The 288,358-nt window shown below is 40.3% G+C and overlaps 1 pseudogene; it reads left to right on the plus strand.

The window, feature by feature from the left end:
- Positions 1–69,240: 69,240 nt before the first annotated feature.
- Positions 69,241–69,633, plus strand: LOC101605865 (annotated as a pseudogene).
- The last annotated feature ends 218,725 nt before the right edge of the window (positions 69,634–288,358 follow it).

The following is a 288,358-nucleotide window of genomic DNA, read 5'->3' on the forward strand; positions in this document are numbered from 1 at the left end:
ACACTGCCATTTTAACTCTAGTGCCTTCATTGGATTTGGCATCTCTGTATGGTTACTGAATACCAGAAGGATAGTTATACTAGTCTTGAGGGAAAAAGTATATATAGAGAATATCTGAATATTTCTGCCTTTAGCAAAACACAGCTAAAGGATAGTGTAAAAGTTTACATTACTTTATCTAACATCTGACTTGTTTCCTGCTAACTGCCTAAGCCATATCTAAAAAATGGATATCATATATTTCTTATCTTTAAATTCCCAGAAATTGTAAGGAGGCAAAAATATCTTAATAGCTCTAGAGGTATGGTTTACTAACAAATTAAAATTAATTGATTTGCTAAAGATTTTTAAAAATCACCCAGAAATTTTCTTGTTACAAAGCCAACCAAAGCAGAATGATGTCCTGACATCATTGGTTTAAGAATGTCTATTGATCACCTTCAGGTAAGAGCAATTCTTTTTGCCTTTGTCTACAGATGCTCTTTGGGTTATAGAGCATGTATTGGGGACATAATCCCTATAGAGCGCCTTTTGAAATTAGGGCTACCTCTCATAGCTCTGAGGTATGAGGACTCATAGCAGCAACCTATTCAGATAACCTAATTCCCCTCTGAGGTTTTGTTTAACCTCTTTTAGTGCCATTTGTAGTGCAATAGTACAACTCCAGAAGGAAGAAATATTACAGAATGCCTTATTTATTTATTTATTGCAAGCAGAAAGAAACAGAGAGAAGAGAGAAGAGAGATAGACACAAAGAAAGAATGGATGTTTCAGGGCCTCTAGACACTACAAATGAACTCCAGATGCATCCACCACTTAGTGCATTTGGCTTTAGGTGGGCACTGAAGAATAAAACCCTGTTTCCAGGATTTTCCTGAAAACACCTTAATCACTGAGTCTTTGTTCCAGCACTGTATCTCTCTTTTTAAATAGTGGAATGAGTATGGAGGACCAGAAAGGAATATTTATAATTCATGTAAATATTAATCCTCTAATCCTTGATTAGTACTAGTGCCTTTGTATGAGCCAATAGTTTTGTTCTTGAGCACTAGAGCTTGGAGAGTGGGGTATAATTTCAGTTTTCTCATGGAGAGTGACTACTGCATAGCCAAATAATGCATATTCCCTGTTTTTACATAAAATTCCAGCACAAGGGTGAAGGAGATAGAGATAGAGAACATTCAACTCCTACCAAACCAGAGTTCCAGAGACCCAAAGGTTCCCAAAACCTCATCACTGAAGTAGACCTAAAATGAACCCAACATGTCTTAGGGAAATTTGCAGAAGAGGAGACAAAAAGATGTTAGAGCCACAAGTTGGGGCATTATGTACAGATACATTGCCTCTTCCCCATAAATGATGGCTAACCCCATAATGCATGACTCACATTCCAAAAAAAATAAAAAGGTTCCCTACAGAGGGATGTGGACAGGGAGGAGGCTTAGCATGGTATTAACATGGCTGTTTACACACTGAGTATGTACATAATTAATAAAGAAAAAAATCCTATCTGTAAAACAAGAGTTTAGTCTGTATTTTCTATGGGAGCCTCTTTAAGATATTCCTGGGCCATAAAACTGAGAGATTATTTTTTTTTATCTCTATGTTCTGGGCTTTATTTTTCTTGTGAGAGAAATGTGATCAAAATTGGTAAGGAGCACATTTTATCTGAATAGCATGTCTTTCCTGGAAGGCAGCCTGAGAGCTGCAGATCAATATCAATGAACTCAATTTTAACCATGAAATCATGGAACAAGGTGACATAAACAAACTTACCAACTTACTAAAAAAGAATTGAATCTGAGTTACATCCCTGGCATTTTGTTATTAGGAATTTTTTTTTATTTATTTTTATTTATTTATTTGAGAGAGAGAGAGAGAGAGAGAGAGAGAGAGAGAGAGAGAGAGAGAGAGAATGGGTGTGCCAGGGACTACAGCCACTGCAAACAAACTCCAGGAGCCTGTGCCCCCTTATGCCTCTGGCTAAAGTGAGTAATGGGCAATTGAGCCTCAAACTGGGGTCCTTAGACTTCACAGGCAGGCACTTAACCCCTAAGCCATGTCTCCAGCCCTCATTTGGAATTTTAAAAGGCTTTTAGTTGCATATGTTTTTCTGTCTCACAGAAGTCAGAAAACTACATTTTAGCAAGAGCTAACAGAACTTTAGTCATCTGGGACAGTGAATGTCTTGTAAACATTTAAGGCAACAAAGAAAATGCAAAAACTAAAACCCACCAAACTATTTTTTTTTATTAATTAGTTTTGTACTCACTGAAAACAGTCAAGTTGGTACCATTGTTAGGTTTATCCATGTCCTACCCCTCCTCCTTGCCCCTTCTTGTTGAGGTATATGGTTTATGCATTGTGGAGTTAGCCTATGATTATGGCTAGGAGAAGTATCTCAGTGTATAATGAACCAACATGTGGCTCTGACATACTTTCCGCCTCCTCTTCCACAAAATTTCCCTGAGCCATGTTGGGTTCACTTTTGGTCTGCTTCAGTGATGAGGTGTTGGGCACCTCTGTGTCTCTGGATATCTGATTTGGTAGGAGTTGATTGTTTGCTGTGTCGATCTCCTTCACCCTTGTCCACTTTCTCAAGTCCTCCTGAATTTCTTTTTTGAATATTTTTATATTTTCACTGTATAGATCTTTCACTCCCTTGGTTAACATTATTCCAAGGTTTTTTTTTTTGTTGCTATTGAAAATGGGACTGTGCCCCTTATTTCTTTCTCTGTATCTTTGTCATTTGCATATAGAAAGGCTACTGATTTTTGTGCATTGATTTTGTATCCTGCTACTTTGCTATAGAAGTTAATCACCTTCAGGAGTTTTGGGATGGAGTCTCTTGGGTCTCTTACGAATGCAATCATGTCATCAGTGAATAAAGCTAAATTAACTTCTTCCTTTCCCAATTGTATCCTTTTATTTCTTTCTCCTGTCTTATGGCTTCAGTTAGGACTTCCAGTACTATATTGAAGAGCAGAAGTGAGACTGGACACCATGTCTTGTTCCTGATCTCAATGGGAATTCCTCCAGTCTCTCTCCATTAAGTATTATTTAGGCCTTAGAAGCTTTGTATATTGCCTTTATTGTGTTAAGATATGAACCAACAATGCCAATTCTCTCCAATGTTTTGATCATGAAGTGATGTTGTATCTTGTCAAAGGCCTTTTCTGCATCTATCGAAATGAGCATGTGGTTTTTGTGTTTAACCGTGTTTATGTGGTGTATTACATTGACAGATTTCCATACGTTGAACCACCCCTATGTTCCTGGGATGAATCCCGCTTGGTCAAGGTGGATAATGCTTTTGATGTGTTGTTGGACTCGGTTTGAGAGGATTTTGTTCAGGATCTTTGCATCTAAGTTCATTAGGGAAATAGGCTGGTAATTTTCTTTTCTTGTGGCATCTCTGCCTGGTTTGGGAATTAGAGTGATACTAGCTTCATAGAAGGTGTTGGGTAGCTTTCCCTGTTCTCCAATTGTGTGGCACAGTTTGAGGAAGATTGGTTTGTGTTCTTCCATGAAGGTTTGATAGAATTCAGCTGAGAAGCCATCTGGTCCTGGACTCTTCTTTTGGGGAGGTTTTTTTTTTTTTATTACTTTTTCAATCTCAATGAGTGTGATCAGTTTGTTTAGGAGATTAATCTGCTCTGAGTTTAGCTTTGATAGATGGTATGTGTCCAGGAATTTATCCTTCTCCTCCACATTATCCCATTTTGTGGAGAAGAGGTTTTTGAAATAAGTCTTGATGATTCTCCTAATTTCACTTATGTCTGTTGTGATCTCTCCTTTTTCATTTCGAATTTTGTTAATTTGAAGTGTCTCTCTCTTTTTTTGTTTTTTGCTTGATCAAATTGGCCAGGGTTTTGTCAATCTTGTTTAATTTTTCAAAGAACCAGCTCTTTGTTTTGTCAATTGTCTTAATTGTTTTTTTTTTTTTTTTTTTTTTTTTTTTTTTTTAGTTTCCAATTCATTAATTTCTGCTCTGGTCTTTATTATTTCTTTCCTTCTAGAGCTTTTTGGGTTGTATTTTTCTTGCTTTTCCAGTGCCTTTGGGTGGATGGTTAGGTTATTGATTTGGGATCTCTCTGTCTTTGTTATGAAGGCATTTAGTGTTATGAATGTTCCCATGAGGACCCTCTTCATTGTGTCCCACAAGTTTTGGTACAATGTGTTCTCATTATGATTCATTTCAAGAAATTTTGCAATTTAATTTTTTATTTCTTCCACTATTGATTTATTGTTTAAAGTTTGCTGTTCAGTTTCCAGGTGCCGTTGGGATTCTTGGTGGGTCTTTTGTTGTTAATTTCTAGCAATATAGCATTGTGATCTGATATCATGCAGGGAATTATGTCAATCTTCCTAAATATATAGAGGCAGGTTTTGTGACCCAGTATATGATCTGTCTTAGATAATGTTCCATGGGCTGCTGAGAAGAATGTGTAGTCTGGATTTGGGATGGAATGTTCTGTAAATATCCGTTAGGTCTAAGTGATCTATGGTTTTGTTGAACTCTCTTACTTCTCTGTTGAGTTTCTGTTTGGATGATCTGTCTATTACTGATAATGGTGTATTGAAGTCCCCAAGTATGATGAGTGTGGGCTTTAAAGGCAAGGCGGAAGGCCAATTCAGTTTTGATGTGATCTGCATGGGCTTGATGTATACACATCAGGGGGCCTGTCTGCCACAGGGTACCCAAGACACCCATGGATGTCCAAAATATGATGACCAGAAGGGGCCTGCGGGGGTCATGTCTGCTCAAAGAGGCAGAAGCCAAAAGGGAAGCAACCCTCTGGAGAAGGACAATAGCCTCCACAGTGAGGTGAAGCTTTGAAGAGGGGCACATAAGGCCCTCGATTAGAGAGAAGAGATGTTGCACGTCCTGATCTGGGATTAGCAGAAATGGTTTAAGCCAATTAATATTTCCACAGAGCTGTTGAAGTTCTGCCAATGAATAAACTTCTTTGGTGTTCAATGTAAAGGAAAGGGACGGGTTTGTTTGGTAATGGAGAACCCCAGGAATGCATAAGGGGGGGAATGACTGAATCTTTTCAGGGGCAACTTGTAGGTTGCGAGCTGTCAGATTGTCCAGGAGGGTCAGGGATAACTTTATTAATCGCTGAGGGTCTGGATGGGTTATGAGGTTGTCGTTCATATTATGAATGAGCAGGACATCCTTAGGGATGTTGCATAATGCCTCAGATAATGTGTTTGAAGCTGCATGGCCCATTGTCAGAAGACTTGTTCAAAATAAGGAGAGTCAGGGACGGACTCGGCTGCCTTGTGAATGAGAGATCAGTAAGGGGGGGTAGGTATCCATAGCCGGTTGTATGCATTGGGGCCTAGATTAACCAGGTAGGCCACAGTATGCTGCCCCTATGTAAGGGGGGGTCATGATAGAAGATGTAGGCTGTCGTGGTGGGGTATTGGGCAGGAAAGATGTGAGAGGCTCTGCCACGGAGGTGACATAGTAGAGTTCCCGCCAAGAATACTGGGGAGGGAGACCAGATACGGTAGCCAGGGGATCAGGCTGGGTCAGGCCTGGGGGCTTGGCAGGAAGCACTGAGTTAGGTGTATCATCCCCCTCTTCATCAGAGGATGGGGGGTGGGTAGGTGTCATCTTCTGCAGCCCCAGTAGCACATGGTGGTGGGATGATGGAAAGGTTGACACTAGCCTGCTCCTGACAGTGTTTATTAGGGACGGCTATGACTTCCTCAGGAGAAGAAGACTTCAAACTTGCTATGATGGCAAGGAGAATAGGGACAAAACAGGCAGAGGGAGCAACCCCTGAGCCAACACTGCACTTCCTGGGGAGGAAGAGAACCCTCATCCATAAATCTGGGTCCCACATGTTCTCAGGAGAGATCCAGGGTGCCAGTATCGCAGCCTCACTCCAAAAATCCTCCAACTCTGCAGACTTAACTTTAAGTCCAAGAGTTACAAGGAGGTATTTGAGTGTCCTGACTTGGTATTCCTTGCAGTGTGATAGCAGGTTGCCCATCTCACAGGCAAAGTGAAAGCAGAAGAGACAAGAAGTGTGTCAGATCTGAGTGTCTTGTGCTTAGTGGGGGAATTCAGTGGTTTGTTAGGCCACGACTGTATGCCCACACGGTGTTTGTGGTAGAGGAGGGCTGGTCAGGTGACCACTCTGTGGTTCCATCTCCTGGGGGTCAACCCTTATGTGGAGACGCTGGGCAAACTGAAAATGAAGAATGTACCTCCCTAACGTTCAGATGGACAAACACGGAGAGCAAAACAGAGAAGCTGCCTCGCTCACCTTCAAGGGGCAAAGAACATGGAAAACAAAAGGGGCCAACTTACGGAGAAAATACCGAGTAGGGGGTACTGCATCATTCCGTGAGAGAGGAAGGGCGTCCGCAAGGTTGTCAGTGGGATAAACTAAAGTACAGTGGGCAAAAGGGAATAAAAAGCAGGCCCCATGATGCGAGGTCAAAACCCGTGCCTACATGGGTAAGGAGCACCACGTTGAACGACAGCTATACAGCTATTGCTGGATTCCCCGCCCCCCTCCCAACAGCCTGTGGGGGTGGGGGTAATAAGGCAGAGTCAATGGAAGACTCTGGGAGTCAGGTGAGAAGCTGAAAGCAGACTCCTTTATTATTTTTTAAAAATTTTTTGTTTATTATTTTTATTTGTTTAATTCAGAGTGACAGACAGAGAAAGGGACAGGGAGAGAGAGAAAGAGAGAGAGAGAGAATGGGCACGCCAGGACCTCCAGCCACTGCAGATGAACTCCAGATGCATGCGCCCCCTTATGCATCTGGCTAACGTGGGTCCTGGTCCTTAGGCTTCACAGGCAAGCCCTTAACTGCTAAGCCCCAGACTCCTTTATTGTGGAAAACAGACATCTCTATAAAACCCTTTCCCGCTTCAGATTGGTCCTTTCGTATACACCTTCCCTGCTTCCCACTGGTCCTTTCCTTGTTTGGCATTGTGCTGTCCCTTTTTCATTGGCTCTTTTCCTGCATCAGCGGTGTCCAGGTGTTTAGGTAGGGCTTAGGTTGCCTCATGGGGGAAGTAGCAGTCGCATGTGCTGTAATCTCAGGGCCTCATCCAGGCCATGCCCTGGCTATGCTTCTCCTACATTGTATTTGATTAAAACCATTGAGATTGGCCAGCTGGCCTTCATTAGGACCAAAGGAAGAATGCAGGATTTTGAAGGGGCCTGAATACAGGAGTGTCCTGTTCTTCAAAGTCTGCTCTATTCCACCTCTGAATTAACAAATTGGCATCCCACCTGGTATTGTGAGAAATGAAAAATAAAAGAGGGGGTCATTGGGTTTGTAACATGGTTTTGTGTTTTGGAAAAGACCATGGCAGTGTGAAGCAGGTTTGCTGGATGCCTGTATCTGGAGACCCAATGGAGACATGGGGATGTACCATGGTTGCAGTGGAAACCCGGTAGAGATACCCAGACCACAATATGGCTGCTAAGGAGATCTACTTGTCCCAGATGAAGTTTTCCAGGACTGTGAGTAGCCTAGCTGAAGGGGCAGAAATGCAACTCCAGAGACTTATTGCTGGTTAGAATTATGGAACTTGGAGATTTGTCACTGACTAGAGTTGTTGCACTTGGAGATATAGAGTTTGATGTTTTCCCGTTTATATCCTGTATTGATTGACTATTTCTTTGCTACTACTATTTCTTTATTACTGCCATCTTTTGCATTGTGAATGTGTATTCTGTGCCATTATGGGTTTGGGGGTTCTTTTTTAGATATTATTGTTCAGTTAAAAGATCTCAGATTTTGGGAGTATTTGGACATCATTAGGATTAATAATAACTATGGGGACTTTTAAAGTTGGACTGAATGCATTCCATTTTACATCATGGATGGTTATCAGTTTATGGGGACCAGGGGCAGAATGTGGTGGTTTGAGTCAGGTGTCCTCAATAAACTTAGATGTTCTGATTGCTAGGTTGCCAGCTAATGGCAATTTGGAAATTAAAGCCTCCTGGGGGTAGTGTATTTTTGGGAGTGGGCTTATGGGTATTATAGCCAGTTTGTGGTACCCTATCCTGTCGATGTTGTCCATATTATGTTGGCCAGGAGGTGATGTCCACCCTCTGCTCATGCTGTTGTTTCCCCCCTGATATCATGGAGCCTCCCCTTGAGTCTGTAAGACAAAATAATCCCTTTCAACCACTAGCAATGTGAACCTGACTGAAACACATGATTTCCTGGAAAATATCATTTCCCATACTGTATGGATCATCAGCAAACGGGTGATTAAGTTTTTTTTTTTTTTTCAACATCTAATCGCTGATTTTTTTTTTATCACTTTAAATGAAAACACCTTCTCAGTGTATATATAGCAGTAGGCTAATCTCCATTAATGAAACTTCCTATTTCTGGATCCTACATCAAATCACATGACTTTATCGATTCCTATTATCCCTTGATTAACATTCTCCTCCAAGAAACTATTGAGATTTATATCTCACCTATCCTACTGATTTTCTCTTAAATGCTAATAAAATGGCCCCAAAGTTTTTGATTCTATTAATAAATTATTTTATGGAAAAGAATTACCATTGCAAAGAGAATTGCCTCATCAGCAGAAATTAAAGCATGGGCATGATGGACCAGACTTCCTGAGTTAATAGTTGGCTGAGATAAAAACCCTTGTCATTCAGTTTCATGTACCTTCATCCCTTTGGTAGGTACAGTACAGGAGATAAACACCAGTATCTAAGGGTAGGTGGTGGCATGGAGAGGCAGCACTTTGTGTTCACATTCATCTGTTTTGTCTTGGAAAACTGTGCACAGGTTCTGAGAGACAACTGAATGTTCCTGACAGTACTCTTCACCATTTGCACAAAAATTATGCTTGTGTGTACACACGCACACACACACACACACACACACACACACACACACAAAATAAGATAGTGATGAAGCAATTAAAAATTCAATAGAGGGCTGGAGAGATGGCTTAGCGGCTAAGCGCTTGCCTGTGAAGCCTAAGGACCCCGGTTCGAGGCTCGGTTCCCCAGGTCCCACGTTAGCCAGATGCACAAGGGGGCGCACGCCTCTGGAGTTCGTTTGCAGAGGCTGGAAGCCCTGGCACGCCCATTCTCTCTCTCTCTCTCTCTCTCTCTCTCTCTCTATCTGTCTTTCTCTCTGTGTCTGTCACTCTCAAATAAATAAATAATTTTTAAAAATTCAATAGATATGTCACTTTCATTTGGATAAAAAGCTGTCTCTGCTGCTAAGACAGAAGTTCCATCTATTGCATTTCCAACTTTTCCTAACAAAGAGTGCATTAGCTTCTCATCTCTATCTTACATGTAGGGATGAAGCTATCCTCATCCTCAAGCTAGCAAAGCTTGATGTTACTGATGAAAATGACATTCACTGGGAACTCTTAGCTCAGGAATGGAGCAGTGGCCATTCACTAAACAATGGCTATGAAGTAAGTGGTGGAAACACAAAAGGCAAGTTGAAAATGGTAAGGAGACTTCCTTTCCAGTCTTAATAAAACAAATCAAAATGTTAAAGGATAAAAAGAACAAAGTGGGGCTGGAGAGATGGCTTAGCATTTAAGCGCTTGCCTATGAAGCCTAAGGACCCCAGTTCGAGGCTCGGTTCCCCAGGTCCCACGTTAGCCAGATGCACAAGGGGGCGCACGCGTCTGGAGTTCGTTTGCAGTGGCTGGAGGCCCTGGCGCGCCCATTCTCTCTCTCTTTCTCCCTCTCTCTCTCTCTCTGTCACTTTCAAATAAATAAATAAAAATAAACAAAAATTAAAAAAAAAAAAAGAACAAAGTGCATTTGGAGAATAAATTGAAATCTGAAGTTCCAAAAAGCAATTCAATTGCAAGTACAGGGCATGCTGATATCAGACACATTGGCTTGGAAGATCATTCAGCCCTCTGGCCAGTCTCCACGAAAACATTGCCAATTCCACACCAGATCCTAGATATGCCTTCACCAGACTTCCCTTCTGCTACTGTTGACTTAGTACCAGTAGCACTCAGCAGTGGAACACAATGAGTAGACACTTGGAATGCTTCCATCTTTCTAGTTACAGTACTCCGTAACTCTGCATGCTAGGTCCTCAGGTAACTCTCTGTTGCTACTCCTTCTTCTTCTGGAACAACTGGAATTTTGTATTAAATGATGTCTATTTTTTTTGTTGTTGTTGTTTTCTAAACTAACTCAAATAATTATTGTACTTTCAGGTACAGTGGAAATTATTTTATAGTGATAGCCTTGCTCTAAGTTTGAACATTTCTCTTGGCATTCTTGCCTTCCAAATTCTCACCAGCATGGCTCCCAAAACTCTGCTTAGAGCATTCCGGGGCTTTTCTAACACAAAGTTCCAAATCTTCTATATTCCTTGTTTTCGCTCAGGTTCAGGTCCACTGTTGCGAGGATGGCATTGTGGGAAGATCATGAAGTGTCAACAATAAGATAGCCGAGAGTGATGAATGGTTTTTCTCATCCAGCTTTCTATTTCTTATTCATTCAACTATGCCAGCACATGGACCAGTGCCATCCATATTTATAGTGAGTCTTCCCACCCCACTAAATACAATCTAGGAATTTCCTACAGATATCCCCAGAGGTTAGTCTACTACATGACTTTGTCATGGTGTTAGTATATATCATCACAGTTTGTGAGTCAATTCTATGTGTAGAATCTCATGAGCACTATAGGAATTTACTGTACATGAGTATATGAGTGTTTATTCAGTATATAAGTTTATTAAGAAGAGGGTGATTACAGGAGAGTTGTTAAGATCTGGAATGTGGAATTCTTTGCTCTCCTCCATTGCTAAGAAGATGTGAGGTTACAACAAAGGATGAATTTCCCCCACATGGGAACTAGAAGTCGAAAATGCTTTGGGAGGAATGGCTCACACACATATTGTTCAGATCCATTTATATGAATCAGGTATCCACCTAACATGAGCCTCCTCATAGGCTCAGTTGTTTAGGGAAGAAAATCATTGGTTGGTGGGCCCAATCGGAAATTGACTTAGGAACACACTACCCATGGGATCTAAGCCCCTGAAACTGAGAAAGAAACAGAAACTTTTTTCAGTTGCTGAGGATGGATTAGGAGGTGGTGGCTTCTTATAGCCCTCTTGGATATCATGCACAAGTTTTAGTCTTGCCAGGGCACAGAAGGTGGAAGCCTGCAACTAGCCCAATATCTATTAGAGAAAACTCTCTTATGCTGATCCTTATCACCAAGATAGGTCTTCTGGCCATGGTGGTCTTCCTAAGGCAGGTGTCTGATCTTAGATATCCAGAGCCCAAGATTGAGAGCACAAAGTTATACCTCTCCACCCCATTGCATACACCTAGGAACTAAGCACGGTGCTGCTCTCCTCTCTTGTACCTGCCAAAGTTATGAAGGTAGGTGAAACTGTGAATGGCAAGGGGTTTTCCTCAGCCAGCCATTAACTCCAGAAATCTCATCCATCAAGCCTCTGTTTCAGCTTCTGCTGATGAGTCCATTCTCTTTACAAAGAGATTTCTTTTCCACAAAAGAATTTTGTATAAAGTTTGGGGGCAATTTTATCAGCAATTAAGAGAAAATCAGCAGGGTAGGAGAGATGTAAATCTCAATAGTTGCTTGGAGGGGAATGTTAATAGAGGGATTACAGGAATAGAGAAAGTCGTGTAATTTGATTTAGGATCCAGAAATAGGCCATTTCAGTAATGGAGGTCATCCAACTGCTATATATACACAGAGTGGTTTTCACAGAAACAGTGAGAATACCCACAGAGTATGGATAATTATGTTTAGGATTAGAGCCAGGATTCAAATTTGAGATAGGATTCCTGAATACATCACAGGCCTTGTACACAGGATGTTCAGTTCACACTGGAACGTAGAAGGTGACCAGCTCCTCACAGTAGTAGAAAGTGCTATGAGACCTGCTCAGGGGTATTGGACACCAACAACATGAATAAACAGAGGATATTCCAAGCTACAAACTCAACCATCCAGACAAGATTTACACACCTGTGCAATAATGGCACTTCCCTGATAGTGGTAATCAATGGCTGTCTGATTGGATTTGAGGCCTGCTCTGTCATGTGGTATTGTAAACCAATTTTAGATCTATGGATAAGACTGTAATAGACTCCACTGAGAAGCTCCTATTGGTCTTTTTTTTAAAAAAATTTGTTTATTCTTATTTATTTGAGAGTGACAGACAGAGAAAGAGAGAGAGAGAATGGGCACTCCAGGGCTTCCAGCCACTACAAACGAACTCCAGATGTGTGTGCCCCCTTGTGCATCTGGCTAACGTGGATCCTGGGGAATCGACCCTCGAACCGGGGTCCTTAGGTTTCACAGGCAAGTGCTTAATGGCCAAGCCATCTCTCCAGCCTCTGGTCTTTGGGCAAGAAGAATGGCTATACCCATCAAAAATTCCCTTAAATGACTGGCTGTTCCTTTTAGTCAATGATGCTCTCACTCTTATTTGAAAGAATCTGCTTATGTATTTATTTATTGTTAATTTTTTACAGTGGGTCTAATTTCATTTTTCTACATTATGCCATCCAGTATTTCTAAAGCCATTTGTCAAAGATTCTGTCTTTTATTCAGTCTCCATTATTGACAGTTTGTCAAAGAACAAGTAGATGCAGTTACTTGATCTACGGTCTGGGCCTTCAAGTCTTTTCCATTTTTCTTTGTCTTAGTTTTTATGCAGTACCATGTTTTTGTTACTATGGCTTTGGATAAGGTACCATGACACCTCCAGAGTGTTTTTTTTTTTCCCCTGAGGTAGGTTTGGATATCCAAATCATTTTTCTTTCCATATGAAATTTGAGATCATTTTTTAAATATTTGTGAGAATGATGCTGGTATTTTTATTGGTATTGTGTTAAATCTATATATCACTTTTGCTAGAATTGCTATTTTCATAACGTTTATCCTACCTATACAGGATAATGGGAGGTCTTTCCATCTTCTCAATTCCTCCTCAATTTCTTTCCTTATTTTTTTGTATGTTTTCATTACATAGGTCTATGACATACTTGGTTAGTGTTATTTGAAAGTATTTAATTTTTTTGTTGCTGATGAAAATTGGCCAGCCTCACTGATTTCTTTCTCTGTATATTTCCCCATTCTATATATAAAGGCTACTGATTTTTTTGTATTGATTTTGTATGCTACCACATTAATGAAGTAATTAATCACCTTTAGATGTTTTGAGATGGAAGACTTTTGGGTCACTTATATATGAATCCTGTCATCTGCATATAGGGATAACTTGATGTCTTCCTTTCTTTTTTTTCCTTTTCTTAACTGAGCAACTCTCCATTTGTTTATTTTATTTTTAATGGAAATTCAGGACTTTAAAAATATCTATTATTTATTTATGTGAAAGCAGAGTGAGATAGAAAGAAGAGAGACAGAGAGAATGGGCATGTCAGGACCTCTAGCCTCTGCAAAAGAACTCCAGATGTAAGTGCCATTCTGTGCATCTGGCTTTATGTGGTGGCTAGGGAGCCAACCCTGGTCATTAGACTTTGCAGGCAAGAACTTTGACCACTGAGCAGTCTCTCTAGCCCTAATTTATTTTACTCCAAGATGGTATTTCACTAAGTTGCCCAGGCTGGTACTAAACTTGAAATCCTCCTGCCTCAACATCCCATATAGCTGAGGTGCTAGACATGCATGACCATTGCCCAGCTGAGTCCAGCTTCTTTCCATCACCATCTCACCTGTTTGAGACTAAGCCTAGGTTTCTAGCATCAGTAGCCAGCTCCTTTCTTTGATGAGGAGGACTACATCATGAGCCCGAGCCATGATCTGCTCATCTGTTAGAGGACACTTAAATAATTTCCAGTTTGCCCATAAACTTTGTCACACAAGCCTTTGTCTGGGGTAGAGTTTCATTTCTCGGAGCAGGTTGCTAGGTTGCACAGGGTAAGTGTCCCTTTGACAGTGGGAGAAAAATTACCTCTAATGCTCAGAGGTCTAGTTCCTTCACAACCTCTCCAAACACTCAGTATGGTTTCAAGTGTAATGTGGTCTTCTTTGTTGATACAGGTCTCTTTGTGGCTTTGTTTTCAGTGTTTTGATGACAACTGCTATGGGAAAGCTACTCATGTGCTTTGTGGCCAGACATCCATCTCTAATGAAATCACAATTCCAACCTTCTGTGTGTTCCATTCTCATTACCTTTTGAACAGGAAGGGGTTAGGAGGATGGCTTGAGCAGTTAAAAGTGCTTGCTTACAAAGCCTGCCAGCCAGGGTTCTTTTTAAAAATTTTTTATAATTAACAACTTCCATAATTGTAAACAATATCCTATTCTAATTCCCTCCCTCCTCCCACTTTCCCCTTTGAAACTCCACTCTCCATCATATCCCCTCCCTCTCTCAATCAGTCTCCCTTTTATTTTGATGTCATCTTTTCTTCCTATTATGATGGTCTTGTGTAGGTAGTGTCTGACACTGTGAGGTCATGGATATCCAGGCCATTTTGTGTCTGGTGGTAGCACGTTGTAAGAAGTCTTACTCTTCCTTTGGCTCTTACATACTTTTGCCACCTCTTCTGCAATAGACCCTGAGCCTTGGAAGGTGTGACAGAGGTATTTCAGTGCTGCGAACTCCTCTCTCACTTCTTCTCAGCACTGTGATACTTTCTGAGTCATCCCAAGGTCACTGTCATTTGAAAAGAGAAAGTTCTCTAATGAAAAAGTGAGAGTAGCATTAATATAAGGGTATGAACATTAAGAGAAGTGTTTTCTGGGAAGTTTGATGAGCATAGTATATACTTTTAGCCAGACAGCAGCAGATGTTACACCTCTAGGGCTCATGACTATCCCTGTTGTAGGTTTTCAGTATCAGGGATGTACTCCCTGTCATGGAGCAGACCTCCAGTCAAATTAGAGGGCAGTTAGTTTTCCCCAAACAGACATACCACAATTTCACCCATTGGCAAGTTTGGCCTGTTTGGCCAAATATAAGGCTTGCAGTGTCCACTGTGGAGTTCTCTATGCTTCCAGACAGGATTTCCTCTCCTTCTGGTATACCCATGATCCAGATGTTTGATGGTTTTAGGATATACCACAATTCCCTCCTCTTCTGGTCACATGATTTTTTTGAACTTAGCAAATGTTTTGGTCTCCCAATCAATTTTTTCTGTCTTGTCTTTTGGGTCAGAGGTTCTCTCTTTCACATGAGTAACTGTTGCTGAAGAGTTCTAGAGAGGATTTTATAATTCTAATTGCTCTTTGTTTCCCATTGTGTTATTTTGCATCATGTCCATCTCTTTTTTGAGGCCTGATTTCAATTTTGAGTTTTGATTTTCTTGATGCTTCCTGGAATTCATTCTTACATTTGACTAAGCCTTCATTAAGCCTAATGAACTAGTTGTTGAGATCTACCATTTCTTGATTCACCTTCACATTATTCATATCTCTTTGGTGGATTCTACCATTTTCTTCAATCTAGTTAAGCCTGCTGTCAAAAATTGAGTGCTCTAAGAGACAATTCTGTTCAATTTCATTGATATGATTGTTGGTTCTTTGATGAATGGCTTCCAGTTCAGCGATTCTTTTGATCAGGGTTTCTTTGGTTGTTGAAGTTTCATTTGGGAATGAATTTCTGTTGATTTCTTTATTATCCCATTGGAGAACTCCATTGTACAAATAGGCATCCTTGGTGGAGATTTCTCAGATTTCTGACTTTCACTGGCTTTTTTTTTTTTTTTTTTTTGCATTGTCGTCTACCCATTTTAGGGAGACTTTATTTTACTGAGGAGTAAGCAAGTTTTTGTCATTTGGCCATACACCCTTGAATTCAGGTAAACAGAGCCATTGGTACCTGTTGGCCAGACAGGATACTGTAAGACCCCCAAAACGAGGACCCCACACTCTGCCCGGATATGGCGACACCCCAAATCACTCACGAGAAGCAGTCTTGATGCAAACTGCAAGAGGATTTTATTCCAAGTGCGCTGGGGCCCACAGTCGTACACCGCACAGGGGTAGAGGACTGCAGAGCCCCAAATGCAGGAATGGGACAGTTTTTATAGGGTTTCTAACAAAGCCTGTGCATTAGACCAATCATTTTTTTTTAATATCAGGAGCCTGTGGGGTGCGAGCCAGTCAGTTTGTGCCACTCCATAGTTTCTAAGCCAATTAGTTTAATTTGTTCAAGCCCCTCGTGGACCAATCAGTCTCTTATGACCTTGGTGGTCAGCATTTGCGCAGGTCCTTGGGTGGGAGTAGCAGAGTGTGGTATCAGTCTCCTATGACCTTGGAGGTCAGCATTTGCGCAGGTCCTTGGGTGGGGGTAGCAGAGTGTGGTATCAGTCTCCTATGACCTTGGTGGTCTGAGGCAGGCTGCTACAGCTTATGGTGCAGGCTACTAAGGCTTACAGTGTGGGCTATTAAGGTTTATGGTGCAGGCTATTTACAGAAACCAAATAAGTGGTTTACTTCATTACTCATTTCCCATCCTTGAGGGCTATCTCATGCCCTTTTTACCTAGTTTTATATTAGGAGCGGACTCTGATATAATGAGAAGAGGGATTCTTTACTTGCTTTTAACAGAGAGTAAAGCCTGGAGTTTGAGGTATGCAGGGGCCCGCTTAAGCTCCCATTGGAGCATGATAGTATTTCTGGGCTTCTGAATTCTTGGGCCTTTCAATACCAGAGCAAAACGCTTGCTTCCACAGCTAACACAGGAATCAGGCCTCCCCAAACAAAGCACAATGGATCCTACAAAGATCAGGTAACTGGAAATAGCCAAGAAATAGTTATTTGGATTACTCATTCCATGTGTTACCTGCCCACAACCCTCCTGTGCAGGGTACCAACACCAGGGAGCTGGAAAGAGCCAGAAAGTTGTATGTGCCAGACCACAGTTGGTCCAGCACAGGGAACCAGGACCAGGTTACTGAGAGGAGCAGGGAAACACGGTACTGGATACTCATTCTTCACTGCACCCACCTGCTTGCATACCTGGACCAGTGAGCTGTGGGGAGCTTGGAAATAGGGGTCTGTCCTACTCACTTCTTGCTGGACTTGCCTGCACACCCCATCTGTCAGGGGGTACCATCATTTGCTTGTTTTAAGACAATGTTTTCTTACTTATCCCAGGCTACCTAGAACTCATTATGTAGCCTCAGCTGGCCTGAAAATCACAATACTCCAAGTTCAGGGCTTGTGGGCCAGTGTCAGGCACTGCAAGGTCATGGATATCCAGGCCTTTTTGTTTCTGGAGGAACATGTTGTAAGGAGTCCTACCCTTCCTTTGCCTCTTGCATTCTTCCCACCACCTCTTCCTCAATGGACTTGGAAAGTCTCCTAGAGATGTTTCAGTGCTGAGCACCCATTTGTCAATTCTTCTAAGTACTATGGTGCACTCTGAGGCATCCCAAGGTCACCACTACCTTAAAAGAGAATCATATCTTTAAAAGAGTGAGAGAAGCATTAATTAATGTGGAGATTCAAGATTCTTTTTTTTTTAAATTTAATTTATTAGTTTTCTTTTCAGCAAATACAGGCAGTTTGGTACCATTGTTTAGGTTCATCCATGACTTACCCCCTCCCAATGGCCCCTCCTTGTTGATATAAATGGGTCATTCATTGTGCAGTTAGCCCACAGTTATTGGCATGATAAATGTCTCTGCATATCATGACCCAACATGTGACTCTGACATTCTTTCTGCCCCCTCTTCTGCAAAATTTCCCTGAGCCATGTTGGGTTCATTTTTGGTCTGCTTCAGTGATGAGGTATTGGGGGCCACTGAGGCTCTGGCTGTCTGACTTGGTAGGAGTTGATTTTTCTCTGTGTTGGTCTCCTTCCCCCTTGTGCTGGCATCCAGTTCGTCGGGAAAACAGCACCCTTGCTTGTTTTGCCAATTTTCCATAGTTTCAGTTGGGCCCCTTTTGAGGTATGATGGGGCAGCTCTCTCCTTAGGATCTGCATCTATCTGAAAAAGAGAAGCAGATTCTCCAACAGAGAGTAAGTTAGCACTCCGAAAATTGAGATAACACTTACTTTTTGGATAGAGAGTTTAATAGGTGTAGGCCCTCTTGTACCCCATTGTTGATGGCAGCTTGATATTGGAGAGTGGGCTTATGTTTGGATATGGTTCTGACTTGTTTCCTAGCTCCAGCTATGGGTCCCGTACCACTGAGAGGATCAGTTAGCCAAATCAAGAGTAGTTGGTTCTCTACCATGGCTGTGTGCCACTATTGCACTTGTGTGGGCATCACACCAGGTTATTTGTTGCTAATTAGGTTAGACAATGAATTGCTTGGGGCGCGGGGCGTGGCAGCTGTATGGGGGGGTAGACTACCCACCCAAGAGAAGATCTGCGATACCCTGTTTTTCCCCACTCTGTGTCCTCACACTGGCAAGAAGACCCTGATAACCCTTAATTTCTTGCCTTTCTTTCCCCGGCATTTGCAGTGCAGCTATGCGGTCGTCATCTTGGCTAGAAGTCAGAGCAGATTCAAGATTCTTAACCGCTAAGCCATCTCTCCAGCCCTAGATTCAAGATTCTTAATTTAATTTTTGAGCCCAGGTGACTGTTAATGGGAAGTAGGTGTTCAGCAAGGAGTTGGGGGATAAATAGAAGGAAAGCTTTTTCAAAATAGGCATGTTGTGTTCCTTTTTTCATACCTTGGTCTTAAAATTATTAAGCTCCATAGAAATTTGTTTCCCACAAATAATAAACAGATTTTGGGGTACTTGTAGAAAGGGAATATTGAAGGAATAGAGGCAATAAACAACTTCATCATATAGTTTATATTTGAGGTAGGTAACCTTCCCAGGAAATTTCTGCCCAGGATGTACAGAGAACAAACATACACTAGTCCCTCCTACTTCAAATAAGTAGTAACCAGCACAATTGAGTGGGACATTTAGTGGGACTGGGCTCCTGCATGAGAATAAAAATACTTAGTAGCAGAGGACAGTAAGTTAAAAAGGAGACATAAAGGGTAGAGAAAGGAAGGGAGGAGGATACTTAATAGGTTGATATTGTATATCTGTAATTACAATGATTGTAATGGGGAGGTAATATGATGGAGAATGGAATTTCAAATGGGAAAGTGTGGGGGTGGGGAGGGAGGGAATTACCATGGGATATATTTTACAATCATGGAAAATGTTAATAAAAATAAAAAAAATTAATTTCACTGTAGAAATGATAACATGGCAGAAATGTGAGCCTGAGTTCAAGGTAGCATGAAAATCAGGAAAGTCCACAGCTACTTATATATTAATTTATTTTTAGGTATGGACATATTCAGTATGTAAAAAAACACATGTTGGTACAATTCTTTCCCTCACTGCTGCCCCTTTCCTGAAGAGGCCTTTTGGGGAGGGAGAGGCTATGTCTCCGTACAAAATGTCCCAACATGTGGCTCTAACAATCTTTCCACCCCCTATCCACAAAATTCCCTGAGCCTTTCTGGGATCATTTTAAATCTACTTGAGTGACGGGCTCTTAGGAGCTTCTGGATCTCTGGTTTGGAAGGTGTTGAGTGTCCTCAGTATCTATATCCATCACCCTTGTGCTGACATCAGATTCACTAAGAAAGCACAACTCTTACACATTTCCCCAATTCCTCTGTAGTTTCAGTTGGGGCTGGGGTGGACTGTACGGGGTCATTTTTCTTCTCAGGTCCAGCTCCTGACTAAAAAGTAGAAGCAGATTCTTCAGTGGAGAGTGAAGTCAGCACCAGTTACATGGGATGACCATTATTGATTTAGGCAGAATTTAAAGGGTGCAGACCCTCATATAGCCAAAGTTTAGTGGGACCTTGACATTGAAAAACAGACTCATTCACTGGATATCATTCTGAATTTTTTTTCCCAGTTCCAAATACAGTTTCCATTCCACTGAGTGGATTTGTTAGCCAGAGCAGATGGTTATCCACTATGGCTGAGTGTGACTACTGCACTTCAGTGAGCATCATGTCAGGTTGTTTGCTTCTGAGTCACTTAGACATTGTGTTGCTTGGGTAGATGTTGGCCACTTTTCCCTGGTAGTTCATGTGGTGTCTTCTAGCACTAGATGGGCTAATTATCTGGGGACTGTCTCTCCCCTGGATTCAAACCAGTTCTCTTCATTATCTACAGTAGGGTCTTCCCATTAACCTCTGGTTAGTAATCAAGTACTCTGACAGAAGTCTGTCTATTTTCTTTTGGGAGACCTAGTAAGTCTGTCTGATAAACAGCTCAATGTGGATATAGGCCACATCCAGGTATAGGGAAGTGCAGACCTGCACTAATGGAACAGAGAGAGAGAAGAAAGAGAAACAGGAGAAATTTAAGATTAATTTTTCTCTATCCCTCTCCAGCCCCCTCAATTCACATTAGCCTCCTAAAGTACTCTTGAATGTTTCAACTTTTAGTATGACTTCCAGGATATAGGATTCTATGGTACCTATTCAATTTGGATTCAGTTTGTGCCCCCAAAACCTTACCCTTTCCCCAAAACCTACATTGTTAAAGACTGGAGATACTATTCAGGTATGTCTGCAAATCAACCTGATACACTTTAGGATGGGCAGATGAGTGAGACCATGCCATGGTTGTCTTTCTGTTATTGTGTGAGTTCACACAGAATGATCTGTTCCAAGTTTGACCAGTTTTCTAAAAATTTTATTGTGTCAATTTTTTCTTACTGTGGAGTAGAATTCCATCATGTAGATATACCACATCTTGGTTTTCCATTCCTATAATTATGGGCCTCTGGGTTGATTTCAGTTTTTAGCTATTATGAATTGAGCAGCTATAAATATGATTGAGAAAATATCTCTGAAATGAAGTATGGAGCTTTTTGGGTTAATGCTTAATAAGGGAATAACAGGGTTTGTTATTAACTCTATATTCATCCTTTTAAGGAATCCCCATTTTTATTTTCATAATGGTTGTAGCACCTTACATTCCCACCAACAGTGAATGAGTGTTCCTATTTCTTTGTGTCCTCCCCAACATTTGTTTTCATTTGATTTTTAATGTTTGCTGTTCTTATTGCTGTAAGGTGGAATCTCATAATTGTTTTAATTAGCATTTCCCCAGTAGTTCAGTATGTTGAATTTTTTTTGAATATTTTTCAAGTGTGTGTTAGACATTTGTAATTCTTTCTCTGAAAACTCCCTATTCAGTCCTCTGCCCCACTTTTGGACTGATATATATATATATATATATATATATATTAGGTTTTTGAGTTCTTTGTTCTTTGTAGATTCTAGATATTAGCCTTCTGTTAGTGTTATAGCTGACAAAACTTTTCTTCCATTCAGTGTCTATTAGCTCTGCGTATAGTATGTTTGTTTATGCAAAACGATTTTAGCTTCATGAGATCCCTTTGGTTGAGTATTTTTTTAATTTCCTTGCCAACTTAGATTTTGTTCTTGAAGTTGTTGCCCATTCCTATATTGTGGAAAGTGCCTCCTATTTTTTTTCTTCCAGTAGTTGAATGGATTAAGATGTTATATTGAGGTCTTTTAGCAATTCAGACTTGATTTATGTGTATGGCTAAATGAATGGGTCTAATTTCAGTTTTGTTCATATGGTTATTCAATTATTCCAACACCCATTAGTTGAAGATGCTGTCTTTTCTCCAGTCTACATTATTGGCACATTTGAAAAAAGATCAAGCAACTGTAGTTACTCCACCTAAGGCCTGGGTCTTCAGTTCTGTTCTATGTTTCTGTTTTTATTCCAGTACCAGACTGTTTTTGTCACTATGGCTTTGTAATGTAGCTTTAGAACAGGAATGGTGATACCACCAGAGAGTTGTTTTTTTCTGAGAATGTGTTTTGATATCTGAAGCCTTTTTCCATTCCATATGAATTTTAAGATCATCTTTCCATCTCTGAAGGATGCTTCTGGTATTTTAAATTTTTTTGATATTTTTATTTATTTATTTGAGAGCAATAGACAGCAAGAGAAAGAGGGAGAGAGAGAGAGAGAGAATGGGTGTGCCAGGGCCTCCAGCCACTGCAAACAAACTCCAGACGTGTGTGCCCCTTTGTGCAGCTGGCTAACGTGGGTCCTAGGGAATCAACCCTCGAACCAGGGTCCTTAGGCTTCACAGGCAAGCATTTAACCACTAAGCCATCTCTCCAGCCCAGCTTCTGATATTTTTATTGATATTGTCTTAAATGTCTATGTTGCTTTTGGTTATATTCACATTTTCACAGTATTAATTCTACCTATCCAGGAGCATAGGAAGACTTTCCATCTTCTCAAGTCCTCTTCTATTTGATTCATGAGTGTTTATATAGGTCTTTCATATCCTTTGTTAATCTTATTCCAAAGTATTTAAGTTTCTTTGTTGTTAATTGAAAACATTGCAGCCTCACTGATTTCTTTCTCTGTATATTTGTCTATTCATATACAAAAGCTACTGGTTTTTGTGCATTGATATTTTATCCTGCCAATCTCCTGAAGGAATTAATCACCTTTAGAAATTTTGAGATGGAATTTTTTGGGTCACTTATATATAGGATCATGTCATCTACAAATAGGACTTACTTGATTTATTCATTTCTAATTTGAATCTCATTTATTTCTTTCTCCTATCTTATTGCTTTGGTTAGTACTTCTGTTACCATCTTGAAGAACAGTGGTGAGAATGGGCATCCCTGTCTTGTTACTGATCTCAGTGGGAACTCCTTGAGTTTTTCACCATAAAGTATTATTTGGGCTTGGAAGATTTACATATAGCTTTTACTGTGTTGTGTTATAAACCCTCCATGCCTATTCTCACCAATGTTTTGATCATGAAGTGGTATTGTATTTTGTCAAAGGCTATCTCTGTAACAATTGAGATGACTATGTGGTTCTTATGGTTCATTTTATTTATGTGGTGTATTATGATGAATAATTTCTGTATGTTAAAACATCCCTGCATCCCTGGGATGAAGGCTACTTGATCAATGTGGATAATGCTTTTTATGTGTTGTTGAATTTGGTTTGCAAGGATTTTGTTCAGGACCTTTGCAACTAAATTCATTAGGGATATATGCCTATAGTTCTCTTACTTGTTGCATCTCTGTCTGTTTTTGGTATTAGGATGATGCTAACTTCATAAAAAGATTCAGGAAGTATTCTTGAGTCTACAATTATGTGGAATTGTTTGCAAAAAAAATGGTTTCAGTAATTCAATGATGGTTTGACAGAATTCAGCTGAGAAGGCATCTGGTCCTTGACTTTTCTTGTTGGGTTGTTTTTGATTAACTTTTCAATCTCCATGATGTGATAGGTTTGTTTATGGGATTAATCTGCTCTGGGTTTAGTATTGGTAGGTGATATATGTCTAGGAATGTATCCATTTCTTCCAGATTATTCAATTTGTGGAATAGAGGTTTTGGAATTATTCCTTAATAATTCTTCCAATTTCATTCATGTCTGATGTGATCTCTCCTTTTTCATTTCTGATACTGTTAGTTAGAGACTTCTCTTTTTTGCTTGATCAAATTCCTGATGGGATTGTCAATCTTGTTTACTTTTTCAAAGAACTGGAAACAGGGGTCTGGACTACCGCACCCACCTCCACACTGTCCTCATACCAAACTCTGACATACCAAGGAGGTAGGGGGTGCTGAAAACAGGATTCTGGCCTACTCAATCCAGACTTCCAGGCCCTCCTGCACACTGTAAGCCAAGGGAACTCAGAGGGTCAGGTGAGAGGTTTCTAGAGCCAGGGGTCACTCCAGGTGGCCCCACCCAATCACACACCATCCTAGTAGGCAAACTCTCATTTATTTGTTTATTTAGTTTTGATTTTTGAGTTAGGGTATCACTCTAGCTCAGGCTCACCTGGAATTCACTGTGTAGTCACAGGGTGGCCTTGAATCATGATGATTCTCCTACTTCTGCCTCACAAGTGCTGGGATTAAAGGTGTGCTCCATCATTCTTGCCTCCCAGCTACTATTTTTTTTTATTTATAGTTACTAATATTCCCTGATTCTTATGAAGGTAGACTGTTGATACTATTATTGGTTAGAAATTGTGGTGAAGAATGAAGACAACAACATCATTAAAGGTAGGGAGAGAAAGGATCAGTCAAAGAACAGCAAATATAAGTGAACACCAAGAAGAAATTTAAGACAACTCAGACCCAGCAAACTGCAGCCACAATATATTCAAGTATCTGTGCATAGTTTTGAATATAATTTGCCACTGTTATATTTACTTATTCCTTACAGCTTTTCTTTGTTTCTAAGTATTTAAAGAAATTTTTATTTTAAGATTAGAAAATAATTAAATTTAACCTGCTCAGAATGTTACTAGAATATATATGTATCTACCAATCTAAATTGTAGTGTGATCTTCATGGCTACTCATTGGTATTTCTGAGGTCTTTGGCCTCTACTACATGAGCAAACTGTAGTAAAGGTATTTCACTTAGTACCTGCATCAGACCTGAGACCAATATCTTTTTAGAATACAGTTACCAGAAGTAACAGTGGAACTGAATGGACTAGGCACCAGCTGAGCCCTCATTTCTTTTTTTTTTTTTAATTTTTATTTATTTATTTATTTGAGAGTGACAGACACAGAGAGAATGACAGATAGAGGGAGGGAGAGACAATGGGCGCGCCAGGGCTTCCAGCCTCTGCAAACGAACTCCAGATGCGTGCACCCCCTTGTGCATCTGGCTAACGTGGGACCTGGGGAACCGAGCCTCGAACTGGGGTCCTTAGGCTTCACAGGCAAGCGCTTAACCACTAAGCCAACTCTCCAGCCCAGCCCTCATTTCTTGATGCAGTTTTACTGTATCCTACACTAATGAGAAGACAATACCTGTTAGATCACTGACTGAAGCCAAAGAGAAAAATAGGAATTTCAAGTAGATTCTTATTTAATGGCTACTACTTATATAACTATACATATTTGTTTAATTTTTATGTGCATATATGTGTATTTATGCCTGTAGGCATGTATGTGGGTTCATGAAGGCCATGGGTTGGTATCAGATACCTTGGTAGGTCACTATTTTTTTCTTTGGAATTTGTGGTAGGGTCTCACTCTAGCCCAGGTTGACCTGGAATTCACTGTATAATCTCAAATTGGCCTTGCACTCACTGCAATTCTACCTTTGCCTGCCCAGTGCTGGGATAAAAGCAGTGGGCCACCAACCCCAGCACTGATTCTCTATTTTACTAAGGCAGGGTGTCTCACTGGAACCCAGAGCTCACTAAAGTGGCTAGTCTAGCTAGCCAGCTTGTCTTGGGGATCCTTTGTCACTGTCTCCTAAGTGAGAGGCCACCATGTCCACCTGGCACTTATGTTGATGCTAGGAGTTTGAACTGTGGTCTTTATGATTGTACAGCAAGAGCTTTACAAACTGAGAATCCCTCTATCCCCTAGATTTTTATATTTTATATCAGTTATGATAGAAATTCAGTCTTAATGTGATCACCTATCATGTAATTAGTAATTAAATCTTAAGCTATATCTTATCTTTGGCCATATTTGAAAGTTCAACATTTATATTTTTGTGCTTTTACCACTGTAATATTTCATAACAGACCATTTCTCATATGACAGATATGGAAATCAAAGGTCTGGGAGAGTAATGAAGCATCTTCTTTTGTGGAAACAGTACAAGCTTTTATAGCTCAAAGATTTATAGGAATGAAAGAATGGCCTCACAAGTAGAGCAAACACAGAAAAATACACATACATATAAGGCTGAGGGTGTAGCTACTAGTGATACATACAGTATGGACCTAGCACGTATAGAACCTCTTGTTCAATTCCCAGAATCTAAACACACACACACACACACACACACACACAGAGAGAGAGAGAGAGAGAGAGAGAGAGAGAGAGAGAGAGAGGGAAAGAGAGAGAGAGAGGGAGACTACACATGCTTCTTGCAATAGTCATGAGAAAGGCAAGGCTGGTATGATCACATGGTTAGTTCCATAAACACACTGATATCCGTGCTATAAGATAAAAATATGTTCTTCACTTATTTTTGAAAATGCACCAGATGTTCATACAGGTTTATTAGGTTTTTTTTGCTTTTTAATTTTTCAAGATAGGGTTTCCCTTTAGCCTAGCCTGACCTGAAATTAACTATGTAGTTTCAGAGTGGCCTTGAACTCACAGCAATCCTCTTACCTCTTCCTCCTGAGGGCTGGGATTAAAGGTGTGGGTCACCACATTCAGCCTGCTCATTAGATTTTTAATATATAGGAAGAAAGTTCATTTGTTATAATCATTTTTCCCTCCTTTTTATCTATAGGTTGGAAGAACATTAAGAAATGGATGGAGAAGAACATAAAATTCACCTTTTTAGGTTTTTAACTTCTTAGAAACCTAGTAGAGTTTTGTGTACAACTTCTTCATCCCAACATAATTCTTTTTTTATTTTTCTCTATTCTCCATCCATATTTGACAACAATTGATCAAGTTCAAAATAAGTTCATGGTACAAAAATAAATAAAAACAAGGGCAAATGTTCCAAGGCAACATTCAAATAATAATAATAATAATAATAAATGTCAAGCTTAAAACAATATTATAATGGGGAAGGAAAATAAAACTTTAGTTAAAACTACATGTCATGTGTATAAACATGTGATTTTCATACTTGTTGTAGATATATTAGACAATGACTGATAAAGTGAAAAATAAGAGTTTTTTTTTAAGAAATGACCACAAATACAGGCAGAATTTAATTAATTATATAATCCTACCTCTTAGTTTAGCCAACTTACTTTCATTGAAATGTAACCTGTTCTGAATTATTTTATTATTGATCCAATACAATTAGAATGACAATTTTAAAACTAGGTTTTTTTTTTTTTTCTTTTGTTTTTCAAGGTAGGGTCTCACTCTAGCTCAGGTTGACCTGGAATTCACTATGGAGTCTCAGGGTGGCCTTGAACTCATGGTGATCCTTTGACCTCTGCCTCCCAAGAGCTGGGATTAAAGGTGTGTGCCACCATGCCCAGCTCTTAAAACAAGTTTTATACCTGAGACTCCATAGTGAATTCTAGGTCAGCCTGAGATAGATTGAAATCCTACATAAAAAACAAACAAACAAACAAAGTTTTATAAAGGGAGACGTAGAGGAGGCCAAGTCTTTAAATCTGTGCTGTCCACTAATTTGGGCCCTAGACACATATGGGTAACTTGATATATGGCTAGTCTGATTTGAGATATGCTGTGAGGTAAAACAAAATATACAACTTCTCAATGACTACATGTTTAAATAATAATGTGTTAGGTTAATCAAAATGCAACATGAAAATTACTTTCACCATATAGTTTTGAAATTAATTTATTTTTTATTGAAATCTCCTGTAGCTATAGACAATATACCATGGCGATCCTCCTACTTTCTCTTTGCATCTCCACTATCATAGCCCCTCCCCCTTGAAATGAGTTTTTATTATGTTAATGTCATAATCTTGTCCTGCTATTCTGAGGGTCTTGTGTAGGTAAGGTCAGGCACTGTGAGGTCATGGATATCCAGGTAATTTTGTGTCTGGAAGAGTGCATTATACAGGGTCCTATCCTTCCTTTAGCTCTTACATTCTTTCCACCACATCTTCTGCAATGAATCCAGAGCTGAGGAAATTGTGGTAGAGATGTTTCAGTGCTAACCACTCTGCTATAACTTCTCAGCACTACAGTGCCTTTTGACTCATCATAGAGGTCACTGGCATCTTAAAAGGGAAACTTCTCTAACATAAAGTGAGAGTTTCTTTAAAATATTGATGTTGACTTAAGAAAAATGTTACAGGGCATTTTGCTGAGTATGAGCCACCATACATGACTTCTTTTCAATGTTTAATGTGCATACTAGAACTTTAACTGATACATGTGGATCAGATTATATGTCTAACAGTGGTATCCTTGAGTAAGATTTGGAAAGAAACATGAAGAGTGGTGCAATTTACATGGAGGCATATAACACTACCAAACCTAAGTCCAGAGTTTAAACTGGAGCAGTAGCTCTCCAGGAATAGTCTTTATGATAGCATTATCAGCATTAACAGAGTACTTGGAAGAAATACAAACTCTAAGACCATTTACAACACCTCTCAATCAGAAACTTTGGGAGTGAAGCCAAACTTCTGTGTTTAGACCACACCTCCAGGGGGATTCCCATATATACTAAGGTTTGAACTTCATTGGTTTTGAGCAACAGGGGATGAAGTTGAGACTGACCTGAGGTAGTGTCAACCTTAATTCATTAGTCTTTGATCACTTCAGGTAACCTGAATGGGACCATAAGGGCTAGAATTAGCAGGTGACACAGAGGGACACGATTTTCCAAATTACAATAGAAATCTCCATAAAGAGAAAGGTGGATTCCAAAGGAATATGAATATATGAAGGTGTTTATGTATGTGGCCTCAGAAGAAGAAAAACATGCAGAAGAGTTGGTGTAGAGGATCTGAAAGACATGAGCAATCAGATGCTCTCAACTTCCCTGACTCTGTTTTCATTTATTTCATAAGATCACATCAGAACAGGTATAGTGTGTCAAGAACAGCATTGTAAAATAATATGTTTCTAATTAGTTGGCTTGTTTAAACAGAAAACAATACACTGTGTGCAGTACTTCCTCTGTACCTTGTTTTCTCTGTGAGCTGAAACATAAAGGCAGAGACCCATGTTTTATTCCCTGGCTTTCTCTTTCTCCAGACACACACACACACACACACACACACACACAGTTCAAAAACCATGCAAAAGGAGCAGTATATAATTATTATGCATAATTTTTTCATTGATTTAAGACACAAAGAGAGATACTGAGTGAGAAAAAAAAACACAGATATTGATAAAGTAAGAATGGGTGCACCAGTGCCTCTAGCCTCTGCAAATGAACTCTAGACATATGCATCTAGCATTATGTGGGTACTGGAGAATCGAACTCAAGTGCCTTAACTGCTAAGCTATCTCTCCACCCCCATATAAATATTTTAAGTAAAGAGCAAGTCCTTGAGATATCATATGGAAGTGGCATTTATGGGCATGGCTGGGAAGCATAATCATTTTATTTAGGATGGGGTTTTCCTCATGCATAATGAAAAAAATAGTGTTTTATAGAGAAGGGCTCCACAATTGATATCAAACGTATTTGTAATATTACACTTCTTAACCTACATGGTGGATACATGGACATTTGTAACAATAGTCTCAATAACTTTAATGTGCGGCTCACCCTCCTGAGTGCTGAAATTTTTCTTCATACAAAATGAGATAAATAAAATCAAAAAAGATAAAAAAATAGGGCTTGACCAATGACTCCTTAAACATGGGGAAATGTGAAGTCATATTTGACTGGAAAAGAGGAACAGAGAAGGGGAAATGCTTAAGAGCGTGAGGCTAGTACAGCCTCTTTCTGCAGGTAATGTCCATCAAGTGTTGTCCTGTTAGCACTGATATTCTCTCACATATTCTGTGGGAACACACCCCATATTCTAACTTGCCCTGGCCAGGGGGAGTTGAACAAAGACTCGAGGAGAAGCTAACCTGAATGGGGGGAGGCAAACAAACACAAGAAGGAGACCAAGCTAGGTATTTGTCAAGGTCTCAAAATTTATTTTTACACATAGGTTTTTATAGGGTTGTAGGGGGAAGGAGCCATAATCAGGCCAGAGATCACAGGGTTACTGGCTAAATGCAATTTCTTTGTTTCTTCATCAATTACCGGCAGCACCAGGAGAGGCTATCACCCAGGCATAACGGCTCCTTCATTTCTGGTAATAGAGCATTAGATGAGAAAATAGAAACTTAACTTGCTATATGGCAGTTTCTGTCAACATGGCCGAGGTTTGGTTCATAGCTCCCAACACTAACTTATGCTAGCATTATTATACTTTGAATTTCTAAGAGGGGGGATGGACATGACAGGGCCTCCTGACCCTACAAAAATAGATTCTGTATGCATGTGACACCTTTTGAATACATCTTTATATGGACACTGGAGAATTGAATGCAGGACCTCATTATTTGCAAGCAAGGCATTTACATGCTGAGCCATCTCCCTAGCCATATCAGTAATACTTTAACTGTGGTGAAAGTCACATATAAAATTTGGCTATTTTAAAGTAAGGATTTCAATGATGACAAGTGCATTGATAATTTTATGCAACTACATTATGTATTTAGCATCCAAATATTTACATCACTCCCAAACTCTGTATTCATTAGAAATGTTTTCCTTGTTTGCTTTTGCTTTCTAGAAACTTAATAGTCTGCTTTCTGTATGGGTTTATTTATTTTGGAAACTTCATATAAATAGCATTTGCATATGGCCTACTCAGTTACATTAATGTTTTCAAGGTTTATTCCTTCTGTAGCATTCATTAGTAAAGGATTTATCTTTGTGACTGAAAAATACCACATATTGAACAATACCACTTACATATTGTGTTTTGTTATCTGTTCATTTTATGATGGACCCATGGCTAATTTCCTCTTTGGTTTTATATTGAATAGAATATATTATTGAATATTATATTGAATAGGTTATATTGAAACTATGAACATTTGCCTCCATGTACTTGTGTATGATTTATCTTTATTGTATCTACTTCTCTCATACCATTCCGAATCACTCACTTCTGAATGGTTGAAAACTGAAAGGGTTTTGTATTCCCCCAAAGCCCTAGGCTCTGAGTTTTCCACTTCATGGATACACTCTTATTATGCATTAAAGGCAAAGTAACTTACCACTTCCATATCCAGTTTTTATTGTCACTACAATTGATGTTTGAAAATGTACCATCACATAGTATTTCACATAGGAAGACAAAGGCATAAGGTCATTTTCCAGTACCTGAACTGAAAAGGCAAACCAGTAGAGAGCTTAACATGGAGTGTATTTTGAGGAGCTCCAAAATGGTTCTTACTTGTTAGTGTTGCATGAGGCATTGAAGTAGCATGGTTCTCACATCTAAGGAAGAATGACATATGGCTTGAGATTCATGCTTTTGAATCCCTACCTTGGCCCTCTTCTAGTCATGCCCTTCTCTAGATGGTCAGAAGCTTATGGGAACAAAGATTATCATTCTGATGGACCATGCTTTCACTAATTGGAACCCATGAATAATTCCAAGTCTCACTATAGGTATATTTATTATGGATAGATCTGACTAATGTGATTTTTTTTCTCATTTCTGGGAATGTGGATCTGCTGAAATATGAACATGGCTGGGTCCTTCCAGGTCTTGGACAGCCACAGACAATGGGTCTGATGTGTTGTCTAGCAGGGACATGTGAGGCACCAGTTCAGTGTCACTCTGTGAAGAATTAGTAGTTTGGTACCTCTAAAGAACTGAAATCTGATGAAGGCCTTGTATATTTGGGAACTGCAAAACAAGTTTCTATTTGACTTATGACACAGACACTTTTTGTGATGTTAATCAAGACAACAGAGTGAATACTGACAAAGTAGTAGCCTGGCTTACTTTTGTAGTTTTGAAATCTTTCCTCAAGAGGTCCTTGTTATCAGTTTCCACTTCTCAGGGGGTGGTGGTGTAAAAGGTGCTGGAGACAAAATTTTGCATACCACAGCCAAGATATCTGTTCTCATGGAGTGTACAGTGAGGTAAATCAATCAGTAGATCTATATTTCCACAAAGTGATAAGTTCTAGGAAGGAAGTACACATGACACTGATTTAAAACCAAATGAGGTCAAAGAAGACCACTATGAGAAGGCTATGAGGGAGGAAAAATGTAATACAGCTGTTAACCATTGGAAGATGTAAGGTAGGGATTCTGTGGTTGTGCAGAGTGCCTTGCTCTAAAGTGAAAATCAACTCCTCCATTACACTCCCATTTTCCTGTGGACCTGTGGTGCATGCTCACTTGCAACTTAGGTAAAGAGGTAGAAGTTCTTTTCCAAGTCATCAAAGCCATATTCTAGGGCACACAGGGAGTCAAGCATTTTAACTGTACTCAAGTTCCCTACACTACCTCCACAAAGCTTTGTACAGTACTGCACAGAATAAAGGGTAGGCAACTTGCTCCAGAAGATGGATTTGCATGACTCCTTGAAAATATCAAGCAAGTGGCAGAAAGGCACTAGACCCTAAGATCATATAAGGTAGAAAAGGACCTGCATCTTACATCCAGTAATGTTTTTTTGTTTGTTTGTTTGTTTGTTTGTTTGGTTGGTTGGTTGGTTGGTTGGTTGGTTGGTTGGTTGGTTGGTTGGTTTTTTGAGGTAGGGTCTCACTCTAGCTCAGGCTGACCTGGAATTCACTATGTAGTTTCAGGATGACCTTGAAATCATGCTGATCCTCCTACCTCTGCCTCCCAAGTGCTGGGATTAAAGCCATGCACTACCACGCCCAGCAGTAATGTGTTTTACAAAGAACACAGATTCATAAGACTAAATTATATTTTCAGACAGTAGCTCTGATTGCTGTGCAGAGAATCTACTGGAGGAGAAGACCATTCGGAGATGATTGAGTAGGTAGAGATGCAGGTAGTTTGAATTATGTTTGAATGAAGAGGTGAGAAATGAATGGCTTTGAGAAATATTTAGTTGGGATTGACAGATGAATTAGATTTTGAAAGAAATTAAAAGTTATTTTTTTGTTTAGATTCACTACTTATATAACAGTGTTGTTTGCTAGGATGGGGAAAACAGGAGAAAAAATAAAGGTTGATTAGTAGAAAATAAGGAATTAAATTTTAGCTATTTTAAGTTTTAAATACCTTTGCACTATTTAATTGGAGAATCAATGTCTAAATTGTAACCTCGGAACAGGTATTTAAAGCAGAAATATCAATTTGAAAAGTGTTATCATTGGATTATTTTAAGGGCATCATGAAAGGATCAGATCATGCAGCAATATGGAATCCAGGGAGGTGAGATTCCAGAAGAGAGCTCAGAGAAGCTCCAAATGGGGAAGAGAATGGCCAAAAGAGGAGAAAAATCATATAAATATAATACCATAGAAACTCTGAAAGGACACCATTTCTCAAAGAGCAGTGTATCCAGCTGCTGTTGAAGGACCAGCAAAGTTAATAATAAAAAGTGAGCCATGCATGGGACAACGTAGTAGCTACTGGAAGCCATAGTAAGAACAAAGAGTCTAAACAGGAAATATAAGAAAGATATCGTAGGTAGATGTGAACTGTTCGAAACAAACTTTGGAAGTGATGTAACATTTCGTTAACAAAGATCTGGGATTCTCAGTGTGACCCTAGAAGTAAAAGAATAAGGTAGGGTACATACAAAACCAAAGGAAATGAATAAGTTAGGGGAGAGAGAGAGAAAGGTGGTGGTGGGGGGGTGACTGTGAGATGCAGTTAGAAAGAAAAAGGATTTCTAGGGAGTCTTAATTGTGTACCTAATCACAGATTTGTAGTGAACCTATGAAACAACTTCAAAACATTTTAGCTACTTTAATTTGCATAAGTTAGAGGAACCCCAAAAATACCATGCATTCTAAACAGGACTGTTAGATTTGACTACTGGATATGATAAGTAAGAGGAGAAAAGGTGGAGAATGACTTTAGTGGTGATTTTGAATTAGTTTCTTATTGTTACTGTTATAAATTGGCACAAATTTAGTGGCTTAAATGAATAGCCAATTGATTATCTTATATTTCAGAGGTCAAAATCCCAATTTAGGTCAGAATGGCCTAAAATCAAGGTGTCCATTCACGATGTTCTTTCTGGATGCTCCAAGGGAGGAACTAGTTCCTTGCTTTTGCCTTCTGGAGGGCACCTCTATTCCCTGGCTCCCTCATCTCTACAGTCTTGAGGAGGCTGGGCTCTTATTCCACCTACAGGGAGGTGGCCCTGCTCAACAAATGTTTCTCTTCAGGGAGAATCTGTAGTACACTCTGGGAACCACAAGAGGCTGTTATTTTATTTTATTTTTTCTTACTACTGAGTAGAATTCCATCATGTATATATACCACATCTTGGTTATCCATTCTTCCCATGTTGGGAACCTGGGTTGATTCCAGTTTTTTGCTATTATGAATTGAACAGCTGTAAACATGTTGGAGCATAATATCTCTGAAGTGATATGTGGAGATTTTAGGTTAAATGCCCAGAAGGAGAATATCAGGGTCTGTTTTTAATTGTATATTCATCCTATTCAATCATCTCCATACTCATTTCCATAGTGGTTGTACCACCTAACATTCCCACAAACAGTGAATGAGGGCTCATATTTCTCCACATATTTGCCAACATTTGTTTTCATTTGATTTTTCAATGTTTAATATACTTACTGGGTTAAGGTTGAATCTTAAAGTTGTTTTAATTTTATATCCATAGTATTGAGGGATGTTCAGTGTGTTAGCCATTTGTAATTCTTCCTTTGAGAACCCTCTATTCAGTTCTCTGCTTCACTTTGGGAGTGAGTTGATTGATTTTTTTATTGCTAAATATTTTGAGTTCTTTTTAGATTCTAGATATTAGTTGTCTGTCAGTGATAAAGCTGGAGAAGGTTTCCTTGCATTCTTCTTATGGTATGTTTGTCTGTGCAGAAATTTTCAGTTTCGTGAGATCCCATTGGTTGAGTATTTTTTAATTTTCTGCAGTCCTGTGGACTTGTTCAGGAAGTTTCCCCCAGTACTTTACCATGGTGCATGCCTCCAAGTTTTTGTTCCAGTAGTTGAAGTGTTTCACGTCTTACATTGAAGTCTACATTTGCACTTGATTTTTGTGTATGAAAAAATGATTGGGTCTATTTTTCAATTTTCTACATGTGGTCATTCAATTTTTCAAATGCTATTTATTGAAGATGCTGTCTTTTCTCCAGTCTACATTATTAGCAAAGCTCAAATAGCTGAAGTTACTCGACCTAAGGTCTCAGTCTTCAAGTCTGTTCCATTGGTCTATGTCACTGTTTTCATGCCAGTACCATGCTGTTTTTGTTAGTATGGGTTTATAATATAACTTTAGGACTGATATAATAATACCTCCTGAGGTTTCTTTTGTTGTTCTTATTGCTTCTGTTTTCGTTTTTTTTGTTGTTGTTGTTGTTGAGTATGTTTGGATATCCGAACCCTACTGGCTTTCCATATCAATTTTGAGATCTTATTTTTCAATCTCTGTGATAATAATGCTGCTATTTTTATTGATATTGTATTAAATCTGTATGTTTCTTTTGGTGTAATTTCCATTTTAAAAATAATCCACCTATCTAGGAGCATGTGAATTCTTTCCACATTCTCAAGCCTTCCTTAATTTCTCTCCTGAGGTTTTTAAACAAATATTTTCATTATATAAGTCTTTTACAACCTTCGTTAGTGTTAATTTCAAGGTATTTAATTTATTGTTGCTATTGAAAATGTGACCTTTTAACAGATTTTTTTCTCTGTATATTTGTACTTTGCATATAGAAAAGGTATTATGCATTGATTTGGCATCCTGGCACTTTGCTGAAGGAACTAATCACCTTTCAAAGTTTTGAGATGGAGATTTTTTGGTCACTTATGTGCAGGATCATCTCATCTGCAAATAATACAAATTTGACTTCTTCCTTACCAATTTGAGTCCCTCTTATTTCTTTCCCCTGTCTTATTGCTTGGGTTAGTATTTCTACTTTTTTGCCAGTGACTTTAACTGGAATGTCAAGATATTAATTTGAGATCTCTCTGTCTTTGCAATGAAGGCATTTAGAGCTATGAATTTTCCTCTTATGGATGCCTTCATTGTGTCCCATAAGTTTTGGTAGGCTGTGTTTTCATTATTATTAAATACTTGGAATTTTACAATTTCTTTTTTTTTTTTTCATGACGCATTCATTGTTTAAAAGTGGTTTGTTTAGTCTCCTGGTGCTGGTGGAATTCTTGATGTGACTCCTGTTGTTAACTACTAGCTATAAAACATTGTGATCTGAAATGATGCAGGAAGATACTTCAATTTTCCTGACTCTATGAATGCACACTTTATGGCCTAATATGTTGTCAATTTTGAAGAAGGTTCCTTTGGCTGCTGAGAACAATGCATATTCTGTAGAGTTGGGGTGGAAAGTTCTACAGATATCCTTTTAGGTCTATTTAATCTAAGATGTAACTGAGCTCTATTATTTCCATGAAGATATGTCTAGTGATACTGGATTATTCAAGTCTCTGTCTATGATGGTGCTGGTATTTATTTCTGCTTTATTCTTGAGTATAATTTGTTTTATAAACTGTGATACACCTGTGTATGGCATATGTTTATTTATGATTGTGATGTGTTCATATTGGATCAGTCCTTCGATGAGTAAGAAGTGGCCTTCTTTGACCTTTTTGATTACTTCTGGTTTAAAATCTACTTTATCAGATATTAATATTGCAACACCCTCTTGTTTATTTCCATTTGCTTTGAATATCATTTTCTAACCTTTCAACCATAGGAGGTATCTGTTGTTAGTGGTGGGGTGGGTTTCAACAAAACAGCACATAGAAGGCTCCAGTTTTTTGATCCATCCTGGAAACCTGCATCTTTTGATGGGAGAATTAAGGCCAATAATATTTAAGGTTATTACTGTGAGGTTTGAATTAATTCCTGCCATGATGAGACGTTTTATGGGTTTTGGTGCTTTCTTGTGTTTTGTACTATTTTGAGCCTGGTCAATTTTGGTTCTTGTGATCTTCTTGGCTCTTGAGATTCTGTTCTGTCTGGAGTATTTCCTCAAGTATTCCCTGTATGTTTGCCTTGTGTTCATATCATCACAGAATTGACTTTTTTCATGGAAAGTTTTACTTTCACTATCTATTATGAGGTATACTTTTGCTAGGAAAAGTAGCTTATGTTGGAAGCCATTGTTTTTCAGACTTTGAAGTTTTCCATTCCAGGCCCTTCTGTTTTTCAGGGTTTCCAAGGAGAAAACTGATATAATTCTGATGGGATTGCCTTTCTATGATGTGAGTTCTTTCTCTCTCTGTTTTTAAAACTCTTTCTTTGTTTTTGTTGAGAAAAGTTTTAACTATGACATGCCTTGGAGTTTCTTTTTGGTCCTGTCTGTTTGGTGTTCTGTGGGTTTCTTGTACATGGATGGTACTCTCTTTTGAGAGATTCAGAAATTTTTCTTCAGTAATTTTTTGAATATGATCATTATGAATCTGGTCTGGATTTCCTCTCCTTCTAGTATACCCAGATGTTGGGAGCTATGAACCAAACCTTGGCCATGTTGACAGAAACCGCCATATAGCAAGTTAAGTTTCTATTTCCTCATCTAATGATCTATAACCAGAAATGAAGAAGCCATTACACCTGGGTGATAGCCTCTCCTGGTGCTACCGGTAATTGATGAAGAAACAAAGAAATGGCATTTAGCCAGTAACCCTGTGATCTCTGGCCTGATTATGACTCCTTCCCCCTACAATCCTATAAAAACCTATGTGTAAAAATAAACTTTGAGACCTTGACAAATACCTCGCTTGGTCTCCTTGTGTTTGCTTGCCTCCCCCCATTCAGGTTAGCTTTTCCTCAAGTCCTTGTTTAACTCCCCGCTGGCCAGGGCAACCAATGATCTTGATGTTTGATCATTTTAGTGTGTCCCACAATTCCTTCATATTCTGTTGACTTGATTTTTTAAACTTAGCAAAGATTTTGGACTTCCAAACTATTTCTTTTGTCTTCTCTTCCAGGTCAGAGGTTATGGGTTCCACATGAGCAACTCTTTTGGTGAGGGGTTCTAGAGAGGTTTTTATAATTTCTATTTGATTTTTCTTTTCTGTTTTGATATTTTGCATCATGTCCACCTTTTTGTGAGGTAAGACTTCAAATAAAGTTCTGATTTCCTTGATGCTTCCTGGAGTTCATTATTGCATTTGATCAAGTCTTCATTAAGATTAATCAACCATTTTTTGAGACCTTCCATTTATTCACTTACCTTCAATTTATTCATATATCTTTGGAAGATTATACTTTTTCTTCCATCAAGTTAAGCCTACTGTCAAAAGCAGAATGCTCTAGGACATGATTTTGTTTAATTTAATTGATACAATTGTTTGTTAGTTGTTGATTTCCTCCCAGTTCAGTGATGTTTTTGATCAGTGTCTCATTGGTTGTTGTGGGTTTCTTTGGGAATGAATTTCTGTTGATTTCTCTATGATTTCATTGGAGGCTTCCATTGTAGGATTAATCTTCCCTGTTGAAAATCTCTCAGTTTTCTGATTTTTGTTGGCTTTTCTGTATTGTTGCTTATCCATTTAAGGAAGACTCTGTATTTTATTGAGGTGGAAGCAAACTTTTTCCTTTGGCCCATACACCCACTAACTCTGATGCTATTTGTTCTGAGTTCAAAAAAGTAGCACCATCAACACACACAATGTGAGTCAACATTTTATTGGGTAAAAAAAGAAAGACAAGAAAAGAAGAAAGTCTGGTATATCAGGTCTGGGTATATCAGGTTTGGGGAGGGGGCATAGCAGCTCTGAACTGTTCAGAGTATCAGCTTTTATTGTAAATAATCACATGATGTTAGAAAAAAACAGGATGTGAGTTAAACCATAAATTACAATTTAAATGTGACATTTGTAACAATAAAATATATAAAAAGGAACTTTTAAATAGATCTGTTTGTCAGTTACAGGAAGCTTAGCTTATGGGGTGGTAGATAGGCTTGTGACCAGGAGTCCCACTTATCTTAAGGAGTTTGCTCAACAATGCAGGGCTCAGGAAATGCTATTCATCCCAGCAGAGCCTCTTGTTTACCTGCCATTAGCAGAACCTCATGTTTCTCTACCATCAGCAGAGGCTCCTGTTTATCTAGCAAGGGTCTGTAAATGCTAAGCCATCTCTCTAGCCCATACTAGCATTATTTTAACTTTAGTGAAATTCACATATAAAATTTTGGCTATTTTAATGGATGAATTTCAATGATGACAAGGGCATTGATAGTTTTATGCAGTTACAAAATCTATTTAGTTTCAAAATATTCTCATCACTCCCAAACCCTGTATTCATTAGAAATGTTTTCACTGTGCCCTTTTTTCCCCTAGCAACTTAATATTCTGCTTTTGGTATGGATTTACATATTTTGGAAACTTCATGTAAATAGTATTTGCATATGGATTACTCACTTACCTTAAGGTTGTCAAGATTCATCCCTTCTGTAGCATTAACCAGTAATCAATTCATTTTTGTGATTGAAAAGTACCCCATGGTATTTTGTTATTGTCATTTGTTTATCTGTTCATTGTTTTAATGGACTCTTGAGTTGTTTCCTCTTTGGATTTTTGTTGAATAGGATATATTATTGAATATTATATTGAGTAGTAATATTGAAACTATGAATATTTGCTTTTATTTACTTGTAAATGATTTATCTTTATCTGTGTCTACTTCTCTCACACTATTCTGAATCATTCACATCTGACTGGTTGCAACATTAAAGGGTTTTTTGATTCTCTCCAAAAGCCCTAGGCACTGAGGTTTCCATTTCTTGGATACCCTCTTTTAATTGAACAAAGGCAAAGTAACTTACCACTTCCATAACCACCTTTTATTGTCACCACTATTGATGTTTGATAATGTACCATCACATGGTATTTCACATAGTAAGGCCACAGCATAAAGTATTTGGCCAGTACCTGAACTGAAAGGGCAAACCAGGAGAGCTTACCATGGAGTATAATTTGAGGAGCTCCAAACAGGTTCTGACTTGTTAGTGTTCATGTTGAATGAGGACTTGAAATAGCATGGTTCTCGCATCTAAGGAAGAAGAACATATGTATTGAGCTTCATGTTTTTGAAGCCCTTCTTTGGCCCTCTTCTAACCATGCCCTTCCCTAGATGGTCAGAAGCATATGGGAACAAAGGTTTTCAATCTGATGGACCATGCTGTAGGTAGTTGGAACACTTGCATAATTCCAATCCTCCTTTCAGAATATTCATGTTCCTCTTTGTTGGGCCATGCTTTGGAATATTGACTATCCTTCCAAGGTTGGTGTTTTTCCATCTATCAGTTCACTAAATGCCTGGAATTAGCATGAGGTCTGGTCCTGGACATAGTCACTGAACTAGGAGGTAGAAGGGGAGGTGGGAAAATGCCCTCTTTATTGGAGCATGACTTGAAGGATTTCCACTGTTCTACAATCAAACATAATATCTGTGGAACTTTGAATGGATTTTCCCTAGTAGATTGAGTCCTTTTTGTTTAATGGCTTCTTAGATCTCCTGTTGCCTGGCTGTAGGAGGTGTCACAGTGGGTACATCATAGGTTCCAGCCCTAAGGTGTGGGAATAGATTTGCAATTCCAGCATAAGCCTGATTTGCTCTGAGTTTGATTGTGACAGCCCCTGTAAACAGGTGGGTGTGGCCTTGCCCACTTGTAACCCAGTCCTGTGGGGAGCAGGGATTGGGAAATCCCCGAGGCTAGCTAGTCACCATTCTGACCAAAAAAACTGGCCGTTCCATGTTCATTGAAAAACTATCACAAAGAAGCACATGTATGACCAACAAAAGGCTGACATTTTCCTATGGTTTCAGCATGTGTGTGCTTGGGACATGAGCATTTTCATACAACCATGCAGTATACACATCATAGCATTATATGCTACACCTCGAATATTTTACACACACACACACACACACACACAGACACAGTGAATATCATGTCAATTTAAAAGGACATTATCAAAAGCAAAATTTAGGTGGGCATGGTGGCACATGCCTTTGATGTATGCACTTGGGAGGCAGAGGTTAGAGAAGCGGGGTGAGTTCATGGCCAGGCTGGGACTACAGAGTGAGTTCTAGGTCAGTTTGAGCCAGAATGAGACCCTATCTCAAAACAACAACAAAAACAGCAACAACAAAGTTAAATTAGAGTTAGAGAGAGATGAACAGGATGCTAGGGCCTCTTGTCACATAAACTAACTGCAGCCACATGCACCACTTTGCACATATGGCTTTATGTAGGTACTGGGGTATCCAACCCAGGTAAGCCGGCTTCAAAAGTGAGTGCCATGTGTGCCATCTCTACAATGTAAGAACAATATATTTTTATATTGAAATTAAAAAATCCAGCATGTGTACTGTTGTATCACAGTGCTCCATGACCAACTAAACTGAGCAGCCAATGGTTTTGTGAGTAGTTCTACTCTGAATGTACAGGCACATTTGGATGTCAGGGTTGTGTTTCTTTTCAGCAGGCTGTCCAAAGTGACAGTCTGTAACAATTGGTGTAGGTTTATTTCCAGACAACTAGTGGACACTCTCCCTTAATAGTTGAGGCAGATGAGAAGTAATCAAGGAGGAAGTCATGGAAGAAAGGATTTTACCTAGATTAGACTATAGAGCAGTCTGCCCCTTTGAAAGTGAACAAATTGAGAATCCAACTCTAGGGACCAACATGGCCATATTTTAAATCCTACTTTGAGGGCTGGAGAGATTGCTTAGTGGTTAAGCGCTTGCCTGAGAAGCCTAAGGACCCTGGTTCGAGGCTCAATTCCCCAGGACCCAAGTTAGCCAGATGCACAAGGGGGCGCACACATCCTGAGTTTGTTTACAGAGGCTGGAAGCTCTGGAGCACCCATTCTCTCTCTCTCTCTCTCTCTCTCTCTCTCTCTCTCTCTCTCTCTCTCTCCCTCCCTCCCTCCTTCTCTCTGTCACTCTGAAATAAATAAATAAACAAAAAAATTTAAAAAATCCTACTTTGAGAGTTCTTAGTGGACATGATGTTGCCAATGAAAACCAGGATGTGAGGAGTCAAAGTGTGCTGTACCAGTGCCCTTTCTCTCACAGTGAGCTGCCCCCTCATGTGGCCTCTCCTTTCACAGTTTCCGTCTTACCCACTATGTTTTGTGGGCTAGTGTGTCACTGGAGTGAGGGTAGGCAATTTCCAGCCTAGTAAATTTGATGTTTATTCCTCTAGGATGTGAAGGTAAGAGAAACTGATTTCTATTGCTGAAGCTTTCAGGTGGGAGGGAGTTCATTTTTAAGCAGCTGTGTTAGTCCTCATTCATGTGTCTCTGTGACAAAATACTCAACAGAAATAACAAAAAGAATTATTTACTCAGCTCCCCATTTCATAAGATGAAGTCCATGCTCAGTTGGTTCTGCATTTCTGGTCCAACTGTGAGGTCGAACAGCCATGTGGCAAGAGTGTGGCAAAAAGCAATTCCCATCAAGATGGGTAGAAAAAAGAAAAATAGAGACCAAAATAGGGTACATGACACAGCATTGGTCCCTTGAACCCCAAAGGCTCATGCCCAATGATAATACAGGGAGTAAAGAATCATGGTTTCTCCTTTCTTTCTTTTCTTCTTTCTTTCCTTCCTTCCTTCCTTCCTCCCTCCCTCCCTCTCTCCCTTCTCTCTCTCTCTTTCTTTCTTTTTATTGACAATGTCCATAACTATAAACAATATCCCAGCTTGAGAGATGGCTTATCAGTTAAGGTGTTTGCCTGCAAAGCCAAAGGACCTCAGTTTGATTCCCAAGGACCCACGTAAGCCAGATGTACAAAGGGACACATGCATCTGGAATTGGTTTGCCATGCCTGGAGGCCCTGGCATACCCATTTGCTCTCCACCTCTCTCTGCCTCTTTCTTTCTCTCTCTCAGATAAATAAATAAAAATAAAGTTGAAAAAAAAAATAAAAAAAAAACAAATGAAACTGAGTGACAAAACAACATAGAATGATTATTTCTGTATTTCTGAGATTAAGGGTAATTTTTGTTACTATTTTCTGAGCCAGGATGTCACTGTGTAGACAAGGCTGGCCAGGAACTCATTCTGTATCATAGATGGACCTCAAATTCATGATATTCCTCAGGATCTTGCTCATGTTATGCAGGGGCTCTGTCACCAATCTATACCTCAGCTGATCACAACTGTCCTTAAATGCAACAAGCCCTGTTCTAACTTGGCCACGATGTCCATAGTTGTTTGGAAGGCAGAAGGCAAAGACCTTAATGAAACATCCACGGTGTTATTTGCTTTAAAGGATCTACTCCTACTCTGTTCAAATTTGAAGACATTTTCTTGCCATGTTTAGGTACACATACATACACGAATCACACACACACACACACACACACACACACACACACACACACACACACACACATTTCTACCTCTTCCATGCTGCTTTCTTTGCCTGCAGAGGCCTGCTATCTGTCTTTTCTCTAGCTGTGCTCCTAGATTGAAGAGCCAGCTGAACATCCTTCTTCTGAACACTTTCTTAGGCATCAAGTTACCTCCCTTGCACTTCTCCCCAACTTAGCTGATTATTCTGTCTCCTGGGCATTTGTAAAAGTCTGTGTTCAGGGCTGGAGAGATGGCTTAGCAGTTAGGTGCTTGCCTGTGAAGCCTAAGGACCCTGGTTCAAGGCTTAGTTTCCCAGGACCCACGTTATCTGGAGTTCGTTTGCAGTGGCTGGAGGACCTGGCACGCCCATTGTCTCTCTCTATCTGCCTCTTTCTCTGTCTGTCGCTCTGAAATAAATAAATAAAAATAATAAACAAAAAAATTTTTTTAAAAAGTCTGTGTTCACACCTTGTAAGACACTGAGTATCATTTTGGGTCATAAAGGTGTCATTTTTTGCATTCAGACCATGAATTAGGTAAAATATGATATAATTTAAAAATATTTTACTTATTTATTTATGGGAGTGAGAAAAAAATGGGCATGCCAGGGCATCTTGCCACTGCCATCATTAAGTCCATGCAGTCTCTAGTGCTGTTTAGCTCTATTGTTTATTTATTTTCTGTTGAGATGTTTTGTCTATTAATGATACTGGTGTATTAAATTCTCTCACCATTTTTGTGTTGGGATTTATTTCTGACTTAATGTTTAGTTGATATTTCTGTATAAAATTTGGTGCACCTATGTTTGATACATATATGATATTCTTCCCCCCAGCCTGTGGTTGGCCATGTGAAGTCTTATATACACCTCTCCAGCACCACTCACCTGGAGAAGCTGCTATAGTTGCCAGCTAGTTTCTTCTTCATTCCCAAAGAGATACAGCATGATTGGTGGCTGTACTGCCTCATTACAAGGAGATGGGAGTTGATGCATATATGATTATGATTGTTATATCCTTTTGTTGAAATGGTCCCTTAAGATGTATAAAGTGAGCTTGGCATGGTGGCACACACCTTTAATCCTAGCACTCAGGAGGCAGATGTTGGAGGATCACTGTGAGTTTGAGGTCACTCTGAGACTACATAGTGAATTCCATATCAGTGTGGACTACAGTGAGGCACTAATATTTATTATTGTTTCTTTTCTCCTATAGCCTATTGAAGATGTTTGTTCTTTTCTTCACTGTAAAGCATTCCATCCAGTATTCTCTGTAGGGTTGGCCTTGTGTTCATCAACTTGTATCATGGAAGGATTTTATATTTAAAATATTATAGTTTTTTTTTTATTTACTAATGAGAGATGGAGAGAGAGAGAGAGAGAAGCAGATAGAGAGAAAGAGAACAGGCATGCCAGGGCCTACATACATTGCAAACAAACTCAAGATACATGCACAGCCTTGTTCATCTGCCTTTACATGAGTCCCAGGGAATTAACTGGGGCCCTTAGGCTTTGTAGGCAAGTACCTTAACCGCTAAACCATTTCTCCAGCTTTATTTTTTAATTCTGAAAAAAATGTTATTTAAAAATTTTATAAAGTTTATAGTCTGATATCTTCTCTCCCTTCATCCCACTTTGCCTGGAGGTTGGAAGTTTTGCCTGTGTATGTGTGACATGTGTATGTGTGTTGAGGTCTGTGTACATGTGTATGTGTTGGGAGTGTGCTCATATGTACGTAGAGGACAGAAGTACCTTCCTCAATCATTTCCTACCTTGTTTTTTTGAGACAGGGTCTAATACTGACTATAGAGCTCACTGATTCATCCACAGGGATGCTCCTTTCTCTGCCTCCTGAGAGCTGGAATTATTGACATGCGGGGCCATGCCTGGCTTTAATAGGAGTGCTGGGAATCCAAACTCAGGGCTTCATGCTTGTTTGGGAAACATTTTACCAGTAAGCCTTCTCCTCAGCCCCTGACTGAATAATTTTGAGGGTATTTAATTTTTCCAGTTCTTTATAAATTCCAGGTATTACTCTCCTGTTAATAAATAGTTTGACAAAATTTTCCACATTCTACAAGCTGTTACTTATTTCTGTGAAAATGTAGGTTTTTTTTTCTTTTACAGCAATTCCATTTTCTTAATTTTTGGACTTGTCCTGTGCTACTGGAGTCCATTTTAGAAGAATTTTCCTTGTGCCTATAACTTGAAGTGATTTATCTGTATTGTTCTCCAGGAGTTTTAAAGTTCCATGTGTTAAACTGAGGCCCTTGATATATGTTTAAATTATTTTTGTGCAAATTTACAGACTGATTTGGATATAATTTTATTCTTCTATGTGAATATATCCAGGTCTTACAGCACTACTCATTGAAGCATTTGGCTTTTTTCCCCCAATACATGTTTTTCTGCCATTGTTGTAAACTAGTTGATCATAGCTGTGAATTTATTTCTGGACCTTCTATTCAATACTATATATCTATGCAAATGTTTTTCTTCCAGAAACATGTAGTTTTTGTTACTTTGGATGTCTAAAATAATTTCATGTATTAAAATTTCTGCTTAGAGTTATATTGGCTCCTTGGGGGTCATCTGTAGTTCCTTATGAACTTTAGGATCATTTTTCATAGTACTATACAGTAAGGTCATTAGAATTTTATTGGGGATTACATTGAATTTCTAGTTTACTTTTTGTAATTGTACAATATTAATCCTACCATTCCATGAACATGGAAATTCTTTTCATTTTTAGCTTCTTTTTCAATTTATTTTCTGAGTGTCTTAAGGTTTACATGGTAAATGTATTTTATCATTTTGGATAAATATATTCATAAGTACTTTTGGAAGTAATTAGGAGTGTTAACTTATTTCCTGATTTTTTTTCAGAAAGTTTGTTATTGGTAAAATGAAAGTTACTTGTTTTTATACATTGATTTGGTAGTTTACTCCTTTGCATAAATGTTTTCTGGTGGAGTATTTAAATATAGGATATTACCTGAAAATATTTGTATCTCTTTCCATTCTTTATATTTTTACTGCTGTAGCTAAGAATTCATATATTATATTGAATAAATACAGTGAGAGTGTCTCATTTCTAATTTTAGAGAAATGCCTTCAATATTTCTCTATTTAGTATAATGTATTTCTCTATTTAGTATAATGTTGGTTGTTGGATCTGTAGCAGTTACTTTCTTGTTGCTTGGACAAAACACAAAACCAGAAATACATTATGGAAGGAAAGGGTTTAATATGGCCTACAGTTTCAAGGAAAAGTTTCTTCATGGCAGGGAAAGGAAGCTGGCTCATGTCATCATATATAAGCAGCAGGAAGGAAGCAGGAAGAGTGAGCTAGCTAGTGGGACTCAATTACAAAATGCCAACACCCACTTCCAGTGACACAGTTCCTCTAGCAGTCCTCTATCTCCCAAAGTATACACCAACTAGGGATTAACTATGAGCCTTAATTACAAACACATGAGGTCATGAAGGACATTTCACAGTCAAACTTCCACAAGTTCATTATATGATCCTGAGGCATAGTCCTCATTTTCCTAGTTTCTATAAGTCTTTCATCATCTTGGGATGTTGAAGTTTGTCAAAGGCCTTTTCTGTGGCTCTTCAGATAATTAAAGGACTTGCATCTTTAAATGGATTTATGTGTATTGCATTCATTGTTTTGTGTATGTTGAACCAACATTGCATCCCTTGGATAAAATGAACTTGGTATATAATCAAAATGAGTCATTAAATTTGTTTTGAAAATATTTTTAAGGTTTTTTGACCTATGTTCATTCATCAGGGCAATTGTTCTATAAATTTCTCGTTATTGTTTGTTCTTAATCCTGTTTTCATAACAGGGTAATACTTGCTTCACAGAATGAGTTTAGTAGTTTTACCTCCCTTTTCTATTTGATGTTAGTTTTTCCTCAAATGATTGGTATAATTTGTCAGTGAATCCATCTAGTAGTGGGTTTTTCCTTGTACGAAGACAATTACTGCTTTAATTTCATTAATTGTTATTTGTATATTAAAATGTTTGATTTGCCTTCTCTAAAAGCTCTAAGCATTGATTGTTCCACTTAATAGTCTCTTAATATTTCTTAATCTCTTGGTGCCTGTTAAAGGGAAGTAGACTTAGCACTTTCATGAACCCTTTTTTATTGTCACTAGTGTTGAGACTTGAAAGTGTACCATCACATAGTATTGCTTATGGCCAGGACCACATGGTGAGACAGAAGCTCAAGTCCCCTTGTCACCATTACTTAAACTGAAAGGGTAGGCCAATAAAGCTAGCCATGGAGCAGGCTTTGAGGAACTCCAAACTGCTTCTGACTTGTTAGCATTCATGTTGTATGAGTTATTGAAATAGCATCAGTCTTAGATCTAAATAAGAAGGACATATGTCTTGAGCTTCATATATTTGAAGCTTCACCTTGGCCTCTTCCACCTATGCCACCATCTTGCAGGTCATGAGCCTGTTAGAAGTATTCATTATGGGAAATACTCACTATGAGGATAAGCCTGTGAGGACAAGCATTCCCACTCTTCTACACCATGCTCTAGGTAGGTAGGACACCAGAATATTTCCTAACTTCCTTCTCCAGCATGTGTGCTCCTCCTGCAACAAGCAAGACTTCCTTGGGAAGTCTGACTGTCCTATCAGGATACATGATTCTAGACCTAAGGGGTAAGTTGCATGGCTTGAAAGAACATGAGCTCTATTCTAGGAGCTAGTCCCAGGCAGAGGATGGAGCATGGGAGGGACAAAGGAAGTCCACAACATTGTACCACGACTTTCAGAAATGTGTTTCGAAATCTTATCTGAGGGGGTGGCACTGTTTGGCTCAGGTGAAGGTCGAGTGAAGGGTCACTTGATCTGAGGGGCCACTGGGTGGGTTTAGACAATTTGCTGGAGCCTGGGAGTCCCTGCAGCAATTTTAAGCCAGTTGCAGGGCATCCAGCAGCAGCTGCAGGCCGAGAGAAGTGGGGGCCTAGGAGGAGTCTGAGGCCTGCAAGACAGAAGCAAGCCAAAGAAGGAACTCAGGCTGAGATTGAACAACATCGACTTCAGAGGCAAAATAATTCAAGACCAAGGGTCCCGCAGCACTGTGGTCCCATGGCAGCTGCAGCACTCACTCATGTGGAGAAGGAGACCCAGGAGAAAATGACCATCCTCCAGACCTATTTCCGGCAGAACAGGGATGAAGTTCTGGATAACCTATTGGCATTTATGTGTGACATCCTGCCAGAAATTCATAAAAGGTACCGCATGAATGGCAGGAGAAGAGGGAAGCACCTATTCCATGGGCTAGCATTGAAGACACCCTCATGGAGTAGGCAGCCTCACAAAGCTGGAGTTCTTAGGAAAGACATTAAATCATATTTCATCACTGTAGTACATCCCTCCACTTTCTGTAGAGTACTAAATCTAGTTTTTTGTACAGGCTTAGTAATTAGCCAAAGAATTCATCTTGTCACCTTGTGTGTCTTAGAAATCTAATGAGTATATGTTGTCTGTTTCCCTGCGTGTTTTTGCTTAGGCAACATGACTTTTTATTTCTTAGTCTAGTTTTTCATTTGGAAAAAAACATGAAGCTGAGGGCTGGAGAGATGACTTAACAGTTATGGTGTTTGCCTGCAAAGCCAATGGACCATAGTTTGACTCCCCAGGTTTGATGTAAGCCAGATACACAAATGGGCACATGCATCTGGAGTTCACTTGTGTTGCAGTGTGGTTCACATTGCTGATAGAAACCACCCAACCAAGAGCAGATCCTGGGGAAAAAGAGATTTATTTTGGCTTATAGGCTCAAGGGGAAGCTCCACGATGGCAGGGGAAAATGATAGCATGAGCAGAGGGTGGGCATCACCCCCTGGCCCACATAAGGTGGACCACAGCAACAGGAGGGTGTGTCAAACACTGGCATGGGGAAACTGGCTATAACACCCATAAGCCCACCTCCAACAATACACTCCCTCCAGGAGGCATTAATTCCCAAATATCCATCACCTGGGAACCTAGCATTCAGAACACCTAAGTTTATGGGGGACACCTGAATCAAACCATCACAACTTGCAATGGTTGTGGGCAATGACACACCGATTCTGTCTCCCTCTCTCTGACTCTTTTCCTCTCTCAAAGAAATAAATAAAAATAAAGTTTAAAAAATAAATCAAAAACATGAAACTGACTGAAAAAACATCATAGAATGATTATTTCTGTATTGTGAGATTAAGGGTAATTTTTGTTACTATTTTCTGAGCCAGGATGTCACTATGTAGACAAGGCTGGACAGGAACTCGTTATGTAGCATAGATGGACCTCAAATTCAGGGCATTCCTCAGGATCTTGTTCATTTCAGGCAAGGGCTCTGTCACTGACCTGTACCTCACCTGATCCAAACTGTCCATAAATGCAACAGACACTGTTCTAACATGGCCATAATGTCAGTAGTTGTTTGGAAGGCAAAGACCTTAATGAAACATCCATGGTGTTATTTGCTTAAAAGGACATGCTCCTATTCTGTTCAATTTTGAAGACATTTCCTTGTCATGTTTAGGTCCACATACATACACGAGTCACACACACACACACAAATGCATACATTTCTACCTCTTCCTTGCTGTTTTCTTTGCCTGCAGAGGCCTGCTATCTGTCTTTTCTCTAGCTATGCTCCTAGATTGAAGAGCAAGCTGAACAGCGTTCTTCTGAACACTTTCCTAGGCATCCAGGTACTTCTCTTGCAGTGCTCCCCATCTCAGCTGATTATTCTCTCTCCTGAGCATTTGTAAAACTCTGTTAACCCCTTGTAGAACACTGAGTATCATTTTGGGTCATGGAAGTGTCTGCTTTTTCCTTCAGAGCATAAATTAGGTAAAACAAGACAATAAACTGAGAGAGCTGTTCAACTTTCTCCTGGGAGTGTTTCCTCTCATTAGGTGCTCACCCACCCCCAGTTGCCTGGATGCCCTCGGGGAGAACCACAGCTGGCCCCCGGAGCAAGAACCCAGGATCCCACAGCCGGCGCCTTAACAGGGGCATTATGAGATGGACAGGGTAGGTGAGTGCTCTCCCAGAGGAACTGGGACACATTGGCCCATGCGGCCTTGCCGCCATGTTTTTGAGGGCTGGCAGGTTTCTCTTTTTCCTCCTTTATTTTTCGTTTGAGCCATTGTGTGGTACTAGACATGAGAAACTGGCAACTGATGTCTCTTGGCCTAGGCCACTCTTTGGTATTGACTGAAGGCCAGCCATCCTCTGCCTAGACCCTGATAGCCCATTGGGTGTTGGCAAAAAACCTTCTATTTCTCTCTGACACACACAAAAGAAAACGGTAACAAGTCAACCTCTTAAAAGCCTGTAGGGCAGGTCTTTGGCCTGTGAAACTTGTAGACAGGCTCGTGCATGGATCTTTGGGAAATCCCCTGTGTGCTAATCAGCCCTCAGGAACATTGCCCACTGGTCTTGGCATTTCTAATCTTTCTCTGTCATGGGCTTTTCTGAAAATTAAGGGAATTAAGCTCTCCCAGAGGGAGACCAGCTCCTTTTGGGAAAAAGTCCTCCAGGTTTCCCCTGGATTTCTGGGCATCCATGCGGCCCAGACATGTGGACCTGCATAACTTATCTGGCTAGGAACTGAAAAATTCAGGAAGAAAATTTCCCTTCACTCCCTTTCAGCAGCAAAACTACAAGTGGGCTTTGCAAGTGCTCCAAAGCTGCTGGATTCAGAGTCAGGCAGCAGACAGACAATGGCGCTTTGGCCTGTGCAGGCACCATGTGTCTGCCTCCACTCCCAGCGGCCCTCCACAGACCCCCTCTTTTCCCAGAGGCCCCCAGATGGGCCCCCTTCTTCACCTGCATCCCAGAGGTCCTGGAGGAGCCCTCATTTCCCAGTGGCGCCCCATGTGGGCCCCATTCTTCAGCAGCCTCCTGACTGTCCTGGAGGCCCCCTCTTTTCCTAAAAGTCCCAGGGGCCCCTCTCCCTTATTTCCCCTTCAGATAAGCCAGAGTAATTGGACTTTAGCGGTTGTCTCGGCCAGTCTCGGCCATTAACTGCATATGTGCTAGTGTACTAGACCAGACCCCAGGTGAGTTCCTAGGAATATTGCAGGGATGATCTAAGTTTTATGCAAGCTCCGCCCAGCATCTGCAATGCAACAAAAAGCATCAAGAAAGAAACAAATGTCATGTTTAACTAATGCCTCTGGTAAACTGAAGTTTTACATAGAGAATGTCATACTTTGTTACATAGAGGATTATTGAAAACAAAAAATTCTCTCTGAAGTGGTAATTCATAATTTGTCAGTATTTAAAACAAAGATTGTAATGTCCTCTTAGGTAAAATAAGATATAATTTTAAAAAATATTTTATTTAATTAATTAATTAATTTATGGGAGAGAGAGAAAGAATGGGCATGCCAGGGCATCTTGGCAATGCAAACTAAATCCAGATGCATGTCCTACCTTGTGCATCTGGCTGAGTTAGGTACTGGGGAATTGAAGCTGGGTCCTTGGGCTTTTCAGGAAAGTTCCTTAACTGCTAATCAATCTCTCCAATCCACAAGTTATACTTTTAAAAATACTAATTCTGACTTATACTGCATGAACATAATGGCCCCTTTTCTGAAATGCTCCCTGAGCCTTGGAGAGCATATCATAAACTTCTTTGAGTGTTAAGGTCTCATTAGCCTCTGATTCTCTGCTTGTGTGACTTGTGAATCTCCTCAGTGTTTACCTCCACCTCTCTGAGGATGTTCTCAAGCTAGCAGTGAGAGCAGCATTAGTGTTTAAATCACATCTTCCTCTGGCCCTAGGAGATGAGATAGAGATGGCTCACCTCATGGTAGATAGTCAATTGTTTTTACTTTCATACTGCTAGGGCTTGTGTTCCCTTGTTATTTGCTGCCATCTTTATAAAGAAGATTATGTAACCAAGAGTAAGAGCAGCATGGACACAAATGAATAAACATAAACATTTAGAAGATTTTTGACAGGCATAGCCTCTCGTTTTAGCCAGAGAACAGTGAGATTTCCCTCTAGTGTGTAAGGCTTTCCAAACCATAGGTTTCTGAAATGGTTCTCAATAAGAGGTTTGAAGTACCCAATGAGCAGGTCTCCTATCCAGTCAGGAACCAGTTGATCACCCCCATATTATGTGTGTCACTATTGCACATGTGTGTAATCTTGTTCAGCTGGTTCGTTTTTGTATATTGCAAGATCTTATGCTTGTTCCCGTTGTTGGTGAACTTTATCCCCCAGCAGCACCAATAGCACTTTGCAGCACTATGTGGTCTAGCCAGCAGGGAACAGGCTTGCATATCAATTTCAGCATGAGCTCTCATTGTCCTGTGACTGCAGCCTGTGTGTAGTTTCTTCAGCAATAGTGTCTCACCTTTTAGATATGGTTGGTAAGCAAGTGCTTTAGCTATGGTCCTCATTGTTTTGGGGGGCTTCCCTAACTAACATCCCATGGTGGAGGCTAGTCCAGTTCTTGCACTGGGAATATAAGCAAGAGTCTATGGTTTTAAGGCAACGTTTTCTCCACCCCAAACAGATTATTTCTGCCAAAATTATTCCCTAATCTCACTTATTAAGAGGTATATCTCTGAGTTAGCTAACTAGTAGGAAGGTTTCCATGGTACTGATTCATGCCATTATTATAGCTGGCAGATTTGCTCACATTCTGTAGGTTGTCTATGGAGTCTGTTCATGGTATGCTTATCTGTACAAAAACTTTTTTTAATTTTGTGAGATCCCAAAGTTTGAGTTATGTAATTTCTGTTTTTAAGTGTATTCATATTAAAAATGCACTACATTTAGTATATTACATTTATCCATTTCTATATGATGAACTATCACTGCATTCTTGGTATAACATAATCAAGATAACAGTTTTTGTCTGGAGAGATTTGCTAAGTGGTTAAAGTGTTTGTGTTCTTATACGATAATCACGCTACTGACTGAGCTGTCTCCTCAGCTCTCTTCTCTGTTACTTCAATCCTTCTGCTCTCCTATTGGTTTTAGAGTCACATGGTTTTAGGCCTTGGGTTCTTTTATTTAGGAGTGTCAATCTGCAACTTTTGTATCATGTTTTACTCTAGCTATCAGGGAATATAAATATGATAACTTAGAGGAGATCTACAGAATGTTAGATCATGGAAACAATGAGCCAAAGAAAGAGGATTTTAGCATGGCAGAAGAATCAAAGAAAGATGGAATGACATGGCTGGAAGCCAGGAGAGAGTCAGTACCCAGACAGTCAGCGTGTCTAGTGCCAGAAGGTGCTACATAGGCGACTGGGGGAAATGACCAAGATCTGTCCAAGCAACACATTGTTTAACCCAATTAGCAACAAATCACCAGATGTGATGCCCACACAAGTGCAATAGTGGCACACAGCCATGGTGAGGAACCAATTGCTCTTGATTTGGCTAACTGATCCACTCAGTGGTACTAGACCCATAGCTGGAGCTGGGAAACAAGTCAGAACTATACCCAAACACAAGCCCACTCTCCAATATCAAGCTACCATCAATCACGGGGTATAAGAGGGCCTACACCTATCATACTGTCTATCAAAAAAGTAAGTGTTATCTCAATTTTCTGGGTGCTAACTTACTCTGCGTTGGAGAATCTGCTTCTCTTTTCCAGATAGATGCAGATCCTAAGAAGAGAGCTTCCCCAACATACCTCAAAAGGGGCCCAACTGAAACTAAGGACAACTGGCAAAATAAGCAAGGGTGATGTTTTCCTGTGAACCGGATACCAGCACAAAGGGGAAGGAGACCAACGCAGAGAAAAATCAACTCCTACCAAATCAGAGAGCCAGAGCCTCAGAGACCCCCAACACCTCAGCACTGAAGCAGACCAAAAATGAACCCAACATGGCTCAGGGAAATTTTGCGGAAGAGGGGGCGGAAAGAATGTCAGAGTCACATGTTGGGTCATGATTTGCAGAGACATTTATCATACTAATAACTGGGGGCTAACTCCACAATGCATGACCCATTTTCATTAACAAGGAGGGTCTAGTGGGAGGGGGTAGATCTCAGATGAGCCTAAATAATGGTACCAAACTGCCTGTATTTACTGAAAAGAAAACTAATAAATTAAATTTAAAAAAAAGAAATAAATAAGGTAAAAAGTTAAAAAAAAAAAAAGAATCAAAGAAGGACCCAGACCTGCCAGAATGCAAGCCTTGCTAATCCAGTTATCGGCATGACTTTAAGAATAACTCACCATCCCTGCATCTACCTGCAATATAAGTATTTTTAAATTCTTGTAAAATAATTGAGAAAAAAAAAATCAAGAAAATGTAGGTGAAATTTCAATTCATTTATATTAGGATGTTTCTGAACATAGTACCATGAATTATGAAATATCCTTTTGTTTTATTAAATATCCACAATTTTTATTGATTCATTCTTCTGAGGACTTTTTTATGAATACAGTATGAAAGTTATCATATGGCAGGTATATTAGGTCTTTGACCTGCATCATACCTAGACCAACATCTGTGTAGAAAGCTGTTACCACAGGAGTCTGATGAGTCAATATCTGAGCCCTCATGAGTCAACCAGTTATTTATGTAGTCTCCTGTAATTACCAGCAGACAAAGCTTTTTACCCTCCACTACCAAGAACACGTAATTTTATGGGGGACACCTGAGTCAAACCACCAAAAAGGATTTTATTTTTGTCACTGAAAAGAAAAGCCAAAAAAATCAAGAAGGAAAAAAAGCTAGACCCAGTATATTAATCATTTAATTAGCAACTGGGTTTTACATTGTCTTATCTTTGAGTATATTTAAATGATAAGAAATTTTTATTTATTTCAATCCTCCTTCCTCTGTCTTCAGATTGCTGGGATTACAGTTGTGAAGCACAATGATCAGTTTTAATTTTTTTTATAGTGTTTTTGTCCCCTTCCACATTTCCCTGGCTGTATATTTCATAATGTGCTTTTTTCATATGGTTTAGAGGAACTCCTAGAGTTTGGCAAGTTAGCTGAATATCATTTTGTAACCATACAGACTTGTAATGCTTGAGAGAATTATCCTATCTCAAAATGTCCTCTAAAGTAAAAACCACACCATACATATAAACACATACACTTCTGGTGTGATACAGAAATGAGGCAATGTTGGAATGATTGAAACCATCAGTTGCATATGCACCTTAATATCCAAGGATAGAATAATAGAATAATAGTAATAGAAGTTACAAGAGGAAAACATGTCCAGTACATGTTGGGATTTAGCACACAGCTGCCTGAGCAGAATGGGCCTCCTACAATCTAACATTTTGAAAGTCAGTCCTGCTTGTTATTGTTTAATTCCTCATTTGCTCTCATTTGATTCCACACTGAGGAAGTGCCGGGCTCCTCCCTGGGCAGGTAGGTAGTGCTGTGGAAGGACCAGGCCTGCTGGTTCCTCCCAAGGGATTGAGAAGGAAGATGCACGTACAACGACTCAGAAACCTCTTCTGGCCACTGGAGAAAAACCACACTGAGTTGGGAGTCTTTTCGAAGCAGGAACTCACAGAAAAAACCTGCTTTATTGCTATGAGAAATTGCCTATATCATGTTGGGGACGAAGGCAGGGATTTTAGGATGGGGGAAGAGATAAGGGCCAATAGTAAACTTTAACTACTGAAATGGTAATTACAATTGCCACATGGAGGTGGCAGGCCAGAAGCCATTAGGTGTCTTGCTGAGTCCTAGCTGGCCAGAGACAGGTCACCAAACTTTAGGCTCAGGAAGTTCCACTAGGCCTCACGCCTGGGCCTTTCAGGACCCAACAAGGAAGTATCAAAAGAGGAAGGAAAAAGAAGAAATAATCTACTGTTTATTGTATTAAGGAGTTTGGATTTTCAGAAGGCCTCTAAGGTTATATCACTACTATTATGCTTCACCCAAAAAGTGGTATATTGTGACAGCTCTTTTTGCTTATTTACTATGAATATGTTTGTCAATGCTTGTTAATGTCAAAAATAATATTCTTGGGCTGGAGAGATGGCTTAGAGGTTAAGTGCTTGCCTGTGAAGCCTAAGGACCCCGGTTTGAGGCTTGGTTCCCCACGTCCCACGTTAGCCAGATGCATAAGGGGGCACACGCGTCTGGAGTTCGTTTGCAGAGGCAGGAAGCCCTGGCACGCCCTTTCTCTCTCTCTCTCTCTCTCCCTCTATCTGTCTTTCTCTCTGTGTCTGTCACTCTCAAATAAATAAATAAAAAATAATATTCTTTGTTGAACGTGCAGAAATCTTGTTAGAGTTTATTAAAGAGTCTTGAGTTAAATCTAACATTTGCCTATTTACAAACCTTATATTCACTGAAATGTAAACTTGTAAATCAAATTAACTCAAAATCATTTAAAATGTCAAGTTTAAAACAATTTTGAATGGAGGGAGCAGAGTGCTACTAGAGAGATTGACTGTTCCCTGCCTTAGTCACTAGCCCTGTGTGGCTGCTGACCTCTTAACATATGGCTACTCTGATTTCACATTTGCTGTTTGCAAAATAATCTAACATTTCTTAAAATATTTTTTTAAAAAAATATTTTTCCTTTATTTTATTTATTTGAGAGAGGGAGATTAGAGAAAGATGCAGACAAAGAGAATGGTCATACCAAGGCCTCTAGCCTCAGCAAATGACCTCCAGACACATGTTTGTACTTCTGGCTTATGTGGGTACTGAAGAATCAAACCTGGGTCTTTCAGCTTCACAGCAAGTGCTTTTAACTGATGACCCATTTATCCAACCATAAAATTCATTTTAAGAGTATATACAAACTGCTATTTCATTGTGTCATTTTCATATTTTTATAGATTCCTTTGTTCATTTTTGTAGTCACAGAATACAGTCAAATTTCTACCTTTGTTAGCCTCCTCCCTGTCCTCCCACCTCCCCCGGGACCCTCCTTGTTGGGTTTTATGGGTCGTGTATTGTGGGGTTAGCCTTAGGTTTCCAGTAGGAGGAAATGTCTCTCTGTGTGTCATGACCCAGCATGTGGATCTTACATTCTTTCTGCCCCCTCTTCCACAAATTTCCCTGAGCCGTGTTGGGGTCATATTAGGTCTGTTTCCATGTTGAGATCTTGTGTGTCACTGTGTCTCTGGATATCTGGTTTGGTAGGGGCTGATTGTTCTCTGTGTCTATCTCCTTCGCCATTGTGCTGGTTCCTGGTTCGCCAAGAAAATGTCATTCTTGCATGTTTCCCCAATTTTTCTTAGTTTCAGCTGGGGACCTTTTGAGATATGATGGGGTAGTTCTCTCCTTAGGATCTGTGTCTATATGAAAAAGAGAAGCAGACTCTCCAATTGAGAGTAAAGTTAGAACCAAGGAAATGTGATAACCACTGTTTTTTAGTAAAAGTTTGATGGAGAATGGCTATATTTTTGGATATGGTTCTGACTTATTTCCCAGCTCCAGCTATGGTTTCCATTCCACTGAGCAAATTAAGTTAGCCAAATCAAAAGCAGTTGGTTTACCACCATGGCTATGTGCCACCATTGCACTTGTATGAGCCTCACGTCAAGTTGTTTGCTGACAAGTAGGTTAGACCATGCATTGCTTGAGCAGATATTTGTAATTATCCCCCATTTGCTCATGTAGCAGCTTCCAGCACTAGACGTGTTGTCTGAGGACTGACTCTCTTCCTGCTTCTAGCCATGTGGCTCCATGATACACATCAACAGTGTATGATGTCTTCAGCAGTAGGGTCTTACTACTAACCTATGGTGGGTCCTCAAGCACTCTAACATAAATATGTCTTCTTTTGGGAAACCTTGTAGGTCTCTGTGATCAAAAGGTCATTGTGGATGATAACCACCAGCTGGTACTGGGAGTTACAGTTTAGTGCCCAAGAAGAGAAGGCAGAACAGGATAACTGTTATAAAAGAGATAGAGAGATGATAAAGAAGAGAAAGAGAGAGAGAGTGAGAGAGAAACAGAATTAGGAGGAGATAATTGACAGTTTTCGTCATACCCTCTTCAGAGCCCTGTGAATCTGGTGTTCCTTCTAAGGGCTTGGTGGAGGTTCAACCATTTGATCTGTCTTTTAGGATGTAGGGTTTTATAGTACCATTGCCTTTTGGGTCCAGTTTTGTGTGCTCCCTCCCTCCCCTAACCCCTCTAATTCCCTACCTTCCCTATTTCCCAGTCCTCAAGATACTTAGTAGGTATGTCTGAAACTTGATTAGATTCAGGTTAGGAACTGTAGATGAGTGAGACTATGTGGCAATTATCTTTATGTGATTCGGTGAGTTCACTGAGAATAAGCTGTTCCAGGTTCAACCATTTTTCTTCAAATTTTATTGTGTCAATTTTTATTATTGCTGTGTAGAATTCTATTGTGTAGATATACCACATCTTCATTATCCATTCATCTAATGATGGACATCTGGGCTGATTCCAGCTCTTGTCTATTAGAAATTCAGCTGCTATAAACAAGATTGAGCAAATCTCTCTAAGCTGAGGCATGGAGCTTTTAGGGTACATGCCCATTAAGGGTATAACTGGGTCAATTGGTAACTCTCAGTTTTTTTAGGAGTCTCCATATTGCTTTCCTAAGTGGTTGTACCACCTTATATTCCCACCAACAGTGGATGAGGATGAAGGTTCCTATTTCTCCACATCCTTTCCAGCATTTTCTTGTTCTTAATTCGTGGTTTTCCTGCTGTCTTCCCAATGCTTCTTGCTCCACTCCTGCTGCTCACCTTCTTTTCCTCAAATAGACCACTCTTCTGCCTCTCATGGCATATGTATTCCACTATGCTCTCTTTTGCCCCTCCCATCTTTCTTAAGATCAGGTCCCCTTTCTTATTTTCATGATCTCAGTCTCTGAAATACTGGAATTAGGGTTGTGAGCTACCATTCTTGTCTTTTAAACATTTTATTCATGTTTTCTTTTCCCTCTCCTTTATTCATGGCCATAACAGGCTTTTGCCCACAGAGCAGAAATGAAGTCTTAACAGTATGGGAGGTTAAGGGAGTATTATTTGAGACTCTGCACAGGCTTTTACAGCTTGAGAGAAATATTTATATCTCAAAATGGCCTTTCATTTGAACTTACACATATATATCAATTTTAATTCTGCATATTAGAGAAAAACATGACATTTGTCTTTCTGACTATGATTTATTTTCCTTGGCATATTGGTTTCCATTTATATTTTCCTGAAAATGGTACTAGTTTATTTTTCATTACAGATGAAAACAAAGTTCATTATGTATAGTGGACCACATTGTGTTAATAAATTTATCTTTTGAAAATGTAGGTGGGTTCCAATTCTCAGCTATTCTGAATAGTGCAGTAATAAACATTAAAGTGCATGTATCTCTGTATCTCTGGTATAGTTGGTTCATATGCCTGTTAGGTTTTAGATTTTAGGAAATGTATACATTGATGTCCACAGTGGAAAGATAGCGTGTTTGAGTAAGGATTTGGGTCACTTTCCCCAAATATTTACAGGCTATGTGTAGTATTTTTTTCTCATTAGATCTGCCTATTTATTTCATTAGTACATTTAGTGGTTCAAATTTTTGCCTGCGCATGTGTGACATGTGTATGTGTATTGAGGTCTGAGCACATGTGTATCGGTGGGGAGGGTGCTCACATGTACATAGAGGACAGAAGTTGATGTCAAGTATCTTCATCAATCATTTCCTACCCTGATTTTTGAGAAATGCTCTCATACAGAATATAGAGCTCAAGGATTAATTTCTTGGGAAGCTCCTGTCTCTGCCTCCTGAGAGCTGGAATTATACACATGTAGGGGCATTCCTGGGTTTAGTATGATTGCTGGGAAATCAAACATAGGGCTCCGTGCTTGTTTGGGGAATACTTTACCAGTGAGTCATCACCTCAGCCACTGACTAAATAATTCTGAGGATATTTAATATTTGCAGTTCTTTATAAATTCCAGATATATATATATATATATATATATATATATATATATATGTATATATATATATTCTATATATATGATTATATATAAAAACTATATATATAGTTTGATAAACTTTTCCCCATTCTAGAAGCTGCATTTTTAACTCTATTAATTATTTCCTTGAAAATGTAGAATTTATTTTTTTTTACTATTTACTGCATACCCATTTTCTTAATGTTTGCCCTTGTCTTGTGCTATTGGAGTCCATTTTAAAAGACCCTTCCTAGGGACTATAACTTGAAGTGTTTTATCTGTATTGTTATCCAGCAGTTTTAAAGTTCCATGTGTTACAGTTACAGTGAAGTCCTTGATATATGTTGAACTTATATTTGTGCAGATTGACAGAAAGATTTGGATACAATTTTATTTGTATCCAAATTTATTTATCTATGCATCTGTTTTTGTTCCAGAGACATGTAGTATTTGTTTCTTTTGCTGTGTAAAATAAGTTCATGTATTAAAAGTTCTGCTTAGAATTACATTGGCTAATTTGGGGTCATCATTATTTCCATATGAACTTTAGGATAGTTTAGGATAGAACTATGAGTTCTAAAAAGTAAGGTCATTGTAAATTTAGTGGAGATTACATGGAATTTTTAGGTTGCTTTCAGTAATTATACAATAGCAATTTGCCATTCCATGACATGGAGATTCTTTTTCTCTTTTAGCTTCTTCAATTTATTTTCTCAGTGTCTTAAGGTTTACATTGAAAAGGTATTTTATCTCTTTGCTTAGATATATTCATAAGTAGTTTTGATGTAATTAGGAGTGGGAACTTGTTTCCTGATTTTTCTTCCAGAAAGTTTATTATTGGTAAAATGAAAATGAATTGTGTTTATACATTGATTTGGTTGTTTATTTCATGCATAAATGTTTTCTGATGGAGTATTTAAGCATAGGATATTATATGCAAATATTTAAATCCTTTCCCATTCTTTTTTATTAGTTTTGTATTCAGCATATACAAGCAGTTTGGTACCATTACTAGGCTCATCCATGTCCTACCCCCACCCGATTTGCCCCTCCTTATTGAGGTATATGGGTTGTGCATTGTGGAGTTAGCCCACAGTTATGGGTAAGATAAATGTCTCTGCATATTATGACCCAACAGGTGGCTCTGACATTCTTCCACCCCCTCTTCCGCAAAATTTCCCTGAGCCATGTTGGGTTCATTTTGGTCTGCTTCAGTGATGAGGTGTTGGGAGCCTCTGAGGCTCTGGCTCTCTGATTTGGTAAGAGTTGATTTTTCTCTGTGTTGGTCTCCTTCCCCCTTGTGCTGGTATCTGGTTCATCAGGAAAATAGCACCCTTGCTTGTTTCACCAATTTTCCTTAGTTTTAGCTAGGGCCCTTTTGAGGTATGATGGGGTGGCTCTCTCCTTAGGATCTGCATCTATCTGAAAAAGAGAAGCAGATTCTCCAATGGAGAGTAAGTTAGCACCAGGACAAATGAGATAGCCCTTACTTTTTTTTTTTATAGAGAGAGTTTAATAGGTGTAGGCCATCTCGTAGCTCATGATTGATGGTAGCTTGAGATTGGAGGGTGGGCTTATGTTTGGATATGGTTCTGACTTGTTTCCCAGCTCCAGCTATGGGTCTGGTACCACTGAGGGGATCAGTTAGGCAAATCAAGAGCAGTTGGTTCCCCACCACGTCTGTGTTCCACTATTGCACTTGTGTGGGCATCACAACAGGTTTTTTGCTGCTAAGTAGGTTGGACCATGAGTTGCTTGGACAGATATTGCTCATTTCCCCCAGTCGCCCATGTAGCACCTTCTGGCACTAGACGCACTGACTGTCTGGAGACTGACTCTCTCCTGGCTTCCAGCCATGCTGTTCCATTTTACATGTCAGCTGCATATGGTGTCTTCAGCAATAGGGTCTTACCACAAACCTTTGGTGGGTCATCAAGTAGTCTGACAGAAATCTGTCATTCTTTTAGAAAACCTTGTAGGTTTCTCTGATCAAAGGCTCATTGTGGGTGATAGCCCCATGTTGGTACTGGTAGTTACAGGTCAGTGCCCACTAAGAAATTGAGGAAAAAAAGTAACTAATATAGGAGCTAGAGAGGAGAGAGAGAAAGAGTGAGAAGGAGAAGGAGGGAGGGAAGATGTAGAGAATTTAGATTAGACTTGATCATACTCTCTCCACTGTCTTGTGGTTCAGGTGTTTCCTGTAAGGGTCTAGTGAAGTTTCAGCCATTTGGTCTGCCTTTTAGGAAGTAGAATTTTATGGTACCATTGATGTTTGGGTCTAGATTAGTGTTTCCCACCCCTTTGAAGCCCTCCCCTTTCTCCCCACCCATCCTATTGTCTAGTCCATGAGATGCTTGCTGGGTATGTAAGGTATCTTCAGTAGATTCAAGTTAGGTGCTACAGATGAGTGAGAATATGTGGCAATTTTTTTTTTTTCTGTGATTGGGTAAGTTCACTGAGAATGATCTGTTCCAGGTTCAACCATCTTTCCTCAAATTTCGTTGTGTCAATTCTTCTTACTGCTGTATAGAATTCCACTGTGTAGATATACCACATTTTAGTTATTCATCCTTCTAATGAGGGACATCTGGGTTGATTCCAGCTTCTAGCTATTACAAATTAAGCTGCTAAAAAATAGTTGAGCAAATCTCTCTGGCCTGTGGTTTGAAGGTTTTAGAGTAGATGACCAGAAAGGGAATAACTGGATCTGTTGGTATATCTATAGTCAGTTTTTTCAGGAGTCTCCATATTGCTTTCCAAAGTGGTTGTACTATCCTACATTCCCACCAACAGTGAATGAGTATTCTGCTTCTCCACATCCTTGCCAGCATTTATTTTCGTTTGATTTTTTGATGTTTGCTATCCTTATTGGGGTAAGGTGGAATCTCATAGTTGTTTTAATTTGCATTTCTGTGATGATTACGTATGATGAACATTTTCTTAAGTGTGTGTTTGCCACTTGTATTTCGTCCTCTGTGAACTGCCTTTTCAGCTCTTTACCCCATTTTGTGAGTGGGGTGCTTGACTTCTTGCTGTTTAGATTTTTGAGGTCTTTGTAGGTTCTAGAGATTAGGCCTCTATCAGTTGGATATCCCACAAATATTTTCTCCCATTCTGTGGGTAATCTATTGGCTTTGCTTATTGTATGCTTCTCTGCAAAGAAACTCTTCAGCTTCATGTGATCCCATTGGTTGAGTGACTGTTTAAGATTGTGAGCTACTGGGTTTTTGTTCAGGAAGTCTTTTTCCATTCCTATATCATGAAAAGTACTTCCTAAATTTTCTTCCAGTAGTATTCGAGTTTCTGGTCTTATATTGAGGTCTTTGATCCATTTGGATTTGAGTGTATGCATGGTGAAATGTGTGGATCAAGTTTCAGTTTCATGCATGTGATTATCCAGTTTGTCCAGCACCATTTGTTAAAGAGGCTGTCTTTTTTCCAGCCTATATTGTTCAGGCCTTTGTCGAATATCAAGTAGGTATAGTTGCTTGACCCAAAGTCCGGGTACTAAAGTCTATTCCATTGGTCTATACTCCTGTTTTTATGCCAGTACCATGCTGTTTTTTATTACTATGGCTTTGTAATATAACTTTAGATCAGGTATGGTGATGCTACCAGAGGTATTTCTTTTGCTGAGGATGTGTTTGGATATGTGAGGCCTTCTGCCTTTCCATATGAAATTTGAGATCATTTTTTCTATCTCTGTGAAGAACAATGTAGGGATTTTAATTGGAATTGCATTAAATGTATATATTGCCTTTGGTAGGATTGCCATCTTCACAATGCTATTTCTGCCTATCTAGGAACATGGGAGGTCTTTCCATTTTCTCAAGTCCTCCTCAATTTCTTTTTTAAGTGATTTTATGTTTTCGTTGTATAGATCTTTCACTTCCTTGGTTAACATTATTCCAAGGTATTTTGTTGTTGTTGCTATTGAAAATGGGACTATGTCTCTTACTTCTGTCTCTGTATCTTTGTCATTTGCCTACAGAAATGCTACTGATTTTTGTGCATTGATTTTGTATCCTGTTACTTTGTGATAGGAGTTAATCACCTTCAGGAGTTTTGGAATGGAGTCTTTTGGGTTTCTTACATATAAAATCATGTCATCAGTGAGGAGAGCTAACTTAACTTCTTCCTTTCCAAATTGTATCCCTTTTATTTCCTTCTCCTGTCTTGTTGCTTGAGCTAGGACTTCCAGTACTATATCTAAAAGCAGAGGTAAGAGAGGACAACCCTGTCTTGTTCCTGATCTTAATGGGAATTCCTCCAGTCTCTCTCCATTAAGTATTATCTGGGCCTTCAGAGCTTTTTTTATTGCCTTTATTATGTTAAGATATGAACCAAACATGCCAATTCTCTCCAATGGTTTGATCATGAAGTGATGTTGTATCTTGTCAAAGGCCTTTTCTGCATCTATCAAAATGATCATGTGGTTTTTATGTTTAACCTTGTTTATGTGGTATATTACATTGACAGATTTCCCTATGTTGAACCACCCTCGTGTTCCTGGGATGAATCCCACTTGGTCAAGGTAGATAATGATTTTGATATGTTGTTTGATTCGGTTTGCAAGGATTTTGTGCTATGAATTTTCCCCTGAGGACCGCCTTCATTGTGTCCCATAAGTTTTGGTATGATGTGTTCTCATTGCCATTTAATTCTAGAAATTTTGCAATTTCATTTTTTATTTCATCCACTATCCATTTATTGTTTAAAAGTGTGCTGTTCAGTTTCCAGGTGCCGTTCTGATTCTTGGTGGGTCTTTTGTAGTTGATTTCTAGCAATATAGCATTGTGTTCTGATATCATGTAGCGAATTATGTCAATTTGTATAAATATGTGGAGGCAGTGTTTGTGACCCAGTATATGGTCTATTTTAGAGAATGTTCCATGGGCTCCTGAGAGGAATGTGTAGTCTGTGGATTTGGGATGGAAAGTTCTGTAGATGTCCGTTAGGTCTAAGTGATCTATGGTTTTGTTGAGCTCTCTTACTTCCTGGTTGAGTTTCTATTTGGATGATCTGTCTATTACTGATAATGGTGTGTTAAAGTCCCCAGCTATGATGGTGTTGGTGGTTATGTCTGTTTTATTGTCAAGTATTTTTTTTTTTATGAACTGTGGTGTCCCTGTGTTTGGTGCATACAGATTTATGATTGTAATATCCTCTTGATGGATCATTCCCTTGATAAGTAGGTAGAAGCCTTCTTTGTCTTTTTTGATTATTTTTAGTCTCAAGTCTAGTTTCTCTGATATTAATATAGCTACACTTGCTTGTTTCTTATTACCATTTGCTTGGAATGTTGTTTTACACCCTTTCACCCTGAGGAGATGTCTGTCTTTAGTGGTCAGGTGGGTTTCTTAAAGGCAACATATTGAAGGGTCTAATTTTTTTGATCCATCCTGTTAGCTTGTGTCTCTTGATGGGTGAATTAAGGCATTAATATTTAGGGTAATGACTCTGAGATTTGATTTGATCCCTGACATATTGTGATGGTAAATGTGTGTTGGTGTTTTCATGGGCTTTGAAGGTTTTGTGCCTACTTTGAGTTTGGTTATTGTGATCTGCTTCTTGTAGGCATTTGAGTTTGGTTATTTGTTTCTTCTCTGTGGAGAATTTCTTGAAATACTCTCTGTAGGTATTTTTGTGTTCATATAATTGTAAAGCTGAGTTTTGTCCTGGAAAATTTTTCTTTACCATCTATTATAAAGGATACTTTTGCTGGGTAGAGTAGTTTGGGTTGGAAGCCATAGGTTTTTAGACTTTGGAGAGTTTCATTCCAGGCACTTCTAGCATTCAGGGTTTCCATTGAGAAGTCTGAGGTAATTCTGATGGGGTTACCTTTGAAAGCAATGTGCTGTTTTTCCCTAGTTGCTTTTAGGATTTTCTCTTTGGTGTCAATGTTTAGAGTCTTAACGATAATATGTCTTGGGGAGTTTCTCCTTTGGTCTAGTCGGTTAGGAGTTCTGTTTGCTTCTTGAATCTTGATGGGACTTTCTTTTAAGAGATGGGGGAAGTTTTCTTCAATTATTGTGTTAAATAAGTTCTCCATGCCTTTGGTCTGAAATTCTTCTCCTTCTGGAATTCCAATGATTCTGATATTAGGACGTTTAAGTTTATCCCACAATTCTCTCATGTTCTGTTCACAGGAACTTTTGAATTTACTGAACTTTTTGGACTCTCGAACTGTTTCTTCCATCCTGTCTTCCAGATCAGAGTTTCTATCTTCCACTTCGCTGACTCTATTCTTGAAAGCCTCTAGCGAGTTTTGGACTTGTTCAATTAAGTTTGCATTTTCTACTACTTTCCTATGTGTCACTTCCATTGCTCTGTCCAGCTCCCTTTCCACCTCATTTTCTGATTTTCTTGAGGATTCTTGGAATCCATCCTTGCATTTCTTTATGTTTTCATTTAGTGTGGCCAGCTGATTTTTAAGGACCTCTTTTTTTTCACTCTCCCTCAACTCTCTTAGCTCTCTTTGAATTCCTTCCAATGTCTTATCATATTGCTCTAGCTTACTGATGGTAGCATCCGCACGATTATCAGTCCTTTGTTGCTTTCCTGCAAGTTCTAGCAGTAGGTTGGTCAGGGTTGCATTGCTCATAGCTTCCACATGATGTTCTGATCCTAAAAACTCTTCTATATTTTGGTTAGATGTGATCCTTGTTGGACTGGTTGATCTATCTGGATTTTCTTGCATTTTATTTTTCATGTTATTTCTTTTGCACTGTGGTCTACCCTTGACAGTGTATGGGCAGATAGGTGGGTGGACCAGCCTGGGCTCTAGATCAATGGGAATCTAAGGCAGCCTGGGGCAGTTGCCAAGAAGCCTGGGTTTTTGCGCTGTGTTGCCAAAGTTGCCTATCTACTGCCTGACAGGGGTGCCAAAGTTGCCTGAATTCTCACCCAGTAATGCACCCAAGCTGCCTGCTTTCAAGCTTGGAGGGGGACTGAGGTAGCAAGCCCTGAAACTGCCCAAACTCTGGCTGGGAACACTGGGACCTGGAAACAATCTGCACTCCCCCACCACAGGAGAATGAGGGATGGCTCGTGCAACAGATAGGTAGGGATGGCACCTGAGCTGGCACAAGCGAGAGACACAGTCTGGGCTTGTGTGGCAGTTGCTGTGGGACTGGGCTCCCTGAACATGCAGTGGCAGGAGCAGTAATGTGTGCAAGTGTGCAGAGCAGTTTAAGCTTCCACACACAGGGATCAATCAGCGCGCTATTGGCGCATGATTGGCTCACAATCAGAGTGTGGTGGCTGCGTTGGCGGCTGCGATGGTGGGTTGTGGTGGCTATTTGGTGGGTGGGGTGGTCTACCTGCCCACGAGGGGATCCTCAATTCCCTCTTTTCTCCCCCTCTGTGCCCTCCCACTGAGAAGAAGACCCAGAAAACCCTTAATGTCTTGCCTTTCTTTTCCCAGGATTTGCAGCACAGCTAGGTGGTTGCCATCTTGGCCAGATGTCCTTTTCCATTCTTTATATTCTTACTGCTATAGCTATGAATCCATGTATTATATTAAATATAATGAGAGTGTATCATTTCTAATTTTATAGAAATGCCTTCAATATTTCTCTATTTATTATAATGTTGGCTATTGGATCTTTAGCAGTTACTTTCTTGTTGCTTGGACAAAACAGAAAAGCAGAAATAGCTTATGGAAGGAAAGGGTTTAATTTGGCTTACAGTTTCAAGGAAAAGTTTCTGCATGGCAGGGAAAGCATAGCAGGAGCAGGAAGCTGGCTCATATCATTATATATAAGCACCAGGAAGGAAGCAAGAAGAGTGAGCTAGCTAGTGGAACTCAATTATAAAATACCAACATCCACTTCCAGTGACACAGTTCCTCCAGCAATGCTCTATCCCCCAAAGGCTCCACCAACTAGGAATTAACTATGAGGCTTATTATCAAACACATGAGGCCATAAAGGACATTTCAAAGTCAAACTGCCACAAGTTTATTATATGATCCTAAGGCATAGTCTTCTTTTTCCTAGTTTCTATAGGTCTTTCATCATCATGGGATGTTGAAGTTTGTCAAAGGCCTTTTCAGTGGCTATTGAGATGATTAAAGGATTTGCAAATTTAAATGGATTTATGTGTATAACATTCATTGGTGTGCGTATGTTGAACTAACCTTGCATCCCTTGAATAAAATGAACTTGGTATGTAGTCCTAATGAGTTGTTCAATTTGTTTTGAAAGTATTTTTGAAGATTTTTGCACATATGTTCATTCATCAAGGAAATTGTACTATTAATTTCTCTCTTTTTTGTTTTTAATCCTGTTTTCATAACAGGGTAAAACTTACTTCACAGAATGAATTTGGTAGCTTTACCCCTCCCTTTTATATTTGGTGGAAAAGCTTCAGGATTATTGATATTAGTTTTTCCTTATAGATTGGTAGAATATGGCAGTGATTCCTTCTAGAAGTGGGCTTTTCCTTATAGGAAGACAATTACTGCTTTGATTTCATTAATTGATAATTGTATATTAAAAGGCTTGATTTGCCTTCTCCCAAAATCCTAAGCATTGAATGTTTCACTTAGTGGTCTATTTATGTTTCTTAATCTCTTGGTGCCTGTTATATAAGTAGACTTAGAAATATCATGAATGCTTAATATTGTCTCTAGTATTGAGCCTTGAAAATGTGCCATCACTTTGTATTGCTTATGACCAGTACCACATCGTGAGACAAAAGCTCAAGTCCCCTTGTCACCATTACTTAAACTGAAAGGGTAGGCCAATAGAAAGCTAGCCATGGAGCATGCTTTGAGGAACTCCAAACTGCTTCTGACTTGTTAGTATTCATGTTATATGAGTTATTGAAATAGCATCATTCTTGGTTGTAAATAAGAAGGACATATGTCTTGAGTTTCATGCATTTGAAGCCCCACTGTGTCCCTCTTCCACCTATACCACTACCTTGCTGATAATGAGCCTGTGATTATTATTCACTATGGGAAATACTCACTATGAGAATAAGCTACTCTTCCACACCATGCTCTAGGTAGGTAGAACACCAGAATAGTTCCAACTTTTTCTAAGGCATGTGTGCTCCTCCTGGGACAAGCAAGACTTCCTTGGGAAGTCTGATTGCCCTACTAAGATATGAGATTCTACACCTAATGGGTAAATTGAATGCCTTGAAAGGGCATGAGTTCTATTCTAGGAGCTAGCCCCATGCTGAGGATGGAGCATGGCAGGGAGAAAGAAAGTCCACATCATTGGACAGTGATTTTCAGAAATGTGAGTGTTTTAAAATCTTATCTGATAGGGTGTCATTGTGTGGGTCAGTTGCAGGTGCGACCCGAAGGGCCGCAGGGTCAGTTTAAGTGATTCGCTGGGGCCTGGGAGACCCTGCAGCCATGGTGAGCCAGTCTCAGGGCATGCAGTAGCTGCTGAAGTCAGAGTGAAGTGGGCAACCTAGAAGTGTCTGAGGCCTACAAAGCTGAAGCAGGCCAAAGAAGAAGCCCAAGCTGAGATTGAACACTTTGGACTTCAGAGCAGAAAAGAATTTAAGGCCAAGGAAGCTGGTGTCCCATTTTAGCTACAGCACTGAGGTGGGGAAGGAAACCCAGGAGAAGATGACCATCCTCCAGACCTTCTTCCAGCAGAACAGTGATGAAGTCCTGGATAACCTCTCTGCCTTCCTGTGATTAATACTGCCAGAAATTCATGAAAACTACTGCATGAATGGATATGAGAAGAGGGAAGCACCTATTCCACAGGCTAGCCTTGAAGATGCCCTCACAGAGTAGGTAGCATCACAAAGCTGGAGTTTTTATGAAAGGCATTAATTTTTTTTCGTCACTGTAGTATATCCCTCCACTTTTTGTAGAGTACTAAATCAAGCTCTTTCTACAGGCTTAGTACTTATCTGAAGAATTCATCTTTTTATCTTGTGTGTCTTAGAAATTTAATGAGTATATGTTGTCTGTTCCCCTGTGTGTTTTTTGCTTAGGCAACATGACATTTTCTTTCTTAGTCTAGTAGGGAAAAAAATCAATTATTTGAAGAAAGAAAGGCATTAAATTTTCCTTCACACTTTTCAAAGATCAAGAGCTTTATGTATGAAAAATATTAAGTAGTCAATTGTAACATGCATGATGCAGCAGCCAACCTTAAATTAATCTATTCTGTCTGTGTGGTGGTGCCTTCTGTGTAAGGCATCCTCTTAAAAACCTTTTCCCCAGTAACACCCGTGTGTCTGAGTTTTCTGCATTCTATTTCACTTTTTCCACAATGTTTCCCACAAAATAAGACAGAATACAGAAAAAGTCCTATTTCATTTATTTGATTGACTACATCAAAAACTAACAAAGGCAAAAAGAAACTTAAAACTTATCAGAATACTTAACACTATCTAAAAATCTTAACTGTATTAAAAATGAAACATTGTTCATAGGGGATGAAAAATCATTAATGAAGAAGTCATAAGAAGAATGACAATTGAGGGGCATGGCAGCACACATCTTTAATCCCAGCACCAGGGAAGCAGAAGTAGGAGGACCACCATGATTTTGAGGCCAACCTGAGACTACATAGTGAATTATGGATCAACCTGGTCCAGAGTGAGAACCTACCTCAAAAAATCAGAAAAAAAAACAATGACAATTGAAAAAAATTAATCTTATTATTAAAAATTGAGCTTTGTTTGTAGTGGATAAGAAGTCATTAATAAAGATGTCATAGTTAGAAAAATATAATCAAAGTCAGTCAAAACTTTGAAATCTAATTAATTCCTCTGAATGGAAGAAAATCTTCTCTAGCAATACCCTGACAGACAACTAATATGTTGGTTCTAAAAATAACTAAAAAAAACCCAAACACTAAAAAAAATCAATCAACCCACTCAAAAAGTAGGGCTGAGAACTAAATAGAGAGTTCTCAGAGAAAAAATTACAAATGGTTAACACACTGAAGAAAATGTTTAACATCCCTAAACATTATGGAAATACAAATTAAAACAATTATAAGATTCTACCTTACCCCAGTAAGGCTAGTAAACATTTAAATACCAAAATGAAAACAAATCTTGGCAAACGTGGAGAAATAGGAACACACATTCACTGTCATTGGGATTGTGAGGTGGTACAACAACTATGGAAATCAATATGGAGACACCTGAATGTGATGAATATAGTTATATACAGAACTCTGATATTCTCCTACTGGATATTCACCCTAAAAGCTCCACACCTCAATTCAAATATTTTTCCTCAATCATGTTTATAGCTGCTCAATTCATAATAGCAAAGAACTGGAATCAACCCAGTTGCCCATCAATGGATGAATAGATAACCAAGATATGGTATGTCTACCCAGCGGAATTCTATTCAGCAGTAAGACAAAAACGACACAATGAAATTTGTAGAAGAATAGTCGAGTTTTAAATAGATGTTACTAGACAAACTCAAAAAGTCACAGAAATATAGTCATCACATGGTATCACTCACCTGCGTTTCCTAACCTGGATCAGCCTGATTTGCTGACATTCCTCAATGGCATCTTTAGGCTTGGACAGTAGGGAGGATAGGGCTTGGGGGAAAGGGAAGGGTGGGGAGGGGCCCAAAATGGTACCAAATTGAACTGGAACCAAAGAATCATGGATCCTAGAAGTGAAACTAAAAGGGTGAAGCCTCAACAGGACCTTAGGGGGAGCACCTGAATTGAAATCACTTGAAGAGGGTGAGATGAAGACTAACCTTAAGTTTATCCTGTTTCTCTTTTTTCTGACTTTTTCTGGTTTTCTATTCTCTTGGCACTTGCCTGTACCAGGACACAGTCATCATCTACATTGAGCTATTGATCAGAGACCTACAAGATCTCCCTAAACAAACAAGGCAGACTTCTTTCAGAGTACTTAATTACCCACCAGAGATTAATGGTAAGATCATACTGCTGAAGACACCATATGTTGTCGGCACAGACCATAGAGGGACCTGTTTGGAATGTGCAAGAGAACCACTCCCCAGATAGTTACCCCATCAAGAGGTGGATAGTGCTATATGAGCTATCAGGGGAAAGTGTCCAACATCTGTCAGAGCAACTCAATGTCTAAGTAACTTAGAAGCAAACTGATGTGAACTCACACAAGAGCAATAGCAACACAGAGCTATGGTGGGTAAGCAGCTGCTCTTAGATTGCTTAAAAGATATGCTCAGCAGAAAGAAAACCATATCTAGAACTAGGAAACAAGACAGAACCATATCCAGATAACAATTATGCTTTCCAATGTCAAGCTCCCACTAAACTTCAGCTCTAAGAGGGTCTATATTTGTTAGATTTATTGCAATACCAATAAAAATACAAGCATCATTCTTCATCAAGTTCAAAAAATTTATATGGAATGGCAAAAGGCTCCAGATATCCAAACATATCCTCAGGAAGAAAAAAATTCTTCTGGCAGTATCACCATACCTGATCTAAAGCTATATTAAGAAGCCATAGTGACAAAAACAGCCTGGTACAAAGCCTTTAAGAACAAAACCCCAGTAGCCCATGAAATTAACAAGCACTCAACCAAAGGGATCTCATGAAGCTAAAAAACTTTTGCATAGACAAACATACCATAAGCAGAGCAAATAGATTAGACACTGAATGGGAGGAATTCTATTCCAGCTATACCAGTGATAGAAACCTAATTACAAGAATCTACAAAAAACAAAGAACTCAATAAACTAAAAAATATAAAATCAAACAACTCAGTCCAAAAGTGGGATAGAGAACTGAATAGGGAGCTCTCAGAGGAAAAATTGCAAATGTGTAACACACACTTGGGAAAATATTCAACATCCCTAACTATTAGGGAAATGCAAATTAAAACAACTATGTGATTCCTCTTTACCCCAGTAAAGATAGTGTTGCAGTCCAGTTCACATTGCTGTTAGAAATCACCCAACCAAGAGCAACTTCTGGGAAAAAGAGATTTATTTTGGCTTACAGGCTTGAGGGGAAGCTCCATGATGGCAGGGGAAAACGATGACATGAGCAGAGGGTGGACATCACCCCCTGGCCAACATAAGGTGGACTACAGCAACAGGAGGGTGTGCCAAACACTGGCATGGGGAACCTGGCTATCAAGTCCTTAAGCCCGCCCCCAACAATACACTCCCTCCAGGAGGCATTAATTCCCAAATATCCATCAGCTGGGACCCTAGCATTCAAAACACCTAAGTTTATGGAGGACACCTGAATCAAACCACCACAGATAGCAAACATTTAAAAAAATCAAATGAAAACAAATGTTGGCCAAGATGTGTAGAAATAGGAAAACTCATTCACTGTTGTTGGGAATGCAAGCTGATATAACCACTATGAAAATCAATATGGAGATTCCTGCAAAGGATGAATATGGTGTTACCAACAGATCCTGTTTTTCCCTTACTAGAATTTTACCCTAAAAACTCCATACCTCAGTTCAGAGGTACTTTCTCAACCATGCTTATCGCTACTCAATTCACTATAGCTAAAAACTGGAATCAACCCAGATGCACATCATTACTTGAATAGATAACCAAGATGTGGTATATCTATATGATGGGATACTACTCATCAGTAAGAAAACATGACACAACAAAATATGTAGAAAAATGGTTGAACTTGGAACAGATCATTCTATGTGATCTCACACAATCACAGATATACAATCATTGCATGGTGTCACTAATGTGCCATTCTTAACCTGTATCAGGCACAATTGCTGACATAAGTGAATAGCATTTTGGGGCTTGGCCAATGTAGGGATTTGGGAAAGGGTAAGGGGGAAAACAAAACTGAACCCAAGTTAACTAGTACCATAGAATCCTATATCCTGGAGTGTGTAGAGGGTGAGATGAAACCTAACCTTAAATTTCTCTTGTTTCTCTTTCTTCTCTCTCTCTTTCTTTTTTTCCTTAGGTGCTGGCCTGTAATTCCCTGTACCTGGATGGGGTCTATATCCATATTTAGCTGTTGACCAGAGAGACCTACTAGAATTCCCCAAACAAACAAGACAGAATTCTGTCAGAGCACTTAATGACCCACCAGAAGTTAATGGTAAGACCCTATTGTTGAAGATATCACAAGCTGTTGGCATGGACCATGGAGAGACCTGTTTGGAATCCGGAGGAGAGCCAATCCTCAGACAATTATCCCAGCTTGTGCTAGAAGGCGCTACATGAGCTACTGGGGAAAAGTGACCAACATCCATCTAAGCAACTCAACATCTAAAAGACTCAGAAGTAAACAACCTGGCATGATGCTTACAAAAGTGTGATAGTGGCACATAGCCATGGTGGGTAAACAACTGCTCAATATACCAAATTTGATGCACTACCAATAAAAATACCAGGATCATACTCACAGAGATTGAAAAAATGATCTTAAATTTCATATGGAAAAGCAAAGGGCTTCCTTAATATCCAAACATATCATCAGCAAAAAAAAAAAAAAAAAAAAAAAAAAAACCCTGTACATGTCACCATATCTGATCTAAGGCTATACTGCAAAGCCATAGTAACAAAAATAGCATGGTACTTGCATAAAAACTGAGACATGGACCAATGGAACAGACTTGAAGACCCAGAATGTAGGTCAAGTAGCTGCAACTACTTCATTTTTGACAATGGTGCCAATAATGTAGACTGGAGAAAAGGCAGCATCTTCAACACATTGCTTTGGAAAAAATTGGATGACCAAATGTAGAAAAGGGAAATTAGACCCACTCATTGCTCCATACACAAAAATCAAATCCAAATGGATTAAAGAACTAAATATAAGACTGGAAACTCTTCAACTACTGGAAGAAAAAGTAGGAGGCATGGTCCACATTAAAGGACTGGGGAAAGACTTCCTAAACAAAATGCCAGTAGCCAAAGAAATTAAACAAGCACACAACCAATGGGATCTTATGAAGCTAAAAACCTTTTGCACAGACAAACATACCATAAACAGTGCCAATAAATTACCACTGAATAAAAGAAAATTTTCTCCAGCTATACCACTGACAGATGCCTAATATCCAGAATCTATAAGGAACTCAAATAAATAAACGATCAGAAATTAATCAACTCAATCCAAAAAAAAAGTGGGGCAGAGAACTGAACAAGGAGTTCCCAGAGGAAGAATTATGCATGGATAACATATAATTAAGAAAATGTTCAACATCCCTAATCATTTGGGAAAAAATAAATCAAAACCAGGGTGAGATTCCACCTTATACCAGTAAGGGTAGCAAACATTAAAAATCAAATAAAAAATAATTTGTCAGTGATGTGTAGAAATTCACTGTTAGTGGGAATGTAAGATCGTACAGCCACTATGGAAATCAATATGGAGATACTGGAAAGGATGAATATAGTGTTAACAACAGACCCTTATATTATTTTATGGGGCATTTACCATAAAAGCTATCACACCTCACTTCAGAGATATTTTCTCAACCATGTCTATAGGTGCTCATTACATAATACCTAGGAACTGGAATCAACCCAGGTGTCCATCATTGGAAGAAAAGATAAACAAGATGTGGTATATCTACATGATGGAATTCTTCTCAGCAGTTAGAAACAAATGACAGAATAAAATTTGTAGAAAAATGATCAAACTTGGAACAGATCATTCTAAGAGAACTCACAGAAAGGCAACAGTCACATGATCTCCCTCATCTACATTTTCTAACCTGGATCGTCCCAAGTTGCTGACATCCCTATACACCATCTCAAAGCTTGCAAAATAGGGATGGCAGGGCATGAGGGAAGGGAAAAGGTGAGAGAGACACAAAACTGTACCCAAATTGAATAGTTACCATAGAATCATATATCCTGGCTGGTAGACTCAAAGGTTGTTCCCTCAACAGGAGTATAGGAAGAGCACCTGAATCAAAGGGCCCTGGTGAGATGAAGGCTAACCTTAAATTTATCCTGCTTCTCTCTTTTTTCTCTCCTATTCTTTTTTTCTTTTCCCTTGGCAAAGCCTATAATTCCCTACTTGGATGCATTAAACATCCACAATGAGGTGTTGATCACAGATTAACGGTATACCATACTGCTGAAGAAACCATTGCTGTCAGTACAGACCATGGAGAGACCTGGTTAGAATCCAGAAGAGAGTCATTCCCCAGACAGTTAGCACATCTAATGCTAAAAGGTGTTACATGAGATACCAAGAGAAAGTGGCTAACATTTGTCTGAGCAATTCAAACACTAGGCAACTCAGAAGCCAACAACCTGTCATGATGTAAACACGCAAGTGCAATAGTGGCACACAGCCTTGGTGTGTAACCAACTGCACACAGATTGGCCAATGGATATTCTCAGCAGAATAGAAAACATATCTGGACCTGAGAACAAGTAAGAATCATTGCCAGACAATAACTACATATCCATTTGTCAACCTCCCACTAATCTTGGCATATAAGAATGTCTACATCCTTTAAAATGGTTCTAAATTAATAATGATTATTCCATTTAGCTAGTGCTGACTTCACTTTCCACTGGAGGTTCTGATTCTCTTTTCCAGATTAGAATGGGACCTGAGGAGATAAATGATCCAGTGCACTTCAAGTGGGTCCCAGCCGAAACCAAAGAGGAATTGAGGAAATGAGCAAGAGTGTTGCTTTTTCAGTGAACTTGATATCAGCACAAGGGTGAAGGAGATAGACACTGGGGACACTCAACACCTACCAAAGCAGAGATCCAGTGGCTCCTAAGAGCCAATGAAGTAGACTTAAAATGCATCAAACATGAATCAGGGAATTTTGTGGAAGAGGGAGCCTGAACAATGTTTAGAACCAAAGTTGGAATGTTATTCACAGAGACTTTGCCTCCCCCCATAACTGACTGCTATCCCCACAATGCATGACCTCCAACCCCTTGGGGTTGACCTACATCTTCAACAAGGAGGGCCTCTTCTGAAAAAAAAAGGCAGGTATGAAAGAAAGGATGTATTGTTTATATACTAAGTATGCCCATATATAATAAAAAGAAATTTAAAAATATTTTTTTTTTTTTGGTTTTTCAAGGTAGGGTCTCAGTCTACCCCAGGCTGACCTGGAATTCACTATGGAGTCTCAAGGTGGCCTTGAACTCATGGTAATCATCTTGCCTCTGCCTCCAGAGTGCTGGGATTAAAGGCATGCACCACCACACCCAGCAGAAAAATAAAGTATTTTAATTAAAAAAAACTAAAAACAAGCAAATTAAAAATAGAGTAAGAACAAAAGAAAGAAAATAGCACTTATTTTATCCTAGACTATAGGAAGAAGCAGCCACCACATCCCCACCATAAATTATCCCTGTGTATAAGCTGCCTAAACGAAGGGGACAGCTCTACTACCTACATGAGCCAGCCTGGGCCCTCATTCCCTACCTCCAGACCACTATCCATCATCTCATGTTTCATCTCAGTCCCTCTACCCATTTCGTCACATATTTACAAAGTGGCCTCCTGTATATTCTCCAGTGCTCCTCGTTTGCTATGGCATGTAACATTGCCACAGCCACCAGGTCTACCGCCACATCTGCCAATCCTGTGGATTCCTGCATTGCATTAGCTTCTGGATTTTCCATAGAATCCTCAGCTACTGTGGTGGAGTATTTTTGCTATACTTCTGAGACTGAAACAGCCTCAGGCAGAGCTAGGTGGAGATCCAGGCTTCGGCCTTCACCCATGTCCTCCACAGCTTTGGCCGTAGGTCTTGACTTGGTAGTCCCTTGGCATACTTGCAGCATGCCTGATTGGTCCCTGGCAGGAGGGTGACATAGCCCTAGTTCTTTGAAACTTTGGTAGGACCTGATAAACAACTAAAGTCTTATCCTCTTTCCTCTTTATAAAGTTGTTTTAAGCTTGACAATTGTTGCAATAAAATAAGTTAAAATAAATACAAAATGCTAAAAAAGTGCTTGCTTGTAAATACATGTGAAAGAAATAAAACAGAGATTTGAATGTTAGCTTGTAATATTTGCTCTTATTTCTATTTTATTTTGGCACCATGAACTTAGTTTGAACTTGATCATTTGTTGTCAAATATGGATGTAGAAAAGACAATGATTAACTATTATGTTGGGATGAAGTCATTGTTGATAAAGCTCCATGAGGATTCTCAGAAGTTAAAAACATAAAGCAAGTGAATCTTTGGTTTTTCTCCATCAATTTCCTGATGTTCTTCCTACCTACAGATAAAAATTGATTATACAATATGAATTTGCTTCCTATATATTAAAAATCTAATGAGCCAGTGGAGTGTGGTAGCCCATGCCTTCAATCCCAGCACTCAGGAGGCAGAGGTAGGCTGATCACTGTGAGCTAAGTAAGTAGTATCCATTAAATATAAACCTACTTGAAATTCCTATTTTTCTCTTTGTCTTCAGTGATCTCATTAGTGCAGGATACAGTGCATTTGCAGCAAGTAATGAGGTCTCAGCTGATACCTAGCCCATTCAGTTCCACTGCTGCTTTTGGTAACTGTACTCTGAACAGATATTGGTCTAGGTCTGATGTGGTTACTAAGAGAAATACATTTACTACAGTTTAATCCAATAGTAGAAGACAAAAGACCTCAGAAATACCAATGAATAGCCATGAAGAGCTCACTACAGTTTAGATGGGTAGACACAACAGTATTCTAGTAACATTCTAAGTAGGTTAAATTTAATTTTTTTATAATATTAAATTAAAAATGTCTTTAATTCATTATAATTTGAAAAAGAATGGTCCAAGTAGTAAGTAAATAAAGCAATGGTAAATTATATTCAAAGCTAAACACAGATACTTGAATTGGTTGGGGTTTCAATTTGCTGGGTCTGAGTCATCTTCAAGTTCTTCTTGGTTTTCATTTTCATTTTGGTGTTCTTTGGCTCCTCCTTACTCTCCCTTATCTTTTTTTAATTTTTTTTATTAATTATTTTTGTATTCAGCAAATACAGTCAGTTTGGTATTATTATTAGGCTCATCCGTGACCTACTCCCTTCCCATTGGCCCCTCCTTGTTGAGGTATATGGGTCGTACATTGTGGAGTTAGCCCACAGTTATGGGTAAGATAAATGTCTCTGCATATCATGACCCAACATGTGGCTCTAACATTCTTTCCACACCCCCTCTTCCACAAAATATCCTTGAGCCATGTTGGGTTCATTTTTGGTCTGCTTCAGTGATGAGGTGTTGGTGGCCTCTGAGGCTCTGGCTCTCTGATTTGGTAGGAGTTGATTTTTCTCTGTGTTGGTCTCCTTCCCCCTTGTGCTGGTATCTGGTTCATTGGGAAAAAGCACCCTTGCTTGTTTTGCCATTTTTTTTCTTTGTTTCAGTCTGGGCCCTTCTGATGATGGGGTGGCTCTCTCCTTAGGATCTACATCTATCTGAAAAGGAGAAGCAGATTCTCCAATGGAGAGTAAGTTAGCACCAGGACAAATGAGATAACCCTTATTTTTTTATAGAGCCTTTGATAGGTGTAGGCCCTCCTGTAGCCCATGCTTGATGGTAGCTTGATATTGGAGAGTGGGATAATGTTTGGATATGGTTCTGACTTGTTTCTCATCACCAGCTATGGGTCCCATACCACTGAGGGGATCAGTTAGGCAAATCAAGAGCAGTTGGTTCCCCACCATGGCTGTGTGACAGTATTGCACTTGTGTGAGCATCACAGCAGATTATTTGCTGCTAAGTAGGTTAGACCATGAGTTGCTTGAACAGATATTGGTCATTTTCCCCCAGTCGCCCATGTAGCACCTTCTGGCACTAGACATGCTGACTGCCTAGGGACTGACTCTTTTCTAGCTTCTAGCCCTGCCATTCCATTTTAAATGTCAACTTCATATGGTGTCTTCAGCAGTAGGGTCTTACCACTAAACTTTGGTGTGTCATCAAGTACTCTGATAGAAATCTGTCTTTCTTTTAGGAAACCTTGTAGGTCTCTCTGATCAAATGCTCATTGTGGATAATAGCCCCATGCTGGTACTGGGAGTTACAGGTCAGTGACCACTAAGAAAATGGGGAAAAAGATAACTAATATACAAGAGTTAGAGAGGAGAGAGAGAGAGAGAGAGAGAGAGAGAGAGAGAGAGAGAGAGAGAGAGAGGGAGGAAGGGAGGAAGGGAGGGAGGAAGGGAAGATGTAGAAGAAGGTTAGTCTTCATCATACCCTCTCCAGTGTCTTGTGGTTCAGGTGTTCCCTGTAAGGGCCTGTTGAAGATTCAGTCATTTGGTCTGCCTTTTTGGAAGTAGAATTTTATGGTAACATTGTAGTTTGGGTCTAGATTTGTGTTTCCCACCCTTTCAATGCCCTCCTGTTCATCCCCATCCATCCTAGTGTCTAGTCCACGAGATGCTTGCTGGATGTGTAAGGTATCTTGGGTAGATTCAGGTTAGGTGCTATAGATGAGTTGTGGACAATTTTTTTTCTGTGATTGGGAAAGTTCACTGAGGATGATCTGTTCCTGGTTCAACCATTTTTTCCTCAAATTTCTTTGTGTCATTTTTTCTTACTGCTGTATAGATTTCCATTGTGTAGATATACCACATCTTAGTTATCCATTCTCCTAGTGATGGATGTCTGGGTTGATTCCAGCTCTTAGCGATTACGAATTGAGCCACTACAAACATGGTTGAGCAAATCTCTCTGGCCTGTGGTTTGAAGGTTTTAGGGTAGATGCCCAGTAAGGGAATAACTGGGTCTGTTGGTATCTCTATAGTCAGCTTTTTCAGGAGTCTCCATATTGCTTTCCAAAGTGGTTGTACCATCCTACATTCCCACCAACAGTGAATGAGTGTCCCTGCTTCTCCACATCCTTGCCAGCATTTATTTTCATTTGATTTTTTGATGTTTGCTATTCTTATTGGGGTAAGGTGGAATCTCATAGTTGTTTTAATTTGTATTTCTATGATGATCATGGATTATGAATATTTTCTTAAGTGTGTGTTTGCCATTTGTATTTCTTCCTATGTGAACTGCCTATTCAGCCCTTTGCCCCACTTTGTGAGTGGTGTGTTTGACCTCTTACTGTTTACAATTTTGAGTTCTTTGTAGATTCTAGAGATTAGGCCTCTATCAGTTGGATATCCCACAAATATTTTCTCCCATTCTGTGGGTAATCTATTGGCTTTGCTTATTGTATGCTTCTCTGTAAAGAAACTCTTCAGCTTCATGTGATCCCATTGGTTGAGTGACTGTTTAAGATTATGAGCTATTGGGAAGTCTTTTTCCATTCCTATATCATGGAAAGTACTTCCTAAATTTCCTTCCAGTAGTATTCGAGTTTCTGGTCTTATGTTGAGGTCTTTGATACGTTTGAATTTGATTGTAGTGCATGGTGAAATGTGTGGATGAAGTTTCAGGGTCCTGCATATGGTTATCCAGTTTGTCCAGTACCATTTGTTGAAGATGCTGTCTTTTTTCCAGCCTATATTGTTTGGGCCTTTGTCAAATATCAAGTAGGTATAGTTGCTTGATCCAAAGTCCAGGTCTTCAAGTCTACTCCATTGGTCTATACTCCTGTTTTTATGCCAGTACCATGCTGTTTTTATTACTATGGCTTTGTAATCTAGCTTTAAATCAGCTATGATGATGCCTCTAGAGGTATTTCTTTTGCTGAGGATACATTTGGATATGCTAGGACTTCTGCCTTTCCATATGAAATTTGAGAACATTTTTTTCTATCTCTGTGAAGAACACTGTAGGGATTTCTATTGGAATTGCTTTAAATCTGTATATTGCCTTTGGTAGGATTGTCATTTTCACAATATTAATTCTGCTTATCCAGGAGCATGGGACGTCTTTCCATTTTCTCAAGTCCTCCTCAATTTCTTTTTTGAGTGTTTTTATGTTTTTGTTGTATAGATCTTTCATTTCCTTGGTTAATGTTATTCCAAGGTAATGTACTTTTTTGTTGCTACTGAAAATGGAACTATGTCACTTATTTCTTTCTCTGTATCTTTGTCATTTGCATATAGAAAGGCTACTGATTTTTTGCATTGATTTTGTATCCTGCTACTTTGCTGTAGGAGTTAATCACCTTCAGGAGTTTTGAGATGGAGTCTTTCGGGTCTCTTACAAATACAGTTATGTCATCAGCAAATAGAGCTAACTTAACTTCTTCCTTTCCAAATTGTGTCCCTTTTATTTCCTTCTCCTGTCTTATTGCTTGAGCTAGGACTTCCAGTACTATATTGAATAGCAGAGGTGAGAGTGGACAACCCTGTCTTGTTCCTGATCTTAATAGGAATTCCTCCAGTCTCTCTCCATTAACAATTATTTGGGCCTTCAATTATTTCTTCAATTATTTTGTTAAATATGTTCTCCATGCCTTTGGTCTGAATTTCTTCTCCTTCTGGTATCCCAATGATCCTGATATTAGGATGTTTAAGTGTATCCCACAATTCCTTCATGATTTTTTTTTCCCACAGGAACTTTTGAACTTACTGAAATTTTTGAACTCTCGAACTGTTTCTTCCGTCTTGTCTTCCAGATTAGAGTTTCTATCCTCCACTTCACTGACTCTATTCTTGAGAGCCTCTAGAGAGTTTTGGACTTGTTCAATTAATTTTGCATTTTCTACTACTTTTCTATGTGTTTTTTCCATTGCTCTGTCAAACTCCCTTTTCACCTCATTTTCTGATTTTCTTGGGGATTCTTGGAATTCATCCTTGCATTTCTTTATGTGTTTATTTAGCATGGCCAGCTGATTTTTAAGGTCTTTTTTTTTTTGTGCTCTCCCTCAAACTCTTAACTCTCTTTTAACTCCTTCCAATTTCTTATCTATTAGTTCTAGTTTAGTGATGGCAGCATCCACACGATTATCGGTCCTTTGTTGCTTTCCTGCAAGTTCTAGCAGTAGGTTGGTCAGGGTTGCATTGCTCATAGCTTCAATTTGATGTTCTGATCCTAATGACTCTTCTATGTTTTGGTTAGATGGATTCATTGTAGGACTGGTTGATCTACCTGGATTTTCTTGCATTTGATTTTTCATGGTATTTCTTTTGCACTGTGGTCTGCCCATGACAGTGTATGGGCATGTAGGTCAGTGGATCAGCCTGGGCTCAAGTGCAATGGGAATCTAAGGCAGCCTGGGGCAGTTGCCAAGCAGCCTGGGTTTTGGCTCTCACTTGCCAAAGCTGCCTATCTACTGCCTGGCAGGGTCACTAAAGTTGCCTGAATTCTCAAGTGGTAATTTGCCAAAGCTGCCTGTGTTTGAGCTAGGAGGGACACTGAGGTACCAAGCACTGAAGCAGCCCAAACTCTGGCTGGGAACACTGAGAACCAGAAGCAGTCTGTGCTCCCCCACCACAGGACAATAGCAGATGCCTGGCGTGGCAGAAAGGTAGGGGATGGCACCTGAGCTGGCGCAAGAAAGAGACACAGTCTGAGCTTGTGTGGCAGTTGCTGTGGGACTGGGCTTGCTGAGCATGCAGTGGCAGGAGCAGTATGCGAGCGAGTGGGAGGAGCAGTCTACACTTCCACATGCAGGATCAATCTGAGCGCAGCTGTACTGTGGATAAGGGGAGGGGTGGGCTACCCGCCCCTGAGGGAATCAGGGATTCCCTGTTGCCAGAAGTCGCTGAATGCGCAGTGGCCAGAGCAGAAAATGGGCCAGTGCGTGGAGCAGTCTAAGCTCTGCAAGCAGGGATCGATTGGCACACAGCTCTGGTATCCTGACTTGCCACTGTGTACCAAGTTCCATGTTCCCCTTGCAAAGAGAGCAATATGTTATGTTTCTCTACTTATCTTCATACTTAGCCTAGAGAAATATAGAAGTCACTTCCTGGTAGGATGCTCTGCTCATGGTTGATGAACAGGAGGATCAGCTAACGGCAGGTAAATGAAATCCTCTACTGGGATGAATAGCATTTCCTGGGGCTTGCATTGTTAATCAAACTCCTAAAGATAAGTAGCACTCCTGTTCATAAGCCTGCCTCACACCCAACAGGTGGTGCTTCCTGTAACTAATCAACAGATCTATTAACAAGTTTCTTTTCTTTTCTTTTCTTTTATTTATTTATTTTTTTTTTACTTTAATTTATTAGTTTTCAGTAAATACAGGCAGTTTGGTACCATTATTTAGGCTCATCTGTGATCTACCCCCTCCCATTAGACCCTCCTTGTTATTGAAAATGGGTCGTGCATTGTGGAGTTAGCCCCCAGTTATTAGTATGATAAATGTCTCTGAAAATCATGACCCAACATGTAACTCTGACATTCTTTCCGCCCCCTCTTCCGCAAGATTTCCCTGAGCCATGTTGGGTTCATTTTTGGTCTGCTTCAGTGCTGAGGTGTTGGGGGCCTCTGAGGCTCTGGCTCTCTGATTTGGTAGGAGTTGATTTTTCTCTGCATTGATCTCCTTCCCCTTTGTGCTGGTATCCAGTTCACAGGAAAACATCACCCTTGCTTATTTCGCCAGTTGTCCTTAGTTTCAGTTGGGCCCCTTCTGAGGTATGTTGGGGCAGCTCTCTTCTTAGGATCTGCATCTATCTGGAAAAGAGAAGCAGATTCTCCAACGGAGAGTAAGTTAGCACCCAGAAAATTGAGATAACACTTCTTTTTTGATAGACAGTTTGATAGGTGTAGGCCCTCCTATACCCCGTGATTGATGGTAGCTTGATATTGTAGAGTGGGCTTGTGTTTGGGTATGGTTCTGACTTGTTTCCCAGCTCCAGCTAAGGGTCTAGTACCACTGAGTGGATCAGTTAGCCAAATCAAGAGCAATTGATTCCTCACCATGGCTGTGTACCACTATTGCACTTGTGTGGGTATCACATCCAGTTAATTGTTGCTACATAGGTTAAACAATGTGTTGCTTGGACAGATCGTGGTCACTTCACCCAGTCGCCTATGTAGCGCCTTCTGGCACTAGACACGCTGACTGTCTGGGGACTGACTCTCTCCTGGCTTCCAGCCATGTCATTCCATTTTGCGTGTCAGCTGCGTATGGAGTCTTCAGCAATAGGGTCTTACCACTGGCCTTTGGTGGGTCATCAATTACTCTGACAGAAGTCTGTCATTGTTTTGGGAAACCTTGTAGGTTTCTCTGATCAAAAGCTCATTGTGGATTGTAGGCCCAAGCTGGAAGTGGGGGTTACAGGTCAGTGCCCACTAAGAAATTGAGGAAAACATAACTAATATACAAGAGTTAGAGAGGAGAGAGATAGAGGGGAGAGGGGGAGAGGGAGGGAAGGAAGATGTAGGAGATTTAGGTCAGTCTTGATCCTACCCTCTCCAGTGTCTTGTGGTTCAGGTGTTTCCTGTAAGGGACTAGTGAAGGTTCAGTCATTTGGTCTGTCTTTTAGGAAGTAGAATTTTATGTACCATTGCCGTTTGGGTCCGGATTACTGTTTTCCACCCTTTGATTCCCTCCCCACCCTCCCATCCATCTTATTGTCTAGTTCATGAGGTACTTGCTGGGTATGTAAGGCATCTTGGGCAAATTAAGGTTAGGTGTTGCAGATGAGTGAGACTATGTGTCGATCTTTTTTCTGTGATTGGGTAAGTTCGCTGAGAATGATCTGTTCCAGGTTCAACCATTTTTCCTCAAATTTCTTTATGTCATTTTTTCTTACTGCTGTATAGAATTCCATTGTGTAGATATACCACATCTTTGTTATCCATTCTTCTAATGATGGACATCTGGGTTGATTCCAGCTTTTAGCTATTACGAATTGAGCTGCTACAAACATGGTTGAGCAAATCTCTCTGGCTTTTGGTTTGAAGGTTTTAGGGTACATGCCCAGTAATGGTATAGCTGGGTCTGTTGGTATTTCTATAGTCAGCTTTTTCAGTAGTCTCCATATTGCTTTCCAAAGTGGTTGTACCATCCTGCATTCCCACCAACAGTGAATGAGTGTCCCTGCTTCTCCACATGCTCGCCAGCATTTATTTTCATTTGACCTTTTGATGTTGGCTATCCTTATTGGGGTAAGGTGGAATCTCATAGTTGTTTTAATTTGCATTTCTCTGATGATTAGGGATGATGAACATTTTCTTAGGTGTGTGTTTGCCATTTGTATCTCTTCCTCTGTGAATTGCCTGTTTAACTCTGTGCCCCATTTTGTGAGTGGGGTATTTGTCTTCTTATTGTTTAGAGTTTTGAGTTCTTTGTAAATTCTAGAGATAAGGCCTCTATCAGTTGGATAACCTGCAAATATTTTCTCCCACTCTGTGGGTATTCTATTGGCTTTGTTTATTATATGCTTATCTGTAAAGAAACTCTTCAGCTTCATATGATCCCAATGGTTGAGTGACTGTTTAAGAACTTGAGCCACTGGGGTTTTATTCAGGAAGTCTTTTTCCATTCCTATATCATGAAAAGTACTTCCTAAATTTTCTTCCAGTAGTTTTCGAGTTTCTGGTCTTATTTTGAGGTCTTTGATCCATTTGGATTTGAGTGGTGTGCATGGTGAAATGTGTGGATCAAGTTTTAGTTTCCTGCATGTGGTTATCCAGTTTGTCCAGCACCATTTGTTGAAGATGCTATCTTTTTTCCAGTCTATATTGTTTGGGCCTTTGTCGAATATCAAGTAGCTATAGTTGCTTGGCCCAAAATCCGGGTCCTCAAGTCTATTCCATTGGTCTATACTCCTGTTTTTATGCCAGTACCATGCTGTTTTTATTACTATGGCTTTGTAGTATAACTTTATATCGGGTATGGTGATGCCACCAGTGGTATTTCTTTTGCTGAGGATATGTTTGGATATGCGAGGCCTTCTGCCTTTCCATATGAAATTTGAGATCATTTTTTCTATGTCTGTGAAGAACATTGTAGAGATCTTAATTGGAATTGCGTTAAATCTATATATTGCCTTTGGTAGGATTGTCATCTTCACAATGGTAATTCTGCCTATCCAGGAGCATGGGAGGTCTTTCCATCGTTTCAAGTCCTCCTCAATTTCTTTTTTGAGAGTTTTTATATTTTCACTGTATAGATCTTTTACTTCCTTGGTTAACGTTATTCCAAGGTATTTTATTTTATTTTTTGCTATTGAAAATGGGACTATGTCCTTTATTTCTTTTTCTGTGTCTTTGTCCTTTGCATACAGAAATGCTTCCGATTTTTGTGCATTGATTTTGTATCCTGCTACTTTGCTATAGGAGTTAATCACCTTCAGGAGTTTTGGGATGGAGTCTCGCGGGTCTCTTACATATACAATCATGTCATCAGCGAATAGAGCTAACTTAACTTCTTCCTTTCCAAATTGTATCCCTTTTATGTCCTTCTCCTGCCTTATTGCTAGGGCTAAGACTTCCAGAACTATATTGAAAAGCAGAGGTGAGAGAGGACATCCCTGTCTTGTTCCTGATCTCAGTGGGAATTCCTCCAGTCTCTCTCCATTAAGAATTATTTGGGCCTTTGGAGCTTTGTATATTGCCTTTATTATATTAAGATGTGAACCGGCCATGCTGATTCTCTCCAATGTTTTGATCATGAAGTGATGTTGTATCTTGTCGAAGGCCTTTTCTCCATCTATCGAAATGATCATGTGATTTTTATGTTTAAGCTTGTTTATGTGGTGTATTACATTGACAGATTTTCGTATGTTGAACAACCCTTGTGTTCCTGGGATAAATCCCACTTGGTCAAGGTGGATAATGCTTTTGATGTGTTGTTGGATTCGGTTTGCGAGCATTTTGTTGAGGATCTTTGCGTCTATGTTCATTAAGGAAATAGGCCGATAGTTTTCTTTTCTTGTGGCGTCTCTGCCTGGTTTTGGGATTAGGGTGATACTAGCTTCATAGAAGGAGTTGGGTAGTTTTCCCTGTTCTTCAATTGTGTGGCACAGTTTTAGGAAGATTGGTTTGAGTTCTTCCATGAAGGTTTGATAAAATTCGGCTGGGAATCCATCTGGTCCTGGACTCTTCTTTTTTGGGAGGTTTTTTATTACTTTTTCAATCTCCATGAGCGTGATGGGTTCATTGAGGTGGTTGATCTGCTCTGACTTTAGCTTTGGTAGATGATATGCATCCAGGAATTTATCCATCTCCTCCACATTTTCCAGTTTTGTGGAGTAGAGGTTTTTGAAATAAGTCCTGATGATTCTGACGATTTCACTGATGTCTGTTGTAATCTCTCCTTTTTCATTTTGAATTTTGTTAATTTGGAGTCTCTCCTTTTTTTGCTTGATCAAATTGGCCAGAGGTTTGTCAATCTTGTTTATTTTTTCAAAGAACCAGCTCTTTGTTTTGTCAATTGCCTTAATTGTTTCCTTGGTTTCCAATTCATTAATTTCTGCTCTGATTTTAATTATTTCCTTCCTTCTGGAGCTCTTTGGGTTGGATTTTTCTTGTTTTTCCAATGCCTTTAGGTGGATGGTTAAGCTATTGATTTGGGATTTTTCTGTCTTTTTTATGAAGGCATTGAGTGCTATGAATTTTCCCCTGAGGACTGCCTTCATTGTGTCCCACAAGTTTTGGTATGATGTGTTCTCATTGTCATTCAATTCCAGGAATTTTGCAATTTCATTTTTTATTTCATCCACTATCCATTTATTGTTTAAGAGTGTGCTATTCAGTTTCCAGTTGCCGTTGGGGCTCTTGTTGGTTTTTTTTTTGTTGTTGATTTCTAGGAATATAGCATTATGATCTGATATCATGCAGGGAATTATGTCGATTTTCCTAAATATGTGGAGGCTATCTTTGTGACCCAGTATATGGTCTATTTTAGAGAATGTTCCATGGGCTGCTGAGAAGAATGTGTAGTCTGTGGATTTGGGGTGAAAAGTTCTGTAGATGTCTGTTAGGTCTAAGTGCTCTATGGTTTTGTTGAGCTCTCTTACTTCCCTGTTGAGCTTCTGTTTGGATGATCTGTGTATTACTGATAATGGTGTGTTAAAGTCCCCAGCTATGATGGTGTTGGTGGTTATTTCTGTTTTATTGTCAAGTAGGTTTTGTTTTATGAACTGCGGTGCCCCTGTGTTTGGTGCATACAGATTTATGATTGTAATATCCTCTTGATGGATTGTTCCCTTTACAAGTAGGAAGTAGCCTTCTTTGTCTTTTTTGATTGTTTTTGGTTTGAAGTCAACTTTATCTGATATTAATATAGCTACACCTGCTTGTTTCTTATTCCCATTTGCTTGGAATATTGTTTTCCACCCTTTCACCCTGAGGAGGTTTCTGTCTTTAGTGGTAAGGTGGGTTTCTTGAAGGCAGCAGATTGAGGGGTCTAATTTTTTGATCCACCCTGTTAGCCTGTGTCTCTTGATGGGTGAATTAAGGCCATTAATGTTTAGGGTGATGATTGTGAGATTTGATTTTATCCCTGTCATTTTGTGGTGGTAGAGGTGTGTTGGCATTTCCATGGAATTTTTTTTTTTTTTTTGTATCTACTCTGGGTTTGATTGCTGTGATCTTCTTCTTGTAGGCATTTGTGTTTGGTTATTTGTTTCTTCTCTGTGGAGAATTTCCTGGAGTACTTTCTGTAGGTTTGGTTTTGTGTTCATATAATTGTAAAGCTGAGTTTTATCATGGAAAGTTTTCCTTTCACCATCTATTATAAGGGAGACTTTTGCTGGGTAGAGTAGTTTAGGTTGAAAGCCATAGTTTCTTAGAGTTTGGAGAGTATCATTCCAGGCCACTCTAGCTTTCAGGGTTTCCATTGAGAAGTCTGAAGTAATTCTGATGGGGTTTCCTTTGAAAGTTGTGTGCTGTTTTTCCCTAGCTGCTTTTAGGATTTTTTCCTTGGTGTCAATGTTTAGAGTCTTAATGATAATATGTCTTGGGGAGTTTCTCCTTTGGTCTAGTCGGTTAGGAGTTCTGTTTGCTTCTTGAATCTTGATGGGCCTTTCTTTTAAGAGATGGGGGAAGTTTTCTTCAATTATTGTGTTAAATAAGTTCTCCATGCCTTTGGTCTGAAATTCTTCTCCTTCTGGTATTCCAGTGATTCTGATATTAGGACGTTTAAGTGTATCCCACAATTCTCTCATGTTCTGTTCACAGGAACTTTTGAACTTACTGAAATTTTTGGACTTTCGAACTGTTTCTTCCATCCTGTCTTCCAGATCAGAATTTCTATCTTCCACTTCGCTGACTCTATTCTTGAGAGCCTCTAGTGAGTTTTGGACTTGTTCAATTAAGTTTGCATTTTCTACTACTTTCCTATGTATCACTTCCATCGCTTTGTCCAGCTCCCTTTTTGTCTCATTTTCTGATTTTCTTGATGATTCTTGGAAATCATCCTTGCATTTCTTTATGTTTTCATTTAGTGTGGCCAGCTGATTTTTAAGGTCCTCTTTTTTTTCATTCTCCCTCAACTCTCTTAGCTCTCTTTGAATTCCTTCCAGTGTCTTATCATATTGCTCTAGCTTAGTGATGGTAGCATCCATACGATTGTCTATCCTTTGTAGCTTTCCTGTCAGATCTAGCAGTAGTTTGGTCAGGGTTGCATTGTTCATTGCTTCCACTTGATGTTCTGATACTAAACACTCTTCTATGTTTTGCTTTGTTGTGATCCTTGTTGGACTGGGCGATCTGTCTGGATTTTCTTCCATTTTATTTTTCGTGTTATTTCTTTTGCGCTGTGGTCTACCCATGTCAGTGTATGGGCAGGTAGGTGGGTCGAGCAGCCTGGGATCTAGCTTTATGCAAATCCAAGGCAGCCTGGGGCAGTTGTAAGCAGCCTGGGTTTTTGCTCACTCTTGCCAAAGCCGCCTACCTATAGCCTGACAGGGGCACCAAAGTTGCCTGAATTCTCACCCAGTAATGCACCTAAGCTGCCTGCCTTTGAGCTTGAAAAGGGACTGAGGTAGCAAGCCTTGAAGGTGCCTAGATTCTGGCTGGGTACACTGGGGTCTGTAAACAGTCTGTGCTCTTCCGCTTCAGGGGAGTGGGGGATGGGTGGCGATGTACAGGTAGGGGTTGGCACCTGCGCTGGCGCTAGTGACTCAGTGTGGACTTATGTGGCTCTTGCTGTGGGACTGGGCCCACTGCACGTGCAATTGTAGTGCAGAGGGAGATGATGTGGGTACGGAATCAGGACACAGCAGAAACTGACCGGCGGCAAGTGATGTGAGAACAGCAGGGCGTGAGGGGAGGGGGGGCAGCTAGGAGCGTGGGGCGCTGTGGGATACCATGGGGTGCTCTGGACTCGCAGGTGGGGAGGGGGCGGATCGCGCGGGGGAGGGGGGTGAGGGGGTCCAGGGGGTCGCGGGTAGCGCAGGGGGCGTGGAGCACGCTGAGGTAAGATGGAGTGCTCGATGCTGCGGGACGCTGCGGGGCAGTCTGGAGCGCGGCGGGGGTGGGCTGCACGGGGGGGGGCTGGAGGAGTGCGGGGGTGGGGCGTGGGGAGTCTCAGGGCACGCGGGGGGCGCGGGGCACACCTGGGAGTCCGGGCGCTGGACGCTGCAGGGCGCTTTGAGCGGCCCTGTCGCGTGTGGGTAGGGAGCGTTGGGCGCGCTGGGGGGGGAGACGGGGGCGGGGTGCGCGGGGGGGGCTCGAGGCGCGTGGGGGTGGGGCGTGGGGGTCTCAGGGCGTGCGGGGGGCACGGGGGGCACGGGGGTGCGGGGCACGCCTGGGCGCCCGGGGCGCGGGGCGCTTGGGGCGTGCCTGCTGTGTGTGGATAGAGAGCACGGAACGCGCGGGGGTGGGGCACGTGGGAGGGTGGGGCGGGCGTGTCGTGGTCTCGAGGCACGCGGGGGTGGGGCGCAGGGGTCTTGGGCGCCCGGGGGCGCAGGGCAGGCCTGGGTGCCCGGGGCGCGGGAAGCCTTGGTTCGCTTGGGCCGCGTCTGCCGTGTGTGGATAGGGAGCGTGGGGCGCGCTGGGGGGGAGGGGCGCGCTAGGGGGCTGCGTGGGGTGCGGCGGGTGTGGAGGTTGTGGGGTGCGCTGGGCCGCCGGGGCGCGTGGTGCTTGGTGTGCACGGGGCGCCGGGCCGCTGGGCCCGGGGCCACGCCCGATGCAGTTATTCGCGGCGGGCGGGGTGGCAGGGCGTGGGTCGCGGGGGTGTGTGCTTCCCTCTTTTATCCCAACCTGTGCCCTCCCTCTTCAAAAAGTTCCTAATTTCCCTTGAATACTTGCCTTTTTTTCCCTCGTTGTTTGTAGTGCAGCTAGGCGGTCGCCATCTTGACCGGAAGCTCCGTTTCTTTTATTTTTAAATTTTATAGGCATAAGTGTAATATATAAATTGTGATTTATGGTTTAATTCTCATCCTGTTTTTTTTTTTTTTCTTTACCTAACATCATGTGGTTATTTCCAATAAAAGCATACAAGAGTGAAATAAAAGGTTAAAAGGATGAAAGGTTAGAAAACAGTATTCCAAGCAAATGGAAATAAAAACTAAACAGGTGTTGCAATATTAACATCTAATAAAATAGACTTTAGACCAAAAATATTCAAAAAGGACAAAGAAGGTCACTTCTTACTCATCAAAGGAATGATCCAACATGAACACATCACAATCATAAATATATGTGCACCAAACGCAGGTGTGTCACAGCTTATAAAACAAAGTATACTCAAGAACAAAGCAGAAATAAACAACACCATCATAGTTTGAGACTTCAATAGTCCAGTGTCACTAGACAGATAATCCAAGCAGAAAATCCACAGGGAAATAATAGACATCAACAACAACTTAGACCAAGTAGACCAAGGCATATTTATAGCACTTCCCACCCCCAAACCTACAGAATACACATTGTTTTCAGCAGCCCATGGAACCTTCTCCAAAATTGACAATGTAATAGGCCACAAAGTGTGCCTCAATAAAATCAGGAAAATTGAAATATCATCCTGCATCATGTCAGATCACAATGCTTTAAAGCTAGAAATTAACAATAGAAGACACATGAAGAATTCCATCAGTTCCTGGAGATGAAACAATACACTTTTAAATGATGAATGAGTTGTGGGGGAAAAATGAAGTGTAAAATTCCTAGTATTGAATGATAACAAAAACACAACCTACCAAAACTTATGGATCTAATGAAGTCAGCCATAGGAAAAAATTCATAGCCCTAAATGCCTTCATTACAAAGACATAGAGATCCAAAATTAATAAACTCACTGTCCATTTAAACTCTCTGGCAAAACAGGTAGCATTCAACACAAAGGGCTCCAGATGGGAAGAAATATTCAAGCTTAGAGTACAAATTAATGAATTGGAAACTAAGAAAACAAATTAAAATATCAATAAAATGAAGGGCTGGCCCTATGATAAAATAAACATGATTGACAAACCCATGCTCAAATTAACAAAGCAAGAAAAGAGAGAAGGCTCAAATTAACTATACCAGAAGTAAAAAAGGAAAGATCACAATAGCTATCAGTGGAATTGGAAGAATCATGAAAGCATACTTACAAAACTTCTACTCCACAAAATTGAATAATCTTGAAGAAGTGGATTCATTCCTAGACATACACCACCTTCCAAAAGTAAACTTAGAGCAGAATGATCTGCTAAACAAACCAATCACATCCATTTTGATTGAAAAGATTATCAAAAAATTCCCCCCAAAAGAAAAGTCCAGGACCCAATAACTTCTCTGCTGAATTCTAGCAACCCTTCATTGAAGAACTGAAACTATTTTTTATAAAATTGTTCTTCATAATCAGAGACCAGGGAATGCTCCCAGACTCCTTTTATGTAGCAAGCATCACTGTAAAACCAAAAATGGATAGAGATACAACAGGAAAAGAAAACTAGAGGTAAATATCCCTAATGAACTTAGATGAAAAGATCCTGAACAAAAGTTTTGCAAACTGAATTCAACAACACATCAAAAGCTTTATCCATCTGGATCAAGCAGACTTCAGTCAGCAAAATATACCACATAAATAAAATGAAACATAAGATCCACATGATCATCTCAATTGATACAGAGAAGGCCTTTGAAAAAATACAATACCACTTCAAGATCAAAAATAAGGATAGGCATGGAAGGTTTACATCTCAATAAAAAGGCTATATATATGAAGTTCATAAAGTCCAAGTGATACTTAATGTAGAAAAACTCAATGATTTTCCAGTTAGATTGAGAACAAAGCAGGGGTGCACATTCTCAATACTGCCCTTCAACATAGTAATAGAAGTACTAACCCAAACAATAAGAGAGGAGAAAGAAATAAAAAGGATTCAAATTGGAAAGGAAAATAATCCCGTACATAAGTGATCCGAAAATACCCATCTCAAAATTCAAAATGTGATTAATTCCTTAAGGAAAGTGGCAGGATACAAAAATCAATGCATAATTGCTGCTCTATCTGCAACGAACAAATGTACAGAGATAGAAACCTGTGAGTGTGTGACATTTGCAGTAGCTACAATAAATTAATTACTTTGGAGTATCACTAACCAAGGATGTGAAAGACTTATATAATGAAAATATTAAAAACCTCAGCAGAGAAATTGAGGAGGACTTGAGAATATGGAAAGAATTTACATGCTCCAGGATAGGTAAAAATATTATTTTGAAAATGGCAATTCTACCAAAAGCAATATACAGATTTAATGCAATACCAATAAAAATAAAAGCATCATTCTCACAGAGATTGAAAAAATGGTCTCAATATTGATGGGGAAACACAATAGGCTTCAGTTATCCAAATATATCCTCAGCAAAAAAAAAAAAATCAGAAACAAAAACAAACAACCAAAAAACCTCTGGAGCTATCACTATACCAGATCTAAAGCTATATTACAAAGCCATAGTAAGAAAAACAGCATGGTAATGGCATTAAAACAGAGACATAGACCAATGGAATAGACTTGAAGACCTAGTCCTTAGTTTGAGTAACTACAGCTCCTTGGTCATTGCCAATAATGTGGACTGGAGTAAAGACAGCATCTTCAAAAATGGCATTTGCAAATTTGAATGAATAAATATATAATATAGAAATTATATCCACTCATTTTTCCATACACAAAAATCAAGTGAAAATGGATTAAAGACTTGAATATAACATTTGAAACACTTCAACTACTGCAAGAAAAACTAGGAGGCATGCACCTCAATAAAGGACTGGGGGAAAACTAAATCCCTATAGCCCAAGAAATTAAATGACACTCAACCAATGGGCTCTCAAGAAGCTGAAAATTTCTGTACAAACATACCATAAGCAGAGCCTATAAATTACCACTGAATGGAAGAAAATCTTCTCTAGCTATATTACTGACAGACAACTAATATCTAGAATCTAAAAAGAACTCAAAAAAACTAAACAATAAAAAATTAATTAAACCACTTCCAAAGTAGGGCAGAGAACTGAATAGGGAATTCTTAGAGGAAGAATTAAAATGGCTTCCACACACTGATTAAAATATTCAACACTCCTAAACATTTTGGAAATATAAATTAAAACAACTATAAGATTCCACCATAACCCATTAAGTATAGTAATCATTGGAAAATCAAATGAAAACAAATATTTGGTGAACATATGGAGAAATAGGAACCCTCATTCACTGTTGGTAGGAATGTTAGGCGTTAAAACCAATATGGAAATGAATATGGAGATGCTGGAATAGGATGAACACAGAGATAACACCAGACCCTGATATTCCCCTACTGGGCATTTACTGTAAAAGCTCCAATCTCCATTTAGAGATACTTGCTCAAAGATGTTTATAGCTGCTCAATTCATATTAGCAAAGAACTGGAATCAACCCAGGTGCCCATCATGGGAAAAATGGATAAACATGTGTTATATCTGTGTGATGAAATATTACTCTGCATTAAGAAAAAAATATGACACAATGAAACTTTAAAGACATCATAAGTGACCTCACAAACACAGAAAGACAGTCATCACAGGGTGTCAATCACCTGCATTTCCTAATGTCGAGGAGTCTGAGTTGCTGACATGCATGAATGGCATCTTGAGGCTTGGACAATAGGTGGGCAGGGCTTTGAGGAAGGGTAAGTGTGGGGAGAGGACACAAAACTGAACCCAAATTGAACTGGTACCATAGAATCATGTATCTTGGAAATGAGAGCAAAAGGTGGAACCCTCAACAGAAATTTAGGAGGAGCACCTGAATTGAAGGGAGCTAGAGAGGGAGAGAGATGATAACTAACCTTAAATTTATCCTGTTTCTCTTTTTTTCCTGACATTATCTTTTTTTTCCATTAGCACATACTTATACCAGAAAGCAGTTAACATCTACAATGAGCTGTTGATCAGAGAGACCTATAAGTTCACTCAAAACAAACAAGACAGACTTCTTTAGAGTACTTGATTACCCACTAGAGAGTAATGGTAAAACCACACTGCTAAAGACACCATACGCTGTTCGCATGGACCATGGAGAAACTTGTTTGTAATGTAGGAGTGAGCCAGTCCCCTGGATGGTGCTACATGAGCTTCCAGGGGAAAGTGGCCAACATCTGTCGGAGCAACACAACGTCTAAGTGACTCAGAAGTAAATAACCTGACACGATGGTCACAAAAGTGCAATAGTGACACACAGCCATGGTTGGTAACCAAATGCTCTTGCATTGTCTGAAAGATATGCCCAATGTAAAATAACACACATCGGAATCTGTGAAACAAATCAGAATCCTATCCAGTTAATGATTACGCTTTCCAATGTGAAGCTCCCACAATTCTTGGCCTGTAAGAGAGTCTACCTTCTTTAAATCCTCTCTAAATTAATAAACATTATCCACTTAAATGGTGCTAAATTCACTCTCCATTGGAGATACTGCTTCTTTTTTTTCAAATGGGAGTGAGATCTGAGGAGACAAATGACACAGCTCACTTCACTCCGGCCTAAGATAAAACCAGAGGAATTGGGGAAATGTGCAAGAGTGCTGCTTTCTTGGTAAACCTGATATCAGCACAAGGGTGAAAAAGACAAACACCTACCAAAGCAGAGATTGAGGGACTCCCAAGAGCCCAGCTTTGAAGTAGACTTAAATGCTCCCAACATGGCTCAGGGAATTTTGCAAAAGATGGGGCAGAAAGATGGTTAGAGCCACAAGTTGGGTCATTATGTACATTGTCTCTCCCCCATAACAGACTGATGCCCCCACAATGCATGTATCCCAACCCCCTTAGGGTTGAAAAGCATCCCCAAGGAGGAGGGCCTCTTAGGAAAAGGGGCATGAGGGAAACAATGGTGCCAACACACTTTGTTTACATACTAAGTATGTGCATATGTAATAAAATAATGTAAAAAAATCAAATAAAAATGTTAAATTTAAAATAAAGACAAAAAAGCAAATTAAAACAAAACTGTAACAACAAAATAAACAACATGAAAACAACAGTAACTTCACTCTGACAAATTTGTCCTGGGTTAGAGGAAGGCTCATCCACAAATTCTCCACCATAAACTTACTTTTAAGAAGATGCTATAACCAAAGGGACAGCTCTACTCCCTCCCTGAGCCAGGCTAGGCCCTCATTCACTATGTCCACAGCGCTACCCATCAGCCGATGCCTCATGTCAGTCCCTCTACTCATTTTCTCACCTATTGACATCATGGCCTTCTCTATGACCTCCCGTGCTATTCAATTTGACATGACATATAATATTGCCACTGCCATCCTTTCTTCTGCCACATCTGCCAGTTCTGTGTGTTCCTCTATTGTCTTGGCTTCTGGCTATTCCTTAGACTCCTCAGCCACTGTGGTGGAGTCTCTTGGCTGTACTTGTTATGAGACTGAGACTGCCTCAGGCAGGGCTAGGCGCAGGCCCAGGCTTGGGCCTTCACCCAAGTCCTTCAAGGCTATGGCCATAGCTCTTTTTTTTAAAATTTTATTTATTTATTTATTTGAGAGTGACAGACACAGAGAGAAAGACAGATAGAGGGAGAGAGAGAGAATGGGCGCGCCAGGGCTTCCAGCCTCTGCAAACGAACTCCAGACGCGTGCGCCCCCTTGTGCATCTGGCTAACGTGGGACCTGGGGAACCGAGCCTCGAACCGGGGTCCTTAGGCTTCACAGGAAAGTGCTTAACCACTACGCCATCTCTCCAGCCCTGGCCATAGCTCTTGACCTGGTGGTCCCTTGGAATACTTGTAGAGCTTCTGAATGGTCACTGGCAGGAGGCTGGCATAGTCCTTGATATTTGGCATCCTGCTATGCCCTGACCAACACGTTATTGTTAAAGCATATTTATTGGAAAACAGCATGGACCAAAAGCAGATGTATGAAATTAAAGTCTACCAGGGGGACCAGAAATGTAGCCACCACCAAATCCTGATTTGCTGTTGGATATCTGGCCTCCTCTTCAGCAGTGTCCATGTCCAAATCCTCTTTTTATCTTCTTATCCCCCTTATCCTCTTCCTCCACTGGGTTCCCTTCATTCCCCACAACTTCCATCTCCTTAGGTCCAGGGACATTTTATTCCTCGATCAGCAATGGTGTGTATACCCAATTTAGGCCCTGCCCATGCCCTATCACATCACTAACTTCAAAAGATGCTGCCCACAGTCTCTCAGGGCTCACAGGCTTGTTTTGGCCTTCTTTTGTCAGATTTTGATCTCCTGAAGTAGACATGATACCAAGTGATACCTCAGAAGGGCTCTGAGTGGGCTGCAATGATGACTGCATCACTGAAGATTGTGTCTGTGAAGCTGGCTGATATGAGATGAGGAGGGTGTTAGAGAGATGACCACAAAGCTAAGAGAACCATTATTTGAGTTCTTTAGGGCCCAGAGGCACAATCTAGATCGTTATGTATCTACACAAGAAGAATAAAAACAAATTTCTATAAATATTTTACTGTTGAAACTAAGAATAAGTGCATTAATCTAGAAATTGGGTAGGCCTAATGTCTCCTCTATCTCTCCAGTACTGGGATTATAAACACATGCAACCAAGTACAGGTTTTTCATGGGTACTGGGCCATTTTCTACTTTATTTCTGTCTCCTACTTTTGAGCCCATTCCTTCTCTACCCACTGCTACCTCCCATCATCTAGAGTCTTACCAGAACCCTGTTGGCTCCTTTGATCCTCACCACTTATGTCTGTAATCAGGATAGAAGGCTCCTCTTCCACCTCTTCTGACATCTCCTCTTTCAACTATGCTGTTGACTCCATAGGATCCTTGGCTGTAGGCACTTTATCAATTGTGGCTTTGTCCTCTGCGACAATGGAAGGAATACCCAGCCAGAAAGGCACCAGCTGGACATACAAAGTAATTCCCAGGACCAGGGCCAGGACAAAACCCAGACTAAGCATCAAGTGAATGCCAAATATCAGTCACATAAGAAGGAAGAGGGTCACACACATACCCTTCTAAAAATCCCCCATGTGTCTTGGTCTCTGGGGAACTCAATGAACATGGGATGAATAAGACAGTGATGGCTACATTAGAATAGGTGCAGAAAACACTGGAACAGGCCCAGAAAAGAAAAAGGGTAGACAACCATGGGGAACTGAGATACATCCATGATCATGTCCTGACTCACAACATGCTCACCACCTGTCTCCTGTGGACGCTAGACATCCCAGTCTCTCTCTGATATGATCGGGTACATTCAGGATGGTATGGCCATAGAGCCCAATATTTTTGGGCATAGCCAGGGTGTCCATATCCTCTTCATCCTCAGGGTCTTGTTGAGTCCTGAGACTTCCACCACACAGGATTGATGAACTCACATCCCAGGCTCCCAATTCAAGGTAGCAATCTCTCCCATTGCCTTGGGCAACTGCCCCTTGCTGCTCTCTTGATGGGTTAAGGGACGTTCTGAAACGCTCTATTCCAATCTGAATCTAAGTTGGCCCATGTAACCAATAAATAACTTAAACTGCCTCGATTGTGATGGAGCCCCAAGACTGTGAGGAAGATTACCGCAATGATTAAGCGGCTGTTGCTGAAGGGATCCCACTGACAGCAAGTTGTGCTCTAAGCTGATTGGCTCAAGCATCAAGATTGATATACTGGTCCGGAAAGATGGCGACCGCCTAGCTGCACTACAAACAACGAGGGAAAAAAAGGCAAGTATTCAAGGGAAATTAGGAACTTTTTGAAGAGGGAGGGCACAGATTGTGATAAAAGAGGGAAGCACACACCCCTGCGACCCACGCCCACCCACCCGCCCCGAATAACTGCATCGGGCGTGGCCCCGCGCCCAGCGGCCCGGCGCCCTGTGCACACCAAGCCCCAGGTGCCCCGGCGGCCCAGCGCACCCCACAACCCCCGTGCCCCACACCGGCCGCACCCCCTGCACCCCCCCAGCGTGCCCGTCCCCCCCAGTGCGCCCCCACGCTCCCTATCCACACACGGCAGACGCGGCCCAAGTGAACCAAGGCTTCCCGCGTCCCGGGCCCCCAGGCCTGCCCCGCGCCCCCGCTCGCCCAAGACCCCCGCGTGCCTCAAGACCACCCCACGCCCGCCCCACCCTCCGGCGCGCCCCACCCCCCGCGCATTCCATGCTCTCTATCCACACACAGCAGGCACAACCCAAGCGCCCCGCGCCCCGGGCGCCCAGGCGTGCCCCGCACCCCCGCACCCCCCCCGCGCGCCCTGAGACCCCCACGCCCCACCCCCACGCACCTCAAGCCCCCACCCGCGCGTACCGCCCCCGCCTCCCCCCCCAACGCGCCCAACGCTCCCTACCCACACGCGACAGGGGTGCTCAAAGCGCCCTGCAGAGTCCAACGCCAGGGCGCCCAGGTGTGCCCCGCGCCCCCCGCGTGCCCCGAGACTCCCCGCGCCCCACCCCCGCGCTCCTCGAGCCCCCCCGTGCACCCCACCCCCGCCGCGCGCCCAGACTGCCCCGCAGCATCCCGCAGCATCCAGCACTCCATCTTACCTCAGCGTGCTCCACGCCCCCTGCGCTACCCGCGACCCCCTGGACCCCCTCACCCCCCTCCCCCACGCGATCCGCCCCCTCCCCCCCTGCGAGTCCAGAGCACCCCATGGTATCCCACAGCACCCCACGCTCCTAGCTGCCCCCCCTCCCCTCATGCCCTGCTGTTCTCACAGCACTTGCCGCCTGTCAGTTTCTGCTGTGTCCTGATTCCGTACCCACATCATCTGCCTCTGCACTACAATTGCACGTGCAGTGGGCCCAGTCCCACAGCAAGAGCCACATAAGTCCACACTGAGTCACTAGCGCCAGGGCAGGTGGCATCCCCTACCTGTACATCGCCACCCATCCCCCACTCCCCTGAGGCGGAAGAGCACAGACTGTTTACAGACCCCAGTGTACCCAGTCAGAATCTAGGCACCTTCAAGGCTTACTACCTCAGTCCCTTTTCAAGCTCAAAGGCAGGCAGCTTAGGTGCATTACTGGGTGAGAATTCAGGCAACTTTGGTGCCCCTGTCAGGCTATAGGTAGGCGGCTTTGGCAAGAGTGAGCAAAAACCCAGGCTGCTTACAACTGCCCCAGGCTGCCTTGGATTTGCATTAAGCTAGATCCCAGACTGCTCCATCCACCTACCTGCCCATACACTGACATGGGTAGACCACAGCGCAAAAGAAATAACACGAAAAATAAAATGGAAGAAAATCCAGACAGATCACCCAGTCCAACAAGGATCACAACAAACCAAAACATAGAAGAGTGTTTAGGATCAGAACATCAAGTGGAAGCAATGACCAATGCAACCCTGACCAAACTACTGCTAGATCTGACAGGAAAGCTACAAAGGATAGATAATCGTATGGATGCTACCATCACTAAGCTAGAGCAATATGATAAGACACTGGAAGGAATTCAAAGAGAGCTAAGAGAGTTGAGGGAGAATGAAAAAAAAGAGGACCTTAAAAATCAGCTGGCCACACTAAATGAAAACATAAAGAAATGCAAGGATGATTTCCAAGAATCATCAAGAAAATCAGAAAATGAGACAAAAAGGGAGCTGGACAAAGGGATGGAAGTGATACATAGGAAAGTAGTAGAAAATGCAAACTTAATTGAACAAGTCCAAAACTCACTAGAGGCCCTCAAGAATAGAGTCAGCGAAGTGGAAGATAGAAATTCTGATCTGGAAGACAGGATGGAAGAAACAGTTCGAGAGTCCAAAAATTTCAGTAAGTTCAAAAGTTCCTGTGAACAGAACATGAGAGAATTGTGGGATACACTTAAACGTCCTAATATCAGAATCATTGGAATACCAGAAGGAGAAGAATTTCAGACCAAAGGCATGGAGAACTTATTTAACACAATAATTGAAGAAAACTTCCCCTGTCTCTTAAAAGAAAGGCCCATCAAGATTCAAGAAGCAAACAGAACTCCTAACCGACTACACCAAAGGAGAAACTCCCCAAGGCATATTATCATTAAGACTCTAAACATTGACACCAAGGAAAAAATCCTAAAAGCAGCTAGGGAAAAACACCACACCACTTTCAAAGGAAACCCCATCAGAATTACTTCAGACTTCTCAATGGAAACCCTGAAAGCTAGAGTGGCCTGGAATGATACTCTCCAAACTCTAAGAAACTATGGCTTTCAATCTAAACTACTCTACCCAGCAAAAGTCTCCCGTATAATAGATGGTGAAAGGAAAACTTTCCATGATAAAACTCAGCTTTACAATTATATGAACACAAAACCAAACCTACAGAAAGTACTCCAGGAAATTCTCCACAGAGAAGAAACAAATAACCAAACACAAATGCCTACAAGAAGAAGATCACAGCAATCAAACCCAGAGTAGATACAAAAAAAAAAAAAAAAAATCCATGGAAATGCCAACACACCTCTACCACCACAAAATGACAGGGATCAAATCAAATCTCACAGTCATCACCCTAAACATTAATGGCCTTAATTCACCCATCAAGAGACACAGGCTAACAGGGTGGATCAAAAAATTAGACCCCTCCATCTGCTGCCTTCAAGAAACCCACCTTACCACTAAAGACAGAAACCTCCTCAGGGTGAAAGGGTGGAAAACAATATTCCAAGCAAATGGGAATAAGAAACAAGCAGGTGTAGCTATATTAATATCAGATAAAGTTGACTTCAAACCAAAAACAATCAAAAAAGACAAAGAAGGCTACTTCCTACTTGTAAAGGGAACAATCCATCAAGAGGATATTACAATCATAAATCTGTATGCACCAAACACAGGGGCACCGCAGTTCATAAAACAAAACCTACTTGACAATAAAACAGAAATAACCACCAACACCATCATACCTGGGGACTTTAACACACCATTATCAGTAATAGACAGATCATCCAAACAGAAGCTCAACAGGGAAGTAAGAGAGCTCAACAAAACCATAGAGCACTTAGACCTAACAGACATCTATAGAACTTTCCACCCCAAATCCACAGACTACACATTCTTCTCAGCAGCCCATGGAACATTCTCTAAAATAGACCATATACTGGGTCACAAAGATAGCCTCCACATATTTAGGAAAATTGACATAATTCCCTGCATGATATCAGATCATAATGCTATATTCCTAGAAATCAACAAAAAAAAAAAACCAACAAGAGCCCCAATGGCAACTGGAAACTGAATAGCACACTCTTAAACAATAAATGGATAGTGGATGAAATAAAAAATGAAATTGCAAAATTCCTGGAATTGAATGACAATGAGAACACATCATACCAAAACTTGTGGGACACAATGAAGGCAGTCCTCAGGGGAAAATTCATAGCACTCAATGCCTTCATAAAAAAGACAGAAAAATCCCAAATCAATAGCTTAACCATCCACCTAAAAGCATTGGAAAAACAAGAAAAATCCAACCCAAAGAGCTCCAGAAGGAAGGAAATAATTAAAATCAGAGCAGAAATTAATGAATTGGAAACCAAGGAAACAATTAAGGCAATTGACAAAACAAAGAGCTGGTTCTTTGAAAAAATAAACAAGATTGACAAACCTCTGGCCAATTTGATCAAGCAAAAAAAGGAGAGACTCCAAATTAACAAAATTCAAAATGAAAAAGGAGAGATTACAACAGACATCAGTGAAATCGGCAGAATCATCAGGACTTATTTCAAAAACCTCTACTCCACAAAACTAGAAAATGTGGAGGAGATGGATAAATTCCTGGATGCATATCATCTACCAAAGCTAAACTCAGAGCAGATCAACCACCTCAATGAACCCATCACGCTCATGGAGATTGAAAAAGTAATAAAAAACCTCCCAAAAAAGAAGAGTCCAGGACCAGATGGATTCCCAGCCCAATTTTATCAAACCTTCATGGAAGAACTCAAACCAATCTTCCTAAAACTGTGCCACACAATTGAAGAACAGGGAAAACTACCCAACTCCTTCTATGAAGCTAGTATCACCCTAATCCCAAAACCAGGCAGAGACGCCACAAGAAAAGAAAAGTATCGGCCTATTTCCCTAATGAACATAGACGCAAAGATCCTCAACAAAATTCTCGCAAACCGAATCCAACAACACATCAAAAGCATTATCCACCTTGACCAAGTGGGATTCAACCCAGGGACACAAGGGTGGTTCAACATACGAAAATCTGTCAATGTAATACACCACATAAACAAGCTTAAACATAAAAATCACATGATCATTTCGATAGATGCAGAAAAGGCCTTCGACAAGATACAACATCACTTCATGATCAAAACATTGGAGAGAATCGGCATGGCCGGGTCACATCTTAATATAATAAAGACAATATACAAAGCTCCAAAGGCCCAAATAATTCTTAATGGAGAGAGACTGGAGGAATTCCCACTGAGATCAGGAACAAGACAGGGATGTCCTCTCTCACCTCTGCTTTTCAATATAGTTCTGGAAGTCCTAGCCCAAGCAATAAGGCAGGAGAAGGAAATAAAAGGGATACAATTTGGAAAGGAAGAAGTTAAGTTAGCTCTATTCGCTGATGACATGATTGTATATGTAAGAGACCCGAGAGACTCCATCCCAAAACTCCTGAAGGTGATTAACTCCTATAGCAAAGTAGCTGGATACAAAATCAATGCACAAAATCGGAAGCATTTCTGTATGCAAAGGACAAAGACACAGAAAAAGAAATAAAGGACATAGTCCCATTTTCAATAGCAAAAAATAAAATAAAATACCTTGGAATAACATTAACCAAGGAAGTAAAAGATCTATACAACGAAAATATAAAAACTCTCAAAAAAGAAATTGAGGAGGACTTGAAACGATGGAAAGACCTCCCATGCTCCTGGATAGGCAGAATTAACATTGTGAAGATGACAATCCTACCAAAGGCAATATATAGATTTAACGCAATTCCAATTAAAATCCCTACAGTGTTCTTCACAGACATAGAAAAAATGATCTCAAATTTCATATGGAAAGGCAGAAAGCCTTGCATATCCAAACATATCCTCAGCAAAAGTAATACCTCTGGTGGCATCACCATACCCGATATAAAGTTATACTACAAAGCCATAGTAATAAAAACAGCATGGTACTGGCATAAAAACAGGAGTATAGACCAATGGAATAGACTTGAGGACCCGGATTTTGGGCCAAGCAACTATAGCTACTTGATATTCGACAAAGGCCCAAACAATATAGACTGGAAAAAAGATAGCATCTTCAACAAATGGTGCTGGACAAACTGGATAACCACATGCAGGAAACTAAAACTTGATCCACACATTTCACCATGCACAACACTCAAATCCAAATGGATCAAAGACCTCAACATAAGACCAGAAACTTGAAAACTACTGGAAGAAAATTTAGGAAGTACTTTCCATGATATAGGAATGGAAAAAGACTTCCTGAATAAAACCCCAGTGGCTCAAGTTCTTAAACAGTCACTCAACCATTGGGATCATATGAAGCTGAAGAGTTTCTTTACAGATAAGCATATAATAAACAAAGCCAATAGAATACCCACAGAGTGGGAGAAAATATTTGCAGGTTATCCAACTGATAGAGGCCTTATCTCTATAATTTACAAAGAACTCAAAAGTCTAAACAATAAGAAGACAAATACTCCACTCACAAAATGGGGCACAGAGTTAAACAGGCAATTCACAGAGGAAGAGATACAAATGGCAAACACACACCTAAGAAAATGTTCATCATCCCTAATCATCAGAGAAATGCAAATTAAAACAACTATGAGATTCCACCTTACCCCAATAAGGATAGCCAACATCAAAAGGTCAAATGAAAATAAATGCTGGCGAGCATGTGGAGAAGCAGGGACACTCATTCACTCTTCGTGGGAATGCAGGATGGTACAACCACTTTGGAAAGCAATATGGAGACTCCTGAAAAAGCTGACTATAGAAATACCAACAGACCCAGCTATACCATTACTGGGCATGTACTCTAAAACCTTCAAACCAAAAGCTAGAGAGATTTGCTCAACCATGTTTGTAGCAGCTCAATTCGTAATAGCTAAAAGCTGGAATCAAACCAGATGTCCATCATTAGAAGAATGGATAACAAAGATGTGGTATATCTACACAATGGAATTCTATACAGCAGTAAGAAAAAACGACATAAAGAAATTTGAGGAAAAATGGTTGAACCTGGAACAGATCATTCTCAGCGAACTTACCCAATCACAGAAAAAAAATCGGCACATAGTCTCACTCATCTGCAACACCTAACCTAAATTTGCCCAAGATGCCTTACATACCCAGCAAGTACCTCATGGACTAGACAATAAGATGGATGGGAGGGCGGGGAGGGAATCAAAGGGTGGAAAACAGTAATCCGGACCCAAACGGCAATGGTACCATAAAATTCTACTTCCTAAAAGACAGACCAAATGACTGAACCTTCACTAGCCCCTTACAGGAAACACCTGAACCACAAGACACTGGAGAGTGTAGGATCAAGACTGACCTAAATCTCCTACATCTTCCTTCCCTCCCTCTCCCCCTCTCCCCTCTATCTCTCTCCTCTCAAACTCTTGTATATTAGTTATCTTTTTCCTCAATTTCTTAGTGGACACTGACCTGTAACCCCCACTTCCAGCTTGGGCCTACAATCCACAATGAGCTTTTGATCAGAGAAACCTACAAGGTTTCCCAAAACAATGACAGACTTCTGTCAGAGTACTTGATGACCCACCAAAGGCCAGTGGTAAGACCCTATTGCTGAAGACTCCATACGCAGCTGACACGTAAAATGGAATGACATGGCTGGAAGCCAGGAGAGAGTCAGTCCCCAGTCAGCGTGTCTAGTGCCAGAAGGCGCTACATAGGCGACTGGGGGAAGTGACCAAGATCTGTCCAAGCAACACATTGTTTAACCTAAGTAGCAACAATTAACCGGATGTGATACCCACACAAGTGCAATAGTGGTACACAGCCATGGTGAGGAATCAATTGCTCTTGATTTGGCTAACTGATCCACTCAGTGGTACTAGATCCTTAGCTGGGTCTGGGAAACAAGTCAGAACCATACCCAAACACAAGCCCTCTCTCCAATATCAAGCTACCATCAATCACGGGGTATAAGAGGGCCTACACCTATCAAACTGTCTATCAAAAAAGTAAGTGTTATCTCAATTTTCTGGGTGCTAACTTACTCTCCGTTGGAGAATCTGCTTCTCTTTTCCAGATAGATGCAGATCCTAAGAAGAGAGCTACCCCAACATACCTCAGAAGGGGCCCAACTGAAACTAAGGACAACTGGCGAAATAAGCAAGGGTGATGTTTTCCTGTGAACTGGATACCAGCACAAAGGGGAAGGAGATCAATGCAGAGAAAAATCAACTCCTACCAAATCAGAGAGCCAGAGCCTCAGAGGCCCCCAACACCTCAGCACTGAAGCAGACCAAAAATGAACCCAACATGGCTCAGGGAAATCTTGCGGAAGAGGGGGCGGAAAGAATGTCAGAGTTACATGTTGGGTCATGATTTTCAGAGACATTTATCATACTAATAACTGGGGGCTAACTCCACAATGCACGACCCATTTTCAATAACAAGGAGGGTCTAATTGGAGGGGGTAGATCACAGATGAGCCTAAATAATGGTACCAAACTGCCTGTATTTACTGAAAAGAAAACTAATAAATTAAATTAAAAAAAAAGTTAAAAAAAAAAGATTGATATACTCAGCAGCCAATGAATGAGCAAGGCCTCAGTTCTATCATAGGTGTGAATCATCTACCTTTGCTTTTTAGGTTTAAGTTATAAAAGCAACCATTTGTGGATACATGCCTTTGGCCTTTTGGGCCTGTGACCCTGAGACATATATAGAGAGATAATGGGCCCATTATCCCTATCTTCCTCTTTCTCTCTCTCTCTCATAAATAAATAAAATAACTCGTATAAAAAAAAGCTGCTTTCACCCTTGCTTGGATAATCTCTTTTATTTTACAGATAGCAGAGAAGACAAGGGAGATCCAAGGTGCATCAGTATGCCAAGAAAAGATAGCTGACTGCCTACCAGGAGACATGCCACCTTTACCACGTCTGCCAGGGCCGAGCAGAAATTGCAGAGGAAGTAGCCACAGGGGTGTTGCTCCCACTGCAAGTCTGATAGGCAGATCCAGAGAAGTGGCAACAGACATGTGGTTAATCAAAACACATCAAAGCAGAAATTCAGAGCTACAGAGAACGCAGCACTTAACTAGACTGCTAACAGACCTGCCAGGGCTCAGAGACTATTGTGGAAGAGGACATGGAACAATTGTAAGATCTGTAGGGTGGGTAGAAATATCTTGAGGGATAGCCTGTCACACACAGACTAGCTGAGGCTTTAATTACCCCACAGTGAACAATAACTTCACCGAAGAGAGCCTCCAGAGAAAGTAGGATGAAGGGAGAGAAGATATCAGACTAGACACTTTATACAATTTTTAAATGATATTTTTTTCATAATTAAAAAATAGAGATGGAGAGAGGGTTTAGTGGTTAAGTTACTTGCCTGCAAAGCCTAAGGACCCCAGTTAGATTTCCCAGGACTCATATAAAGCCAGCTGCAAAAGGTGGTGCATATATCTGGAGTTTGTTTCAATGGCTGGAGGCCCTGGAATGCCTATTCTCTTCCTCCCTATCTCCTTCTTCCCGTCTCTCATAACTAAGTAAATAAATATGTGTATATAAGTAAATAAAATGTTTTTGAAATAAAATATTTCCATGATATAAGTTGATGAACATAAAGCTAACTCTACAGAGAATACTGGATAGAATGCTTTGCAGTGAAGACAAGAACAAATATCTTCCATAGACTGTAGGAGGAAAAAACAATAAGAAAAACTAGTGTCTCAGTATAGCCCACACTGAGATGGAATACACTATGTAGGCTCAGAGTGGCCTCAAATTCACAGTGATCCTCCAACCTCTACCTCCCTAAAGCTAGGATTGAAGGTGTGTGCCGCCATGCCCAGCTCATTTTATACATCTTAACGGACCACTTCAACGAACGGATATAACAATCATAAACATATATGCATCAACTCCCGTCTATTTGTTAAGAGGTGGTATAGCCACCAATCATGCTGTATCTCTAGAGGTGTATAAGACTCCACATGGCCAAGCACAAGCTGAGGAAACAAATTGAGGAGGATATGAGAAGATGGCAAGGCCTCCCAGGCTCATGGATCAGAAGAATTAATATTGTGAAAATGGCCATACTACCAAAAGCAATATATAGAATCAATGAAATTCCAATCCTATGCCAGCACAATTCTTCACAGAAATAGAAAAAAGTCTCAAAATTCATATGGGACTAAACAAACCCTCAAGCAGCCAACAATGTCCTCAGTAAAAGGAATACATCTTATAGTATCATCATACCTAATTTCAAGATATATTGCAAAGCCATTGTAATAAAATGAGCATGAAACTGGCAAAAAAGAGACACACAGATGAATGAAATCGAAGTTTCAAGTGTAAGTTCTAGTAACTAAAGCTATGGGATCTTTGACAGGGAGGACAAAATCTCATACCAGAAAAAAGAATTTTCAACAAATAGTGCTAGAGGCATTAGATGAAGTATAAGAATGAACCTAGAACCTCTTCTCTCACTCTGTACAAAAATGAACACCAAAGGGACCAAAGACCTCAAAATAATACCTGAAGTGTTGAAATGACTATAAGAAAGTTAAAAAAAAAAATAGAGAGAACACTCCAAGATTAAAGATGAAGGTATACGAAAAGATTTTCTGTATAAGACCCCAGTACCTCAGGGAATTAGACAAACCCTCAACCTTTGGGTTCTCTAGAAATTAAAAAGTAGCTATTGTACAGATAAGCAAAGCATGAACAGACTCAATAGACAACCTACAGAATGTGAGAAAATGTGAGCAGAAACTCAGCCCTGACATCCAAATGAGCCTGTACATTCAGAGTAGAACAACTCACAAAACCATTGGCTGATCAGTTTAGTTGGTCAAGGAGCAATGTGATACAACAGTACACATACTGGATTTTGTAATTTCACTATAAAAATCCATTTTTCTTAGATTTTAGAGATGACACACGTTAAAGGCACTTACTTTTACATTCGGCTGACCTGAATTGCATTACCCAGTATCTAAATAAAGCCATATGTACAAAGTGGTGCATGCAGCTGGAGTTAGTTTGTGTGCCAACAGGCCCTGGCAACCTGTTCATCTCTCTCTTTTGCTCTGTCTCTCTCTCTCTCTCTTATGTAACTTTGTTGTTGCTGTTGTTGTTTTGAGGTAAGGTTTCACTCTGGCCCAAAATGACCCAGAACTCAATCTGTAGCCTCAGCATGAATGTGAACTCACGCCAATCCTCCTACCTCTGCCTCCAAAGCATTTATATCAAAGGCATGTGCCACCATCTCCACCTAAATTGTGGTTTTGATAATGTCCATTTAAATTGACATGATATTCCCTGTGTGTGTGTGCCAAATATTTGAGGTGTAGCTTGTAGTGTTATGACATGTGTACTGCATATCTGTGGGAAAATACACATGCCCCAAGCACACACATGTAGAAGCCATAGGAAAATGTCAGCCCTTTGTGGCTCCCATATGTGCTTCCTTGTGGTGGAGCTTCTCAATGAACTTGGAAAAACCAATTTTTTGGTGAGAATGGCTGACCAGCAAGCTTCGGGGATATCCCAGTCTCTGCTCCCCACAGGACTGGATTACCAGTAGGCAAGGCCACACCCACCTGTTTACAGGGGTTGTCACAATCAAACTCAGAGCAAATCAGGCTTATGCTGGAAGTGCAAATCTATCCCCACACCTTAGAGCTGGAACCTATGATGTACCCACTGTGACACCTCCTACAGCCAGGTAACTGGAGATCTAAGAAGTGATTAAAAACAACTCAATCTAGTGGGGGAAATCCATTCAATGTACCACAGATGCCATGATAGATTGTAGAACACTGGGAATCCTTCCAGTCCTGCTCCAATAAGGTTATTATTCCCACCTCCCCATCTCCCTCCTACTTCAGTGACTATGTCCAGGACCAGACCTCATGCTTATTCCAGGCCTTTAGTGAACTGCATAGATATAGAAGCACTAATCTGGGTAGGATAGTCAATATTCCAAAGCAAGGCCCAACAAAGAGGAACATGAGTACTCTGAAAGGAGGACTGGAATTATGCAAGGGTTACAACTACCTAGAGCATGGTCCACTAGATGGCCAAGCTGTGTTCCCATGTGCCTCTGACCATCTACAGAATGGCATGGCTAGAAGAGGGCCAACATAGGGCTTCAAAAGCATGAAGCTCAAAACATATGTCCTTCTTCTGTACATATGAGAACCGTGCTATTTCAAGTCCTCATTCAACATGAACACTAACAAGTCAGAACCTGTTTGGAGCTCCTCAACCTATACTGCGTGGTAAGCTCTCCTAGTTTGCCCTTTCAGTTCAGGTACTGGCCAAATACTTTATGCTGTGGTCTTACTATGTGAAATACCATGTGATGGTACATTATCAAACATCAGTAGTGGTGACAATAAAAAGTGGTTATGGAAGTGGTAAGTTACTTTGACTTTAGTTGATAAAAAAAGGGTATCCATGAAATGGTATCCTCAGGGCCTAGAGCTTTTGGAGAAGAATGCAAAACCCTTTAAGGTTGCAACCATTCAGATGTGAATGATTCAGAATGGTGTGAGAGAAGTAGATTCATATGAAGATAAATCTTACACAAGTAAATAAATGAAAATGTTCATAGTTTCAATATCACATTCTCAGTATAATATTTAATTAAATTGGTACTATCTCAGGTCAGTCTCAGCTTCATATGCTGTTTCTCAAAAACAGTCAGGTTCAAACCGGAGCATATACAAGAATCCCCTAGAGGAGTGGTCTAAAGGCAGAAGGCTGTCCTCACTCCCAAAGTTGTTGATTCAGATGTGTTGGAAATGGTCTGAGAATTTGTATTTCTACCAAGTACACTGTCAATGCTGATAATGCTATCACAAAGACTATTACAGGAGAGCCACTGCTACAGTTTAATATCAAGATCTACCTTTGGTAGTGTCATGTGGCCCCATGGAAATTGCACCACTCTTGATGTTACTTTCACCTCTTACTAAAGGATATTGCTGTTCAACACATACATATACGTTGACCCATATGTATCAGTTGAAGTTTTAGTACGTACTAAATATTGAAAAGAAGTCAAGTATGGTGGCTCATACTAATAATTCTAGCACTTCAGAGGATGAGGCAGGAGGATCAACAAGAGTTTGAGGACAGGCTGGGCTACATACTGTGTTTTAGGCCAGCCTTGACTGAATGAAACACTGTCTCACAAAAGACTATTTAAACAAGGGGAGGATTAATGGAAAAGATTTATAAATATATTATACACATATGTAGAACAGTTTAGTGGTGGTGGAAAGGCCTCAGTAAGGGGTCAGGGGAAGATATTTACTAACAGAAAGGTGGGAGAAGATAAAACAAAATCTAAGAGTGCAAGAATAAGTTATATGGAGACTTCCTTTTGGACATTGGCACACCCAGAAGCAATAGATTGTTAGCAGAAAATTTTCAGTGCCAGGGATAGGAAACCTTCCAGTGAGTTGCTGGCCATGGCAGTCTCTGGTGCCCCACAAAGCATTACAATCCATTGCTGAGGCTCATGGTTTCCCACCAGGAATAGATGGTAAGACCCTATCGCTGAAGACTTCACATATGTGGGATAAAGACAAACTGAGAAATCCTGCTGCAATTGAGCTGTAAACCTCTTTCATGTAGACCAGATAACAGATATCTGGAAAGAGCCACACTGCATGTGGTTTCATGGGAGAGAGAGAAATCACCAGAGAAGATACTCAACAGTGGACACTGCAAGCCTTATATTTGTCCAGCCAGGCCAAATGAGCCACGAAGTGCAATAGCGACATATCTGTCATGGGGGAAACCAAACGCTCTCTAATTGGACTGGAGGCCTCTTCCATGAGAGGAAATATGTGCTTGATTCTAAAAACCTATGATGGGGAAAGTCATGAGCCATAGGGGTTCACTGCTTGCTCGTGTCTGCCTAAATGTATATATTATGCTCAGCAAACTGCCCAGTAAACACTTCTGTTAAACTTGATATCCATATTTTATTTTATTTTTTCGAGGTATGGTTTCAGTCTAGCTCATGCTGACTGGAATTCACTATGGAGAGTGAAGGTGATGGTGAACTCATGGTGAGCCTCCAAACCATGCCGCCCAAGTGCTGGGATTAAAGTTGTGTGCCACCATGCCCAGCTGATGTCCATATTTTTTTGTTTATTTATTTATTTATTTATTTATTTATTTATTTATTTATTTGAGAGTGACAGGCACAGAGAGAAAGACAGATAGAGGGAGAGAGAGAATGGGCGCGCCAGGCCTTCCAGCCTCTGCAAACGAACTCCAGACGCGTGCGCCCCCTTGTGCATCTGGCTAACGTGGGACCTGGGGAACCGAGCCTCGAACCAGGGTCCTTAGGCTTCACAGGCGAGCGCTTAACCGCTAAGCCATCTCTCCAGCCCTGTTTGTTTATTTTTTTGAGAGCAACAGAGACACAGAGAGAAAGAGTCAGAGAGAGAGAAAGAGAGAGAGAGAGAGAGAGAGAAGAGAAAGAGAGAAATAGTCAGGGAGAGAGAGAGAGAAATAGAGAGAGAGAGAGAATGGGCAGGCCAGGGCCTCCAGCCACTGCAAACGAACTCCAGACACATGTGCCCCATTGTGCATCTGGCTAACTTGGGTCCTGGGGAACGGAGACTTGAACCAGGGTCCTTAGGCTTCATAGGCGAGTGCTTAACCGCTAAGCCATCTCTCCAGCCCCTGATGACAATATTTTAATGCTACTGTCACTTAAGGCTAGAGACCTTCCATTTTAAGATAGCAGTGATCTCTTGGATGTGTCTAAGGTTCCATAGGGCTGACAAGAAGTTCCAGAGGAGTGTTCAGAGTACAAACATCTATACCACAACTCCAATTCTCAGGGTCTATTGCTGAAGAGGTGGTGGAACGAATCTAAGAGCTATATGAAGGACAGGACTCCTTACAATGCACTCTTGCAGACACAAAATGGCCTGGATATCCATGACCTTGCAGGGCCTGAAACTACCTACATAAGACAGTCAGAATAGGAGGAAATAGGATGACATTAAAATAATAAAAACTTATTTAAGGAGGGTAGGGGCTATGACAGAGTTGAGGATCCCAAGGGGAAAATGTTGGGGGTAGTACCATAATTTATTGGCTACAATTAAGAAAGGTTTCAATAAAAGGTAAATTAATTTCAAAAATATCCAGTGAAAGCCACTTTAATACTGTGTTTTTATTAGCCTAATACATTATTATTTAAACATGCAGTCATTGAGAAGTTGTACATTGTGTGTTACCTCACAACACATCTCAAATCAGACTATTCATATTTCAAGTTTGCCATATGTTGCTAGTGCCAAATTTAATGGACAAAACAGATTTAAAGAATCTACCCTGTTTCTGCTCATTTAGTTTTTAAAATACCCTTAATTTTTCACTTTATCATTCACTATCTAATATATGTATAACAAGTAGGATGAAAACCACATTTTGATAGACATCACATGTAGTTTTAACTAAAGTCATATTCTCCTTTCTCATTATAAAAGTGTTTTAAGCTGACATTTTTATTATTTATTTGGAACGAAATGAGTTGAACACAAATTGCTAAGAAGTGCTTCCTTTTAAATGGATATGAAAGAAATACAACAGAGAATTTAATGTTGCCTGGGAACATTTGCCCTTATTTTTATTTTGTTTTGGTGCGATGATCTTATTTTGAATGTGATCAACTCTTGTCAAATATGGATGGAGAAAAGATGATGACTAAGTATTATGTTGGGATGATGTCCTTGTTGACAAAGCTCCTTCAAGATTCTAAGAAGTTAAAAACCTAAAGAAAGTGTACCTTAGGTTCTTCTCCATCCATTTCTTGATGTTTTTCCTACCTATAGATAAAAAAGGAAAGAAAAATATGATTATACAAAATGAAGTGGCTTGTTATATATTAAAAATCTAATGAGCCAGCTGTGTGTGGTGGCCCACGCCTTTAATCTCAGCACCCAGGCGCCAGATGTAGGAGGATCACTGTGGGTGTAAGGCCACCCTGAGACTACGTAGCATATTCCAGGTCAGCCTAGGCTAAACTGAAACCCTACCTTGAAAAACCAAACCAAACAAACCTAATAAGCCATTGTGCATATCTGGTGCATTCTCAACAATAAATTAATAACATATTTTTCTCTTAAGACATGGATATGACTGTATTATGCAACTAACCATGTGATCATACCAGTCTTGCCTTCGTCAGGACCATTGACAGAAGCATGTGTGTGCTGGGAGTGTGAGTAGGGGTGGGGGAGGCATGCACTCTTGCATGCGCATGTGTGCCTGTGTGTGCATTTAGATCCTGGGACTTGAACAAGAGGTTCAGCACATGCTAGGTCCATGCTGTATCACTAGTAGGTACACCCGCAACCTTGTGGTATTTATATATTTCTGTGTTTGCTCTACTTGAGAGGCCATTCTGTCCTTCCTATCAATCTTTTGAGATATAAAACCTTATGCTGATTCCACAAAAGATACTTCCTCACTCCCATATCTTTGATTTCCATATCTATCGTATGTGTGATGGCCTCTTATGAAATATGCACATGGTAAAAGCACAAAAAGTAAAAATACTGATCATTGAAATATGCTCAAAGATAAGATACAGCCGAAAGATTTTAATACTATTTAGATAATAGGTGATGAAACTAAGACTAAATTTCTTTCTTCACTGATATAAAGTATAAAAATCTTGGAGATAGGGAGATGCTCAGTATGTAAAGATCTCTCTGTACAATCATGCAGACCACGATTCAAACATCCACAACCTGCACAAATGCAAGGTGGATTGGTGGCCTTATATGTCAGAGGATATCCAGACAATCTATATAGCTAGGCCTGCCCCATTAGTGAGCACTGGGTTCAAGTGAGATACACTGGCTCAGTAAAATAGAGATCTAGGAAGGTAACTGATACCAGCCTATGGCCTACATGAGTTCACACATATAAACACAGACATGCATACACATGCACACCATATATACATATAAAAAATAAATATAAAAGTACAGCTAAGTGAGTAGTAACCACCAAATGTAAACCTGCTTGGAATTCCTATTTTTCTCTTTGTCGTCAGTGATCTAACAAGTATTGTCTTCTCATTAGTGCAGGATACAGTGTAACTGCAGCAAGTAATGAGGGCTCAGCTGGTTCCTAGCCCATTCAGTTCCACTGCTGCTTCTGGTAACTATATACTGAACAGATATTGGCCTAGGTCTGATGCAGGTGCTAAGTCAAAGACTTTTACTACAAATTATTCCAATAGTAGAGGGAAAAAAGGCCTCAGAAATACCAGTGAGTAGCCCTGAACTGCACACTACATTTTAGATTAGTAGATACATCAGTATTCAGGTAACATTCTAAGCAGATTAAATTATTTTTCCTCTAGTATTAAAGTAAAAATTTCTTTAATTTATTAAAATTTGACAAATGTGCTCTAAGTAGTAAGTACAGAAAACAGTGCTAAATTGTATTCAATGCTATGCACAGTTACTTGAATTCGTTGAGGCTGCTATTTGATGGGTCTGAGATATCTTGCAGTTCTTGGTTTTCAGTTTCATTTTTTTGTTCTTTGGCTGCTCCTTTCTCTCCAATATCTCTAATGGCTTTGTTCTCTTCATTCCTGACAGCAAACTGGTATTTTTCTAGTGCTATAGCAAGAAATAATACAGATTTGGGGATCAGGCACAGAAAACACCACCACAATTTCCACCAAGAAATTGTATCCACAGTCTACCTTCAGAAGAAACAGGGGGTATGAGTAAGTATTAATGAAACTAACTGGGAGCTGAAAAGATGGTGTAGCCATAATTTGATTTCCTGTGAAGCATAAGGACCCCAGATTGAGGTTCAATTCACCAGAATGCAGGTAAGCCAAATGCACAAGTTGGTGCATGCATCTGGATATCATTTGCAATGACTGGAGGCCCTGGTATGCCTATTTTTGATCTAGCTGCCTCTTTCTCTCGTCTGAGTGTCACTCTCAAATACATTAATAGAAATAAACAAGATTTTTTTTTTTTAAACAGTAACTGCCTTGGTGGAGCACACTTTTATTCCCAGAGCATGGGAATCAGAGGTAGGAGGATTGCCATGAGTTCACCGCCACCCTAAGCGTACATAGTGAATTCCAGGTCAGTCTGAGCTACAGTGATTCCCAACCTCAAAAATACAAAAATAATAAATAAATAAGATGCTGCCAGCGCTGAGAATGTGAGGGTGTGCATGGCTGTCTGGAGTGACTAGGCCAGAAACCTGTTTCTGCTCTCTTCTCACCTCCTCTTTCTTTGTTCCCTGTTCTGTGGTTGTGCAGATGGGCATGGCAGTGTGGAGTGAAGAGGGCAGACCCCTGTTTCTGGCTTCCTCTCATCTCCTTGGTCAGCGTTCCCTTTGGGGAAAGACGGTGGGCAGGTGTGGCAGTCTGAAACGAGTAGTCCCTACATCTGTTTCCTGGCTCCTCCCTGTCCATGTGGGTTCCCTGTGCACGTCTTACGATGGTGGGCTTGGCTGTCTGTAGCGTGTAGCTACACTCGAGTTTCTAGGATCTTCCAAATCCCTGGTCTGGGTTCCCTGAATGTCCAGTGTGAGGGCAGGCCCAGAGGTTTGCAGTGAGTAGCCCAGATTATTCTTCTTGCCTCTTCTCATTTCCCTGGCCCAAGTTCCCTGACCAGTCTGTGTGCTGGAGGCCACAGCAGTGAGTTAGTAGATCCGGTTCCCCTTCCCTTGCTCCTATCATTCCCCTGGTCCTGTAAATTCCACTCTGCCTTGCGTGAGAGGCCTGGTCCCTGTGTGGACCGTGGAATCAGGCCTTTTCCTCTGGTATCCTGATTGGCCACTGCATACCAAATTCCCAGTACACCGTGTAAAGAGAACAAAATGGTACATATGCCAAACACAGATGTGTCACAGTTTACAAAACAAAATCAACAAAACAATAAAGGAGAAATAAACACACACCATCATAATTGGAGATCTCAACAATCTAGTATCAATAGACAGATCTTCCAAGCAGAAAATCAACAGTGAAATAATAGAGCTCAACGACATCTTAGATTAAAATAGACCTAAAGGATATCTATAGAACTTCCACCCCAAGTCTACAGAATACACATTGTTTTTAGCAGCCCATGGCACCTTGTCCAAAATTGACCATACATTAGACCATAATGTGTACCTCCATTAGGTCATGAAAATTAATTAACTTCCTCCATCATGTCAGATCACAATGCTTTAAAGCTTGAAATTAACAACAGGAGACACATCAAGAATTCCACCAGCTCCTGTTGACCAAACAAAACACCTTTAAACAGTAAACGGTTCATGGAAAAAAACAAAAAAGAAATTGTAAAATACCTAGTATTGAATAATACTGAAAACAAACCTACCAAAATTTATGCGAGCCAATGAAAAAAATTATAGCCCTAAATGCCTTTATTTCAAAGACAGAGAAGTCCAAAATTAATAACCTGACTCTCCTACTACAGTCACTGGCAAAATAAGTAGTATTGAACACAAAAGGCTCCAGATGGAAAGAAATAGTCGAGTTTAGAGCAGAAATTCATGTACTGGAATTTATGAAAACAATTTTAACAAATGATGAAGAGCACGTTCTGTGAAAACTAAACAAGATTGACAACCCTTGGCCAAATACATAAAGCAAAGACAGAGAGTGAGAGCAACCTCCCTCCCCAAAAAAAAGTCCAGGTCCAGATCACTTCTCAGATGAATTCCATTAACCCTTCATTGATGAACTGAAACTAAATTTCCTAAACCTGTTCTGTATAATCAGAGACCTGGAAATACTCCCTGAGTGCTTATGAAGCTAGTATCACTGGAATACCAAAACAAGTCAGAGAGGCAACAAGCCAAGGAAAATAGAGGAGAATATCCACAATGAACTTAGATGCTATTGGGCCCTGAAAGGCCCAGGCCTGAGGCCTAGTGGAACTTCCTGAGCCTAGCTAAAGTTTGGAGACCTGTCTCTGGCCAGCTATGACTCAGCAAGACGCCTAATGGCTTCTGGCCTGCTACTTCCGGACAGGAGTTGAAATTATCATTTCAATAGTCACAGTTTACTATTGGCCCTTACCTCTTCCCCCACCCTAAAATCCCCGCCTGTATCCCCAACATGGTATAGGCAACTGCTTTTAACAATAAGGAGAATTCCTGTGAGTTCCTGATTCGAAAAGCCTCCAGACTCAGTGTGCTTTGTCTCCGGTGACTACGAGAGATTCTGGGTTGTATGACACCCACCCTCTTCCTCCATCCCTTGGGAGGAACCAGCAGGCCTTGTCCTTCCTATGTGCTACCTGCCCACCAGCAGAGCCAAGCAAGATGCAAAGATTCTGAACAAAGTCCATACAAACTGAATTCAGCAGCACATCAAAAACCTTATCCATCTTGATCAAGCAGGCTTCATCCCAGGGATGCTGGGATGGTTAACATACAGAAACCAGTCAGCCTAATGCACCACATAAATAAAATGAACCATAAGAATCACATGATCATCTCAATTGATGCAGAGAAGGCCTTTGACAAAATCCAAACACCACTTCATGAACAAAACTAAGAATCGGAATGAAGGGTTTACATCTCTGTAAAATAAAGGCTATATATAAAGCTCCTAAATCCCAAAAAATCTATGTTGTGGAGAACTTCAAGGACTTCCCACTTACCTTGGGAACAAGGCAGGGGACCCCACTCTCAACATTGCTCTTCAACATAGCAATAGAAGCACGAACCCAAGCAATAAGATAAGAGAAAGAAATAAAAAGGATTCAAATTGTAAAGGAACAAGTCAAGTTTGCCCTACTTGCAGGTGAGATGAACCTGAACATAAGTGACTTGAAATACTCAATCTCAAACCTTGAAAGGTGATTAATAACTTCAGCAAAATGGCAGGATACCAAATCAATGCATAATTGCTGTTCTACATGTGAAGGACAAATACACAGAGAAAGAAATCTGTGAGCCTATCACTATTTCTATAGGAACAGTAAATTAAATTCTAAGGAATAACACTACTCAATGATGTGAAAGACTTATATAATGAAAACAAAACAAAAAAAAAAACTTCAGGTGAGAAATGCAGGAGGACATGAAAATATGGAAAGAATTTCCATGCTCCTGGTTAGGTAGAGTTATTATTTTGAAAATGGCAATTCTACAAAAAGCAATATCTAAATTTAATGCAATAGCAACAAAAATAACAGCATCATTCTCACAGAGAATGAAAAAATGACCTCAAAATTGATATAGCAAACCAATAAGCTTTGGGTATCAGAACATTTCCTCAGGGGGAAAAAAAAGAAAAAGAAAAAAAACAACAAAACCCTCTGGAGGTATCACTATACCAGATCTAAAGCTATTTTTAAAAAGCCATAGCTTCAAAAACACCATTTACTGACATAAAAACAAAGACACAAAACCATTGAACAGACTTGAAGACCTTAGGTCTTGTAACTACTGCTACTTGATCTTTGCCAATAATGTAGACGGGAGAAAAGACAGCATCTTCAACAAATGGCTTTTGAAAAATGGAATGACCAAATATAGAAAATTGAAATTAGATCCACTCATTTGCCCATACACAAAAATCAAGAGCAAATGCATTAAGTACTTCAATATAATACTCGAAGCACTTCAACTACCAGAAGAAAAGCTGGTAGGCATGTATCATGAAAAAGAACTGGGAAAAAAAAAATTTCTGCACAAAAGCCCAGTAGCCCAGGAAATTAAATAACAATCAACCAATGGGATCTAAAGAAGATGAAAATTTCTGCACAAACATAGTGTAAGCAGAACCAATAGATTATCCACTAAATGGAAGAAGATCTTCTCTAGACATATCACTGACAGACAAGTGTTATCTAAAATCTAAAAATTTTCAAAATCTAAACAATAAAAAATCAATCAACCCACTATGAAAGTGGGACAGAGCACTCACTGAATGGTGAGTTCTCAGAAGAATAATTACAAATGGCTAACACACACTGAACAAAATGCTCAACATGCCTAAACATTATGTAAATACAAATTAAAACAACTGTAAGATTCCACCTTAACCCATTAAGTATGATAATCATTGAGCAATCAAAGAAAAATGAATGCTGGTTAACATGTGGAGAAATAGGATCCCTCATTCACTGAGAGTGGGGAGGTTAGGGGGTACAACCACTAAGGAAATGAGTATAGAGACACCTGCATACGATGACTATAGAGCAACACAGACCTTGATATTCCTCTACTGGGCATTAATCCAAAAAGCTCTGCACATCAGTTCAGAGATATTTGGTCAATTCGTAGTTGCAAATAACTAGAATTATCCCAGGTGCCCATCATGGGAATAATGGATAACCAGGAAGTGGTATAACTACATGATGGGATTCTATTCAGCAGTAAGAAAAAAAAATGACACAAAGAAATTTGTAGAAAAATTATTGAACTCTAAAGTCATCATAATAAGCAAACTCACACAAGCACGGAGACAATTATCACATGGTATCAATCATCTGTGTTTCCCAAACTGGATCATCCAAGTTGCTGATATACCTGAATGGCTTCTTGAGCCTTGGACAATAGGGAGGGTAGGGCTTGGGGGAAGTGGAAGGGTGGGGAGAGGACACAAAACTGAAGCCAAATTGAACTGGTACCATAGAATCATATAGCCCCCAAGTGACTTTAAAGTTGAACCCTCAGAGTAACTTTACCGGGAGCACCTAAGTCAAAGGGAGGTGGAGAGGATGTGATGATGGCTAATCTTAAATTTATCGTATTTCTCTTTTCTGTGACATTCCCTTTCTTCTATTCCTTCAGCACGTGCCTACACCAGGAAGCAGTTAACATCCACAGTGAGCTGTTAGTCAGAGAGACCTAGAACATCTCCCAAAACAAACAAGACAGACATTTTTCAGAGTACTTGATTAGCCACCCAAGAATAGTGGTAAGACCATACTGCTGACACACCTTATGCTTTTGGTAGGAACCATGGAGAGACCTGTTTAGAGTGTGGAAGTGAGCCAGTCCCCAGACAGTTACCCATCTAGAGCTGTATGGTGCTACATGAGATACCATGGGAATGTGACCAACATGTGTCGGAGCAACTCAACGTCTAAGCGACCCAGAAGCAAACAACCAGACATGATGGTCATACAAGTGCAATAGTTCCACACAGCCCTGTTTGGCAACCAACTGCTCTTGGATTGCCTAAAAGATATGCTCAGTGGAAAAGAATCCATATCAAAAACTATGAAGCAAGTCAGAAACATATCCAGATAACGAGTATGCATTCCACCATTACACTCCCACTATTCTTCGGCTCAAAGGGGGTCTCCATGCTTTAAATTGTCTCCAAACTAATAATGGTTATCCATTGAAATGGTGCTACCTTGACTCTCAGTTGGAGATACTGCTTCTCTTTTTCAAATGGGAGTAGGATCTGGGGGGAAAAACCACCCAGCACACTTCACTCAGGCCCAAGCTAAAACCAGAAGAATTGGGGAAATGTGCATGAGCGAGGTTTCTTTGGTGACTCTGATATCAGCACAAGGGTGATGGGGACAGTCACTGGGGACACCCAATTCCTACCAAAGCAGAGACTCAGAGGCTCCTAAGAACCAATCTCTGAAGTAGACTTAAAAGGCACCTAACATGGCTCAGGGAATTTTGCAAAAGATGGGACAGAAAGATTGTTAGAGCCACGGGTTGGGATGTTATGCACAGAGACATTGCCTCCCCTGGTAACAGACCTCTGCTCCCACAATGCTTGAACCACAATCCCCTTAGGGTTGAAATGCATATCCAAAGAGGAGGGCCCCTTAAGCAAAGGTGCATGAGAGAAACGATGGTACCACCACATCTTGTTTACATACCAAGTATGTGCATAGGTAGTAAGATAATGTAAATAAATTAATTAAATTAAAATGTTAAATTTGAAATAAAACCAAACAAGCAAATAATAAAAGTATAACAACAAAACGAACATCAAAAAAACAACAGTGAATTTACTCTGATAAATTTGTCCTGGATTAGAGGATGGACCACCCACCAGTTCCCCACCATAAACTGTTACTTTGAAGAAGCTAACTAAACCAAGGGGACAGCTCTACTCCCTCCCTGAGCCAGGCTGGGCACTCCTTCCCTACCTCCACAGCGCTACCCACCAGCTGATGCCCCTCGACCCATTATCTCATCCATTGACACCAAGGCCGCCTCCATGGCCTCCTGTGCTACTCGGTTTGCCACGGCATGTAATATTGTCCTTGCCACCAGTTCTTCTGCCTCATCTGCGGATTCTGTGTGCTCCTCCGTTGTCTTGGCTTTTGGCTTTTCCATACACTCCTCAGCCACTGTGGTGGAGTCTCTTGGTTGCGCTTGATCTGAGACTGAGACTGCCTCAGGCAGGGCTAGGCGCAGGCCCAGGCTTGGGCCTTCACCCAAGTCCTTCAAGGCTACGGCCATAGCTCTTGACCAAGTGGTCCCTTGGAATACTTGCAGTGCCTCTGAATGGTCACTGGCAGGAGGCTGGCATAGTCCTCGCTCTTTGGCATGCTGGTATGCCCTGAGCAACGCGTTGTTCTTACAGTATATTTCTTGGAAAACAACATAGTCCAAAGGCAGCTGTATGAAATTAAAGTCTACCAGGGGGACCAGACGTGCAGCCACCACCAAATCCTGCCTTGCTGTTGGATTTCTGGCCTCCCCTTCAGCCATCTCGATATCCAAATCTTCTTCGTTATCTTCTTTTTCAGGCCCTTCACCCTCTTCCTCCACCGGGTTCCCTTCATTTCTCACCTCTTCCACCTCCTTAGGGCTAGGAACCTTTGGTTCCTCAGCCAGCGATGGTGCGTAGGCCCCGTTTAGGCCATACTCGTGGCCTGTCCCATCACGAACACCAAAGGCCCATGCCCCCACTCCCACAGGGCTCACTGGGTTGTCGTGGCCTTCTTCTTTAAGATCTTGATCTCTGGAAGTGGACATGATACCAACAGATACCTCAGAAGGGCTCCGATTCGGCTGCTGTGATGACTGTAGCACTGAAGATTTCGTCTGTGAAGGTGGTTGTTAGGAGAAGAGGAGGGTGTTACAAAGATGACCGCAGAGGGGACAAGAGTCTATGGTAGTGGCTGAGGAGGCGCCACACACATAAGGGGAAATCCCAGGAGCAGCGACCCCAGGCTTTGCCTCAACTGAGCAGGGCAAGAGGTGAAATGTGTATCTAAGGTGATGGGGGTGGGGTTAGAACGCATCACAATGGGCATTGATTCTATGCACACTGCTCTAAGCGGGTTTGCTGAAAAGTGAAGATTGACATCCCCAGTAGCCAATGAATGGCCGAGCCCGCATAAGGCTACTCAGAAACTCTTCCTTTTCTTTGATGGCTTACAGTCCCATGTGACCCTTTAGATTCACCACCTATGCTCCGCCCTTTTCATTTTATGGCTGTTAGGAGACGTATGATAGTCCAATGTGGAAGCATCAGTAGTTGAGGTGAAAAAACTTCTGTAAGCACAGAGAACCATTATTTGAGTTCTTTAGGGCCCAGAGGCACAATCTAGTTCATTATATGTTTACATAGGAATAAAGAAAACAAACTTCTACAAATATTTTACTGTTCAAGGTAAGAATGCCTGCATTAATCTATAAAGAGTGTAGGTGTCCTTTCTCCTCTATCTTCCCAGTTCTGGGATTATAAAAACATGCCACCAATCCAGTTTTTACATGGGTGCTCAGACTTTTACTACTTTATTATACGTGGTACTGATATTCACCCATTTTAAGATATACAACATGATGCCCAACGTGGTGGCATACACCTTAAACCAGGCACTCAAGAGGCAGAGGTAGGTGTATCACCATGAACTTGAGGGCAGCCTCAGGCCACATAATGTACTCCACATTAAACAAAACAAATGTGTAAATTTATTAATGACAAGAAGTGAATCATTGACAAACTAACATCGCTTTTAAAGTTCGTTAAGGTTCATTCCAAATATCCATCCATTGGTTAGCAATGAAGTTTCACATTGCTCATCTCTTTTTGCCTCATTTTGATTTTTATGTATTAACATTATACATCATATTGTGTGAAACGAAGACACTTGCATAAAACAATATATTGTACTTTAAACATGTTCCTCTGACCAAGGTTGTCTTCCCTCCTTCCCTCCTGTGAATGTGTTTGTCCCTTTTGACCATTTACGTTCTACTGTCATGTCATAGTATAAGACATACTTGATATTATGTGTCCTTCTTAGGTCCAAGAACTGCTAATGAGAATAAGCATATTTGTCTATCTTTTTTTCTTTTTCTTTTGTTTTATAAAAGTAGGGTCTCACTCTAGCCCAGGCCGACCTGGAATTCACTGAGTCATAGCCGGGTGCTCACACAATCCTCCTACATCCCCCTCTTGAGTTCTGGGTTTAAAGGCATGCCCCACTAGGACAAGCCATATTTGTCTTTCTGAGTCTGGCTTAACTCACTGCAAATGATTCTCCCCAATTGTATCAGTTTTTCCTGTAAATGATAAAACTTCATGCTGTAAGACTGAAACATTTCAAAAGTGTATACATACTGCATTGTATTTTTTAAAAAAGATGTAGTTTTTAAATTTTTATTTTATTTATTTGAGAGTGCCCGACAGACAGAGTGAAAGAAAAAGACAGAGACAGAGTGAGAGGGAAGGGGTACACCAGGGCCTCTAGCCAGGCAGATGAACCCCAGCTGCATGTGCCAACTTCTGCTTCTGGGTTACGTGGTACAGAGGAATTGAGCTTCGAAGCCTATTCTTACGGTACTCAGACAAGCGTTTAACTACTAAGACATCTTTACAGCCCAAAGCCCCGTATGAAAATCTGATTATTCTTTCCTTGTGTGGCACACCTAAATTGGTTCTATAAACTAGCTTTTGTGATGAATAGTGGTCAATAGGTCTGGAGTCCTGTGGATTAATATCCAGGTGTGGTAGAGCTGGGCATTATGGTAGATCTATTGCTCATTTGGAGAACCTCCACACTGCTTTCCATAGTATCTGGTCTAGTTTACCTTTCCGCTAGAAGCGAATAAGGATTTTCTTGTCTACATTCATCTCCATGGTGTATTAGCCATTAGTGTCATTAGGAAACTCCACTCTCTTGAAGAGACCCAACTTTTCTAATACTGGGAGCTTACGTTAGAATTATGAGGAGAATATCCTGACTTGCCTGTAATTGTAGCAATTCTATGGCTACACAAGATAAAAAAAGATTTTGTACATAAGTGACTAAAAAAATCCTATGGTCAATATTGAATTATTTTCACCAAGGAAAATGCCTCTAAATTTTTACTGAACTTTGGATGGTTTTAGTCATTAGCATGAGTTGTAAGTTTCATAATGCTTATTAGGACATCATCCCAAAATTCTAAGGTAAGTAATGATTATGTGTGAAAACCATACAATAATAATGTCATTTCAAGGACAACTAGTGTCATTTTCATCAAGGTAAAGCTAGGTTCTTCTATGTACTTTATTCGCTGCCAAAAGTTAAAAAAAAAGTGAGATTTCTTTTGCCGTGGAAGTACAGGTGAAATGGCTCAGCAGTTAAGACACTTGTGGGCAAAGCCTAAGGACTCAGGTTGAATTGCCCAGTACCCACATCATGCCAGACGCACAAAGAGCCACGGGTATGGCAAGTTCACTTGTCGCCCCTTACAGGCCTTGGCACACCTGTTCATTTCTCTCTCTCTCCCTGTTCTTGCAAATAAATAAGGAAAACAAAACAAAAAATTTTGCCTCAAAAAAATTACAAGGAAATTTTCATCCAAACTGAGACGTTTCCTTCAGTTCTCTAGGCCAATCCAAGGAAAATTTAATTGACAGTATAAGCTAGTCTACAGAAAGAAATATATATATTTTCTTCAGTTAACTACTCATGTTTGGTCCGGGCTATTGCATCCTCTTGAGTGCCTATCTAAAGTAACCATCTTTATTCATTTACCAATGTCTTCTTAGGGAAATAACACAAGACAGAATCCATTTACTTGACTTATGGAGTCTCATCCATAAGGTAATGCAATGCCCCCTCAGCAGTCATTTGTGTTTGCTTCTTAGTTACCTCAAGAAATCCATGTATTACAGATCCATCCATTGTGCACATCCTAGTGCTTCTGCCCTCTCCCATCACTTCTGTGAATGTTGGAAGGAGGGTACTGTTCAAGATCTCTGGAAATCAAGATCTCCCTTTGAGTATAATGTAGGTTAACAGAGAAATTATGACAGTTCCAGTGTATAATCAATCCTTCTTCATCGGTAGCTCTCTGCACTTATCAGTGGAGCTAAAGCAATGAGATGATTTTTCTCAGTGTGCTGTGAAAGGTCTTAGATGAGACGCAGTTTTTCATTGTCACAGCAACCTATTGCCTCAAGTAGTTCATTCAAGTTGGCCCAACATTCGTTATAAGGGATTGTGTTGATAACAAGTAAATGAAGGGAAAAAAATAAGTTGAGCAGCTGTGTTGTCAGGAGATGAAGGGAAGCTACCAGTGTGAAACTCAGAAAGTCTTGCCTGCAAGAAAAGCCAGGTGAGGGGAGTTTCCACTCACACAAAAGCTCTCTGCGAACTCAAGAAAAGTGATAGGCGAATGGCAGTGAACAATGGAGGAGCAGGTAACAAGGTAGAAGAACACGTGGAACAGCAAGAGAACTAGAGCAGCACTGGCAGCCTCCCCTTCCCCACCACCAGTGCCCAGACATATATAATGAAATAGAGATATAAAGAAAAACAGTCAGAATTACTAGCAATGAAGAACACAGTACATGAAATAAAAAATTCTGTAGAAAATCTCAGCAGTACAATGGATGAAGGAGAGGACTGAATATCAAAGCTAGAAGACCAGGCAGATCTAACACAGTACAACAAAGAGAAAGATAAACTAATGGAAAAGTATGAGTGAGAATTTCAAGATAGTCAGGACACTATGAAAAGATCAAACATAAGAATTCAGGGCAGGGCTGGAGAGATGGCTTAGCGGTTAAGTGCTTGCCTGTGAAGCCTAAGGACCCCGGTTCAAGGCTCGGATCCCCAGGTCCTACGTTACCCAGATGCACAAGGGGGCGCACGCGTCTGGAGTTCGTTTGCAGTGGCTGGAAGCCCTTGCGCGCCCATTCTATCTCTCTCCTTCTATCTGTCTTTCTCTCTGTGTCTGTCGCTCTCAAATAAATAAATTTTAAAAAAAAAGAATTCAGGGCATAGTAGAAGGAGAAGAATTTCACTCCAAAGGCATAGTTGGTGTTTTCACCAAAATCAAAGAAGAAAACTTCCCCCAAATTGGGAAAGAGGTGCCAATGCAGATACATGAATCCTCTAGAACACCAGCCAGACAAAACCTGGAAAGAACCTCTCCTCGCCATATTATAATCAAACTACCAAACATACAAACCAAAGAAAAAATATTAAAAGCAGTCAGAGAGAAAAATCAAGTTACCTACAAAGGCAAGCCTATCAGGATTACAGAAGATTATTCAACACAAACTTTAAAGTCCAGAAGGGCATGGAATGATGTACTCCAAGTTCTGAAAGATAACAACTGTCAACCAAGGTTACTTTATCCTATAAAGCTATCCATTGAAATAGACAGAGAAATAAGGACATTCCACGACAAAAGCAAGCTAAAGGAATATTTGAAGACAAAACCAGCTCTACAGAAAATACTTGAAAGAATCCTCCATGCTGAAGAAACAGAAAACCACACTTCTAAGGAACCGGGAAAAACAAACAATACTCAAATACTAGTTAAAACAAGAGAGCAAAAGCAGAACTGGAAGAACTACAAAAAATGTCAAAAATGAATACAAACCTTCAAATATTATCTCTTATTATCAATGGCCTTAATGCCCCAACCAAAAGACATAGGTTTGCAGAGTGGGTTAAAAAGCAGGATCCTTCAATTTGTTGCCTCCAAGAAACCCACCTTTCTACAAAGGATGGACACTATCTTAGGGTGCAATGCTGGAAAACGGTGTTTCAAGCAAATAGACCTAGAAAACAAGCAGGGGTTGCTATCCTAATATCTGATAAGGTAGACTTCAGTCCAACATTAGTTAGGAAAGATAAGGAAGGCCACTTTATATTCATTAAAGGCACCCTCCAACAAGAGGACATTACAATCCTAAACATATATGTACCTAACATGGGGGCCCCCAAATTCATAAAAAACATTATTAGAACTAAGGTCACAGATAACAACAAATACAGTGGTAGTGCGTGACTTCAACACCCCACTCTCATCAATTGATAGGTCATCCCATGAAAAAAATAGAGATGCATCTAGACTAAATGACCTCATAGAAGGAATGGACCTAACAGATATATACAGGACATTTCATCCAAATGCTGCAGAACATACATTATTTTCAGCAGCAAATGGAACATTCTCTAAAATTGACCATATATTAGGACACAAAGCAAATCTTAACAAATACAGGAAAATTGAAATAATTCCTTGCATTCTATTTGACCACAGTGGAATCAACTGCAAATCAATAGCAAGAAAGGCTATAAAGCATACACAAAATCTTGGAAATTAAACAGCACACTACTAAATGATAGGTGGGTCAATGAAGAAATCAAGAAGGAAACAAAAATTTATAGAGTCAAATGATAATGAGAACACAACATACCAAAATCTCTGGGACACAATGAAGGCAGTCCTAAGAGATAAATTTATAGCTTTAAGTGCCTATATTAAGAAATTAGAAAGGTCGTAAGTAAAAAGAAAAGAAAAAGCCAACCAAAAAATCATTAGACAGGAAGAAATAATAACGATATGGCAGAAATTAATGAAATAGAACCCCAAAAAATCACCACAAAGAATCAATGAAACAAAGAGTTGGTTCTTTGAAAGGATAAATAAGATTGATAAACCCTTAGCAAATCTGACCAATAGAAAGAGAGAAGAGACACAAATAAAATTCGAGATGAAAAGGTAACATCACAACAGATGCCAGAGAAATTCAAAAAATCATAGGGACATACTATAAAAGCATATACTCCACAAAGTATGAAAATATGAAAGAAATGGATGATTTCCTTGATTTACATGACCTACCTAAATGGAATTAAGATGAGATCAATCACTGAAATAGACCTATAACAAGCATGGAGATCCAAGCACTTATCAAAAATCTCCCAACTAAACAAAGTCCAGCCCCAGATGGATTCCATGCTGAGTTTTACCAGACCATCAGGGAAGAACTAATGCCATTGCTTCTTAAGCTTTTCCATAAAATAGAAAAAGAAGAATCCTGCCAAACTCCTTCTATGAAGCCAACCTCACCCTGATACCAAAACCAGTCAAAAATAGAACAAAAAAAGATAATTACAGAACAATCTCACTCATGCATATAGATGCAAAACTTCTTAACAAATGCTGGCAAACAAAATAGAAGAATATAACAGAAACATCATTCACCCTGACTAAGTAGGCTTTATCCCAGGGATGCAGGGATGGTTCAACATATGCAAATCGATAAATGCAATACATTTTACAAATCGACTGAAGGACAAAAATCACATGATCATCTCATTAGATACAGAGAATGTGTTTGACAAAATCCAACATCCCTTCATGATAAAAGTCCTACAGAGACTGGGAATAGAAGGAACATATCTCAATATAATAAAGGGTATTTATGACAGGCCTACAGCCAACATATTACTATATGGGGAAAAACTGGAAGCTTTTCCACAACAATCAGGAACAAGACAAGGGTGTACTCTGTCCCCCCTTTTATTTAATATAGTTCTGGAAGTCTTAGCCATAGCAATAAGGCAAGAGACGCACATAAAAAGGGATACAAATTGGAAAGGAAGAGATCAAGCTATCATTGTTTGCAGATGACATGATTCTATATATAAAGGACCATAAAGACTCTCCCAGCAAACTGTTAGACCTGTTAAATCCCTACAGCCATGTAGCAGGATACAAAATAAGCACACAGAAATCAGTAGCCTTCCTATATGCTAACAACAAACACACCGAGGGTGAAATCAGAGTATCACTCCCATTCACAATTGCATCAAAAAAAATAAAGTACCTTGCAATAAACCTAAACAAGGAAGTAAAGGATCTCTACAATGAAAACTAGAAAACACTCAAGAGAGAAATTGCAGAAGACACTAGGAAATGGAAAAACATCCCTTCTTCTTGGATTGGAAGAATCAATATTGTGAAAATGGAAATATTACCAAAAGCAATCTACACATTTAATGCAATCCCCATCAAAATTCCAATGGCATTCTTCACAGAAATAGAATAAACAATGCAAAAATTCATTTGGAATCACAAAAAACTTGAACATCTAAAATAATACTGGGCAACAAAAATAAGGCTGGTGGTATCACCATACCTGATTTTAACCTATACTACAGAGCCATAGTAACAAAAACAGCATTATATTGTCAAAAAAGCAGACATGTAGATCAATGGAACAGAATAGAGGATCCAGATGTAAGCCCATGTAGCTATAGCCACCTGATATTTGATAAAAATGCAAAAAGTACTCATTGGAGGAAAGACAGCCTCTTCAGCAAATGGTGCTGGGGATACTGTATATGTATCTGTAGAAGGATGAAAATGGATTCTTCTCTCTCTCCATGCACAAGAATTAAGTCCAGGGCTGGAGAGATGGCTTAGCGGTTAAGCTCTTGCCTGTGAAGCCTAAGGACCCCGGTTTGAGGCTCGGTTCCCCAGGTCCCACGTTAGCCAGAAGCACAAGAGGGCGCACGTGTCTGGAGTTCGTTTGCAGAGGCTGGAAGCCCTGGCGCGCCCATCCTCTCTCTCTCCCTCTATCTGTCTTTCTCTCTGTGTCTGTGGCTCTCAAATAAATAAATAAATAATTTAAAAAAAATTAAGTCCATATGACTGAAAGACCTTAATGTAAGACCTGAAACTGTGAATCTGCTAGAGGAAAAATTAGGGGAAACCCTTCAATATATTGGTCTTGGCAGAGACTTTCTGAATATATCCCCAACTGCTCAGGCAATAAAACCAAAGATTAACCACTGAGACCTCATGAAATTACAAAGATTTTGTACAGCAAAGGGCACTGTGAATAAAGCAAAGAGGCAATCTACAGAATGGGAAAAAAAAAATCTTTGCCAGCTATATATCTGATAGCAGATTATTATGTAGGATATACAAAGAACTCAAAAAGTAGCTGGGCGTGGTGGTGCACGCCTTTAATCCCAGCACTCGGGAGGCAGAGGTAGGAGGATTGCCATGAATTCAAGGCCACCCTGAGATGACAGACTTAATTCCAGGTCAGCCTGGACTAGAGTGAGACCCTACCTCGAAAAGCAAAAAAAAAAAAAAAAAAAAAAAAACCTCAAAAAGTTAAATAATAAGAAATGAAACAAGTCAATTAAAAAATGGGCTAGGGAACTAAATAGAGAGTTCTTAAAAGAAGAAATACGGATGGCATATAAGCATCTAAAAAAATGTTCTACATCCCTAGTCATCAGGGACATGCAGATTAAAACTACAATACTACATTTAGATTCTATCTCACTCCTGTCATATTGGCTACCATCATGAAAACAAATGATCATAAATGCTGGAGGGGATGTGGAAAAAGAGGAACCCTTCTACACTGTTGGTGGGAATGCAATCTGTTCCAGACATTGTGGAAATCAGTGTGGAGGTTCCTAAGACAGCTAAAAATTGATCTACCATATGACCCAGCTACAGCCCTCCTAGGCGTATATCCTAAGGACTCATCTCATTTTCTTAGAAGTACATGCTCAACCATGTTCACTGTTGCTCAATACATAATATCTGAGAAATAGAACCAGCCTAGATGTCCCTCAACTGATGAGTGGATAACTAAGATATGGCACATTTATACAATGGAGTTCTACTCAGTGGTAAAGAAAAATGAAGTTATGAAATTTGCAGGAAAATGGATGTATCTGGAAAGGATTATACTAGGTGAGGTAAGCCAGGCCCAGAAAGCCAAGCGCCACACGTTCTCTCTCATATGTGGATCCTAGCTACAGATGATTGGGCTTCTGTGTGAGAAGGAAAAAACTCAGTAGCAGAGGCCCGTAAGCTAAAAAAGAGATATAAAGGGAAAAGAAAGAAGGGAGGAGGGTACTTAATAGGTTGGTATTGTATATATGTAACTATAAGAATAGAGTAAAGGGGGTGAAAAAGCCCAAAGTGTGGTCAGGGGAAGAGATTGAGTAAAGGAAAGGTGGAAGAAGGGTTAATTAAAATCTACGAGGATACAAACAAATCATATGGTATCCTCTGGTTTTGGACAATGGAACACTCAGGAGCCATAGATTGTTGCTAGAAAATTTTCAGTGCCAGGGATGGGATACCTTCCAGTGAGTTGTTGGCCTGGGAGGTCCCTGATGCCCCCAAAACATTATAGGCCATTGCTGAGGCCCTTGGTTTCCCACCAGGCATAGATGGTATGACCCTATGGATGAAGATTGCACATACTTGGGCTACAAAGCCACTGACTAATCCTGCTGGAACTGAACTGATAACCACCTCCATGTAGACCAGATAAGAGAAAGCTGGAGGAAGCCATCCTACATGCAGTTCAATGGGAGAAGGAGATACCTACAGTGAAGATACTCAACAATGGAAACTGCAAGCCTCCTAATTGGCCAGCCAGCCCAAAAGAGACAACAGGTGCAATAGTGGCATGTCTAACATGGTGGAAACCAACTGCCCTCCAATTGGACTGGGGCCTGCTCCATGGGAGGGAATACATCCCTGATACTGAAAACTTAAAACAGGGGTAGTCACAAGCCCTCGGGTTGTAACATCTGCTGATGTCTGATGTCTGGATAAATGTATATACAATGCTTATCATACTGCCCAGTAAGCACTTCTCTTAATATTCACACACTTATATTAGTGCTACTCTCACTTTGGGTAGAGAATCTTCTCTTTTTAGATGGCAGTGATCTTGGGACGACTCAGAAGGTGTCATAGTGCTGGAAAGAAGTGACTGGAGTACTGAGTAACATCTCAATCCCACCTTCCAAGGTTCAGGGTCTAATGTGTAAGAGGTGGCAGAAAGAATGTAAGAGCCAAAGGAAGGGTAGGACTCCTTACAACGTGCTCCCTCCAGACAAAATTGGCCTGGATATCTATGACCTCATAATGCCTGACACTACCTACACAAGACCGTCATAATAAGGGGAAAAGGTCATGAAATCAAAATAAAAGAGAGACTGATTGAGACGAGAGGGGATATGATGGAACTTCAAAGGGGAAAGTGGGGGGAGGAAGGGTATTACAATGGGATTTTTTTTACAATCATAGAAAATGTGAATAAAAATTGAGGAAAATAAAACAACATTTAAAAAAGGAAAATCTGCACTTGCTACAGAGCAATAAATAAATAAATAAATTAATTAATTAATTAAATAAATAAAATGTAAGAACAATTGTTTAAATCCAAAAGAAAAAACACTACAAGTTTTAGGCCTAAGGAAGTATCTTCTAAAATGGACTCCAATACTCCAATAGCTCTGGAAAATCCAAAAAATAAGAAAAAGGGATTGCAGTAAATTAAAAAAAAATCTACATTGTCTGGGAAATAATTAACAGAGTTTAAAAGTTAGCTTGTATAATGGGGAAAAAAATTTTGTCAAACTATGAGTCAGACAGAATAATACCTGAAATTTATAAAGAACTGCAAATATTAAATACCCTCAAAATTATTCAGTCAAGGGCCCAGTAGATGGCTCACAGAGAAAGTGGCACAAAGCCCTGTGTTTAATTTCCCAGCACTCCTATCAAAGCCAGGCATGGCCCTGCATGTCAATAATTCCAGCTCTCAGGAGACAGAGAAAGGAGCATCCCGGGGGATGAACCAGTGATCTCTGTATTCAGTGTGAGACCCTGTCTCAAAAAACAAGGTAGGGAAGCACCTAAGGCTAGATAATTGTGGCAGTCTGGCTATTCCCTGCTCTAAGTGCTCTGAGTTCCTGCATATTCTTAATTGTGTGACTTCCCTGCAATGCCTTGCTGTGGGTTACTCCATTTTACAAAACTGCATTAGGCTCCATTTTGAGCGCATATACAGAGGCAGGTGACCAAGCATCTCATTTGTGGGAGAAGATAACACCACCTGTCCAGAGTCAATTGTATGACACTGACTAATACATAAGTGATCTCTACACATGAAAAGGTATCGCCCTATAGCTCATCAAGTACATTGGCAACACATGGGTACATGGATGTATTAAAACTATGCCAGGGGCTGGAGGGATGGCTTAGCTAGTAGGGTGTTTGCCTGCAAAGCCTAAGGACCCTGATTTGATTCCCCAGGACCCAGGTAAAGGCAGATGCACAAGTTAGTACATGTATCTGGAATTCATTTGCAGCAGCTGAAGGCCCTGGCATGCCCATTCTCTCCATCTCTCTCTCTCTGCTTGTAAAGAAATAAAAATATTTTTAAAAACTAAAACAAAAAACAAGATAGGAAATGATTGAAGAAGGTACTTGACATCAACTTCTGTCCTCTATGTACATATGAGCACCCTCCCAACAGATACACATGTACTTAGACCTCAACACACATACACATGTCACACATATATATGTGTGTATGTTTAAATGAAAGGCCATTTTGAGATATAAATATTTCTCTCAAGCTATAAAAGCCTGCGCAGATTCCAGAATAATACTCTCGTAAGCTCCCAGGCAGTAGGGATTCATTTCTATTCTGTGGGCAAAAGCCTATTATGGCCATGAATAAAGGAGAGGGGAAAGAAATCACGAATAAAAAATTTAAAAGATGGGCATGGTAACTCACAACTGCAATTCCAGTACTCGGGAGACTGAGGTCATGAAAATAAGACAGGGAACCTGATCTTAAGAGAAATGGGAGGGACAAAAGAGAGCATGATGGAATTTCAAAGGGGAAAGTGTGGGGGGGGGGAGGGAATTACCATGGGATTTCTTTTTATAATCATGGAAAATGTTAACAAAAATTTAAAAAAAATTAAAAATTCTACATTTTATATAAAAAATTAAAGCTTATCATTGTACTACACATATATAATCCCAGCAATCTGTAGACTAAGGAAGGAGGATTGAAATAAACAAAAATTTCTGATCATTTAAACATACTCAAAGAGAAAACAATGTAAAACAGCTGCTCATTAGGTGATTAATATACTAAGTCTAGCTTTTCTTCCTTCTTTCTTTTTTAGCTTTTCTTTTCAGTGACAAAAAATAAAAATAGGGCTAGAGAGATGGCTTAGCGGTTAAGTGCTTGCCTGTGAAGCCTAAGGACCCCGGTTCGAGGCTCGGTTCCCCAGGTCCCACGTTAGCCAGATGCACAAGGGGGCGCACGCGTCTGGAGTTCATTTGCAGAGGCTGGAAGCCCTGGCGCGCCCATTCTCTCTCTCTCCCTCTATCTGTCTTTCTCTCTGTGTCTGTCGCTCTCAAATAAATAAATAAATAATTTTTTAAAAAATAAAATAAATAAATAAAAATAAAAATCTCTTTGGTGGTTTGACTCAGTTGGCACCCACAAATTTACATGTTCTGAATGCTAGGTTCCCAGCTGATATTTTTGGGACTTAATGAGCCCTGGAGGAAGTGTATTGTTGGGTATTATTATGGGTATTATGGGTATTATTGCCAGTTTGCCCTTGCTTCTCGTTGGCACACTCTCCTGTTGCTATTGTCCACTTTATGTTGGCCAGAGGTGATATCCACCCTCTGCTTATGCCTTTGTTTTCCACTGCCATGATGTAGTTTATATTTGAGCCTTTAAGCAAAAGTAAACCTTTTATCTTCCCGCAAGCTGTTCTTGGTTGGTTGATTTCTGCCAGAAATGTGAACCTGACTGCAGCTATCTCCAACTATGTAAATATATATTTATGTACCCATCTGAATTACTACCTACAGTGTATCACATTTTGCTTCCTGGCAGTAGGGTCTAAAAAACATTGTCTCACAATTACAGGAGACTACATAACTAACTGGCAGATTCATGAGGGCTCAGCTATAGACTGGTCAGAATCCTGTGGTAGGAGCTTTCTAAACAGATGTTGACCTAGGTGTGATGCAGGTAAAAAATATGATATACCTAGCATATGTTAGCTTTTATATTGTATAGGAAAAAGACCTAAGAATAACGAATCAATAATAACCGTGTATAATTAAGAAAACAAAAGGAAGTTTCATAATACCTGGTACTATATCCAGATACATTCTAGTAGTATAGAATTGAAGTTTCACCTAATTTTTAATCATTTTTTCTCAAGTATTTTACAAGAATTTAAAAATATCTATGTTGCAGTTAGATGCAGGGGTGGTGAGTAATTCCCAAAGTCATGCAGGTACCTGGACCCGCAAGGCTTGCATTCTGCCCAGTCCAGGTCCTTCTTCGGTTCTTCTGAAATCTTCTCTCTTTGATCTGTCTCTATGATCTAACATTCTTTAGATCTCCACTAAGTTATCATTCTTATAGTCACTGATAGCTAGAGTAAAACATGATACAAAAGTTGCAGATTGATCCTCAAATAAAAAAAAAAAAACCCAAGGCCTAGAACAGTGTTATTCTAACACCAATAGGAGAGGAGAAGGCTAGAAGGAACTGAGAAGCGAGCTGAGGAGATAGCCTAGTCAGTAACATGCTTGGGTTATAAGACCACGGACAGAAGTTTGACATTGATACCAAGTGAGAAAAGCCAGGCACGGTGGGACTTGCTTTCCATGCCAGCATCCATTCCCTGGTCACCACATGTTTGCTGCCTGATCATTTCCTACGTCATATTTCTTCCATCCTCTCAGTAAATACCCTATGCAGTACTGCTGATTATCGATACAACGAGGAAGATGGAGTCATTTTCATGCTGTATGCTTGGGGGAAGGACATTGCTAGAAATATATTTGCTTACCTCAAAGGCAAATTCTAGTTATAGGCTATGTGTTTGCCCAAACCCTTGCTTTTGTCAGATGGTGACTGGGGCACCATATAAGCAATAATGTTGACACTTTTAAAGGCCAGGAATTCAAAATGAGGAACACTAATATCCTGTTCTTTTCTTTCAGGATTTCTAACTATTTATGCCCAAACTCACTCTTAAATGTCCACTTCCCATGATCAGGCATCTGAGTGCTCATAAATTGCATCTAGAACTCCACACCCATTAAACACAGGTTGAGGGAGGCCAACATATGTCCTCTCAAAACCAAGAAGGTTCTTGTAAAACTGGCTTTGACATTGGCCCATTTGGCCTTAAGTTTGAAGGAGATCTTCACCCACCATTTCTGGATAGAGGACAGGGTTGAGATGGGCCAAGAGTTGTGACCTGCACGGAGACTGCTGAAGAAGAAGCTACAGCCCTGCTGTGTCTCTGTCACCTATATTTGAGCCCATTCCTCCACTCCTGACTGCTACCTCCCACAATCTAGACTCTCACCAGAACCCTGATGGCCCCTTTGATGCCTCACCCCTTATGTCTGTGATCAGGATAGAAGGGTCCTCTTCCACCTTTTCTGCCATCTCCTCTCTCAACTCTTCTCTTAGCTCCATAGGATCCTGGACTGTAGGCCCTTTATCAAATGAGGCTTTGTCCTCTGTGACTACGGAAGGCATATCCAGCCAGAAAGGGACCAGTTGGACATACAGAGTAATTCCCAAGACCAGGTCCAGGACAACACCCAGACTAAGCATCAAGTGAATGCCATATATCAGGTGCAGCCTCAGGCATATATCCTTCCAAAAATCACCCATTTTTCTTGGTCTCTTGGGCACCTGATGAACATGGCATGAATAAGACACTGATGGCTATGTTAGAAAAGGTGTAGAAAACACTTGAACAGACCCAAAGAAGAAAAAGTGTAGACAACCATGAGGAACTGAGATGCATCTATAATCCTGTCCAGACTCACAGCTCGGTCACCACCTCTCTCCTGTGGAGGCTAGACATCCATTCTCCCTCTGACATTATAGAACACTTTCATGGTACAATGGCCATAGACTCCAATATACCTCTGAATTCCAACCTCCTTCTTCTTTGGGCATAGCCAGGGGGTCCATATCCACTTCATCCTCAGGGACTTGTTGAGTCCTGAGACTTCCCCGACCCAGTGTTGATGTCCACACTTCCCAGGCTACCAATTCAGGTTAGCAATCTATGTCACTGCCTTCTGTAATTGTCCCTTGTTGCTTTCTTGATGGGCTAAGGGCCTATCTGAACCGCTAGATGCCAATCTGAATCTAACATGGCTCAATAAAAAAGCAATGAATAACTTACACTGCCTCGATTGTGATGGAGCCCCAAGACTGTGAGGGAGAAGATTACTGCACTGAATAAGCGGCTGATGCTGAGGGGATCCCACTGACAGCAGAACCTGATGAGGTGTGGGGGCTGATAAAGAGCCGCCCTCCCCGTGAGAGACTGTTGTAGTACCTCAGGGAGTCCCACAGGAAGAATGAGGGCATGATTCCCCTAGCAGCCCTCCTTGGGTTCACCTCACAAGATTCTGATTGACTGAGAGAGACACGGCATAGCCAATGATAGGGTGATCTTATGAAGGATCAACAAAAGGCACTTCCCATTTTTCCTCACAAGTTGTGTTCTAAATTGATTGGCTTAAGTATCTAGACTGATGTCCTCAGCAGCCAAAGAATGTCCAAGGCTCCAGTTCTATCCATGGTGTGAATCATCTACCTTTTCTTCTTTGGTTTTAGTTCTAAAAGTAACCCTTTATGGATACATGCCTTTGGTCTTTTGGGCCTGAGTCCCTGAGCTTCAGGGAAATGGCAACAGACACTATGGTTAATCATAATACATCAAAGCAGAAATTCAGAGCTACAGAGAACTCAACACTTAACTAGACTGCTAACAGATTTGCCAAGACTCAGAGACTATTGTGGAAGAGGATGTGGAATGCTTGTAAGATCTATAGGGTGGGTAGAAATATCCTGAGGAATGGCCTCCCACGCACAGCCAAGCTGAGGCTTTAATTACCCCACAGTTAACACCAATAACCTTACTGAAGGCAGCCTCCAGAGAAAGTAGGGTGAAGGGAAAGAAGATATCACATTATAACCTTTATATAATTTTTAAATGTTATTTTATGGATACTTAAAAAATAGAGCTGGAGAGATGGCCTAGAGGTTTAGGCACTTGCCTGTAAAGCCTAAGGACCCATTTAGATTTCCCAGGAAATATGTAAAGCTAGATGCACACAGTGGTGTATGTATCTGGAGTTTGTTTGCAGTGTCTGGAGGCCTTGGAATGCCTGTTCTCTTTCTCTCCATCTGCTTCTCTCTCTCATAAATAAATAAATAAAATATTTTAGAAATAAAATAAATAAAATAAGTTTATGAACACAAAGCCAACCCTACAGAGAATACTGGATGGAATGCTTTGCAGTGAAGAGAAGAACCAATATCTTCAATAGGATACAGAAGGAAAAAAATAATAATGAAAACTAATGTCTCACTATAGACCATGCTGACCAGGAATTCACTATGTAGCCTCAGAGTGGCCACAAAGGCACAGCTATCCTCCAACCTCTGCTTCCTTAAAGCTAGGATTAAAGGTGTGTGCCACCATGACAGGCTGACTTTCTAATTTTTAAGGGATCACTTCAAAATAAGGATATTAGTATCATAAGTATATATCCATCATCTCCCATCTCATCTCATGAGGCAGTACAGCCACCAATCGTGCTGTATGTCTTTGGGAGTGGAAATGAAACTAGCTGGTACCTGTGGCAGCTTCTCCAATGAGTGGTGCTAGAGAGGTGTGTAAGACTCCACATGGCCAACCACAGGCTGTGGGGATGGGGAGGGGAGAATAACATATATGCATCAAACATAGGTGCACCAAATTTCATAAAAAAAAAACAACTACACATTGAATCAGAAATAAATACCCCAAAGAAAATGGTGAGAGACTTTAATGACACACTATCATTAATAAACAGGTCATCTAAACAGAAAATAAATTTTAAAATACACCTAAAAAACACTAGAGATTGCATGGACTTAACAGACATCTAAAGAATATTCCAACCAAACTCTACAGAATATATATTAGATCACATATTCAGACATAAAACAAGTGTCCAAAAATTCTGGAAAATTGATATAAGTCCCTGTATTATATCTGAACATAATGCAATAGTTAGAAATCAACAATAGAAAAAACAGAAAATCCCTAGCTCCTGGATATTGAACAAGACATGAGTTGTTAAAGAGATATAAAAAGAAATCAAGAAAACCCTAGAACTAAATGTCAGTGAAAACACAATGAACCAAAGCTTATGAGATGAAATGAAAGCAATCCTAAGAGGGAATTTTATACATCTACATACCTCAAATAATAAGTTATTCATTTGAATATGAAGATTTTGGAAAATTAAAAAAAAAAGAAGTTCCCTGACTCTTTCTGGGAAGGTATCATTACACTAATACCCAAACCAGAAACACAACAAGAAAAGAAAATTAAAGATTAATATCACTGACAAACTTAGATGCAAAAATTCTCAATAAAATTCTTGTAAATTAGAGGGGAAAACTTCTTGCAAATTGAATCTAACAAATCATGGAAAGTATCATCTTTTTAAAATATTTTAGTTTTTGAGAGAGAGCGGGAGAGAGAAAATGGACACACCAGGCCTCTAGTCACTTCACATAAACTCCAGACTCATATGCCACCTTGTACATCTGGCATTATATTGGTACCGGGAAATCAAACACTTGTTCTTGGGATTTTCAAGCAAGCACCTTAACCACTGAGCCCTCTCTCCAGCCCAAAAGTTCCATCTAGATTATGTTACCCCAAGAAGGCAGTGATAGTTCACCATACAGAAATGGGTAAATGTAATCTATTAAATGTAGTACATTTCTTAACATAAATACACTTAAATACAGAAATCACATGATCATTTAATAAATTCAGAACAGGCTTTTGACAAAATATAGCATCGCTTCATGATTGTAACACTGGACAGGCTAAAGATAGAGGGATCATATCTCAACATAAGGTCTGAATATAACAAACATAAGGTCCATATTCGACTAATTGGGAAGCATCCTGAAGCATTCCCACTAAGGTCTGGTCTGGAACAAGACGTCCACTCTCACTGCTGCTATGCAACCCAGAACTTGAAATCTTATCTTGACCAATAAGACAAGAAATAAAATGACACAAATTGAAATCAAAGAAGTTAAACTAGCCATATTTGCAGATGATATGATTCTATACATAAATTACCCAAATGACTAACAAAAAACTCTTAGAATTCATAAGTTCCTTTAACAAAGAGGGAGGATACAAATCCAACACACAAAAATCAGAAGCTTTTGTATATATCAATGACAAGCATATGGAGAAACAACCAAGGGTAGCTGTCTCATTCACAATAGCTGCAAGAAAGTCAGCATCTTGGATTATCTTTAACAAAGTAAGTGAAACATTAAAACAATGAGGAAATAAATTGAGGAGGATATGAAGAGATGGCAAGACCTCCCAGGCTCATGGGACAAAAGAATTAATAGTGTGAAAATGGCCATGCTACCAAAAACAATATACAGACTCAATGAAATTCCAATCCAAATGGCAGCACAATTCTTCACATAAGTGGGGGGAAAGCCTCAAAATTCATATAGGACGACAAAAAGCCTCAGATAGCCAACAATGTCCTCAGCAAAAAGAATACTTCTTATGGTATCACCACACCTGATTTCCAGAAATATTACATGGCCATTGTAATAAAATCAACAGCTTTCAGTATCCTTCCTATATGCTAGCAACAAACACACATAGGATGAAATCAGAGTCACTCACATTCACAATTTCTTCCAAAAATAATAATAAAATAAACTACCTTGGAATAAACCTAACAAAGGAAGTGAAGGATCTCTACAATAAAAACTTTAAAACACTCAAGTGACAAATTGGAGAAGACACTATGAAATGCAAAAATATCACTCATTTTTGGATTGGAAGAATAAATATTGTGAAGATGGTAATCATACCAAAACCAATATACACATTCAATGCAATCCTCATCAAAATCCTAATGGGATTCTTTAGGAAAATAGAACAGCAAGCCTAAAATACATTTGCAATCACAAAAAAATCTCAAATATCTATAACAATACTGAGCAACAAAACTATGGTTGGTGCTATCACCATACCTGATCTTAGCCTATACTACAGAGTCATAGTAACAAAAACAGCATGGTACTGGCCTAAAAGTAGACATATAGATTAATGGAACACCATAGAGGACCCAGATATTAGTCTGGGTAGCTATAGCCACCTGATATTCGATAAAAATGCCATAAATACTCATTAGACAAAAGAGAGCCTTTTTCAGCAAATGGTGCTGGGAAGACAGGATATGTATTTATGAAAGGATGAAAGTAGATTCTTCTCACTCTCTTTTGTTTGGGGGGGGGGCGAAGGGATTTATTTGAAGCTTACAGATCCAGAGGAAGTTTGGGAATGGTGGAAGAAGCTGGAACCCTTTCACAGGTCAAAGCAGAGGTCCACAAAGAGAAACCAGCACCATAAGCAAGAACATCCAGGAAACCAAGGCAGGGCTCAAGCACTCAGCATATATTTAGGCTGGAATTCCAGATCTGTCCCCAAACACCTCAGGGCTAGATCCTAGGATCCACCCACAATGATACCTCCTCTATCCAGGTAGCTGGAATCTGAAAGTTCTAATAAACTCCTGAATCTACTGGGGGGCATCCTCTCAAACTACCACAGTGTCCTTGTTTGCTTCTTGAATTTGGGATCCCTACTGTTCGGTGTATCCATATTTCAAATTGACTCTATCTTTTCATACTGATTTCAGTTTGAAGCCTATTTTAATCAGATATTTGAATAGCATTACTTGCTTTGTGTTTCACTTCATTTGAAAGGTTGCCTCTCCTTTTTGATTAACATTCTGTGGGCATATTTGTCAGTGATGTGTGTGTGTGTGTGTGTGTGTGAGTATGAGTTGTGTGTGTGTGTGTGTGTGTGTGTGTGTATGTGTATGTTTAACAGGTAGTTGGACCTTTCTTTGAAAAATCAGCATTATTTTTGGTGAGTTGAGGCCATTTATAATTAAGATTATTATTATTATTATTATGGTCCTCATTTTCTTTTATTTTTTATTTTTTAAATATTTTTAATTAGTTTTCTATTCAGCATATACAGGAAGGTTGGTACCATTATTAGGCTCATCCATGACCTACCCCCTCCCCATTGGCCCCTTCTTGTTGAGGTATATGGGTCTTGCCTTGTGGAGTTAGCCCACAGTTATCGGTACGATAAATGTCTCTGCATATCCTGATCCAACATGTGGCACTGACATTCGTTCTGCCACGTCCTCCGAAAAATATCCCTGAGCCATGTTGGGTAGATTCTTCTCTCTCTTGATGCACAAGGATTAAGTCCAAATGGATTGAAGACCTTAACATCAGACCTGAAACTCTGAAACTGTTAGAGGAAAAAGTAGGGGAAACCCTTCAACATATTGGTCTTGGCAAAGACTTTCTGAATATAACCCCAATTCCTCAGGCAATGAAACCACAGATTAACTGCTCGAACATTGTGAATTACAAGGATTTTGTATGGCAAAGGACATTGTGAATAAAGCAAAGAGGCAATCTGCAGAATGGGATTATACTAAGTGAGGTAATCCAGACACGAAAAGCCAAATGTCACATGTTCTCTCTCATATGTGGATCCTAGATACATATGACTGGACTTTTGTGAGAGTAGGAAGAAAACACAGCAGGAAAGGCCAGTAAGTTATAAAAGAGATATAAAGGGAAGAGAAAGGAAGGGAGGGGGTACTTAATATGATGGTATTGTATATATGTAAGTAGAAGAATAGATTAATGGGGGTGAAAAGGCCCAAGTGAGGTTAGGGGAAGAGATTGAGTCAAGGAAATGTTGAGGGAGGTCTAAACAAAATCTAAGAGGATATAAATAAATCATATGGAAACCCACTTTTTTTGGACAATGTAATAACATTCAGGAGCCATAGATTGTTGCTAGAAGATTTTCAGTGCCAGGGATGGGATACCTTCCAGTGAGTTGTTGGCCTGGGAGGTCCCTGATGCCCATAAAACATTACAGGCCATTGCTGAGGCCCTTGGTTTCCTACCAGGAATAGATGGTAAGACCCTATTGCTGAAGACTCCACATCCTTGGGCTGCAAGTCCACTGAGAAATAATGCTGGAACTGAGCTGATAACCTCCTCCACGTAAAACAGCTGAAAGAAAGCTGGACGAAGCCATTCTGCATGCAGTTCAATGGAAGAAAGCGAAATCACCAGTGAAGATGCTCAACAGTGGAAACTGCAAGCCTTATGTTTTGCCAGTCAGGCCAAATGAGCCAACAGATACAACAGTGGCACGTCTGTCCTGGTGGAAACCAACTGCCCTGTAATTGGACTGGAGGCCCACTCCATGGAGGGAATATATCCCTGATACTGAACACTTAAAACAGGGGTAGTCACGAGCTCAAGGGGTGTAATGTCTTCTGCTGTCTGGATAAATGTATATACTATGCTTATCGAACTGCCCAGTAAGCACTTCTCTTAATTTTCATACCCATACATTAATGCTACTGTCACTTTTGGTAGAGAACCTTCAGAGGACAGTGACCATGGAGTGACGCAGAAGGCATCATGTTGCTAGAAAGAGGTGACAGAAGTGCTCAGCACTTCAATATCTCTATTACACCTTCCAAGGCTCAGGGTCTAATGTGGAAGAGGTGGCCGAAAGAATGTAAGAGCCAAAGGAAGGGTAGGACTCCTTACAACTTGCTACCCCAGACACAAAACGGCCTGGATATCCATGACCTCACAGTGCCTGACACTCCCTTGTTTGACACAGTTCACGGTCTGATGGAAAAAGCAGACATTCCCATGACCCAAAATGATACTTAGTATTCCACAAGAGGTGAACATAGACTTTTACAAATGCTTAGGAGAAAGAATGATCAGCTAAGACAGTAGAAGTGCAAGGGAGGTACCTTGATGCCAAGGAAGTGTTCAGAAGAAGGCTGTTCAGCTTCCTCATTAATCTAGAAGTATAGCTGGAGTAAAGACAGACAGCAGGACTGTGCAGGCAAAGAAAGCAGCATGGAAGAGTTAGAAATGTGTGTGTGTTTGTGTGTGTGTGTGTGTGTGTGTGTGTGATTCTTGCATGTATGTCTACCTAAACATGACAATAAAATGTCTTCACAACTGAACGGAGTAGGATCAGGTCCTTGAAAGCAAATAAGACCTTGGATGATACCTTGGATACCTTTGCACTCAGGAGGGCACCTGCATTCCCCAGCACCCCATCTATCCACACTCTTGAGGAAAGTGGGCTCTTTTTCCCCATACAGGCAGGTGGCCCTGCTCCACAAATGTTCCTCTTCAGGGACAATCTATAGCAAACTCTGGGGGCCACAAGCACCTGGAAAAGGTCTAGTCACTGCCTGCCTAGTGAGCGAGGGTCAGTTCCTCAACATAATCACAGCCAAGTGGATAGAAAACTTATAGGTTGCCACTGAGGGCATGCAAAAAACAAAAAACAAAACAAAACAAAACAAAAAAAAAAACAGCAGAGACATAAAGTCCCTGTGTAGATAGCCAGGCGTATGAAGGAGACAGAGAAACTCTAACAGTGATATTGTTTCCAAAGCCCTGGGATTCATTTGACACACATTTTTTTCATGGTTTCCACAATTGTGAGACTTGGAAAGTCATAGACAATATACTCTAAAAGGCCTGTACTTCTGTAAGTACTTAAAGATAGGCCTACCTGCATTTCTCTTAATGCAGGGTGGCTAGAAGTAGGACAGATGCAGAAAATGAAGTCTCTTCAAAGTGATTTAAGTGTTTCATCCAGTCTATGAAGAAAAGATTTGGAATGCAATCCACAGGGGATTCTTAATGTCCCAGATATGTGGTGGGAGTCCCTTCAGGTTGTGTGGCCCGGTGCTTTCTTATCTCACTCAGGCCCAGTGGTATCACTGCAAAGGGAAAGGATTGTGTCACGTTCAGATGGACTGGGGAGGGAGAGCACCCTTTCCTAAGGAAATCTGACATCTCTCCTGGGCCAACTCCGTGGCTTGGAGATCACATGTGGATTGGGTGGGAAGGCTGGAGATGAAGGAAAGGCACCAAGTACATGGTGGGAAAAGGAATTGTGACTTGCTGCATTGGGGTTGTATCCAGGACGTCTCAGGATGATGGTCAAAGTTATGGACACCATTCCATGTGGAGCGAGGTAGACACTTCCTCGGTTTCACACTGGTAGCTTCCCTTCATCTCCTGACAACACAGCAGATCAACTTCTTCATTTCTCTTTAGTTACTTGTTATCAACACATTCCCTTAGCCTGTACATGGGGCCAACTTGAATGAACTGCGTGAGGCAATAGGTTGCTGTGACATTGAAAAACTGCGTCTCTTCCAGGACCTTTCACAGCACATTGAGAAAAATCATCTCATTGCTTTAGCTCCACTGATAAGCGCAGAGAGCTACCGATGAAGAAGGATTGATTATACACAGGAATTGTCATAATATCTCAGTTAACCTGTAATATACTCAAAGGGGGAGCTTGATTTTCAGAGATCTTGAATAGGACCCACCTTCCAACATTCACAGAAGTGATGGGAGAGGGCAGAAGCACTAGGATGTGCACAATGGACGGATCTGTAATGCATGGATTTCTTGAGGTAACTAAGAAGCAAACACAAATGACTGCTGAGGGGGCATTGCCTTAACTTATGGATGAGAATCCATAAGTCAAGTAAAAGGATTCTGTCTTGTGTTATTTCCATAAGAAGACATTGGTAAATGAATAAAGATGGTCACTTTAGATAGGCGGTCAAGAGGATGCAATAGCACGGACCAAACATGAGTAGTTAACTGAAGAAAATATATATATTTCTTTCTGTACATTAGCTTATAATGTCAATTAAATTTTCCTTTGGATTGGCCTAGAGAACTGAAGGAAAAGTCTCAGCTTAGATGAATATTTCCATGTAATTTTGTTGAGGCAAAATTTTTTGTTTTGTTTTCCTTATTTATTTGCAAGAACAGGGAGAGAGACAGAGAAATGAACAGGTGTGCCAAGGCCTGTAAGGTGCGACAAGTGAACTTGCCATACCCGTGGCTCTTTGTGCGTCTGGCATGATGTGGGTACTGGGCAATTCAACCTGAGTCCTTAGGCTTTGCCCACAAGTGTCTTAACTGCTGAGCCATTTCACCTGTAATTCCATGGCAAAAGAAATCTCATTTTTTTAAAACTTTTGGCAGTGAATAAAGTACATAGAAGAACCTAGCTTTACCATGATTAAAATGACACTAATTGTCCTTGAAATGACATTATGATTGTATGGTTTTCACACATAATCATTAATTACCTTAGAATTTTGGGATGATGTCCTAATAAGCATTATGAAACTTACAACTCATGCTAATGACTAAAACCATCCAAAGTTCAGTAAAAATTTAGAGGCGTGTTCCCTGGTGAAAATAATTCAATATTGGGTATAGGATTTTTTTAGTCGCTTATGTACAAAATCTCTTTTTATCTTGTGTAGCCATAGAATTGCTACATTACAGGCAATTTAGGATATTCTCCTCATATTTCTAAAATTAGCTCCCAGTATTAGAAAATTATGTTTATTCAGTGAGTGGAGTTTCCTAATGACACTAATGACTAATGCCCCATGGAGATGAATGTAGACAAAGAAAATCCTTATTCGCTTCTAGCGGAATGGTAAACTAGAGCAGATAGAATGGAAATCAGTGTGGAGGTTCTCCAAATGAGCAATAGATCTACCATAATGCCCAGCTCTACCACACCTGGATATTAATCCAAAGGACTCCAGACCTATTGATCACTAATCATCACAAAAGCTAGTTTATAGAACCAATTCAGGTGTGCCACACAAGGAAAGAATAATCAGATTTTCATACGGGGCTTTGGGCTGTAAAGATGTCTTAGTGGTTAGTCGCTTGTCTGAGTACCGTAAGAATAGGCTTCGAAGCTCAATTCCTCTGTACCACGTAACCCAGAAGCAGAAGTTGGCACATGCATCTGGGGTTCATCTGCATGGCTAGAGGCCCTGGTGTACCCCTTCCCTCTCACTCTGTCTCTGTCTTTTTCTTTCACTCTGTCGGTCGGGCACTCTCAAATAAATAAATAAAATAAAATATTAAAAACTACGTTTTTTTAAAAAATGCAATGTGTATGTATACACTTTTGAGATGTTTCAGTCTTACAGCATGAAGTTTTATCATTTACAGGGAAAATATACAATTGGGGAGAATCATTTGCAATGAGTTAAGCCAGTCTCAGAAAGACAAATAAGGCTTGGCCTAGTGGGGCATGCCTTTAAACCCACAACACCAGAGGAGGATGTAGGAGGATTGTGTGAGCATACGGCTATGACTCAGTGAATTCCAGGTCAGCCTGGGCTAGAGTGAAACCCTACTTTTATAAAACAAAAGAAAAAGAAAAAAAGATAGACAAATATGCTTATTCTCATTAGCAGTTCTTGGACCTAAGAAGGACACATAATATCAAGTATGTCTTATACTATGACATGACAGTAGAACGTAAATGGTCAAAAGGGACAAACACATTCACAGGAGGGAAGGAGGGAAGACAACCTTGGTCAGAGGAAAATGTTTAAAGTACAATATATTCTTTTTTTTTATGACATAGAAAATTTCATTTAAAGATACAATTTTCTTATCATGTGGAGGAATATAATTAGACTCCAGTGTACATGTATATGTTAAATGGAAAAATGTCATGTGAGCTTCCGAGGTGAATTTGACCATAGTGTAGAAGAGAGATGAAAAGCATTTACAACAAAGGCCAATTCCAACTGCTGTTTACCACAGGTAAGGGGCTTCAAGATGCTATCCTGTGTTTGAAAGGTGTGAATCATGCCATTATTTATTGCAGTTAATTGCTGATGTTTGTGGAGCACACAGTATGTTGCACAACAGGACTGAGTAATCCATGGTGACCTTTTGTGCTATCAAGGTTTTATCAATTAGAAGCACCTGATTGTAAATTCAGAGGGCACCCAGTGAGTGCCATCAAAAAGAAAGATTATACTTGACTGCTTATGCAATCTGAATTTTTTTTGGGGGGGACAGGGGCTCATTTCCTTTAAACTGGACCCTCTCTAGGGCACTGTTTCCAAATCTGCAACATAAAGTATATTCAAGTTTAAATTTCAAGGGCTGACTGTACAAGCAATAGGAATTTGAGAGGAAGAGTGGTTATAGTTTCCTGATGAAGCTCTTTCTTCTTGAGACCCCTATGCTGCTGACTCACTTCTTGGTCACTTTCTTTTCCATCTAGTGGGTTCTCTTAAAATTTGGTCTGTATGACATTTATGGAAACCTTGTTATAAAGCTCTTGTTTCACTACAGTCTATGAGTCAGTCTTCAAGTACTTGTTGGGTTTTAGCTACTGATTCCTGGGTAGGATTTGTTTTGGTTCTTACTCTCCCTAAGCTTTCTGCAGCTTCTGATAGTGTTTAATGCCTCATTCCTTTAAAAAAAAACTTTTTATTGACATTTTTCATAAGTATAGACAGTAAACCATGACAATCCTCCCACTACTTCCATTGCCCCCACCCCCGCAAACCTTCCCTCCATTCTAATTAGTCACTCTTCTGTTTTGATATCATCACTTTTCCCCTCCTATAATGATGGTCTTGTGTAGGTAGTGTCAGGCATTATGAGATTATGAATATCAAGGCTATTTTGTATTTGGAAGATAGCATTATAAGCAGTCCTCCTCTTCCTTTGGCTCTTAATTCTTTCTACTAGCCTTTGGCAATGGTCCTTGAGTCATGGAGAGTATGACAGAGATGACTCACTTAGAGCTGAATACTCCATTGTCACTTCTCAGAAATGCCTCATCTAGGACTGGAGCAATGGCTCAGTGGTTAAACATCTGCTTGCAAAGCCTGATGGCCTGAATTTGATTCCCCAATACTCACATAAAGCCAGATAGATGCACAAAGTGACACATGCATCTGGAGTTTGTTTGCAGCAGCAGGAGGCCCTGGTATACCTATCCATCCCCCTTCTCTCTGTCTCTTTCAAGTTAATAAATAAAAATATAAAAAAAGAAAAAAGAGAAATACTGCATTCTTGAAATTCTCTTAAGTCTCTCACAACACTGAAATAACTTGCATTTTGTATATTTTCTACTTTTTTTAATTTAATTTATTAGTTTTCTTTTCAGTAAATACAGGCAGATTGGTACCTTTATTTAGGCTCATCTGTGATCTACCCCCTCTCATTAGACCCTCCTTGTTATTGAAAATGGGTCGTGCATTGTGGAGTTAGCCCCCAGTTATTAGTATGATAAATGTCTCTGAAAATCATGACCCAACATGTAACTCTGACATTCTTTCCGCCCCCTCTTCCGCAAGATTTCCCTGAGCCATGTTGGGTTCATTTTTGGTCTGCTTCAGTGCTGAGGTGTTGGGGGCCTCTGAGGCTCTGGCTCTCTGATTTGGTAGGAGTTGATTTTTCTCTGCATTGATCTCCTTCCCCTTTGTGCTGGTATCCAGTTCACAGGAAAACATCACCCTTGCTTATTTCGCCAGTTGTCCTTAGTTTCAGTTGGGCCCCTTCTGAGGTATGTTGGGGCAGCTCTCTTCTTAGGATCTGCATCTATCTGGAAAAGAGAAGCAGATTCTCCAACGGAGAGTAAGTTAGCACCCAGAAAATTGAGATAACACTTACTTTTTTGATAGACAGTTTGATAGGTGTAGGCCCTCTTATACCCCGTGATTGATGGTAGCTTGATATTGGAGAGTGGGCTTGTGTTTGGGTATGGTTCTGACTTGTTTCCCAGCTCCAGCTGAGGGTCTAGTACCACTGAGTGGATCAGTTAGCCAAATCAAGAGCAATTGATTCCTCACCATGGCTGTGTACCACTATTGCACTTGTGTGGGTATCACATCCTGTTAATTGTTGCTACTTAGGTTAAACAATGTGTTGCTTGGACAGATCTTGGTCACTTCCCCCAGTCGCCTATGTAGCGCCTTCTGGCACTAGACACGCTGACTGTCTGGGGACTGACTCTCTCCTGGCTTCCAGCCATGTCATTCCATTTTACGTGTCAGCTGCGTATGGAGTCTTCAGCAATAGGGTCTTACCACTGGCCTTTGGTGGGTCATCAAGTACTCTGACAGAAGTCTGTCATTGTTTTGGGAAACCTTGTAGGTTTCTCTGATCAAAAGCTCATTGTGGATTGTAGGCCCAAGCTGGAAGTGGGGGTTACAGGTCAGTATCCACTAAGAAATTGAGGAAAAAGATAACTAATATACAAGAGTTAGAGAGGAGAGAGATAGAGGGGAGAGGGAGAGAGGGAGGGAAGGAAGATGTAGGAGATTTAGGTCAGTCTTGATCTTACCCTCTCCAGTGTCTTGTGGTTCAGGTGTTTCCTGTAAGGGACTAGTGAAGGTTCAGTCATTTGGTCTGTCTTTTAGGAAGTAGAATTTTATGGTACCATTGCCGTTTGGGTCCGGATTACTGTTTTCCACCCTTTGATTCCCTCCCCGCCCTCCCATCCATCTTATTGTCTAGTCCATGAGGTACTTGCTGGGTATGTAAGGCACTTGGGCAAATTCAGGTTAGGTGTTGCAGATGAGTGAGACTATGTGTCGATTTTTTTTCTGTGATTGGGTAAGTTCGCTGAGAATGATCTGTTCCAGGTTCAACCATTTTTCCTCAAATTTCTTTATGTCGTTTTTTCTTACTGCTGTATAGAATTCCATTGTGTAGATATACCACATCTTTGTTATCCATTCTTCTAATGATGGACATCTGGGTTGATTCCAGCTTTTAGCTATTACGAATTGAGCTGCTACAAACATGGTTGAGCAAATCTCTCTGGCTTTTGCTTTGAAGGTTTTAGGGTACATGCCCAGTAATGGTATAACTGGGTCTGTTGGTATTTCTATAGTCAGCTTTTTCAGGAGTCTCCATATTGCTTTCCAAAGTGGTTGTACCATCCTGCATTCCCACCAACAGTGAATGAGTGTCCCTGCTTCTCCACATGCTCGCCAGCATTTATTTTCATTTGACCTTTTGATGTTGGCTATCCTTATTGGGGTAAGGTGGAATCTCATAGTTGTTTTAATTTGCATTTCTCTGATGATTAGGGATGATGAACATTTTCTTAGGTGTGTGTTTTCCATTTGTATCTCTTCCTCTGTGAATTGCCTGTTTAACTCTGTGCCCCATTTTGTGAGTGGGGTATTTGTCTTCTTATTCTTTAGACTTTTGAGTTCTTTGTAAATTCTAGAGATAAGGCCTCTATCAGTTGGATAACCTGCAAATATTTTCTCCCACTCTGTGGGTATTCTATTGGCTTTGTTTATTATATGCTTATCTGTAAAGAAACTCTTCAGCTTCATATGATCCCAATGGTTGAGTGACTGTTTAAGAACTTGAGCCACTGGGGTTTTATTCAGGAAGTCTTTTTCCATTCCTATATCATGGAAAGTACTTCCTAAATTTTCTTCCAGTAGTTTTCGAGTTTCTGGCCTTATGTTGAGGTCTTTGATCCATTTGGATTTGAGTGGTGTGCATGGTGAAATGTGTGGATCAAGTTTTAGTTTCCTACATGTGGTTATCCAGTTTGTCCAGCACCATTTGTTGAAGATGCTATCTTTTTTCCAGTCTATATTGTTTGGACCTTTGTCGAAAATCAAGTAGCTATTGTTGCTTGGCCCAAAATCCAGGTCCTCAAGTCTATTCCATTGGTCTATACTCCTGTTTTTATGCCAGTACCATGCTGTTTTTATTACTATGGCTTTGTAGTATAACTTTATATCAGGTATGGTGATGCCACCAGAGGTATTTCTTTTGCTGAGGATATGTTTGGATATGTGAGGCTTTCTGCCTTTCCATATGAAATTTGAGATCATTTTTTCTATGTCTGTGAAGAACACTGTAGGGATTTTAATTGGAATTGCGTTAAATCTATATATTGCCTTTGGTAGGATTGTCATCTTCACAATGTTATCTGCCTATCCAGGAGCATGGGAGGTCTTTCCATCGTTTCAAGTCCTCCTCAATTTCTTTTTTGAAGGTTTTTATATTTTCGTTGTATAGATCTTTTACTACCTTGGTTAACGTTATTCCAAGGTATTTTATTTTATTTTTTGCTATTGAAAATGGGACTATGTCCTTTATTTCTTTTTCTGTGTCTTTGTCATTTGCATACAGAAATGCTTCTGATTTTTGTGCATTGATTTTGTATCCAGCTACTTTGCTATAGGAGTTAATCACCTTCAGGAGTTTTGGGATGGAGTCTCTCGGGTCTCTTACATATACAATCATGTCATCAGCGAATAGAGCTAACTTAACTTCTTCCTTTCCAAATTGCATCCCTTTTATTTCCTTCTCCTGCCTTATTGCTTGGGTTAGGACTTCCAGAACTATATTGAAAAGCAGAGGTGAGAGAGTACATCCCTGTCTTGTTCCTGATCTCAGTGGGAATTCCTCCAGTCTCTCTCCATTAAGAATTATTTGGGCCTTTGGAGCTTTGCATATTGCCTTTATTATATTAAGATGTGAACCGGCCATGGCGATTCTCTCCAATGTTTTTATCATGAAGTGATGTTGTATCTTGTCAAAGGCCTTTTCTGCATCTATCGAAATGATCATGTGATTTTTATGTTTAAGCTTGTTTATGTGGTGTATTACATTGACAGATTTTCGTATGTTGAACCACCCTTGTGTTTTGCTGGGTAGAGTAGTTTGGGTTGAAAGCCATAGTTTCTTAGAGTTTGGAGAGTATCATTCCAGGCCCTTCTAGCTTTCAGGGTTTCCATTGAGAAGTCTGAAGTAATTCTGATGGGGTTTCCTTTGAAAGTGGTGTGCTGTTTTTCCCTAGATGCTTTTAGAATTTTTTCCTTGGTGTCAATGTTTAGAGTCTTAATGATAATATGCCTTGGGGAGTTTCTCCTTTGGTGTAGTCGGTTAGGAGTTCTCTTTGCTTCTTGAATCTTGATGGGCCTTTTTTTTAAGAGACGGGGGAAGTTTTCTTCAATTATTGTGTTAAATAAGTTCTCCATGCATCTGGTCTGAAATTCTTCTCCTTCTGGTATTCCAATGATTCTGATATTAGGACGTTTAAGTGTATCCCACAATTCTCTCGTGTTCTGTTCACAGGAACTTTTGAACTTACTGAAATTTTTGGACTCTCAAACTGTTTCTTCCATCCTGTCTTCCAGATCAGAATTTCTATCTTCCACTCCGCTGACTCTATTCTTGAGAGCCTCTAGCGAGTTTTGGACTTGTTCAATTAAGTTTGCATTTTCTACTACTTTCCTATGTATCACTTCCATCGCTTTGTCCAGCACCCTTTTTGTCTCATTTTCTGATTTTCTTGATGATTCTTGGAAATCATCCTTGCATTTCTTTATGTTTTCATTTAGTGTGGCCAGCTGATTTTTAAGGTCCTCTTTTTTTTCATTCTCCCTCAACTCTCTTAGCTCTCTTTGAATTCCTTCCAGTGTCTTATCATATTGCTCTAGCTTAGTGATGGTAGCATCCATACGATTATCTATCCTTTGTAGCTTTCCTGTCACATCTAGCAGTAGTTTGGTCAGGGTTGCATTGTTCATTGCTTCCACTTGATGTTCTGATCCTAAACACTCTTCTATGTTTTGGTTTGTTGTGATCCTTGTTGGACTGGGTGATCTGTCTGGATTTTCTTCCATTTTATTTTTCGTGATATTTCTTTCGCGCTGTGGTCTACCCATGTCAGTGTATGGGCAGGTAGGTGGGTGGAGCAGTCTGGGATCTAGCTTAATGCGAATCCAAGGCAGCCTGGGGCAGTTGTAAGCAGCCTGGGTTTTTGCTCACTCTTGCCAAAGCCGCCTACCTATAGCCTGACAGGGGCACCAAAGTTGCCTGAATTCTCACCCAGTAATGCACCTAAGCTGCCTGCCTTTGAGCTTGAAAAGGGACTGAGGTAGCAAGCCTTGAAGGTGCCTAGATTCTGGCTGGGTACACTGGGGTCTGTAAACAGTCTGTGCTCTTCCGCCTCAAGGGAGTGGGGGGTGGGTGGCGATGTACAGGTAGGGGATGGCACCTGCGCTGGCACTAGTGACTCGGTGTGGACTTATGTGGCTCTTGCTGTGGGACTGGGCCCACTGCACGTGCAATTGTAGTGCAGAGGCAGATGATGTGGGTATGGAATCAGGACACAGCAGAAACTGACCGGAGGCAAGTGATGTGAGAACTGCAGGGCGAGAGGGGAGGGGGGGCAGCTAGGAGCGTGGGGCGCTGTGGGATACCGTGGGGTGCTCTGGACTCGTAGGGGGAGAGGGGGCGGATCGCGCGGGGGGGGGGAGAGTGAGGGGGTCCAGGGGGTCGCGGGTCGCGCAGGGGGCGTGGAGCACTCTGAGGTAAGATGGAGTGCTGGATGCTGCGGGACGCTGCGGGGCAATCTGGACATGCAGCGGGGGTGGGGTGCACAGGGGGGGCTCGAGGAGCGCGGGGGTGGGGCGCGGGGAGTGTCGGGGCTCGCCGGGGGCGCGGGGCACACCTGGGCGCCCGGGCGCTGGACGCTGCGGGGTGCTTTGAGCGCCCCTGTCGCGTGTGGGTAGGGAGCATTGGGCGCGCTGGGGGGGGAGGCGGGGGCGGGGCGTGCGTGGGGGGGGGCTCGAGGCGCGTGGGGGTGGGGTGTGGGGGTCTCAGGGCGCGCGGGGGGCGCGTGGGTGCGGGGCACGCCGGGTGCCCGGGGCACGGTGCACTTGGGGCGTGCCTGCTGTGTGTGAATAGAGAGCACAGAACGCGCGGGGGGTGGGGCGCACGGGAGGGTGGGGCGGGCGTGGGGTGGTCTCGAGGCAAGCGGGGGTGGGGCGCAGGGGTCTTGGGCGAGCGGGGGCGCGGGGCAGGCCCGGGCGTCCGGGGCTCTGGGGCCGCGTCTCCCGTGTGTGGATAGGTAGCGTGGGGCACGCTGGGGGGGAGGGGCGCGCTGGGGTGGTGGGGGGGTGCGGCGTGCATGGGGCACGGGGGTTGTGGGGTGCGCTGGGCGGCCGGGGCGCGTGGGGCTTGGTGTGCACGGGGCGCCGGGCAGCTGGGCGCGGGGCCGCGCCCGATGCAGTTATTCGCGGCGGGTGGGTGGGCGTGGGTCGCGGGGGTGTGTGCTTCCCTCTTTTATCACAATCTGTGCCCTCCCTCTTCAAAAAGTTCCTAATTTCCCTTGAATACTTGCCTTTTTGCCCTCGTTGTTTGTAGTGCAGCTAGGCGGTCGGCATCTTGACCGGAACATCCAATATATTCTTTTATGCACGTGTCTTCGTTTCACACAATATGACGTATAATGTTAATACATAAAAATCAAAATGAGGCAAAAAGAAATGAACAATGTGAAAGGTCATTGCTAACCAATGGATGGATATTTGTAATGAACCTTAATGAACTTTAAAAGCTATGTTAGTTTGTCAATGATTCACTTCTTGTCATTAATAAACCTACACATTTGTTTTGTTTGATGTGGAGTACCTTATGTGGTCTCAGGCTGCCCTGAAGTTCATGGTGATACACCGACCTCTGCCTCTTGAGTGCTTGGTTTAAGGTGTATGCCACCACGTTGGGCATCATGTTGTATATCTTAAAGTGGGTGAATATCAGTACCATGTATAATAATGTAGAAAAAGTCTGAGCACCCATGTAAAAACTGGACTTGGTGGCATGTTTTTATAATCCCAGTACTGGGAAGATAGAGGAGAAAGGACACCTACACTCTTTTTAGATTAATGCAGTTATTCTTTACTTTGAGCAGTAAAGTAGTTGTAGAAGTTTGTTTTCTTTATTCTTATGTAAATACATAATGATCTAGATTGTGCTTCTGGGCCCTAAAGAACTCAAATAATGGCGCTCTGTGCTTTACAGAAGTTTTTTCACCTCAAATGCTGATGCTTCCACATTGGACTATCATACGTCTGCTAACAGCCATAAAATGAAAAGGGCAGAGCATAGGTGGTGAATCTAAAGGGTCACATGGGATTGTAAGCCATCAAAGAAAAGGAAGAGTTTCTGAGCAGCCTTATTTGGACTCGGCCATTCATTGGCTACTGGGGATATCAATCTTCACTTTTCAGCAAATCCGCTAAGAGCAGTGTGCACAGAATCAATGCCCATTGTGATGCGTTCTAACCCCACCCCCATCACCTTAGATACACATTTCACCTCTTGCCCTGCTCAGTTGAGGCAAAGCCTGGGGTCGCTGCTCCTGGGATCTCCCCTTATGTGTGTGGCGCCTCCTCAGCCACTACCATAGACTCTTGTCCCCTCTGTGGTCATCTTTGTAACACCCTCCTCTTCTCCTAACAACCACCTTCACAGACAAAATCTTCACTTCTACAGTCATCACCGCAGCCGAATCGGAGCCCTTCTGAGGTATCTGTTGGTATCATGTCCACTTCCAGAGATCAAGATCTTAAAGAAGAAGGCCACGACAACCCAGTGAGCCCTGTGGCAGTGGGGGCATGGGCCTTTGGTGTTCGTGATGGGACAGGCCACGAGTATGGCCTAAACGGGGCCTACACACCATCGCTGGCTGAGGAACCAAAGGTTCCTAGCCCTAAGGAGGTGGAGGAGGTGAGAAATGAAGGGAACCCGGTGGAGGAAGAGGGTGAAGGGCCTGAAAAAGAAGATAACGGAGAAGATTTGGATATCGAGATGGCTGAACGGGAGGCCAGAAATCCAACAGCAAGGCAGGATTTGGTGGTGGCTGCACATCTGGTCCCCCTGGTAGACTTTAATTTCATACAGCTGCCTTTGGACTATGTTGTTTTCCAAGAAATATACTGTAAGAACAACGCGTTGCTCAGGGCATACCAGCATGCCAAAGAGCGAGGACTATGCCAGCCTCCTGCCAGTGACCATTCAGAGGCACTACAAGTATTCCAAGGGACCACCAGGTCAAGGGCTATGGCCGTAGCCTTGAAGGACTTGGGTGAAGGCCCAAGCCTGGGCCTGCGCCTAGCCCTGCCCGAGGCAGTCCCAGTCTCAGATCAAGCGCAACCAAGAGACTCCACCACAGTGGCTGAGGAGTGTATGGAAAAGCCAAAAGCCAAGACAATGGAGGAGCCCACAGAATCCGCAGATGAGGCAGAAGAACTGGTGGCAAGGACATTATTACATGCCGTGGCAAACCGAGTAGCACAGGAGGCCATGGAGGCGGCCTTGGTGTCAATGGATGAGATAATGGGTCGAGGGGCATCAGCTGGTGGGTAGCGCTGTGGAGGTAGGGAAGGAGTGCCCAGCCTGGCTCAGGGAGGGAGTAGAGCTGTCCCCTTGGTTTAGTTAGCTTCTTAAAAATAACAGTTTATGGTGGGGAAGTAGTGGGTGGTCCATCCTCTAATCCAGGACAAATTTATCAGAGTAAATTCACTGTTGTTTTTTTGATGTTCGTTTTGTTGTTATACTTTTATTATTTGCTTGTTTGTTTTTAATTCAAATTTAACATTTTAATTTAATTTATTTATTTACATTATTTTACTACCTATGCACATACTTAGTATGTAAACAAGATGTGTTGGTACCATCGTTTCTCTCATGCACCTTTGCTTACGGTGCCCTCCTCTTTGGTTATGCATTTCAACCCTAAGGGGATTGTGGTTTAAGCATTGTGGGAGCAGAGGTCTGTTACCAGGGAGAGGCAATGTCTCTGTGCATAACTTCCCAACTCGTGGCTCTAACCATCTTTCTGTCCCATCATCTGCAAAATTCCCTGAGCCATGTTAGGTGCCTTTTAAATCTACTTCAGAGATTGGCTCTTAGGAGCCTCTGAGTCTTTGCTTTGATAGGAGTCAGGTGTCCCCAGTGACTGTCTTCATCACCGTTGTGCTGATATCAGGGTCACCAAGGAAACCATGCTCATGCACATTTCCCCAATTCTTCTGGTTTCAGCTTGGGCCGGAGTGAAGTGTGCTGGGTGGTTTTTTTCCCCAGATCCCTCTCCCATTTGAAAAAGAGAAGCAGTATCTCCAACTGAGAGTCAAGGTACCACCATTTCAATGGATAACCATTATTACTTTGGAGACAATTTAAAGCATGGAAACCCTCTTTGAGCCGAAGAATAGTGGGAGTGTAATGGTGGAATGCATACTCGTTATCTGGATATGTTTCTGACTTGCTTCATAGTTTTTGATATGGATTCTTTTCCACTGAGCATATCTTTTAGGCAATCCAAGAGCAGTTGGTTGCCCAACAGGGCTGTGTGGAACTATTGCACTTGTATGACCATCATGTCTGGTTGTTTGCTTCTGGGTCGCTTAGACGTTGAGTTGCTCCGACACATGTTGGTCACATTCTGTAGTATCTCATGTAGCACCATGCAGCTCTAGATGGGTAACTGTCTGGGGACTGGCTCACTTCCACACTCTAAACAGGTCTCTCCATGGTTCCTACCAAAAGCATAAGGTGTGTCAGCAGTATGGTCTTACCACTATTCCTGAGTGGCTAATCAAGTACTCTGAAAAATGTCTGTCTTGTTTGTTTTGGGAGACGTTGTTGGTCTCTCTGACTAACAGCTCACTGTGGATGTTAACTGCTTCCTGGTATAGGCACGTGCTGAAGGAATAGAAGAAAGGGAATGTCACAGAAAAGAGAAATACGATAAATTTAAGATTAGCCATCATCACACCCTCTCCAGCTCGCTTTGACTTCTGTGCTCCCCGTAAAGTTCCTCTGAGGGTTCAACTTTAAAGTCACTTGGGGGCTATATGATTCTATGGTACCAGTTCAATTTGGCTTCAGTTTTGTGTCCTCTCCCCACCCTTCCACTTCCCCCAAGCCCTACCCTCCCTATTGTCCAAGGCTCAAGAAGCCATTCAGGTATGTCAGCAACTTGGATGATCCAGTTTGGGAAAAACACATGATTGATACCATGTGATAATTGTCTCTGTGCTTGTGTGAGTTTGCTTATTATGATGACTTTAGAGTTCAATAATTTTTCTACAAATATCTTTGTGTCATGTTTTTTTCTTACTGCTGAATAGAATCCCATCATGTAGTTATACCACTTCCTGGTTATCCATTATTCCCATGATGGGCACCTGGGTTAATTCTAGTTATTTGCAACTACGAATTGAGCAAATATCTCTGAACTGATGTGCAGAGCTTTTTGGATTAATGCCCAGTAGAGGAATATCAAGGTCTGTGTTGCTCTATAGTCATCGTATGCAGGTGTCTCTATACTCATTTCCTTAGTGGTTGTACCCCCTAACCTTCCCACCCTCAGTGAATGAGGGATCCTATTTCTCCACATGTTAACCAGCATTCATTTTTCTTTGATTGCTCAATGACTATCATACTTAATGGGTTAAGGTGGAATCTTACAGTTGTTTTAATTTGTATTTACATAATGTTTAGGCATGTTGAGCATTTTGTTCAGTGTGTGTTAGCCATTTGTAATTATTCTTCTGAGAACTCACCATTCAGTGAGTGCTCTGTCCCACTTTCATAGTGGGTTGATTGATAGTTTATTGTTTAGATTTTGAAAATTTTTAGATTTTAGATAACACTTGTCTGTCAGTGATATGTCTAGAGTAGATCTTCTTCCATTTAGTGGATAATATACTGGTTCTGCTTATGCTATGTTTGTGCAGAAATTTTCATCTTCTTTATATCCCATTGGTTGATTGTTATTTAATTTCCTGGGCTACTGGGCTTTTGTTCAGAAATTTTTTTTCCCAGTACTTTATCATGATACATGCCTACCAGTTTTGCTTCTGGTAGTTGAAGTGCTTCAAGTATTATATTGAAGTACTTAATGCAATTGCTCTTGATTTTTGTGTATGGGCAAATGAGCGGATCTAATTTCAATTTTCTATATTTGGTCATTCCATTTTACAAAAGCCATTTGTTGAAGATGCTGTCTTTTCTCCCGTCTACATTATTGGCAAAGATCAAGTAGCAGTAGTTACACGACCTAAGGTCTTCAAGTCTGTTCCATGGTTTTGTGTCCTTGTTTTTATGTCAGTAAATGGTGTTTTTGAAGCTATGGCTTTTTAAAAATAGCTTTAGATCTGGTATAGTGATACCTCCAGAAGGTTTTGTTGTTTTTTTTCTTTTTCTTTTTTTTCCCCCTGAGGAAATGTTCTGATACCCAAAGCTTATTGGTTTGCTATATCAATTTTGAGGTCATTTTTTCATTCTCTGTGAGAATGATGCTGTTATTTTTGTTGCTATTGCATTAAATCTATATATTGCTTTTGGTAGAATTGCCATTTTCAAAATAATAACTCTACCTATCCAGGAGCATGGAAATTCTTTCCATATTCTCACGTCCTCCTGCATTTCTCACCTGAAGTTTTTTTTTATGTTTTCATTATATAAGTCTTTCACATCATTGAACAGTGTTATTCCTTAGAATTTAATTTATTGTTGCTATAGAAATAGTGACAGGCTCACAGACTTCTTTCTCTGTGTATTTGTCCTTCACATGTAGAATAGCAATTATGCATTGATTTGGTATCCTGCCACTTTGCTGAAGTTATTAATCATCTTTCAATGAGATGAAGTATTTCAAGTCACTTATGTTCAGGTTCATCTCATCTGCAAATAGGGCAAACTTGACTTGTTCCTTTACAATTTGAATCCTTTTTATTTCTTTCTCTAATCTTATTGCTTGGGTTCGTGCTTCTATTGCTATGTTGAAGAGCAATGTTGAGAGTGGGGTCCCCTGCCTTGTTCCCAAGGTAAGTGGGAAGTCCTTGAAGTTCTCCACAACATAGATTATTTGGGATTTAGGAGCTTTATATATAGCCTTTATTTTACGGAGATGTAAACCCTTCATTCTGATTCTTAGTTTTGTTCATGAAGTGGTGTTTGGATTTTGTCAAAGGCCTTCTCTGCATCAATTGAGATGATCATGTGATTCTTATGGTTCATTTTATTTATGTGGTGCATTAGGCTGACTGGTTTCTGTATGTTAACCATCCCAGCATCCCTGGGATGAAGCCTGCTTGATCAAGATGGATAATGTTTTTGATGTGCTGCTGAATTCAGTTTGTAAGGACTTTGTTCAGAATCTTTGCATCTTGCTTGGCTCCGCTGGTGGGCAGGTAGCACATAGGAAGGACAAGGCCTGCTGGTTCCTCCCAAGGGATTGAGGAAGACGGTGGGTGTCATACCACCCAGAATCTCTCGTAGTCACCAGAGACAAAGCACACTGAGTCTGGAGGCTTTTCGAATCAGGAACTCACAGGAATTCTCCTTATTGTTAAAAGCAGTTGCCTATACCATGTTGGGGATACAGGCGGGGATTTTAGGATGGGGGAAGAGGTAAGGGCCAATAGTAAACTGTGACTATTGAAATGATAATTTCAACTCCTGTCCGGAAGTAGCAGGCCAGAAGCCATTAGGCGTCTTGCTGAGTCATAGCTGGCCAGAGACAGGTCTCCAAACTTTAGCTAGGCTCAGGAAGGTCCACTAGGCCTCAGGCCTGGGCCTTTCAGGGCCCAACAGCATCTAAGTTCATTGTGGATATTTTCCTCTATTTTCCTTGGCTTGTTGCCTCTCTGACTTGTTTTGGTATTCCAGTGATACTAGCTTCATAAGCACTCAGGGAGTATTTCCAGGTCTCTGATTATACAGAACAGGTTTAGGAAATTTAGTTTCAGTTCATCAATGAAGGGTTAATGGAATTCATCTGAGAAGTGATCTGACCTGGACTTTTTTTGGGGGGGAGGTTGCTCTCTCTCTCTGTCTTGGCTTTATGTATTTGGCCAAGGGTTGTCAATCTTGTTTAGTTTTCACAGAACGTGCTCTTCATCAATTGTTAAAATTGTTTTCATAAATTCCAGTACATGAATTTCTGCTCTAAACTCGACTATTTCTTTCCATCTGGAGCCCCCTGTGGTCAATGCTACTTATTTTGCCAGTGACTGTAGTAGGAGAGTCAGGTTATTAATTTTGGACCTCTCTGTTTTTGACATAAAGGCATTTAGGGCTATGAATTTTTTCATTGGCTCCCATAAGTTTTGGGAGGTTTGTTTTCAGTATTTTTCAATACTAGGAATTTTACAGTTTCTTTTTTGTTTTCTTCCATGACCCATTCAATGTTCAAAGGTGTTTTATTTAGTCTACAGGAGCTGGTGGAATGCTTGATGTGTCTCCTGTTGTTAATTTCAAGCTTTAAAGCATTGTGATCTGACATGATGGAGGAAGTTAATTAATTTTCATGACCTAATGGAGGTACACATTATGGCCTAATGTATGGTCAATTTTGGACAAGGTGCCATGGGCTGCTGAAAACAATGTGTATTCTGTAGAGTTGGGGTGGAAGTTCTATAGATATCCTTTAGGTCTATTTTAATCTAAGATGTCGTTGAGCTCTATTATTTCCCTGTTGATTTTCTGCTTGGAAGATATGTCTATTGATACTAGATTTTTGAGATCTCCAATTATGATGTTGTGTGTTAATTTCTCCTTTATTGTTTTGTAGATTTTGTTTTGTAAACTGTGATACACCTGTGTTTGACATATGTATGTGTGTATGTGTGTGTTTGTGTGTGTGTGTATGTGTGTGTGTGAGACTCATTCATGTTGGATCACTCCTTTGATGAGTAAGATGTGGTCTTCTTTGTACCTTTTGGTTAGTCTTTGTTTACAATCTATTTTATCAGATATCAACATAGAAACATCCACTTGTTTTTATTTCCATTTGCTTAGAATATCATTTTCATAACATTCACACTTAGAAGGGTTCTATTGTTAGTGGTGGGGATGGTTTCTTGAAGACAGCCTATGGAATGTCCAGTTTTTTGATCCATCCTGGTAGCCTGTGTCTTTTGATGGGTGAGTTAAGGCCAATAATATTGAAGGTTATCACTGTGAGGTTAGAATTAATCCCTGTCATGATGAAATGCTTTGTACAATTTTGAACCTTGTCTACTTTGGTTCTTGTGATCTTCTTCTTCTTGGCTCTTGAGATTGGTTGTTTGACTGTTCTGTCTGGAATATTCCCTCATGGATTCTCTGTAGTTTTGTCTTTGTGTTCATATCGTCACTTTCATCGGAAGTTTTCTTTTCACCATTTGTTATGAGGGATATTTTTGCTTGGTAAAGGTGCTTGGGTTTGTAAGACATAGTTTTCCAGACTTTGAAGTGTTTCAGTCCAGGACCTTCTGGCTTTCAGGGTTTCCATTGAGAAATCTCATGTTAATCTGATGGCATTGCTTTTCTGTGATGTGAGTTGTTTCTCTCTTTTTTGATTTTAGCACTCTTTCTTTGTTGGTTTTGTTTTTACAGTTTTAACTAGGATGTGTATTGTAGAATTTCTTGTTTGGCCTTGTCTGTTTGGTTTTCTGTGCATTTGTTGTATAGGTTTAAGGTCTTTTGAGATATTCAGAAAATTTTCTTCAATAATTTTGTTTAATATGATCACTATGCCTCTGGACTGGATTGCCTCTCCTTCTGGTATACCTATGATCCAGTTATTTGGTCATTTTAATGTGTCCTACAGTTCCTTCCTATTCTGTACCCTAGATGTTTTTGGACTTAGCAAGTTATTGGCCTTCGAAACAATTTCTTCTGACTAGTCTTACAGGTCAGAGGTCCTGTGTTCCACATGAACAACAGTTGGTGAGGTCTTCTACGGAGGTTTTTTTTTTTTAATAATTTCAATTTACTTTTCCTTTTCTGTTTTGAAATTTTGCATCATGGCCATACTTTAGTGGGGTATGATTCCAATTTCAGTCAGAGTTGTGATTTCCTTGATGCTTCCTTGGGTTCATTCTTGCATTTGTTCAAGTCTTCATTAAGATTAATCAACCATTGCTTTTGAGATCTTCCATTTCTTGACCTAACCTTCAATTTATTCATTTCTCTTTGGAGGAGTCTGCTGTTATTTTTCCATCAAGTTAAGCCTACTATCAAAAGCTGAAGGTTCTAGCAGATGACTCTGTTCAATTTAACTGACACGATCATTGGTTCTATGATGGTTTCCTCCCAGTTCAGTGATTTTTGTGATCAGTGTCTCATCAGTTGTTGTGCTTTCATTTTGGGCATGGATTTCTGTCGATTTCTCTAAGGTTTCATTATAGGCTTCCGTTGTAACATTAGTCATCCTTGTTGGATATCTCTCAGTTTTCTGATTTTTGTTGGCTTTTCTGTGTTGTTGTCTACCTATTTTTTGAAAACTCTGTAATTTATTGAGGAGGAAGCAAGCTTTTTCCTTTGGACAATGTAACCACTGACTCAGAAACTAGGGGGGCCCAGTGTCACACAAGTAAGTCTAGAGACTCACAGTACCTGAAGCAAAGTTTTACTGGGAAAAAAAAGAAAGAAAAGAAAGGAAAGAAGAAACTGGTATATCATGTCTGCACTCCACACGTTGAGGTGGGGGCAGCACGCCTGAACGCTTCAGAGTGTCTGCTTATATCTTAAATAATGACATGATGTTAGAAGAAAACCAGAGTGGGAGTTAAACCATAAATTACAATTTAAATTTGACAGTTATATCCAATGAAGTAAAAATAAGAAAAAGGGAAAAAAAAACGAACTTTTATATAGATCTGGTTGTCTGTTACAGGCAGCGCCCCCTTGGGGTGGGAAGTAGGCTTCTGACCAGGAGTCCCACTTATCATAAGGAGTTTGTTCAATAATGCAGGCCCCAGGAAATGCTATTAATCCTAGCATAGATTCTTGTTTACCTGCCATTAGCAGAGCCTCTGTTTGTCTACCATCAGCTTAGCCTCCTTTTTTTCTACCAGGAGCAGAGCCTCTTACAGTGAAGTGGTTTCTATATTTCTCTAGGCTAGGTATAAAGAAATGTCGAGAAATGTACCATTTTGTTCTCTTTACACGGTGTACTGGGAATTTGGTATGCAGTGGCCAATCAGGATACCAGAAGAAAAGGCCTGATTCCACGGTCCACACAGGGACCAGGCCTCTCACGCAAGGCAGAGTGGAATTTACAGGACCAGGGGAATGATAGGAGCAAGGGAAGGGGAACCTGATCTACTAACTCACTGCTGTGGCCTCCAGCACACAGACTGGCTCAGGGAACTTGGGCCAGGGAAATGAGAAGAGGCAGGAAGAATAATCTGGGCTACTCACTGCAAACCTCTGGGCCTGCCCTCACACTGGACATTCAGGGAACCCAGACCAGGGATTTGGAAGATCCTAGAAACTCGGGTCTAGCTACACTCTACAGACAGCCAAGCCCACCATCATAAGACGTGCACAGGGAACCCACATGGGCAGGGAGGAGCCAGGAAACAGTTGTAGGGACTACTCGTTTCAGACTGCCACACCTGCCCACCGTCTTTCCCCAAAGGGAACGCTGACCAAGGAGATGAGAGGAAGCCAGAAACAGGGGTCTGGCCTGTTCACTCCACACTGCCACACCCATCTGCACACTGACAGAATAGGGAACTCAGAAAGAGGAGGTGAGAGGAGAGCAGAAACAGGTTTCTGGCCTAGTCACTCCAGAAGGCCATGCACACCCTCATATTCTCAGCGCTGGCAACATCTTATTTATTTATTATTTTTGTATTTTTGAGGTAGGGAATCACTGTAGCTCAGACTGACCTGGAATTCACTATGTACGCTTATGGTGGCATGAACTCATGGCAATACTCCTACCTCTGATTCCCATGCTCTGGGATTGAAAGTGTGCTCCACCAAGGCAGTTACTGTTTAAAAAAAAAAGATCTTGTTTATTTCTATTAATGTATTTGAGAGTGACACTCCCACGAGAGAAAGAGGCAGCTAGATCAAAAATAGGCATACCAGGGCCTCCAGTCATTGTAAATTGTATCCAGATGCATACACCAACTTGTGCATTTGGCTTACCTGCATTCTGGTGAATTGAACCTCAATCTGGGGTCCTTATGGTTCACAGGTAATCAAATAATGGCTACGCCATCTTTTCAGCTCCCAGTTAGTTTAATTAATACTTACGCATACCCCCTGTTTCTTCTGAAGGTAGACTGAGGATACAATTTCTTGGTGGAAATTGTGGTGGTGTTTTATATGCTTGATACCCAAATCTGCACTATTTCTTGCTATAGCACTAGAAAAATACCAGTTTGCTGTCAGGAATGAAGAGAACAAAGCCATTAGAGATATTGGAGAGAAAGGAGCAGCCAAAGAACACCAAACTGAAACTGAAAACCAAGAGCCGGAAGATATCTCAGACCCGTCAAATAGCAGCCTCAACGAATTCAAGTAACTGTGCATAGCATTGAATACAATTTAGCACTGTTTTCTGTACTTACTACTTAGAGCACATTTGTCAAATTATAATAAATTAAAGAAATTTTTACTTTAATACTAGAGGAAAAATAATTTAATCTGCTTAGAATGTTACCTGTATACTGATGTATCTACGAATCTAAAATGTAGTGTGCAGTTCAGGGCTACTCACTTGTATTTCTGAGGCCTTTTTTCCCTCTACTATTGGACTAATTTGTAGTAAAAGTCTTTGACATAGCACCTGCATCAGACCTAGGCCAATATCTGTTCAGTATATAGTTACCAGAAGCAGCAGTGGAACTGAATGGGCTTGGAACCAGCTGAGCCCTCATTACTTGCTGCAGTTACACTGTATCCTGTACTAATGAGAAGACAATACTTGTTAGATCACTGACGACAAAGAGAAAAATAGGAATTCCAAGCAGGTTTACATTTGATGGTTACTACCAACTTCGATGTACTTTTATATTTATTTTTTATATGTATATATGGTGTGCATGTGTATGCATGTCTGTGTTTATATGTGTGAACTTGTGTAGGCCATAGGTTGGTATCAGTTACCTTCCTAGATCTCTATTTTACTGAGCCAGCGTATCTCACTTGAACCCAGCGCTCACTAATGGGGCAGGCCTAGCTATATAGATTGTCTGGATATCCTCTGACACTGTCTCATAAGTGAAAGGCCATCATGTCCACCTTGCACATGTGCAGGTGCTGGATGTTTGAACCGTGGTCTGCATGATTGTACAGAGAGAGCTTTACATACTGAGCATCTCCCTATCTCCAAGATTTTTATACTTTATATCAGTGAAGAAAGAAATTTAGTCTTAGTTTCATCACCTATTATCTAAATAGTATTAAAATCTTTAGGCTGTATCTTATCTTTGAGCATATTTCAATGATCAGTATTTTTACTTTTTGTGCTTTTACCATGTGCATATTTCATAAGAGGCCATCACACATACGATAGATATGGAAATCAAAGATATGGGAGTGAGGAAGTATCTTTTGTGGAATCAGCATAAGGTTTTATATCTCAAAAGATTGATTGGAAGGACAGAATGGCCTCTCAAGTAGAGCAAACACAGAAATACATAAATACCACAAGGTTGTGGGTGTAGCTACTAGTGATACAGCATGGACCTAGCATGTGCAGAACCTCTTGTTCAATTCCCAGGATCTAAACACACACACAGGCACACATGCGCATGCAAGAGTGCATGCCTCCCCCACCCCTGCACACACACCCAGCACACACATGCTTCTGTCAATGGTCCTGACGAAGGCAAGACTGGTATGATCACATGGTTAGTTGCATAATACAGTCATATCCATGTCTTAAGAGGAAAATATGTTATTAATTTATTGTTGAGAATGCACCAGATATGCATAATGGCTTATTAGGTTTGTTTGGTTTGGTTTTTCAAGGTAGGGTTTCAGTTTAGCCTAGGCTGACCTGGAATATGCTACGTAGTCTCAGGGTGGCCTTACACCCACAGTGATCCTCCTACATCTGCCGCCTGGGTACAGAGATTAAAGGCGTGGGCCACCACACTCAGCTGGCTCATTAGATTTTTAATATATAACAAGCCACTTCATTTTGTATAATCATATTTTTCTCTCCTTTTTTAATCTGTAGGTAGGAGAAACATCAAGAAATGGATGGAGAAGAACCTAAGGTTCACTTTCTTTAGGTTTTTAACTTCTTAGAATCTTGAAGGAGCTTTGTCAACAAGGACATCATCCCAACATAATACTTAATCATCATCTTTTCTCCATCCATATTTGACAAGAGTTGATCACATTCAAAATAAGATCCTCGCACCAAAACAAAATAAAAATAATGGCAACATTAAAATCTCTGTTGTATTTCTTTCATATCCATTTAAAAGGTAGCACTTCTTAGCAATTTGTGTTCAACTTATTTCATTCCAAATAAATAATAAAAATATCAGTTTAAAACAATTTTATAATGAGAAAGGAGAGTATGACTTTAGTTAAAACTACATGTGATTTCTATCAAAAGGTGGTTTTCTTCCTACTTCTTATAGATATATTAGATAGTGTCTGAGAAAGTGAAACAGTAAGGGTAGTTTAAAAAAATAAATGAGCAGGGCTGGAGAGATGGCTTAGCGGTTAAGCGCTCGCCTGTGAAGCCTAAGGACCCCGGTTCAAGGCTCAGTTCCCCAGGTCCCACGTTAGCCAGATGCACAAGGGGGCACACGCGTCTGGAGTTCGTTTGCAGAGGCTGGAGGCCCTGGCGCGCCCATTCTCTCTCTCTCCCTCTATCTGTCTTTCTCTCTGTGTCTGTCGCTCTCAAATAAATAAAAAAAATATATATTAAAGAAAAAAAATAAATGAGCAGAAATGTTGCAGATTCCTTTATTCTGTGCTCTCCATTAAATTTGGCACTAGCATCATATGGCAAACTTGATATATGGATAGACAGATTTGAGATATTTTGCGAGGTAACACACAATGTACAACTTCTCAATGACTGCATGTTTAAATAATAATGTATTAGGCTAATAAATACACGGTATTTAAGTGTCTTTCACTGGAAATTTTTGAAATTAATTTACCTCTTATTGAAACCTTTCATAATTGTACAAAATAAATCATGGTACTGACCCCAACACTTTCCCCTTGGGATCCTCAACTCCGTCATAGTCCCTACCCTCCTTCAATGAGTTTTTATTATTTTAATGTCATCCTCTTTTCCTCCTATTCTGACGGTCTTATGTAGGTAGTTTCAGGCCCTGCAAGGTCATGGATATCCAGGCCATTTTGTGTCTGCAAGAGTGCATTGTAAGGAGTCCTGTCCTTCATATAGCTCTTAGATTCTTTCTGCCACCTCTTCTGCAATAGACCCTGAGCCTTAGAAGTTGTGGTATAGATGTTTGTACTCTGAGCTAACAATCTATGGCTTCTGGGTGTGCCAATGCCCAAAAGGAAGTCTACATATAACTTATTCTACATATAACTTATTCTTGCACTCTTAGATTTTGTTTTATCTTCTCTCACCTTTCTGTTAGTAAATATCTTCCCCTGACCCCTTATTTAGGCTTTCCACCACCACTAACCTGTCCTACACATATATTCTACATATGTGTATATTATATATATATATATAAAATACTTATATTTATATTTATATAAATATAATAATAACTTATATTTATATTTATATAGATTTTTATATATAAATCTATATAAATATATTTTTAAATATATAAATGTATGTAAATATATAAATATATTAAATATGTAATATATATTTTTATATATGTGAAATAACTTATATTTATATTTATATGTATATATAAATAAAATATTTATATATACCTATTCCATTAATCCCGCCCCTTGTTTAAATAGTCTTTTGTGAGACAGGGTTTCATTCAGTCAAGGGTGGCCTAAAAGAGAGTATGTAGCCCAGCCTGTCCTCAAACTCTTGTTGTTCCTCCTGCCTCAGCCTCTCAAGTTCTAGAATTGTGAATATGAGCCACCATACTTGATTTCTTTTCAATATTTAGTACCTACTAAAACTTCAACTGATGCTTTTCTTGTAGTCATTTCAACATTTCATGTCTTATTTTGAGGTCCTTGGTCTCTTTGGTGTTTATTTTTGTACAGAGTGAGAGAAGAGGTTCTAGATTCATTCTCATACTTTATCCAATATCTCTAGCAGTATTTGTTGAGAATACTTTTTTCCGGTGTGAGATTTTACCCTCTTGGTCAAAGATCCCATAGCTTTATTTAGTAGAACTTACACTTGAAACTTCAGTTTCATTCATCTGTGTGTCTCTTTTTGTGCAAGTTCCATGCTCATTTTATTACAATGGCTTTGCAATATATCTTGAAATCACGCATCATGACCCCATGAGAGGTATTCTTTTTGCTGAGGACAATATTGGCTTTCTGAGGATTTATGTAGTCCCATATGAATTTTGAGACTTTTTTTCTATTTCTATGAAGAACTGTGCTGCTATTTGGATTGGAATTTCATTGAATCTGTATATTGCTTTTGGTAGTATGGCCATTTTCACAATAATAATTCTTCTGATCCATGACCCTGGGAGGTCTTGCTATTTTCATATTCTCAATTTATTTCCTCAGTGTTTTAATGTTTCACTTACTTGGTTAAAGGTAATCCAAGATGCTCACTTTCTTGCAGCTATTGTGAATGAAACAGCTTACCTTGGTTGTTTCTCCATATGCTTGTCATTGATATATACAAAAAGCTTCTGATTTTTGTGTGTTGGATTTATATCCTCCCTCTTTGTTTAAAGAACTTATAAATTCTAAGAGCTTTTTGTTAGTCAATTGGGTAAGTTATATATAGAATCATATCATCTGCTAATATGGCTAGTTTAACTTCTTTCATTTCAATTTGTGTCTGATTTATTTCTTGTCTTATTGGTCAAGATAAGAATTCTGTGCTGGGTTGCATAGCAGCAGTGAGAGTGGACGTATTGTTCCAGACCAGACCTTAGTGGGAATGCTTCAGGATGCTTCCCAATTAGTTGAATATGGACCTTAAAGTTTGTTATATTCAGCCCTTATGTGGAGATATGATCCCTCTATCTTTAGCCTGTCCAGTGTTACAATCATGAAGTGATGCTATATTGTGTTAAAGACCTTTTCTTAATTTATTGAATGATCATCTGATTTTTGCATTTAAGTGTATTAAAGTTATGAAATGTACTACATTTAACATACTACATTTATCCATTTCTATATAATGAACTATCACTACATTCTTGGGATAACATAATCTAGATGGAAATATTGGGCTGGAGGGAGTGCTCAGTGCTTAAGGTGGTTGCCTGCAAAGCCCAAGAACAACAGAATGATTCCCCGCTACCAACATAATGCCAGATGTACAAGGTGGCATATGAGTCTGGAGTTTATGTGCAGTGACTAGAGGCCTGGTGTGTCCATTTTCTCTCTCCATCTCTCCCTTGAAAACTAAAATATTTTTAGCACATGGTAGTTCTCATGAGTTTTTAGATTCAATTTGCAGAAGATTTTTCCATCTAGTTTATAGGACTTTTATTGAGAATTTTTGCATCTAAGTTTGTCAGTGATATAAGTCTTTAATTTTCTTTTCTTGGTATGTTTCTGGTTTTGTTATTAGTGTAATGATAACTTCATGGAAAGAGTCAGGGAACATTTTTAAAAAAATTCCAAAATCTTCAGGTACATTTACTTATTAGGTGAGGAATTTAGGCATATAAAATTCCCTATTAAGATTGCTTTCAGGACTGGAGGGATTGGTTAGTGGTTATCTGCTTGCCTGTGAAGCCTAAGGACCTCAATTCAAGGCTCGATTCCCCAGGTCCCAGGCTAGTCAGATGCACAAGGGAGCACATGCATCTGGAGTTCGTTAGCAGTGGCTGGAGGCCCTGGTGCATCCATTCCTTTTTTCTTTCTCTCTCTTTCTCCCACTGCCTCTTTATCCCTTTGTCGCTCTCACATTAATAAATGAATATAAACTAAAATATTTTTTAAAAAGCTAAGGAAATGAAAGGAGCAGCCAGCCAGAAACAACATAATGAAAATAAAAACCAAGAAGAACTTGAGAATGACTCAGACCAAGCAAACTGCAGTCCAAACAAATTTAAGCCTGTGCTTAGATTTGAATGTAATTTACCACTGTTTTAGTTATTTATTACTTAGAGATTTTTCTTTCTCAAATTCTAATGAATTAAAGAAATTTTTATTTTAAGATTAGAAAATAATTGTACTCTGTGGTCATGCCTAACTTTAATCCCATCACTCAGAATGCAATTGTCATAGGGTGAGTTTGAGGAGACCCTGAGATTACCTAGTGAATTCCAGGTCAGCCTGGTCTAGAGTGAGACCTTACCTCAAAAAGCTAAAAAAAAAAAAAAAAAAAAAAAAAAGTTAGAAATAGATCAAATTTAACCTACTTAGAATGTAACTGGAATCATCATGTATCAACCAATCTGAAATATACTATGCTCTTCAAGGCACTTATTGGTATTTCTGGGGTATTTTGTCCTCTATCATTGTACTGAACTGCTGTAATGTCTTTGACTTAGCACCTGCATCAAACCTAGACCAATATCTGTTCAGAATATAGTTACTAGAAACAGTAGTGGAACTGAATGCACTAGGTAACAGCTGAGCCCCCACAACTAGCTGCACCCCCGCCCCTAGTGCATCAGGCTAATATGGGTTCTGAGGAATTGAACCTGGGTACTTTTGCTTTGAAGGAAAAAGCACATTAACCACTAATCCATCCCTACAGCCCAGCTTAAATTTTATGGGTATATATGTTGTGCATGTGTATGTATGCCTGTGGGCATGTGTGTGAGGTGTATGTGTGCCTGTGGGCATGTTTGTGAGCTTGTGAAGGCCATAGATTGGTATTGGGTACCTTCCTAGATCACTTTTTTTGGGGTGGGGGGTTCATGCTGTGGACTCACTCTGGCCCAGGCTGACCTGGAATTCACTAGGTAGTCTCAGGGTGTCCTTGACCTCACAGCAACTTTCTACCAAGTGTTGGAATTAAAGGTGTGGGCCAGCATGCCTGGCCATAGATCTCTATTTTACTAAGGCAGGCTGTCTCACTTGAACCCAGAGGTCTCTAAAAGGGAAAGCTCAGGCTGTTCTGGAATTAACTATGTGTTCTCAGGGTGGTCTCAAAATCATGATGATCCTCCTACCTCTTCCTCTTGAATGTTGGATTTAAAGGTGTGCTCCACCATGTCCACCTCTCAACTACTTTTCCTTTATAGTTACTTATACCACCTGTTTATTCTGAAGGTAGATTATGGATACTATGATTGTTTGGAAATTGTGGTGCTGTTTTAAATACTTGATCCCAAAATCTGCAATGTTTCTTACTAAAGCACTACATAAATGCCAGTTTGCTTCCCAGAATGAAGACACCAAAGATGTTAAAGGTAAGGAAGCAAAAGGAGCAGCCAAAAACAACAAAATGAAAATATAAACTAAGAAGAACTTGAGAACGAATCAGACTCAGCAAACTGCAGTCCAAACAAATTCAAATCTGTGTATAAATTTGAATATTATTTACCACTGTTTCATTTATTTATTACTTGGAGATTTTTCTTTTTCAAATTCTAATGAATTTGATTAATTTTTAAATCCATTTCTACAGCCCTGCTCAATTTTTACGTGTATATATGTTGTGCATGTGTATGTATGCCTGTGGGCATGTATGTCAGGTATATGTGTGCCTGTGGGCATGTGTGTGAGCTTGTGAAGGCCATGGGTTGGTATCAGGTACCTTCCTAGATAGCTTATTTTGGGGGGGAGAGGGGGGTTTTCATGCTAGGGTCTCACTCTAGCACAGGATGACCCGGATTTCACTAGGTAGTGTCCAGGTGTCCTTGACCTCACAGCCATCTTCCTACCTCTGCCTACTGAGTGCTGGGATTAAAGGCATGGGCTCCCATGCCTGGCTGTAGATCTCTGTTTTACTAAGGCAGGTGTCTCACTTGACCCCAGAGGTCACTAAAGGGGCAAGTCTATCTAGCCAGCCTGCCCTGGCATCTTCCGTAACTTTCTCCTAAATGAAAAGCCACCATGACCTGGCATTTATGTTGATGCTGGGAGTTTGAACTCTGGTCTGCATGATTCTACAGCAAGAACTTTACATATGGAGCACGTCCCCATCCCCAAGATTTTTATATTTTGTATCAATCAAGAAAGGAATTTAGTCTTAACATCATCACCTATCATTTAATTACTAATTAAATCTTAAGCTATATCTTATCTTTCAGCATATTTGAATGATCAATATTTTTATTTTTTGTGTTTTTCACTTGGATATTTCATAACAGACACTTTCCCTTTCCCATATGATAGATATGGATCAAAGGTCTGGGAGAGTGAGGCTGCATCTTTTGTGGAAATAATGCAGGCTTTTATAGTTCAAAATATTCATAGGAATGACAGAATGGCCTCATTAGTAGAGCAAACAAACAAACATGCACATATACTTAAGGCTGAGGGTGTAGCTACTAGTGTAACCATATGGACCTAGCATAGTATAGCAACATGTTCAATTCCCAGAATCTAAACACACACACACACACAGACACAGACACACACACACACACACACACACACACACACTGCACACCCATGTTTCTGGCAATAGTCAAGTGGAAAGCACAGCAAAATTTTTGAGATATGTTGGGTGCACTTTTAGTCTACTTCAGAGATGGGCTCTTAGGAGCCTCGGGATCTTTGCTTGTTTGCTGTTGAGTGTCTTCAGTGCCTATCTCATTTACCCATTGGCTGATATCAGGTTCACCGAGAAAGAAACACTCTTGCACATTGACTCAATTCCTCTGCAGTTTCTCCTTGGGCTGGGATTGTTGGTCTACTCAGATTCCACTCCAATTTGAAAAAGAGAAGCAGTATCTCCAATGGAGTGGAGCTCACTGTCATTTAAATGGATAATCATTATTAATTTAGAGAGAATTTAGACAGTGTAGACCCTGTTAGAGCCCAAGATTAGTGAGAGTTTAACAATAAAAAGCATAATCAGGGCTGGAGAGATGGCTTAGCGGTTAAGCTCTTGCCTGTGAAGCCTAAGGACCCTGGTTCAAGGCTCAGTTCCCCAGGTCCCACGTTAGCCAGTTGCACAAGGGGGCGCACACGACTGGAGTTCGTTTGCAGTGGCTGGAAGCCCTGGCACGCCCATTCTCTCTCTCTCCCTCTATCTGTCTTTCTCTCTATGTCTGTCGCTCTCAAATAAATAAATAAAAAATGAACAAAAAAAAGTTAAAAAAAAGCATAATCATTATCTGCATATGATTCTGAGTTGCTTCCCAGTTCCAGATATGGCTTTATTTCCACAGAGATATCTTTGAAGCAATCCAAGAGCAGTTGGTTATCCATCATGGCTGTGTACCACTATTGCCCTTGTGTAAGCATCACTTCAAGTTGTTTGTTACTGAGTAGCTTAGTCGTTGAGTTGCTCTGACAGATGTTGGCCACTTTCCCTTGATAGCTCAGGTAGCACTGTCCAGATCTTGATGGGGTAACTGTCTAGGGACTGGCTCTCTTCTGCATTCAAAATAGTTCTCTTCATATTCCGTGCTGACAAGGTATGGTGTCTTCAGCTCAATGGTCTTACCATTAATCTCTGGTGGGTAATCAAATACTCTGAAAGTAATCTGTCTTGTTTGTTTAGGGAAAACTTGTAGGTGTTTCTGATCAACAGCTCAATGTAGATGAGAACTGTGTCCTGGTTTATGCAAGTGCCAAGGGAATAGACAAAAAGGAAAAGTCAGAAAAAGAGAAACAGGATAAGTTTAAGATTAGTCTTCATCTCACTCTCTCCCAGGTCACTTCAAATCAGGTGCTCCTCCTAAGGACCTGTTGAGGGTTCACCCTTTTAGTTTCACTTCCAGGAAACATGACTCTATGGTACCATTGCAATTTTGGTTCAGTTTTGTGCCCCTCCCCACCCTTCCACTTCCCCCAAGCAATACCTTCCCTAATGTACAAGCCTCAAGATGCCATTCAGATATGTCAGCAAATCAGCCTGGTCCAGCATAGGAGGCACAGGTGAGTGACACCATGTGACGACTATCTTTCTGTGATTTTTCTTGTGTTTGCTTAGTATGATATATTTAAAATCCTACCATATTTGTACAAAATTCGTTGTGTCATTTTTTTAATCTTTCTGCTGAGTAGAGTTCTACTGTGTAGATACACCACATCTTGGTTACCCATTCGTTCAATGATGGGCAACAGGGTTGATTCCAGTTCTTTGCTAATATGAATTGAGCAGCTACAAACATGATTGAGCAAATATCTCTGAATTGTGGTGTGGGGCTTTTAGGGGAAATGGCCAGTAGAAGAATATCGGGGTCAGCATCTAACTATGTATTCGTGCTGCTCATGCATCTACAAATTGATTTCCATGGTTGTTGTACCACCTTACATTCCTACTGACAGTGAATGTGTGTTCCTATTTCTCCACATGATTGCCAGCATTTGTTTTCACTTGATTTTTCAAAGTTTATTATCCTTACTGGGTTAAGGTTGAATCTTTTAGTTGTTTTCATTTGTAGTTCCATAATGATTCGGGTTGTTGAACATTTTCTTCAGTGTGTGTTAGCCATTTGTGATTCTTCCTCTCAGAACTCCTGTTCCTTCACAAGGTAGTCTGTGGATACAATACTTTTCAGAAGTTGTGGGTTTTTCTCTTCTCCTGATCCTGAAATCTGTAATATTACTTATTAAAGAACTAAATAAATGCCAGTTTGCTCCCCAGAAAGAAGACAACAAAGCTGTAAAAGATGAGGGAGAGAAAGGAGCACCCAAAGAACAGCAAAATGAAAACAAAATACAAGAACTTGAAGATGACCCAGACCCAGCAAACTGCAGCCCCAATAAATTCAAGAATCTGTGCTTAGCTTTGGATATAATTTACCACTGTTTTATTTACTTATTACTTGGAGCTTTATTCAAATTCTAATTACGTACAGAAATGTTTATTTTAAGATTAGAAAATAATTGTATCATTTGGTGGTGCACACCTTTAATCTTATCACTTGGGAGGCAATGGTAATGTGATGGCAGTGAGTTTGAGGCCACCCTGAGAATACCAAGTGAATTCCAGGTGAGCCTTATCTAGAGTGAGAACATCCCACAAAAAGAAAAAAAAAAAGATTAGAAAAAAATTCATTTTAATCTGCTTAGAATGTTGTGCATGAACATGTGTGCCTGTGGGCATGTGTTTGAGCTTGTGAAGGCCATGGGTTGGTATCAGTTAAATTCCCAGATTGCTTTTTTGTTGTTGTTGTTTTTCAAGGTGGGGTCTCACTCTAGCCGAGGGTGACCTGGAATTCACTGTGGAGTCTCAGGGTGGCCTCAAACTCACGGCGATCCTCCCAGAAATCCTCCACGAAAGGTATTTAGTCTTGACATGATCACCTATAATTTAAGTACTAATTAAATCTTAAACTATGCCCTATCTTTCAGCATGTTTGAATGATGAATATTTTTATTTTTTTGTGATTTTACTACTTGGATATTTCATAACAGACCCATTCCCATATGATAGATATCAGATAGAGAGAGAAAGGGACACACACACAAACACACAAAGACACACACACACACACACACAGAGAGAGAGAGAGAGAGAGAGAGAGAGAGAGAGAGAGAGAGAGAGAGAGGCATGCCTGGGCCTCCAGCCACTGCCAACAAGATCTAGATGCAATGCCCGCTTGTGAATCTGGCTTACATGTGTCCTGGGGAATTGAGCCTTGAACTGGGATCCATAGGCTTCACAGGCAAGTGCTTAACTGATAAGCCACCTCTCCAGAACTTTCCTGCTTTTTAAAAATGTTTTCATTATATAAGACTTTCACACCCTTTGTTAGTATTTTTCCAAGTATGTAATTATTTGTTGCTATTGAATATGTGAAAGTCTCACAGATTTCTTTCTCTGTGTATATGTCATTTGCATAGAGAAAAGATATTTTGCATTGACTTTGTATTCCACCACTTTGCTGAGGAATTAATCACTTTTCAACATTTCTGAAATGGAGATTTTTAGTTCACTTATGTACAGGATTATCGCATCTGTAATTGGGCTAACTGGACGTTTTTCCCTTGTAATTTGAATCCTTTTTATTTCTTTGCCCTGCTTTATTCCTTCTGATTGTACTTCTATTGCTTTGTTGAAGAGCAGTGGTGAGAGTGGGAACCCCTGTCTTTTTCCTGATCGCATTGGAACTCCTTGGGTTTTTCCAAATTATATATTATTTTGACTTTAGGAGATTTATGTATAGCCTTTATTGTATTGAGATATAAATGGTCCATGCCTATTCTTAGTTTTGATCATGAAGTGGTGCTCTGTTTTGTCAAAGACCTTCTCTGCATCAATTGAGGTGATCATGAGGTTCTTATGTTTCATTTTATTTATGTGGTGTATTATGCTGACTGATTTCTGTATGTTAAACCATCCCTGCAATGCTAGGATGAAGACTACTTGATCAAGATGAATAATGTTTTTGATGTATTGTTGAATTCAGTTTGCAAGGATTTTGTTCAGGACCTTTGCATGCAAGTATATTAGGTACATTCGCCTATAGTTTCCTGTGCTTGTTGCACCTCTGTCACATTTTGGTACTAGGGCGTGATAGCTTCATACAAGGAGTCAGGGAGTATTCCCTGGTCTCTGATTATGCCAAACAGTTGTCGAAATTTGGTTTCAGTTCTTCAATGAAAGTTTGATAGAATTCAGCTGAAAAGTTATCTGATCCTGGAGTTCTCTTTTGGGGGGTGGTTTATGATTATCTTTTCAATGTAGAGAAATATAACATTTTGCTCTCTTTACAAGCTGAACAGGGAATTTAGTACACACTGGCCAGTCGGGACACCAGAGCAAAAGGCCTGATGCCACAACTCACACCCGGACCAGGCCTCCCCAAGCAAGGGACAGTGGGACATACCAGGACCATGGGACTTGGAGGAGCAAGGGAACCTGGACCTGGCCTACTTACTCCCTTCTGTGTCTTCCAGCACACAGACTGTCTCAGGGAACTTGGAGCAGGGAAATGGGAAGAGCCAGGAAGGAGGGTCTGGCCTACTCACTCCACAACTCTGGGCCCACCTGCACACTGAACATGCTGTAAACCCAGACCAGGGACGTAGACAAGCCTGGGAACTGGGGTCTGGCCTACACGCTCCCGACAGTCATGCCCACCAGCACAAGACCTGCACAGGGACCCCAGATGGGCAGCGAGGAGCCAGGAAACAGGGGTAGGGCCTACTTGATTCAGACTGCCATACTCTTTCCCCACAGGGAACTCAGACATAGGAGGTGTGGGAAAGCCAGAAACAGGAGTCTGGAAAATTCACTTAAACAGCCTCACCTGCCTGCACACTGTCTACCCAGGGAACTCAGGAGGTGGAGGTAGAAATATACCACAAATACGTGTCTGGCCTAGTCACTCCAGTCAGCCATGTCTGCCCCCACACTCTCAGAGCAGGCAAACTCTCATGTATTTATGTTTTAGAGTTTTGAGTTGAGGTCTCACTCTAGCTCAGGTTGACTTGGAATTCACTATGTATGCTCAGGGTGGCCTTGAACTTATGGCGAACCTTTTACCTCTGACCCCTAAGTTCTGGGTTGGAGGTGTGCTCCACCACATCTGGCTCCCAGTTATTTATATTTTTAATATTTACTTATACCTCCTGTTTCTTCTGAAGGTAGTCTCTGGATCCAGTCACTTGTTAGAAACTGTGGTTTTGTTTTCTGTGCCTATTCCTAAAATCTGTAATATTACTTACTAAAGAACTTGATAAATACCAGTTTGCTGCTCAAATGAAGATAACAAAGCCTTTAAAAATTACGGAAAGGGGCAGCCAAAGAACACGAAAATGAAAACAAAATCCAAGAAGAACTTGAAGACAACTCAGACCAAGCAAACTACAGCCCCGATTAATTCAACAATCTGTGCCTACCTTTGAATATAATTTTCCACTGTTTTATTTACTTACCACATGGAGGTTTTTTCCACCAATTCTAAGGCATTAAAGCAGTTTTTACCTTAAGATTAGAAAGCAATTAAATTTAACCTCCCTAGAATGTTACTAGTATACTCATGTATCTACCAATCTAAAATGTAGTGTGCATGTCATGGCTACTCATTTGTATTTCTGAGGTCTTTTATACTGTACTACTGTACTAATCTGTAGTAAATGTATTTGACATGTACCTGCATCAGACATAGAACAAAATCTGTTTGGAATATGGTTACCAGAAGCAGCAGTGGAACTGAATGGGTGAAGCACTAGCTGAGCCCTCATTACTTTCTGCAGTTACACTGTATCTTACACTAATGAGAAGACAATACCTGGTAGTCACTAACAACAAACAGAATAATAGAAATTTCAAGCAGGCTTATAGTTAATGGTTACTACTTACTTAGCTGTACATATTTATTTAATTTGTTATCTGTATATTTATGGCACACATGTGTATGTATATCTGTGGGCTTATGTGTGAACTCGTGAAGACAATAAGTTGGTATCAGTTACCTTCCTAGATCTCTATTTTACTAAAGCAGGGTGTCTCACTTGAACCCAGAGCTTACTAACGGCACAAGTCTAGCTAGATGGCTTTTTGTGGGGATCCTCTGTCACTGTCTCCTAAGTGAAAGGCCACCATGTCCACCTGGCATTTGTTTGGGTGCTGGGTGTGTGAACTCTGGTGTGCATGACTGTACAGCAATATCTTTACATAATGAACATCTCCCTATTCCTTAGATTTTTATTTCTTATATCAGTCACGAAAGAAATTTCATCTTAATATTATCACCTATCATATAAATAGCAATAAAATCTTAACATAAATCTTATCTTTGAGCATATTTGAATGATTAGCATTTCTATTTTTTTGTGCTTTTACCAGCTGCATCTTTCATAACAGACCCTTTCTCATATGATAGATATGGAAATCAGAGTTCTGGGAGAGTGAGGAAAGAATTTTATGGAAAGATCAAAGGTTTTATAGCTCAAAAGATTTATAGGAATTATAAAATGGTCTCACATGCAGAGCAAACTCAGAAATATATACATACACACACAAGGCTGAGGGTGTAGGTACTAATGATACAGTATAGACCTAGTATGTGTGGAACCCCTTGTTCAATTTCCAGAATCTACACACACACACAGCACACCCATGAGTCTGGCAGTAGTCAAGAGGAAGACAAAGCTGGTATGATCACTTGGTTGGTTGCATAAGCACACTGATATTCATGTCAAAAGAGAAAAATACGTTATTACCTGATTTTTGATAAAGTAACAGATATCCATAATGGCATATTAGTTTTGTTTGCTTTTTAGCTTTTCAAGGTAGGGTTTCCATTAGCCTAGGCTAACCTGGAATTCACTGTGCAGTCTCAGGGTAGCCATGTACTCACAGAGATCCTACTACCTCTGCCTCCAGAATGCTGGGATTAAAGTCCTGGGCCACCACACTTAGCTGGCTCATTTGGTTTTTAATATACTGAAAGCAAGTTCATTTTGTATAATCATTTTTTTTCTCTCTTTTTAATCCGTAGATAGGAAGAACATCAAGAAATGGATGGAGAAGAACCTAAGATTCACTTTCTTTAGGTTTATTCCTTCTTAGAAACCTGATGGAGTTTTGTCAACAACAATTTAATCCCAACATAATACATAATCATTGTCTTTTCTCCATCCATATTTGACAACAATTTATTAAGTTCAAAATAAGTTTATGGTACCAAAATAAAATAAAAATAAGGGCAAATGCTCCAAGGCAACATTCAAATATCTCTTTCATCTCCATTTAAAAGGAATCACTTTTAAACATTTTGTATTCATTTTAACTTATTTTATTGCAACCAAATAATAAAAGGGTCAAGCTAAACAATTATTTTGAGGACGGAAGATAAGACATTAGCTAAAACTACATGTCATGTCTATCAACATGTGTTTTTCATCATACTTGGTACTGATATATTAGACAATATCTGATAAAGTGAAAAATAAGAGCATTTTCTGAAAGATACATGAGCAGAACTACTGACAGTTTTTAGTTAAATATGTAATCTGAACTCTGATTTATTTCTTCTACTTATTCATTTAACAAGCTTACTTTCATTGATATATAACCTGTTGTGAATTATTTTAGTATGGTTCCAGTGCAATGAGAATGCCAATTTAAAAACAAGTTTTATAAATAGAGAGAAGGAAGAGGATACATCTTTAAATACGTCCTGTCCTCTAATTTGGGTCCCAGCCACATATGGCTAATTTAATACATGGCTAGTCTGATTTCAGAAAGGCTATGAGGATAACACAAAATGTACAACATCTCAAACTTTGCATGTTTAAATAAAAATGTACTAGGTTAATTAAAATATGGTATGAAAATTACTTTCACCAGATGTGGTAATTTGATTCAGGTGTCTCCCATGAACTTAGGTGTTCTGAATGCTATGTTCTCAGCTGATGGAGATTTGGGAATTGGTGCCATCAGGAGGCAAGGTATTGTTTGGGGTGGGCTTATGAGTGTTACAGCCAGTTGCCAGTGTTTGTCAAACTCTCCTGTTCCTATTGTCCACCTTATGTGGGCAAGGGGGTTATGTACACCCTCTCCTTTTACACAAATATTCACATGTTTTAAATAGAGAGTCACTAAATTCCTTGCTCTTCACAAGACATGACTCAGGATCACCAAATCCATCTTTCTCACGGAGTTCTTTAAATAGTTAGCACCATGGGTTGTTATTGCCCTCCTTATTTCCAGTAAAATCATTCTTCTTATCACCAGTATGGACTTTAGTAGCATGGGAGTTGGAAAGCCAACCTCAGATAGCAACATGCCCACTAGAGAAAACTATCCTTACAATTCTGTTTCTCTGAAACCACTCCTGATACCAAAATCTGTATTAGTAGGGGCTCTCTAGAGGAACAGAACTGCTAGAATGAATTATTTTTAGAAGGGAATTTATTGGATTAGCTTACAGTTTTGCAATAGCAGTTGCAGGCCCAAGAATCAAAAAACCCAATAGCTACTCAGCCCATGTGACCAGATGTCTCAGCAGTCCCAATCTGGGACTGAAGTCCTGGAGGCTTCCTGAGGAGCCACTGGTTTTCAATCCACATGGGTCTTCCATCTATGCTGGAAGGCAGCAAGCAGCTCTGGCAGCCAAGTGGAAGGAAGGATGGAAGGATGGAAGGATGGAAGGATGGAAGGATGGAAGGAAGGAAGGAAGGAAGGAAGGAAGGAAGGAAGAGGAAGGGCTCTTTTAACCCAGAACTTCCTTATATAAATTTCCTATGTGTGTGGAGCCGCAACTCTGGGGGAAGGACTTCCTCCTTCAGTTAATCCTTCCTGGATGAAATCTCAGAGGCCCACCTGAAAGGGATTTCTGTGGGTTACTAAACATATCAAGTTGACAACACCTTAAATACCACAGCAGAAACTTTTGAAATTAATTTATTTTTTATTGATATCTTCCATAACTATATACGATAAAACATGGTAATCCCCCCAATTACCCTTTTGCAACCCCACTCTCTGTCATAGCCCATCCCCCACTCAATGTGTTGTTATTATTTTAATGTCACATTTTTCCTCCTATTCTGAGGGTCTTGTGTAGGTAGTGTTGGGAACTGCAAGGTCATGGATATCCAGGCCATTTTGTGTCTGGAAGTGTACAATGTAAAGAGTCCTGCCCTTCCTTTGGCTCTAGCATTCTTTCTGCCACCTCTTCCACAATGGACCCTGAGTTTTAGAAGGTGTGATGTTTCAGTGCTAAGCACTCCTCTGTAAATTCTTCTCACTATTGAGGTGCCTTTTCACTCATCATAGAGGCCACTGCCATCTTAAGAGGAAGTGTCTCTAACCTTAAGTGAGAGTACCATTAAAATGTAGATATCTGGCTGGAGAGGTGGCTTAGCAGTTAAGCCTGTGAAGCCTATGGATTCTGGTTAGAGGCTCAATTCCCCAGGACCCACATTATCCAGATGCACAAGGGGGCGCACACATCTGGAGATCATTTGCTGTGGCTGGGTGCCCTAGTGAGCCCATTCTCTTTCTCTCTCTGTCTGCCTCTTTCTCTCTCTACCTGTCGCTCTCAGGTAAATAAGTAAAAATGCCAAAAAATTAAAAAATAAAATACAATATGGATATCAACTTTAAGAAAAGTGTTTTCTTGCCCATTTGCTAGGGATAATATATACATTAGCCAGACACCAGCAGGCAGGAAACCCCTTTTCTCATGACTTTCCCCATCATAGGTTTTTAGAATCAGGGATGTATTCTTTCCTGTGGAGTAGGCCTGCAGTCCAATTAGAGAGCAGTTGGTTTGCCCCATGACAGGCATGCCACTATTGTACCTGTTGGCACATTTGGCCTGGCTGTACAAACTTAAGGTTTTTAACATCCACTGTAATTTATTTCCAATGATGACTTCACTCTCTCTAATGATGCTGTATGATGTGTAGCCTCTTCCAGCTTTCTGTGAGCAGTTCTACACAGAGGATGTTTTCATCTTATTTCCAACAGAATTTCTCAGTGACTTTGTAGCCCAAGCATGTAAACTCTTCAGAAATAGGGTCTTAACATATTCCTGGTGTGAAACTAAAAGCCCCATGTAGCAGACAGCTTTAGGTTCACTGAGGTGAACTTCCAGACCAGAACAGTCATGGAGGAAGGGATATTTATTGAAGCTTACATATCCAGGGGAAGTTCCATAATGGAAGAAGTTGGCCTGCCTTCATAGGCCCAAGCAGAGAGAAAGAGAAGCACAAGCCAAAAGCCAAAAGCCAAAAGCCACACAGCACACTTCAGGAACTCCAGCTAGGCCCACTTTGTATATCTTTAGATTGAAATCTGAAACCCACTACCACACCTAAAGATCCACCCAGTGACATATCCTCCAGTCAGGTGGCTGCAGAATGCAAACTTCAAACAAATAAACAACTGAATATATTGGGGGCCATCTATTCTATTCAAACCACCACACACCAGCAATGGATTGTAATGCTTTGTAGGGCATCTGGAACCTTCTTGGCCAACAACTCACTGGAAGGTGTCCCATTCCTGAGACTGAGAATTTTCTAGTAATAATCTATAACTTCTGGGAGTGCCATTGTCTGAGGGTCTTGTGTAGGTAGTATTGGGTACTGCAGGGTCTTGGATATCCAGGCTTGGATTTTGTGTCTGGAAGTCTACATTGTAAAGAGTCCTACCCTTCATTTGGCTCTAGCATTCATTCTGCTACCTCTTCCACAATGGATCCTGAGCCTTAGAAGGTGTTGTAGAGATGTTTCAGTGCTAAGCACTCCTGTGTAAATTCTTCTTACTATTGAGGTGCCTTTTCACTCATCATAGATACCACACCATCTTAAAAGGGAAGCGTCTCTAACCTTAAGTGAGAGTACCATTAAAATATGGATAGCGGGCTGGAGAGATGGCTTAGCAGTTAAGCACTGCCTGTGAAGCCTAAGGATCTCAGTTTGAGGCTCGATTCCCCAGGACCCACCTTAGCCAGATGCACAAAGGGGCGCACACTTCTGGAGTTCATTTGCAGCAGCTGGAGGCCCTGGTGCACCCATTCTCTCTCTCTCTGTGTGTGTGTCTGCCTCTTTTTCTCTCTGCCTGTCATCTGAAATAAATAAATAAAAATACCAAAAAAGCTAAAATAAACTAAAATATGGATATCAACTTTAAGAGAAGTGTTTTCTTGGCAATTTGTTAGGGATAATATATACATTAGCCAGACCAGCAGGCAGGAAACCCCTATTTCTCATGACTTTCCCCATCATAGGTTTTTAGAATCAGGGATGTATTCTTTCCTGTGGAGTAGGCCTGCAGTCCAATTAGAGAGCAGTTGGTTTGCCCCATGACAGGCATGCCACTATTGTACCTGTTGGCACATTTGGCCTGGCTGTACAAACTTAAGGTTTTTAGAGTCCACTGTAATTTATTTCCATTGATGACTTCGCTCTCTCTAAATATGCTGCATGCAGTGTAGCCTCTTCCAGCTTTTTGTCAGCTGGTCTACGCAGAGGAGGTTTTCAGCTGAGTTCCAACAGAATTTCTCAGTAACTTTGCAGCCCAAGCATGTACAGTCTTCAGCAATAGGGTCTTAACATCTATTCCTGGTGTGAAACCAAGAGCCCCAGCAATGGATTGTAATGCTTTGCAGGACATCAGCAAACTCCTTGGACAACAACTCACTGGAAGTATCCCATCCCTGATACTGAGAATTTTCTAGGAATAATCTATAACTTCTGGGTGTGCCATTGTCCAAAAGTGTGGGTTTCCATATGACTTATTCATGTATTCTTAGATTTTATTTTACCATCCCCTACCTTTCCTTTACTCAATCGCTTCCCTTGACCTCACTTAAGATTTTCCACCACTATTAAGGTGTATATTAAGTACCCCCTCTTTTAAAAAGTCTTTTTTGAGACAGTGTTCCATTCAGTCATGGGGTGCCTCAAATAAACTATGTAGCTTAGACTATCCTCAAACTCTTTGTAACCCTCCTCCTCAGTGTCACAAGTACTAGAATTATGAGTATGAGCCACCATACATGACTTCTTTAAAATGTTTAATGTATCTAGTAGAATTTGAAGTGATACATATGGGTCAAGTTTTATGCCTAACAGTGGTATTCTTGAGTATGACTTTGAAAGAAATATTAAGAGTGGTGCAATTTCAATGGAGGCACATGACACTACCAAGGTCCAGACTTTAAAAAGGAGAAGTAGCTCTCCAGGAATAGTCATTTTGATAGCATTATCAGCACTGACAGTATACTTTGTAGAAATACAAATTCTTAGATCATTTCTAACACTTCTGAATCATCAACTTTGGGAGTGAGGCCAGGCTTCTGTGTTTAAACAACCCCTCCAGGAGATTCTTATGCATGCTAAGATTTGAACTTGACTGGTTTCCAGCAACAGGTGAGGAAGCTGAGACTGGCCTGAGATGATGTCAGCCTTAATTCATTAGTCTATAATCCTTGCAGATAGCATGAATGGGACCACAGGGCTAGGAAGGGCAAGCAACACAGAGGGTCAAAGATTGGCCAACGACAGTAGAAATCTCCATACAGAGAAAAGTTGATTCCAAAGGAATATGAATATATGAAGGTGCTTAGGTATTGGGCTTCAGAAGAAGAAACAGATTCAGAAGAGTTGGTGCAGAGGATCCGATTTTCATGAGCAGTCAGATGATCTCAAGTTCCCTGAGTTTGTTTCTATTTACTTCACATCAGAACTGATGTAGTCTTGTCTCAGGAATACCATTGTAAAATAATACATTTTTGTTCAATTAGCTTACTTAAACTGAAAACACTCTCTACTAAAATTAACAGAATGATTATACTCAGAGTGACCACAGTTCCATCAAGATGCTCTCAAGAACAAACAAGTACAGGATTCCCAGGTTTGCATTCCATTTACACTGTGTGCAGTGCTTCTTCTGTGCCTTGTTTTCTCCGTGAAATCAAAGCCTGAGAGCTATGTTGTATTCACTGGCTCTCTTTTTAGACACACACACACACACACACACAGAGAGAGAGAGAGAGAGAGAGAGAGAGAGAGAGAGAGAGAGAGAGAGTTTAAAAACAATGTAAAAGGAGTAGTCTATAATTATTATATTTAAAACAAACAGAGATACTAAGTGAGAGAAAAGCACAGATAGTGATACCATGAGAATAGGTGGAGCAGGGCCTCTAACCATTGTAAGTAAATGAACTCCATACAAATGCACCACTTTGTATATCTAGCTTTAGCTCAATTCAAGGGAATCAAACTCGGGTGATTAAGCTTTGCAGGGAAATGCCTTAACAGTTAAGCCATCTTTCCTTTCCCATATACATATTTTAGGCAATAAGCAAAATGTTGAGAGATCATATGAAAGTAGCATTTGTGGGCATGTCTGGGAAACATAAGCATTTTACTTAGGATGCAGATTGTCTCAGAATGAAGGGAGTACATATTTACTGAAAAGGACTCCACATTGACATCAAATGTATTTGTAATATTACACTTTCTAACCTAAGTAGAGGATACATGGATGGACATTTGTAACAATATTCTCAATACTTTTAATGACTGTTTCACCCTCCTGAGTGCTAAAAATTTTCTTAATACAAAATAAGATAAAGAAAATCCAAAAAGGTAAAAATAGGGATTGACCATAGACTCTTTAAGCAGGGGGAAATATGAAGTCATATTTGAGTGCAAGAGAGGAACAAAGAAGGGGAAGTGCACAAGTGCTTGAGGCTAGAACAGCCGCATTCTGTGGGAACACACACCATATTCTAACTTATATTAGCATTACTTTACTTTTAATTTCTAAGAGGGAGGGATGAGCATGGCAGGGCTACCTGACATAGGAAAAATAGACTAAGCATGCATGTGCCACTGTTAACATCCACCTGTATATGGACACTGGGGAATTGAACCCACGTCATCAGGATTTGCAAGCAAGGGCCTTTAACTGCTGAGCCATCTCTCTATCTCTATATTAACTGTGGTGAAATTAACATATAAAATTTGGCTATTTTAATGTAAGGATTTCATTGATGACAAGTGTATTCATAATTTTATGGAACTACATCATCTATTTAGTATTCAAACATTTTCATCACTCCCAAACCCTGCATTCATGAGAAATGTTTCCGCTGTTGCCTTTTGCATTCTAGCAATTTAATAGCCTGCTTTCAGCATGGATTTACTTATTTTAGAAACTTTATATAAACAGAATTTGCATATGGCTCACTCACTTACCTTAAGGTTTTCAAGGTTTATTCCTACAGCAACATTCATTAGCAATGGATTCATTTTTTTGTGACTGAAAAGTACCACATGGTATTTACTTTTTGTCATTTGTTATCTGTTCATTTTATGATGGACTCATGGGTTGTTTCCTCTTTCTGTTTTTCTTGAATAGTATATGTTTTTGAATAGCTTATATTGAATCTATGAATATTTGCATCCATTTATGTATGATTTATCTTTATTTGTATCTAATTCTCTCACACCATTCTGAATCATTCATGTCTGAATGATTGCAAACTTAAATATTTTGTATTCTTCTCCAAAATCCCTAGTCACTGAGTTTTCCATATTATGGATACACTCTTATTATCCACACTAAAGGCAAAGTGCCGTTTCAGGCTCTGGAAGAATTAGTAGGTTGGTGTCTAGTAAGCACTGCAAGCTGATGAAGACCTTTGAGAATTCTTGCTCCCATCCCATCACCTGCTTCTTCCCCTTCCACTTCACCCCGAGGCAGGAGCAAACTAAACTTTTAGGCATGTTTCCTCTAATTGTGAACCTAGAACAAGAACAATAAGTCAGGACTATAACATTCCTGGTGGAAGTGCTTAGGTCCCCACTCCTGGAGTGGGAATATCTGACATCAAAACAGCCAGGATAGCTTTTTCTTCTCCCCTCTTAGAGCAAAGCCAGCTGTCTTCTCTAGCACAGTCACACTGCTACACTTAGTGGTAATGTCTACATAGTACACTAAGAGTATCTGCAGTACGTACCACACCCACTAGACCTGAAGCTTGGGATGGAGGTGAGATGTGGTTAATGTTATTATTTTTTGAATCCCTATGTGATTCTGATGTGCTGGGATATGTGGGAATTGCAGAACAAACTTGTGTTTGACTTACGACCCAAAGAATTTTTGTGATGCTAATCAAGACAGAAGAATGCACACTGACTGACAAAGCCTGGCTTACTTTTTAAATTTTGACCTCTTTCTTCAGGAGATCCTGTGTTATCAGTAACCACTTCTTAGGGGGTGGTGGTGTAGAAGGTGCTAGAGATGAAGTATTGCACATTATGACCAAGAACTCTGTTCTCTTGGAGCTTACAGTGAAGAAAATACATCAGCAGATCTCTATTTCCACATAGTGATGAGTACTAGGAAGGAAGTATCCATGTTGCAGAGTTAAAACTAACTGAGGTTGAAGAAGACATCTATGAGAAGGTTATATGGTTATATGTAATGCAGCTGTTAGCCATTGGAAGGGGTGAAGCAGGGCTTCTGTGGACATGCAGAGAACTATAGTAATAATGAGAAAATCAACTCCTCTATTGCAATTACATATAACTGTGAACTTGTAACTTGGGGTAAAGAGGTAGAAACTCTTTCCTAGTCATCATGGTCCCAGTCCAGGGTACACAAAGGTCAAACATTTTGGTGAGTATACTCCAGTTCCCTACACTACAACCAGAAAACTTTGTACAGTGCTGCATGGAAGTAAAGGGCAGGTAACTTGTTCTCCTCAATGGATTTGCATGAGTTCTTGAAAAGTGGCTTGAAGAGACTAGACCATACGAACTTGTAAGGAAGAAAACGACTTGCATCTTATTTAAATCATAAGAATCCAGTAATGTGTTTTAAGCAGAAAACAGAACTATAAGACTGTAAATTATGTTTTCAGAAAATAGCTCTGGTTGCTGGGCAGAGAATCTACTGGAGCAGGAGTCCATTATGAGATGACTGAGTAGGTACAGATGCTAGTAGTTTGAACTATGATCATGTCTGAAGGGATTTGGGAAATATTTATGTGTTACATTGACAGATGAATTAGATGTTGAAAAAAATTAAAAGTTATCAGATCTCTGTTTAGATTCACTAGCTATATAGAAGTGTTATTTGCTAGGATGGGAAAGATAGGAGAAAGAACAAGTGGAGAAGAGTTAACAAGAAATTTAATTTTAGCTTCTTCAAGTTAGAAATGTATTTGACATATTTAATTAGAGATGGAAGGTTTAAATTGTGACCTCTGAGGAGGTATGTAAGGCAGAGATATCAATTTGAAAACTATTATCTTTGGATTCTCTTAAGGGCATCATGAAAGGATCAGATCATGCAGCAATAGAGAATCCAGACAGGTGAGATTTTGGAATAGAACTCGGATAAGCTCTAAATGGGCCAAAAGAGGAGAAAAATCATAAAACTATAATAACCATAGAAACTCTGAAAGGAGACTATTTCCTACCTACTTGTATAAATAATTACAAATATACATTTCATTTTCAGAGACTTTAAAGTTGACAACAATCATCACATTGTGTGTAGCTCCACTGATAAGTGCACAGAGCTACCACTGAAGAAGGACTGCATATACACTAGAGTTTTCACAAACATCTCAGGAAGCCTACATTATATGTTAAGTGAGAGCTTGGTTTCCAGAGATCTTGAACAATTCTCATCTCTCAAGGTGCACAGAAATGATAGCAGAGGGAAGAAGCACTAGCATACAGACAATGGAGAGATGTGTCATGAATGGATTTCTTGAGATAACTAAGAAGCAAACACAAATGACAGTTCCAAGGGTAGAGGGACTGTGATGAGTCATCAGCTGGTGGGTAGTGGTGTGGAGGTAGGAATGAGGGCCCAGCCTGGCTCAGGGAGGTAGTAGAGCTGGCACCTTGGTCTAGGTAGCTTCTTCACAGGGATAGTTTGGGGCGGGGAAGGGGTGGTGGGTGGTCCTTCCTCTAATCCAGGACAAATACGTCAGAGTAAAATAACTGCTGTTTTCTTGTTGTTTGTTTTGTTACTATTTTTAATTGGCTTGTTTGTTTTTTAATTAAATATTAATTATATTTTAAAAATTCCTTTTATTACATATGGGCATGCTTAGCAATCTACAGCCTCAATGTTTTCAAGTATCAGTGTATATTTTTGAATATAATTTGCCACTGCTATATTTGCTTATTTCTTGGAGCTTTTTCTTTCTAAAATTTTAATCAATTGAAGAAAGTTTCAATTTAAGATTAGAAAAAAATAAATTTGACCTGTTTAGAATGTTACTAGAATACTCATGTATCTACCCATCTAAAAATGGACTGTGCTCTTTATGGCTACTCACTGGTATTTCTGGGTCTTTTGTCCTATACTACTGCACTAAACTGTAGTAAAAGTAGTTGAGTTAGTACTTGCATCAGACCTAGAGCAATATCAGTTCAGAATATATTTATCAGAAGTAGCAGTGGAACTGAATGGGCTAGGCACCAGCTGAGCCCTCATTACTAGCTTCAGTTACACTGTATGCTGCACTAATAAGAAGACAATACCTGTTAGATCACTGACAACAAAGAGAAAAATAGGAGTTTCAAGCAGGCTAATATCTAATGGTTACTACTTACATAAATTTATATATTTGTTTAGTTTTAAATTTTCTTTTGCTGTATATTATTTTTATTTATTTATTTAATTATTAGAGTCACAGAGAGAATAAGAGAGAGGGATAGAGAGAGAGAGAGTGAGGGTGAGAATGCGCAGGCCAGGGCTTCCAGCCACTGCAAATGAATTCCATATGCATGTACCATGCATCTGGCTTATGTGCTTTTGTTTAGAATTGTTTGAATAAGCCATTGCTTGGCAGTTGAGACTCTGTTCATTAATAGTCGATTTGAGGTTGGTAGGAAGATGTTAGGTATAGGACTATTAGTGTAAGGGTAATGAAAGAGGAAAATAGATTTTCATTCATTTTGAATTTCAAGGGTTTTCTGGCTTTTTGAAGCTAGGAGTTTAGCTGTAGGAAGAGGGAAATAGTTAAAAGAAGAGATTTTGGTTTGTAAGAGGACAAAGAGGGATAAGAATATAGAGATAATTGTGATGAATCAAGTGAATGTATGTAGTTGCAGCATGCCATTATGGAGACTTTCTGTCTCTTCTTTAGCTTAAAAGGCTAATGCTGGGCTGGAGAGATGGCTTAGCGGTTAAAGCGCTTGCCTGTGAAGCCTAAGAACCCCGGTTCGAGGCTCGGTTCCCCAGGTCCCACGTTAGCCAGATGCACAAGGGGGTGCACGCGTCTGGAGTTCGTTTGCAGAGGCTGGAAGCCCTGGCGCGCCCATTCTCTCTCTCTCTCCCTCTATCTGTCTTTCTCTCTGTGTCTGTCACTCTCAAATAAATAAATTTAAAAAAATTTAAAAAAAAAAAGGCTAATGCTATGCAAGCTTCATAATGGTGGGTTAAGCTATTGATAAAGACCAGTTTTTGAAATGTTTTAATGGGAGTACTTCAAGGATGATGGGTATAAAGCTAGGGTTAGATTCACAAATTTTCAAGCATTGTCTGTAGAATAAGCCTGGTCCTGTTGAAGTAAGCGTAGCTGGATTTAGACGCCCTGGGATGGCATCAATTTTAATGCCTAGAGATGGTATGGCTCAGGAGTGAGTGAAGGACATCTTCGGATGAAATCAGCATGCGGATGGGGTGTTCTATAGGCAGAACTACTTGGTTGTCAACTTCTAGCAGTCACAAGTCTATAGATTTTAGAACTGTTGTGGTGATCATATAAGAGTTGAAAGTTAGCTCTTCATAAACAGTGTACTCATAACTTCAGTACCATTGATGACCTATGGTTTTAACCATAAGGGAAGGGTTATTAATTTCATCTATCATATGAAGTATTTATAGAGAGGGGAGAGAGATAAGAATTAGAATGATGGCTGGTAGAATGGATTCAGATGGTTTCTACTTCTTGGGCATCTACTGCACTTGTATGAGTTTAGTAGGTAGTATGGCTGAGATAATATACAGTACTAAGGAGCTGATGAAGAAAACAATTATAAGAGGGTGGTCATGAAAGTTAGTAAGTTCTATAATTGGCAATGAGGTGACTTGAAGTCCTAGCTAGAAAGGCTAAGCCATATAGATATATAGGGGGTTATCCTATGATTTGACTTCGGCAAAATCACATAATATTTTACTAACACCACCCATAGAGAAAGTCATAGAGGTTATAGTGCTGGCTTGAAACCAGTTATCGGGGGTTTGAATCCTTCCTTTCTTAGTAAGCTTTAACACAGGCAGGCTCCTAGAAAGTGTAGTTCTTTAGTAAGTAATATTACAAACTTTAGGATAATGCACAGAAAACAAAACCACAATTTCTAACAAGGACTAGAACCAGAGACTACCTTCAGAAGAAACAGGAGGTATAAGTAAATATTAAAAAAAATAAATAACTGGGAGCCAGATGTGGTGGAGCACACCTCTAACCCAGAACTTAGGGGTCAGAGGTAAAAGGTTCGCCATAAGTTTAAGGCCACCCGGAGCATACATAGTGAATTCCAAGTCAACCTGAGCTAGAGTGAGACCTCAACTCAAAACTCTAAAACATAAATACATGAGAGTTTGCCTGCTCTGAGAGTGTGGGGGCAGACATGGCTGACTGGAGTGACTAGGCCAGACACGTATTTGTGGTATATTTCTACCTCCACCTCCTGAGTTCCCTGGGTAGACAGTGTGCAGGCAGGTGAGGCTGTTTAAGTGAATTGTCCAGACTCCTGTTTCTGGCTTTCCCACACCTCCTATGTCTGAGTTCCCTGTGGGGAAAGAGTATGGCAGTCTGAATCAAGTAGGCCCTACCCCTGTTTCCTGGCTCCTCGCTGCCCATCTGGGGTCCCTGTGCAGGTCTTGTGCTGGTGGGCATGACTGTCGGGAGCGTGTAGGCCAGACCCCAGTTCCCAGGCTTGTCTACGTCCCTGGTCTGGGTTTACAGCATGTTCAGTGTGCAGGTGGGCCCAGAGTTGTGGAGTGAGTAGGCCAGACCCTCCTTCCTGGCTCTTCCCATTTCCCTGCTCCAAGTTCCCTGAGACAGTCTGTGTGCTGGAAGACACAGAAGGGAGTAAGTAGGCCAGGTCCAGGTTCCCTTGCTCCTCCAAGTCCCATGGTCCTGGTATGTCCCACTGTCCCTTGCTTGGGGAGGCCTGGTCCGGGTGTGAGTTGTGGCATCAGGCCTTTTGCTCTGGTGTCCCGACTGGCCAGTGTGTACTAAATTCCCTGTTCAGCTTGTAAAGAGAGCAAAATGTTATATTTCTCTACATTGAAAAGATAATCATAAATCACCCCCCAAAAGAGAACTCCAGGATCAGATAACTTTTCAGCTGAATTCTATCAAACTTTCATTGAAGAACTGAAACCAAATTTTGACAACTGTTTGGCATAATCAGAGACCAGGGAATACTCTCTGACTCCTTGTATGAAGCTATCACGCCCTAGTACCAAAATGTGACAGAGGTGCAACAAGCACAGGAAACTATAGGCGAATGTACCTAATATACTTGCATGCAAAGGTCCTGAACAAAATCCTTGCAAACTGAATTCAACAATACATCAAAAACATTATTCATCTTGATCAAGTAGTCTTCATCCTAGCATTGCAGGAATGGTTTAACATACAGAAATCAGTCAGCATAATACACCACATAAATAAAATGAAACATAAGAACCTCATGATCACCTCAATTGATGCAGAGAAGGTCTTTGACAAAACAGAGCACCACTTCATGATCAAAGCTAAGAATAGGCATGGACCATTTATATCTCAATACAATAAAGGCTATACATAAATCTCCTAAAGTCAAAATAATATATAATTTGGAAAAACTCAAGGAGTTCCAATGCGATCAGGAAAAAGACAGGGGTTCCCACTCTCACCACTGCTCTTCAACAAACCAATAGAAGTACAATCAGAAGGAATAAAGCAGGACAAAGAAATAAAAAGGATTCAAATTACAAGGGAAAAACGTCCAGTTAGCCCAATTACAGATGCGATAATCCTGTACATAAGTGAACTAAAAATCTCCATTTCAGAAATGTTGAAAAGTGATTAATTCCTCAGCAAAGTGGTGGAATACAAAGTCAATGCAAAATATCTTTTATCTATGCAAATGACATACACAGAGAAAGAAATCTGTGAGACTTTCACATATTCAATAGCAACAAATAATTACATACTTGGAAAAATACTAACAAAGGGTGTGAAAGTCTTATATAATGAAAACATTTTTAAAAAGCAGGAAAGTTCTGGAGAGGTGGCTTATCAGTTAAGCACTTGCCTGTGAAGCCTATGGATCCCAGTTCAAGGCTCAATTCCCCAGGACACATGTAAGCCAGATTCACAAGCGGGCATTGCATCTAGATCTTGTTGGCAGTGGCTGGAGGCCCAGGCATGCCTCTCTCTCTCTCTCTCTGTGTGTGTGTGTGTGTGTGTGTCTTTGTGTGTTTGTGTGTGTGTCCCTTTCTCTCTCTCTATGATATCTATCATATGGGAATGGGTCTGTTATGAAATATCCAAGTAGTAAAATCACAAAAAAATAAAAATATTCATCATTCAAACATGCTGAAAGATAGGGCATAGTTTAAGATTTAATTAGTAATTAAATTATAGGTGATCATGTCAAGACTAAATACCTTTCGTGGAGGATTTCTGGGAGGATCGCCGTGAGTTTGAGGCCACCCTGAGACTCCACAGTGAATTCCAGGTCACCCTCGGCTAGAGTGAGACCCCACCTTGAAAAACAACAACAACAAAAAAGCAATCTGGGAATTTAACTGATACCAACCCATGGCCTTCACAAGCTCAAACACATGCCCACAGGCACACATGTTCATGCACAACATTCTAAGCAGATTAAAATGAATTTTTTTCTAATCTTTTTTTTTTCTTTTTGTGGGATGTTCTCACTCTAGATAAGGCTCACCTGGAATTCACTTGGTATTCTCAGGGTGGCCTCAAACTCACTGCCATCATATTACCATTGCCTCCCAAGTGGTAAGATTAAAGGTGTGCACCACCAAATGATACAATTATTTTCTAATCTTAAAATAAACATTTCTTTAAGTATTTAGAATTTGAATAAAGCTCCAAGTAATAAGTAAATAAAACAGTGGTAAATTATATCCAAAGCGAAGCACAGATTCTTGAATTTATTGGGGCTGCAGTTTGCTGGGTCTGGGTCATCTTCAAGTTCTTGTATTTTGTTTTCATTTTGCTGTTCTTTGGGTGCTCCTTTCTCTCCCTCATCTTTTACAGCTTTGTTGTCTTCTTTCTGGGGAGCAAACTGGCATTTATTTAGTTCTTTAGTAAGTAATATTACAGATTTCAGGATCAGGAGAAGAGAAAAACCCACAACTTCTGAAAAGTATTGTATCCACAGACTACCTTGTGAAGGAACAGGAGTTCTGAGAGGAAGAATCACAAATGGCTAACACACACTGAAGAAAATGTTCAACAACCCGAATCATTATGGAACTACAAATGAAAACAACTATAAGATTCAACCTTAACCCAGTAAGGATAATAAACTTTGAAAAATCAAGTGAAAACAAATGCTGGCAATCATGTGGAGAAATAGGAACACACATTCACTGTCAGTAGGAATGTAAGGTGGTACAACAACCATGGAAATCAATTTGTAGATGCATGAGCAGCACGAATACATAGTTAGATGCCGACCCCGATATTCTTCTACTGGCCATTTCCCCTAAAAGCCCCACACCACAATTCAGAGATATTTGCTCAATCATGTTTGTAGCTGCTCAATTCATATTAGCAAAGAACTGGAATCAACCCTGTTGCCCATCATTGAACTAATGGGTAACCAAGATGTGGTGTATCTACACAGTAGAACTCTACTCAGCAGAAAGATTAAAAAAAAAAAAAGACACAACGAATTTTGTAGAAATATGGTAGGATTTTAAATATATCATACTAAGCAAACACAAGAAAAATCACAGAAAGATAGTTGTCACATGGTGTCACTCACCTGTGCCTCCTATGCTGGACCAGGCTGATTTGCTGACATATCTGAATGGCATCTTGAGGCTTGTACATTAGGGAAGGTATTGCTTGGGGGAAGTGGAAGGGTGGGGAGGGGCACAAAACTGAACCAAAATTGCAATGGTACCATAGAGTCATGTTTCCTGGAAGTGAAACTAAAAGGGTGAACCCTCAACAGGTCCTTAGGAGGAGCACCTGATTTGAAGTGACCTGGGAGAGAGTGAGATGAAGACTAATCTTAAACTTATCCTGTTTCTCTTTTTCTGACTTTTCCTTTTTGTCTATTCCCTTGGCACTTGCATAAACCAGGACACAGTTCTCATCTACATTGAGCTGTTGATCAGAAACACCTACAAGTTTTCCCTAAACAAACAAGACAGATTACTTTCAGAGTATTTGATTACCCACCAGAGATTAATGGTAAGACCATTGAGCTGAAGACACCATACCTTGTCAGCACGGAGTATGAAGAGAACTATTTTGAATGCAGAAGAGAGCCAGTCCCCAGACAGTGACCCCATCAAGATCTGTACAGTGCTACCTGAGCTACCTGGGGAAAGTGGCCAACATTTGTCAGAGCAACTCAACGACTAAGCTACTCAGTAACAAACAACTTGAAGTGATGCTCACACAAGGGCAATAGTGGCACACAGCCAGGATTGATAACCAACTGCTCTTGGATTGCTTCAAAGATATCTCTGTGGAAATAAAGCCATATCTGGAACTGGGAAGCACTCAGAATCATATGCAGATAATGATTATGCTTTTTAAAACTTTTTTTGTTCATTTTTTATTTATTTATTTGAGAGCGACAGACATAGAGAGAAAGACAGATAGAGGGAGAGAGAGAGAATGGGCGTGCCAGGGCTTCCAGCCACTGCAAACGAACTCCAGTCGTGTGCGCCCCCTTGTGCAACTGGCTAACGTGGGACCTGGGGAACTGAGCCTTGAACCAGGGTCCTTAGGCTTCACAGGCAAGAGCTTAACCGCTAAGACATCTCTCCAGCCCTGATTATGCTTTTTATTGTTAAACTCTCACTAGTCTTGGGCTCTAACAGGGTCTACTCTGTCTAAATTCTCTCTAAATTAATAATGATTATCCATTTAAATGACAGTGAGCTCCACTCCATTGGAGATACTGCTTCTCTTTTTCAAATTGGAGTGGAATCTGAGTAGACCAACAATCCCAGCCCAAGGAGAAACTGCAGAGGAATTGAATCAATGTGCAAGAGTGTTCCTTTCTCGGTGAACCTGATATCAGCCAAGGGTAAATGAGATAGGCACTGAAGACACTCAACAGCAAACAAGCAAAGATCCCGAGGCTCCTAAGAGCCCATCTCTGAAGTAGACTAAAAATGCACCCAACATATCTCAAAGAATTTTGCTGTGCTTTCCACTTGACTATTGCCAGAAACAAGGGTGTGCAGTGTGTGTGTGTGTGTGTGTGTGTCTGTGTGTGTGTGTGTGTTTAGATTCTGGGAATTGAACATGTTGCTATACTATGCTAGGTCCATATGGTTACACTAGTAGCTACACCCTCAGCCTTAAGTATATGTGCATGTTTGTTTGTTTGCTCTACTAATGAGGCCATTCTGTCATTCCTATGAATATTTTGAACTATAAAAGCCTGCATTATTTCCACAAAATATGCAGCCTCACTCTCCCAGACCTTTGATCCATATCTATCATATGGGAAAGGGAAAGTGTCTGTTATGAAATATCCAAGTGAAAAACACAAAAAATAAAAATATTGATCATTCAAATATGCTGAAAGATAAGATATAGCTTAAGATTTAATTAGTAATTAAATGATAGGTGATGATGTTAAGACTAAATTCCTTTCTTGATTGATACAAAATATAAAAATCTTGGGGATGGGGACGTGCTCCATATGTAAAGTTCTTGCTGTAGAATCATGCAGACCAGAGTTCAAACTCCCAGCATCAACATAAATGCCAGGTCATGGTGGCTTTTCATTTAGGAGAGAGTTACGGAAGATGCCAGGGCAGGCTGGCTAGATAGACTTGCCCCTTTAGTGACCTCTGGGGTCAAGTGAGACACCTGCCTTAGTAAAACAGAGATCTACAGCCAGGCATGGGAGCCCATGCCTTTAATCCCAGCACTCAGTAGGCAGAGGTAGGAAGATTGCTGTGAGGTCAAGTACACCTGGACACTACCTAGTGAAATCCGGGTCATCCTGTGCTAGAGTGAGACCCTAGCATGAAAACCCCCCACTCCCCCCCCAAATAAGCTATCTAGGAAGGTACCTGATACCAACCCATGGCCTTCACAAGCTCACACACATGCCCACAGGCACACATATACCTGACATACATGCCCACAGGCATACATACACATGCACAACATATATACACGTAAAAATTGAGCAGGGCTGTAGGAATGGATTTAAAAATTAATCAAATTCATTAGAATTTGAAAAAGAAAAATCTCCAAGAAATAAATAAATGAAACAGTGGTAAATAATATTCAAATTTATACACAGATTTGAATTTGTTTGGACTGCAGTTTGCTGAGTCTGATTCGTTCTCAAGTTCTTCTTAGTGTATATTTTCATTTTGTTGTTTTTGGCTGCTCCTTTTGCTTCCTTACCTTTAACATCTTTGGTGTCTTCATTCTGGGAAGCAAACTGGCATTTATGTAGTGCTTTAGTAAGAAACATTGCAGATTTTGGGATCAAGTATTTAAAACAGCACCACAATTTCCAAACAATCATAGTATCCATAATCTACCTTCAGAATAAACAGGTGGTATAAGTAACTATAAAGGAAAAGTAGTTGAGAGGTGGACATGGTGGAGCACACCTTTAAATCCAACATTCAAGAGGAAGAGGTAGGAGGATCATCATGATTTTGAGACCACCCTGAGAACACATAGTTAATTCCAGAACAGCCTGAGCTTTCCCTTTTAGAGACCTCTGGGTTCAAGTGAGACAGCCTGCCTTAGTAAAATAGAGATCTATGGCCAGGCATGCTGGCCCACACCTTTAATTCCAACACTTGGTAGAAAGTTGCTGTGAGGTCAAGGACACCCTGAGACTACCTAGTGAATTCCAGGTCAGCCTGGGCCAGAGTGAGTCCACAGCATGAACCCCCCACCCCAAAAAAAGTGATCTAGGAAGGTACCCAATACCAATCTATGGCCTTCACAAGCTCACAAACATGCCCACAGGCACACATACACCTCACACACGTGCCCACAGGCATACATACACATGCACAACATATATACCCATAAAATTTAAGCTGGGCTGTAGGGATGGATTAGTGGTTAATGTGCTTTTTCCTTCAAAGCAAAGTACCCAGGTTCAATTCCTCAGAACCCATATTAGCCTGATGCACGAGGGGCGGGGGTGCAGCTTGTTGTGGGGGCTCAGCTGTTGCCTAGTGCATTCAGTTCCACTACTGTTTCTAGTAACTATATTCTGAACAGATATTGGTCTAGGTTTGATGCAGGTGCTAAGTCAAAGACATTACAGCAGTTCAGTACAATGATAGAGGACAAAATACCCCAGAAATACCAATAAGTGCCTTGAAGAGCATAGTACATTTCAGATTGGTTGATACATGATGATTCCAGTTACATTTTAAGCAGGTTAAATTTGATCTATTTAGCTTTTTGAGGTAAGGTCTCACTCTAGACCAGGCTGACCTGGAATTCACCAGGTAATCTCAGGGTCTCCTCAAACTCACCCTATGACAATTGCATTCTGAGTGATGGGATTAAGGTTAAGCATGACCACAGAGTACAATTATTTTCTAATCTTAAAATAAAAATTTCTTTAATTCATTAGAATTTGAGAAAGAAAAATCTCTAAGTAATAAATAACTAAAACAGTGGTAAATTACATTCAAATCTAAGCACAAGCTTAAATTTGTTTGGACTGCAGTTTGCTTGGTCTGAGTCATTCTCAAGTTCTTCTTGGTTTTTATTTTCATTATGTTGTATCTGGCTGCTCCTTTCATTTCCTTATCTTTTAAGAAAATTTTTCGTTTATATTCATTTATTAATGTGAGAGCGACAAAGGGAGAAAGAGGCAGTGGGAGAAAGAGAGAGAAAGAAAGAAAGAATGGGTGCACCAGGGCCTCCAGCCACTGCAAATGAACTCCAGATGCATGTGCTCCCTTGTGCATCTGGCTAGCCTGGGACCTGGGGAATCAAGCCTTGAACTGGGGTCCTTAGGCTTCACAGGCAAGCGCTTAACAACTAAGCAATCCCTCCAGTCCTGAAAGCAATCTTAATAGGGAATTGTATATGCCTAAATTCCTCACCTAATAAGTAAATGTACCTGAAGATTTTGGAGATTTTTTAAAAACGTTCCCGACTCTTTCCATGAAGCTATCATTACACTAATAACAAAACCAGAAACACACCAAGAAAAGAAAATTAAAAACATATATCACTGACAAACTTAGATGCAAAATTTCTCAATAAAAGTACTATAAACTAGACGGAAAAATCTTCTGCAAATTGAATCTAAAAACTCATGAGAACTACCATCTGCTAAAAATATTTTAGTTTTCAAGGGAGAGATGGAGAGAGAAAATGGACACACCAGGCCTCTAGTCACTGCACATAAACTCCAGACTCATATGCCACCTTGTACATCTGACATTATGTTGGTAGCGGGGAATCAATCTCTTGTTCTTGGGCTTTGCAGGCAACCACCTTAAGCACTGAGCACTCTCTCCAGCCCAATATTTCCATCTAGATTATGTTATCCCAAGAATGTAGTGATAGTTCATTATATAGAAATGGATAAATGTAGTATGTTAAATGTAGTACATTTCATAACATTAATACACTTAAATACAAAAATCACATGATCATTCAATAAATTAAGAAAAGGTCTTTGACACAATATAGCATCACTTCATGATTGTAACACTGGACAGGCTAAAGATAGAGGGATCATATCTCCACATAAGGGCTGAATATAACAAACTTTAAGGTCCATATTCAACTAATTGGGAAGCATCCTGAAGCATTCCCACTAAGGTCTGGTCTGGAACAATACGTCCACTCTCACTGCTGCTATGCAACCCAGCACTTGAATTCTTATCTTGTCCAATAAGACAAGAAATAAATCGGACACAAATTGAAATCCAAGAAGTTAAACTAGCCATATTAGCAGATGATATGATTCTATATATAACTTACCCAATTGACTAACAAAAAGCTCTTAGAATTTATAACTTCTTTAAACAAAGAGGGAGGATATAAATCCAACACACAAAAATCAGAAGCTTTTTGTATATATCAATGACAAGCATATGGAGAAACAATCAAGGGAAGCTGTTTCATTCACAATAGCTGCAAGAAAGTGAGCATCTTGGATTACCTTTAACCAAGTAAGTGAAACATTAAAACACTGAGGAAATAAATTGAGGAGAATATGAAAATGGCAAGACCTCCCAGGCTCATGGATCAGGAGAATTAATATTGTGAAAATGGCCATACTACCCAAGGAATATACAGATTCAATGAAATTCCATTCCAAATAGCAGCACAGTTCTTCATAGAAATAGAAAAAAAGTCCCAAAATTCATATGGGACTACATAAAGCCTCAGAAATCCAATATTGTCCTCAGCAAAAAGATTACCTCTCATGGGGTCACGATGCGTGATTTCAAGACATATTGCAAAGCCATTGTAATAAAATGAGCATGGAACATGCACAAAAAGAGACACACAGATGAATGAAACTGAAGTTTCAAGTGTAAGTTCTACTAAATAAAGCTATGGGATCTTTGACCGAGAGGGTAAAATCTCACACCAGAAAAAAGTATTTTCAACAAATAGTGCTAGAGATATTGGATAAAGTATAAGAATGAATCTAGAACCTCTTCTTTCACTCTGTACAAAAATAAACACCAAAGAAACCAAGGGCCTCAAAATAAGACATGAAACGTTGAAATGACTACAAGAAAAGCATCAGTTGAAGTTTTAGTAGGTACTAAATATTGAAAAGAAATCAAGTATGGTGGCTCATATTCACAATTCTAGAACTTGAGAGGCTGAGGCAGGAGGATCAACAAGAGTTGCGGACAGGCTGGGCTACATACTATCTTTTAGGCCACCCTTGACTGAATGAAACCCTGTCTCACAAAAGACTATTTAAACAAGGGGCAGGATTAATGGAATAGGTATATATAAATATTTTATTTATATATACATATAAATATAAGTTATTTCACATATATATAAATATATATTACATATTTAATATATTTATATATTTACATATATTTATACATTTATAAATATATTTATATAGATTTATATATAAAAATCTATATAAATATAAATATAAGTTATTATTATATTTATATAAATAAATAAATATATATATATACATATATATATTTATACATATATATATGTATACATATATATACATATATATATATATATATATGTATATATAATACACATATGTAGAATATATGTGTAGGACAGGTTAGTGGTGGTGGAAAGCCTAAATAAGGGGTCAGGGGAAGATATTTACTAACAGAAAGGTGAGAGAAGATAAAACAAAATCTAAGAGTGCAAGAATAAATTATATGTAGACTTCCTTTTGGGCATTGGCACACCCATAAGCCATAGATTGTTAGCACAAAATTTTCAGTGCCAGGGATGGGAAACCTTCCAGTGAGTGGCTGGCCATGGCAGTCTCTGGTGCCCCACAAAGCATTACAATCCATTGCTGAGACTCGTGGTTTCCCACCAGGAATAGATGGTAAGACTCTATTGCTGAAATCCTGCTGCAATTGAGCTGAAAACCTCTTTCATGTAGACCATCTAATAGAAATCTGGAAAAAGCCAAACTGCATTCGGTTTCATGGGAGAGAAAGAAATCAACCGTGGACACTGCAAGCCTTATATTTGTCCAGCCAGGCCAAATGAGCCAAGAAGTGCAATAGCGACATATCTGTCATGGGGGAAGCCAACCGCTGTCTAATTGGACTGGAGGTCTCTTCCACGAGAGGTAATATGTGCTTGATACTGAAAACCTATGATGGGGAAAGTCCTGAGCCCTAGGGGTTCACTGCTAGCTCGTGTCTGGCTAAGTGTATATATTATACTCAGAAAACTGCCCAGTAAAAACTTCTCTTAAACTTGATATCCATATTTTATTTTATTTTTTCGAGGTATGGTTTCACTCTAGCTCATGCTGACCTGGAATTCCCTATGGAGTGTGAAGGCGATGTTGAGCTCACGGTGAGCCTCCAAACTATGCCGCCCAAGTGCTGGGATTAAAGTTGTGTGCCACCACGCCCGGCTGATGTCCATAATTTTTTTTTTTGTTTCTTTATTTGAGAGCAACAGACAGAGACAGAGAAAGAGTCAGAGAGAGAGAGAGAGAGAGAGAGACTGGGCAGGCCAGGGCCTCCAGCCGCTGCAAACGAACTCCAGATGCATGCGCCCCCGTGTTCATCTGGGAAATGTGGTTCCTGGGGAATTGAGCCTTGAACCAGCATCTTTAGGCTTCATAGGTGAGTGCTTAACTGCTAAGCCATCACTCCAGCCCCTGATGTCAATATTTTAATGCTACTGTCACTTCAGGCTAGAGAGCTTCCATTTTAAGATAGCAGGGATCTCTTGGATGTGTCAAAGGTTCCATAGGGCTGACAAGAAGTTGCAGAGGAGTGCTCAGAGTACAAACATCTATACCACAACTCCAAGGCTCAGGGTCTATTGCTGAAGAGGTGGCAGAAAGAATCTAAGAGCTATATGAAGGACAGGACTCCTTACAATGCACTCTTGCAGACACAAAATGGCCTGGATATCCATGACCTTGCAGGGCCTGAAACTACCTACATAAGACCGTCAGAATAGGAGGAAAAGAGGATGACATTAAAATAATAAAAACTCATTGAAGGAGGGTAGGGGCTATGATGGAGTTGAGGATCCCAAGGGGAAAGTGTTGGGGGCAGTACCATGATTTATTGTCTACAATTATGAAAGGTTTCAATAAAAGGTAAATTAATTTCAAAAATATCCAGTGAAAGCCACTTTAATACTGTGTTTTTATTAGCCTAATACATTATTATTTAAACATGCAGTCATTGAGAAGTTGTACATTGTGTGTTACCTCACAACATATCTCAAATCAGACTATCCATATATCAAGTTTGCCATATGATGCTAGTGCCAAATTTAATGGACACCACAGAATAAAGGAATCTGCACCATTTCTGCTCATTTATTTTTTTTCTTTAATATATTTTTTTTTATTTATTTGAGAGCGACAGACACAGAGAGAAAGACAGATAGAGGGAGAGAGAGAGAATGGGCGCGCCAGGGCTTCCAGCCTCTGCAAACGAACTCCAGACGCGTGCGCCCCCTTGTGCATCTGGCTAACATGGGACCTGGGGAACCGAGCCTCGAACCGGGGTCCTTAGGCTTCACAGGCGAGCGCTTAACCGCTAAGCCATCTCTCCAGCCCTGCTCATTTATTTTTTAAAATACCCTTACTGTTTCACTTTCTCAGACACTATCTAATATATCTATAAGAAGTAGGAAGAAAACCACCTTTTGATAGAAATCACATGTAGTTTTAACTAAAGTCATACTCTCCTTTCTCATTATAAAATTGTTTTAAACTGATATTTTTATTATTTATTTGGAATGAAATAAGTTGAACACAAATTGCTAAGAAGTGCTACCTTTTAAATGGATATGAAAGAAATACAACAGAGATTTTAATGTTGCCATTATTTTTATTTTGTTTTGGTGCGAGGATCTTATTTTGAATGTGATCAACTCTTGTCAAATATGGATGGAGAAAAGATGATGATTAAGTATTATGTTGGGATGATGTCCTTGTTGACAAAGCTCCTTCAAGATTCTAAGAAGTTAAAAACCTAAAGAAAGTGAACCTTAGGTTCTTCTCCATCCATTTCTTGATGTTTCTCCTACCTATAGATTAAAAAAGGAGAGAAAAATATGATTATACAAAATGAAGTGGCTTGTTATATATTAAAAATCTAATGAGCCAGCTGAGTGTGGTGGCCCACGCCTTTAATCTCTGCACCCAGGCGGCAGATGTAGGAGGATCACTGTGGGTGTAAGGCCACCCTGAGACTACGTAGCATATTTCATGTCAGCCTAGGCTAAACTGAAACCCTACCTTGAAAAACCAAACCAAACAAACCTAATAAGCCATTATGCATATCTGGTGCATTCTCATCAATAAATTAATAACATATTTTCCTCTTAAGACATGGATATGACTGTATTATGCAACTAACCATGTGATCATACCAGTCTTGCCTTCGTCAGGACCATTGACAGAAGCATGTGTGTGCTGGGTGTGTGTGCAGGGGTGGGGGAGGCATGCACTCTTGCATGCGCATGTGTGCCTGTGTGTGTGTTTAGATCCTGGGAATTGAACAAGAGGTTCTGCACATGCTAGGTCCATGCTGTATCACTAGTAGCTACACCAACAACCTTGTGGTAATTATATATTTCTGTGTTTGCTCTACTTGAGAGGCCATTCTGTCCTTCCTATCAATCTTTTGAGATATAAAACCTTATGCTGATTCCACAAAAGATACTTCCTCACTCCCATATCTTTGATTTCCATATCTATCGTATGTGTGATGGCCTCTTATGAAATATGCACATGGTAAAAGCACAAAAAGTAAAAATACTGATCATTGAAATATGCTCAAAGATAAGATACAGCCGAAAGATTTTAATACTATTTAGATAATAGGTGATGAAACTAAGACTAAATTTCTTTCTTCACTGATATAAAGTATAAAAATCTTGGAGACAGGGAGATGCTCAGTATGTAAAGCTCTCTCTGTACAATCATGCAGACCACGGTTCAAACATCCAGCACCTGCACAAATGCAAGGTGGACATGGTGGCCTTTCACTTATGAGACAGTGTCAGAGGATATCCAGACAATCTATATACCTAGGCCTGCCCCATTAGTGAGCGCTGGGTTCAAGTGAGATACGCTGGCTCAGTAAAATAGAGATCTAGGAAGTAACTGATACCAACCTATGGCCTACACGAGTTCACACATATAAACACAGACATGCATACACATGCACACCATATATACATATAAAAAATAAATATAAAAGTACATCGAAGTTGGTAGTAACCATCAAATGTAAACCTGCTTGGAATTCCTATTTTTCTCTTTGTCGTCAGTGATCTAACAAGAATTGTCTTCTCATTAGTGCAGGATACAGTGTAACTGCAGCAAGTAATGAGGGCTCAGCTGGTACCTAGCCCATTCAGTTCCACTGCTGCTTCTGGTAACTATATACTGAACAGATATTGGCCTAGGTCTGATGCAGGTGCTATGTCAAAGACTTTTACTACAAATTATTCCAATAGTAGAGGGAAGAAAGGCCTCAGAAATACCAGTGAGTAGCCCTGAACTGCACACTACATTTTAGATTCGTAGATACATCAGTATACAGGTAACATTCTAAGCAGATTAAATTATTTTTCCTCTAGTATTAAAGTAAGAATTTCTTTAATTTATTAAAATTTGACAAATGTGCTCTAAGTAGTAAGTACAGAAAACAGTGCTAAATTGTATTCAATGCTATGCACAGTTACTTGAATTCGTTGAGGCTGCTATTTGACGGGTCTGAGATATCTTCCGGCTCTTGGTTTTCAGTTTCAGTTTGGTGTTCTTTGGCTGCTCCTTTCTCTCCAATATCTCTAATGGCTTTGTTCTCTTCATTCCTGGCAGCAAACTGGTATTTTTCTAGTGCTATAGCAAGAAATAGTGCAGATTTGGGTATCAAGCATATAAAACACCACCACAATTTCCACCAAGAAATTGTATCCTCAGTCTACCTTCAGAAGAAACAGGGGGTATGCGTAAGTATTAATTAAACTAACTGGGAGCTGAAAAGATGGCGTAGCCATTATTTCATTACCTGTGAACCATAAGGACCCCAGATTGAGGTTCAATTCACCAGAATGCAGGTAAGCCAAATGCACAAGTTGGTGTATGCATCTGGATATCATTTACAACGACTGGAGGCCCTGGTATGCCTATTTTTGATCTAGCTGCCTCTTTCTCTCGTCGGAGTGTCACTCTCAAATACATTAATAGAAATAAACAAGATCTTTTTTTTTTAAACAGTAACTGCCTTGGTGGAGCACACTTTTAATCCCAGAGCATGGGAATCAGAGGTAGGAGTATTGCCATGAGTTCACCGCCACCCTAAGCGTACATAGTGAGTTCCACGTCAGTCTGAGCTACAGTGATTCCCTACCTCAAAAATACAAAAATAATAAATAAATAAGATGTTGCCAGCGCTGAGAATGTGAGGGTGTGCATGGCCTTCTGGAGTGACTAGGCCAGAAACCTGTTTCTGCTCTCCTCTCACCTCCTCTTTCTGAGTTCCCTATTCTGTCAGTGTGCAGATGGGTGTGGCAGTGTGGAGTGAACAGGCCAGACCCCTGTTTCTGGCTTCCTCTCATCTCCTTGGTCAGCGTTCCCTTTGGGGAAAGACGGTGGGCAGGTGTGGCAGTCTGAAACGAGTAGTCCCTACAACTGTTTCCTGGCTCCTCCCTGCCCATGTGGGTTCCCTGTGCACGTCTTATGATGGTGGCCTTGGCTGTCTGTAGAGTGTAGCTAGACCCGAGTTTCTAGGATCTTCCAAATCCCTGGTCTGGGTTCCCTGAATGTCCAGTGTGAGGGCAAGCCCAGAGGTTTGCAGTGAGTAGCCCAGATTATTCTTCCTGCCTCTTCTCATTTCCCTGGCCCAAGTTCCCTGAGCCAGTCTGTGTGCTGGAGGCCACAGCAGTGAGTTAGTAGATCAGGTTCCCCTTCCCTTGCTCCTATCATTCCCCTGGTCCTGTAAATTCCACCCTGCCTTGCGTGAGAGGCCTGGTCCCTGTGTGGACCGTGGAATAAGGCCTTTTCCTCTGGTATCCTGATTGGCCACTGCATACCAAATTCCCAGTACACCGTGTAAAGAGAACAAAATGGTACATTTCTCGACATTTCTTTATACCTAGCCTAGAGAAATATAGAAACCACTTCACTGTAAGAGGCTCTGCTCCTGGTAGAAAAAAAGGAGGCTAAGCTGATGGTAGACAAACAGAGGCTCTGCTAACTGCAGGTAAACAAGAATCTATGCTAGGATTAATAGCATTTCCTGGGGCCTGCATTATTGAACAAACTCCTTATGATAAGTGGGACTCCTGGTCAGAAGCCTACTTCCCACCCCAAGGGGGCGCTGCCTGTAACAGACAAACAGATCTATATAAAAGTTCGTTTTTTTTCCCTTTTATTTCTTTTTACTTCATTGGATATAACTGTCAAATTTAAATTGTAATTTATGGTTTAACTCCCACTCTGGTTTTCTTCTAACATCATGTCATTATTTAAGATATAAGCAGACACTCTGAAGCGTTCAGGCGTGCTGCCCCCACCCCAACGTGTGGAGTGCAGACTTAATATACCAGTTTCTTCTTTTCTTTTCTTTTCTTTCTTTTTTTATGCAGTAAAACTTTGCTTCAGGTCTGTGAGTCTCTAGACTTACTTGTGTGACACTGGGACCCCCTAGTTTCTGAGTCAGTGGTTACAATGTCCAAAGGAAAAAGCTTGCTTCCTCCCCAATAAATTACAGAGTTTTCAAAAAATAGGTAGACAACAACACAGAAAAGCCAACAAAAATCAGAAAACTGAGGGATGTCCAACAATGATGACTAATGTTACAACGGAAGCCTATAATGAAACCTTAGAGAAATCGACAGAAATCCATGCCCAAAATGAAAGCACCACAACTGATGAGACACTGATCACAAAAATCACTGAACTGGGAGGAAACCATCATAGAACCAATGATCGTGTCAGTTAAATTGAACAGAGTCATCTGCTAGAACCTTCAGCTTTTGATAGTAGGCTTAACTTGATGGAAAAATAACAGCAGACTCCTCCAAAGAGAAATGAATAAATTGAAGGTTAGGTCAAGAAACGGAAGATCTCAAAAGCAATGGTTGATTAATCTTAATGAAGACTTGAACAAATGCAAGAATGAACCCAAGGAAGCATCAAGGAAATCACAACTCTGACTGAAATTGGAATCATACCCCACTAAAGTATGGCCATGATGCAAAATTGCAAAACAGAAAAGGAAAAGTAAATTGAAATTATTAAAAAAAAAAAAAAAAAAAAACCTCCGTAGAAGACCTCACCAACTGTTGTTCACGTGGAACACAGGACCTCTGACCTGGAAGACTAGTCAGAAGAAATTGTTTCGAAGGCAAATAACCTGCTAAGTCCAAAAACATCAAGTATACAGAATGCGAAGGAACTGTAGGACACATTAAAAAGACCAAATATCTGGATCATAGGTATACCAGAAGGAGAGGCAATCCAGTCCAGAGGCATAGTGATCATATTAAACAAAATTATTGAAGAAAATTTTCTGAATCTCTCAAAAGACCTTAAACCTATACAACAAATGCACAGAAAACCAAACAGACAAGGCCAAATAAGAAATTCTACAATACACATCATAGTTAAAACTGTAAAAACAAAACCAACAAAGAAAGAGTGTTAAAATCAAAAAAGAGAGAAACAACTCACATCACAGAAAAGCAATGCCATCAGAATAACATGAGATTTCTCAATGGAAACCCTGAAAGCCAGAAGGTCCTGGACTGAAACACTTCAAAGTCTGGAAAACTATGTCTTACAAACCCAAGCACCTTTACCAAGCAAAAATATCCCTCATAGCAAATGGTGAAAAGAAAACTTCCGATGAAAGTGACGATATGAACACAAAGACGAAACTACAGAGAATCCATGAGGGAATATCCCAGACAGAACAGTCAAACAACCAATCTCAAGAGCCAAGAAGAAGAAGATCACAAGAACCAAAGTAGACAAGGCTCAAAATTGTACAAAGCATTTCATCATGACAGGGATTAATTCTAACCACACAGTGATAACCTTCAATATTCTTGGCCTTAACTCACCCATCAAAAGACACAGGCTACCAGGATGGATCAATAAACTGGACATTCCATAGGCTGTCTTCAAGAAACCATACCCACCACTAACAATAGAACCCTTCTAAGGGTAAATGTTATGAAAATGATATTCTAAGCAAGTAGAAGTAAAAACAAGTGGATGTTTCTATGTTGATATCTGATAAAATAGATTGTAAACAAAGACTAACCAAAAGGTACAAAGAAGACCACATCTTACTCATCAAAGGAGTGATCCAACATGAGTGAGTCTCACACACACACACACACACACACACACACACACACACATACATATGTCAAACACAGGTGTATCACAGTTTACAAAACAAAATCTACAAAACAATAAAGGAGAAATTCACACACAACATCATAATTGGAGATCTCTAGAATCTAGTATCAATAGACATATCTTCCAAGCAGAAAATCAACAGGGAAATAATAGAGCTCAACGACATCTTAGATTAAAATAGACCTAAAGGATATCTATAGAACTTCCACCCCAACTCTACAGAATACACATTGTTTTCAGCAGCCCATGGCACCTTGTCCAAAATTGACCATACATTAGGCCATAATGTGTACCTCCATTAGGTCATGAAAATTAATTAACTTCCTCCATCATGTCAGATCACAATGCTTTAAAGCTTGAAATTAACAACAGGAGAGAATTCAAGAATTCCACCAGCTCCTGTAGACTAAATAAAACACCTTTAAACATTGAATGGGTCATGGAAGAAAACAAAAAAGAAACTGTAAAATTCCTAGTATTGAATAATACTGAAAACAAACCTACCAAAACTTATAGGAGCCAATGAAAAAATTCATAGCCCTAAATGCCTTTATGTCAAAAACAGAGAGGTCCAAAATTAATAACCTGACTCTCCTACTACAGTCACTGGCAAAATAAGTAGCATTGACCACAGAGGGCTCCAGATGGAAAGAAATAGTCGAGTTTAGAGCAGAAATTCATGTACTGGAATTTATGAAAACAATTTTAACAATTGATGAAGAGCACATTCTGTGAAAACTAAACAAGATTGACAACCCTTGGCCAAATACATAAAGCAAAGACAAAGAGAGAGAGCAACCTCCCCCCCAAAAAAAGTCCAGGTCAGATCACTTCTCAGATGAATTCCATTAACCCTTCATTGATGAACTGAAACTAAATTTCCTAAACCTGTTCTGTATAATCAGAGACCTGGAAATACTCCCTGAGTGCTTATGAAGCTAGTATCACTGGAATACCAAAACAAGTCAGAGAGGCAACAAGCCAAGGAAAATAGAGGAAAATATCCACAATGAACTTAGATGCTGTTGGGCCCTGAAAGGCCCAGGCTTGAGGCCTAGTGGAACTTCCTGAGCCTAGCTAAAGTTTGGAGACCTGTCTCTGGCCAGCTATGACTCAGCAAGACGCCTAATGGCTTCTGGCCTGCTACTTCCGGACAGGAGGTGAAATTATCATTTCAATAGTCACAGTTTACTATTGGCCCTTACCTCTTCCCCCATCCTAAAATCCCCGCCTGTATCCCCAACATGGTATAGGCAACTGCTTTTAACAATAAGGAGAATTCCTGTGAGTTCCTGATTCGAAAAGCCTCCAGACTCAGTGTGCTTTGTCTCCGGTGACTACGAGAGATTCTGGGTTGTATGACACCCACCGTCTTCCTCAATCCCTTGGGAGGAACCAGCAGGCCTTGTCCTTCCTATGTGCTACCTGCCCACCAGCGGAGCCAAGCAAGATGCAAAGATTCTGAACAAAGTCCTTACAAACTGAATTCAGCAGCACATCAAAAACATTATCCATCTTGATCAAGCAGGCTTCATCCCAGGGATGCTGGGATGGTTAACATACAGAAACCAGTCAGCCTAATGCACCACATAAATAAAATGAACCATAAGAATCACATGATCATCTCAATTGATGCAGAGAAGGCCTTTGACAAAATCCAAACACCACTTCATGAACAAAACTAAGAATCAGAATGAAGGGTTTACATCTCCGTAAAATAAAGGCTATATATAAAGCTCCTAAATCCCAAATAATCTATGTTGTGGAGAACTTCAAGGACTTCCCACTTACCTTGGGAACAAGGCAGGGGACCCCACTCTCAACATTGCTCTTCAACATAGCAATAGAAGCATGAACCCAAGCAATAAGATAAGAGAAAGAAATAAAAAGGATTCAAATTGTAAAGGAACAAGTCAAGTTTGCCCTATTTGCATATGAGTTGAACCTGAACATAAGTGACTTGAAATACTCCTCTCAAAACCTTGAAAGGTGATTAATAACTTCAGCAAAGTGGCAGGATACCAAATCAATGCATAATTGTTATTCTACATGTGAAGGACAAATACACAGAGAAAGAAATCTGTGAGCCTGTCACTATTTCTATAGCAACAATAAATTAAATTCTAAGGAATAACACTATTCAATGATGTGAAAGACTTATATAATGAAAACATAAAAAAAAACTTCAGGTGAGAAATGCAGGAGGACATGAGAATATGGAAAGAATTTCCATGCTCCTGGATAGGTAGAGTTATTATTTTGAAAATGGCAATTCTACCAAAAGCAATATATAGATTTAATGCAATAGCAACAAAAATAACAGCATCATTCTCACAGAGAATGAAAAAATGACCTCAAAATTGATATAGCAAACCAATAAGCTTTGGGTATCAGAACATTTCCTCAGGGGAAAAAAAAAGAAAAAGAAAAAAAACAACAAAACCCTCTGGAGGTATCACTATACCAGATCTAAAGCTATTTTTAAAAAGCCATAGCTTCAAAAACACCATTTACTGACATAAAAACAAGGACACAAAACCATGGAACAGACTTGAAGACCTTAGGTCGTGTAACTACTATTACTTGATCTTTGCCAATAATGTAGATGGGAGAAAAGACAGCATCTTCAACAAATGGCTTTTGAAAAATGGAATGACCAAATATAGAAAATTGAAATTAGATCCGCTCATTTGCCCATACACAAAAATCAAAAGCAAATGCATTAAGTACTTCAACATAATACTCGAAGCATTTCAACTAGCAGAAGAAAAACTGGTAGGCATGTATCATGATAAAGAACTGGGAAAAAAAAAATTTCTGAACAAAAGCCCAGTAGCCCAGGAAATTAAATAACAATCAACCAATGGGATCTAAAGAAGATGAAAATTTCTCCACAAACATAGCGTAAGCAGAACCAGTATATTATCCACTAAATGGAAGAAGATCTACTCTAGACATATCACTGACAGACAAGTGTTATCTAAAATCTAAAAATTTTCAAAATCTAAACAATAAAATATCAATCAACCCACTATGAAAGTGGGACAGAGCACTCACTGAATGGTGAGTTCTCAGAAGAATAATTACAAATGGCTAACACACACTGAACAAAATGCTCAACATGCCTAAACATTATGTAAATACAAATTAAAACAACTGTAAGATTCCACCTTAACCCATTAAGTATGATAGTCATTGAGCAATCAAAGAAAAATGAATGCTGGTTAGCATGTGGAGAAATAGGATCCCTCATTCACTGAGGGTGGGAAGGTTAGGGGGTACAACCACTAAGGAAATGAGTATAGAGACACCTGCATACGATGACTATAGAGCAACACAGACCTTGATATTCCTCTACTGGGCATTAATTCATAAAGCTCTGCACATCAGTTCAGAGATATTTGCTCAATTCATAGTTGCAAATAACTAGAATTAACCCAGGTGCCCATCATGGGAATAATGGATAACCAGGAAGTGGCATAACTACATGATGGGATTCTATTCAGCAGTAAGAAAAAAACATGACACAAAGAAATTTGTAGAAAAATTATTGAACTCTAAAGTCATCATAATAAGCAAACTCACACAAGCACAGATACAATTATCACATGGTATCAATCATCTGTGTTTCCCAAACTGGATCATCCAAGTTGCTGACATACCTGAATGGCTTCTTGAGCCTTGCACAATAGGGAGGGTAGGGTTTGGGGGAAGTGGAAGGGTGGGGAGAGGACACAAAACTGAAGCCAAATTGAACTGGTACCATAGAATCACATAGCCCCCAAGTGACTTTAAAGTTGAACCCTCAGAGGAACTTTACGGGGAGCACAGAAGTCAAAGCGAGCTGGAGAGGGTGTGATGATGGCTAATCTTAAATTTATCGTATTTCTCTTTTCTGTGACATTCCCTTTCTTCTATTCCTTCAGCACGTGCCTATAACAGGAAGCAGTTAACATCCACAGTGAGCTGTTAGTCAGAGAGACCTACAACGTCTCCCAAAACAAACAAGACAGACATTTTTCAGAGTACTGGATTAGCCACTCAAGAATAGTGGTAAGACCATACTGCTGACACACCTTATGCTTTTGGTAGGAACCATGGAGAGACCTGTTTAGAGTGTGGAAGTGAGCCAGTCCTCAGACAGTTACCCATCTAGAGCTGCATGGTGCTACATGAGATACTGCAGAATGTGACCAACATGTGTCGGAGCAACTCAACGTCTAAGCGACCCAGAAGCAAACAACCAGACATGATGGTCATACAAGTGCAATAGTTCCACACAGCCCTGTTGGGCAACCAACTGCTCTTGGATTGCCTAAAAGATATGCTCAGTGGAAAAGAATCCATTTCAAAACTATGAAGCAAGTCAGAAACATATCCAGATAACGAGTATGCATTCCACCATTACACTCCCACTATTCTTCGGCTCAAAGAGGGTCTCCATGCTTTAAATTGTCTCCAAACTAATAATGGTTATCCATTGAAATGGTGCTACCTTGACTCTCAGTTGGAGATACTGCTTCTCTTTTTCAAATGGGAGAGGGATCTGGGGAAAAAAACCACCCAGCACACTTCACTCCGGCCCAAGCTGAAACCAGAAGAATTGGGGAAATGTGCATGAGCATGGTTTCCTTGGTGACACTAATATCAGCACAATGGTGATGAAGGCAGTCACTGGGGACACCTGACTCCTATCAAAGCAAAGACTCAGAGGCTCCTAAGAGCCAATCTCTGAAGTAGATTTAAAAGGCACCTAACATGGCTCAGGGAATTTTGCAGATGATGGGACAGAAAGATGGTTAGAGCCACGAGTTGGGAAGTTATGCACAGAGACATTGCCTCTCCCTGGTAACAGACCTCTGCTCCCACAATGCTTAAACCACAATCCCCTTAGGGTTGAAATGCATATCCAAAGAGGAGGGCCCCTTAAGCAAAGGTGCATGAGAGAAACGATGGTACCAAAACATCTTGTTTACATACTAAGTATGTGCATAGGTAGTAAAATAATGTAAATAAATAAATTAAATTAAAATATTAAATTTGAATTAAAAACAAACAAGCAAATAATAAAAGTGTAACAACAAAAAACATCTACAAAACAACAGTGAATTTACTCTGACAATTTTGTCCTTGCTTAGAGGAAGGACCACCCACCACTTCCCCACCATAAACTGTTACTTTGAAGAAGCTAACTAAACCAAGGGGACAGCTCTACTCCCTCCCTGAGCCAAGGCTGGGCCCTCCTTCCCTACCTCCACAGCGCTACCCACCAGCTGATGCCCCTCGACCCATTATCTCATCCATTGACACCACGGCCTCCTCCATGGCCTCCTGTGCTACTCGGTTTGCCACGGCATGTAATATTGTCCTTGCCACCAGTTCTTCTGCCTCATCTGCGGATTCTGTGTGCTCCTCCGTTGTCTTGGCTTTTGGCTTTTCCATACACTCCTCAGCCATTGTGGTGGAGTCTCTTGGTTGCGCTTGATCTGAGACTGAGACTGCCTCGGGCAGGGCTAGGCGCAGGCCCAGGCTTGGGCCTTCACCCAAGTCCTTCAAGGCTACGGCCATAGCTCTTGACCTGGTGGTCCCTTGGAATACTTGCAGTGCCTCTGAATGGTCACTGGCAGGAGGCTGGCATAGTCCTCGCTCTTTGGCATGCTGGTATGCCCTGAGCAACGCATTGTTCTTACAGTATATTTCTTGGAAAACAACATAGTCCAAAGGCAGCTGTATGAAATTAAAGTCTACCAGGGGGACCAGACGTGCAGACACCACCAAATCCTGCCTTGCTGTTGGATTTCTGGCCTCCCCTTTAGCCATCTCGATATCCAAATCTTCTTCGTTATCTTCTTTTTCAGGCCCTTCACCCTCTTCCTCCACCGGGTTCCCTTCATTTCTCACCTCTTCCACCTCCTTAGGGCTGGGAACCTTTGGTTCCTCAGCCAGCGATGGTGTGTAGGCCCCGTTTAGGCCATACTCGTGGCCTGTCCCATCACGAACACCAAAGGCCCATGCCCCCACTCCCACAGGGCTCACTGGGTTGTCGTGGCCTTCTTCTTTAAGATCTTGATCTCTGGAAGTGGACATGATACCAACAGATACCTCAGAAGGGCTCCGATTCGGCTGCGGTGATGACTGTAGCACTGAAGATTTCGTCTGTGAAGGTGGTTGTTAGGAGAAGAGGAGGGTGTTACAAAGATGACCACAGAGGGGACAAGAGTCTATGGTAGTGGCTGAGGAGGCGCCACACACATAAGGGGAGATCCCAGGAGCAGCGACCCCAGGCTTTGCCTCAACTGAGCAGGGCAAGAGGCGAAATGTGTATCTAAGGTGATGGGGGTGGGGTTAGAACGCATCACAATGGGCATTGATTATGTGCACACTGCTCTAAGCGGGTTTGCTGAAAAGTGAAGATTGACATCCCCAGTAGCCAATGAATGGCCGAGTCCGCATAAGGCTGCTCAGAAACTCTTCCTTTTCTTTGATGGCTTACAATCCCATGTGACCCTTTAGATTCACCACCTATGCTCCGCCCTTTTCATTTTATGGCTGTTAGCAGACGTATGATAGTCCAATGTGGAAACATCAGCATTTGAGGTGAAAAAACTTCTGTAAAGCACAGAGCGCCATTATTTGAGTTCTTTAGGGCCCAGAAGCACAATCTAGATCATTATGTATTTACATAAGAATAAAGAAAACAAACTTCTACAACTACTTTACTGCTCAAAGTAAAGAATAACTGCATTAATCTAAAAAGAGTGTAGGCGTCCTTTCTCCTCTATCTTCCCAGTATTGGGATTATAAAAACATGCCACCAAGTCCAGTTTTTACATGGGTGCTGAGACTTTTTCTACATTATTATACATGGTACTGATATTCACCCACTTTAAGATATACAACATGATGCCCAACGTGGTGGCATACACCTTAAACCAAGCACTCAAGAGGCAGAGGTAGGTGTATCACCATGAACTTCAGGGCAGCCTGAGACCACATAAGGTACTCCACATCAAACAAAACAAATGTGTAGGTTTATCAATGACAAGAAGTGAATCATTGACAAACTAACATAGCTTTTAAAGTTCATTAAGGTTCATTACAAATATCTATCCATTGGTTAGCAATGACCTTTCACATTGTTCATTTCTTTTTGCCTCATTTTGATTTTTATGTATTAACATTATACGTCATATTGTGTGAAACGAAGACACTTGCATAAAAGAATATATTGGATGCTCCGGTCAAGATGGGGACCGCCTAGCTGCACTACAAACAACGAGGAAAAAAAAGGCAAGTATTCAAGGGAAATTAGGAACTTTTTGAAGAGGGAGGGCACAGATTGTGATAAAAGAGGGAAGCACACACCCCCGCGACCCACGCCCACCCACACGCCAGGAATAATTGTATCGATGCAGCTCCGCGCCCAGCGGCCCGGCGCCCCGTGCACACCAAGCCCCACGCGCCCCGGCGGCCCAGCGCACCCCACAACCCCCGTGCCCCACGCCCGCCGCACCTCCCGCAACCCCCCCAGCACGCCCCTCCCCCCCAGCGCGCCCCACGCTCCCTATCCACACACAGTAGACGCGGCCCGAGCGAACCAAGGCTTCCCGAGCCCCGGGCACCCAGGCCTGCCCCGCGCCCCCGCTCGCCCAAGACCCCTGCGCCCCACCCCCGTGCCTCGAGACCACCCCACGCCCGCCCCACCCTCCCGCGCGCCCCACCCCCCGCGCCTTCCATGCTCTATCCACACACAGCAGGCACGCCCCAAGCGCCCCGCGCCCGGCTTGCCCCCCCCCGCGCCCCCCGCGCGCCCTGAGAGCCCCACACCCCACCCCCACGCGCCTCGAGCCCCCCCCCCCGCGAGCCCCGCCCCCGCCTCCCCCCCCAGCGTGCCCAACAGCGTCCAGCGCCCGGGCGCCCAGGTGTGCCCCGCGCCCCCCACGTGCCCCGAGACTCCCCGCGCCCCACCCCAGCGCTCCTCGAGCCCCCCCCCCCCCGTGCACCCTACCCACGCGCGCGTCCAGACTGCCCCGCGGCGTCCCGCAGCATCCAGCACTCCATCTTACCTCAGAGTGCTCCACGCCCCCTGCGCGACCCGCGACCCCCTGGACCCCCTCACCACCCCACCGCGCGATCTGCCCCCTCCCCTCTACGAGTCCAGAGCACCCCACGGTATCCCACAGCGCCCCACACTCCTAGCTGCCCCCCCTCCCCTCTCGCCCTGCAGTTCTCACATCACTTGCCGCCGGTCAGTTTCTGCTGTGTCCTGATTCCGTACCATCATCTGCCTCTGCACTACAATTGCACGTGCAGTGGGCCCAGTCCCACAGCAAGAGCCACATAAGTCCACACCGAGTCACTAGCGCCAGCGCATGTGCCATCCCCTACCTGTACATCGCCACCCAGTCCCTGAGGCGGAAGAGCACAGACTGTTTACAGACCCCAGTGTACCCAGCCAGAATCTAGGCACCTTCAAGGCTTGCTACCTCAGTCCCTTTTCAAGCTCAAAGGCAGACAGCTTAGGTGCATTACTGGGTGAGAATTCAGGCAACTTTGGTGCCCCTGTCAGGCTATAGGTAGGCGGCTTTGGCAAGAGTGAGCAAAAACCCAGGCTGCTTACAACTGCCCCAGGCTGCCTTGGATTTGCATTAAGCTAGATCCCAGGCTGCTCCACCACCTACCTGCCCATACACTGACATGGGTAGACCACAGCGCAAAAGAAATAACACGAAAAATAAAATGGAAGAAAATCCAGACAGATCACCCAGTCCAACAAGGATCACAACAAACCAAAACATAGAAGAGTGTTTAGGATCAGAACTCAAGTGGAAGCAATGAAAAATGCAACCCTGACCAAACTACTGCTAGATCTGACAGGAAAGCTACAAAGGATAGATAATCGTATGGATGCTACCATCACTAAGCTAGAGCAATATGATAAGACACTGGAAGGAATTCAAAGAGAGCTAAGAGAGTTGAGGGAGAATGAAAAAAAAGAGGACCTTAAAAATCAGCTGGCCACACTAATTGAAAACATAAAGAAATGCAAGGATCATTTCCAAGAATCATCAAGAAAATCAGAAAATGAGACAGAAAGGGAGCTAGACAAAGCGATGGAAGTGATACATAGGAAAGTAGTAGAAAATGCAAACTTAATTGAACAAGTCCAAAACTCACTAGAGGCTCTCAAGAATAGAGTCAGCGAAGTGGAAGATAGAAATTCTGATCTGGAAGACAGGATGGAAGAAACAGTTCGAGAGTCCAAAAATTTCAGTAAGTTCAAAAGTTCCTGTGAACAGAACATGAGAGAATTGTGGGATACACTTAAACGTCCTAATATCACAATCATTGGAATACCAGAAGGAGAAGAATTTCAGACCAAAGGCATGGAAAACTTATTTAACACAATAATTGAAGAAAACTTCCCCCGTCTCTTAAAAGAAAGGCCCATCAAGATTCAAGAAGCAAACAGAACTCCTAACCGACTAGACCAAAGGAGAAACTCCCCAAGGCATATTATCATTAAGACTCTAAACATTGACACCAAGGAAAAAATCCTAAAAGCAGCTAGGGAAAAACAGCACACCACTTTCAAAGGAAACCCCATCAGAATTACTTCAGACTTCTCAATGGAAACCCTGAAAGCTAGAGGGGCCTGGAATGATACTCTCCAAACTCTAAGAAACTATGGCTTTCAGCCCAAACTACTCTACCCAGCAAAACACAAGGGTGGTTCAACATACGAAAATCTGTCAATGTAATACACCACATAAACAAGCTTAAACATAAAAATCACATGATCATTTCGATAGATGCAGAAAAGGCCTTTGACAAGATACAACATCACTTCATGATCAAAACATTGGAGAGAATCGGCATGGCCAGTTCACATCTTAATATAATAAAGGCAATATACAAAGCTCCAAAGGCCCAAATAATTCTTAATGGAGAGAGACTGGAGGAATTCCCACTGAGATCAGGAACAAGACAGGGATGTCCTCTCTCACCTCTGCTTTTCAATATAGTTCTGGAAGTCCTAGCCCAAGCAATAAGGCAGGAGAAGGAAATAAAAGGGATACAATTTGGAAAGGAAGAAGTTAAGTTAGCTCTATTCGCTGATGACATGATTGTATATGTAAGAGACCCGAGAGACTCCATCCCAAAACTCCTGAAGGTGATTAACTCCTATAGCAAAGTAGCAGGATACAAAATCAATGCACAAAAATCAGAAGCATTTCTGTATGCAAATGACAAAGACACAGAAAAAGAAATAAAGGACATAGTCCCATTTTCAATAGCAAAAAATAAAATAAAATACCTTGGAATAACGTTAACCAAGGAAGTAAAAGATCTATACCACGAAAATATAAAAACTCTCAAAAAAGAAATTGAGGAGGACTTGAAACGATGGAAAGACCTCCCATGCTCCTGGATAGGCAGAATTAACATTGTGAAGATGACAATCCTACCAAAGGCAATATATAGATTTAACGCAATTCCAATTAAAATCCCTACAGTGTTCTTCACAGACATAGAAAAAATGATCTCAAATTTCATATGGAAAGGCAGAAAGCCTCGCATATCCAAACATATCCTCAGCAAAAGAAATACCTCTGGTGGCATCACCATACCCGATATAAAGTTATACTACAAAGCCATAGTAATAAAAACAGCATGGTACTGGCATAAAAACAGGAGTATAGACCAATGGAATAGACTTGAGGACCCGGATTTTGGGCCAAGCAACTATAGCTACTTGATATTCGACAAAGGCCCAAACAATATAGACTGGAAAAAAGATAGCATCTTCAACAAATGGTGCTGGACAAATTGGATAACCACATGCAGGAAACTAAAACTTGATCCACACATTTCACCATGCACAACACTCAAATCCAAATGGATCAAAGACCTCAACATAAGACCAGAAACTCGAAAACTACTGGAAGAAAATTTAGGAAGTACTTTCCATGATATAAGAATGGAAAAAGACTTCCTGAATAAAACCCCAGTGGCTCAAGTTCTTAAACAGACACTCACCCATTGGGATCATATGAAGCTGAAGAGTTTCTTTACAGATAAGCATATAATAAACAAAGCCAATAGAATACCCACAGAGTGGGAGAAAATATGTGCAGGTTATCCAACTGATAGAGGCCTTATCTCTAGAATTTACAAAGAACTCAAAAGTCTAAAGAATAAGAAGACAAATACCCCACTCACAAAATGGGGCACAGAGTTAAACAGGCAATTCACAGAGGAAGAGATACAAATGGCAAACACACACCTAAGAAAATGTTCATCATCCCTAATCATCAGAGAAATGCAAATTAAAACAACTATGAGATTCCACCTTACCCCAATAAGGATAGCCAACATCAAAAGGTCAAATGAAAATAAATGCTGGCGAGCATGTGGAGAAGCAGGGACACTCATTCACTGTTGGTGGGAATGCAGGATGGTACAACCACTTTGGAAAGCAATATGGAGACTCCTGAAAAAGCTGACTATAGAAATACCAACAGACCCAGTTATACCATTACTGGGCATGTACCCTAAAACCTTCAAACCAAAAGCCAGAGAGATTTGCTCAACCATGTTTGTAGCAGCTCAATTCGTAATAGCTAAAAGCTGGAATCAACCCAGATGTCCATCATTAGAAGAATGGATAACAAAGATGTGGTATATCTACACAATGGAATTCTATACAGCAGTAAGAAAAAACGACATAAAGAAATTTGAGGAAAAATGGTTGAACCTGGAACAGATCATTCTCAGCGAACTTACCCAATCACAGAAAAAAAATCGACACATAGTCTCACTCATCTGCAACACCTAACCTGAATTTGCCCAAGATGCCTTACATACCCAGCAAGTACCTCATGGACTAGACAATAAGATGGATGGGAGGGCGGGGAGGGAATCAAAGGGTGGAATACAGTAATCCGGACCCAAACGGCAATGGTACCATAAAATTCTACTTCCTAAAAGACAGACCAAATGACTGAACCTTCACTAGTCCCTTACAGGAAACACCTGAACCACAAGACACTGGAGAGGGTAAGATCAAGACTGACCTAAATCTCCTACATCTTCCTTCCCTCCCTCTCCCCCTCTCCCCCTCTCCCCTCTATCTCTCTCCTCTCTAACTCTTGTATATTAGTTATCTTTTTCCTCAATTTCTTAGTGGACACTGACCTGTAACCCCCACTTCCAGCTTGGGCCTACAATCCACAATGAGCTTTTGATCAGAGAAACCTACAAGATTTCCCAAAACAATGACAGACTTCTGTCAGAGTAATTGATGACCCACCAAAGGCCAGTGGTAAGACCCTATTGCTGAAGACTCCATACGCAGCTGACACGTAAAATGGAATGACATGGCTGGAAGCCAGGAGAGAGTCAGTCCCCAGACAGTCAGCGTGTCTAGTGCCAGAAGGCGCTACATAGGCGACTGGGGGAAGTGACCAAGATCTGTCCAAGCAACACATTGTTTAACCTAAGTAGCAACAATTAACCGGATGTGATACCCACACAAGTGCAATAGTGGTACACAGCCATGGTGAGGAATCAATTGCTCTTGATTTGGCTAACTGATCCACTCAGTGATACTAGACCCTCAGCTGGAGCTGGGAAACAAGTCAGAACCATACCCAAACACAAGCCCACTCTACAATATCAAGCTACCATCAATCACGGGGTATAAGAGGGCCTACACCTATCAAACTGTCTATCAAAAAAGTAAGTGTTATCTCAATTTTCTGGGTGCTAACTTACTCTCCGTTGGAGAATCTGCTTCTCTTTTCCAGATAGATGCAGATCCTAAGAAGAGAGCTGCCCCAACATACCTCAGAAGGGGCCCAACTGAAACTAAGGACAACTGGCGAAATAAGCAAGGGTGATGTTTTCCTGTGAACTGGATACCAGCACAAAGGGGAAGGAGATCAATGCAGAGAAAAATCAACTCCTCCCAAATCAGAGAGCCAGAGCCTCAGAGGCCCCCAACACCTCAGCACTGAAGCAGACCAAAAATGAACCCAACATGGCTCAGGGAAATCTTGCGGAAGAGGGGGCGGAAAGAATGTCAGAGTTACATGTTGGGTCATGATTTTCAGAGACATTTATCATACTAATAACTGGGGGCTAACTCCACAATGCACGACCCATTTTCAATAACAAGGAGGGTCTAATGGGAGTGGGTAGATCACAGATGAGCCTAAATAATGGTACCAATCTGCCTGTATTTACTGAAAAGAAAACTAATAAATTAAATTTTAAAAAAAAAAAGTAGAAAATATACAAAATGCAAGTTATTTCAGTGTTGTGAGAGACTTAAGAGAATTTCAAGAATGCAGTATTTCTCTTTTTTCTTTTTTTATATTTTTATTTATTAACTTGAGAGAGACAGAGAGAAGGGGGATGGATAGGTACACCAGGGCCTCCTGCTGCTGCAAACAAACTCCAGATGCATGTGTCACTTTGTGCATCTATCTGGCTTTATGTGAGTATTGGGGAATCAAATTCAGGCCATCAGTCTTTGTAAGCAGATGTTTAACCACTGAGCCATTGCTCCAGTCCTAGATGAGGCATTTCTGAGAAGTGACAATGGAGTATTCAGCTCTAAGTGAGTCATCTCTGTCATACTCTCCATGACTCAAGGACCATTGCCAAAGACTAGTAGAAAGAATGTAAGAGCCAAAGGAAGAGGAGGACTGCTTATAATGCTATCTTCCAAATACAAAATAGCCTTGATATTCATAATCTCATAATGCCTGACACTACCTACACAAGACCATCATTATAGGAGGGGAAATGTGATGATATCAAAACAGAAGAGTGACTAATTAGAATGAAGGGAAGATTTGCGGGGGTGGGGGCAATGGAAGTAGTGGGAGGATTGTCATGGTTTACTGTCTATACTTATGAAAAATGTCAATAAAAAGTTTTTTTTTAAAGGAATGAGGCATTAAACACTATCAGAAGCTGCAGAAAGCTTAGGGAGAGTAAGAACCAAAACAAATCCTACCCAGGAATCAGTAGCTAAAACCCAACAAGTACTTGAAGACTGACTCATAGACTGTAGTGAAACAAGAGCTTTATAACAAGGTTTCCATAAATGTCATACAGACCAAATTTTAAGAGAACCCACTAGATGGAAAAGAAAGTGACCAAGAAGTGAGTCAGCAGCATAGGGGTCTCAAGAAGAAAGAGCTTCATCAGGAAACTATAACCACTCTTCCTCTCAAATTCCTATTGCTTATACAGTCAGCCCTTGAAATTTAAACTTGAATATACTTTATGTTGCAGATTTGGAAACAGTGCCCTAGAGAGGGTCCAGTTTAAAGGAAATGAGCCCCTGTCCCCCCCAAAAAAAATTCAGATTGCATAAGCAGTCAAGTATAATCTTTCTTTTTGATGGCACTCACTGGGTGCCCTCTGAATTTACAATCAGGTGCTTCTAATTGATAAAACTTTGATAGCACAAAAGGTCACCATGGATTACTCAGTCCTGTTGTGCAACATACTGTGCGCTCCACAAACATCAGCAATTAACTGCAATAAATAATGGCATGATTCACACCTTTCAAACACAGGATAGCATCTTGAAGCCCCTTACCTGTGGTAAACAGCAGTTGGAATTGGCCTTTGTTGTAAATGCTTTCCATCTCTCTTCTACACTATGGTCAAATTCACCTCGGAAGCTCACATGACATTTTTCCATTTAACATATACATGTACACTGGAGTCTAATTATATTCCTCCACATGATAAGAAAATTGTATCTTTAAATAAAATTTTCTATGTCATAAAAAAAAGAATATATTGTACTTTAAACATTTTCCTCTGACCAAGGTTGTCTTCCCTCCTTCCCTCCTGTGAATGTGTTTGTCCCTTTTGACCATTTACGTTCTACTGTAATGTCATAGTATAAGACATACTTGATATTATGTGTCCTTCTTAGGTCCAAGAACTGCTAATGAGAATAAGCATATTTGTCTATCTTTTTTTCTTTTTCTTTTGTTTTATAAAAGTAGGGTCTCACTCTAGCCCAGGCTGACCTGGAATTCACTGAGTCATAGCCGTATGCTCACACAATCCTCCTACATCCTCCTCTGGTGTTGTGGGTTTAAAGGCATGCCCCACTAGGCCAAGCCTTATTTGTCTTTCTGAGACTGGCTTAACTCATTGCAAATGATTCTCCCCAATTGTATATTTTCCCTGTAAATGATAAAACTTCATGCTGTAAGACTGAAACATCTCAAAAGTGTATACATACACATTGCATTTTTTAAAAAAACGTAGTTTTTATTTTTTTATTTTATTTATTTATTTGAGAGTGCCCGACAGACAGAGTGAAAGAAAAAGACAGAGACAGAGTGAGAGGGAAGGGGTACACCAGGGCCTCTAGCCATGCAGATGAACCCCAGATGCATGTGCCAACTTCTGCTTCTGGGTTACGTGGTACAGAGGAATTGAGCTTCGAAGCCTATTCTTACGCTACTCAGACAAGCGACTAACCACTAAGACATCTTTACAGCCCAAAGCCCCGTATGAAAATCTGATTATTCTTTCCTTGTGTGGCACACCTGAATTGGTTCTATAAACTAGCTTTTGTGATGATTAGTGATCAATAGGTCTGGAGTCCTTTGGATTAATATCCAGGTGTGGTAGAGCTGGGCATTATGGTAGATCTATTGCTCATTTGGAGAACCTCCACACTGATTTCCATTGTATCTGGTCTAGTTTACCATTCCGCTAGAAGCGAATAAGGATTTTCTTTGTCTACATTCATCTCCATGGGGCATTAGTCATTAGTGTCATTAGGAAACTCCACTCACTGAATAAACATAATTTTCTAATACTGGTAGCTAATTTTAGAAATATGAGAATATCCTAAATTGCCTGTAATGTAGCAATTCTATGGCTACACAAGATAAAAAGAGATTTTGTACATAAGCGACTAAAAAAATCCTATAGCCAATATTGAATTATTTTCACCAGGGAACACGCCTCTAAATTTTTACTGAACTTTGGATGGTTTTAGTCATTAGCATGAGTTGTAAGTTTCATAATGCTTATTAGGACATCATCCCAAAATTCTAAGGTAATTAATGATTATGTGTGAAAACCATACAATCATAATGTCATTTCAAGGACAATTAGTGTCATTTTCATCATGGTAAAGCTAGGTTCTTCTATGTACTTTATTCACTGCCAAAAGTTTAAAAAAAATGAGATTTCTTTTGCCATGGAAGTACAGGTGAAATGGCTCAGCAGTTAAGACACTTGTGGGCAAAGCCTAAGGACTCAGGTTGAATTGCCCAGTACCCACATCATGCCAGACGCACAAAGAGCCACGGGTATGGCAAGTTCACTTGTCGCCCCTTACAGGCCTTGGCACACCTGTTCATTTCTCTCTCTCTCTCCCTGTTCTTGCAAATAAATAAGGAAAACAAAACAAAAAATTTTGCCTCAACAAAATTACATGGAAATATTCATCTAAGCTGAGGCGTTTCCTTCAGTTCTCTAGGCCAATCCAAAGGAAAATTTAATTGACATTATAAGCTAATGTACAGAAAGAAATATATATATTTTCTTCAGTTAACTACTCATGTTTGGTCCATGCTATTGCATCCTCTTGCCCGCCTATCTAAAGTGACCATCTTTATTCATTTACCAATGTCTTCTTATGGAAATAACACAAGACAGAATCCTTTTACTTGACTTATGGATTCTCATCCATAAGTTAAGGCAATGCCCCCTCAGCAGTCATTTGTGTTTGCTTCTTAGTTACCTCAAGAAATCCATGCATTACAGATCCGTCCATTGTGCACATCCTAGTGCTTCTGCCCTCTCCCAACACTTCTGTGAATGTTGGAAGGTGGGTCCTATTCAAGATCTCTGAAAATCAAGCTCCCCCTTTGAGTATAATACAGGTTAACTGAGATATTATGACAATTCCTGTGTATAATCAATCCTTCTTCATCGGTAGCTCTCTGCGCTTATCAGTGGAGCTAAAGCAATGAGATGATTTTTCTCAATGTGCTGTGAAAGGTCCTGGAAGAGACGCAGTTTTTCAATGTCACAGCAACCTATTGCCTCACGCAGTTCATTCAAGTTGGCCCCATGTACAGGCTAAGGGAATGTGTTGATAACAAGTAACTAAAGAGAAATGAAGAAGTTGATCTGCTGTGTTGTCAGGAGATGAAGGGAAGCTACCAGTGTGAAACCGAGGAAGTGTCTCCCTCGCTCCACATGGAATGGTGTCCATAACTTTGACCATCATCCTGAGACGTCCTGGGTACAACCCCAATGCAGCAAGTCACAATTCCTTTTCCCACCATGTACTTGGTGCCTTTCCTTCATCTCCAGCCTTCCCACCCAATCCACATGTGATCTCCAAGCCACGGAGTTGGCCCAGGAGAGATGTCAGATTTCCTTAGGAAAGGGTGCTCTCCCTCCCCAGTCCATCTGAACGTGACACAATCCTTTCCCTTTGCAGTGACACCACTGGGCCTGAGTGAGATAAGAAAGCACCGGGCCACACAACCTGAAGGGACTCCCACCACATATCTGGGACATTAAGAATCCCCTGTGGATTGCATTCCAAATCTTTTCTTCATAGACTGGATGAAACACTTAAATCACTTTGAAGAGACTTCATTTTCTGCATCTGTCCTACTTCTAGCCACCCTGCATTAAGAGAAATGCAGGTAGGCCTATCTTTAAGTACTTACAGAAGTACAGGCCCTTTAGAGTATATTGTCAATGACTTTCCAAGTCTAACAAGTGTGGAAACCATGAAAAAAATGTGTGTCGAATGAATCCCAGGGCTTTGGAAACAATATCACTGTTAGAGTTTCTCTGTCTCCTTCATACGCCTGGCTATCTACACAGGGACTTTATGTCTCTGCTGTTTTTTTTTTTTTTTGTTGTTGTTGTTGTTTTGTTTTTTGTTTTTTTTTGCATGCCCTCAGTGGCAACCTATAAGTTTTCTATCCACTTGGCTGTGATTTTGTTGAGGAACTGACCCTCGCTCACTAGGCAGGCAGTGACTAGACCTTTTCCAGGTGCTTGTGGCCCCCAGAGTTTGCTATAGATTGTCCCTGAAGAGGAACATTTGTGGAGCAGGGCCACCTGCCTGTATGGGGAAAAAGAGCCCACTTTCCTCAGGAGTGTGGATAGATGGGGTGCTGGGGAATGCAGGTGCCCTCCTGAGTGCAAAGGTATCCAAGGTATCATCCAAGGTCTTATTTGCTTTCAAGGACCTGATCCTACTCCGTTCAGTTGTGAAGACATTTTATTGTCATGTTTAGGTAGACATACATGCAAGAATCACACACACACACACACACACACATTTCTAACTCTTCCATGCTGCTTTCTTTGCCTGCACAGTCCTGCTGTCTGTCTTTACTCCAGCTATACTTCTAGATTAATGAGGAAGCTGAACAGCCTTCTTCTGAACACTTCCTTGGCATCAAGGTACCTCCCTTGCACTTCTACTGTCTTAGCTGATCATTCTTTCTCCTAAGCATTTGTAAAAGTCTATGTTCACCTCTTGTGGAATACTAAGTATCATTTTGGGTCATGGGAATGTTTGCTTTTTCCATCAGACCATGAACTGTGTCAAACAAGGGAGTGTCAGGCACTGTGAGGTCATGGATATCCAGGCCGTTTTGTGTCTGGGGTAGCAAGTTTTAAGGAGTCCTACCCTTCCTTTGGCTCTTACATTCTTTCGGCCACCTCTTCCACATTAGACCCTGAGCCTTGGAAGGTGTAATAGAGATATTGAAGTGCTGAGCACTTCTGTCACCTCTTTCTAGCAACATGATGCCTTCTGCGTCACTCCATGGTCACTGTCCTCTGAAGGTTCTCTACCAAAAGTGACAGTAGCATTAATGTATGGGTATGAAAATTAAGAGAAGTGCTTACTGGGCAGTTTGATAAGCATAGTATATACATTTATCCAGACAGCAGAAGACATTACACCCCTAGAGCTCATGACTACCCCTGTTTTAAGTGTTCAGTATCAGGGATATATTCCCTCCATGGAGTGGGCCTCCAGTCCAATTACAGGGCAGTTGGTTTCCACCAGGACAGACGTGCCACTGTTGTATCTGTTGGCTCATTTGGCCTGACTGGCAAAACATAAGGCTTGCAGTTTCCACTGTTGAGCATCTTCACTGGTGATTTCGCTTTCTTCCACTGAACTGCATGCAGAATGGCTTCGTCCAGCTTTCTTTGAGCTGTTTTACGTGGAGGAGGTTATCAGCTCAGTTCCAGCATTATTTCTCAGTGGACTTGCAGCCCAAGGATGTGGAGTCTTCAGCAATAGGGTCTTACCATCTATTCCTGGTAGGAAACCAAGGGCCTCAGCAATGGCCTGTAATGTTTTATGGGCATCAGGGACCTCCCAGGCCAACAATTCACTGGAAGGTATCCCATCCCTGGCACTGAAAATCTTCTAGCAACAATCTATGGCTCCTGAATGTTACATTGTCCAAAAAAAGTGGGTTTCCATATGATTTATTTATATCCTCTTAGATTTTGTTTAGACCTCCCTCAACATTTCCTTGACTCAATCTCTTCCCCTAACCTCACTTGGGCCTTTTCACCCCCATTAATCTATTCTTCTACTTACATATATACAATACCATCATATTAAGTACCCCCTCCCTTCCTTTCTCTTCCCTTTATATCTCTTTTATAACTTACTGGCCTTTCCTGCTGTGTTTTCTTCCTACTCTCACAAAAGTCCAGTCATATGTATCTAGGATCCACATATGAGAGAGAACATGTGACATTTGGCTTTTCGTGCCTGGATTACCTCACTTAGTATAATCCCATTCTGCAGATTGCCTCTTTGCTTTATTCACAATGTCCTTTGCCATACAAAATCCTTGTAATTCACAATGTTCGAGCAGTTAATCTGTGGTTTCATTGCCTGAGGAATTGGGGTTATATTCAGAAAGTCTTTGCCAAGACCAATATGTTGAAGGGTTTCCCCTACTTTTTCCTCTAACAGTTTCAGAGTTTCAGGTCTGATGTTAAGGTCTTCAATCCATTTGGACTTAATCCTTGTGCATCAAGAGAGAGAAGAATCTACCCAACATGGCTCAGGGATATTTTTCAGAGGACGTGGCAGAAAGAATGTCAGTGCCACATGTTGGATCAGGATATGCAGAGACATTTATCGTACCAATAACTGTGGGCTAACTCCACAAGGCAAGACCCATATACCTCAACAAGGAGGGGCCAATGGGGAGGGGGTAGGTCATGGATGAGCCTAATAATGGTACCAACCTTCCTGTATATGCTGAATAGAAAACTAATTAAAAATATTTTAAAAAATAAAAAAATAAAAGAAAATGAGGACCATAATAATAATAATAATAATCTTAGTTATAAATGGCCTCAACTCACCAAAAATAATGCTGATTTTTCAAAGAAAGGTCCAACTACCTGTTAAACATACACATACACACACACACACACACAACTCATACTCACACACACACACACACACACACACACACATCACTGACAAATATGCCCACAGAATGTTAATCAAAAAGGAGAGGCAAACTTTCAAATGAAGTGAAACACAAAGCAAGTGATGCTATTCAAATATCTGATTAAAATAGGCTTCAAACTGAAATCAGTATGAAAAGATAGAGTCAATTTGAAATATGGATACACCGAACAGTAGGGATCCCAAATTCAAGAAGCAAACAAGGACACTGTGGTAGTTTGAGAGGATGCCCCCCAGTAGATTCAGGAGTTTATTAGAACTTTCAGATTCCAGCTACCTGGATAGAGGAGGTATCATTGTGGGTGGATCCTAGGATCTAGCCCTGAGGTGTTTGGGGACAGATCTGGAATTCCAGCCTAAATATATGCAGAGTGCTTGAGCCCTGCCTTGGTTTCCTGGATGTTCTTGCTTATGGTGCTGGTTTCTCTTTGTGGACCTCTGCTTTGACCTGTGAAAGGGTGCCAGCTTCTTCCACCATTCCCAAACTTCCTCTGGATCTGTAAGCTTCAAATAAATCCCTTCGCCCCCCCCCAAACAAAAGAGAGTGAGAAGAATCTACTTTCATCCTTTCATAAATACATATCCTGTCTTCCCAGCACCATTTGCTGAAAAATGCTCTCTTTTGTCTAATGAGTATTTATGGCATTTTTATCGAATATCAGGTGGCTATAGCTACCCAGACTAATATCTGGGTCCTCTATGGTGTTCCATTAATCTATATGTCTACTTTTAGGCCAGTACCATGCTGTTTTTGTTACTATGACTCTGTAGTATAGGCTAAGATCAGGTATGGTGATAGCACCAACCATAGTTTTGTTGCTCAGTATTGTTATAGATATTTGAGATTTTTTTGTGATTGCAAATGTATTTTAGGCTTGCTGTTCTATTTTCCTAAAGAATCCCATTAGGATTTTGATGAGGATTGCATTGAATGTGTATATTGGTTTTGGTATGATTACCATCTTCACAATATTTATTCTTCCAATCCAAAAATGAGTGATATTTTTGCATTTCATAGTGTCTTCTCCAATTTGTCACTTGAGTGTTTTAAAGTTTTTATTGTAGAGATCCTTCACTTCCTTTGTTAGGTTTATTCCAAGGTAGTTTATTTATTATTATTTTTGGAAGAAATTGTGAATGTGAGTGACTCTGATTTCATCCTATGTGTGTTTGTTGCTAGCATATAGGAAGGATACTGAAAGCTGTTGATTTTATTACAATGGCCATGTAATATTTCTGGAAATCAGGTGTGGTGATACCATAAGAAGTATTCTTTTTGCTGAGGACATTGTTGGCTATCTGAGGCTTTTTGTCGTCCTATATGAATTTTGAGGCTTTCCCCCCACTTATGTGAAGAATTGTGATGTCATTTGGATTGGAATTTCATTGAGTCTGTATATTGTTTTTGGTAGCATGGCCATTTTCACACTATTAATTCTTTTGACCCATGAGCCTGGGAGGTCTTGCCATCTCTTCATATCCTCCTCAATTTATTTCCTCATTGTTTTAATGTTTCACTTACTTTGTTAAAGATAATCCAAGATGCTGACTTTCTTGCAGCTATTGTGAATGAGACAGCTACCCTTGGTTGTTTCTCCATATGCTTGTCATTGATATATACAAAAGCTTCTGATTTTTGTGTGTTGGATTTGTATCCTCCCTCTTTGTTAAAGGAACTTATGAATTCTAAGAGTTTTTTGTTAGTCATTTGGGTAATTTATGTATAGAATCATATCATCTGCAAATATAGCTAGTTTAACTTCTTTGATTTCAATTTGTGTCATTTTATTTCTTGTCTTATTGGTCAAGATAAGATTTCAAGTGCTGGGTTGCATAGCAGCAGTGAGAGTGGACGTCTTGTTCCAGACCAGACCTTAGTGGGAATGCTTCAGGATGCTTCCCAATTAGTCGAATATGGACCTTATGTTTGTTATATTCAGACCTTATGTTGAGATATGATCCCTCTATCTTTAGCCTGTCCAGTGTTACAATCATGAAGCGATGCTATATTTTCTCAAAAGCCTGTTCTGAATTTATTAAATGATCATGTGATTTCTGTATTTAAGTGTATTTATGTTAAGAAATGTACTACATTTAATATATTACATTTACCCATTTCTGTATGGTGAACTATCACTGCCTTTTTGGGGTAACATAATCTAGATGGAACTTTTGGGCTGGAGAGAGGGCTCAGTGGTTAAGGTGCTTGCCTGAAAAGCCCAAGAACAAGAGTTTGATTTCCCGGTACCAATATAATGCCAGATGTACAAGGTGGCATATGAGTCTGGAGTTTATGTGCAGTGACTAGAGGCCTGGTGTGTCCATTTTCTCTCTCCCGCTCTCTCTCAAAAACTAAAATATTTTAAAAAGATGATACTTTCCATGATTTGTTAGATTCAATTTGCAAGAAGTTTTCCCCTCTAGTTTACAAGAATTTTATTGAGAATTTTTGCATCTAAGTTTGTCAGTGATATTAATCTTTAATTTTCTTTTCTTGTTGTGTTTCTGGTTTGGGTATTAGTGTAATGATACCTTCCCAGAAAGAGTCAGGGAACTTCTTTTTTTTTAATTTTCCAAAATCTTCATATTCAAATGAATAACTTATTATTTGAGGTATTTAGATGTATAAAATTCCCTCTTAGGATTGCTTTCATTTCATCTCATAAGCTTTGGTTCATTGTGTTTTCACTGACATTTAGTTCTAGGGTTTTCTTGATTTCTTTTTATATCTCTTTAACAACTCATGTCTTGTTCAATATCCAGGAGCTAGGGATTTTCTGTTTTTTCTATTGTTGATTTCTAACTATTGCATTATGTTCAGATATAATACAGGGACTTATATCAATTTTCCAGAATTTTTGGACACTTGTTTTATGTCTCAATATGTGATCTAATATATATTCTGTAGAGTTTGGTTGGAATATTCTTTAGATGTCTGTTAAGTCCATGCAATCTAGTGTTTTTTAGGTGTATTTTAAAATTTATTTTCTGTTTAGATGACCTGTTTATTAATGATAGTGGGTCATTAAAGTCTCTCACCATTTTCTTTGGGGTATTTATTTCTGATTCAATGTGTAGTTGTTTTTTTTTTTATGAAATTTGGTGCACCTATGTTTGATGCATATATGTTATTCTCCCCTCCCCATCCCCACAGCCTGTGGTTGGCCATGTGGAGTCTTACACACCTCTCTAGCACCACTCATTGGAGAAGCTGCCACAGGTACCAGCTAGTTTCATTTCCACTCCCAAAGACATACAGCACGATTGGTGGCTGTACTGCCTCATGAGATGAGATGGGAGATGATGCATATATACTTATGATACTAATATCCTTATATTGAAGTGATCCCTTAAAAATTAGAAAGTCAGCCTGTCATGGTGGCACACACCTTTAATCCTAGCTTTAAGGAAGCAGAGGTTGGAGGATAGCTGTGCATTTGAGGCCACTCTGAGGCTACATAGTGAATTCCTGGTCAGCATGGTCTATAGTGAGACATTAGTTTTCATTATTATTTTTTTCCTTCTGTATCCTATTGAAGATATTGGTTCTTCTCTTCACTGCAAAGCATTCCATCCAGTATTCTCTGTAGGGTTGGCTTTGTGTTCATAAACTTATTTTATTTATTTTATTTCTAAAATATTTTATTTATTTATTTATGAGAGAGAGAAGCAGATGGAGAGAAAGAGAACAGGCATTCCAAGGCCTCCAGACACTGCAAACAAACTCCAGATACATACACCACTGTGTGCATCTAGCTTTACATATTTCCTGGGAAATCTAAATGGGTCCTTAGGCTTTACAGGCAAGTGCCTAAACCTCTAGGCCATCTCTCCAGCTCTATTTTTTAAGTATCCATAAAATAACATTTAAAAATTATATAAAGGTTATAATGTGATATCTTTTTCCCTTCACCCAACTTTCTCTGGAGGCTGCCTTCAGTAAGGTTATTGGTGTTAACTGTGGGGTAATTAAAGCCTCAGCTTGGCTGTGTGTGGGAGGCCATTCCTCAGGATATTTCTACCCACCCTATAGATCTTACAATCATTCCACGTCCTCTTCCACAATAGTCTCTGAGTCTTGGCAAGTCTGTTAGCAGTCTAGTTAAGTGTTGAGTTCTCTGTAGCTCTGAATTTCTGCTTTGATGTATTATGATTAACCATAGTGTCTGTTGCCATTTCCCTGGAGCTCAGGGACTCAGGCCAAAAAGACCAAAGGCATGTATCCATAAAGGGTTACTTTTAGAACTAAAACCAAAGAAGAAAAGGTAGATGATTCACACCATGGATAGAACTGGAGCCTTGGACATTCTTTGGCTACTGAGGACATCAGTCTCGAAGCTTAAGCCAATCAATTTAGAACACAACTTGTGAGGAAAAATGGGAAGTGCCTTTTGTTGATCCTTCATAACATCACCCTATGATTGGCTATGCCGTGTCTCTCTCAGTCAATCAGAATCTTGTGAGGTGAACCCAAGGAGGGCTGCTAGGGGAATCATGCCCTCATTCTTCCTGTGGGACTCCCTGAGGTACTACAACAGTCTCTCACGGGGAGGGCGGCTCTTTATCAGCCCCCACACCTCATCAGGTTCTGCTGTCAGTGGGATCCCCTCAGCATCAGCCGCTTATTCAGTGCAGTAATCTTCTCCCTCACAGTCTTGGGGCTCCATCACAATCGAGGCAGTGTAAGTTATTCATTGCTTTTTTATTGAGCCATGTTAGATTCAGATTGGCATCTAGCGGTTCAGATAGGCCCTTAGCCCATCAAGAAAGCAACAAGGGACAATTACAGAAGGCAGTGACATAGATTGCTAACCTGAATTGGTAGCCTGGAAGTGTGGACATCAACACTGGGTCGGGGAAGTCTCAGGACTCAACAAGTCCCTGAGGATGAAGTGGATATGGACCCCCTGGCTATGCCCAAAGAAGAAGGAGGTTGGAATTCAGAGGTATATAGGAGTCTATGGCCATTGTACCATGAAAGTGTTCTATAATGTCAGAGGGAGAATGGATGTCTAGCCTCCACAGGAGAGAGGTGGTGACCGAGCTGTGAGTCTGGACAGGATTATAGATGCATCTCAGTTCCTCATGGTTGTCTACACTTTTTCTTCTTTGGGTCTGTTCAAGTGTTTTCTACACCTTTTCTAACATAGCCATCAGTGTCTTATTCATGCCATGTTCATCAGGTGCCCAAGAGACCAAGAAAAATGGGTGATTTTTGGAAGGATATATGCCTGAGGCTGCACCTGATATATGGCATTCACTTGATGCTTAGTCTGGGTGTTGTCCTGGACCTGGTCTTGGGAATTACTCTGTATGTCCAACTGGTCCCTTTGTGGCTGGATATGCCTTCCGTAGTCACAGAGGACAAAGCCTCATTTGATAAAGGGCCTACAGTCCAGGATCCTATGGAGCTAAGAGAAGAGTTGAGAGAGGAGATTGCAGAAAAGGTGGAAGAGGAGCCTTCTATCCTGATCACAGACATAAGGAGTGAGGCATCAAAGGGGCCATCAGGGTTCTGGTGAGACTCTAGATTGTGGGAGGTAGCAGTCAGGAGTGGAGGAATGGGCTGAAATATAGGTGACAGAGACACAGCAGGGCTGTAGCTTCTTCTTCAGCAGTCTCCGTGCAGGTCACACCTCTTGGCCCATCTCAACCCTGTCCTCTATCCAGAAATGGTGGGTGAAGATCTCCTTCAAACTTAAGGCCAAATGGGCCAATGTCAAAGCCAGTTTTACAAGAACCTTCTTGGTTTTGAGAGGACATATGTTGGCCTCCCTCAACCTGTGTTTAATGGGTGTGGAGTTCTAGATGCAATTTATGAGCACTCAGATGCCTGATCATGGGAAGTGGACATTTAAGAGTGAGTTTGGGCATAAATAGTTAGAAATCCTGAAAGAAAAGAACAGGATAATAGTGTTCCTCATTTTGAATTCCTGGCCTTTGAAAGTGTCAACATTATTGCTTATATGGTGCCCCAGTCACCATCTGACAAAAGCAAGGGTTTGGGCAAACACATAGCCTATACCTAGAATTTGCCTTTGAGGTAAGCAAATATATTTCTAGCAATGTCCTTCCCCCAAGCATACAGCATGAAAATGACTCCATCTTCCTCGTTGTATCGATAATCAGCAGTACTGCATAGGGTATTTACTGAGAGGATGGAAGAAATATCACGTAGGAAATGATCAGGCAGCAAACATGTGGTGACCAGGGAATGGATGCTGGCATGGAAAGCAAGTCCCACCGTGCCTGGCTTTTCTCACATGGTATCAATGTCAAACTTCTGTCCGTGGTCTTATAACCCAAGCATGTTACTGACTAGGCTATCTCCTCAGCTCTCTTCTCAGTTCCTTCTAGCCTTCTCCTCTCCTATTGGTGTTAGAATAACACTGTTCTAGGCCTTGGGTTTTTTTTTTTTTTTATTTGAGGATCAATCTCCATCTTTTGTATCATGTTTTACTCTAGCTATCAGTGACTATAAGAATGATAACTTAGTGGAGATCTAAAGAATGTTAGATCATAGAGCACAGATCAAAGAGAGAAGATTTCAGAAGAACCGAAGAAGGACCTGGATTGGGCAGAATGCAAGCCTTGCGGGTCCAGGTATCTGCATGACTTTGGGAATTACTCACCACCCCTGCATCTAACTGCAACATAGATATTTTTAAATTCTTGTAAAATACTTGAGAAAAAATGATTAAAACTTAGGTGAAACTTCAATTCTATACTACTAGAATGTATCTGGATATAGTACCAGGTATTATGAAACTTCCTTTTGTTTTTTTAATTATACACGGTTATTATTGATTCGTTATTCTTAGGTCTTTTTACCTATACAATATAAAAGCTAACATATGCTAGGTATATCAGATTTTTTACCTGCATCACACCTAGGTCAACATCTGTTTAGAAAGCTCCTACCACAGGATTCTGACCCGTCTATAGCTGAGCCCTCATTAATCTGCCAGTTAGTTATGTAGTCTCCTGTAATTGTGAGACAATGTTTTTTAGACCCTACTGCCAGGAAGCAAAATGTGATACATTGTAGGTAGTAATTCAGATGGGTACATAAATATATATTTACCTAGTTGGAGATAGCTGCAGTCAGGTTCACATTTCTGGCAGAAATCAACCAACCAAGAACAGCTTGCGGGGAGATAAAAGGTTTACTTTTGCTTAAAGGCTCAAATATAAACTACATCATGGCAGTGGAAAACAAAGGCATAAGCAGAGGGTGGATATCACCTCTGGCCAACATAAAGTGGACAATAGCAACAGGAGAGTGTGCCAACGAGAAGCAAGGGCAAACTGGCAATAATACCCATAATACCCATAATAATACCCAACAATACACTTCCTCCAGGGCTCATTAAGTCCCAAAAATATCAGCTGGGAACCTAGCATTCAGAACATATAAATTTGTGGGTGCCAACTGAGTCAAACCACCAAAGAGATTTTTATTTTTATTTACTTATTTTATTTTTTAAAAAATTATTTATTTATTTATTTGAGAGCGACAGACACAGAGAGAAAGACAGATAGAGGGAGAGAGAGAGAATGGGCGCACCAGGGCTTCCAGCCTCTGCAAATGAACTCCAGACGCGTGCGCCCCCTTGTGCATCTGGCTAACGTGGGACCTGGGGAACCGAGCCTCGAACCGGGGTCCTTAGGCTTCACAGGCAAGCGCTTAACCGCTAAGCCATCTCTCTAGCCCTATTTTTATTTTTTGTCACTGAAAATAAAAGCTAAAAAAGAAAGAAGGAAGAAAAGCTAGACTTAGTATATTAATCACCTAATGAGCAGCTGTTTTACATTGTTTTCTCTTTGAGTATGTTTAAATGATCAGAAATTTTTGTTTATTTCAATCCTCCTTCCTTAGTCTACAGATTGCTGGGATTATATATGTGTAGTACAATGATAAGCTTTAATTTTTTTATATAAAATGTAGAATTTTTAATTTTTTTTTAATTTTTGTTAACATTTTCCATGAGTATAAAAAGAAATCCCATGGTAATTCCCTCCCCCCCCCACTTTCCCCTTTGAAATTCCATCATGCTCTCTTTTGTCCCTCCCATTTCTCTTAAGATCAGGTTCCCTGTCTTATTTTCATGACCTCAGTCTCCCGAGTACTGGAATTGCAGTTGTGAGTTACCATGCCCATCTTTTAAATTTTTTATTCATGTTTTCTTTCCCCTCTCCTTTATTCATGGCCATAATAGGCTTTTGCCCACAGAATAGAAATGAATCCCTACTGCCTGGGAGCTTACGAGAGTATTATTCTGGAATCTGCGCAGGCTTTTATAGCTTGAGAGAAATATTTATATCTCAAAATGGCCTTTCATTTAAACATACACGCATATATATGTGTGACATGTGTATGTGTGTTGAGGTCTAAGTACATGTGTATCTGTTGGGAGGGTGCTCATATGTACATAGAGGACAGAAGTTGATGTCAAGTACCTTCTTCAATCATTTCCTATCTTGTTTTTTGTTTTAGTTTTTAAAAATATTTTTATTTCTTTGCAAGCAGAGAGAGAGAGAGATGGAGAGAATGGGCATGCCAGGGCCTTCAGCTGCTGCAAATGAATCCCAGATACATGTACTACCTTGTGCATCTGCCTTTACCTGGGTCCTGGGGAATCAAATCAGGGTCCTTAGGCTTTGCAGGCAAACACCCTACTAGCTAAGCCATCCCTCCAGCCCCTGGCATAGTTTTAATTCATCCATATACCCATGTGTTGCCAATGTACTTGATGAGCTATAGGGCGATACCTTTTCATGTGTAGAGATCACTTATGTATTAGTCAGTGTCATACAATTGACTCTGGACAGGTGGTGTTATCTTCTCCCACAAATGAGATGCTTGGTCACCTGCCTCTGTATATGCGCTCAAAATGGAGCCTAATGCAGTTTTGTAAAATGGAGTAACCCACAGCAAGGCATTGCAGGGAAGTCACACAATTAAGAATATGCAGGAACTCAGAGCACTTAGAGCAGGGAATAGCCAGACTGCCACAATTATCTAGCCTTAGGTGCTTCCCTACCTTGTTTTTTGAGACAGGGTCTCACACTGAATACAGAGATCACTGGTTCATGCCCCGGGATGCTCCTTTCTCTGTCTCCTGAGAGCTGGAATTATTGACATGCAGGGCCATGCCTGGCTTTGATAGGAGTGCTGGGAAATTAAACACAGGGCTTTGTGCCACTTTCTCTGTGAGCCATCTACTCGCCCTTGACTGAATAATTTTGAGGGTATTTAATATTTGCAGTTCTTTATAAATTTCAGGTATTATTCTGTCTGACTCATAGTTTGACAAAATTTTTTTCCCCATTATACAAGCTAACTTTTAAACTCTGTTAATTATTTCCCAGACAATGTAGATTTTTTTTTAATTTACTGCAATCCCTTTTTCTTATTTTTTGGATTTTCCAGAGCTATTGGAGTATTGGAGTCCATTTTAGAAGACACTTCCTTAGGCCTAAAACTTGTAGTGTTTTTTCTTTTGGATTTAAACAATTGTTCTTACATTTTATTTATTTAATTAATTAATTTATTTATTTATTCATTTATTGATCTGTAGCAAGTGCAGATTTTCCTTTTTTAAATGTTGTTTTATTTTCCTCAATTTTTATTAACATTTTCTATGATTGTAAAAAAAATCCCATTGTAATACCCTTCCTCCCCCCACTTTCCCCTTTGAAGTTCCTTCGTATCCCCTCTCGTCTCAATCAGTCTCTCTTTTATTTTGATTTCATGACCTTTTCCCCTTATTATGACGGTCTTGTGTAGGTAGTGTCAGGCATTATGAGGTCATAGATATCCAGGCCATTTTCTGTCTGGAGGGAGCACGTTGTAAGGAGTCCTACCCTTCCTTTGGCTCTTACATTCTTTCTACCACCTCTACACATTAGACCCTGAACCTTGGAAGGTGGGATTGAGATGTTACTCAGTACTCCAGTCACTTCTTTCCAGCACTATGACACCTTCTGAGTCGTCCCAAGATCACTGCCATCTAAAAAGAGAAGATTCTCTACCCAAAGTGATAGTAGCACTAATATAAGTGTGTGAATATTAAGAGAAGTGCTTACTGGGCAGTATGATAAGCATTGTATATACATTTATCCAGACATCAGACATCAGCAGATGTTACAACCCGAGGGCTTATGACTGCCCCTGTTTTAAGTTTTCAGTATCAGGGATGTATTCCCTCCCATGGAGCAGGCCCCAGTCCAATTGGAGGGCAGTTGGTTTCCACCATGTTAGACATGCCACTATTGCACCTGTTGTCTCTTTTGGGCTGGCTGGCCAATTAGGAGGCTTGCAGTTTCCATTGTTGAGTATCTTCACTGTAGGTATCTCCTTCTCCCATTGAACTGCATGTAGGATGGCTTCCTCCAGCTTTCTCTTATCTGGTCTACATGGAGGTGGTTATCAGTTCAGTTCCAGCAGGATTAGTCAGTGGCTTTGTAGCCCAAGTATGTGCAATCTTCAGCCATAGGGTCATACCATCTATGCCTGGTGGGAAACCAAGGGCCTCAGCAATGGCCTATAATGTTTTGGGGGCATCAGGGACCTCCCAGGCCAACAACTCACTGGAAGGTATCCCATCCCTGGCACTGAAAATTTTCTAGCAACAATCTATGGCTCCTGAGTGTTCCATTGTCCAAAACCAGAGGATACCATATAATTTGTTTGTATCCTCGTAGATTTTAATTAACCCTTCTTCCACCTTTCCTTTACTCAATCTCTTCCCCTGACCACACTTTGGGCTTTTTCACCCCCTTTACTCTATTCTTATACTTACATATATACCATACCAACCTATTAAGTACCCTCCTCCCTTCTTTCTTTTCCCTTTATATCTCTTTTTTAGCTTACGGGCCTCTGCTACTGAGTTTTTTCCTTCTCACACAGAAGCCCAATCATCTGTAGCTAGGATCCACATATGAGAGAGAACGTGTGGCGCTTGGCTTTCTGGGCCTGGCTTACCTCACCTAGTATAATCCTTTCCAGATACATCCATTTTCCTGCAAATTTCATAACTTCATTTTTCTTTACCACTGAGTAGAACTCCATTGTATAAATGTGCCATATCTTAGTTATCCACTCATCAGTTGAGGGACATCTAGGCTGGTTCTATTTCTCAGATATTATGTATTGAGCAACAGTGAACATGGTTGAGCATGTACTTCTAAGAAAATGAGATGAGTCCTTAGGATATACGCCTAGGAGTGCTGTAGCTGGGTCATATGGTAGATCAATTTTTAGCTGTCTTAGGAACCTCCACACTGATTTCCACAATGTCTGGAACAGATTGCATTCCCACCAACAGTGTAGAAGGGTTCCTCTTTTTCCACATCCCCTCCAGCATTTATGATCATTTGTTTTCATGATGGTAGCCAATATGACAGGAGTGAGATAGAATCTAAATGTAGTATTGTAGTTTTAATCTGCATGTCCCTGATGACTAGGGATGTAGAACATTTTTTTAGATGCTTATATGCCATCCGTATTTCTTCTTTTAAGAACTCTCTATTTAGTTCCCTAGCCCATTTTTTAATTGACTTGCTTCATTTCTTATTATTTAACTTTTTGAGTTCTTTTTTTTTTTTTTTTTTTTTGCTTTTCGAGGTAGGGTCTCACTCTCGTCCAGGCTGACCTGGAATTAAGTCTGTCATCTCAGGGTGGCCTTGAATTCATGGCAATCCTTCTACCTCTGCCTCCCGAGTGCTGGGATTAAAGGCGTGCGCCACCACGCCCAGCTACTTTTTGAGTTCTTTGTATATCCTACATATTAATCTGCTATCAGATATATAGCTGGCAAAGATTTTTTTTTCCCATTCTGTAGATTGCCTCTTTGCTTTATTCACAGTGCCCTTTGCTGTACAAAATCTTTGTAATTTCATGAGGTCTCAGTGGTTAATCTTTGGTTTTATTGCCTGAGCAGTTGGGGATATATTCAGAAAGTCTCTGCCAAGACCAATATATTGAAGGGTTTCCCCTAATTTTTCCTCTAGCAGATTCACAGTTTCAGGTCTTACATTAAGGTCTTTCATTCATATGGACTTAATTTTTTTTTAATTTTTTTTATTTATTTATTTGAGAGCCACAGACACAGAGAGAAAGACAGAGACAGGGAGAGAGAGAGGATGGGCGCGCCAGGGCTTCCAGCCTCTGCAAACGAACTCCAGACACGTGCGCCCCCTTGTGCTTCTGGCTAACGTGGGACCTGGGGAACCGAGCCTCGAACCGGGGTCCTTAGGCTTCACAGGCAAGAGCTTAACCGCTAAGCCATCTCTCCAGCCCTAGACTTAATTCTTGTGCATGGAGAGAGAGAAGAATCCATTTTCATCCTTCTACAGATACATATACAGTATCCCCAGCACCATTTGCTGAAGAGGCTGTCTTTTCTCCAATGAGTACTTTTTGCATTTTTATCAAATATCAGGTGGCTATAGCTACATGGGCTTACATCTGGATCCTCTATTCTGTTCCATTGATCTACATGTCTGCTTTTTTGACAATATAATGCTGTTTTTGTTACTATGGCTCTGTAGTATAGGTTAAAATCAGGTATGGTGATACCACCAGCCTTATTTTTGTTGCCCAGTATTATTTTAGATGTTCAAGTTTTTTGTGATTCCAAATGAATTTTTGCATTGTTTATTCTATTTCTGTGAAGAATGCCATTGGAATTTTGATGGGGATTGCATTAAATGTGTAGATTGCTTTTGGTAATATTTCCATTTTCACAATATTGATTCTTCCAATCCAAGAAGAAGGGATGTTTTTCCATTTCCTAGTGTCTTCTGCAATTTCTCTCTTGAGTGTTTTCTAGTTTTCATTGTAGAGATCCTTTACTTCCTTGTTTAGGTTTATTGCAAGGTACTTTATTTTCTTTGATGCAATTGTGAATGGGAGTGATACTCTGATTTCACCCTCGGTGTGTTTGTTGTTAGCATATAGGAAGGCTACTGATTTCTGTGTGCTTATTTTGTATCCTGCTACATGGCTGTAGGGATTTAACAGGTCTAACAGTTTGATGGGAGAGTCTTTATGGTCCTTTATATATAGAATCATGTCATCTGCAAACAATGATAGCTTGATCTCTTCCTTTCCAATTTGTATCCCTTTTTATGTGCATCTCTTGCCTTATTGCTATGGCTAAGACTTCCAGAACTATATTAAATAAAAGGGGGGGCAGTGGACACCCTTGTCTTGTTCCTGATTTTAGTGGAAAAGCTTCCAGTTTTTCCCCATATAGTAATATGTTGGCTGTAGGCCTGTCATAAATACCCTTTATTATATTGAGATATGTTCCTTCTATTCCCAGTATCTGTAGGACTTTTATCATGAAGGGATGTTGGATTTTGTCAAACACATTCTCTGTATCTAATGAGATGATCATGTGATTTTTGTCCTTCAGTCCATTTGTAAAATGTATTGCATTTATCGATTTGCATATGTTGAACCATCCCTGCATCCCTGGGATAAAGCCTACTTAGGGTGAATGATGTTTCTGTTATATTCTTCTATTTTGTTTGCCAGTATTTGTTAAGAAGTTTTGCATCTATATGCATGAGTGAGATTGTTCTGTAATTATCTTTTTTTGTTCTATTTTTGACTGGTTTTGGTATCAGGGTGAGGTTGGCTTCATAGAAGGAGTTTGGCAGGATTCTTCTTTTTCTATTTTATGGAAAAGCTTAAGAAGCAATGGCATTAGTTCTTCCCTGATGGTCTGGTAAAACTCAGCATGGAATCCATCTGGGCCTGGACTTTGTTTAGTTGGGATATTTTTGATAAGTGCTTGGATCTCCATGCTTGTTATAGGTCTATTTCAGTGATTGATCTCATCTTAATTCCATTTAGGTAGGTCATGTAAATCAAGGAAATCATCCATTTCTTTCATATTTTCATACTTTGTGGAGTATATGCTTTTATCGTATGTCCCTATGATTTTTTGAATTTCTCTGGCATCTGTTGTGATGTTACCTTTTTCATCTCGAATTTTATTTGTGTCTCTTCTCTCTTTCTATTGGTCAGATTTCCTAAGGGTTTATCAATCTTATTTATCCTTTCAAAGAACCAACTCTTTGTTTCATTGATTCTTTGTGGTGATTTTTTTGGGTTCTATTTCATTAATTTCTGCCATATCGTATTATTTCTTCCTGTCTAATGATTTTTTGGTTGCCTTTTTCTTTTCTTTTTACTTACGACCTTTCTAATTTCTTAATATAGGCACTTAAAGCTATAAATTTATCTCTTAGGACTGCCTTCATTGTGTCCCAGAGATTTTGGTATGTTGTGTTCTCATTATCATTTGACTCTATAAATGTTTGTTTCCTTCTTGATTTCTTCATTGACCCACCTATCATTTAGTAGTGTGCTGTTTAATTTCCAAGATTTTGTGTATGCTTTATAGCCTTTCTTGCTATTGATTTGCAGTTGATTCCACTGTGGTCAAATAGAATGCAAGGAATTATTTCAATTTTCCTGTATTTGTTAAGATTTGCTTTGTGTCCTAATATATGGTCAATTTTAGAAAATGTTCCATTTGCTGCTGAAAATAATGTATGTTCTGCAGCATTTGGATGAAATGTCCTGTATATATCTGTTAGGTCCATTCCTTCTATGAGGTCATTTAGTCTAGATGCATCTCTATTTTTTTCATAGGACGACCTATCAATTGATGAGAGTGGGGTGTTGAAGTCACGCACTACCACTGTATTTGTTGTTATCTGTGACCTTAGTTCTAATAATGTTTTTTATGAATTTGGGGGCCCCCATGTTAGGTACATATATGTTTAGGATTGTAATGTCCTCTTGTTGGAGGGTGCCTTTAATGAATATAAATTGGCCTTCCTTATCTTTCCTAACTAATGTTGGACTGAAGTCTACCTTATCAGATATTAGGATAGCAACCCCTGCTTGTTTTCTAGGTCTATTTGCTTGAAACACCGTTTTCCAGCATTGCACCCTAAGATAGTGTCCATCCTTTGTAGAAAGGTGGGTTTCTTGGAGGCAACAAATTGAAGGATCCTGCTTTTTAACCCACTCTGCAAACCTATGTCTTTTGGTTGGGGCATTAAAGCCATTGATAATAAGAGATAATATTTGAAGGTTTGTATTCATTTTTGACATTTTTTGTAGTTCTTCCAGTTCTGCTTTTGCTCTCTTGTTTTAACTAGTATTTGAGTATTGTTTGTTTTTCCCGGTTCCTTAGAAGTGTGGTTTTCTGTTTCTTCAGCATGGAGGATTCTTTCAAGTATTTTCTGTAGAGCTGGTTTTCTCTTCAAATATTCCTTTAGCTTGCTTTTGTCATGGAATGTCCTTATTTCTCTGTCTATTTCAATGGATAGCTTTATAGGATAAAGTAACCTTGGTTGACAGTTGTTATCTTTCAGAACTTGGAGTACATCATTCCATGCCCTTCTGGACTTTAAAGTTTGTGTTGAATAATCTTCTGTAATCCTGATAGGCTTGCCTTTGTAGGTAACTTGATTTTTCTCTCTGACTGCTTTTAATATTTTTTCTTTGGTTTGTATGTTTGGTAGTTTGATTATAATATGGCGAGGAGAGGTTCTTTCCAGGTTTTGTCTGGCTGGTGTTCTAGAGGATTCATGTATCTGCATTGGCACCTCTTTCCCAATTTGGGGGAAGTTTTCTTCTTTGATTTTGGTGAAAACACCAACTATGCCTTTGGAGTGAAATTCTTCTCCTTCTACTATGCCCTGAATTCTTTTTTTTTTTAAATTTATTTATTTGAGAGCGACAGACACAGAGAGAAAGACAGATAGAAGGAGAGAGATAGAATGGGCGCGCAAGGGCTTCCAGCCACTGCAAACGAACTCCAGACGCGTGCGCCCCCTTGTGCATCTGGGTAACGTAGGACCTGGGGATCCGAGCCTTGAACCGGGGTCCTTAGGCTTCACAGGCAAGCACTTAACCGCTAAGCCATCTCTCCAGCCCTGCCCTGAATTCTTATGTTTGATCTTTTCATAGTGTCCTGACTATCTTGAAATTCTCACTCATACTTTTCCATTAGTTTATCTTTCTCTTTGTTGTACTGTGTTAGATCTGCCTGGTCTTCTAGCTTTGATATTCAGTCCTCTCCTTCATCCATTGTACTGCTGAGATTTTCTACAGAATTTTTTATTTCATGTACTGTGTTCTTCATTGCTAGTAATTCTGACTGTTTTTCTTTATATCTCTATTTCATTATATATGTCTGGGCACTGGTGGTGGGGAGGGGAGGCTGCCAGTGCTGCTCTAGTTCTCTTGCTGTTCCACGTGTTCTTCTACCTTGTTACCTGCTCCTCCATTGTTCACTGCCATTCGCCTATCACTTTTCTTGAGTTCGCAGAGAGCTTTTGTGTGAGTGGAAACTCCCCTCACCTGGCTTTTCTTGCAGGCAAGACTTTCTGAGTTTCACACTGGTAGCTTCCCTTCATCTCCTGACAACACAGCTGCTCAACTTATTTTTTTCTCTTTATTTACTTGTTATCAACACAATCCGTTATAATGAATGTGGGGCCAACTTGAATGAACTACTTGAGGCGATAGGATGCTGTGACAATGAAAAACTGCGTCTCTTCTAAGACCTTTCACAGCACATTGAGAAAAATCATCTCATTGCTTTAGCTCCACTGATAAGTGCAGAGAGCTACCGATGAAGAAGGATTGATTATACACTGGAACTGTCATAATTTCTCTGTTAACCTGCATTATACTCAAAGGGAGATCTTGATTTCCAGAGATCTTGAACAGTACCCTCCTTCCAACATTCACAGAAGTGATGGGAGAGGGCATAAGCACTAGGATGTGCACAATGGACGAATCTGTAATGCATTGATTTCTTGAGGTAACTAAGAAGCAAACACAAATGACTGCTGAGGGGGCATTGCATTACCTTATGGATGAGACTCCATAAGTCAAGTAAATGGATTCTGTCTTGTGTTATTTCCCTATGAAGACATTGGTAAATGAATAAAGATGGTCACTTTAGATAGGCGTTCAAGAGGATGCAATAGCACGGACCAAACATGAGTAGTTCAACTGAAGAAAATATATATATTTCTTTCTGTAGACACTCTTATAATGTCAATTAAATTTTCCTTTGGATTGGCCTAGAGAACTGAAGGAAACGTCTCAGCTTGGATGAATATTTCCATGTAATTTTTTTGAGGCAAAAATTTTTGTTTTGTTTTCCTTATATATTTGCAAGAACAAGGAGAGAGAGAGAAATGAACAGGTGTGCCAAGGCCTGTAAGGGGCGACAAGTGAACTTGCCATACCCGTGGCTCTTTGTGCGTATGGCATGATGTGGGTACTGGGCAATTCAACCTGAGTCCTTAGGCTTTGCCCACAAGTGTCTTAACTGCTGAGACATTTCACCTATACTTCCACGGCAAAAGAAATCTCATTTTTTTTTAACTTTTGGCAGTGAATAAAGTACATAGAAGAACCTAGCTTTACCTTCATAGAAAAGACACTAGTTGTCCTTGAAATGACATTATGATTGTATGGTTTTCACACATAATCATTAATTACCTAAGAATTTTAGGATGATGCCCTAATAAGCATTATGAAACTTACAACTCATGCTAATGATTAAACCATCCAAAGTTCAGTAAAAATTTAGAGGCGTTTTCCTTGGTGAAAATAATTCAATATTGACCATAGGATTTTTTTAGGCACATATGTACAAAATCTCTTTATCTTGTGTAGCCATAGAATTGCCACAATTACAGACAAGTCAGGATATTCTCCTTGTATTTCTAATGTAAGCTCCCAGTATTAGAAAAGTTGGGTTTATTCAAGTGAGTGGAGTTTCCTAATGACACTAAGGGTTAATACCCCATGGAGATGAATGTAGACAAAAAAAAAAAATCCTTATTCGCTGCTAGTGGAAAGGTAAACTAGTCCAGATACTATGGAAATCAGTGTGGAGGTTCTCCAAATGAGCAATAGATCTACCATAATGCCCAGCTCTACCACACCTGGATATTAAAATCCAAAGGACTACAGACCTATTGACCACTAATCATCACAAAAGCTAGTTTATAGAACCAATTTAGTTGTGCCACACAAGGAAAGAATAATCAGATTTTCATACGGGGGCTTGGGCTGTAAAGATGTCTTAGTGGTTAGTCGCTTGCCTGAGTAGCGTAAGAATAGGCTTCGAAGCTCAATTCCTCTGTACCACGTAACCCAGAAGTACAAGTTGGCACATGCATCTGGGGTTCATCTGCCTGGCTAGAGGCCCTGGTGTACCCCTTCCCTCTCACTGTGTCTCTGTCCTTTTCTTTTACTCTATCTGTCTGTCACTCTCAAATAAATAAATAAAATAAAAATTTAAAAACTATGTTTTTTAAAAAATGCAATGTGTATGTATACACTTTTGAGATGTTTCAGTCTTACAGCATGAAGTTTTATCATTTACAGGAATAACATACAATTGGGGAGAATCATTTGCAGTGAGTTAAGCCAGTCTCAGAAAGACAAATATGGCTTGGCCTAGTGGGGCATGCCTTTAAACCCAGAACTCAAGAGGGGGATGTAGGAGGATTGTGTGAGCACCCAGCTATGACTCAGTGAATTCCAGGTCAGCCTGGGCTAGAGTGAGACCCTACTTTTATAAAACAAAAGAAAAAGAAAAAAAGATAGACAAATATGCTTATTCTCATTAGCAGTTCTTGGACCTAAGAAGGACACATAATATCAAGTATGTCTTATACTATGACATGACAGTAGAACGTAAATGGTCAAAAGGGACAAACACATTCACAGGAGGGAAGGAGGGAAGACAACCTTGATCAGAGGAACATGTTTAAAATACAATATATTCTTTTATGCAAGTGTCTTCGTTTCACACAATATGATGTATAATGTTAATACATAAAAATCAAAATAAGACAAAAAGAGATGAACAATGTGAAACGTCATTGCTAACCAATGGATAGATATTTGTAATGAACCTTAATGAACTTTAAAAGCTATGTTAGTTTGTCAATGATTCACTTCTTGTCATTGATAAACCTACACATTTGTTTTGTTTGATGTGGAGTACCTTATGTGGTCTCAGGCTGCCCTCAAGTTCATGGTGATACACCGACATCTGCCTCTTGAGTGCCTGGTTTAAGGTGTATGCCACCACTTTGGGCATCATGTTGTATATCTTAAAATGGGTGAATATCAGTACCATGTATAATAATGTAGAAAAAGTCTGAGCACCCATGTAAAAACTGGACTTGGTGGCATGTTTTTATAATCCCAGTACTGGGAAGATAGAGGAGAAAGGATGCCTACACTGTTTTTAGATTAATGCAGGTATTCTTACTTTGAACAGTAAAATATATGTAGAAGTTTGTTTTCTTTATTCTTATGTAAATACATAATGATCTAGATTGTGCTTCTGGGTCCTAAAGAACTCAAATAATGGTGCTCTGTGCTTTGCAGAAGTTTTTTCACCTCAACTGCGGATGCTTCCACATTGGACTATCATACTTCTGCTAACAGCCATAAAATGAAAAGGGCGGAGCAAAAGTGGTGAATCTAAAGGGTCACATGGGATTGTAAGCCATCAAAGAAAAGGAAGAGTTTCTGAGTAGCCTTATGCGGACTCGGCCATTCATTGGCTACTGGGGATGTCAATCTTCACTTTTCAGCAAACCCGCTTAGAGCAGTGTGCACAGAATCAATGCCCATTGTGATGCGTTCTAACCCCACCCCCATCACCTTAGATACACATTTCACCTCTTGCCCTGCTCAGTTGAGGCAAAGCCTGGGGTCGCTGCTCCTGGGATCTCCCCTTATGTGTGTGGCGCCTCCTCAGCCACTACCATAGACTCTTGTCCCCTCTGTGGTCATCTTTGTAACACCCTCCTCTTCTCCTAACAACCAGCTTCACAGAAGAAATCTTCAGTGCCACAGTCATCACCGCAGCCGAATCGGAGCCCTTCTGAGGTATCTGTTGGTATCATGTCCACTTCCAGAGATCAAGATCTTAAAGAAGAAGGCCACGACAACCCAGTGAGCCCTGTGGGAGTGGGGGCATGGGCCTTTGGTGTTCGTGATGGGACAGGCCACGAGTATGGCCTAAACGGGGCCTACACACCATCGCTGGCTGAGGAACCAAAGGTTCCTAGCCCTCAGGAGGTGGAAGAGGTGAGAAATGAAGGGAACCCGGTGGACGAAGAGGGTGAAGGGCCTGAAAAAGAAGATAACGAAGAAGATTTGGATATCGAGATGACTGAAGGGGCGGCCAGAAATCCAACAGCAAGGCAGGATTTGGTGGTGTCTGCACGTCTGGTCCCCCTGGTAGACTTTAATTTCATACAGCTGCCTTTGGACTATGTTGTTTTCCAAGAAATATACTGTAAGAACAACGCGTTGCTCAGGGCATACCAGCATGCCAAAGAGCGAGGACTATGCCAGCCTCCTGCCAGTGACCATTCAGAGGCACTGCAAGTATTCCAAGGGACCACCAGGTCAAGAGCTATGGCCGTAGCCTTGAAGGACTTGGGTGAAGGCCCAAGCCTGGGCCTGCGCCTAGCCCTGCCCGAGGCAGTCCCAGTCTCAGATCAAGCGCAACCAAGAGACTCCACCACAGTGGCTGAGGAGTGTATGGAAAAGCCAAAAGCCAAGACAACGGAGGAGCACACAGAATCCGCAGATGAGGCAGAAGAACTGGTGGCAAGGACAATATTACATGCCGTGGCAAACCGAGTAGCACAGGAGGCCATGGAGGAGGCCGTGGTGTCAATGGGTGAGATAATGGGTCGAGGGGCATCAGCTGGTGGGTAGCGCTGTGGAGGTAGGGAAGGAGTGCCCAGCCTTGGCTCAGGGAGGGAGTAGAGCTGTCCCCTTGGTTTAGTTAGCTTCTTCAAAGTAACAGTTTATGGTGGGGAAGTGGTGGGTGGTCCTTCCTCTAAGCCAGGACAAACTTGTCACAGTAAATTCACTGTTGTTTTCTAGATGTTTTTTTTTGTTATGCTTTTATTATTTGCATTTTTGTTTTTAATTCAAATTTAATATTTTAATTTAATTTATTTATTTACATTATTTTACTACTTATGCACATACTTAGTATGTAAACAAGATGTGTTGGTACCATCGTTTCTCTCATGCACCTTTGCTTAAGGGGCCCTCCTCTTTGGATATGCATTTCAACCCTAAGGGCATTGTGGTTCAAGCATTGTGGGAGCAGAGGTCTGTTACCAGGGAGAGGCAATGTCTCTGTGCATAACTTCCCAACTCGTGGCTCTAACCATCTTTCTGTCCCATCATCTGCAAAATTCCCTGAGCCATGTTAGGTGCCTTTTAAATCTACTTCAGAGATTGGCTCTTAGGAGCCTCTGAGTCTCTGCTTTGATAGTAGTCATGTGTCCCCAGTGACTGTCTTCATCACCGTTGTGCTGATATCCGGGTCACCAAGGAAACCATGCTCATGCACATTTCCCCAATTCTTCTGGTTTCAGCTTGGGCCGGAGTGAAGTGTGCTGGGTGGTTTTTTTCCCCAGATCCCTCTCCCATTTGAAAAAGAGAAGCAGTATCTCCAACTGAGAGTCAAGGTAGCACCATTTCAATGGATAACCATTATTAGTTTGGAGACAATTTAAAGCATGGAGACCCTCTTTGAGCCGAAGAATAGTGGGAGTGTAATGGTGGAATGCATACTCGTTATCTGGATATGTTTCTGACTTGCTTCATAGTTTTTGAAATGGATTTTTTTCCACTGAGCATATCTTTTATGCAATCCAAGAGCAGTTGGTTGCCCAACAGGGCTGTGTGGAACTATTGCACTTGTATGACCATCATGTCTGGTTGTTTGCTTCTGGGTCGCTTAGACGTTGAGTTGCTCCGACACATGTTGGTCACATTCCCATGGTATCTCATGTAGCACCATGCAGCTCTAGATGGGTAACTGTCTGGGGACTGGCTCACTTCCACACTCTAAACAGGTCTCTCCATGGTTCCTACCGAAAGCATAAGGTGTGTCAGCAGTATGGTCTTACCACTATTCTTGGGTGGCTAATCAAGTACTCTGAAAAATGTCTGTCTTGTTTGTTTTGGGAGACGTTCTAGGTCTCTCTGACTAACAGCTCACTGTGGATGTTAACTGCTTCCTGGTATAGGCACGTGCTCAAGGAATAGAAGAAAGGGAATGTCACAGAAAAGAGAAATACGATAAATTTAAGATTAGGCCGGGCGTGGTTGCGCACGCCTTTAATCCCAGCACTTGGGAGGCAGAGGTAGGAGGATTGCCATGAGTTCAAGGCCACCCTGAGATGACAGAGTGAATTCCAGGTCAGCCTGGACCAGAGTGAGACCCTACCTCGAAAAACCAAAAAAAAAAAAAAAAAAAAAAAAAAAGATTAGCCATCATCATATCCTCTCCAGCTCCCTTTCTTTGACTTAGGTGCTCCCGGTAAAGTTCCTCTGAGGGTTCAACTTTAAAGTCACTTGGGGGCTATATGATTCTATGGTACCAGTTCAATTTGGCTTCAGTTTTGTGTCCTCTCCCACCCTTCCACTTCCCCCAAGCCCTACCCTCCCTATTGTCCAAGGCTCAAGGAGCCATTCAGGTATGTCAGCAAGTTGGATGATCCAGTTTGGGAAACACAGATGATTGATACCATGTGATAATTGTCTCTGTGCTTGTGTGAGTTTGCTTATTATGATGACTTTAGAGTTCAATAATTTTTCTACAAATTTCTTTGTGTCAATTTTTTTTCTTACTGCTGAATAGAATCCCATCATGTAGTTATACCACTTCTTGGTATTTGAAGTGCTTCAAGTATTATATTGAAGTACTTAATGCATTTGCTCTTGATTTTTGTGTATGGGCAAATGAGTGGATCTAATTCCAATTTTCTATATTTGGTCATTCCGTTTTTCAAAAGCCATTTGTTGAAGATGCTGTCTTTTCTCCCGTCTACATTATTGGCAAAGATCAAGTAGTAGTAGTTACACGACCTAAGGTCTTCAAGTCTGTTCCATGGTTTTGTGTCCTTGTTTTTATGTCAGTAAATGGTGTTTTTGAAGCTATGGCTTTTTAAAAATAGCTTTAGATCTGGTATAGTGATACCTCCAGAGGGTTTTGTTGTTTTTTTTTTCTTTTTCTTTTTTTTTCCCCTGAGGAAATGTTCTGATACCCAAAGCTTATTGGTTTGCTATATCAATTTTGAGGTCATTTTTTCATTCTCTGTGAGAATGATGCTGTTATTTTTGTTGCTATTGCATTAAATCTATATATTGCTTTTGGTAGAATTGCCATTTTCAAAATAATAACTCTACCTATCCAGGAGCATGGAAATTCTTTCCATATTCTCAGGTCCTCCTGCATTTCTCACCTGAAGTTTTTTTTTATGTTTTCATTATATAAGTCGTTCACATCATTTAATAGTGTTATTCCTTAGAATTTAATTTATTGTTGCTATAGAAATAGTGACAGGCTCACAGACTTCTTTCTCTGTGTATTTGTGCTTCACATGTAGAATAGCAATTATGCATTGATTTGGTATCCTGCCACTTTGCTGAAGTTATTAATCACCTTTCAAGGTTTTGAGATGGAGTATTTCAAGTCACTTATGTTCAGGTTCAACTCATATGCAAATAGGGCAAACTTGACTTGTTCCTTTACAATTTGAATCCTTTTTATTTCTTTCTCTTATCTTATTGCTTGGGTTCGTGCTTCTATTGCTATGTTGAAGAGCAATGTTGAGAGTGGGGTCCCCTGCCTTGTTCCCAAGGTAAGTGGGAAGTCCTTGAAGTTCTCCACAACATAGATTATTTGGAATTTAGGAGCTTTATATATAGCCTTTATTTTACGGAGATGTAAACCCTTCATTCTGATTCTTAGTTTTGTTCATGAAGTGGTGTTTGGATTTTGTCAAAGGCCTTCTCTGCATCAATTGAGATGATCATGTGATTCTTATGGTTCATTTTATTTATGTGGTGCATTAGGCTGACTGGTTTCTGTATGTTAACCATCCCAGCATCCCTGGGATGAAGCCTGGTTAATCAAGATGGATAAGGTTTTTGATGTGCTGCTGAATTCAGTTTGTAAGGACTTTGTTCAGAATCTTTGCATCTTGCTTGACTCTGCTGGTGGGCAGGTAGCACATAGGAAGGACAAGGCCTGCTGGTTCCTCCCAAGGGATTGAGGAAGACGGTGGGTGTCATACAACCCAGAATCTCTCGTAGTCACCGGAGACAAAGCACACTGAGTCTGGAGTCTTTTCGAATCAGGAACTCACAGGAATTCTCCTTATTGTTAAAAGCAGTTGCCTATACCATGTTGGGGATACAGGCGGGGATTTTAGGATGGGGGAAGAAGTAAGGGCCAATAGTAAACTGTGACTATTGAAATGATAATTTCAACTCCTGTCCGGAAGTAGCAGGCCAGAAGCCATTAGGCGTCTTGCAGAGTCATAGCTGGCTAGAGACAGGTCTCCAAACTTTAGCTAGGCTCAGGAAGTTCCAGTAGGCCTCAGGCCTGGGCCTTTCAGGGCCCAATAGCATCTAAGTTCATTGTGGATATTTTCCTCTATTTTCCTTGGCTTGTTGCCTCTCTGACTTGTTTTGGTATTCCAGTGATACTAGCTTCATAAGCACTCAGGGAGTATTTCCAGGTCTCTGATTATACAGAACAGGTTTAGGAAATTTAGTTTCAGTTCATCAATGAAGGGTTAATGGAATTCATCTGAGAAGTGATCTGACCTGGACTTTTTTGTGGGGGAGGTTGCTCTCTCTCTCTGTCTTTGCTTTATGTATTTGGCCAAGGGTTGTCAATCTTGTTTAGTTTTCACAGAATGTGCTCTTCATCAATTGTTAAAATTGTTTTCATAAATTCCAGTACATGAATTTCTGCTCTAAACTCGACTATTTCTTTCCATCTGGAGCCCTCTGTGTTCAGTGCTACTTATTTTGCCAGTGACTGTAGTAGGAGAGTCAGGTTATTAATTTTGGACCTCTCTGTTTTTGACATAAAAGCATTTAGGGCTATGAATTTTTTCATTGGCTCCCATAAGTTTTGGTAGGTTTGTTTTCAGTATTATTCAATACTAGGAATTTTACAGTTTCTTTTTTGTTTTCTTCCATGACCCATTCAATGTTTAAAGGTGTTTTATTTAGTCTACAGGAGCTGGTGGAATTCTTGATGTGTCTCCTGTTGTTAATTTCAAGCTTTAAACCATTGCGATCTGACATGATGGAGGAAGTTAATTAATTTTCATGACCTAATGGAGGTACACATTATGGCCTAATGTATGGTCAATTTTGGACAAGGTGCCATGGGCTGCTGAAAACAATGTGTATTCTGTAGAGTTGGGGTGGAAGTTCTATAGATATCCTTTAGGTCTATTTTAATCTAAGATGTCGTTGAGCTCTATTATTTCCCTGTTGATTTTCTACTTGGAAGATATGTCTATTGATACTAGATTTTTGAGATCTCCAATTATGATGTTGTGTGTGAATTTCTCCTTTATTGTTTTGTAGATTTTGTTTTGTAAACTGTGATACACCTGTGTTTGACATATGTGTGTGTGTGTGTGTGTGTGTGTGTGTGTGTGTGTGTGAGACTCACTCATGTTGGATCACTCCTTTGATGAGTAAGATGTGGTCTTCTTTGTACCTTTTGGTTAGTCTTTGTTTACAATCTATTTTATCAGATATCAACATAGAAACATCCACTTGTTTTTATTTCCATTTGCTTAGAGTACCATTTTCATAACATTCACACTTAGAAGGGTTCTATTGTTAGTGGTGGGGATGGTTTCTTGAAGCCAGCCTATGGAATGTCCAGTTTATTGATCCATCCTGGTAGCCTGTGTCTTTTGATGGGTGAGTTAAGGCCAAGAATATTGAAGGTTATCACTGTGTGGTTAGAATTAATCCCTGTCATGATGAAATGCTTTGTACAATTTTAAGCCTTGTCTACTTTGGTTCTTGTGATCTTCTTCTTCTTGGCTCTTGAGATTGGTTGTTTGACTGTTCTGTCTGGAATATTCCCTCATAGATTCTCTGTAGTTTTGTCTTTGTGTTCATATCGTCACTTTCATCGGAAGTTTTCTTTTCACCATTTGCTATGAGGGATATTTTTGCTTGGTAAAGGTGCTTGGGTTTGTAAGACATAGTTTTCCAGACTTTGAAGTGTTTTAGTCCTGGACCTTCTGGCTTTCAGGGTTTCCATTGAGAAATCTCATGTTATTCTGATGGCATTGCTTTTCTGTGATGTGAGTTGTTTCTCTCTTTTTTGATTTTAACACTCTTTCTTTGTTGGTTTTGTTTTTACAGTTTTAACTATGATGTGTATTGTAGAATTTCTTGTTTGGCCTTGTCTGTTTGGTTTTCTGTGCATTTGTTGTATAGGTTTAAGGTCTTTTGAGATATTCAGAAAATTTTCTTCCATAATTTTGTTTAATATGATCACTATGCCTCTGGACTGGATTGCCTCTCCTTCTGGTATACCTATGATCCAGATATTTGGTCATTTTAATGTGTCCTACAGTTCCTTCGTATTCTGTATACTTGATGTTTTTGGACTTACCAGGTTATTTGCCTTTGAAACAATTTCTTCTGACTTGTCATCCAGGTCAGAGGTCCTGTGTTCCACATGAACAACAGTTGGTGAGGTCTTCTACGGAGGTTTTTTTTTTTTTTAATAATTTCAATTTACTTTTCCTTTTCTGTTTTGAAATTTTGCATCATGGCCATACTTTAGTGGGGTATGATTCCAATTTCAGTCAGAGTTGTGATTTCCTTGATGCTTCCTTGGGTTCATTCTTGCATTTGTTCAAGTCTTCATTAAGATTAATCAACCATTGCTTTTGAGATCTTCCATTTCTTGACCTAACCTTCAATTTATTCATTTCTCTTTGGAGGAGTCTGCTGTTATTTTTCCATCAAGTTAAGCCTACTATCAAAAGCTGAAGGTTCTAGCAGATGACTCTGTTCAATTTAACTGACACGATCATTGGTTCTATGATGGTTTCCTCCCAGTTCAGTGATTTTTGTGATCAGTGTCTCATCAGTTGTTGTGCTTTCATTTTGGGCATGGATTTCTGTCGATTTCTCTAAGGTTTCATTATAGGCTTCCGTTGTAACATTAGTCATCCTTGTTGGATATCTCTCAGTTTTCTGATTTTTGTTGGCTTTTCTGTGTTGTTGTCTACCTATTTTTTGAAAACTCTGTAATTTATTGAGGAGGAAGCAAGCTTTTTCCTTTGGACAATGTAACCACTGACTCAGAAACTAGGGGGGCCCAGTGTCACACAAGTAAGTCTAGAGACTCACAGTACCTGAAGCAAAGTTTTACTGGGAAAAAAAAGAAAGAAAAGAAAGGAAAGAAGAAACTGGTATATCATGTCTGCACTCCACACGTTGAGGTGGGGGCAGCACGCCTGAACGCTTCAGAGTGTCTGCTTATATCTTAAATAATGACATGATGTTAGAAGAAAACCAGAGTGGGAGTTAAACCATAAATTACAATTTAAATTTGACAGTTATATCCAATGAAGTAAAAATAAGAAAAAGGGAAAAAAAACGAACTTTTATATAGATCTGTTTGTCTGTTACAGGCAGCGCCCCCTTGGGGTGGGAAGTAGGCTTCTGACCAGGAGTCCCACTTATCATAAGGAGTTTGTTCAATAATGCAGGCCCCAGGAAATGCTATTAATCCTAGCATAGATTCTTGTTTACCTGCCATTAGCAGAGCCTCTGTTTGTCTACCATCAGCTTAGCCTCCTTTTTTTCTACCAGGAGCAGAGCCTCTTACAGTGAAGTGGTTTCTATATTTCTCTAGGCTAGGTATAAAGAAATGTCGAGAAATGTACCATTTTGTTCTCTTTACACGGTGTACTGGGAATTTGGTATGCAGTGGCCAATCAGGATACCAGAAGAAAAGGCCTGATTCCACGGTCCACACAGGGACCAGGCCTCTCACGCAAGGCAGAGTGGAATTTACAGGACCAGGGGAATGATAGGAGCAAGGGAAGGGGAACCTGATCTACTAACTCACTGCTGTGGCCTCCAGCACACAGACTGGCTCAGGGAACTTGGGCCAGGGAAATGAGAAGAGGCAGGAAGAATAATCTGGGCTACTCACTGCAAACCTCTGGGCCTGCCCTCACACTGGACATTCAGGGAACCCAGACCAGGGATTTGGAAGATCCTAGAAACTCGGGTCTAGCTACACTCTACAGACAGCCAAGCCCACCATCATAAGACGTGCACAGGGAACCCACATGGGCAGGGAGGAGCCAGGAAACAGTTGTAGGGACTACTCGTTTCAGACTGCCACACCTGCCCACCGTCTTTCCCCAAAGGGAACGCTGACCAAGGAGATGAGAGGAAGCCAGAAACAGGGGTCTGCCCTCTTCACTCCACACTGCCACACCCATCTGCACACTGACAGAATAGGGAACTCAGAAAGAGGAGGTGAGAGGAGAGCAGAAACAGGTTTCTGGCCTAGTCACTCCAGAAGGCCATGCACACCCTCATATTCTCAGCGCTGGCAACATCTTATTTATTTATTATTTTTGTATTTTTGAGGTAGGGAATCACTGTAGCTCAGACTGACCTGGAATTCACTATGTACGCTTATGGTGGCATGAACTCATGGCAATACTCCTACCTCTGATTCCCATGCTCTGGGATTGAAAGTGTGCTCCACCAAGGCAGTTACTGTTTAAAAAAAAAAGATCTTGTTTATTTCTATTAATGTATTTGAGAGTGACACTCCGACGAGAGAAAGAGGCAGCTAGATCAAAAATAGGCATACCAGGGCCTCCAGTCATTGTAAATTGTATACAGATGCATACACCAACTTGTGCATTTGGCTTACCTGCATTCTGGTGAATTGAACCTCAATCTGGGGTCCTTATGGTTCACAGGTAATCAAATAATGGCTACGCCATCTTTTCAGCTCCCAGTTAGTTTAATTAATACTTACGCATACCCCCTGTTTCTTCTGAAGGTAGACTGAGGATACAATTTCTTGGTGGAAATTGTGGTGGTGTTTTATATGCTTGATACCCAAATCTGCACTATTTCTTGCTATAGCACTAGAAAAATACCAGTCTGCTGCCAGGAATGTAGAGAACAAAGCCATTAGAGATATTGGAGAGAAAGGAGCAGCCAAAGAACACCAAACTGAAACTGAAAACCAAGAGCCGGAAGATATCTCAGACCCGTCAAATAGCAGCCTCAACGAATTCAAGTAACTGTGCATAGCATTGAATACAATTTAGCACTGTTTTCTGTACTTACTACTTAGAGCACATTTGTCAAATTTTAATAAATTAAAGAAATTCTTACTTTAATACTAGAGGAAAAATAATTTAATCTGCTTAGAATGTTACCTGTATACTGATGTATCTACGAATCTAAAATGTAGTGTGCAGTTCAGGGCTACTCACTGGTATTTCTGAGGCCTTTCTTCCCTCTACTATTGGAATAATTTGTAGTAAAAGTCTTTGACATAGCACCTGCATCAGACCTAGGCCAATATCTGTTCAGTATATAGTTACCAGAAGCAGCAGTGGAACTGAATGGGCTAGGTACCAGCTGAGCCCTCATTACTTGCTGCAGTTACACTGTATCCTGCACTAATGAGAAGACAATTCTTGTTAGATCACTGACGACAAAGAGAAAAATAGGAATTCCAAGCAGGTTTACATTTGATGGTTACTACCAACTTCGATGTACTTTTATATTTATTTTTATATGTATATATGGTGTGCATGTGTATGCATGTCTGTGTTTATATGTGTGAACGCGTGTAGGCCATAGGTTGGTATCAGTTACCTTCCTAGATCTCTATTTTACTGAGCCAGCGTATCTCACTTGAACCCAGCGCTCACTAATGGGGCAGGCCTAGGTATATAGATTGTCTGGATATCCTCTGACACTGTCTCATAAGTGAAAGGCCATCATGTCCACCTTGCATTTGTGCAGGTGCTGGATGTTTGAACCGTGGTCTGCATGATTGTACAGAGAGAGCTTTACATACTGAGCATCTCACTATCTCCAAGATTTTTATACTTTATATCAGTGAAGAAAGAAATTTAGTCTTAGTTTCATCACCTATTATCTAAATATTATTAAAATCTTTCGGCTGTATCTTATCTTTGAGCATATTTCAATGATCAGTATTTTTACTTTTTGTGCTTTTACCATGTGCATATTTCATAAGAGGCCATCACACATACGATAGATATGGAAATCAAAGATATGGGAGTGAGGAAGTATCTTTTGTGGAATCAGCATAAGGTTTTATATCTCAAAAGATTGATAGGAAGGACAGAATGGCCTCTCAAGTAGAGCAAACACAGAAATACATAAATACCACAAGGTTGTGGGTGTAGCTACAAGTGATACAGCATGGACCTAGCATGTGCTGAACCTCTTGTTCAATTCCCAGGATCTAAACACACACACAGGCACACATGCGCATGCAAGAGTGCATGCCTCCCCCACCCCTGCACACACACCCAGCACACACATGCTTCTGTCAATGGTCCTGACGAAGGCAAGACTGGTATGATCACATGGTTAGTTGCATAATACAGTCATATCCATGTCTTAAGAGGAAAATATGTTATTAATTTATTGATGAGAATGCACCAGATATGCATAATGGCATATTTATATAGATTTACATATATAAATATATATAAATATATTTATAAATATATAAATATATGTAAATATATGAATATATTAAATACATATATAAAATATATATTTATATATGTTAAATAACTTTATATTTATATGTATATATAAATAAAATATTTATATATACCTATTCCATTAATCCTGCCCCTTGTTTAAATAGTCTTTTGTGAGACAGGGTTTCATTCAGTCAAGGGTGGCCTAAAAGATAGTATGTAGCCCAGCCTGTCCTCAAACTCTTGTTGATCCTCCTGCCTCAGCCTCTCAAGTTCTAGAATTGTGAATATGAGCCACCATACTTGATTTCTTTTCAATATTTAGTACCTACTAAAACTTCAACTGATGCTTTTCTTGTAGTCATTTCAACGTTTCATGTCTTATTTTGAGGTCCTTGGTTTCTTTGGTGTTTATTTTTGTACAGAGTGAAAGAAGAGGTTCTAGATTCATTCTTATACTTTATCCAATATCTCTAGCACTATTTGTTGAAAATAGTTTTTTCCGGTGTGAGATTTTACCCTCTTGGTCAAAGATCCCATAGCTTTATTTAGTAGAACTTACACTTGAAACTTCAGTTTCATTCATCTGTGTGTCTCTTTTTGTGCATGTTCCATGCTCATTTTATTGCAATGGCTTTGCAATATATCTTGAAATCACGCATCGTGACCCCATGAGAGGTAATCTTTTTGCTGAGGACAATATTGGCTTTCTGAGGATTTATGTAGTCCCATATGAATTTTGAGACTTTTTTTCTATTTCTATGAAGAACTGTGCTGCTATTGGGATTGGAATTTCATTGAATCTGTATATTGCTTTTGGTAGTATGGCCATTTTCACAATACTAATTCTTCTGATCCATGAGCCTGGGAGGTCTTGCCATTTTCATATTCTCCTGAATTTATTTCCTCAGTGTTTTAATGTTTCACTTACTTGGTTAAAGGTAATCCAAGATGCTCACTTTTTTGCAGCTATTGTGAATGAAACAGCTTCCCTTGATTGTTTCTCCATATGCTTGTCATTGATATATACAAAAGCTTCTGATTTTTGTGTGTTGGATTTATATCCTCCCTCTTTGTTTAAAGAAGTTATAAATTCTAAGAGCTTTTTGTTAGTCAATTGGGTAAGTTATATATAGAATCTTATCATCTGCTAATATGGCTAGTTTAACTTCTTTGATTTCAATTTGTGTCATTTTATTTCTTGTCTTATTGGTCAAGATAAGAACTCAAGTGCTGGGTTGCATAGCAGCAGTGAGAGTGGACATATTGTTCCAGACCAGACCTTAGTGGGAATGCTTCAGGATGCTTCCCAATTAGTTGAATATGGACCTTAAAGTTTGTTATATTCAGCCCTTATGTGGAGATATGATCCCTCTATCTTTAGCCTGTCCAGTGTTACCATCATGAAGAGATGCTATATTGTGTCAAAGACCTTTTCTTAATTTATTGAATGATCATGTGATTTTTGTATTTAAGTGTATTAATGTTATGAAATGTACTACATTTAACCTACTACATTTATCCATTTCTATATAATGAACTATCACTACATTCTTGGGATAACATAATCTAGATGGAAATATTGGGCTGGAGAGAGTGCTCAGTGCTTAAGGTGGTTGCCTGCAAAGCCCAAGAACAAGAGATTGATTCCCTGCTACCAACATAATGCCAGATGTACAAGGTGGCATATGAGTCTGGAGTTTATGTGCAGTGACTAGAGGCCTGGTGTGTCCATTTTCTCTCTCCATCTCTCCCTTGAAAACTAAAATATTTTTAGCAGATGGTAGTTCTCATGAGTTTTTAGATTCAATTTGCAGAAGATTTTTCCATCTAGTTTATAGGACTTTTATTGAGAAATTTTGCATCTAAGTTTGTCAGTGATCTTTAATTTTCTTTTCTTGGTGTGTTTCTGGTTTTGTTATTAGTGTAATGATAGCTTCACGGAAAGAGTCAGGGAACATTTTTTTAAAAATTTTAAAAATTTTAAAAACTTTCCAAAATCTTCAGGTACATTTACTTATTAGTTGAGGAATTTAGGCATATAAAATTCCCTATTAAGATTGCTTTCAGGGCTGGAGTGATGGTTAGTGGTTAAGCACTTGCCTGTCAAGCCTAAGGCCCTCAATTCAAGGCTCGATTCCCCAGGTCCCAGGCTAGCCAGATGCACAAGGGAGCACATGCATCTGGAGTTCGTTTGCAGTGGCTGGAGGCCCTGGTGCACCCATTCTTTCTTTCTTCCTTCCTTCCTTCTTTCCTTCCTTCCTTCCTTCCTTCCTTCCTTCCTTCCTTCCTTCCTTCCTTCCTTCCTTCCTTCCTTCCTTCCTTCCTTCTATCCTTCCTTCCTTCCTTCCTTCCTTCCTTCCTTCCTTCCTTCCTTCCTTCCTTCCTTCCTTCCTTCCTTCCTTCCTTTCTTTCTTTCTTTCTTTCTTTCTCCCACTGCCTCTTTCTCCCTTTGTCCTTCTCAGATTAATAAATGAATATAAACGAAAATGTTTTTTAAAAAGATAAGGAAATGAAAGGAGCAGGGCAAGAGGTGAAATGTGTATCTAAGGTGATGGGGGTGGGGTTAGAACGCATCACAATGGGCATTGATTCTGTGCACACTGCTCTAAGCGGATTTGCTGAAAAGTGAAGATTGACATCCCCAGTAGCCAATGAATGGCCGAGTCCGCATAAGGCTGCTCAGAAACTCTTCTTTTCTTTGATGGCTTACAGTCCCGTGTGACCCTTTAGATTCACCACCTATGTTCCGCCCTTTTCATTTTATGGCTGTTAGCAGACTTATGATAGTCCAATGTGGAAGCATCAGTAGTTGAGGTGAAAAAACTTCTGTAAGCACAGAGCACCATTATTTGAGTTCTTTAGGGCCCAGAGGCACAATCTAGTTCATTATATATTTACATAGGAATAAAGAAAACAAACTTCTACAAATATTTTACTGTTCAAAGTAAGAATGCCTGCATTAATCTATAAAGAGTGTAGGTGTCCTTTCTTCTCTATCTTCCCAGTTCTGGGATTATAAAAACATACCACCAAGTCCAGTTTTTACATGGGTGCTCAGACTTTTACTACATTATTATACGTGGTACTGATATTCACCCATTTTAAGATATACAACATGATGTCCAACGTGGTGGCATACACCTTAAACCAGGCACTCAAGAGGCAGAGGTAGGTGTATCACCATGAACTTGAGGGCAGCCTCAGGCCACATAATGTACTCCACATTAAACAAAACAAATGTGTAGATTTATTAATGACAAGAAGTGAATCATTGACAAACTAACATCGCTTTTAAAGTTCGTTAAGGTTCATTTAAATATCCATCCATTGGTTAGCAATGACGTTTCACATTGCTCATCTCTTTTTGCCTCATTTTGATTTTTATGTATTAACATTATACATCATATTGTGTGAAACGAAGACACTTGCATAAAAGAATATATTGTACTTTAAACATGTTCCTCTGACCAAGGTTGTCTTCCCTCCTTCCCTCCTGTGAATGTGTTTGTCCCTTTTGACCATTTTCGTTCTACTGTCATGTCATAGTATAAGACATACTTGATATTATGTGTCCTTCTTAGGTCCAAGAACTGCTAATGAGAATAAGCATATTTGTCTATCTTTTTTTCTTTTTCTTTTGTTTTATAAAAGTAGGGTCTCACTCTAGCCCAGGCTGACCTGGAATTCACTGAGTCATAGCTGGGTGCTCACACAATCCTCCTACATCCCCCTTTTGAGTTCTGGGTTTAAAGGCATGCCCCACTAGGCCAAGCCATATTTGTCTTTCTGAGTCTGGCTTAACTCACTGCAAATGATTCTCCCCAATTGTATCAGTTTTTCCTGTAAATGACAAAACTTCATGCTGTAAGACTGAAACATTTCAAAAGTGTATACATACTGCATTGTATTTTTTAAAAAAGACGTAGTTTTTAAATTTTTATTTTATTTATTTATTTGAGAGTGCCCGACAGACAGAGTGAAAGAAAAAGACAGAGACAGAGTGAGAGGGAAGGGGTAAACCAGGGCCTCTAGCCAGGCAGATGAACCCCAGATGCATGTGCCAACTTCTGCTTCTGGGTTACGTGGTACAGAGGAATTGAGCTTCGAAGCCTATTCTTACAGTACTCAGACAAGCGTTTAACTACTAAGACATCTTTACAGCCCAAAGCCCCGTATGAAAATCTGATTATTCTTTCCTTGTGTGGCACACCTAAATTGGTTCTATAAACTAGCTTTTGTGATGAATAGTGGTCAAAATGTCTGGAGTCCTGTGGATTAATATCCAGGTGTGGTAGAGCTGGGCATTATGGTAGATCTATTGCTCATTTGGAGAACCTCCACACTGATTTCCATTGTATCTGGTCTAGTTTACCTTTCTGCTAGAAGCGAATAAGGATTTTCTTTGTCTACTTTCATCTCCATGGGGTATTAGCCATTAGTGTCATTAGGAAACTCCACTCACTTGAAGAGACCCAACTTTTCTAATACTGGGAGCTTACGTTAGAAATACGAGGAGAATATCCTGACTTGCCTGTAATTGTAGAAATTCTATGGCTACACAAGATAAAAAGAGATTTTGTACATAAGTGACTAAAAAAATCCTATGGTCAATATTGAATTATTTTCACCAAGGAAAATGCCTATAAATTTTTACTGAACTTTGGATGGTTTTAGTCATTAGCATGAGTTGTAAGTTTCATAATGCTTATTAGGGCATCATCCCAAAATTCTAAGGTAAGTAATGATTATGTGTGAAAACCATACAATAATAATGTCATTTCAAGGGCAACTAGTGTCATTTTCATCAAGGTAAAGCTAGGTTCTTCTATGTACTTTATTCGCTGCCAAAAGTTAAAAAAAAAAGTGAGATTTCTTTTGCCATGGAATTACAGGTGAAATGGCTCAGCAGTTAAGACACTTGTGGGCAAAGCCTAAGGACTCAGGTTGAATTGCCCAGTACCCACATCATGCCAGACGCACAAAGAGCCACGGGTATGGCAAGTTCACTTGTAGCACCTTACAGGCCTTGGCACACCTGTTCATTTCTCTCTCTCTCTCCCTGTTCTTGCAAATAAATAAGGAAAACAAAACAAAAAATTTTGCCTCAAAAAAATTACAAGGAAATTTTCATCCAAACTGAGATGTTTCCTTCAGTTCCCTAGGCCAATCCAAAGGAAAATTTAATTGACAATATAAGCTAGTCTACAGAAAGAAATATATATATTTTCTTCAGTTAACTACTCATGTTTGGTCCGGGCTATTGCATCCTCTTGAGTGCCTATCTAAAGTAACCATCTTTATTCATTTACCAATGTCTTCTTAGGGAAATAACACAAGACAGAATCCTTTTACTTGACTTATGGATTCTCATCCATAAGGTAATGCAATGCCCCCTCAGCAGTCATTTGTGTTTGCTTCTTAGTTACCTCAAGAAATCCATGCATTACAGATCCATCCATTGTACATCCTAGTGCTTCTGCCCTCTCCCATCACTTCTGTGAATGTTGGAAGGAGGGTACTGTTCAAGATCTCTGGAAATCAAGATCTCCCTTTCCTGCCGCGGACTGACTCTCGGGGAGATCAGGACCGAGGGAGAACAAGGGCGAAGGCTCAAGGAGAACTCGGGATTCGGCGAGGAAATGACAGACAGACACACTCTAGGTAGAATATGCTGCTGCAATTTACTGAAGGTTTCATGAAGATTTTATACAGATTACACAGGGAAACTTAGCAAGCCAACAAGTGATTTCAGAAATCATTAATCCAAACAATCTTGAGTATTGTTCTATTGTAAGCATACATGTAATGTTGATCAGGCAGGAACTGTACCCATTTATTAAGAAGGGCGCCTTGTATCATTGACCACAACATTATACAAACAGAAACTAGGTGTAAGGTGAATAACAGGTTACTTATTTCTTATACCCCAAGGACTGTATAAACACCAAGGCTTACGCTTCCTTGTTAAGCGTTCCCATAAATGGAAGAGAATGTCATAGCCTCCTTTTTTCTTCATAATTCACCCATCTATTACCGAATTCATCATATCCTCCCTCATAGGGGAGTGGAACTAAGTAGATTCCAGCTCTAGGAGTCCACCATCTGCCCTTGATCAAGTACTGAACATATCCCCCAGGAAGTTTCCTGGTGGGAATGCCTAAGTTTTGTAACTCCTTATCTGCAGAACTGTCATGTTTCTTATGAACACTACCGATCAACATTTCTACTTTCATATTCTCAGGCTCAGTATCGTTCTCAAACATCATAAGCTGTTTTTACTTTACACCATCTAAAAACTGTTCTAAAGTTAATTTTTTATTCCTAGTAGAGTTATACATTCTCTCCATTGCCCTAATCATAGGAGGGGCACATTCAATACTTAGATTGTTTCTTGTACTCTGATTGCGTGCATGATTACTAATAAGTGTTGAATTAGCTGTTCTTAGACAAACAGCTAGAAGAAAGCAGGAAAGAAACAGCATTGGCGCCAGCAATTAGGTCGTCGTGACTTCATGGGCAGCAGGAACCTTTACAGTAACTGACTGCCGAGGGGTCACCGGGGGCATCCCTCCGAGGAGTGCTGGCCCTCTGTCCTCAGCTCTCTTCCAGTGCAGAAGCATTTCTGCTTGCTACACAGGTGAGGTCGCCGTGGACGTAGCAGAGTATAATGCAGGTTAACAGAGAAATTATGACAGTTCCAGTGTATAATCAATCCTTCTTCATCGGTAGCTCTCTGCACTTATCAGTGGAGCTAAAGCAATGAGATGATTTTTCTCAGTGTGCTGTGAAAGGTCTTAGATGAGACGCAGTTTTTCATTGTCACAGCAACCTATTGCCTCAAGTAGTTCATTCAAGTTGGCCCAACATTCATTATAAGGGATTGTGTTGATAACAAGTAAATGAAGGGAAAAAAATAAGTTGAGCAGCTGTGTTGTCAGGAGATGAAGGGAAGCTACCAGTGTGAAACTCAGAAAGTCTTGCCTGCAAGAAAAGCCAGGTGAGGGGAGTTTCCACTCACACAAAAGCTCTCTGCAAACTCAAGAAAAGTGATAGGCGAATGGCAGTGAACAATGGAGGAGCAGATAACAAGGTAGAAGAACACGTGGAACAGCAAAAGAACTAGAGCAGCACTGGCAGCCTCCCCTCCCCACCACCAGTGCCCAGACATATATAATGAAATAGAGATATAAAGAAAAACAGTCAGAATTACTAGCAATGAAGAACACAGTACATGAAATAAAAAATTCTGTAGAAAATCTCAGCAGTACAATGGATGAAGGAGAGGACTGAATATCAAAGCTAGAAGACCAGGCAGATCTAACACAGTACAACAAAGAGAAAGATAAACTAATGGAAAAGTATGAGTGGGAATTTCAAGATAGTCAGGACACTATGAAAAGATCAAACATAAGAATTCAGGGCAGGGCTGGAGAGATGGCTTAGCGGTTAAGTGCTTGCCTGTGAAGCCTAAGGACCCCGGTTCAAGGCTTGGATCCCCAGGTCCTACGTTACCCAGATGCACAAGGGGGCGCACGCGTCTGGAGTTCGTTTGCAGTGGCTGGAAGCCATTGCGTGCCCATTCTATCTCTCTCCTTCTATCTGTCTTTCTCTCTGTGTCTGTCGCTCTCAAATAAATAAATTTAAGAAAAAAAGAATTCAGGGCATAGTAGAAGGAGAATTTCACTCCAAAGGCATAGTAGGTGTTTTCACCAAAATCAAAGAAGAAAACTTCCCCCAAATTGGGAAAGAGGTGTCAATGCAGATACATGAATCCTCTAGAACACCAGCCAGACAAAACCTGGAAAGAACCTCTCCTCGCCATATTATAATCAAACTACCAAACATACAAACCAAAGAAAAAATATTGAAAGCAGTCACAGAGAAAAATCAAGTTACCTACAAAGGCAAGCCTATCAGGATTACAGAAGATTATTCAACACAAACTTTAAAGTCCAGAAGGGCATGGAATGATGTACTCCAAGTTCTGAAAGATAACAACTGTCAACCAAGGTTACTTTATCCTATAAAGCTATCCATTGAAATAGACAGAGAAATAAGGACATTCCAAGACAAAAGCAAGCTAAAGGAATATTTGAAGACAAAACCAGCTCTACAGAAAATACTTGAAAGAATCCTCCATGCTGAAGAAACAGAAAACCACACTTCTAAGGAACCGGGAAAAACAAACAATACTCAAATACTAGTTAAAACAAGAGAGCAAAAGCAGAACTGGAAGAACTACAAAAAATGTCAAAAATGAATACAAACCTTCAAATATTATCTCTTATTATCAAAGGCCTTAATGCCCCAACCAAAAGACATAGGTTTGCAGAGTGGGTTAAAAAGCAGGATCCTTCAATTTGTTGCCTCCAAGAAACCCACCTTTCTACAAAGGATGGACACTATCTTAGGGTGCAATGCTGGAAAACGGTGTTTCAAGCAAATAGACCTAGAAAACAAGCAGGGGTTGCTATCCTAATATCTGATAAGGTAGACTTCAGTCCAACATTAGTTGGAAAGATAAGGAAGGCCACTTTATATTCATTAAAGGCACCCTCCAACAAGAGGACATTACAATCCTAAACATATATGTACCTAACATGGGGGCCCCCAAATTCATAAGAAACATTATTAGAACTAAGGTCACAGATAACAACAAATACAGTGGTAGTGCGTGACTTCAACACCCCACTCTCATCAATTGATAGGTCATCCCATGAAAAAAATAGAGATGCATCTAGACTAAATGACCTCATAGAAGGAATGGACCTAACAGATATATACAGGACATTTCATCCAAATGCTGCAGAACATACATTATTTTCAGCAGCAAATGGAACATTCTCTAAAATTGACCATATATTAGGACACAAAGCAAATCTTAACAAATACAGGAAAATTGAAATAATTCCTTGCATTCTATTTGACCACAGTGGAATCAACTGCAAATCAATAGCAAGAAAGGCTATAAAGCATACACAAAATCTTGGAAATTAAACAGCACACTACTAAATGATAGGTGGGTCAATGAAGAAATCAAGAAGGAAACAAAAATTTATAGAGTCAAATGATAATGAGAACACAACATACCAAAATCTCTGGGACACAATGAAGGCAGTCCTAAGAGATAAATTTATAGCTTTAAGTGCCTATATTAAGAAATTAGAAAGGTCGTAAGTAAAAAGAAAAGAAAAAGGCAACCAAAAAATCATTAGACAGGAAGAAATAATAACGATATGGCAGAAATTAATGAAATAGAACCCAAAAAAATCACCACAAAGAATCAATGAAACAAAGAGTTTGTAGTTTGAAAGGATAAATAAGATTGATAAACCCTTAGCAAATCTGACCAATAGAAAGAGAGAAGAGACACAAATAAAATTCGAGATGAAAAAGGTAACATCACAACAGATGCCAGAGAAATTCAAAAAATCATAGGGACATACTATAAAAGCATATACTCCACAAAGTATGAAAATATGAAAGAAATGGATGATTTCCTTGATTTACATGACCTACCTAAATGGAATTAAGATGAGATCAATCACTGAAATAGACCTATAACAAGCATGGAGATCCAAGCACTTATCAAAAATCTCCCAACTAAACAAAGTCCAGGCCCAGATGGATTCCATGCTGAGTTTTACCAGACCATCAGGGAAGAATTAATGCCATTGCTTCTTAAGCTTTTCCATAAAATAGAAAAAGAAGTATCCTGCCAAACTCCTTCTATGAAGCCAACCTCACCCTGATACCAAAACCAGTCAAAAATAGAACAAAAAAAGATAATTACAGAACAATCTCACTCATGCATATAGATGCAAAACTTCTTAACAAATACTGGCAAACAAAATAGAAGAATATAACAGAAACATCATTCACCCTGACTAAGTAGGCTTTATCCCAGGGTTGCAGGGATGGTTCAACATATGCAAATCGATAAATGCAATACATTCTACAAATGGACTGAAGGACAAAAATCACATGATCATCTCATTAGATACAGAGAATGTGTTTGACAAAATCCAACATCCCTTCATGATAAAAGTCCTACAGAGACTGGGAATAGAAGGAACATATCTCAATATAATAAAGGGTATTTATGACAGGCCTACAGCCAACATATTACTATATGGGGAAAAACTGGAAGCTTTTCCACAACAATCAGGAACAAGACAAGGGTGTACTCTGTCCCCCCTTTTATTTAATATAGTTCTGGAAGTCTTAGCCATAGCAATAAGGCAAGAGACGCACATAAAAAGGGATACAAATTGGAAAGGAAGAGATCAAGCTATCATTGTTTGCAGATGACATGATTCTATATATAAAGGACCATAAAGACTCTCCCAGCAAACTGTTAGACCTGTTAAATCCCTACAGCCATGTAGCAGGATACAAAATAAGCACACAGAAATCAGTAGCCTTCCTATATGCTAACAACAAACACACCGAGGGTGAAATCAGAGTATCACTCCCATTCACAATTGCATCAAAGAAAATAAAGTACCTTTCAATAAACCTAAACAAGGAAGTAAAGGATCTCTACAATGAAAACTAGAAAACACTCAAGAGAGAAATTGCAGAAGACACTAGGAAATGGAAAAACATCCCTTCTTCTTGGATTGGAAGAATCAATATTGTGAAAATGGAAATATTACCAAAAGCAATCTACACATTTAATGCAATCCCCATCAAAATTCCAATGGCATTCTTCACAGAAATAGAATAAACAATGCAAAAATTCATTTGGAATCACAAAAAACTTGAACATCTAAAATAATACTGGGCAACAAAAATAAGGCTGGTGGTATCACCATACCTGATTTTAACCTATACTACAGAGCCATAGTAACAAAAACAGCATTATATTGTCAAAAAAGCAGACATGTAGATCAATGGAACAGAATAGAGGATCCAGATGTAAGTCCATGTAGCTATAGCCACCTGATATTTGATAAAAATGCAAAAAGTACTCATTGGAGAAAAGACAGCCTCTTCAGCAAATGGTGCTGGGGATACTGTATATGTGTCTGTAGAAGGATGAAAATGGATTCTTCTCTCTCTCCATGCACAAGAATTAAGTCCAGGGCTGGAGAGATGGCTTAGCGGTTAAGCTCTTGCCTGTGAAGCCTAAGGACCCCGGTTCGAGGCTTGGTTCCCCAGGTCCCACGTTAGCCAGAAGCACAAGGGGGCGCACGTGTCTGGAGTTCGTTTGCAGAGGCTAGAAGCCCTGGCGCGCCCATCCTCTCTCTCTCCCTGTCTCTGTCTTTCTCTCTGTGTCTGTGGCTCTCAAATAAATAAATAAATAAATAATTAAAAAAAATTAAGTCCATATGAATGAAAGACCTTAATGTAAGACCTGAAACTGTGAATCTGCTAGAGGAAAAATTAGGGGAAACCCTTCAATATATTGGTCTTGGCAGAGACTTTCTGAATATATCCCCAACTGCTCAGGCAATAAAACCAAAGATTAACCACTGAGACCTCATGAAATTACAAAGATTTTGTACAGCAAAGGGCACTGTGAATAAAGCAAAGAGGCAATCTACAGAATGGGAAAAAAAAATCTTTGCCAGCTATATATCTGATAGCAGATTAATATGTAGGATATACAAAGAACTCAAAAAGTAGCTGGGCGTGGTGGTGCACGCCTTTAATCCCAGCACTCGGGAGGCAGAGGTAGGAGGATTGCCATGAATTCAAGGCCACCCTGAGATGACAGACTTAATTCCAGGTCAGCCTGGACGAGAGTGAGACCCTACCTCGAAAAGCAAAAAAAAACAAACAAACAAAAAAAAAACACAAAAAGTTAAATAATAAGAAATGAAACAAGTCAATTAAAAAATGGGCTAGGGAACTAAATAGAGAGTTCTTAAAAGAAGAAATACGGATGGCATATAAGCATCTAAAAAAATGTTCTACATCCCTAGTCATCAGGGACATGCAGATTAAAACTACAATACTACATTTAGATTCCATCTCACTCCTGTCATATTGGCTACCATCATGAAAACAAATGATCATAAATGCTGTAGGGGATGTGGAAAAAGAGGAACCCTTCTACACTGTTGGTGGGAATGCAATCTGTTCCAGACATTGTGGAAATCAGTGTGGAGGTTCCTAAGACAGCTAAAAATTGATCTACCATATGACCCAGCTACAGCACTCCTAGGCGTATATCCTAAGGACTCATCTCATTTTCTTAGAAGTACTTGCTCAACCATGTTCACTGTTGCTCAATACATAATATCTGAGAAATAGAACCAGCCTAGATGTCCCTCAACTGATGAGTGAATAACTAAGATATGGCACATTTATACAATGGAGTTCTACTCAGTGGTAAAGAAAAATGAAGTTATGAAATTTGCAGGAAAATGGATGTATCTGGAAAGGATTATACTAGGTGAGGTAAGCCAGGCCCAGAAAGCCAAGCGCCACACGTTCTCTCTCATATGTGGATCCTAGCTACAGATGATTGGGCTTCTGTGTGAGAAGGAAAAAACTCAGTAGCAGAGGCCCGTAAGCTAAAAAAGAGATATAAAGGGAAAAGAAAGAAGGGAGGAGGGTACTTAATAGGTTGGTATGGTATATATGTAAGTATAAGAATAGAGTAAAGGGGGTGAAAAAGCCCAAAGTGTGGTCAGGGGAAGAGATTGAGTAAAGGAAAGGTGGAAGAAGGGTTAATTAAAATCTACGAGGATACAAACAAATTATATGGTATCCTCTGGTTTTGGACAATGGAACACTCAGGAGCCATAGATTGTTGCTAGAAAATTTTCAGTGCCAGGGATGGGATACCTTCCAGTGAGTTGTTGGCCTGGGAGGTCCCTGATGCCCCCAAAACATTATAGGCCATTGCTGAGGCCCTTGGTTTCCCACCAGGCATAGATGGTATGACCCTATGGCTGAAGATTGCACATACTTGGGCTACAAAGCCACTGACTAATCCTGCTGGAACTGAACTGATAACCACCTCCATGTAGACCAGATAAGAGAAAGCTGGAGGAAGCCATCCTACATGCAGTTCAATGGGAGAAGGAGATACCTACAGTGAAGATACTCAACAATGGAAACTGCAAGCCTCCTAATTGGCCAGCCAGCCCAAAAGAGACAACAGGTGCAATAGTGGCATGTCTAACATGGTGGAAACCAACTGCCCTCCAATTGGACTGGGGCCTGCTCCATGGGAGGGAATAAATCCCTGATACTGAAAACTTAAAACAGGTGTAGTTATAGGCCCTAGGGCTATAACATCTGCTGATGTCTGATGTCTGGATAAATGTATATACAATGCTTATCATACTGCCCAGTAAGCACTTCTCTTAATATTCACACTCTTATATTAGTGCTACTCTCACTTTGGGTAGAGAATCTTCTCTTTTTAGATGGCAGTGATCTTGGGACGACTCAGAAGGTATCATAGTGCTGGAAAGAAGTGACTGGAGTACTGAGTAACATCTCAATCCCACCTTCCAAGGTTCAGGGACTAATGTGTAAGAGGTGGTAGAAAGAATGTAAGAGCCAAAGGAAGGGTAGGACTCCTTACAACGTGCTCCCTCCAGACAAAAAATGGCCTGGGTATCTATGACCTCATAATGCCTGACACTACCTACACAAGACCGTCATAATAAGGGGAAAAGGTCATGAAATCAAAATAAAAGAGAGACTGATTGAGACGAGAGGGGATATGATGGAACTTCAAAGGGGAAAGTGGGGGGAGGAAGGGTATTACAATGGGATTTTTTTTACAATCATAGAAAATGTTAATAAAAATTGAGGAAAATAAAACAACATTTAAAAAAGGAAAATCTGCACTTGCTACAGATCAATAAATGAATAAATAAATAAATTAATTAATTAATTAAATAAAATGTAAGAACAATTGTTTAAATCCAAAAGAAAAAACACTACAAGTTTTAGGCCTAAGGAAGTGTCTTCTAAAATGGACTCCAATACTCCAATAGCTCTGGAAAATCCAAAAAATAAGAAAAAGGGATTGCAGTAAATTAAAAAAAAATCTACATTGTCTGGGAAATAATTAACAGAGTTTAAAAGTTAGCTTGTATAATGGGGAAAAAAATTTTGTCAAACTATGAGTCAGACAGAATAATACCTGAAATTTATAAAGAACTGCAAATATTAAATACCCTCAAAATTATTCAGTCAAGGGCCCAGTAGATGGCTCACAGAGAAAGTGGCACAAAGCCCTGTGTTTAATTTCCCAGCACTCCTATCAAAGCCAGGCATGGCCCTGCATGTCAATAATTCCAGCTCTCAGGAGACAGAGAAAGGAGCATCCCGGGGGATGAACCAGTGATCTCTGTATTCAGTGTGAGACCCTGTCTCAAAAAACAAGGTAGGGAAGCACCTAAGGCTAGATAATTGTGGCAGTCTGGCTATTCCCTGCTCTAAGTGCTCTGAGTTCCTGCATATTCTTAATTGTGTGACTTCCCTGCAATGCCTTGCTGTGGGTTACTCCATTTTACAAAACTGCATTAGGCTCCATTTTGAGCGCATATACAGAGGCAGGTGACCAAGCATCTCATTTGTGGGAGAAGATAACACCACCTGTCCAGAGTCAATTGTATGACACTGACTAATACATAAGTGATCTCTACACATGAAAAGGTATCGCCCTATAGCTCATCAAGTACATTGGCAACACATGGGTATATGGATGAATTAAAACTATGCCAGGGGCTGGAGGGATGGCTTAGCTAGTAGGGTGTTTGCCTGCAAAGCCTAAGGACCCTGATTTGATTCCCCAGGACCCAGGTAAAGGCAGATGCACAAGGTAGTACATGTATCTGGGATTCATTTGCAGCAGCTGAAGGCCCTGGCATGCCCATTCTCTCCATCTCTCTCTCTCTCTGCTTGCAAAGAAATAAAAATATTTTTAAAAACTAAAACAAAAAACAAGATAGGAAATGATTGAAGAAGGTACTTGACATCAACTTCTGTCCTCTATGTACATATGAGCACCCTCCCAACAGATACACATGTACTTAGACCTCAACACACATACACATGTCACACATATATATGCGTGTATGTTTAAATGAAAGGCCATTTTGAGATATAAATATTTCTCTCAAGCTATAAAAGCCTGCGCAGATTCCAGAATAATACTCTCGTAAGCTCCCAGGCAGTAGGGATTCATTTCTATTCTGTGGGCAAAAGCCTATTATGGCCATGAATAAAGGAGAGGGGAAAGAAAACATGAATAAAAAATTTAAAAGATGGGCATGGTAACTCACAACTGCAATTCCAGTACTCGGGAGACTGAGGTCATGAAAATAAGACAGGGAACCTGATCTTAAGAGAAATGGGAGGGACAAAAGAGAGCATGATGGAATTTCAAAGGGGAAAGTGGGGGGGGGAGGGAATTACCATGGGATTTCTTTTTATACTCATGGAAAATGTTAACAAAAATTAAAAAAAAATTAAAAATTCTACATTTTATATAAAAAAATTAAAGCTTATCATTGTACTACACATATATAATCCCAGCAATCTGTAGACTAAGGAAGGAGGATTGAAATAAACAAAAATTTCTGATCATTTAAACATACTCAAAGAGAAAACAATGTAAAACAGCTGCTCATTAGGTGATTAATATACTAAGTCTAGCTTTTCTTCCTTCTTTCTTTTTTAGCTTTTATTTTCAGTGACAAAAAATAAAAATAGGGCTAGAGAGATGGCTTAGCGGTTAAGCGCTTGCCTGTGAAGCCTAAGGACCCCGGTTCGAGGCTCGGTTCCCCAGGTCCCACGTTAGCCAGATGCACAAGGGGGCGCACGCGTCTGGAGTTCATTTGCAGAGGCTGGAAGCCCTGGTGCGCCCATTCTCTCTCTCTCCCTCTATCTGTCTTTCTCTCTGTGTCTGTCGCTCTCAAATAAATAAATAAATAATTTTTTAAAAAATAAAATAAGTAAATAAAAATAAAAATCTCTTTGGTGGTTTGACTCAGTTGGCACCCACAAATTTATATGTTCTGAATGCTAGGTTCCCAGCTGATATTTTTGGGACTTAATGAGCCCTGGAGGAAGTGTATTGTTGGGTATTATTATGGGTATTATGGGTATTATTGCCAGTTTGCCCTTGCTTCTCGTTGGCACACTCTCCTGTTGCTATTGTCCACTTTATGTTGGCCAGAGGTGATATCCACCCTCTGCTTATGCCTTTGTTTTCCACTGCCATGATGTAGTTTATATTTGAGCCTTTAAGCAAAAGTAAACCTTTTATCTCCCCGCAAGCTGTTCTTGGTTGGTTGATTTCTGCCAGAAATGTGAACCTGACTGCAGCTATCTCCAACTATGTAAATATATATTTATGTACCCATCTGAATTACTACCTACAATGTATCACATTTTGCTTCCTGGCAGTAGGGTCTAAAAAACATTGTCTCACAATTACAGGAGACTACATAACTAACTGGCACATTCATGAGGGCTCAGCTATAGACTGGTCAGAATCCTGTGGTAGGAGCTTTCTAAACAGATGTTGACCTAGGTGTGATGCAGGTAAAATATCTGATATACCTAGCATATGTTAGCTTTTATATTGTATAGGTAAAAAGACCTAAGAATAACGAATCAATAATAACCGTGTATAATTAAAAAAACAAAAGGAAGTTTCATAATACCTGGTACTATATCCAGATACATTCTAGTAGTATAGAATTGAAGTTTCACCTAAGTTTTAATCATTTTTTCTCAAGTATTTTACAAGAATTTAAAAATATCTATGTTGCAGTTAGATGCAGGGGTGGTGAGTAATTCCCAAAGTCATGCAGATACCTGGACCCGCAAGGCTTGCATTCTGCCCAGTCCAGGTCCTTCTTCGGTTCTTCTGAAATCTTCTCTCTTTGATCTGTGCTCTATGATCTAACATTCTTTAGATCTCCACTAAGTTATCATTCTTATAGTCACTGATAGCTAGAGTAAAACATGATACAAAAGATGGAGATTGATCCTCAAATAAAAAAAAAAAAAACCCAAGGCCTAGAACAGTGTTATTCTAACACCAATAGGAGAGGAGAAGGCTAGAAGGAACTGAGAAGAGAGCTGAGGAGATAGCCTAGTCAGTAACATGCTTGGGTTATAAGACCACGGACAGAAGTTTGACATTGATACCATGTGAGAAAAGCCAGGCACGGTGGGACTTGCTTTCCATGCCAGCATCCATTCCCTGGTCACCACATGTTTGCTGCCTGATCATTTCCTACGTGATATTTCTTCCATCCTCTCAGTAAATACCCTATGCAGTACTGCTGATTATCGATACAACGAGGAAGATGGAGTCATTTCATGCTGTATGCTTGGGGGAAGGACATTGCTAGAAATATATTTGCTTACCTCAAAGGCAAATTCTAGGTATAGGCTATGTGTTTGCCCAAACCCTTGCTTTTGTCAGATGGTGACTGGGGCACCATATAAGCAATAATGTTGACACTTTCAAAGGCCAGGAATTCAAAATGAGGAACACTATTATCCTGTTCTTTTCTTTCAGGATTTCTAACTATTTATGCCCAAACTCACTCTTAAATGTCCACTTCCCATGATCAGGCATCTGAGTGCTCATAAATTGCATCTAGAACTCCACACCCATTAAAAACAGGTTGAGGGAGGCCAACATATGTCCTCTCAAAACCAAGAAGGTTCTTGTAAAACTGGCTTTGACATTGGCCCATTTGGCCTTAAGTTTGAAGGAGATCTTCACCCACCATTTCTGGATAGAGGACAGGGTTGAGATGGGCCAAGAGTTGTGACCTGCACGGAGACTGCTGAAGAAGAAGCTACAGCCCTGCTGTGTCTCTGTCACCTATATTTGAGCCCATTCCTCCACTCCTGACTGCTACCTCCCACAATCTAGAGTCTCACCAGAACCCTGATGGCCCCTTTGATCCCTCACCCCTTATGTCTGTGACCAGGATAGAAGGGTCCTCTTCCATCTTTTCTGCCATCTCCTCTCTCAACTCTTCTCTTAGCTCCATAGGATCCTGGACTGTAGGCCCTTTATCAAATGAGGCTTTGTCCTCTGTGACTACGGAAGGCATATCCAGCCACAAAGGGACCAGTTGGACATACAGAGTAATTCCCAAGACCAGGTCCAGGACAACACCCAGACTAAGCATCAAGTGAATGCCATATATCAGGTGCAGCCTCAGGCATATATCCTTCCAAAAATCACCCATTTTTCTTGGTCTCTTGGGCACCTGATGAACATGGCATGAATAAGACACTGATGGCTATGTTAGAAAAGGTGTAGAAAACACTTGAACAGACCCAAAGAAGAAAAAGTGTAGACAACCATGAGGAACTGAGATGCATCTATAATCCTGTCCAGACTCACAGCTCGGTCACCACCTCTCTCCTGTGGAGGCTAGACATCCATTCTCCCTCTGACATTATAGAACACTTTCATGGTACAATGGCCATAGACTCCAATATACCTCTGAATTCCAACCTCCTTCTTCTTTGGGCATAGCCAGGGGGTCCATATCCACTTCATCCTCAGGGACTTGTTGAGTCCTGAGACTTCCCCGACCCAGTGTTGATGTCCACACTTCCCAGGCTACCAATTCAGGTTAGCAATCTATGTCACTGCCTTCTGTAATTGTCCCTTGTTGCTTTCTTGATGGGCTAAGGGCCTATCTGAACCGCTAGATGCCAATCTGAATCTAACATGGCTCAATAAAAAAGCAATGAATAACTTACACTGCCTCGATTGTGATGGAGCCCCAAGACTGTGAGGGAGAAGATTACTGCACTGAATAAGCGGCTGATGCTGAGGGGATCCCACTGACAGCAGAACCTGATGAGGTGTGGGGGCTGATAAAGAGCCGCCCTCCCCGTGAGAGACTGTTGTAGTACCTCAGGGAGTCCCACAGGAAGAATGAGGGCATGATTCCCCTAGCAGCCCTCCTTGGGTTCACCTCACAAGATTCTGATTGACTGAGAGAGACACGGCATAGCCAATGATAGGGTGATCTTATGAAAGATCAACAAAAGGCACTTCCCATTTTTCCTCACAAGTTGTGTTCTAAATTGATTGGCTTAAGTATCTAGACTGATGTCATCAGCAGCCAAAGAATGTCCAAGGCTCCAGTTCTATCCATGGTGTGAATCATCTACCTTTTCTTCTTTGGTTTTAGTTCTAAAAGTAACCCTTTATGGATACATGCCTTTGGTCTTTTGGGCCTGAGTCCCTGAGCTCCAGGGAAATGGCAACAGACACTATGGTTAATCATAATACATCAAAGCAGAAATTCAGAGCTACAGAGAACTCAACACTTAACTAGACTGCTAACAGATTTGCCAAGACTCAGAGACTATTGTGGAAGAGGATGTGGAATGATTGTAAGATCTATAGGGTGGGTAGAAATATCCTGAGGAATGGCCTCCCACGCACAGCCAAGCTGAGGCTTTAATTACCCCACAGTTAACACCAATAACCTTACTGAAGGCAGCCTCCAGAGAAAGTGGGGTGAAGGGAAAGAAGATATCACATTATAACCTTTATATAATTTTTAAATGTTATTTTATGGATACTTAAAAAAAAATAGAGCTGGAGAGATGGCCTAGAGGTTTAGGCACTTGCCTGTAAAGCCTAAGGACCCATTTAGATTTCCCAGGAAATATGTAAAGCTAGATGCACACAGTGGTGTATGTATCTGGAGTTTGTTTGCAGTGTCTGGAGGCCTTGGAATGCCTGTTCTCTTTCTCTCCATCTGCTTCTCTCTCTCATAAATAAATAAATAAAATATTTTAGAAATAAAATAAATAAAATAAGTTTATGAACACAAAGCCAACCCTACAGAGAATACTGGATGGAATGCTTTGCAGTGAAGAGAAGAACCAATATCTTCAATAGGATACAGAAGGAAAAAAATAATAATGAAAACTAATGTCTCACTATAGACCATGCTGACCAGGAATTCACTATGTAGCCTCAGAGTGGCCTCAAATGCACAGCTATCCTCCAACCTCTGCTTCCTTAAAGCTAGGATTAAAGGTGTGTGCCACCATGACAGGCTGACTTTCTAATTTTTAAGGGATCACTTCAATATAAGGATATTAGTATCATAAGTATATATGCATCATCTCCCATCTCATCTCATGAGGCAGTACAGCCACCAATCGTGCTGTATGTCTTTGGGAGTGGAAATGAAACTAGCTGGTACCTGTGGCAGCTTCTCCAATGAGTGGTGCTAGAGAGGTGTGTAAGACTCCACATGGCCAACCACAGGCTGTGGGGATGGGGAGGGGAGAATAACATATATGCATCAAACATAGGTGCACCAAATTTCATAAAAAAAAAAACAACTACACATTGAATCAGAAATAAATACCCCAAAGAAAATGGTGAGAGACTTTAATGACCCACTATCATTAATAAACAGGTCATCTAAACAGAAAATAAATTTTAAAATACACCTAAAAAACACTAGATTGCATGGACTTAACAGACATCTAAAGAATATTCCAACCAAACTCTACAGAATATATATTAGATCACATATTGAGACATAAAACAAGTGTCCAAAAATTCTGGAAAATTGATATAAGTCCCTGTATTATATCTGAACATAATGCAATAGTTAGAAATCAACAATAGAAAAAACAGAAAATCCCTAGCTCCTGGATATTGAACAAGACATGAGTTGTTAAAGAGATATAAAAAGAAATCAAGAAAACCCTAGAACTAAATGTCAGTGAAAACACAATGAACCAAAGCTTATGAGATGAAATGAAAGCAATCCTAAGAGGGAATTTTATACATCTAAATACCTCAAATAATAAGTTATTCATTTGAATATGAAGATTTTGGAAAATTAAAAAAAAAGAAGTTCCCTGACTCTTTCTGGGAAGGTATCATTACACTAATACCCAAACCAGAAACACAACAAGAAAAGAAAATTAAAGATTAATATCACTGACAAACTTAGATGCAAAAATTCTCAATAAAATTCTTGTAAACTAGAGGGGAAAACTTCTTGCAAATTGAATCTAACAAATCATGGAAAGTACCATCTTTTTAAAATATTTTAGTTTTTGAGAGAGAGCGGGAGAGAGAAAATGGACACACCAGGCCTCTAGTCACTGCACATAAACTCCAGACTCATATGCCACCTTGTACATCTGGCATTATATTGGTACCGGGAAATCAAACTCTTGTTCTTGGGCTTTTCAGGCAAGCACCTTAACCACTGAGCCCTCTCTCCAGCCCAAAAGTTCCATCTAGATTATGTTACCCCAAAAAGGCAGTGATAGTTCACCATACAGAAATGGGTAAATGTAATATATTAAATGTAGTACATTTCTTAACATAAATACACTTAAATACAGAAATCACATGATCATTTAATAAATTCGGAACAGGCTTTTGACAAAATATAGCATCGCTTCATGATTGTAACACTGGACAGGCTAAAGATAGAGGGATCATATCTCAACATAAGGGCTGAATATAACAAACATAAGGTCCATATTCGACTAATTGGGAAGCATCCTGAAGCATTCCCACTAAGGTCTGGTCTGGAATAAGACGTTCACTCTCACTGCTGCTATGCAACCCAGCACTTGAAATCTTATCTTGACCAATAAGACAAGAAATAAAATTACACAAATTGAAATCAAAGAAGTTAAACTAGCCATATTTGCAGATGATATGATTCTATACATAAATTACCCAAATGACTAACAAAAAACTCTTAGAATTCATAAGTTCCTTTAACAAAGAGGGAGGATACAAATCCAACACACAAAAATCAGAAGCTTTTGTATATATCAATGACAAGCATATGGAGAAACAACCAAGGGTAGCTGTCTCATTCACAATAGCTGCAAGAAAGTCAGCATCTTGGATTATCTTTAACAAAGTAAGTGAAACATTAAAACAATGAGGAAATAAATTGAGGAGGATATGAAGAGATGGCAAGACCTCCCAGGCTCATGGGTCAAAAGAATTAATAGTGTGAAAATGGCCATGCTACCAAAAACAATATACAGACTCAATGAAATTCCAATCCAAATGACGGCACAATTCTTCACATAAATGGGGGGAAAGCCTCAAAATTCATATAGGACGACAAAAAGCCTCAGATAGCCAACAATGTCCTCAGCAAAAAGAATACTTCTTATGGTATCACCACACCTGATTTCAAGAAATATTACATGGCCATTGTAATAAAATCAACAGCTTTCAGTAGCCTTCCTATATGCTAGCAACAAACACACAGAGGATGAAATCAGAGTCACTCACATTCAAAATTTCTTCCAAAAATGATAATAAAATAAACTACCTTGGAATAAACCTAACAAAGGAAGTGAAGGATCTCTACAATAAAAACTTTAAAACACTCAAGTGACAAATTGGAGAAGACACTATGAAATGCAAAAATATCACTCATTCTTGGATTGGAAGAATGAATATTGTGAAGATGGTAATCATACCAAAACCAATATACACATTCAATGCAATCCTCATCAAAATCCTAATGGGATTCTTTAGGAAAATAGAACAGCAAGCCTAAAATACATTTGCAATCACAAAAAAATCTCAAATATCTATAACAATACTGAGCAACAAAACTATGGTTGGTGCTATCACCATACCTGATCTTAGCCTATACTACAGAGTCATAGTAACAAAAACAGCATGGTACTGGCCTAAAAGTAGACATATAGATTAATGGAACACCATAGAGGACCCAGATATTAGTCTGGGTAGCTATAGCCACCTGATATTCGATAAAATGCCGTAAATACTCATTAGACAAAAGAGAGCCTTTTCAGCAAATGGTGCTGGGAAGACAGGATATGTATTTATGAAAGGATGAAAGTAGATTCTTCTCACTCTCTTTTGTTTGGGGGGGGGCGAAGGGATTTATTTGAAGCTTACAGATCCAGAGGAAGTTTGGGAATGGTGGAAGAAGCTGGCACCCTTTCACAGGTCAAAGCAGAGGTCCACAAAGAGAAACCAGCACCATAAGCAAGAACATCCAGGAAACCAAGGCAGGGCTCAAGCACTCTGCATATATTTAGGCTGGAATTCCAGATCTGTCCCCAAACACCTCAGGGCTAGATCCTAGGATCCACCCACAATGATACCTCCTCTATCCAGGTAGCTGGAATCTGAAAGTTCTAATAAACTCCTGAATCTACTGGGGGGCATCCTCTCAAACTACCACAGTGTCCTTGTTTGCTTCTTGAATTTGGGATCCCTACTGTTCGGTGTATCCATATTTCAAATTGACTCTATCTTTTCATACTGATTTCAGTTTGAAGCCTATTTTAATCA

This window comes from Jaculus jaculus, chromosome X, assembly GCF_020740685.1.
Source record: "Jaculus jaculus isolate mJacJac1 chromosome X, mJacJac1.mat.Y.cur, whole genome shotgun sequence".
NCBI classification, from domain to species: domain Eukaryota; kingdom Metazoa; phylum Chordata; class Mammalia; order Rodentia; family Dipodidae; genus Jaculus; species Jaculus jaculus.